The following is a 288,358-nucleotide window of genomic DNA, read 5'->3' as shown; positions in this document are numbered from 1 at the left end:
ACAGGATTCATTTGACTATTATTCTTTGGATAATTTGTTTCCACTTGTTGCGATTAAGGATTTTGTAACAAAGTTCTTCCTGTATTTATGTTTGAGTATATGTTCTAGGATAGATAGTCCCTTGGTTATGGACACATCATTTTTTAATTTTAGATCTGTGAACTACCCTTAGAAGATGCTGTCTCAGTTGATGAGAGAATGCATTTCTCTACATTCTTACAAAATCTTTGATTTCTTTCTTTCTTTCTTTCTTTCTTTCTTTCTTTCTTTCTTTCTTTCTTTCTTTCTTTCTTTCTTTCTTTCTTTCTCTTTCTCTCTCTCCCTCCCTCCCTCCCTCCCTCCCTCTCTCTCTCTCTCTCTCTCTCTCTCTCTCTCTCTCTCTTTCTTTCTTTCTTTCTAGATTGGGTCTCATGTAGCCTTGGCTATTCTCAAACTCATCACATGGCTGAGGGTGACTTTTTAAAAACTTTTTTAAAATTTGTTACAATTTATTCACTTTGTATCCCAGCTGTAGCCCCTCATCCCTTCCTAATCCCACCCTTCCTCCTTCTTCGCCTCTCATGCCCCTCCCCTAGTCCACTGATAGGGGATGTCCTCCTCCCCTTCCCTCAGCCCCTAGTCTATAGGTCTCATCAGGACTGGTTGCATTGGTGGCCCAGTAAGGCTGCCCACACCTCAGGGAGAGGTGATCAAAGAGCCAGCCACTGATTTCATGTCAGAGACAGCCCTTGTCCCCATTACTAGGGAATCCACTTGAATACTATGCTGCCATGGGCTTCATCTGTGCAGGAGTTCTAGGTTATCTCCATGAATGGTACTTGGTTGGAGTATCAGTATTAGAAAAGATCCCTGTGCCCAGATTTTTTTTGGTTCTGTTGCTATCTTGTGGAGCTCCTGTTCTCTCTGGGTCTTTCTATCTGCCCCTTCTTTCATAAGATTTCCTGCACTCTGCCCAAAATTTGGTTATGAGTCTCAGCATCTGCTTTAATATCCTGCTGGGTAGCGTCTCTCAAGGCCATCTGTGGTAGGCTCCTGACCTGTTGCCTGTTTTCTCTCTCTTCTGATGTGTATCCCATTTGCCTTTCTGTATGAGGATTGAGCATCTTACCCAGGGTCTTCCTTCTTGCTTAGCTTCTATAGGTGTACATATTTTTAGTATGACTATCTTATATTATATGTCTAATATCCACTTATAAGTGAGTATATACCAGGTGTGCCTTTCTGCTTCTCGGATATCTCACTCAGTATGATCTTTTCTAGTTCCCACCATTTGCCTGCAAATTTCATGATTTCCTTGTTTTTAATTGCTGAGTAGTATTCCATTGTGTAGATGTACCACAGTTTCTGTTGAGGGACATCTGGGTTGTTTCCAGGTTCTGGCTATTACGAATAAAGCTGCTACAAACATGGTTGAGGAAATGTCCTTGTTGTATACTTGAGCATATTTTGGAGTGATATAGCTGGATCTTGAGGTAGCACTGTTCCCAATTTCCCAAGAAAGCACCAGATTGATTTCTAAAGTGGTTGTACAAGTTTACATTCCCACCAGCAATGGAGGAGGGTTCCCTTTTTCCACTTCTTCTCCAGCATGTGTTGTCACTTGAGGTTTTTTTTTTTTTTTATCTTAGCCATTCTGATAGGTGTAAGGTGAAATCTCAGGGTTGTTTTGATTTGCATTGCCTTGATGACTAAGGACGTTCAACATTTAAGTGTTTTCCTGCCATTCGATATTTCTCTATTGAGAATTCTTTGTTTAGCTTTGTATCCCATTTTTAAATTGGATTACTTGGTTTGTTGCTGTTTAACTTCTTAAGTTCTTTATATATTCTGGATATTAGCCCTCTGTCAGATATAGGGTTGGTGAAGATCCTTTCCCAATCTGTAGGTTGTCTCTTTATTCTAACTACAGTGTCCTTTGCTTTACAGAGGCTTTTCAGCTTCATGAGGTTCCATTTATTGGTTGTTCATGAGGTTCCATTTATTGGTTGTTGATCTTAGAGTCTGTGCTGTTGGTGTTCTGTTCAGGAAGTTGTCTCCTGTGCCAATGAGTTCAAGGCTCTTCCTCACTTTTTCTTCTAATAGGTTTAGTGTGTCTGGTTTTATTTTATATATGGATATTTGGGTAGAATTATGAATCCTGAATAAAATTAATACAGCAGGAAAATGCCATTCAAGAAAGACCAAGAAGCTAGGCGTGGTGGCTCATGCCTGTAATCCCACAGCTCTGCAAGCCAGAGGTGAATCTCTGTGAGTTCAAAGCCTGGGCTGCAAAATTAGTCCAGGACAGACAAGGCTATACAGAGAAACTCTATCTTGAAAAAAAAAAAAAGACTGAGAAATGGCTGAAGTTAAATCAATCTGTCATTGTTAAGACCAAAACAAGCTGGGTAGTTGGTGGCACATGTCCTTAATCCCAGCCCTTGGCAGGCAGAGGGAGGCAGATCTCTACAAATTCGATGAGGTCTGATCTACAAAGCAAGTTCCAGGACTGCCAAAACTACACAGAGAAACCTTGTTCCCCCAAACAAAACAACAACAAAAAGCCAAAACCAAAACAATATATACGCTGCATTTTGACAAGCATTCTCAGTTGATACAACTGTTTCCCAAGCACGGTCCTGTTGAGGACAAGCATGCTGCTCTTCCTGGATTTTATGTGGATTCTGGAGACTGAACCTCAGGTTCTAATGCTCCTATTGCAAGCATGTTACTAATTAAACTGTTGCCACAGCTATTAACTTTTTTAGTTATTTATTTTTTATATTATAGTTTATTAACTTTGTATCCCAGCTGTAGCCCTCTCCCTCATTCCTTCTCAATCCCACCCTAGCCATTAACTTTTTTTTAAATAAAAATGTCATATATAAGTATAGGACAACAAATGCCAGCTGTTACACTATTATTCTGGTCTTTGCTCAAAGCTTCATCTTCCAAGTTCATATGACTATGGCCATCCCACCCCACTTCAGTTATCACTTTTGAGTCAACCATCTTGCTTTATTTTCATTCTAGCATTGTTAAATATCTCTTATTAAGTTATACATTCACTAGTTTATATTTATTGGTCTTTCCCATTAGTGTATAAGGTTATATTCCTATTTCTGGAAACAATATGAAACTCTAGGAAGCATGTAAAATATTAGCTTAATGAGAAGATAGAGAAATGTATTCTTCAAGACATCAACAATAAGCATAAGAATCAAGATATTTGTACTACAAATAACCAATGGTCCCGGGAGCTTTACTTTTTAAATTATTTTTATTTTTATTAATTACAGTTTATTTACTTTGTATCCCCCCTGTACTCCCTCCCTTCTCCCCTCTCAATCTCACCCTCCTTCTTCCCCACCGTGTCCCTCTTCCAGTCCACTGAAAAGGGAGGCCCTCTTCCCCTTTCCTCTGACCCTAGTCTATTAGGTCTCCTCAGGAGTGGCTGCATTGTCTTCTTCTGCAGACTGGTAAGGCTGTTCCCACCTTAGGGGGAGGTGATCAAAGAAAAGGCCAATCAGTTCATGTCAGCAGGTCAATCAGTCCCAGTCCTCATTTACTATGGAGCCTACTTGAATACTGAACTGCCATAGGCTACCTCTGTGCAGGGGTTCCAGGCCATCTCTATGAGTGGTCCTTGGATGGAGTATCAGTTTCAGAAAAAAACGCCTGTGCCCAGAATTTTAGGATCTGTCGTTGTCTTTGTGGAGCTCCTGTCCTCTCCAGGTCTTACTATCTCCACTTCTGTCATAAGATTCCCTGTACTCTCCCCAAGTTTGGCTATGAGTCTCAATATCTACCTCAATACCCTGTCAGGTAGAGCCTTTCAGAGGCCCTCTGTGGTATGCTCCTGTCCTGTTCCCTGTTTTCTCCCTCCTCTGATGTCCATCTTCTTTGCCTTTCTGAATGGGGATTGAGCATCTTAGCCAGAGTCCTCCTTCCTGATTAGCTTCCTTAGGTGTACAGATTTTAGTTTGTTTATCTTATATTATATGTCTAGTATCCACTTATGAGTGAGTATATACCCTGTGTGTCTTTCTGCTTCTGGGATACCTTACTCAGGATGATCTTTTCCAGTCCTTACCATTTACCTGCAAATTTCATGATTTCCTTGTTTTTATCACTGAGTAATATTCCATTGTGTAGATGTACCACAATTTCTGTATCCATTCCTCAACTGAAGGGCATTTGGGCAGTTTCCAGCTTCTGGCTATTGCAAATGGGACCTCATGAAACTGAAAAGCTTCTGTAAAGCAAATGACACTGTCATCAAAACAAAACGACTGCCTACAGATTGGGAAAGAATCGTCATCAACCCTCTATTTGACAGAGGCCTAATATCCAGGAAATATAAAGAACTCAAAAAGTTAAACAGCAACAAATCAAGTAATCCAATTAAAAGATGGGGTACAGAGCTAAACAGAGAATTCTCTGTAGAGGAATATCGAATGGCAGAGAAACACTTAAAGAAATGTTCAACATCCTTAGTCATCAGGGAAATGTGAATCAAAATGACCCTGAGATTTCACCTGACACCCATCAGAATGGCTAAGATGAATAACTCAAGTGACAACACATGCTGGAGAGGTTGTGGAGAGAGGGGAACCCTCCTCCATTGCTGGTGGGAATGTAAACTTGTACAATCACTTTGAAATCAATCCGGCGCTTTCTCAGACAATTAAGAATAGCGCATTCTCAAGATCCAACTATACCACTCCTAGGCATATATCCAAAAGATGCTCAAGAACACAAGGACATTTGCTCAACCATGTTTGTAGCAGCTTTATTTGTAATAGAGCTTTACTTTTATAAGAACTTTTTGTGTCACTGAAAAAACCTAATATGCGTTCATTTGCTAAAACATCTCTCAGCTGCCTAATTAGTTCATTCCATTTTCTATACAAGGAATCACAAGAGTGAAATGTTTAGCTACTCTAAAACTAACCTTTCACCTGCCATTTCATCTCCACAAAAGAACTCACTTATTTCTATGAGACTCTTTAAATTAAGTGCATTTCAAATTACTTATACTCCTTAGGATCATTTTATCCTAAAGAAACAAAAAAAGATGATTTATAGCTAAACGATTTGTTAGAATGTTTCAGTGAGCTTGTGAGTTACTCTGGGGAGAGTCTGTGCTGAAAAAATGGTTAGTTCCTGAGTCAGAACACTGACTCACCAACGCGTGGTGGGAGTTTTTGGGTGGGTCTTTCTGATGGCCAGGTTATACCCGTTGATTTTATTCTAAGTATTCAATCCAAACACAATCTTTGTTATTTCCTTTAAGCTGAAGATCCCCAGTTGTTACCACACCCGTTAAACAAGTTTCTTTCAAATGACTTTCTGCTATTGCACCCAGCCCTTAAAGTCTCAAGTGTCCTCGTAGCTAGCACATTTACCTGAGAACCACTATCAACACGCAAGGAGTGCAGAGGTTCCCTCTATATTAACGCCAGCAACCACTGTGTCAGCACATTATGAATAGGTAAGTAGTAATTTGCCTGCCTGCAACTCTGACAAAGTAGAATTTTACTGTCTGCTCCATTTGAGACTCACCATAAGGACTGTGGCAGCATAATTATATTTAGGTGGAGAATATAAAGTGATTCGACAGCTTTTTGAAATTGCAGCATGGAGACACATTGTAGCAAACACGCAATCTAAGGTGCTAAGCGCTGGTTTGACGGCTGCTTCAAAAAGGGGCACCCCGTGAATGAAAAATGGGGTGACTGTGTGACTACTGTCTAGTAAAGAGGCAATAGCGGTGACATTTTATTTTCTTGTGATTTAAATATGAAATAGAAGCTAGTAATGATGATGACCATGGACTCTGTATTTGTGGACTAGTTCATGCCTTCTACCATACATTCATAAATATCTTGGGTTTCACAGTACTATTACTACGTGGATATTCTCTGTAAAGATGTAAATGTATATCTTGCATTAATATTTTTTCTGAAGTATGTTATTGAATTTATATATTTAGGTAAAATCAGCCCAACATCATATCTATACTGATAACATCCAATGTAATTCTAAATGTATTGTTAGAATGGATATAATAATTGTGATAGAGTATACTAAGATCATATTTCCTGATTTAAAAAAATATTGTGTGCTTTTGTTTTGTATTAAAGATGTTATTTTATTCATGACATTAATTTTTATCATTTTTCATTATCTCTGACATATCAATAAAAGGGGCATCATCAACCAAATTTAAGTTTAAAAAATCCAGAATGATTGGATTTTTTGTTTGTTTTTGTAAATAGTTATCACCTTTATTCTGGGTGGATGATAGAGTTGATTTATGGGGCATTTCATTCTTTCTCCATTACTAGTTTACACCTGTGTGAAGTCCTAAGTTAAGAAAAAAGTAACAGGATTAAACCACTGTTTCAAGAATTTTGATTTACCTAGGCTGGCTCACACCCTAATAAGGTACTCAGCTTCTCAGTGTAAGACACTGTGTCAAGGACATTATTGACCTTGGAAGGATTAGGAAATGTGGTTGATTGTGCTGGTGGCTTTAAGGAGGTCTGATGAACTTTGGGTTGCATGTAGGTGCTCGAATGATGAATGGTTGCATGCACTGAAAACAGCATCAGATGTAGAAGTACATTTTAAAACCAAATGTCATCATTTTCAATGTTTTCTTAGCTTTAGGCACAGGCTATAGAATAGAAAAAAATCCAGAACAATCTGTTTTAGAGCTTTGTGAACATGACAGTGAGAAGTTCATGCTCAATAGTTCATGGCAAATATGTATTGTATTCCATATCATCTGAAATTATCTCTTATGAGATTTTCCTAAAGAATATATGGCCAAATATCAGAAGCTGGTTAACACTGGGATGATTTTTCTTTTGTGCCTGTGAAGTTTTCTTGTGTTTGGTAGCACTTATTTAATCACCTAGGCTAGATTATAGTCTGTAATGCCTTTAGATGATTGCAAAAGACAGCTAAAACTCAGAAAAAAATATCTGAACAGTGACTTGAAACAATCACAGTGGGACATGGGTAGGAATGAAATACAAAATCCTGTATCTTGTGGTAATTTCAATGAATGATATCAATAAGAAGAAACCTGTTTTAATATTTTCCTTCAAACCAAAGGCTAAATTAACACTAAGAAATTTTGTTTGTCAAAGGTTTAATAGAAGTAAATATTTTGTGCTTTTATTAGAGTGTAAGTTATATATACAAAACGAGATAGAAAATTTAAATATCTCTTTAGTGTACAAAAAACATGTTCTGAACTAAGTTTCTAAACAAGGCTAATCAGAAGCAGAAACATAAACAATCTGCAATTAAGATATAATTAGAACAATAATAATTTGTAAATGTTCAAGGAAGACAGACAAGCAAAGGTTGAGGGGTGAGGCTAGGGACCCTTCAGTGGGAAACACAGAGCTGGAGCTGAGAGCTCTGAGCTGAGTAAGCGGTCAGTAAGCAGGCTGAAGACTTAACTGCTTTAAGAGCCACCAAGCTCTTAGAACGGAAAGCTCAGGAGACACACGAAAAGCTTATGACAACGTGATCACTGTTAGACTGGAAACAAATATTTTACCTTGGAAAGAGAAATTCTAATTTTGTGAAGCTTTAAAACCCTCTCACAGACCAATCCAATTTGAGAGTCTCTATTCTTTCTGCATGTGATTGCTTGCCCAGTTCCTATCATGCGGTTCTTTAGTCAGTCATCAGCAACGCATGTCTGCTGTGGGCTGGAATTCTCTAAGTCCTTCAACTCCCAGGTTTGAAGACTGATTTTTTTTTTTTTTAAATCCTCAAATGATCTCCCGTAGGCTTAATTTTGCACTCCCATTTAAAACATAGTCCTTCCCCTAAGATCAGAAAGGAGAGGAGAACCTCCCCTATCAGTGGACTTGGGGAGTGGCATGCATGCAGAAAGGGGAGGAAGGGTGGGATCGGGATCGGGAGGGGAGGAGGGAGAGGCCTATGGGGGGATACAAAATGAATAAAGTGTAATTAATAAAAAATTAAAAAAAAACATAGTCCTTCCCCTTTCTTAATGTAATTCCCAAGTTCTGGCAACTATTTTCAGTCTGTAAACCTTCTCAAATTCTTTATTTTTCTTTCCCTTCTTCACATCATCCCAGAGGCTCCCATTGTTCCATCCCAACCATTTATAATAGTTTCAATTCTGGTTGTCCTTACCTGTCATGTTTATCTTTTTTCAGTTGTGGTCATATGTGCTGCTTGCCAGCGTTTTTCTTCCTAAGCACTGTAAGCTTCCATGTTCGTAGCTTTGAGAGGATAAAGATACAAGTCGTAAACGGTCTGAATCCCTTTGCTCACTGTATCCTCCAAGAGGCAGTTGCTGATCTGCCTGTTTTCATTCATCTACTTGCTCTACAAGTATCTGTGATGCTAGGTTCCAGACCATGGTCAGAGTATAAAAAGCAATACACAACGATGCAGCCCTAGGCCACAGAATGCTAATGATGAGAAGGAAAATGATGACATGTAAAAATTAAATGTATTCTCAATGTAGGACCATAATAGGGTTGGCCATGATAGAAGATGCCAGGGAAGAGAAGATGTTAAAATAAAAAGATGATGTTTGAGTGACAGATCACTGGGAGAAGACGAGGGGAATATATCAGGCAAAATAACTGAGGGCATAACAAGGGCATGGAGTTAGACTGTGGTTTGTCCACAGAACCTCGAGTTGTTTGACATGCTCTGAACCCACATTATCTCTTTGAGAGCCAGATTCAACACTCAGTGTGGTACAAAAACATACCACCAACCACCAGTTATTCTTTGAGCATCTCATGTTGTTTTCCTTCTCCCTAGACTGTCTGCCCAGACTTTTTTTTGATAAATTCCTGCAGATTCTAATCTCAATTTAGTCCAAATCTTTCAGCTACATAGTTTGCTATAAAACATAATACATAGCTTTTAGATCTCTTGCCACATGCTCTTATAGAAAAGATCTATTTACACCACAACAATAAGTGAATAATAGGGACAGACACAGCTCTCACCAGTATAGGACTTGATATCTTCGTGTGTATTGTGAATGTGGTAATAATGTTGGAGAGTGATCATATTTCAAAGTGTTTAGATAGTCTTAGCCATTAAAAACTCCTCCCCTCCTGTCTGAGATCTTTCCTGACTGATACTAACTCTATTTCTTTCCATTGATAATGGGAAAGAACTAGATCCCCCAAACAGTAGGCATGACAGCAGCAAGCATATTCTGGAAAAATGCTTTTACAGTATAGATATGGGAAAAGAAAGACGATTTCATAGTGTAGACTTCTAAGGGAAGAAGAACTGTTCATTTTTAAATTTAATTTTATTTATATATTTATTACAATTTATTCACTTTTGTATCCCCACTGCAACCCCTTCCCTCATCTCCTCCCAGTCCTCCCCTCCCTCCAGCTTTTCCTCCTATGCCCATTCCCTAGTCAAGGGAAGCACTTTTTATCTTTTCTCTTTCCTCTATTTTTTATTTAAGATTTTTATTACATTTCACTTATTAGTGTGTGTGTGTGTGTATGCACACACATGTGAGCACATGCACACTGGCTTATGTGTTCACACCATGGTACATAAGTGAACATTAGAGAACAAATGACAGGACTCAGTTATCTCCTTTCACCATGTGGGTTCATGGTGCTCATCAGCAAGTACTTTTTACCCACTGGGCCATCTTGTTAAACTTTTCCCTTCTTTTCTTTGTCATTTTCTAATATTTCTGCACCTAAATGTGGGCATTTTACAGGCAACAGAGTAAAGTAGTACATACCTGAGAAATCAGTATGGTTTTTTTTTTCTTCTTTTTTTTGGGAGAGGGGGGCTTTGTTGTTTTATTTTCTTCCTATTTTTCACTCAGGCATATTTTCTTTTTTTTTTAAATTTTTCATCAATTACACTTTATTCATTCTGCATCCCCCTATAAGCCCCTCTCTCCTCCCCTCCCAATCACACCCTCCCTCCTCCCTCTGCTTGCATGCCACTCCCTAAGTCCACTGATGGGGGAGGTTCTTCTCTCCTTTCTGATCTTAGTCTATCAGTTCACATCAAAAGTGGCTGCATTGTCCTCTACTATGGCCTGGTAAGGCTGCTCCCCCCCCAGAGGGAGGTGATCAAAGAGCAGGCCAATCAGAGTATGTCAGAGGCAGTCCCTCTTCCCATTACTATGTAACCCAATTGGACTCTGAACTGCCCTGGGCTACATCTGTGCAGGGGTTCTGGGTTTCAGTATGGTTTTTATATTAATTTTTATTTTTTTAATATTAATCACAGGTTATTTACTTTGTATCCCAGCTGTAGCCCCTCCCTCCCTCCCTCCCTCCCAAACCCACCCTTCTTCTCTCATTTCCTCCCTGTCCCTTTCCAAGTCCACTGCTAAGGGAGGTCCTCCTCCCCTTCCATCTGAACCTAGCTTCTCAGGTATCTTCAGGACTGGCTGCAGTGTCCTCACCTGTTTTATGATATATTTTTCATGTCCTTCATTTGCAGAACAGCCATAGTGTCCCGCAAATCCTTCCCACGGTGGATAATCATCCTCGGAGTGCTTGGAATGTTGGCAGCCCTTGGGCTAATGATTGGACTCTTAGTTCACTTTCTGGCAGTAGGTTGGTACACAGTTGCACTGATTTCTCCTTGCTGTGCTGTTTATTTCTATTACTGCTATATATAAAGAAGCAATTGCAATCTATGAATTATCCCCCTCTATAGCAGCGTTAGGGACCTCAGGTCCTGCAAGAAAGTATCACTAGCATTTACAAATGTTGTACTGTGGAAACACTCCTCATCCATTCAGGTACAAGAATGAATATCAAGTTAAACACAAGTGAGCAGATAACTGATAGAAAAGCAAAATAATTTATTCTGCCATGTGGAGTGTTTGTTAACTTTGTAATTAAAGTTTTATGATTATTGTATGTGAAGAAGAGAATTCAAGGTATTTTAATATTTCAGCTTGTTTATTATTAAGAAAGGCAATATAGAAATCCCTTTAAATAGATTTAAAATGTTAGACATTATTAAAATAGTATCTTATTACTTTACTTCCTTCCCCTTGCTCCTCCAGCCTCTTCCAGCTAGCTTTCTTTCAGCCCTTCCCATGTCTCCCACCTTTATATAGCCTCATTTTCTTTTATTATTATTGTTACACACACACACACATACACACAAATATATAAATACCACATGCTGAGTATATATATTTTTGGATATATATATATATATATCACATTTATGGTGTCAGGGTTGACTACTGTGTATTGGATGAGCAATAAAGGGGCTAATTATCCCTCTTTCAACTATTAGTTTGCTGCCTGTACTTCTTGTCTAGGGGTGGGGACTCATGAAATCTTCGTGTTAACATGTTCATTGACATTCTTGTAAAAGATTTTTCATATAATATATACTAAATACATTAGAAACAATGGACATTTAAGGAATCATAATAAAATAAAAATCAAACAAACTAAAGTAGGACAAATCAATCAAACAAACAAACAAGACACAGAGTTAAAGACAAAAAGCACAAGAAGTGTAAATGTAGAGAAACACATGTTCACACACACAGGGACCCCATAAAAGCACAAAGCCAGGAGTCACAATATACATGAAAAGTGTCAATATGTTTACAAAAATGTCCTGACTTAATAAAGAACTTCCAAAATGCTGTTGAGTTCACTTTGTGTTGGACATCTACTGCTGGGCATGTGAACTATCTTTAAGAGTGTTTTGTTTCCCCAGAGAGATTCCCTTGGAGAGAACTGAATTTTCATTTGGAAATGGTTATCCATTGGAGATAGCTTCTGGCTTAGGAATGGACGCATGTGGCCAATTCTCCATTCAGCTCTAAGATCCCATCTGATGTAGATTTGTGCAGGCCCTGCATGCAGCCATGTCTAAGACTGTTTCACAGCAGACTTCCTGATATTCTGGCTCTAACAACCTTTCTATACCCTATTCCACGATGTTTTCTGAGCCACAGATGCAGGAACTGTGAAATGGATGTATGCGTTCAGGCTGGCCTTTCCGTGATCTGTTGGATTCTTAATTTTATCCAATCATGGCTTTTCGTGATAACTTCCATTTCTTGTAAAAAGAAGCTTCTTTGATGGGGTCATAGCTGTGCTTGTCTGGTATCTGCGGTTACTCTATATTGTATACTCACATCTGAAGATATGGAGCCAGGAACTTCAGATGAGATAGAACATGTGGCATTTGTTATCTTCGTCTGTCTGGGATACCTCACCAATATAATATTTCTTAGGTCCATCCCTTTCCCTGAAAATTTCACTTTTCTCTAGAGCTGAATAATATTTCATTGTGCACATGTAAAACATTTATATTATCTAATCATCTGTTGAAGGACATTTAGGTTGTTTCCAGTTCCCAGCTATCATGAGTACAGTAATGAACATTGCAGAGCAAATGTCTGTGGAGCCCTTTGGGCATATGCCAAGGAGTGGTCAAGCTGGGTCATATGGTAGATTTTCAAAAAGGATTTTTCATTCTGATTTCCAGAGCTACTGCACTAATTTTCATTCCCACCAATAGTGAATGAGGGTTCCTTTTCCCTTAAATCTGCACCAGCATTTATTGTCAGTTATTTTGTTGATCTTTAGTACTCTTACTGGAAATTATCTTTTGAAAATAGCAAATGTCTCTTGACGTTATCTATACTATATATAAGATATGATATATATCAATTAGATTAGTATCTGTGAAAATTGAGGAATATAACATATTAATTGTAGGCCTTGGAGTTAGATGATTGAGTTTTTATCATTGGCTCTTAACAGATGTGTAACATTAGGCAAATGATCTAATAACTGTGACACTATATTTCTCTTGAAAAATTAGTGTGCTTAAGATTTTTTCTGTAGTATCATCTGGTAGTAACATTTAATGAATGGCAACTTTTAAAATCTATGTCTGTTAACTGGTTACTCTAAACAGAGGCCATTACACTATATAGTTCATTCTGTATCAATAATGACCCTATTAGAGATGGTGAGGTTTCCCAGTGGAACAAACCTCTACTTATTAGGAATGGGTTTCAGACTCCAGAACCCAGGTAAAGACAGATCTAGTAGTGCTCATCTGTGATCCTAGTACTCAGGCGGAAAGATGGGAAACATACAAGAGAATCCTTGGAAGCCTGGCCATTTAGCCAGGAATACACTGTAGCGAAACGAGAGGGGCAGAGAGAGACCCTGTTTCAAGCACTGTAGAAGGTATGGACTGACACTGGAAATTGCCCTCTGACTTTCATACATCTGCAGTGGCGCTTGCATACCCCAACTCTCACATACAAGCATGCATTCACATTTGTACATCACATACACAAATTATTCATGTGCATACACACAAACACAAAGACAAAAGGTGTTATTTTTCTTCATAATTCTCCCTCTGTTTTCTATTACTGGTTTTAAAGCCACTTTCTATAACATTTATTTACTGAGTCAATCCAGAAATACTCACCAGGGGCTTTCAATATCTAATGAGCATAATACATACTACCTTGTCTTACTGCGCAATCTGTGTCTTGATATGAAGTACATTTAATTTAAATGGTTCTTGGAACATTTTTTTTATCTCACAGAAAACAGGATCTACTACTATCAAGGTAGCTTTAAAGTGCTGAATATTCCATATGACAGAAATTATGAAAGGGAGACATCACTAGAAAGTAACCTCCTCAGTAAAATCCTCGAGACTAAAGTAAGCTAGATTTATTTTTTGTATCTGTTAACTGCTTGAAGTATAAATATATTATTGAAATTTGATGGTTAACTTTATGTTTTTTCTTAACAGATGGTCGATGCCTTTCAAAGTTCTAACATTTACAGACAATATATCAACTCTCAGATCATCACATTGTTGTAAGTAGCTATCACTAATTAACAGAAAAAAAAGACAAAGATATCATACATATTATTATACTTCAAGTACTCCAGAGAAGATGAATCTAGAATCTTCTGGTATGTCACAGCCACTGCCAACCATGATTAAGCACTGACATTATCATACATGTCAGCATAATTGTTCAATACCAAAGCAAAAATTGTGCCTTTATGGCGGAGTTCATTAGGTTTAAGGGAATACATGGATGGTTTAATTACATTTGTCTTATCCTTCTCATTTCCTAAGTATTCATAGTCACAACCATTAGATGGTCCCTCTAAGCCAATTGTTTGATCCTCTCTTGGTTTTATTAATGAGTACCAAAAATACAGATTCTGTTTTCTCCTGTCTTTCTAATTGTCAGCTAACTGTCTTTTAAAACTGATCTTGGGGCACTTCTTAAATAGGGTGGAAAAAAAATCACATCTGTATCAGGCTTTGATGCCACAAAAGGCTTCCACACATCATAAAAAGAAAGTATCTGTTCCCTGCACATAGGTCTAGTGTAGCAAAGAGTAGCAGAGGGAGCCTTAGCATTGGCACTGTTCAGCTTGAACCCAGATTTTATAATTTAATAGCCCCAGAGCTTTAAGGGAGCCACATGACCACATTAGTCTATCTCTGTCTTATGCAATATCAATGACAATAGTTTTCTCATCTTCGTCATAAACCTCTATGCAATATAAAAACTAGTGTCTGTTGCCCATGGGTTATGTCTTAGCAGTGGGCTAGGTACTCTCCATGCATGGTCCTTGTTTGATTCATCAATCTCTGCAAGACCCGCTGTGCCCAGAATTTTTGGCTCTGTTCGTCTCCTCGTGGAGCTCCTGTCCCTTCTAGGTCTTTCTATCTCACCCTTCTTCCATAAGATTCCCTGCACTCTGACCAAAGTTTGGTTATGAGTCTCAGCATCTGCTTCCATACCCTGATGGGCAGAGTCTTTCAGAGGCCCCCATGGAAGGCTCCTATTCTGTTCCTTGTCTTCTCCTACCTCTGATGTCTGTCCTGTTTTCCCTTCTGAATGAGGACTAAGCCTCTTCCCTAGGGTCCTCCTTGTTTAGCTTCTTTAGGACTATGCGCAGCTCAGTCTCCATGTGGGTTCCCTAGTAAGGAGAGCAGGGGCAGTCGTTGGCATGAACTTGGTTGCCTGCTTTTTGATCACCTCCCCCTGGTGAGGTGGCCTTACTAGAACACAGAGAAAGAGGATCAACAGTCCTGATGAGACCTGATAGGCTAGGGTCAGATAGTAGGAAAGGAGGACCTCTCCTATCAGTGGACTAGGGGAGGGACATGGGGGAGGGAGAAGGAGAGAGAGTGAAACTGGGAGGAGATGAGGTAGGGACCACAGCCAGGATACAAAATGAATAAACTGTAATAAATAATAATAATAAAAGACAAAAAATAACGTGTGTAGGAATATTTGCAAATAAACACATTTCAAGTGAAAGTGAACATTGTTTTTACTTTGACCGGTGTCCCTAATGTTCACCTTTCTTCCCAGGTTCCTGGACTCATGGGACTCCTAGAACTATAGAATAAATTAAGGCTCCTGTTAGCATTAACCTGGGGTTAATTTTAATATTGGGTCAAAATATAAAACTTAGACTGATTTGAAGGGCCCACATACCTCCCTTAGGTGACTGAAAAAGTACACACATGCATTAATGTACGTGTGTGTGTTTGTGTTTTGTTTTATTACACATGCTTGGAATTCAGGTGTCTGTAGGTAGCAAGAGTCCAGAAAAAGTAAAGAAGAGGCCACAGGACACTGCCTCATTTGGCATGTACTGCTACACAAAGCAAATTCACATGAATTTGGAATTATTGGTTTATACACACAACATTAAGGTTCCTCCAGACACTCTCCCCAGGGATAACACATAATATCTATACATCCATTATTCAGTCTTTCAGCTTGTCACTTATTTCCTAAGCCACATAAGTCTTCCTAGAACACCATAGTCAAATTACTTCAAGGTCAGTTTTACTTATTTTTTTTATCGTCGCTGTGTTCTGGCTAGCATTAAGACCCTTCTCAGTCTAAGGCAAATCTTCCAGAGACTGGACAAGAAGGCATAGGGTAACAATGTGTAGTATAAAGAATTCAGAGTATAGGATCTATCATCTGCACTAGGTAAAATTCCTACTTTTGTAGTGGCATACCCCTGACTACATTACATAATCTCTCAGATACTGAGTTTGTCCTTGTTCATAAAATCAGATAACAATCCTTTTACTGTAGAGCCGTAGGGGTGATGAAACATACACCAATGTTACAACAAAGTATCTGTAACAAAGCACTAACTAATAAACGCTAATTAATGTCATTACCAACAGTTATTCTGTGATTTGGCTCTCCTATCTCAGCTTGATGAAAAGTTCAGTTTGATGATCAAAGAGTAATAAAAGTACCTTAATATCCAGTTGTATATCAATGCTTCCGTGAACTTTTCTTTAACTCTTTAAGTAAGAATTATATGTGATTCCTCCAAGTAGCTCTAGTTAAGATAAATATATTGCCACTTCTGCCTCATAGGTTGCAATTTTCTTCACACATACCTTATCTCTTATAAAAGTCTGAAAATTCCTAAAGTGTAGGAACTATGCCTCAGCAATAACTCAGTGAAGCTCAGCAAAGTTGCACATCTATAACAATTGTTCAATAAATGGCTGACGAATGCATAGATATGTCTCAGCTCAGTGATCATTCTTCCTGGTATCTTAGGCTAGTTCTATTTCTTAAGGATATATAGAATTGCATGTCCTCCAAGATGCATAGCATAGCTGTATACATTCAGTTGGCACATACATGTAGGCACATGGCAAACTGAAAGCTTCATCTAAAGTGATGTTACTGTACAAATCCATAAAGAGGGGACAAGAACAAGTAATGAGAGATCAGAGGAGGAAATGGTAGATTAAACACTGTATTAAAACTTTACATTTTTTTCCCCAGTCCTGATAACAACAGCGTTACAGCCCATATATGGCTGGTGTTTAAGGATCCTTTGTCAGAGAAGGAAAACCTAAGAAGGAGAATTGAAAGCATCTTATATCGGATGCTGGAGAACCACTCAGGATCCCTGACTATGGATCCTGGGTCTCTGAAGCTCATGGGTAAGCTTACCTATGGATGAGAGCAGTGTCTGTATCATTTTGTGCCTAGGACATGACAGAAACACCAAGCACAGAACTATCTTTACTATAATTTGAAATGAACATCATCTTAGATCAGAGATTCATTCATTTCCTAGTAGTGCTACACTTTGTAGCTTCTTAGAACAAAAAGGGATGGTTTGTCATTTTACAGTAGATATTAATACATTTAGTAAACATGGTAAGTGATGTTGTGTACTGTTCTTATTTTCTTTGATGTATGAAAATGAACACTAGATTTGCACTTTTAATTCTTGCCACTTTTTAGAAGTTGTTTTTATATATGACATGGATGGATCAGATTCACTTATGGAACTTACTCTTATTTCAAAAGAAGATAGTCCCTATTTTTGATAATATGTGATGTGGATTACAGCTCCAGTTAATGGAAATGTAATTTCATTATATCTTATGAATATGGTACTTTAATACAATGTATTCAATTGTAACAGAAAAAAAATTCTAATAAGCCAGTCCTTTCTTTTCTATGATACTTTCTTCTTAATGCTAAATTACTGCTGGACCCTCTGGTATGAGGGAAATGCTATCCTTATTGCCCAGATTAAATTTACTGTGGACTTTTTGCTCTATTTCAGAAATCAATAAGGTTGATGCTGAGAAGATTATCAATAGCCGTAAGTTTTCAAATCCCTTTTCCGTCAAGCATGAGGTAATCTAAACAGCAACACTCAATATTAACCATGCTACAATCACGGTTGAGCAAATGTCCTTGTGGTGTACTTGAGCCTCTTTTGGATACTACTTAACAATTTAAAACAAGGAAATCATGAAATTTTCAGGAAAATGGTGGGAACTAGAAAAGATCATCCTGAGTGAGGTATTCCAGAAGCAGAAAGACATACATGGTATATACTTACTTATGAGTGGATACTAGACATATAATATAGAATAAACATACTAAAATCTGTATACCTAAAGAAGCTAAGCAAGAAGGAGGACTCTTGGTAAGATGATCAATTCTCACTCAGAAAGGCAAACAGGTTGGATATTGCAAGAAGGAGAAAAAAGGGAACACGACAGGGCCTCTAAAAGACTATCCAGGAGAGTATCAAAACAGATGCTGAGACTCATAACCAAACTTTGGGCAGAGTGCAGGGAATCTTAGGAAAGAAGGCGGAGTTAGTAAGACCTGGAGAGGACAGGAGCTCAACAAGGAGAGCAACAGAACCAAAATATCTTGGTACAGGGATCTCTTCTGAGACCTGATAGTCCAATCAAGGATCCTGCATAGATATAACCTAGAACCCTTGCACAGATGCAGCCCATGGCAGCTCAGTATCCAAGTGGGTTCCCTAGTAAGAGTAACAGGTACTGTCTCTGACTTGAACTCAGTGGCTGGCTCTTTGATCACCTCCCCCTGAGTGGGGAACAGCCTTGCCAGAACACAGAGGAAGACAATGCAGCCACTCCTGATGAGACCTGATAAACTAGGCTCAGACAGAAGGGAAGGAGGGCCTCCTTATCAGTAGACTTGGAGAGAGGCATGGGAGGAGATGAAGGAAGGAAGGTGGGCTTGGGAGGGAATAAAGGAGGAGACTACAGCCAGGATATAAAGTGAATAAACTGTAATTAATATAAAAAATAAAAATTTAATTAAAAAACATATTGCCACAATTAGTTTGAGGCCAGTCAGAAGTCAAGAATCCAATTTGAATCAGTCATCTTGGAGAGGAGTTTAGGCCAGAAGAGTTGAGCTGAACCACTGAATGAGAGTTCAGAAAGAGCTAGAAAGGCTTGAAAATGACTCTCATCTCATCCTCCATCTGAGGAAATAAAGACAATATTTACAGAGAGATTCCTGTGCCTGCTGGTATTTCCTGTATGAATGATTTTATTCCTATTCAGTGTTGGATGTAATAGCATCGGCTATAACCAACCAGAACTGCTGAAAACTCAATGCAGTTTTTGCATTGTCAACAAATACTTCTTTATTCTTTTGTTTATTTTTATTTTTTATATTAATTACAGTTTATTCACTTTGTATCCCTGCTGTAGCCCCCTTCCTTATTCCCTCCCAATCCCACCCTCCCTCCCTCTAAGTCCACTGATAGGGGAGGTCCTCCTCCCCTTCCGTCTGACCCTAGCTTATCAGGTCTCATCAGGACTGGCTGCATTGTCTTCCTCTGTGTTCTGGCAAGGCTGTTCCCCACTCAGGGGGAGGTGATCAAAGAGCCAGCCACTGAGTTCAAGTCAGAGACAGTCCCTGTTACTCTCACTAGGGAACCCACTTTGATACTGAGCTGCCATTCTTAATGAAACCAAACTGACTGTTTCTGAAGGCTGCGGGAGACGACCAAGAATGTCAGCAACCTATGACAGAATCAAGGGAGGTTCCACTGCCCACGAAGGAGAATGGCCATGGCAAGCGAGTCTCAGAGTGAATGGCAGACACCACTGTGGGGCATCACTCATTGGTGAGCGATTTCTGCTCACAGCGGCTCACTGCTTTCAAAAGTAAGGTTCCCTAAGGTTAGGAAACCCCAAGGAGCTGGGCAGTCTTTGTCTTAGGCAAATTGTCTTCCTTCCTCTTGAGTGTCTGGGTTTGAAAGGCCAGTTCCTGACAAGCCTATCTCAGAGTTTCCTACTTTACCAGGAAAAATAGGAAGAGCCATTCATTTTTTTTATTGATTTTATGCTGTTCATTATTTATATACTTTTTTTTTTTCCAAACATGAGTCTTATTTCTCAACACTTTACGCTTTAGGTCCTAACACCTGCAGTTGCTAAAACACCACATTGTATGTCTTCTCTCCTTCTATCCTATCACATGGCTACCCAAGTCTTACGTTCATCTAGGCAACTATGATTCAGCCTAAAATTCTGTGTTCTTTAGAAGTAAAAAGATCCTTTACCATAAGCATGCAGATTTATTTCCTTTTATTTATCAGTCTCATTAATTATGTGCATAAACCTTAAGCACTTATAATTACCTGTGCTCATGCCTAACATGCATTAAATTTAAGCCCGGTAGAGGGCAGAGACTGTATCTCCATATCTAGTGTACTGTGAAGTGATTCAAACAAGATGCTTCGAAAATGAATTTGAAAAGCAGACTACATGGACCTGAAGAGATGGATCAGCAGTTAAGAGAACTTGCTGATGCACCGGATTTAGTTCCTAGTACCCACACAGCCATTCCCAGTTGTCCATAACTACAGTTTCAGGGGATCTACTACCATCTTCTCATCTCCAAGCGCTCAAAACATGCGTGTGGTGCACAGAAATATATACGAGCGGAATACTTACACAGATAAAATAGATAAATCAGAAACAAAATAAAAAATCTACTCTGTCGTTGCAAGGAAATCTTGATGCCATGAAACATGGCAGATGAAGACTTTCTATGTGCTATAAACTGTGGTATTTTCTGTCATTTCAAACTAAATACAAACGTATGTGTTTTTTGTTCCCTTAGGACAAAAAATCCAAAAAACTTAACTATTAGCTTTGGCACTAAAGTAACCCCACCCTACATGCAGCATTACGTTCAGAAAATTATTATTCATGAGGACTATGTTACGTGGGACCATCGCAACGACATCGCAGTTGTCATGCTCACCGAAAGAGTTTCATTCAAGAACGATGTCCATCGGGTGTGTCTGCCGGAAGCCACACAGATTTTTCTACCAGGGGAAGGAGTCGTTGTTACAGGATGGGGAGCACTTTCACACAATGGTGAGTTGGGTGAAGCGCACAGCATAAGACACAGGGCAGTGTGAAGGGTGTGTAGGGATTTGGGTGCCGATCCCTTCAGGCACCTCTCAGGAAAGACTGCACAGGTCCTTGCAAACTGCGTGGGTTTGAAACATTCAAAGGAGAGCAGTTTAGGTGTAGGAATTATCTGTCCGGTAGAAACTAATAGAAAAAAATATCTGGACCAGTGGTGTAAGAACGAGGGGGAAAACATCCGAGAACACTTGAAAGGTGTTTTTTTTTTTTTTAATGAATATTTTGAACATTTCTTTTTCATTGGTTTGAAGGAGAGAGAAGTGGGTGTGTTTATCCTTAAAAGGGGCAAGAGTCAAATAATAGCCGTATACATAGAAGACTATTGTTAATATCAGAAATGACTAAAAATAGGTTTATTCTTCTTTAGTAGAAATAGCCTGCCCAAGCCAAATGCTGTTTTGATGAGGTCACAAATGGGAGACAGCAGTAAAGATTCAAATGAATCTGAGTATGGTGATACACACTGTAATCTGACCATGCTTCTCAGGTTCCCGGAGGCTGTTTTGCTGACATGTTGATTTCCTTTAGGCAAATCCCCACTGTTACTTCAGAAAGCACCTGTTAAAATTATTGACACGGACACGTGCAATGCTGAGGAAGCTTACGGGGGCAGGATAGCAGACACGATGCTCTGTGCTGGCTACATGGAAGGCAAAATTGACGCTTGCCAGGTAGGTCTGGAAATCATTCTTAAGGACCACATAGTATATCAACAACATGAGCTTAACATTTTGTTAAGCTCATGATTATGGAGTTCATTCTGTTCTTCATTTAGGTGTGCTTTGACAGTCCTGTCAGCCACCCTCTAAAGTGATTATTTCTTACAGGTAGCCCATGTTTACAAGTATTCAATAAACGCTGATGATGGATTTTCTCTGAATTGAGTTTTGTCCTAGAATTTCACAGATACTAATTCATTTAATTCTCATTATAACTATGATGTAAGAACTGTTATTCTCATTTCACAGACAAGAAAATGGAGGCATTTAGAGTTACTAGGTGGTAGAATCATGCATAATTTTGGGTTGTCTCAAATCACAGTGTGTCCATTTAGCCATAGGTCAGAAAAAGATTATCAGGCCAATCTCAAACTACTCTTATTTTCTTATCTCTCATGGATAAAGTCCTTGCTATTTTCTCAGATACAAAATCCTGAATTTCCTAAAAACTTTCTCAAGAACTAGTTTGTAACTTTTCAGATCATACTTTCAAATTCTCAAAAGAGAAGCAGGGAATACATGTTGATCAGTATTAACAAAGGTTAGGAAAGCATAGGGATTTAAATCATACATCTCTCATGGATCTCAATGAAGCACCAATAAATCACAATGTCATCTGGAACATCATTGCCTGTAGCTATCTGTCTGAGAGGAACTTTCAGAATGATGAATGTTCTTTGCTTTATTTAGGGTGACTCTGGAGGACCACTAGTGCATCCCAATTCTAGAGATATCTGGTACCTTGTTGGTATAGTGAGCTGGGGAGATGAATGCGGCAAAATCAACAAGCCAGGGGTCTACACAAAAGTGACTGCCTACCGTGACTGGATTGCTGCCAAGACCGGTATCTAGTGAAAAGTCATCTTCTAGTAATGCATGCAGATCATTGCTGCCTGGTACTCCTATTATTTAAAATCCATTTCTTTATTCTTTTTTTCCATTTTGTGTGTGTGTTTGCATATGTGTGGGTACGTGTGTGTCTGAGCCCATGCATGTAAGTGTGTGTGCATATAGAAGCTCAGGTTGATGTTAAGAATGACCCTCAGTAATTTCGTTGAATGCACTGCGTCAGGGTCTTCGTCAAACCAAGAACTCCTAGATGTACCCTGTCTTACTAGTCAGGTTGCTGTTGGGACCTCCTGCTTTGTCATCTAAGGATGGAAGTACAGACAGGCATCTATGCCCATCAAGCATTTATGTGCCCCCTGGGGATTCCAATTCCATTCCTTAAGCTTTCATGCTAAGATGAGGGGAAGACTGAGATGCTTCTGGAAGTAGCATTGGGGGCAGAGAGGCAGTTGTCAGTATCAGAGACCGGAAGAAAGACAGTTAGGCATGCTGTGTCAATAGGAAGGTGCTTTATAAGGGAAAATATTAATAGCTGGCCGTGTGCTCCCACGGTTCCTAGATATGAGCACAGTGCATTGTTTATGAGGCACAAGACTCTACCATTAAGTGACTTCAACCAAATAATCTTGAAAAATAAAATTCTTTTTTTTTATGCTTTGTTTTTTATTTGTGTGTTTTTCTTGGGGAGGGTTCAAGAACAAAAGGCAGATATGAGGGATGGGAAGATGAGTGAGACTGGGGTACATGATGTGAAACTCACAGAGAATCAATGAAAAGTTAAAAAAAAACCTGAAAGCTTCAACAACAGTTTAATTTAAACAGAAAACATAATATCTTAACTTGAAGCCATGTATTCTGAAATATTCTAGGTAGCAAAAGCAAAAGGGTAGAGTTAAAGAAAGAGCACACAAGAGAGAAAAGTGAGAATTTGGGGATGCCACTGAACAGAAGAAACACTCTTGTTTCAATAATACATCAAGGAAAGGAAACATAAATTTATAAGCCTGTAGAGGCCATTCAAATCATGAAAAATAAAATTCTTAACCAGCATTTTATGAAATCTTTATTTATTGACTTCATAGGTTCTTATAAGACTTTAAATTTTTATTTAAGGTTCAGCGACTTAGACTGGATTTAGAAGAGAAATTTTTTTTTGTTTTCTTTTTGTAAAAACAATACTAGTTAAGCACATGCTTTTCCACTGTGCATTTTTTTTTTTTTACAGATTTTTTCTTTACTAAATAATGGTTTTATGTTACCTGGTCTTAACAATTTTCTACATTTTTAAAAATCTTGAATGTGTATATATCATGTCTAGCCACACAATGCAATTGTCACAAAGTTTAATAAATTAAGCATTTATTTCCAATTCTCTCTCTCCTGGGCATATGTTAGCACATCCAGGTTATAAATTTACTTTTTAGCGCTAGTTTTAGACCTCTTATGTCACACACAATTCCACTTTCTTAAACTATTAAAAATCCAATTCTCTTAAAGTAGCTTTGACATATTAAACAATAATGTTTAACAACAGTTGAGTTTTTTTCTGTGTGTCAAGAAATGATTCTAAAGACCCTATCCCAATTAATGCTCTGTCTATTTTATAAAGGAAACTGTTAGCCTAACTTTACAGATAAAAAATCTGAAACACAAAGGGGTTAACAACCTTCTCCCAAAGTACAAAGCAATGCTCACCCTGTCCTATGCCCAGTGGGTTCCAGATGTAAAAGTATTTTTTATTTACCTTATCTGGTTGTCTCCATCTACCAATCTAGAAGCTTCTAGCCTTTGTACAATCTTATCTAGGCCTAGAATATTTTCAGCCTTTGAGACTCAATGCTGAATAAGCTCACCCTTTCTAGTTCTTTCTGATCTCTGGCTGGCTTGTTCAACTCAGCTGTTTTGGCTCAAACTCCTCTCCAAGCTCACTGATTCAAATGAGCTTCTCTTACTTCTGCCTGAATTGTTCTGCTTGCCCTAAAACTAACTTTAGCAGTCTGTTGTAATCTTCTGGCTCCTTCTCATTCTCTTGCTTATTCTGTCTTCACCTGTGTTCAGCTTTCTCTCTCTCTGCAACATGTCACTGTACAACTGTTTCTGTGAAACTGCCTCCTCTCTCTTCCTCCCTCTGTCCCTGTCTCTCTTCTTCTGCACTGCTGTCCTTAAGTTGCCTTTGTTTCCTCTCTGTTCTCATGAGAATTAAGCATATCCTGTTCTGTCAAATCTTTCTCTGACTCATCATTTTGTCTGCATCTTAATTAGTCATCACTTTTAAAACAGGTTTGCTTCCTTCTACAAACCTTCCTACTACAATCCAACCTTACCTTCGTTGTTATGAATTCGAGGTGTGTGTTAAGGGCGTGTCTGCTTTTCAGCCAGATCACACAGACCTAGAGAGTTTCTGGAAGTGATAAGAGCAGCCATGTTACTGGGTTAAAATTCCTCTACATAGCCTTACCAGTCACAGAAGTCCTGATAAGAATGCATTGAAAAAAAAAAAAAAAAAAAAGAAAAAAAAATTTCATTCAATAAGGCCATGGCCAACACTCAAAGGACAGCAAGTACATTGCAGTATCTGCTTATTATCCTACTTTTATGGCTTTCTCATTAAGTTTTTATTTATTTTAAACAATTAAAGGAAGACTACATAATAAGATACAAGAAAAAAAAAAAGAAAGCAGCTCTGGCAAGATGTTTGAGCATTTCATTTTTTGTGTGTATGTTGTGGTATGATTTTATTTTTGTTTATTTGTTGCCTACTTGATTTTTAAAAGAGTGATATTCCTTATAGCTTTGGGTAATACCTAATAATATCAAGAAATTCATACTAGAAAATGACACCAATACCCTACTGATAGTAAACTGAATATTAAAACTGAAAAACATTTAAAAGTTAAGTTAAATAGGACTGAGAAATGCCACTGGGATTACGGATACTGGAAAAGCCAGTTTTTGTTTTTTTCTAGAAAAATCACTGGTTCTAATTCCAGCCTTGGGAAGAACAAAATGTATCCATCCACACAGTAAATAGTAGAGAGATCTGAGAACCAACCAGGATGATAAGCCGGAAATGTCACACTGCATTTCCAGAACAAAGAACGGAAGTCTGAAATAGATTTCACTGTGATACAAAGATCAGTATCTGTTACTGGTAAGCTCAGTCTTTTCTAAAGTGAGTAGAAATGGGAAAGAATCACTGTGCTGAAAAGAGAAGCATTTACATCTACAAAGACAGGTGTGCCGTTATCTCAGGAGAAAAAGGTTCCACAACATGGCTTGGTAGTGAGCCTCTCCTGTGCAGAAATGTGAATTAGACTAGAAAGGAAAGGTAGAAAAGCAGAGTTTATTTTTGATGTTTTTTTATGACATTATTAATGATTTTTATTTTCTCCAGCCTGTTGTATTTTCCTTAATGAGATGAGGTACTATACAACAGGAATTTTTTGTTATGCAATGATATAAGAGTAAAGGACACACTTCCCAAGCCACAGGTCGTTAGGTAGTAAGGGCTGTTCTTGAAGATGGTGGATATATTTCATCCACAGTCACTGTGTCTTGTGGATGGAATCAAAGCTCAAACAGGTTTGATTTTTTTTTTTATTAGACGATCTTGAAAAGCTCTTTGATTCCATAGCAACAAAGAACTGAAAGGCTGTGATAGTGCCTCTTTTAAAAACTCTTTTACTGTCAACTACGTGAGTACTTTGTTGTATTTTGCTTGTGTGTTTCTCTTTTGCCTCTTTAAATTTTAATGCTCGATAGGTTTGTTACTCATTCTTGCATTCCACAAATATGCTTGCACAATTGGTATTGAGTTCTTATAAATTAGATTATATTTTATAGACCAGATTATACTAGGATGAATGTATTAGTTTGAATTATTTTTCTGCGTGTACATTCTCACATTTGTTTAAAGGTTAAGCCTTTAACCTGGCTTCAGGTTCTATATTTTTTCTTGTACAAGCAGAACATATCCATGTCTTATCATTTCCTACTGCAGAGGGCGCTAAAACCCAAGTATCAAGATTAGTTTTCCTATGATGTCAGGCTTCTGTACTTGACCAAGATGTAAATTGAATTAATTAATTAAAATTAAAAAAAAAAGAAGAGAAGTCACACCAAGGAGCTGAACATCCAAAGTGAAACTTGCTTTCTGATCTTCATTTCCACTAATAATGAACAGGGAAAAAATGTTTTATGCACATTTCTTATCAGTTTGAATCAAAGTCAATCTTTTATTAAAGACATTTCTATCCTTTCCCCCCAGTGTGAAATGTTCTGAAAGTAGCACAACAGGGATCAGAGTAAAAATCAGTAACTTTGAGCTTGTAATCGTTTAAAATTTATTTATTATATTATGTATGTATGCATCTTATGTGCACGGTGTTTTGCCTGCATCCATGTCTGTGTGCCACATGTGTGCCAGTGACCACGGAGGTCAGAAGACAGCATCAGATACCCTGGGGCCTGGAGTGACAGGTGGTTATGAACTCCCAGGGATTGAACCCAGTTCCAGAAAAGCAGGCAGTGCCCAAACCACTGAACTATCTCTCTAGCCCTTATAATTGTATTCCAATATCTGATTCTTTGTGATAAGTTCCCTGAAAGAGCACAAGTTTAGCTTTTAAACATTATCAAAGATTTATACACATGTGAGGAGTTTGTCCAGTGGAGATCTATAGAGATGCTCTTCACATTCAATACTTTTCCAGGTTAAACCAATTAACGAACAATAAAACCCTAGAGGAGTGCAGTCCTTCCGAAACTCTGTAACATGAAAGCCCTGAGTATTCCACTGTTTGTCAGCCATCACAAAGACATTTATCTGATTTTTAAAATTAAGGGTTGCAGATTTTGTCATGTATAAGAGTAAAATTATAAAAGGACCCAAGCTGCAAAAGGAGCTATTCCCATTTAAAATTTATTTATTTATTTACCTTACATCTCGATCGAAGCTTCCCCTCTCTCCTCTCTTTCCAGTCACTCCCTCTCACCTCCTCTCCATCCCATCTACCCCTCCCACCCTTCTCCTCAAAATAGGGGAGGCCTCTCATGGGTATCAACCAGCCTTGGCATATCAAGTTTCAGTAAGACTATGTGTATCTTTTTCTACTGAGGCTAGACATGGCGGCCCAGTTAGGGGAAAGAGACCCAAGGGAGGTAATATACTCATAGACAGCTCTTGCTCCTGCCTCAGGGGTCCCAAAACAATACCCAGCTGTACAACTCTTATATATGTGATGTGGGCATAGGTCCATCTCACGCATGCTCCTTTGTTGGCAGTTCTGTCTCTATGAGCCCCTATGGGCCCAGATTAGTTGATTCTGTAGGTTTTCTTACGGTGCTCTTGACTGCTCTGCCTCCTTCTATCCTTCCTCCACCTCTCCCATAGGACTCCCTAAGCTCCACCTAATGTTTTCCCGAGTGTCTCTGCATCTTTTCCATCAGTTCCTGGATGAAGCTTCTCTGATGAGTTATGCTAGGCTCCTGTCTGCAAATACAGCAGAGTATCATTAATGGTGTCAGGGTGGGCTCTCTCTCATGGCATGGTCTCAAGCTAGGCCAGTCACTGATTGGCTCTTCCCTCAAATTCTCTTCCATCTTTTATCCTGTACATGTTGTAGGCAGGACAAACTGTGGGTCTAAGGTTTTGTGGCTAGGTTGGTGTCCCAGCTCCTCCATTGGAAATCTTTTCTGGTCATAAGAGATGACTGTTTCAGGTTCCATATCCCCCAATGCTAGGAGACTTGCCTGGGACCACCCTCATAGATTCCTGGGAGTTTCCATTGTTCCAGGTGTCTAGCTTGTCCCAGAGAGAACCCCTACTCTCCAGGGACTCCAGTTCCCTCTCCAGTACTCTCTTCCTTCATCCTCCCCAAACTTTATCCCTCCTGACCTCCCCCGACTCCCTCTCCCACCCTGTTCCCTCCTCCCATTCACCCCCAATGCCTATTTGGTTTCCTCTTCTCAGTGAGATTTAAGAGTTTCTCCCCTCACGCTCCACTCAGCCTTCCTTGTTATTTAGTATCTTTGGGTCTGTGGATTGTAGTAGCATACATTATGGCTAATATCCACTTACTAGTGACATTCTAAGTCTTTCTGGGTCTGAGCTACCTAACTCAGGATGATATTTTTGATGTATCTTTATTAATTTATTTAATAAAATAAATACAGTTTATTCACTTTGTATCCCCCCTGTAGCTCCCTCACTCCTCCTCTCACAATCCCACCCTCCTTCCCCTTTCTCCACCCATGTCTCTCCCCCAATCCACTGATAGGGGTGGTCCTCCTCTCCTTCCTTCTGATCCTAGTTTATCAGGTTTCATCAGGAGTGGCTGCATTTGTCTTCCTCTGTGGCCTGGTAAGGCTGCTCCACCCTCAGGTGGAGGTGATCAAAGAGCAGGCCACTGAGTTCATGTCAGAGACAGTCCCTGTTCCCAATACTATGGAACCCACTTGGGCACTGAACTGCCATAGGCTACATCTGTGCAGGGGTTTTAGGTTATCTCCTTGAGTAGTCCTTGGTTGGAGTATCAGTCTCAGAAAAGACCCCTGTGCCCAGATTTCCTGGTTCTGTTGCTCTCCTTGTGGAGCTCCTCTCCTCTCCAGGTCTTACTATCTCCCCCTTCTTTCATAAGATTCCCTGCACTCCATCCAAAGTTTGGCTGTAAGTCTAAGCATCTCCTCTGATACAGTTCAAGGTAGAGTTTTTCAGAGGCCCTCTGTGGTTCAGGATGATATTTTATAGTTCCATCAATTTGCCTGCAAATTTCATGATGTCATTGTTTTTAAAAGCTGAGTAATATTCTATTGTGTAAATGTACGATATTTTCTTTATCCATTCTTTGGTTAAGGGACATCTAGGTTGTCTGAAGTTTCTTGCCATTATAAATAAAGCTGCTATGAACATAGTTGAGCAAGTGTCCTTGTGGTATGGTGGAGCATCTTTTGGGTATAGGTTCAGGAGTGTAATATCTGGGTATTGTGTTAGAACTATTCCCAATTTTGAGAAAGGGTCAGATTGGTTTCCAAGGTGGTTGTACAAATTTTCACTCATATCCTCTGGGCCTGGATTGAGAGATGGTTATTAACTCTCAGGGACTGAACCTACTTTCAGAAAAGCAGGTGGTACTCTAACCACTGAACCATCTCTCTAGTCCTTATAATTGTATTCTAATATCTAATTCTTTGTGATAACTTCCCCCAAAGAGCATAGGCTTAGATTTTTTAAATTATTTATTATTTATTACAACTTATTCACTTGGTATCCCAGCTGTAGCCCCTTCCCTCATCTCCTCTCAGTCCCACCCTCCCTCCCTCTTCTCCCTCTATGCCCCTTCCCTAGTCCACTGATAGGGGTGGACCTCCTCCCCTTCTAGCTGAACCTAGCCTATCAGGTCTCATCAAGACTGGCTGCATCGTTTTCCTCTGTGGCCTGGCAAGGCTGCACCCCCTCCCCCAAGGGGTGGAGGAGGTGATCAAAGAGCCAGCCACTGGCTTTTAAACATATCATCTGCAAACACTGATATTTTGACTTCTTTCCAACTTGTATCCCCTTGGTCTCCTTTAGTTGTCTTATTGTTCTAGTTAAAACTTCAAGTACTGTATTGAGATATGAAGAAAATGAACAACTTTGTCTTTTCCCTGATTTTAGTGGAATTGTTTTGTTTCTCTCCATTTAATTTGATGTTGGCTATTGGCTTGCTGTAAATTGACTTTATTGTGTTTAGGATTGCATCTTGGATCTTTGATCTCTCCAATACTTTTTTTAATTTTTGTATTTTTTATATTAATTACAGTTTATTTACATTGTATCCCAGCTGTAGTCTCCTCCCTCATTCCCTCCCAGGCCCACCCTCACTTCCTCTTCTCCTCCCAAGCCCCTCTCCAAGTCCACTGATAGGGGAGGTCTTTCTTCCCTTCCATCTGACCCTAGCTTATCAGGTCACATCAGGACTGGCTGCATTGTCCTCCTCTGTGGCGTGGCAAGGTTGTTCCCCTCTCAGGAGGAGATGGTCAAAGAGCCAGCCACAGAGTTCATGCCAGAGACAGTCCCTGTTCCCATTACTAGGGAACTCACTTGGACACTGAACTGCCATGTGTTACATCTTAGTAGGGTACTAGTAATATCCACGACTGATCCTTGGTTGGAGTATCAGGTCTCAGAAAAGACCCCTGTGCCCAGATATAATCATACTGTTGCTCTCCTTGTGGAGCTCCTGTCCTCTCCAGGTCTTACTAACTCCCCCTTCTTTCCTCAGATTCCTTGCACTCTGCGCAAGGTTTGGTTATGAGTTTCAGCATCTGCTTTGATACACTGCTGGGTGGAGCCTTTCAGAGGCCCTCTGTGGTAGGCTCCTATCCTGTTTCCTTTTATCTCCTTCTTCCAATTTTCCAATACTTTTAACATGAAGGAGTGTTGGATTTTGTCAAAGGCTTTTTCAGCATCTAATGTGTTTTGTTTTTGTTTTTGTTTTTTTTTAATTTTCATTTAGTTTATATGTGGTTCCATTGATGGATTTTCATATATTGAACCCCTGCATCCCTGGGGGGAAGCTTACTTGATCATGGTGGATGATGTTTTTGATGCATTCTTGGATTTGGTTTTTGAGTATTTTTGCATCAATGTTCATAAGCAAAATTGGTCTAAAATTCTGTTTCTTTGTTGAGTCTTTATGTAGTATAGATATCTGGATGACTATGTCTCCATAAAATAAATTTGTCAATGTTCCTTCTCTTTCTAATTTGAGGAGTATAGGTATTGGTTCTTTTTTCATATGTCTTTTTAATTTTTTTTATTAATTACAGTTTATTTATTTTGTATCCCAGCTGTAGCCCCCTCCCTCATTTCTTCCCAATCCCACCCTCTCTGCCTCATCTCCTCCCTGCCCTTCTCTAAGTCCACTGATGGAGGAGGTCCTCTTCCCTTTCCATCTGATCCTAGCTTATCAGGTCTCTTCAGGACTGGCTGTAATGTCCACCTCTGGGGCCTGGCAAGGCTGGTCCTTCCTCGGGTAGGGTGGGGGGAGGTCAAAGAGCCAGTTGTTGAGTTCATGTCAGAGACGGTCCCTGTTCCCCTAACTAGAGAAACCCATGAGCTGTGATGGGCTACTTCTAGGCAGGGGTTCTAGGTTATATCCAAACATGGTCCTTGGTTGGAGAATCAGTCTCAGAAAAGATCCCTGGACCCAGATATATTTGGTCCTTGTGGAGTGTCTGTCCTCTCCAGGCCTTACTAACTCCCCCTTCTTTTATATGATTCCCTGCATTCTACCCAAGGTTTGGTTATAAGTCTCAGTCTTTGCTTTGATACACTACTAGGTAGAGTCTCTCAGGGGCCATCTGTAGTAGGCTCCTGTCCTGTTACTTGTTTTCTCCTATTTCCAATGTCCATCCCATTTATCTTTCTAAGTGAAGATTGATCTAAGATTGATCTTCACTTAGAAAGACAAATGGGTCCTCTTTCTTTTTTATCTTCTTTAATGCTAGACCTATAAGATAGGATAAACATACTAAAATCTATGTGTACAGAACTGGTGTGGTATTGGCTCTTTTTTGAAAGTCTGGTAGAATTTTGTGCTAAAACCATCTTACCCAGGACTTTTTATTGGTTTGGAGACTTTTTTTTTTTGGTTTGGAGACTTTTAATGATGGTTTCTATTTCTTTAGGGGTTATAGGTCTATTTAGATAGTTTACCTGATTTAACCTTGGCATGTGGTATCTATCAAGATAATTGTCTATTTCATTTAGATTTTCCACCTTTGTTCAGGATATGTTTTTGAAATAAGACCTTATGATTCATTGGATTTGCTCACTGTCTATTGTAAGGTCTCTTTTTTAATTTCTGGTTTTTGTTAATTTAGACACCGTTTCTTCGCTTTTCGGTCAGTTTGGCTAAGGGGTTGTCTATCTTGCTGATTTTCTCAAAGAGCCAACTTTTGGTTTTGTTGATTCTTTATATTGCTCTCTTTGTTTCTATGTTATTGATTTCAGCCTTAAGTTTGATTGTTTCTTTCTGTCTGTTCCTCTTGGGTCTGCTTCTTTTTGTTGTAGAAATTTCAGATGTGCTCTTCAGTCACTAGTATAAGATCTCATTAATACCTTTATAAAGGCAGTGCTGTGAACCTTTCTCTTAACACTGCCTTTCATTGTATCCCATAAGTTTGGGTATGTTGTGCCATTATTTTCAAATTCTAGGAAGTCTTTAAATTATTTTTGTAGTTCTTTTTTGACTCCATGATCATTGTGTAGAAAGTTGTTCAGCTTCCATCGATTTGAAGGATTTCTGTTGTTGAAATCCAGCTTTAATGCATGGTGGTCTGATAAGAGACAGGGGTTTGTTTCAGTTTTCTTGTATCTGTTGAGACTTGCTGTGTGACTGAGTATGTGGTCAGTTTTGAAGAAAGTTCCATAAGGTGCTGAGAAAAAGTATATTCTTTTGAGTGAAATGCTTTGTAGATATCTGTTGGTCCATTTGATTAGTTTAATTATTTCTTTGTTTAGTTTCTGTCTGGATGATCTGTCCATTGGTGAATGTGGGGTGTTCAAGTTTCCCACTTTAATGTGTGGGGTTTGATGAGTGATATAAGTTTAATTTCACTACATGCAAAATAAGACATTTTTGGTAATTAATATATATAGTTATCTCTGGTGAACTGGTGTGGTATATTAGAATAATGGCTTAAAATATGGATATTGCAGTCCCCAGAACCATGCTGGGATTCTGTTCCTAGAAGTGCCATAGGTTATAAAGTTAAACAAATGTCTTCAACTCCCTACAGTACTGTGTGCTCATTTAAAAATAGAATCATTAGCAGTGGAGGAGGGTTCCCTTTTCTCCATAACCTCTCCAGCATATGTTGTTACTTGAGTTTTTGATCTTAGCCATTCTGAAGGTTGTAAGGTGAAATCTCAGGGTCATTTGGTTTGCATTTCCCTGATGACTAAAGACGTTGAGCATTTCTTTAAGTGTTTCTCTGCCATTCGATACTCCTCTATCGAGAATTCTGTTTAGCTCTGTTCCCCATTTTTTAATTGGATTACTTGGTTTGTTGCTCCTTAACTTCTTTAGTTCTTTTTATATACTGGATATTAGCCCTCTGTCAGATATAAGGATGGTGAAGATCCTTTCCCAATCTGTAGGCAGTAGTTTTGTTCTGACGACAGTGTCCTTTGCTTGACAGAAGCTTTTCAGCTTCATGAGACCCCATTTATTGATTGTTGCTCTTAGAGCCTGTGCTGTTGGTGTTCTATTCAGGAAGTTGTCTCCTGTATCAATGAGTTCCAGGCTCTTCCCCACTTTTTCTTCTAACAGGTTTAGTGTGTCTGGTTTTATATTGAGGTCTTTGATCAACTTGGACTTTATTTTTGTGCAGGGTGATAAGTGTGGATCTATTTGCATTTTTCTACATGTAGACATCCAGTTAGACCAGCACCATTTGTTGAAGATGCTGTCTTTTTTCCATTGTATGATTTTGTCATCTTTGTCAAAAATGTGTCCATAAGTGTGTGGGTTTATTTCTGGGTCTTCTATTTGGTTCCATTGATCCACCATTCTGTTTCTATGCCAGTACCATGCCATTTTTATTACTGTTGCTCAGTAACTAACACACATAATAAATTTAAAAGAAAATGTGTAGAATTAGACAAAGCTGTTATTTCAGAAAAGACAAATAACAATTGTGAACAAAAAAGTGAGGTAACAAAGAGAGAAGGATATAGTGGGCAGGGGAGACTGATCTGAAGGCCTAGCTTCCACTTTGAAGCTGTTTGGTGGAGAGAGAGAGAGGTGTGGGCTTATCATCAGAAACCTTCAGATCCACTAGTGTGCTACAGAATGCTCAAAACTGAGTATGTATTCCCTACCATGTCTCAACATAAACAGAGTTTAAAATCCTCTTAAAAATGTTTTCATTTAAAGGACCAAATCAATTAATGGATATTTTAACTATCACTAACTGCTTTTCCTCAGGTCTCATTATTGTAGCCTCAGGGAATTTCTAGGTTTCTTCCCACTATAACCTTCCTGCACTTGCTCCATAGCACACAAAGCAATCTGATGCTATTCTATATTTATTTTATTACTCCATGTCAGTCTCTCTGAGCATAAGTTATCGTTAGGTCCAGGATTTTTCCAACTCAACCACCATCATTCCAGCACCCCAAAGAACACCCCGATATGGAGGAGTTTAATATTTAGTTGTATAAAATACAACAAATTAACTCTTCAACTTACATGAAGCCATATTCATCTTCTTTGAATAATACAAATCAAAATAGCATTTCGTGACGTCAGAGTGATCACTTGATAAGCCTAAAGGGAGAGATTCTTAGTAAATGAGAGGCTGTGGAATAATTGGCCCAACTTCAGCAAAAACCCATGAGAGGGAATAGAAGGCTTTACTCTGAAGGGCTGCAGCTAAACAAGTGAAAGATTGTTGCTTTTAATATACAACTACAGGACATGGTTGTTCATTTCAGGTCTCAAATTATAAAGACATCAATCAGAGCTTCCTCTAACCTTAAGCAAGTTAAGCTAATGACATATTCATTACCATTATTAAGCAATGTGTGTTGTTATGTGGATGCCGATTCATCTACTACCAGTATAACTTAACTGACAAGACAAAAAAAATTGTGATGTGAGAATATTTAAATGAATAATAGAAACAAGATCTATTCTTGCGTGTCAATCAATTAGTCATATCAGAGGTGCTTAACATTTGATGATATATTTGACAGTGCCCTAAACATTAAATTGTAGTGTTATAAAGTCAGATATCTGTATTTTTGCTATGTCACACTATTTGAACCCCTAGTGTTTTAGTTTCCCTGATTTTTATTATTAAAAACTATAGGCCCAAATCAATTAGATTATATTAACTGTAAAACAAAAATTGGAACTTCCTTCAGGGTCTGAATTTCCATTTCCCAAAAACTTGACAAGAATGGTTCAACTGCATTTTTTTCCCCCTGTAAAACAAATGGAAGCAGTGGTCATCTTTCTTTCTTTCAAATTTGCTATTCTTCAAGCAGAGCATATCAGCAAATTTATTATAGATACTTGGCAGTGAATGCACAATACAAGAATATGCATGAGACAACATGTTTGCCAATATACTGTCCTGTTGCTACACCTGCCTCTTACAAATCAAATGAGATATTTTCAGCACTTGAATGTTGTATGTGTATTCTAGTCCACCCACTATACCACCTCTTGTGAACAAGTCATAAAAAGTCAGAGTCAAGAAGATATATGTCACTGGTGAGACAAGCCCTCCTCTCTTGTAGCTTAGAATAGTGCTTCTTTTTTACGTTCTTCTCTTGTCTCTCGAGAATCGACCATCTGTCTATCAGTCTAAAAAGATTTACATACCATTACTTAGAGATGCTGCTAATTGGGCTCTAGAAATGGACACTGGGGCTAGTGAATCATCAGATCACAGCTGTCTTCTTCTAAGTATGATAGAACAAAAAAGAAATAAAATACAATAAAAACCTTTCATTTTATGAGATATACAATTCTTGGGAAAGTGTGATACAGGAGGAGCAGGGAAAAAAAAACGGAACATGTATGCAAGGGACATATCATCAACTTCACATCAAGATATTGGGGTTTCTTTGGAGAGTCTGTAGGGAATTCTGTGTTTCTGAAAAACCCGAGGAGAGGGAGAGGCAGATGTACTTACCTTCTTTAGGCTACAATTAGAAAAAGTTCATCTCATGACACATCAACTGTGATATAGTTTAGGTTTCACCACGAGCTTTCTGTGGCAGCTGTGTCGAAGCCAGACCTGAAAAACAGCAACCATGGTATCAGGCACACCACATGGAGTAAGCTCTTGGGTGGAAAAAGGTCAGCGCGACCTGTCCGTGCGGCATCTGCAGCTTCCCAGGCCCAGCTGGGCAAGCCAGGGCTCTGTCTCAAAGGCAGCAGGAAGACTTCTGATGGGATGTGAGAGATGCAGCAGAACAAGTGAGACAACATGCTTAGGTCTTGCTTGAGAACGTCATGATGGCCCCGGAGCAGCAACCCAATAGAGCTGTCTGACGAAGCTGGCAGAGGACGAAGAAGACACCGATGAAGACATCTGCAAGCACTCTTCCAGCATCGAAACTCAGGCTTGATGGTTTTCCCTAATGTGGTGGGTACCAGGCAATCCTCTGCAGCTTCTTCAGGTGCATCCTACAGAAAGGAAAGCCACACTCAAAAATCTAAAGAATATACAAAAACTGCCTTCTTCCAGATACTCAGCAGAACTTTGTAATCCAATATATAGAAAAGAAAAGAAAAAAAAACCCCAGAGGATCCTGAAAGATAGTCTACAAAGTACTTGACCAGTTCGGTTTTTGTTTGTTTGTTTGTTTGTTTTGTGTTGTATAGATTTTTTCAATTTTTTCAATTTTTATTTTTTATATTAATTACAGTTTATTTACTTTGTATCTCAGCTGTAGCCCCACCTCTCATTCCCTCTCAGTCCCACCCTCCCTCCCTGCCCCTCTCTAAGTCCACTGATAGGAGAGGTCCTCTTCCCCTTCCATCTGACCCTAGCTTATCAGGTCTTTTCAGGACTGGCTGCAATGTCCTCCTCTGTAGCCTAGCAAGGCTGCTCCTCCTTGGGGGGGGGGAGGGGGTTGTCAAAGAGCCAGCCATTTAGTTCATGTCAGAGGCAGTCCCTGCTCCCCTTACTAGGAAAACCCACTTGGATACTGAGCTACCATGGGCTACATCTAGGCAGGGGTTCTAGGTTATATCCATACATGGTCCTTGGTTGGAGACTCAGTCTCAGAAAAGATCCCTGTGCCCAGATACATTTGGTCCTTGTGGAGTACCTGTCCTCTCCAGGTCTTACTAACTCCCCCTTCTTTTATATGATTCCCTGCACTCTGCCCAAGGTTTGGTTATAAGTCTCAGCATCTGCTCTGATACACTGCTAGGCAGAGTCTTTCAGAGGCCCTCTATGGTAGGCTCCTGTCCTGTTACTTGTTTTCTCCTACTTCCAATGTCCATCCCATTTGTCTTTCTAAGTGAGGGTTGATCATCTTACCCCTGACTTGACCAGTTCTTATTTCTCAAAAATGTAAAAGTTATTAAAAAAAGCACGAAAAACTGTTTCCAGCCAATAGGATGGTAAGCATTTATGCTGACCAGGGGTTGTAATGTGCTCTAAGCAGCATCTTTGCACAGAAAAGGGCCACTGGGTCTATTGGTTGCAACAAGTAAACTGACACTGATACATGATACTTAAGTTTACATTTTATTTCCTCATTTTTGAAAACAAAATTCTGTCTAATCGAACAAAATAAGAATTAACAAACAAAAAAAAAACTGAATAAGACAAAAACAAAAAGCAAAAAAAAAAAAAAAAAAAAAAAACTAAAACTTAAAGTATGCTCCACATGGCACTTTCTCAGACAATTAGGAATAGTGCTCCCTCAAGATCCAGGCATACCACTCCTAGGCATATATCCAAAAGAAGCTCAAGTACACAACAAGGACATTTTGCTACAAACCGTGTTTATAGCAGCTTTATTTGTAACAACCAGAATCTGGAAACAACCCAGATGTCCATCAACAGAGGTATGGATACAGAAATTGTGGTACTTTTACACAATGGAATAATATACTCAGCAATTAAAAACAAGGAAATCATGAAATTTACAGGCAAATGGCGGGATCTAGAAAAGATCACCCTGAGTGAGGAATCCCAGAAGCAGAAAGACACACATGGTATATACTCACTTATATAGACCTATAAGATAGGATAAGCATACTAAAATATGTGCACCTAAAGAAGATAAACAAGAAAGAGGACTCAGGGTAAGATGATCAATCCTCACTTAAAAGACAAATGCAATGGATATGGGAAATAGGAAAAAACAAGAAACAGGACAGGAACCTACTGCAGAGGGCTGCTGACTCTACCTAGCAGTGTATCAAAGCAGATGCTGAGACTCATAACCAAAGCTTTGGTAGAGTGCAGGGAATCATATGGTAAAAGGGGGAGTTAATATGAGCTGGAGAGGACAGGAGCTCCACAGGGACAAAATATATCAGGGCACGGGTGTCCTCTATGAGACTGTTCCTCCAACCAAGGACCATGTACAGATATAACCTAGAGCCCCTGCTGGGATATAGCCCATGGTAGCTCAGTATCCAAGTGGGTTTCCCTAGTTAGGGGAACAGAAACTATTTCTGACATGAACTCAATCACTGGCTCCTTTACCTCCCTCCACCTCCTGAGGGAGGAGCAACCCTGCTAGGCCACAGAAGAGAACATTGCATCCAGTCCTGAAGATACCTGATAAGCTAGGGTCAGATGGAAGGGGAGGAGGTCCTCCCCTATCAGTGGACTTGGAAAGGGGCAGAGAGGAGGTGAGGGAGGGAGGGTGGTATTGGGAGGGAATGAAGGAGGGGGCTATGGCTGGGATACAAATTAAATAGCCTGTGATTAATAATAAAAAACTAAAAAAAAACCCACATGGAGTCTGTATTGCATTGTCCAACTACTCCTAGTCATGAGAGCAAGAGGGAGAGAGAGCAAGAGACAAAAGAGGCGAGGAAGAGAAAGGGAGAGAGGGAGATACTTTGTGTACATTGTGGTGGTCTGGGTAGAAAGGTCTGAGTAGGAGGACCTGGGTGGAGTTAGAGGAAGCGAAATGTCAAAATGCAGTGCATGAAAACTTAAACTATTATTATTATTATTATTATTATTATTATTATTATAGTTTTTCGAGACAAGGTTTGGCTGTCCTGGACTTGCTTTGTATACCAGGCTAGCTTTGAACTCACAGAAATCTGCCTGCCTTTGCCTCTTTGTGTGCTGAGATTATAGGCTTGTGCCACCATGCCTGGATAACAAAAATTTTTATTTTTAAAATAATGAAAAAAATCTTTAGAACCATCAGATAAATTAAATACTAATTTATTTATTGCAAATTTCATACATGAGTACAAATTATTTTGATCATATCATCCCCAATTATCTCCCTCCAGCTCATCTCAGGACCCACCCAGCTGTCTCCTTCCCAAATTCTTCATGTTCTTTAAAAATCATTTTTAATAGCCCCCTGAGTCCAGTTAGTGCTGAGCATGCATTATGCCAAGAAAACAGTAAGTGTCCTTCCCATACTGCAGCTCTTACATTCTTTTTTTTTTTTTTTGAAAAGTGGTCTATATTGTAGATGAACTAAAAGTGATTTTTGATCAGGTACAGGGAGCATGGAGGCTGGGAGCTCCAGAAACATGTAGCTTGATTTTTTTTTTAATTTTTATCATTTTCATTTATTTACTTACAGCTTGATCCCAACCCCTCCCTCCTCTCCTCTAGTCACGCTCCCTCTCTCATTACCCCTTCTCTTTCTTCTCAGAGGAGGAGAGGTCCACCCCGTGGGTACCAACTCATCCTGCCACCTCAAGTAGCAGTAGGAGTAAGTGGCCTCCCACCAAGGCCAGGTAGGGGAGAGGGAGCCAAAGGCAAGCAACAGAGTCAGAGGCAGACCCTTCTCCCATTGTATGGGGGCACACTTGATGACCAAGGTGCACATCTGCTGCATTTATGTAGGGGTCTACGTCCAGCCGATGCATGCTCTTTGGTTGGTGGTTCAGTCTCTGTGAGCCCCCATGGGCCCAGGTAAGTTTATTCTGTAGATCTACTTGCATTGTCCTTGACCCCTCCACTTCTTCAATTCTTCCTCCCATTCTTCCACAAAACTCCTTGAGCTCAGCCTCTGGTTTGACCTGGGTGTCTGCATCAGTCTCCACCAGCTGCTTGATGGAGGCTCAAGAAGACAGTTATGCTAGGCTCCTGTCTGCAAGCGTAACAGAGTATCATTAATAGTGTCAAGGGTTGGCTCTCTCTGCTATGGGGCTGGTCTCAAGTTGGGCCAGTCACTGGTTTTCCATTCCTTCAATCTCTGCACAACCTTAAACTCTACACTTCTTATATTCACTTATAAGTGGATGCTAGTCACATAGTACAGGATAAATATGCTACAATCCACAGACCCAAGGAAGCCAAGGGAGGCCCAAGGGAGGATGCTTGAATATCACTCAGAAAAGGCAATAAAATAGATGTTTGAAGTAGGAGGGAGGAAACTGGGTAGAAGAATGGGTGAGGAGGAGAAATTAGGGAGGAGAGAGAGAGAACAGAAATTGTTGGGGGCAGCGCTGGCAAAGGGGAAACTCCCTGGCATCTATAGCAGTGACCTTAGCTGAGATTCTTGGCAGTGGTGAACAGGGAGCCTTAAATCACCACCCCACCCCACGTAGCCAGGTGAGACTTCCAGTGAAGGGAGGGGGGCTAACAATCTACCCATAAAACCTTTAAATCCCCAAAGCTCTTACGTTCTTTATGTCCTCTCTTCCACGATGTTCCCCATGTCTTGGGTAAGGGGAGGTTGGTACAGACGAATCATCTATAAGAACATCACAGCCACTCGCCATATCAGAACCCCAGCTGGAGCACTGACTGCTGGATGACCTTGGTGAGGTTTCATGAGAACCTTCTGTGTTCCTACCTCAGGAGGGTCTCACTGTTGAACTGCCTGGCTCTATTAAGAAATGCCAGCTTAAATGTAAAAGGGTCCCAGACCCCAGTATGCCTCCAGACCCTCTCACAACTGATGACATGATGGAATTATAGTTCACACCTTGGAACCCTGTCCACTGGCAGCATGAAAGTAAATACCTAATCACTCAAAATCCATAGTTCTGCAAAAGTTTCAGAAAGTACTAACCCTGCTTTTTTTTTGGTTTTTGGCTTTTGGCTGACTGTTCTTGATATCTGAAGTGAGTCAACTGAGGATATGGTTTTATGCTTAAATGGGCATCATGAGAAATGCTCAGGACTCACTTGGATTCTGAACACCCGGTGTAGTCGCTGGCCAGCTAATAAAGATTTTCTTTTAGGTTGAACCCATGCCCACCTGGTCGTCTCTGGTGGTTACTGCACCACATTAATATCGTTTTAAGTTTTTCTGTTTATTTTATATTTGAGGGATATGAGTAATGAAAAGAAGTCAGATAAATTTGTAAATTTTAACAATGATTATCTCTAGTATGTTATTGTGGATTTCCATTTTTTCCCTTTTTATGTATTTTTTTTCTTTTTGTTGAGACAGCTTCTTGCTATGTGGCCCAAGCTGAACTTGTCTCAAGATCTTCCTGCCCTCAACCTCCTAATCACTGGAATTACAGGCCTGAGTTACAATATGAAGCCTTTAAATACATAATTTATATATTATCATCATTTTATTGAAAGAAAATGTTTATTTTTGGAAATATAAGGAACACAAGTCTTCTTATCATTACTGCTCAGCCTTTAAGTCATCCAAGTTCATCTCTTCTCCCTTCTGTACACACAGGCAGACAACAAATATGCAAAGACAAACATAAACTAGCAATAACACAAACATAGAAGACATATGCACAGAGACAAGCCACACACTCTGAAATAAAATCTCAAGATTTTTCAGGTAAAATTAAGGAACACTCAAGTAAACTTAAATTTCACTAAAAATATTTCACTAAAAAAATATTTACCTAACCCTGCCCTAAATATCTTGGAAAATAAGTGGCTGCCCTCACATTTAGACAGTAGAGTTAAGTTAGTGAGATGGAGTATGATAAACATTGCATGGCGCTAGTACTAATATTTATTTATCTGAAATTCAAATCCAATTGGGAATCCTGTATTTTGTATGATAAATCTTCTTTATCCCTATTAATAGATTATTTATCCAAAATTCTTTCCCCTATTTCTAACTTGTTCTGTGTATAATGAATGTTGATTCATGAAGGTTGTGAGTTTGAGACCAGACTGGGTTATATAGTATATTTCAGGTCATCTTAGGCTAGACATAAATTCTGTTTCAATTCTCTTTCTTTTTCTCTGTCTGTCTGTCTCTCCTGCTTTACACACACATACACACACACAAACAAACAAACACACACACAAACACAGAGCTATAGATATGCCATGTGTGTCTCTTGATCAGTTTGAGGAGAGGCTTCATCTATGAATCTGTCACCATAAACACATACATGTAGATATTAGCAGCTCAGCAACCTTCTACAGAATAAAACTAACTGTTCAAAGACTCAAGCATAATATTGGTGTGCCTTCTCCAAACTTCTGTCCTGTCAAATGCACACAAAGCTATACAGCCACAAACAGTTCTTTCTCATTTTTCATACCTTTTCCCAGAATCATGAGAAACCACCTCCATTCTTGTGGTCTGTAATTTTTTTTAAGAGAGTAAGAAAACATAACTGAATTAGTACTCTATGGAGGTAAAGTAAATATGTCTGAATCAGAGTAACAAATCCTGTTTTTCTTGTCCCCGGGGCTGGGCTGCCTTCCCAGGTATTGTGTGAGTCAGGAATCACAAGCTTTCCTGAAACACAGATGACAGCTTTGGGGCAAATTCCCTGGTATGATCTGTTATCCTGAAAAATGACATTAATGAAGACCTTTTCTTTCCCTAGAGTGCAATTTACCTTGGAAGAGTTCCTCTATTTTTTTTTTTTTTTTTTTTTTTTTTTTGCTTCTCCATTTAACAATTTGATTTGTTTCTTTATGGCTAGGGGCTCAGCCTATTTGGGTATTAGGGATTGTGACCTGTATTTAGGTTTCCAGTTCATACTAAGGTGGTGAGATAGTTGCCATTTGGAGTCTTACTCTATTTCTCAATTGCTTATCTTTAGGAAAACATAAACTCTCTCTCTCCCTCTTTTTAAAATCGAAAATGTCAGCTATAAGTTGCTAATAAAGTATTTTCTTACTTAAATGTATCTGAATATCAGCTCTCTCAATAATTTGAATATACTCAACCTATTTCTCAATGAGAACATTGGGAAGCAGTGACATGTCTTTCAGCTATTCTGATAAGACTATACGTCATACAGAATTTCATAACAAGAGAACTGTTGTGAAGTTCTCAAAAAGTCTTTCCATGTTACTTAAGGTCATAATTTTGGAAAAAAAAGTGTCAGCCTTGTATTTTGTTTTTCTTGACTTATTCTTCCTTGTAGACTAACTGGACACACTTAAGACTATAGTGTTTATCCCATATTATGATTTAAAAACACATTTCCTATGTAGATGGCTTTATAAACTTGATAATAGGCACAATTGCTCTTAATAGTTAATGATAAAGGCTAGGTAATTGAAAAAGGAAAAAAGCTTATTGATTGGTAGAATTGTTATTTATTATTTAAAGAAAGATGAGGCTGGGGTCAACCTATCTTCTATGCCAGAGGTGTATAAAGTGGGTATGGAGGGAGTGGGAGAACAGGACATGGTGGGGAGAGAGAAAGAAAGGGGAATGGGGGGCTCCCCAAGAAAGAGAAAGAGTGAGAGAGAGAGAGAGAGAAAGTGAGAGAGTAAGAGAGAGAGAGAGACCACGTGTCGGGGTCGTCCCTTTAAGGGGCAAGGTAACCATGCCTTCCAGGTGTGGCCACCTGGCCGGTGACACATGATGACATCATAGGTTGCTGGGTAACCCAGGAACAGGTTGTGTTCCAAAATACTAACAAGAATAATATCTTTATTTTTTTATTTTTTAAATATTTTTTATTTTGTTATTTACTTTATCTCTCAATCTTAGGCAGCTCCCTTCTCTTCTCCTGGTCCCTTCCCTCCATCCCCCCCTATTCCCCTATGCTCACTCTTCTGCCCCTCAGAAAAAGGGAGCTTCCCCCTCAAACAAACCCACCTCTGTCCATCCAGTCACGTAAGGATTGTGTGCTTCCTCTTTCACAGTGTCCTGTTAAGGCAGTCCCACTGGGGGAAGTGATAGAAAAGCATGCAACAGAGACCATCTTAGAAACAGCTCTCAATTCCCTTTCTAGAGGGCCCATATGGAGGCTAAGCTGCCCATTGGCTAAGCTACACATATATATCCTAGTTCTAGTCCACGCCTGGTCCTTGGTTGGTGCTCCAGTCTGCAAATCCCTCTGGGCTTTGAGTTTGGAGGCTGTTGGTCTTCTTGTGTTGCTCCTGTCTGCTCCAGGTCCTTCAGTCTTTCTTCCACTCTCCTGTAAGACTCTCTTCACTCTGCCCATTGTTTGACTGTGACTCTCAGTTGCTATTTCATCCATCGCTGGTGGAGCCCCTCAGAGGACAGCCATACTGGACTCTTGTCTAGGGAGTGCGGGGTGGGGGGAAGGACAGAGAACTTGCTGAGAGAGAGAAGTAACCATGGGCCATGGCTTCTCTTAGATAAGCTGGAGACCTGCAACTGGGTGTTCCCCTAGAAGACATGGGGGTGACTCTAACTGAGACCCCCCGGTGGATGGAGGGGAACACCAACCTGCCCTCAAAAACTTCCACCTAGAATTTATGCTACCTACATGACGTGCAGGGATAAAGAGAGAATAGAGACTGAGGGAATGTGCAACCTAACCTGGGACCCACCGCATGGGAGAGAGCCAACCCCTGATGCTATTGATGAGGCTCTACTGTGTTTGCAGATGGGAAAAAGATCCTTAAATCGCTATTCTCCACTTCCTATAAATATCTTTATTTGGAATCCACAACTTAAAATGATGGAAAATAATGAACTATAATTGAATATATGTTCCTAGATTCATGTAGTTCAGATGGGGCAGCTTATGTTAGGTTAAAAACAGGCTAATGACAAGATAGTAAAAAATGAAAAAGAAAGCACAAGTCACTAGAAGATCTAGTACTTCTAAATTCTTTGGGAGATTCAATTCAGATGGTTCTTTGCCAAAATGTACAGTGTTGTGAGAAATAAAAGATCAGGAGATATACATAATAAAATGAAATTTGTAAATAACATTAATACACCTTTTTTGTTCTCTTTTTTAATTAGTTAATTTTTTATTAATTACAATTTATTCATTTTGTATCCCAGCTGTAACCTCCTCCCTCATCCCCACCCAATCCCATCCTCCTTCCCTCTTCTTCTCCTATGCCCCTCCCGCAGTTCACTGATAGAGGAGGTCCTCCTCCCCTTCCATCTGACCCTAGTCTACCAGGTCTTTTTTGTATTCTTTTATGCATTGACAACCCCTTCATGTCAAGTATATTTATTTAGGTTAGTATTTTTACAGTGGAAATTTTGTAAGAAAAATAATAGAAATTTAAAAGATTTATTTATTATTTCTGTGAGTATATCTCTGTGTGTATATGTGAATGTTTGTGTATGTTGTCTGTATAAATATTTGCATGCATGTATGTATGTGTGTGTGTGAATGTGTGTACATTTTTGTGTGTATTCATGGACACATGTGCAGGCAGTGCCAAAGGAAGTCAGAAAAGAGTTCTGGATCTCCTGGATAAGCACTCAGCCTGTTGCTTATTCCAGACAAAGGTTGTCTGTCAAAACAGCCAGTAAGTACACTTAACAACCAAGTCATTTCTCTAGCTCTACATACAACTTTTAAAATCCCAAATACAATTAACTTGTAGTTGAAGAAACAAAAAGAATTTAAGACCTAAGCTTTGCCAAAACAAGCCAAGCCAAGCCAAGCAAAGCCAAGGCAAAAAACTTGGCTTGGTAAGATCACAGAATTATTTCCATAGTTGTAAAAGGACATTTCTCCTTCAAAACCAAATGGAGCGTACTTATGAAGTAAAGTAAATGTATGTTGGAAAGAGGAAGACAGACATTCCTTTGATTCCAGAGAAGTATGGGGAGGAAGAGAAAATCAGAAGTTAACAAGGGAATTAAGGTGCCTCTTCGTCCTCTCTCTTGAGGTAAAACTCCAGGAGAATGAGAGAAAGGTGAACATCAAAATGGATGAGCCCAAGAACACTGGAGATGTGCCAGGTGAGGGAGCTATGATATCTGTGATATCTAGGCGACATTTTGCAAACTGTGGTACGGGAACAACATAGTGGGTTAAGCATAGCACACACATAGCTATGGAGAAATATAGCAATATAGGTGAGCGTAGGTACATGTGGAAAAGCTGCTCCTCTGTAACTCAGGAAAAAAACTTGGGGTTCTTAGAGGGTTCAGGAACTGATGGAACCTATGCTTAAACTGGGTAAAGAAAGAAGGGACTCTGATGAGAAGTAAATGGCCAAAACTGGACCTTGGTGGTGAGTGCCAGAATGGTAACATTAACCCATATAGGACACATAACACATATTGACAAGTCCGAGGACCAGACCAGAGATGTGAAAAGATTAAGTGTATATTCTATGACTCTAAGACCCCTACTGATAAGCTTCTCTTGATTTCAAACCATATTTAACCATGTATCAATGTATTGTCTTGGAGAAGAGAGGTATTTAAAAATCAGTAAAATGTTATAATAAAATGGGCCTGTTCCCGAACAGAACCATGTAGAGTTTAGACAAACTCTGGGGAGAAAATGAACTCTGAATACAAGAAACTACCCAGATCAGTTGTCTAGAAGAAGAAAATGTTCCAGATTCAATTTGTAATTTCTGACTCAGCCTTAGAACAAGCCTTATCTTAAAAGAACTCTGGTGGAAAGTATTGCTCAAAACAAAACAAAACAGAAACAAAAACAACAAACAAACAAACAAACAAACACCCTGAGTGTTGCCTGCTATGGTTCTGTGGTTCTATGGCTTCTTAGTGAACAGTACTAAATTATAAACATATATACATATATGTAACGTTATGTATGCACGTACATGCATATTTCCATTTCTCTGCTGTGTATATGCCTTCCTTATCCTGGCTCTAGTTCACATAGGCTCTAGTTTGCTACTGTTCTCAGTACCAAGTATTTAGCGCCGTTTAGAGTTAATTGTGTGAGGAGGAAAGAAACAAACAATGACAGAAGGACAAAGGCCAGGCTTAACAAACATTCATGTCATTCTTTTTAAACGCAGACATTTGAAAGGAGAGTCTGTTCTTTTGGCAGCATGAGAAGCTGTCTTCTACCATCCCAAGGTCAACTGTTGAGGAGTGGCTAGATTCTCCACACTCTTGTCATGGCCAATGGGTAAGGAAATTACAAGCTCCTGAAACTGGGAAGGGTGAGGAGAAGTAGTTGTGAAATTGCCAGAGAGGTTAATTCATTATAAACTAATGACATGAAGTATAAGGTGCAATTTGAAACACCAGTGAAAATGTTATGTGAGATTTAGATATGCAAGCGCAGAGCTCAGAGAGTTGTCAGGATTGAAAAACAGTTGTCTGACAATCATCAACATATAGATAACATTTTAAACAAAGGAAGCAGATTAGAATAAATGTGACAAAGAAGATATGTGAAAGCCAAACACAAAGAATTTGAAAGATTTCAGAAGTGGGCAGAAGTGGAGGATCGGGAAAGGTATTTGAGTACTGCACCATGATGAAGAATTTGGGGTGTCTTATGACTCACTCTTTCATCTGTTAAGTACTAGGTAAATCACCACCACAAAAGCTACATTGATAACAGAGTAGATCATAGTTTAAGATTATTCTCGTTGATAATCGTCAACAATTTAAAGTCAAGGAAGGTCTGGTTATAATTTTTCCTCTTGGGATTAAACACTACAGGTACATTTAACAGTTATTGTGTAAGGCAAATATCTACTCATATTTTCAGATTATTGCTGCCCATAATTAACCAGAGAGGTTAATTCATTATGGTCTATTTTGTGCCACAGACTGAATTATTTATAAAGAAAAGAAATTTATTGTACTTTGTTATAGATTGATGTCCAAAATGAAAGACTAGGGCTGTTAGGAGATTTTTCTGTGTTCCAATGATGGCTCCATTACCATGCAGGTATAGACAGAACTAACTGAATTTATTGAGTTGCTAAAAAAAGAAAGAAAGAAATGAAGTTAAGGAAGGACCATAGGGGAAATGAGGGGAGTTAGAGAAGGTGGGATGAGATTAGAACATGTTTCATTGTATAAATGTGTTAAATTCTCAAAAGTAAAGAAAATTACAGAAAATAAAATGTAGCCAGGATCAAAGTGCTACATCTGAGGAAGCCTTTTTGCTAGTTCTTTTTAGGAGCATAAAGGCATATAAATGACAACAAAAATATTTCCAGAAATAAAGATATTTTCTTCATCATTGATCAATTTTGCTTTATTTATAGAAATTTATATAAATATAATTTTATATTTATAACATAAATTTATACATAAATTTATATTTATATTATATATTATATTTATATAAATATGAATTTATATATATTTTATTTACACATAAACTATAAGTTATATATAAAAATATATATAACCCATCTATAAAAAGAGTACAATGTTTCCTTTCTGTGTTTTGAAAGTTGTGAAACCTGATGGGTTATTTGCTATTCTGGAGCCATCTGGCAAAGAGCCACAAATAATGACAGTGGTTGCTAGATGAGTGTCTCAACTGAGCGGCTGCTGTTTGCAGCATGGCCTCATGGTTGGCTAAGGAGAGGAGACACGTGATTAGTTTCCTGGCAAGAGCCCTTTTGATCGACTCTGTGGTGCATGGCTGAGTCAGAGGTAAAGGGTTAAGTTTAAGAACAGGTGTATGTCTTCACCTGGATCTCAGACAGAGGATCCCAGAGTTTTCGCTCCAGCATAATTTTCAAGAACTGCAAATCAAAGAAGCACATGCTATGTAAGAAAGGAAATAATTTCAAGGAAATAAAGCCAAAAGGTATGGAAAACAGTACAAGGATTAATACATACTCAAAACTGTGCTTGTATTTTCTCTTATGCTTTGTGTTAGCTTCTTGTGGCTATGATTTTAGGAATTCTTAGTATTACTTTAAAATGTTCTTCCGTTCAAACTCTTCTGTACTCAAACATTAATGAATAAGTTTATGCCTTGATTTATTGTCAATAAATTTATTTTCAGTAAATTAAATATCTTGGGAAGTGTATAGTGATACCTTATTTGAATTTTTTTTTTTTAATTTGATACTTCTCAGACTTGTACCGAGTGCCTCTGAGAAGCCCCAAGATTCTCATGGGTTGCTGATGTCTAAACAGCAATAGAAACAATAGTTTCTATTTTTACTGTACTAACAAAAGTCACAATGAATAAAAACACTGGTACTGTCTGCTATTCAAAACGGAGTACAGATTGTTAATTTATTAATATTGACCGTAGGTTCAGATACTTACAAATGTCCTGGGTGACAAAAAAAATCATGTTTCAATACTTTTTTTATATGCAGAAGTATGAGTATGAATGAAATGTAAAGTGCTTCACATGAATGAGTATGCAAATAAAAAGTGATGTGGTATGGATATTAGACTTACATTTGTATAAGACAATTTGTTAAAAGTCAGTGAAGTAATCCTCTCACTTTGATTAGCAATAAAACTCAAAATCTGAAGCAAAAGTAAGAAAATTTAAAGCTTGTGAATTTGACTATTCCTTAAGACTTAAGAGTTTTATATAATGAATTTGGTGCTGATGTTAAGTAATAATTTTTATATGATGAAATATGTCACGATTTAGATCTGCTTGCATCCCTAAGTGAATATTATAGAATCATTCACAATAAAAATCCAACCAGGTATGTGGAACCAGTGAGTTTTAGTGTAATAGAGTAAGGCATCATATTCTATGTTACTAAAAACTGCTAAGAAATTAATACCTTTCAAATTTGAGGGAAAACCAAAGCATGCCCTTTACATTGAAAATGGGATCCATTAGTTTTGGGAAAACTTAATTTAAAAAAAGAGATATTTATAAACTGTTTGTTGGTGGAATCTTATATAAATTAATTGGTACTGTAACTTTTTTGTTTAAGTTCCTAATATTGTAAATGTTGTGTGAGAAAGTCAGGCTTAATTCCTTACAAAAGAAAAACCAGTCATAAAAAGACTGCATAATGATAGTGTTGATATATTACTCTTACAGATAGATTAAAATACACACACACACACACACACACACGCACACACACACACACACACACATTTTCCACCACAAAAAAGTGCTACTGTTCTTTTTCACCCAGTGACTAACCCGTCTGGCATTCAGCATCCCGATGATGCACCTGTTGACTATGGGGACCAGAGGCTTCACAGGCTATAATACTGAGTGCCAAAGGTGTGTTTAACTGTAATGAATGCTGATGTGCCAACCCGAGGCACTTTGCATTTCCATCATTTCCACAGTTGTGCCGAGAACCTGTAACAGTGTATACTTGCTAAGGAACAGGAGTAGTGACGTGCTTCTCGAAGACTGCTTTGTCATTTTAGAGTAGCGAGGAATACTGGAAACTTTGTAGCCTGAATCTCCTCATGACAATGTCGAAATAAGAGAGCCAGAGAAAGAAGAAAAACATGGCATGTTTTCATGCTGCTAATTCAGAAACCGAGCTGAGTTTCCTCATCAAAAGTTCTCCCAACTCTATTGTCCCCTATTCTCTATTGCTGCACATACGTGGCTGTGTACAGCCTTTAACCTTGAGGGCAAATATAAGATAAATATTTATAGTAATTACACAAACCTAAACAGCAATCTTTGAAACTTTTGCCTACTTTTCCAGCACACAAGGAGGGCTTCATTTCACTAGATCAATGTTCTTAGGCCTTAAATTAGAGATTGGCAAATACAGTGCTGAAAGTCAAGTTTAGAAGCTTAGAGTAGGTTTCCATTATTTTGCTGCCCTCGTGTGTGTGTGTGTATACACATATATCTATCTTTATATATGTGAGTAAATACATATACTATATTATCTTTTCTATGTGCCTCACAGCATATACATTACATACACTTATATTTGTGATTTTTAAAGTAATATTGCTATTTCATCTGGTGACTCTCATGGATTACAAACAACAACAACAACAAAATAGTCAAATACTTTGACCTGAGGACATTCTGAAATTTATACCAAAAGAAACTCCAGAATTTTTAGGTTTCCTTTTCTTTTCTTATATTATTTTCTATCTATTTCTTTTTTCTTACTATTTTTACACTACTCACCTTCTTTCCAATCTTAAAACTACTATGAACTTTTACATTAAACTATTATACTGTTCAAATAATTATCTATCACCCTTTTTCACATATAAAATAATATTTTAGCTTGCATTAATATGACCCCTTTGTAATGAAAAAACAAAACAAAACAGAACAAAACCAAACCAAACCAAAACAACTACTTGTAAAATGATTAAACCTGATACGTTTCTTGGTTGTATCAAGTCACTTTGAAATGTTTAACCAGCTTGTCAGTTTTCTCATACTCAAATGTCTATGTGGAAAATCACATCTCCTGCAAATAGCATTTCTCCTCATTAGTTCTTCAGTCCCTGAATGTCTTTTTGTGCTGTCTTGCCATAGCATTATAGTATCATTAATAGAAACAGACTGTTAAAAACAAAAGTCTAGGTTAACACTACCTAGGAGTACATATATTTATCTATGATTATTTCATACAGTCCTCTGGAAATATGTTTAACTTCATTTCACCTGGAATGAAATATTTGTATGACTATGGGGAACCAAGACCAACTCATTATCTTCAAACCATTACCTAAGGTTAGATGACAAACTTTTAGTTGCTTATAATAACATTCTGGAAATGATAATGACTTGCCTATGTCTGTAACTGGTATATAACCTAAGAAAAAGTGAAGATAAGAGAATAATTTGTAATATAGCAGATGTGTCATGAAGTTTAAACCTCACATCTTGCTGCTAATTGGGCATGTAACTATAGCTTTCAAGAGGAAATCCTGACCAGCAGAAATTGCATCATTGCTGGTTTCATTCATGAGCTATGGGTACAGAGTGACACCTCCAGTGACAGGCACCCTGAATTATGCATAGACAGTGAGAGAGATAACCAAGGAATTAGTATACTCGCTGGAGACAGGAGAAACAAAACACAAGGTTAAAAAAAGGATAGAGATGAAATAGCTTTAGTGTTCTGTGTGTTTGGAATTGACAACAAAAGTGGCCATAATTCAATGAGAAAAGTGAATGTGCTGTAGATGGAGTCAAGGAGAAACTGAGAGACAGTATTCGGGGCAGTGCCAGACTTGGAGAAAGAGACTCAGAATGACAAAGATGAGGTATCACTGGATGATGTCTGCTCCTCAACCTCCCTATTAGTGTCTGCATTCTATTAGCCCTGTCTCCTATTCCTCCTGCATCAAAGGACATAAATCAAAGACCTCAGTTTCTACCCTCATCCAAGAGTCTAGCCCATGTCTGATTTGAATTAAAACTAGTTGACAACATCCCACAACAGTACTTAGGTCACCCTACAAATCATTCTTTATGATTCCCATTTGGGTGATTAAACACCAAATCAGAGCAATATACTTTTCAAAATCAGTCTCACAAACTATTAGTATAAAATGTGACTGTCAAGTACGTATTTGTATCTTCAATGGTGTTCTTTGATGTGAAGTGTATTTTTATGGTCGAACATAGCACAAAACGCTGGTCTTGCAAGATGGTGCCACAGGTCAAGCTACTTGCCACCAAGCCTGATGACTTGGTGATAAGATTTTTTTTTTATTGTTTCTTTGTTTTGTTTTCAAAGTTGTTTTAAGGTATTTTAGAATCTTCATAGGGACCAGAAAAGGTAAGGTTTCTATAAGGATGATTTTCAGAGGGCGATATGGGAGGTAGCATGCTTATGGGTGTCAGTGGGAGTAGTCCACCTTCAGCAGGAAGGACTATTTTATCAGTGATGTTGCTAAGCATTGCTGGTGCATAGTGATAATTACCACACCAACTTTAATTTGTTTCCTTGTGTTTTCAATTCTTTAAAGGTTGTGTGTACCCTCTATGTAGAACAAACTGCTTTTATCACACCTGGTGTTAATCTTGGCATGCCAGTACTTTATAGGAGCAATGGATATGTCTTTGATCAATTCTGAATATTTAGATAAGCCACTGTAAACACCCCAACAGGTTAGTGATAAAAACAAGCAAAGTCTTCTTTAGAAGAAAAGACCATCCTGATTTAAGTCCAATTTATCACCTGATTCTTGGATTCCACAGTAAAGAAAGAATAATGAAGCCTGAAAGAGTTCTGGACAGGTAGCAATTTAATTTAATTTGTGGAAAGTTGTAGGAGAAGATCCTTCTCTCATATCCAGACCTCACACATAGTGTAAATATATACTATAGCGTGACACAGAAGAAGAATAAGTCAGCCACTTACTGTTAATGGACTTCCTACCTGGGCCTAAAGGTCACACTAGATGAAAAATAGAAAGTAAAAGATCTAGTTTTTGTTCTTTGTTTTTTTTTTTTTAAATGGTATTGAAGAGACAGATCTAGAACACCATAAGGTGCTATCAGAGTTAGAAATCTGAATCTCAATAAAGTCCAAAATTTTGTGTCACCTTTTATAAATAATAGAAAGTCTACCAGAAGAGAGGATTATAATTGTGGAAGAACTTACCATTTCTTAAATTACTGCTGCTGCTGCTGTGACAATTATTGAGTAGTTGCTTTTGATATTCCAAATACTCTGCATTCATTATTTTATTTGCTACTCAAACTATTCTAAAGAAAGATGATATTTTCATGTTTCTTTTTTATTTATTTATTATTTTTTTTAATTTTATTTTTTTTCTTATCAGTTACATTTTATTAACTCTGTATCCCAGCTGTATCCCGCTCCCTCATTCCCTCCCAATCTCACCCTCCCTCCCTCATCTCCACCCTGCCCCTTTCCAAGTCCACTGATGGGGGGGGCTCCTCCCCATTCATCTGATCCTGTTTTATCAGGTATCTTCAGGACTGGCTGCAAAGTCCTCCTCTGTGGCCTAACAGGACTGCTCCTCCCTTGGGGGTTGCGGAGGTCAAAGAGGCAGCCATTGAGTTCCTGTTAGAAATAGTTCTTGTTCCCCTTACTTTGGGAAACAAATTGGTTACTGAGCTACCACTCATGTTTCTTATATGGGTGAAGAAACTAAAGCGCAGGGAGATCAAATGTTTTAACAGGGGTAACAAAATTATTGGCAGAGCAAGGATTTGAATCAGTGTGTGTGTGTGTGTGTGTGTGTGTGTGTGTGTGTGTGTTTGGATGTATATAAACAACTTCACTTAAACTGCTCCCTAAGCTGCTGAAGGTTTAAATAAACAGTGGTAATTAAGCTGGGCTTTTACAGAGATATATTCAAATGAGACAAAATTATAGAGAGGATACATCAATAAGATGGAGACAGATAACAGAAGAGAAATTACAACGTTAAAATGTGTATTACATGGTTTAAGCATGACAAAGTGCAGTAAGACTTGAAAGTTCATGGTCAACATATCACAGAAAATGAATTGGGAAGAATTTGTTTCTTAGAGGACTTTGAATTTCATTTAGGCATGCATTGGTTCATTTGCTGCTGTGAGAAAATACTTGACAGAAAAAGAAAAACCATAAGATAAAAAGATTTGCTTCAGGTCATGGTTTTAGAGGTGATGATTTAGAGCCCATGGTGCCATATGGTACGGCAGAATATGATGGTGGGAGAAGCAGGTGGTGGAGGAGCCTTCTCACTTTATGGAAGACAGGAAGCAGAGAAAACAAGCAAGAGCCCCATCAAGATACCTTTACATCCAAGCCTGCAGTGACCTACTTCCACCACAGTTTTTGGGAAATCCCATAATACTGCCATAAGTTGGAGAGCAACTTCTAGTATATGAGCCAATGGTAAACATTTTATATTCAAACCAAAAACAAGCAAATTGTTGATAAAGTAAAAAAAGAAATAAGGATTCATGAAAATATTTTAAAGAATGTTTTTATTACCTTTTTTGAGAATTTCATATGATGTATTTTGGTTGCATTCATTGTCCCCCAACTCCATTCATATCTACTTCACATCCCACTCACCCAAGTTTTACTTTTTTTCACCTCTCTCAGTTGGTGTTGCCCAACTATTTTTGAGAATGGGGCCTTACTGGTGTGTAGTTGACCTACTAGGGTCATGTCATTAAAGAAAGCTGTTTCCAATACCCTAACAAAAGGCTCATATGTGAGCTCATGACGAATTAATTTTGGATTAGCATGGAGAAAAGAACAATGGTCATGAAGTTGTGCTATATATAATATTGCTCTAAAATTATAAACTAGTTTGGATAGAAAGAGACTACATGACCAAAAAAAAAAAAAAAAAAAAAGAAGGAATGATTATTAAAATTTTGGCTGGATGTAAAGAAATGAAAGTGAACTGTGAATCAAGAATGCTCAAGATCCAGCTCTACCACTCCTAGGCATATACCCAAAAGAGGCTCAAGTACACAATAAGGACATTTGTTCAACCATGTTTGTAGCAGCTTTATTTGTAATAGCCAGAACCTGGAAACAGCCCAGATGCCCCTCAGTTGAGGAATGGATACAGAAATTGTGGTACAACTACACAATGGAATATTGCTCAGCAATAAAAAAACAAGGAAATCATGAAAATTTGCAGGTAAATGGTGGGATCTGGAAAAGATCATCCTGAGTGAGCTATCCCAGAAGCAGAAAGATGCACACGGTATATAATCACTCACATACACATATAATATAGGATAAACCTACTAAAATCTGTACACCTAAAGAAACTAATCAAGAGGGAGGACTCTTGCTAAAATGCTCAATCCGTATCCAGAAAGGCAAAGAGGATGGACATCAGAAGAAAGAGAAAAGAGGGAACAAGTCAGGAGCCTGACACAGAGGACCCTGAAAGGCTCTGCCCTGCACACTATCAATGTAGATACTGAGACTTATGGGCAACCTTTGGGCAGAGTGCAGGGAAACTTATGAAAGAAGTGGGAAACAGTAAAATCTGGAGAGGACAGGAACTCCACAAGGAGAGCAACAAAACCAAAAAATCTGAGCACAGGGGTCTTTCCTGAGACTGATACTCCAACCAAGGACTATGCATGGAGATAACCTAAGACCTCTGCACAAATGTAGTCCATGGCAGTTCAATATCCAAGTGGGTTCCATTGTAATAGGAACAGGGACTGTCTCTGACATGAACTGATTGGCCTGCTCTTTAATTACCTCCCCTTGAGGGGGAAGCAGCATTACCAGGCCACAGAAGAAGACAAGGCAAACATTCCTGATGAGACCTAATTGACTAGGATCAGAAGGAAGGAAAATTGGGGAGGGTGGAGGAAGGGAGGGATTGGGACAGGAGGAGGGAGGGAACCACAGGAAGGATACAAAGTGAATAAAGTATAATTAATAAAGAATTAAAAAAAGAATGCTCTATAAATTTTGAAATCAGGTAATTGAAACAAAGTGTAGTGTCACTGACTAAGAAAAGCACCAAGGGCCAAAGACTACATTCTCTAAAAGCAGCATGGCAGCATATTTAACATGTTGGCCTTCTTTCAACTTAACACTCCCTCCTTATTATGAAATTTTGTTCAGTTGTAAAGAAAAAGTTATAAATAAATGGATAGTGCTGGAAAACACTATATAGGTGAGGGCAGCATCCCAAAACTTAGTGTCAAGTCTTTTTTTCTCATCATTTCCAGCTCCTACCCTCCCACCCTCTTGACCCATCCCCCCTTCTCCTCAGAAAAGAGGAGCACCCCTTCATACCAACCTGGCCCAACATATCAAGTTGTATTAGAGCTAAGCACAACTTCTTCCACTGAGGAACAAGAACTTTACTAATATAACTATCCAATAATTTAAGAAGAAAAACATGTAGCCATATAAGAATTATGTAATGCAACTATATATATGTATATAAAAGTGTAGGTTTTATGTTTCCATTAAGAATCATGTAAACCTTAGTCACATGGTCAAGAGAATATTTCTGTTGTCATCTGAATTGGAATCTCTCTCCTTTATCCATTTCCTTCACATATTTTCTGTCTCATCATTTTCGTCTATTTTTTTTTCTTTTCCCTGGGTTTGCTTTCTTCTTACTCTTCGTTTACTATTTCTTCTCTTGTAACTCCTTGCATTGCTCTTATTTCTCTTCATCCTTATTTGCTCCTTCTTTCATTTTTTTTCTCTAAGGTATGACACATTTTACTCTTTACCTACATAGACATAGAGCTGTAGGTACAGAATTAAAACAAAATGGAAAAAAATGGTAATGTAAAATATAATGCAAGAGAGCATGCAGCATCAAGACTTCTGAAAAATTTAGGAATGATTTTTTCCACCTGCCTTGGAGTAGGCTTGTCTCCGAGCTTTTTCTCTGAGCTTTAAGGGAAGAACAGGCTTACAGGTGAATAAGGAACAAGGAGCTTCAAATTATTGATGGGATGTGCCCATGTGTGCGGTGATAGGATCTAATCATCTTACATTTCTGGATCAATAGATTTTTGTTGGCTTGACTTCATAGAGTCCATGATGAGTCTGATGAAATGAGTTCTTCTTAAAAAGTTTTGGCCTCCCCACCCCCGAAGGGAGGAGCAGTCCTGTTAGGCCACAGAGGAGGGCTTTGCAGCCAGTCCTGAAGATACCTGATAAAACAGGATCAGATGAATGGGGAGGAGGTCCCCCCTATCAGTGGACTTGGAAAGGGGCACGGTGGAGATGAGGGAGGGAGGGAGGGACTGGGAGGGAATGAGGAATCAGGACACGGCTGGGATACAGAGTTAATAAAATGTAACTGATAAAAAAAATTTAAAAAAAAGTTTAGATGTGTATATATAAAAATTGTAACGTCAGCACTCAATCATGAAGGAAAGTCAGGCTAGAAACTCAGGGCAAGAACGTGAAGCTGGGAACTGAAGATAGATACCCTGACTCTGTAGATACCCTGACTCTGCCTACTAGCCTACATGGCTCACGAAGTCTGCTTCCTTATTCCATTTAGGACCAGCTGTCCACGCTTAGAGCCACCTTCAGTGATATGGACCCTCCTACATTATTCATTAAACAATATAAAATGCCATGAAGATTTGATTACATGTCAATTCTTAATTGAGATGCCCTCTTTCCAAATGACTTTAGCTTGTATAAAGTTACAAAACAAAACAAAGTAAAACGAATGGGGATATTTGTCTCTATCTATCTATCTATTGATCCGTCATCCATCTATATACTTACTTATTAATTACCCAGCCATTCATTCAAATCTCTCTTCCTAGAAAATTAGATTTAGAAAGTTAGCCTTATGTTGTAGGCCTGTGATTTCAGTTATTCAAGTGCCTGAGATGGGAGATTCACAAGTTCAAGTCTATCTAAGCTGGAGAGTGGATTACATGCCAGCACTTTCTCTCAACATAAGACAGAAGTGGGCAGAGGACTTAGCTCAGTGGTAGAGGACTTTTTTAACAATCCTGAATCCCACTGTCCAATCCTCACTACAGGAAAACTAAGACTTACAAATGCTGCCTATATTGCTGAGGAATGCAACTCTAAGGGACCCTAATTTTCTGGCTGTGTTTCTTTCTATACATTTTTTTTCCAGAAAAGAGTTTAGAAAGAATTGTTATTTTGCACATTTCTGTACGTATTTTCCTTTCAAATAGGTAAATTTTTGTACTTTGTACCACTGTTTGAAATTTTTTCTTTTTTTTATAATTTTTATTTTTTTATATTAATCACAGGTTATTTACTTTGTATCCTAGCTGTAGCCCCACCCCTCATTCCCTCCCAATTCTACCCTCCCTCCCTCATCTTTTCCCTGCCCCTTTCCAAGTCCACTGATAAGAGAGGTCCTCCTCCATCATTCCATCTGGCCCTAGCTTATCAGGTTTCTTCAGGACTGGCTGCAATGTCCTCCTCTGTGGCCTAGCAAGGCTGTTCCTTCCTCAGGGGAGGGGGGGAGGAATCAAAGAGCCAGCCATTGAGTTCATGTCAGAAACAGTTCCTGTTCCCCTTACTTGGGTACCCACTTGGATACTGAGCTACCATGGGCTACATCCAAGCAGGGGTTCTAGGTTATATCCATACATGGTTCTTGGTTGGAGAAACAGTCACATAAAAGACCCCTGTGCCCTAATATATTTGGTCCTTGTGGAGCTCCTGTCCTCTCCAGGTCTTACTAACTCCCCCTTCTTTCATATGATTACCTGCACTCTGCCGAAGGTTTGGTTATGAGTCTCAGCATCTGCTTTGATATACTGTTAGGTAGAGTCTTTCAGAGGCCCTCTCTGTTAGGCTCCTGTCCTGTTATTTGTTTTCTCCTACTTCCAATGTCCATCCCATTTGTCTTTCTAAGTGAGGATTGATCATCTTACCCTGAGTCTTCTTTCTTGTTTATCTTCTTTGGGTGTACAGATTAGTATGTTTATCCTGTCTTACAAGTCTAGTAGCCACTTATAAGTGAGTATATACCATGTGTGTCTTTCTGCTGCTGGGATACCTCACTCAGGATGATCTTTTCTAGATTCTACCATTTGCCTGCAAATTTCATGATTTCCTTGTTTTTAATTGCTGAGTAGTATTCCACTGTGTAAAAATACCACAATTTCTGTATCCATTCCTCTGTTGATGGACATCTGGGTTGTTTCCAGGTTCTGGCTATTATGAATAAAGCTGCTATAAACATTGTTGAGCAAATGTCCTTATTGTACACTTGAGCATATTTTGGATATATGCGTAGGAGTAGAGTAGTACAGCTGGGTCTCGAGGAAGCGCTATTCCTAATTGTCTGCTAAAGAACCAGATTGATTTCCAAAGTGGTTGTACAAGTTTACATTCCCACCAGCAGTGGAGGAGGGTTTCCCTTTCTCCACAACCTCTCCAGCATGTGTTGTCACTTGAGTTTTTAATCTTAGCCATTCTGATGGGTGTAATCTCATGGTCGTTTGATTTGCATATCTCTGATGGCTAAGGATGTTGAGCCTCTCTGTAAGTGTATCTCTGCCATTCAATATTCCTCTACAGAGAATTCTCTATTTCTGTACCCCCTTTTTAATTGGATTGTTTGATTTGTTGCTTTTTAACCTCTTTAGTTTTTTATATATTCTGGATATCAGCCCTCTGTCAGATATAGGGTTGGTGAAGATCCTTTCCCAGGCTGTAGGCTGTAGTTTTGTTCTGACGACAGTGCTTTTTTGCTTTACAGAAGCTTTTCAGTTTCATGAGACCCCATTTATTGATTCTTGTTCTTAGAGCCTGTGCTGTTGGTGTTCTGTTCAGGATGTTGTCTCCTGTGCCAATGAGTTCTAGGCTCTTCCCCACTTTTTCTTCTAACCAATTCAGTGCATCTGGTTTTATGTTGTGAGGTCTTTGATCAACTTGGACTAGTTTTGTGCAGGGTGATATATATGGATCTATTTTCATTTTTCTGCGTGTAGACATCTAGTTGGACCAGCACCATTTGTTGAGGATGCTGTCTTTTTTTCCATTGAATAGTTTTAGCTTCTTTGTAAAAAATCAAGTATTCATAAGTGTGTGGGTTTATTTCTGGGTCTTCTACTCCATTGATCCACCTTTCTGCTTCTATGCCAATACCATGCAGTTTTTATGACTATTGCTCTGTAGTACAGCTTGAGAATAAGGATGGAAATAACTCTAGATGATCTGTTGTTGTACAGGATAGTTTTGAAAATTCTGGGATTTTTGTTTGTTTGAAACCTTTAAGTATGTATATATTTTGATCAAAACCATCTCTCTTCCAGCTGCTCCCCTGCCTTCCCAGTGACTTTCTCCTCCCAGCTTTATGTGCTTTTTTTTTTTAAGCCCACTGAAAACCCTTAATTTTGCCTGTATATGCATGTGCCTGAGACTACCTGGACTATGGGTAGCATCTTAAAGATACATCCTTGAAATAAAACTGACTTCTTCCCCAAGCAACTATCACTTGCCAATGACTCCTCAGCTCGAGGTGGAATCTTATAATCCCCTCTGCATTCTATACTTGGATTTTGTTTAGATTGTTCTTGAGTTGAGTTTATATATTCATTCACATATCCTGTGAAATCATATGGGCAATGGCTCTATCCTGTCTAGTTAATACTGTTTCCCTGCATATGTCCACCAATTCTGGTGTATAGAAACTTTCATCGCTGTCAGAGCTAGCAAGTAGGGATAAAGCTTCTGTTAGAGTTTGAATTTGATATGCAGTACCATAGGCATCAATGCCATACTATCAGGTTCTAAAGGGCAACTATGAATAGCAATTGCTTTTAAAGTTTGTGGAGTCTGTAGAATCCCAGCATCCAACAAAAAACCACATAACTCATACTTGGCCCTGGGCTTTTTGTTTGATAGTTCATGGTATCTGGGAGAGGCACAGTGATCCTCATTATAGGATCACTACATTTAAACTCCTTTTACACCTGTGTGTGTGTGTGTGTGTGTGTGTGTGTGTGTGTGTGTATAGGAAGCTTCTACAACAGTAGGTTTCCATATGGCATTTCGGTATCTTCAGCATTAGTTATTCTTCTACATACTCTCTCTTCTACTCTGCCCTCTTCCCTCACCCATTTAACCCTTCCTGTTCTTCTCTCCTCCTTCACGTCACTAATGTTCCATTCCCTGAAACGTTACCTCATTACCCTTTCCTCATTTTCTGGTTTCTATGTGTACTCTAATGCAAACACATATTTATAGAGTCTAAGTTAGGAACCACAAATGAGACAGAACACATGGCATCTATTTCCAGAACCCATGGAGAAGGAGAGAGCTGGTTTCCTACCTCGGTTTGAGTGCACCCTCCCTCCTCCTTCATATCTTCCACTTTACCCACAGCACATACAACTAGTAAGTGTTTTTAAAGGTAAGAAAAAAAGCAGTGTTTCCTATAGACCAGGAAACTGATTAGATTTTGAGGAAGAACTTCTTTATTTACTTGGGAAGTAAAGAAAGTCCATGTATGAAGCTCCCAGTTCAGGGACAAAGTCAGTGTGGGAGGGCGTCGTCACCTCTCAGCATCACACTGGCTTCTTCATCATTTTACAGCATTTTATAAATTGACTATAGAGAAAGTAATGATGTTTAGCTATTTCTCTTTTTGATTTTAATTATTTCTTTAATATTTTGAGGCTATAATACAATTGCATCATTTTTCCTTTTCTTTCCTTCCTCTAAACACTAATATATAACACTCTGTTTTTTTTATAGTGTATGAATTTTATTTTTCAGTAAGTCTTGTTACATACTTATGTGCATTTGTTTAATTTCTTGTTCATTGACAATTCTAATGAACCAGAGCATATGCTTTTTTTGGTGATGGAAAACCATCTACATTCTCTTCTGGGGACCAGGAAACCTCACCATACCTCACTATGTGGCACAAGATTATTTGCCATCTTAAATTACAGCATTTGATTTCGAGGCTATCACAGTTCTGAGAGAATATATGAATATTATATTTTGAAAACAATTCATGCCATTAAGAATTTTTCTTAGTTTTGTTTTTCTGTCCTACCTAGCAGCATTCTAATTGTCTAACAAGTTGCATACTAGATTCAAGACCTTTTCCTTTTTGAAGATAAAAATTGTAAATCAAATCTATAGACACAGACTGTCCCTCCATAACCCACAAAACACACATTCTTTCATTTCAACCGCCATATAAATCAAGGAAAACAGATGTTACTAAGCTTTTTTTCTACTAGGTCATTTCTTCTTTTGAGAACTATGGTGAGAGCTTTATGAGAAGATAATCAATATGTAATCTGTCAAGATACTGAGAATATAATGAAAGGAGTTTTACAAACTGAACTTTCAGTTCACAAGCTATTATATTATAATAGAAGCTACTATTTTTCAGAGTTTATCTATCTGTACATAATTTTTCTCTTTTGCAGCCAGTCCTGAAGATACCTGATAAAACAGGATCGAATGAATGGGGAGGAGGTTCCCCCCATCAGTGGACTTGGAAAGGGGCACGGTGGAGATGAGGGAGGGAGGGTGGGATTGGGAGGGAATGAGGGAGCGGAATATGGAATATGGCTGGGATACAGAGTTAATAAAATGTAACTGATGAGAAAAAATAAAATTAAAAAAAGAACAGTAATTTTTTTTAATTTATTTGTTCTATTAGTAATTACAGTTTATTCACTTTGTATCCCAGCTGTACCCTCCTCCCTCATTCCCTCCCAATCCCACTCTTCCTCCTTCATCTCCTCCCATGCCTCTCTTCAAGTCCACTGATAGAGGGGGTCCTTCTCCCCTTCCATCTGACCCTACCCTATCAGGTCTCATCAGGACTAGCTGCATTGTCTTCCTCTGTGGCCTGGTAAGGCTGCTCTCCCTCTCAGGGGAAGGTGATCAAAGAGCTAGCCACTGAGTTCATGTCAGAGACAGCTCCTGTTCCCATTATTAGCGAACCCACTTGAATATTGAGCTGCCATGGGCTACATCTGTGCAGGGGTTCTAGGTTTTATATTGAGATACTTGATCCACTTGGACTTTATGTTTGTGTAGGGTGATAAGTATGGATCTATTTGCATTTTTCTACATGTAGACATCCAGTTAGACCAGCACCATTTGTTGAAGATGCTGTCTTTTTTCCATTGTATGGTTTTGGCATCTTTGTCAAAGATCAGGTGTCCATAAGTGTGTGGGTTTATTTCAGTGTCTTCTATTCAATTCCATTGATCCACCAGTAAGTCTCTATGGCAGTACCATGCCGTTTTTAGTATTGCTGCTCTATAGTACAGCTTGGATCGGGGATGGAGAGAGTTTGCAAATACTTAATGAGCATTTTCACATATATATTTTCAGGGAGATCAGTCTGTAATTTTCTTTGGATGTGTGTGTGTGTGTATGTGTGTGTATATCTTTGTCTGCTTTGGGTATCAGAGTAAAAGAGAAAGTAGAAGTATTCTTTGCTTTCCTATTTTACATAATGGTCTCATGTCTGGTAGGATTTAGCTACCTAATTTCATATAGAATTTCTTATCTAGCTATTCTAATTTCATATAGAATTAGACATTTTTTATTTGTGAGTTTATGGAGGTGTTATTTCTTTGTTTTGTTCCACTCTAATTTCACTGCTTGTTACAAAGCTGTTTATACTTTCTATAACCTCTTTATTTACCTTTATCAGGTCATACACATATAAATATTCATCTATTTCTTTTGGATTTCCTAACAGAGAAGGATATGAGTTTTTAAGAAATGTTCATATGCTTTCTAGAATTTCATTGGCATTACTCCAGTGTCTCCCTTTCCCTAGAGTTTTACTAGTTTCTGCCTTCTCTCTTTCTTTTAACTAAGTTGGCTAAGGGTTTGTCATTATTGCTAATCTTTTCAATAAACCACTCTTCATTTTAGGTTTTCGTGAATACTTATTTATGTTTCATTAATTTTGATCCTGATTATAATTCACTATTCTCAATTAATTAATATTAATTTATGATATCCATTGTGATCCAGCTAAATGTAGCCACATGCCAGGTGTGGAGAAATAGTAATTATTCCCAAGGGAATAGAACACATTCAGCAGCACTGAAAATCTGATTCCATTATTTGAAACTCATTTATTTTCATTCTTCTAATTACAATACCAGAAAAAATATCCCAGAAGCAGAAAGGCACTCATGGTACATACTCTCTTATATGTGGATATTAGACCTATAATATAAGATAAACATACTAAAATCTGTACACCTAAAGAAGTTAGGCAAGGAGGACCCTGGGTAAGATGATCAATCCTCAATCAGAAAGGCAAACAGGATAGACATAGGAAGAGAGAGAAAACAGGAAACAGGACAGGAGCCTACCACAGAGGGCCTCTGAAAAAACCTTCTTAGCAGGGTATCAAGCAGATGCTGAGACTCATAGCCAAATTTTGGCAGAGTGCAGGGAATCTTATGAAAAAAGAGGGAAGATAGAAAGACCTGGAAGGAACAGGAGTTCTGCAAAGAGCAACAGAACCAATATATCTGGGCACAGGGGTCTTTTTCTGAAACTGATACTCCAACCAAGGTTCATGCATGGAGATAACCTAGAACCCCTGCACAGATGTAGCCCATGGCAGTTCAGTGTCCAAGTGGGTTCCCTAGTAATGGGAACAGGGACTGTCTCTGACATGAACTCAGCGGCTGGCTCTTTGATCCCCTCCCCTGAGGGGGGAGGCAGCCTTACCAGGCCACAGAGGAAGACAATGCAGCCAGTCCTGATGAGACTTGATAGATTAGGATCAGAAGGAAGGTGAGGAGGTCCTGCCCTATCAGTGGACTGAGGGAGGGGCATGGGTAGAGAAAAGAGAGGGAGGGTGTGTTTGGGAAGGGAGGAGCGAGGGAGCTACAGGGGGGATACAAAGTGAATAAATTGTAATTAATAAACATTAAAATTAAAAAACAAAAATATTTGCCAACTCAATTCAAGAAAACATTCAAAATACCATTTATCATGATCAAGTTGTTTTTATTCCAGAGATAAAGGTTTTGTTCAACAAAACAAACTCATAAATGTAATATACAACAGAAATATTCTCATGGAAAGAAATCACATAACTGCCTGAACAAATGCAGGACAAAAGCTTTTGACAAAATTCAAAAGCCATTCAGTAGAGATGAGAAGTGGCGGGAACAAAGCGGATGTAATAAGGGCTATCTACAACAAACATACAGGGAACATTGTGATAAACGGAGAGCAACTTAAAGAATTTCTATTGTTTTCAATGAGACAACAGTCTTCTTTCTTCACTCCTATTTAATGTAGTGCTTGAAATTTTGGCTAAAGCAATACAATAAGAGAAAGAAATAAGCATCATATCTCCTTGTACAAAAGGAGAATACCCAGGATTCCCGTGCAAGATTCTGGCATACTGTTGCTCCACCATGGTAAAAACTTTACTTCAGAAAATGAAAGTGAAATATTTAAATACTTTTACTGAAAGCAGTATGTGTATGTACATGTGCGAGTGAATAGAACATTTAAAAGGAATTAATGCTCAACTAAAAGGAAGCTTGATGGGGTTCAATCAGAGGATTGACCTCTTGCAGGAGCAAATTGATACCCTATGGCAAATCGCTCAACCTGGCTGTCAATGAAAGTATGCTGGACTTTGTGTCACTAGCATACAACATGAGAATTTTTCCTGCGCTGCAAATCTGTCTAAACAATTGTCGAGCTATATTTTAGGTAATTGGACTGGAGAATTCGATACTACGATGGAGCAGCTGAGAGTGGCCATTGTCACAGTAAATTCTACCGGAGTGGACGCAGGACTAGCCACAGGATTATCAACATGGATTGCTGCAGCCATGAATCATCTGAAGGAATGGGCGGGCATGGGAGTGTTAGCAGGCCTTCTGGTGTTGGTCTCCTTGGTTTGCCTGTGGTATATATGCAAGATTAGAGTCTCACAACAGTGTGATGCAGCCATGATCATTCAGGCCTTTACAGCCATTGAAGCAGGACATTCTCCCCAAGCATGGTTGGATACCATAAAAAGCTAAAATGATACGCTCAGGATGCGAGGCTAAGCACTGCACTCAGGGTCAGCCGCTTTGGACCCAGAGAAGAGCATGTCTGATTGCATGCGGGTTGATGCCCCAGGTCCCGCCTCTGAGAAAAAGGTATCGGACGGTCTGATGCTCTTTGGGTGGATGACACCTAAATGAACATCTGTACAAAGTCCCAATTTATTTCTAATATCAGAGATCAGACCTCTACTCTTGACTGATGCGTCTAAAACAAAAAGGGGGAACTGTAGAGAGCTGCGGAATGCTATGCCTTAAAGATGGAGCTGGTTTCCGCCTTCCACCTTCCCGATGGTGAGTGCTCTCTGTCACGAACAACTCCACATTTGGCTAAGGCCGAGGATCTGGCTTGCTTCCATATATGTGGACCTATCTGCATTGCCCCCGTGGCACGCCTGGGTTGGCTACCCAGAGGCTATTTAAGCTGTGGGCTGGCTTTCCCCGGGGTCCGAGGATTGTTCAATGTTCCTGAATAAACTGCATTGAAAAAAAAAAAAAAAACCTACAATAGGTAGGCATTTTATGCCAAAGAATAATTAGTGCTATGTACAAAGACGTCCACTGTAGCCTTATTTATAAGGTAAATCTGGGCGTGATGTGATCCAAGAGAATAATCAGTAAATTAGAGGCTGTGATCCTGAGAGCTGTGATCTTATGGAAGACATATGATGGCATGGATAAAAGAGGAACTACAGATGCGCAGTTCTGTATGGTTTGTCTTCATTAAAATGATAATGAACTGTATAGAAACATGCTAATATGTTAACAATATCTCTAGGTAATGAAATTTGAGGTCACTTTGGCAAGCTGTAATATTTCAATTTTGTGTAGAAAATATCAACCTTTCCCAAAAAGGAAAGATTCAGATGCCCCTGATGGTGGCTACACCAGGCTCCTTGGAAAAATCATATAATGCCAAGTTCCTACTGTCTATAGAAGCAGTAGAGAAAATGCAAAGATAAAGTTAAACTAAATGCTAAAACTGAGGGAATAGCTCATGCTCAATGCTCAGATGGCAGGAGAAGGAAAGCTAAAGCCATAATCTCATGCTTACTCAGCAACAAAAAGAAAAAAAAACAAAAATAAACATTAATAAAAAAAAAAAATAAAACCAAAGTTTAGGTCATTTGAAAGAATGGGCCAACAGGAAAGTTTGTTGAAAGTGAGACTCAAATTTCAGTTTATGAGCTTTCAAAAACTAGGTTCCTGGGCACTGAAGAGATGAATCCGTGGACAAGAGCACTTGCTGATTATGCAGAGGAAACAAATTTAACTCTCATCACCCACACGGTGGTTTCCACCCACCCCTCACTCCAGATCCAGGGAATTCCACACTCATTTCTGGCTTCCACTGTTACCAGGCACACATGTGATACAGAAACACATGTCCACGCAAAACACTCATACACATAACTAAAATCAATTAAACATTACATTTCTCACTTCAGGATATGGCTCAGTCTGTAAAGTGCTTGACTGACAGAGTCAAAGACCTGAGTTTGATCCCTCAAACTCACATGAAGCAAACCTGGGATAGTGACACACATGCCTTATCCTGGGAGGCAAAGGCAGGCTGATTCTTGAGGCTTGCTGACCACCCATGCTAACCTGCTTGTTGAAGTGCAGGCAAATGAGAGACCTCATCCTAAGCAAGGTATATGATGTATAAGGAATGATGGCCAGATGTCGTCCTCTGGCCTCCAGCATCTCTCTCTGTCTCTCTGTGTCTCTCTCACACACACAGAGATGCACACACACTTGCATGTATACCTACATCAGAACACACATACAAATGCACACACACACACAATTTAGATTCCTTCTACTGCAACCTTTAACACCCTTAGAGGTGTTAAGCATGTTAACATGTTTAAACTACATATTGGGTAAGTTATTTTTTTTCCTTCCTCAAAAAATGCAAATGGTTTTCGGAATGCAGTCAAACACTTTGGAAATGGAACCCTAAACCTCTCAAGGTCCACTGCCTCCCACCTCTGATTCAGTGTGAAGATTCTTTTTTGTTAATTAAGAGAAACAGGCTGTATATATTGCAGTATTGGACACAAATTCTCAAAGCAAGGTTTTGAATCTTCTACAGCATTCCTCTTCTACAACATGGAGCCTGATTTCCTCTCTCTAAGCCAACAGTTTATTTTCTTGTTGCATTATTATTTGGTAAAATAACAGTCTGAGAAAGTTTGTTTGAATTTTAGAAGATTATGGTTATGAAAATATTATTTAAAAATGAGAGAGACTTTAATATATTAAAACCACTTCATTTCTGTATTTATTTTTCTCTTTCTGTGTGTATGTGTGTGTATTTGTATAAGGGGTGTGTATGCCATGGCACACAAGTGAAGAGCAGAGGGAAAATTACAAGAGTCACTTCTCTCCTTCAATGTGGAATCCAGGAATCAAACTCAAGTGGTCAGGCTTGGTATTCGGTGTTTTTACCCAATGAGCCATCTGGCTATTGCTAAAACTGCTTTAGAATAATGTGTACAGAATTTAGATTTCAAGTATCCCATTGGCAAATGAAAAGGTTGTGTTAAGTTAGCCCAATTTTTTCAGCACCTTCGTTTTTGACTTTGCAGTGTTTGCACTATTTAAAGTAATCATGAAGTTTTATAAACTCAGAAATTATTCTTTTGAAAATTATATTATTATATCTTTCTTTATATTATTAGTAATTTTACAAAAATATGTTTCAGTTTTTCCATTTGTTAAATACCTTAGCAGAATATTATGGTGAAAATATCTCAATATGTGTGTTTGCAGTATGTTAGATGAAGGCATTGTTCTGTATGAACAATGAAGAAAAACAGTCACAACTTTTTTTTTAAATCTGTCTCTATTTTTATGTTAGTGTGCATGAGTGTGGTCATATATGGGTTTTTCTCTTTAATATTTTCTGGCTGTTATCCCCATTTACTTATCTATCTATCTATCTATCTATCTATCTATCTATCTATCTATCTATCTTCATCATCATCTACCTATCTACCAATCTATATCTATCTATGTATTTGTCTATGTATCTATGTGTCTATCTGTCTATCTTTGTGGTACTAAGTATTGAACCCTAGGTCCTTGTGCCTGATGGGCAAGCACTGTAATAATACTGAGTTATACCTTCAGTGCTTTTTTCTTTTTCTATCCTGAACTGGATTTTTTCTAAATCACCTAGCCTGGCCTATGAATTCACTCTGTGAGGCCTTGAACTTATGATCCTTTGTATCTGCCTGAATAATTGTGGTTACAAACCAATACTGGTAGGCTTGGTTTTGAATCTTTAAAGGTAGACATTATAGTTGTAATATCTACCCTGTAACTTTATATAATTTAATGAAAAGTCATATATTCAGACTAGATTCTCCAGGTATGTAATTATATGTATACTATTTCCAATTACTGTTATTTATGACACCAAACTCTAACAAAATATTTTTTGGTGATGAGAAATAGAATGACATTTTCATTTGTTTTACTTTTCTGTTTCTGCATTGAAAGTCTAAACATTTTTTTCAGTGAAATTTATTTCTATTTTTAGAGCTAAAATCGACACTGTTAGATGAAACTAGTTTTACTATATTGCTTGTGGGGAAAGTCAGTATCAATAAGCTAATCTGACTGTCCATAGTCTCACTACCAAGTAGACAAGCAGAGGTGCTTTCATCCATAACTCAGGACCACTCTGTCCTCCCACACTTCATGATTCCCTCAAGGGGAAGCAATGGAAGATTTCTGACGACGATGAAGGAAGAAGTCCCATCAGTGTACTCTAGTGTTTTGTTTTGCTTAAAAAAGCCCCGAGGCCACGCCCCAATTCTGATCATACCTCCCCGACTGGAAAAGTGTGACTTCTGAATCATCACCAGTCATGCACACTGATCCCTCTACGGCTTGTAGCCTCTCTGAGCAGGTATTGACAATTACTCCATTGTGTGGCGACGGCACCAAGTCGACCTCGCTCCTATCAGGCTGTAGGAAGACAGCAAACCTCAGTCAGTAAACCTGTCCGACTTGTTTCCTTTCTTGTCCCCAGTGACTGTCATTATTTACCAGCCTCCCAGCCCTGACCTGGCTGATAGAGATCAGATGGTGACTGGATAGAAGCCTCCCCAGTCCTGGGTCCATGATGTACGCGTAAGTACTCAGCTTCTCTCTTGAGTTGACAATGGGGATGGATATTTACATCACCTGGATTAGGCTATGCACTTTTTGACTGGTAGAAGAAATCTTAACTAGATAAGATTTGTGTGTGTGTCTATGTGTCTATGTAAATTTTGCATTGAAATCTTGTGTCATTGGTTTTTGAATGGAACAAAAAGACAGCAATGTGATATTGTCTTACTAAGTAAAAATTATATGTAATAATGTATTAAAAGCATTATAGTTTAACATTTAAAAAAGTTTTATGCTTTGAAGAGTAAAATATTTAGCATAGATCATTTGATTTCTTACTATGCTCAATATGTTTTTATAATATATTCTTTATTGAAGTATATTATAGGAAAGCAAAATACTAATTGAATAGGAAAGAACATTAAATTTTTTATTTGTTTCATTCCAAGTTAAAAGATGACTACCACTGGATTGTTTGTATTTAAATTATTCCAGAGTAGAGCTGTCTAGTGTTGTTTCATTTCACCAGTCACTTTATCTGGTACCCTCTACAAGTGAGGCAATGAATGACAGGGAACCACAGTTACCAGAAAGCAGGAGTTGGTGTCAAGAGACAGGTTAATAAACCACACCTTGATGGCTAAATGTCACATATCACATGAATGAAATGGTTAAATGAAAATACTCATATGCAAACAGTTATTGAGTTAACAAAAACTTCAAAATAAATGATCACTTTTAACTTGATAAGAGAAAATTTATATAGTAGTATTCATGCTACTTATTTATAATGAAATGATGATAAGGGATCAATGATTTCTTTTAAACTTCTATGTAGCCCAAATGCTATTTTATCTCTCAAAGATGTGTTTAGTTTCTCTATAAATTTCCCATGTTTCCATTGATCAGTGTGTTAGACAATTCTGATTCTGTGATTCTTATTTAGTTTTGAGTTTGTCTTTAATGAAATATAATACTGTAAGCATGTGGGTCATCATATTTTTTTTTATTTTTTTTATAAGTTACATTTTATTAACTCTGTATCCCAGCCTTGTCCCGATTCCTCATTTCTTAAATGATATGTTCTTTTTACATTTCCCAACTTTCCAATACTGCCATGAGCCCAAGGAAGACTGCCTATTTCATGTATTAGGCTGGCCTAGAAAGTTCTTATTCGAGTAGTATAACCCATAATACTCACATTTTATTATTTAGCAAAATAAAATATACAGCAATGAATATGATATGTTAATAATTTCAACTTAAAAAGACATATCAAAGAAATGTTCATCCACTTTCATCTCAGAATTCAATGGCATGCCTTTCTAACAGCATGGGAAACTTATGACATTATCTATACTCAATTTTCTACTCTGAGTTTTTTTATTGTAGTCTCTTCTTTTAATGTTTTTTTATTATATTTTTTATACTCTCCTGTTTACTGTGAACATTTTACGTCACATCATTAGACTGAAGCCTCCTTGGATTTAATTCAAGAGTGAATAGTTTTGAATGTTGACCTATGGACAGGAGTAGTTTTAAACCCGTATCCTACCCAAAAGTATGGCCTGTTTATGAAGACCGTATAAGGGTAGCTAGTGCATTCACTAAATTCATTACCAAGAGCGCTTTGCCTGGGAGGCCTCTTTTCAGACAGTAAATGACCGAGAAAGCCACAGCTTCTCAGAAAAGGTGCCAGCTAACATCATGCGGAGGAGGAAAAAGGAAATATTCATTTACGAGTATTTTACAGCCATGTTTCTACGTACATGTCTGGGAAAGTTACTCGCCTCTCGAGAAATTTATTTTTACACATAAAAGTTAGATATGACAGCAAAATAAATGGGATGAGAGGTAGTAGCCATTAGTGGAACTTGACATAGTCTTTGTGGATAAGTACAAAGCTATTTTTGCTTTATTGGTTTATTATTGGTTTGATTTTGACATTAATTTTCTTTAAATAATAACGAGGTAGTATTTCATATAGTTTGAATTTTGGGTAGTAAGTTTCTTACTGTGGAAGAGTTTCAGATGTTTGAGGCTTAGGTACAGAGCTTTCTTTTTTTATTTTTTCCCTGTGGGTCTTGGTCAAAAGTATTTCTAAACCAACAAATCAAATAATCCTAAATTCGCTTGTGTAATTAAATCCAATGATGTCAAAGAGTTAACTGCTAGTTAACACAGAGAACAAGAACTTTCTTAAGGTAAAATAGACCTATTTAAATTATCCCAGAGTTTTCTAGTTTTATTTCATTTCACCAGTCATTTTATCTGGTACCCTCTGCCCATGAGGCAAACACAGGAACTACAGTTACCAGAAAGCAGAAGTTGCTGTCAAGAGGCAGATTAATAAACCACACCTTGTTGGCTAAATGTGACATATGTAAAAATTAGAAGCACATGGAGATTATAATGAATGTGTTTACCCAATCTCATGAAAGGATTTCTAAATATGTAAGAAACAATTGTAGTCTTTAAAAAACGTAGAAATTAGTGGAAAATAGTGTCTATTCTGAGCTAAGAGAACACAGTAATTCAAAGTCACAAGACAGTTCCAGGTAGACCCCAATAACTATCTAATTAAACAGAAATAGTTGATCTGTGAAAGGTCTTTGCATCAGATTTAAAAATCTCTAAACTTCATCAGTGAGAGTTTGATTTTAAAAAGTGTAAGGAGCCAGACATGGTGGCGCACGCCTGTAATCCCAGCACTTGGGGAGGCAGAGGCAGGCAGATCTCTGTGAGTTCGAGGTCAGCCTGGTCTACAGAGTAAGTCCAGTACGGTCACAGCTACACAGAGAAACCCTGTCTCGGAAAAAAAAAATTGTAAATATAAAAGAAGGAAAGAATGATAAAATTTGTTATTTAGACCTTTAGGGAACTCACTTGGAGACTATTGTCATTAGGCACCAGCAGCAAAGGTTGATAAGGGAGAGGTGGAGTTCCAAGGTTGTTTGCTCACCTATAACGAACATACCATCTCACAGTCAGTGACACCCCACAGTCTTCCTTCATGACACTAATGAAATTTTCTGAAATATTGTTTTCCTTTAGGCTGATATAATAGTCATTTCTGAAGCACAGCAATCCACTCCCAACATACACAGAACACTGAACATCTGCCAGTTGACATTTACCTCTATTTAATTGCCTACAAGCATGTTTTTTCAGGTAAACAGAATGCTTTCTGTATTTCTAGTGCTAAACCTATTTTCTATTTCATTGCATACCCTCAACATTGTAAGTTATTTATAAGTACATATGACCGAAGGTAAAGAACAATCACTGACAAAATAGGAAAGGTTATGAGTAAATGAAACTCTCAGGTTTATGACTCATAACTTATTGATTAACAATGCTTATGAAATATTCATAACATAGCAATTCAGAAGATAAAAAGCTTAACAATAGAGATGATTTATTCTAAGTAAACCTGTGATACTCTGCTGATGGTAACTTATTATTGAAGAAAAGAAAGCATCAGATAAGTATTGATTAACTAGATTTTAAGTTCATTTATTCATTAATCCAAAAATTATTGAGTACAGAATACTAGTAACATAGTATATACACATTACACAGTGATTTAAATTGTCTACACACATATGCTGTATGTATTTATCATGTGTGTATACATATAAGCACAATATTATATTATATAAAAGAACAAGAAGATATATACATACATTTAAATTTTTTTTCTGGTATTCTAAATTTAAAGAGAAAAGATGATAAGAACCAGACAAACAGAAGTGAGTTATAAACATAATAAATGTGAGATGAGGGTTGCATACTTTTTCCCTTTAAAATTTTTCTGTTTGGTTTTCTTTTGTGTGTGTGTGTTTAATTAATTAATTCAGTTTATATCTTGGTCATAGGAGCAGCACTTTATTTTTTTAATTTAATTAATTACAGTTTATTCACTTTGTATCCCAGCTGTAGCTCCCTCCTCTATCCCCTCCCAATTCCACCCTACCTCCCTCTTCTTCTCTTTTGCCCCTCCCCAGTCCAATGGTAAGGGAGGTCCTCCTCCCCTTCCATCTGACCATAATCTATCAGATCTCATCAGGACTGGTTTCTTTGTCTTCCTCTGTGGCCTGGTAAGGCTGCTCCCCTCTCAGGTTGAGGTGATCCAAGAGCCAGCCCATGAGTTCATGTCAGAGATGCTCCCTGGTCCTATTATTGGGGAACCCTGTTGGATACTGCTCTGCCTTTGGCTACTTCTGTGCCAGGGTTCTAAGTTATCTCCATGCATGGTCCTTGTTTGGAGTATCACTTTATTAACTCAGTCATTTCCTAGTTTATTTCTTTATCTCTTTGAATGTTCTTATCTTTGACTCTGAAGTACACCCAGTGCAATCATTATATGAGGTTTTTGTTCCATGTACTTCAATGGCAATGAGCAGTGACTTAGAAAACATCACTTTGAATTTAAACATTATCTTTGTCACTTACTCCCAGACCTGTGACTCATGGCCAGTCTGCAATTCTCATAATTTTTCAATTCACTTTATTTACTTACCTGCTAAGGTAAACTTTTGGGTTATATACTAATATTCTATGACAGCGGTTTTCAACCTTCTTAATACTGCACCCCTTTAATATAGTTCCTCATGTTGTGGTAACCCCCAACCATAAAATGTTTTTTGTTGCTACTTCATAACTGTAATTTTGCTATTATTATGAATTGTAATATAAATATTTGATATGCAGGGTATCTGATATGCAACTTTGTGAAAAGATCCTTCAACCTCCAAAAGGATTGTGACCCACAGGTTGAGAACCACTGTTCTATGATGTGTTTTTTCATTTTGCAAATTAATCAAGACCAAAGCTTTGAAATGTATTTTTGAAACTTCAAATATTGCTTTTGTTTGTTACTTAGCTCAAATGAGACTTAGAAGGCCTAAAAATCATCTTTTAGTGACATTCAACAAATGCAGAAAAAGAATGTAGAAACAATCTGGTCCAAGATCTGTTGCTTAAGGCAGCCACTTGCAGTAATCCTTAAAAACTGTTTTGTCATGAAAATAATTTGATTCAAGTCCTCCTAAGCTCATGGCACCATAGAGATATTTAGAAACAAATAGAAGATTTTCATAATTTGGAAACATAGTCGTTTTAAGACTTACTTATTGTGACACACCCTGAACTCTTCACATTTGAAAAGTTTCAAAATCTAAGTTCAACACAAATTCAAGGTCACACCAGAGGCATTTGAACTTGCTTTGAATTGCGTATTTTGTTTCAGTTGTGTACATGATAAAATCTTGATTACAAATTCCCTGTCATTGACAATGTTTAAAATGTAGTACCTTTTAACTTTTGACAGAGTTTTAATGTTATAATTAAATGCTGATTATTACCCCAAACTTGAAAACAAATGAGTCAGTCAATGATTTATATTAACAATAGAATTAAGCAAGAAATCAGTCCTTATTTTGGGTATCTTTTATATTATAAAATAAAAATGAAGTAAAATACAACTTTAGAAAATGTATAAGATACAAGATAATGTACAATTAAAGATTGTAAGAAAATTAAAATCCCCTTTTAATCCCATTTACCCCTTTTTAAGGTTAAAATCATTATACACTAGCAATTTCATATGGTTCATATTTTTAAAAATATTTTACTGGTCTTGTTTTATTATTCTTGGAGTGTAGTATTTAGTGTCTAATGCAACATTAAAAGTTAACCATGAAAGGGGAGGAAGTCCTCCCCTATCAGTGGATGTGGAAAGGGGCAGGGAAGAGACCAGGGAGGGAATGTGGGGTTGGGGAGGGAATGAGGGAGCGGAATACAGCTGGGTCACAGAGTTAACAAAGTGTAACTAAAAAGGAAAATAAAATTAAAAAAAAAAAGTTAACATCAAGGCATGTTTCACTGCTATCTGCCATTTTAAAAATGTTGGCTTAGATACTGATATGCAAAACAATCTTGAAGATACATTCCCAAACGAGATATGATAAAGCATTTTGGCAAGAATTAATGTCTAAGAATAGAAAAAAAAAAAAAAACTCTAGAAGAGAGGGCAAGATATGTGTAGGAATTGTAAGGAAAAGGAAAACCAGTAAATCCTTTGATCTATATCAAGGCAAACAACTGCCTTGACTCTTATCTCCTCATCTCAAACTATCATTGGTGGATTCTTCTACTTGATCTTAATTGGTGCTTTCTCTCTCTCTCTCTCTCTCTCTCTCTCTCTCTCTCTCTCTCTCTCTTTCCCATCTGTCTTTTCCTTCTCTTAATAATCAAGTGAATAAGCAGGTAGAAGAGCAGAGCATACACCAATATCAAACCATCAAAAAAGCAATACAACCTAAAAAAAAAAAAAAAAGGCAAAGAGAAAAGAAAAAAAGGAGGGGGAGAATTGACGGGGAGAGAAAGGAGAAAGAGGAGGAGAAGAATGAGGAGAAGGAAAAAGAGACAAGGAGGAAAGGAAGGGGGAGGATCAGGAGAGGGAGGAGAGGAAAGGGGAGGAGGAGGAAGAAGAAGGAGCACTTTTATGCTGAGGAATGCTTTTAAAAATAGATTAAGAATCAGGTCAATTATCTGGCTCCCATCTTTCGCACTGAACATATACACAAACCTTAGGACTGATGCATCAGCACGGATACCGCCTCGAAACTCCATGAAATGTATCACCTTAACTCTCCTCTCTACTACATCAGTGTGTCATTTCCTGCCCTGCTGTCCATGACCTTCTTGCTTGTCTTCCCTCTCCTGTCACTCACCTTTCCATGTCATTCTGCTCCCATGTAGCTATGTGTTGTGGGTTGTACATTTATTTTTGACCCTAATCATCCATTGCTTTCATGTTCTTTACATTCTGATATGTAAAGGAATGATCAATTTTATTTCTATAGTATATATGCCTCCTAGGTAAAGGAATAACCAGGTGTCATCTTCATAGCTTATATCACATCCTAGGAACAATAACCAACGGGCCATTACAGTTGAGTGTGAGGGGTGGTAGATGAAATAATTGAGGCAAGTATCTTCAACAGAATATACATACAGAAACGTTTTCTGCAGTGTTAACTCAAGAAATGTGTCCTCTTGGGGAGAACACAGACCTAATTCCATACCTTCCATCAGTCATTGTTTGGAGAGTAACATACTTTTGCTGGAAAAGTCTAGTATTTTTCACTCCCTGTCCCAATCCTAACACCAAGCATTCAATTAGTATTTCTTACTATTTTAAACTCAATAAACCATTAATTTTACTTCATTTTACCCCATTTGGCCCCTTCCTTTCCTGTTGACAGAAATTTTTAAAAAAACATTAAACAATATTTGTGTTGTAGAGATGAGATGGCATATAAGACATGGTTTATTCACCGCTCTGTCCTGTGTTTAGAAAAATCCTGAGACGGAGCCAAGGTTGTAGTGGTGGGGAATTCGTTTCCTCTCACTTTCACACTGCTCTCCATTAGTTGGAAATTTGGATGATGAACACAGAGTTGCAACTTATTATTCAGGGACATGGAGAAGTCAGCTTTACTAACATGAACAAACTCAGGTAGGCATTTGTAAGCCTGTATTTGTTCACCTCAGTTCAAGCTTAACCATCATCCTACATCCCAGACACACACAAAAAGTTTTTTAAGCCTAATCAAGATTTCAGGAATCACTAAATGTCCATTTCAGTCAATGTACTGTTTTCATGGGTGCCTTCTTTTACTTAATATATTAAATAAGGCATGTATTACATTGTTTCTTGGTGTCCAGAACTGGATCATCTGCTTGAGTTAAGTGTTGTTTGTGCATTAGAATAATTGACATAAGCATTAGTTAGAATGGAAATCAAGTCATTAGAACTGCATTGGTTCACATGATAATGTTGAGAAAATTAATGTTGCATTTGTAATGTTTAACTGTTTACTGCATCGGGAAAAGTACAGGAAAGTTAGTTTTAAAATCTCATAATACTCTTCATTAAATGCCTGTATTAATTAATATTCCTGTAACTATGAAATAATGTACTTTATTGAACTTTTCTGTAGCTTCATTTACAGCCAAACATAGCAAGCTGATTAATAGATTTTCAAAAAAATATGGAAGAAAATGCCAGTAGATTTATCTGTTCAAATACAAGTAGGATCTATCTGGATATGAAACCAATAATAAGAATTTCAGACATTCTCACAGGAGTAAAATCTAATTTTAACCATTAAGCAAATACACAGCTTATATTACAATTCCAGAAGTTAAAGTTCAACTACCTTATTGTTATTCCAGAATTACATGGCATAATTTTCTATAACTTGTATGGATTAGGTAATTTTATCATGGCAATTAAGTATCAATGTATCCTTTAGCATATACTCAGAAATATAAAACTCATTAAAAGATAATTCAGAACCCCTGCACAGTTGTAGCCCGCCCATGACAGTTCAGTCCCCTAGTGGGTTCCATAGTAATGGGAACAAGGACTGTCTCTGACATGAACTGATTGTTCTGCTCTTTGATCACCTCCCCCTGAGGGGGGAGCAGTCTTACCAGGCCACAGAGGAAAGTCCTGATGAGACCTAACAGACTAGGATCAGAAGGAAGGAAAAGAAGACCTCCCCTACCAGTGGACTTGGGGGGGGGCATTGGTGGAGAAGGAGGAAGAAAGGAAGGATTGGGAGGGGAGGAGGGAGGGAACTACAGGGGGGATACAAAGTAAATAAAGTGTAATTAATAAAAAAAATCAAATAAAACACAATAAAATTTAGTTAGAGTTGCATGGCTTTTAAATTCCTTAAGGATAAGGCATATTTTTGAAGGGAAAATGACAAGAATGGCAAGCTCTTAGATGTCTCTGCATGTAGCTGTCTAAGCTATTCATTATCTGTCACACGTGACCTGTCAGCAATGTGGTGCAGAAATTCTGGGACATGTTAATTTTGTTTATTTAATATGCAGATGATGTGAGTTTAAATGAGAACTCTGCTGATCTCCTCTATCTAGGGCACTTAATCACAGCTCCTCCCTCTGTACTAGATTGCAAAATACTAATAAAATACGAATCTCTTTACCAGACAACCATATAGAAAGCCAACTGCAGAACATCGCTACTCCTGGGAAATAATTGCATTTTAAATGTGTGGATATGTGCATGGGCTTATGTGTATTCATATGTGTATTTGCACCCATGTTTACTTATTTTGCCAGAAACTGGATAGCAATAGAGCATTGTTTTGGAGTCTATTTTAGATGAACATAGGAAAATAGACTGTATTTGTTTCAACTTGCTGTTCACTGTCATTGATAACACTTCACGGAACTAATCTTTGAATAGGAAACAAAATATTCACAGTTTTGGCAACAGCATACAAAAACTAGTCAATGTTAAAATACGTTTCAAGAGACAGTATGATTGACAGCCTTTATAAGTCAATCATATAAGTTATTATTTTGTCTCTGAAGATAATTTCCCAATCCAGGTCATAGGCAATCATTTTTGATTTCTATTTCTTGGATTTTAGGTCAGAAAGATTATTTTTGTTTATAAAGATATGGACTTTAAAAGATAATTTACTAAGAGATCATTAAACTATTTCAAAAAATTAAAAAAAAGCCATACACATGGAAAAAATAGTTGACCTGAGAGATACAGATCCACTTAGCTATGTATGTCATATGAAAGGAGACAAGGGATTTGATATGTACTTTGCTGTAATTTAGCATTTTTAGTTATGGTTTTTGTCAAGTCAGGTTCATAGTTGCTAGTATTTCCTAGAAACAAGGTGAGCCTAACTCCATGTTTATCACACAGCAAATAAGAACTACAGTAATAGTAATAATAATAATAATAATAATAAAAACTACAATAGCTTTCCAGAATCAAGTCACAATCACTGTTCTTACATTTTGTAGCACTAGTTGGGACATAATCACTCATACCCCCAGTCACAGTATAGAAAACAATAGGACTTTCCACTTAGAAGTTCTGCTCCAGGTAGGAATCAGATGAAATGTTTACTTTCCCCTCCAATCTGACCCTCCAAATACTATGGACTTGAGTTCACTGTGATTCATATTCAGAGCTGAAGTGTTTCAAGCCTGTAAGATTTTCTAAGTGATTGCCACAATCAGGAGACTAGACTCTATGAATCACAAGAAATGGCAAACATACATTAAAAAATAAAGCAGCATGAAATCCTGGGATACAGCATAACAGACTATAAAAGGCGCATGGAAAGGACAGAATAAATGTAAACTAATCTGTAAGGTACATTTGTATAACCACCATAGGAACTGTTTCCATCATTTGTATGAGCTCTGTGTATTGTCTTTACTATTACTGACTTTTTCTAACATTTTTACATTTATTAGATTTTTAAAAATATTTGGGGAAATTGGACATAATTCAGTATGTGTACATTATTACTATTTGATTAACTGTATGCGCTATGATATTTCATAAATTAAGAATACTGGGCTTAATGCTCACACCCAAATCTCTTTTGGAATTATTTTGCTTCATGCACGTTGGTGGCTCAGTTTACGAAATCCCAAGTTGTTCCTTTGGCACATGCTGGCCCCTCTGCTTCTGCTTTGCCTGGCTCTTGTCAGTGAGATGACCTTCAGGATGTCTTGTTTTGTCTTTAGAGAAGCCATACCTTATCCTAAACATGATAGCGTTTCCCTGTTATAGGAACATTCGAGAGACCTCCATTTCTCATACCAACTTTCATCATGAGTAAATATGTAAGTATATAGGTACCCTTTTGGGTTTTGTTAGTTAAACTTGTTCTTTGACAACTTTTTTTTTTTTTTGTTATCCACCACCTCTGGCTTTTATTTTATTTTATTTATGTTTACAATTTATTCATTATGTATCCTGATTGAAGCGCCCTCCCTCAACTCCTCTCAGTCCCAACTTCCTTCCTCTTCCCCCTATCCCCCTCCTCTAGTCCACTGAAATGGGGAGTTCTCTTCTGCAGTCTGCGTGTTGCTTATCAAGTCTCATCAGGACTGCCTGGATCCTCTTTCTCTGTGGCCTGGTAAGGCCATATCACCAGGGGCAAGTGATCAAAGAGCAGGCAACCTAGTTGTTCTTTCACAATTTCATAAATGTATTCACAAGTCCCAAGTCAGCCTGAGATACACAGTGAAAACTTTTCTCAATAGCAAAAAGAGTCAGAAAAATAGAAAAAAGGAAGAGATTTGCAATGCAAAGCCCCAGATATAAGCATTTAAATAGGTGGTAAGTAATTGGCAGATAAGGTAACTTGAATTCTAAAATACTTTATACTGTGATTGTACACACAAGTAAGCAATTGTGCACACACACTTAATGAATCATATCATTAAGCCAATACCTCTGAGTGTTATTTTGTTACTTAGAATGTTATTTGGTTTACTGGTATTTGAGACTAAATTCTATACCAGAAAGAAGGTAGACAGAGAGGGAAGGAACACAGGACAATTAACCTCCTAACTTCTTTTTAAAAAGACCTTTAATTTATCCAAAGGAAAGCCTCAGCAAGATTAATGGAAGCTGTTTTTTTTTGTTTGTTTGTTTTTTTAAAGCTGGACTTTCATTAAACCAGGATGGTTTAATAAACTGCAACGTTATATTGCCCTAGGAAGAGAGTGCCTGTGGATTTTGCTGACATTTACTTTTTTCTTTGAGTATTCAAAATTGCCTTTGAAGTGAATATTGCATATTTTATCAGCTGCTATGTCTTGCCAGTCTCCATGTATGGGTATGTACATATGTGTTAAGGAGGATCACAAACCTCAGTTAACTCATACAAAAGAGATACTAATAAAGAGATAGACGTATTTATGGGCACACCCAGAAATGAAGGCTTTTTTTGGCAGGAAGTGGAGAGATTGTGCCCAAGCAGAATCTCTAATGTTTATCTGTGCTCCGGCTTGAATACAAATGTGTTAGGACATGTGTAAGACACTGGAAGAATTTCCCCTCAGGGTTGCTGTTATGAGAACATCTGATTAATGCATAAATATGTATGCTGCACATAGAAGGCTGTATTGTGCCTAATTTACATTTTGTTATTTATATCTCCTTAGTGCTAAGGATAACTAAATATTTAAATCTTCATTTTGATGGGATTTTTATCTGAATCGTTCGGTTTACAAAGTTCAAATTAGCCATGCTATATTTTCTTATAAAATTTTAATAGCACTAGGAATAAACAGAAATAAGCCCCATGAGAAAGTCATGTAAGAATGGTCATAAAGATTTAAGTAATATTGACACAGATACCTAAATGAACATCAGTACAAAGTCACAATTTATTTCTAATATCAGAGATCAGACCTCTACTCTTGCCTGATGCGTCTAAAACAAAAAGGGGGAACTGTAGAGAGCTGCGTAATGCCGCGCCTGAAAGATGGAGCTGGTTTCCGCCTTCCACCTTCCCGATGGTGAGAGCTCTCTGTCAAGAACAACTCCACATTTGGCTAAGGCCGAGGATCTGGCTTGCTTCCATGTATGTGGACCTATCTGCATTGGCCACGTGGCATGCTGAGGTTGGCTACCCAGAGGCTATTTAAAGTGGGCTGGTTTTATCCAGGGTCAGATGATTGTTCAAGGTTCCTGAATAAACTGCATTGAAAAAAAAAATATTTAAACAAACCTCTCAAAGTATCTTCTCATCCGTGTGTAAAGTCTTGGCAATTTTTTCCTTTCATTTGTAATGCTGAGTCAAAGCAACATAAACATCCATTCAATATACATCTTTAGCTCTGTTTCTAATTTTGAGAGATACTGCTTCGTTAATAAAAATTAGTTTATAAAGTAATAGTTTTCCACAAGCTTTTCATAAATACCTCATTTTGCTTGATTTCCTCACCAACCGCTTTCCTCCTCTCCCCTTCTCACTGTACCTTTTGGTACCCAGTAGTCCCTTTCTTTAGATTACCTCACTCTCTCCCTACATTCCACCTTAGAGCTTTTTCCTTTTTCTTTTCTTTTCTTTTTTTTTTTTTTAATCACAAGGCTGGCTTTCTAATTTCCTAGCTGCTATCTATGGTATTCTCATCTGAATATGTGTATTTTACGATTAGAGGCTGATTTCATGGGAGAGAACCCTGGTTAGTTTACTCAGTGGTTTTCTTTTTTTTTTTTTTTTTAATTTTAAAATTAGAAGCAGTGCTAAGAGGAAAGTTCATAGCACTAAATGCCTTCAAGAAGAAATTCGAGACAGCTCATTCAAGCACCCTAATGGCTCACTTAAAAACCCTAGAAAAAGAAGAAGCAGACACACCAAGAAGGAGTAGACGGCTGGAAATAATCAAACTCAGGGCTGAAATCAATCAATTGGAAACAAATAAAACAATTCAAAGAATCAATGAAACCAAGAGCTGGTTCTTTGAGAAAATCAACAAGATCAACAAACCCTTAGCCAGGCTAACTAAAAGGCAGAGAGACACCATCCAAATCAACAAAATCATAAGTGAAAAGGGAGATATAACTACAGACACTGAGGAAATCCAAACAATCATTAGGACTTACTTCAATACTCAGTGGTTTTCAATACAATCAATTTACCTGCATATTTTATAGTTATGGTTTTCCTGATAGTGGAATGAAACTCCATTGTATATATGCACCATTTTTTTTCGTTATCAATTTATCTGTTGATGGACGTTTAAACTGGTTCTAGGTCCTTGCTATAGTGAAAAGAACAGCTACAGTAAGACGTAGACTCTTTGGGCGTATGCCCAAAAGTGGTATGGATGGGTCATATGGTGGTGCTAGTTTTAGCCTTTTGAGAAGCTTCCACACAAATTTCCATGGTGGCTACACTGGTTTGTACTCCCGCCTATAGTTAAAGATAATTCTTTCACCACATTATTCCCAGAGTATGTTGGATTTATTTTCTTGATGGTGGGCATTCTGGACTAGGGTGAGATGACAATTCAAAGTAGTTGTAATTTTTTTTGTGTGTCTGAGATGTTGAACATTTTTTTTAATTTTATTATTTTTTATTGGCCACTTTTTCTTTTCCTCTTTCGGTTCTTTGATAACCAGCATGTTCAGATCATTGACCCATTTATTGATCATAATTTTATTTTTTATTTATTTTAAGTGTTTTCTTTATTATTGTTATTACTTACTACAGTTTATTCACTTTGTATCTTGGCCATAGCCCCTTTCTTCCTCTCCTCCTTATCCCATCCTCCCTTCCTTCCCCTCCCCATCTTCCTTCCCTAGTCCACTGATAGGGGAGGTCCTCCTCCCGTATCTGACCCCAGCTTATCAGGTCTCATCAGGACTGTCTGGATCCTCTTTCTCTGTGGCCTGGTAGAAGTCACCTTGCCAGGGGGAGGTCATCAAAGAGCAGTGACTGGCCCTACTCCCCTTACCAGGGAACCCATGTGGAAACTGACCTGCCTATGGGCTACATCTGGGCAGAGGGTCTAGGTTCTCTCCATGCATGGTCCTTGGTTGATTCATCAGTCTCTGCAGGATCCCCTGAGCCCAGAATTTTTGGGCTCAGATTTGTTGGTCTTGTAGAGCTCCAGTCCCCTCCATGTCTTCTAACTCCCTTTTCTTCCATAAGGTCTCCTGCACTCTGCCCAAAGTTTGGCAGTGAGTCTCAGCATCTGCTTCAATACCCTGATGGGTAGTCTTTCAGAGGCCCCCTGTGGAAGGCTCTTGTCCTGTTTCCTGTCTTCTCCTACTTCTGATGTCTATCCTGTTTACCCTTCCGAATGAGGACTAAGCATCTTCTCTAAGGTCCTTCTTAGTGTTTAGCTTCTTTAGGATTACAGATTTTAGTATCTTTATTCTATATTATATGGATAATATCCACTTATAAGTGAGTATATATCATTTGTGTCTTTCTGCTTCTGGGTTACCTCACTCAGAATGATCTTTTTAGTTCTATCCATTTGCCTGCAAATTTTATAATTTCCTTATTTTTACTTGCTGAGTAGTATTTCATTGTGCAAATTTACCACAATTTTTTTTTATCCATTCTTTGGTTCAGGGACACCTAGCTTGTTTCCAGATTCTGGCTATTATGAATATAGCTGCTATGAACATAGCTGAGCAAACGTCCCTATTGTATGGTTGAGCATCTTTTGTATGTATACCTAGGAATGGTATGGCTGGATATTGAGGCAGCACTACTCCTAATTTTCTGAGAAAGAGACCGATTGATTTGCAAAATGGTTGTACAAGGTTACATTCCCACCAGCAATGGAGGCCTGTTCCCCTTTCTCCACATCCTCTCCAGCATGCATCAAAAACTAATTTTTGATCTTAGCTATTTTGATGGGTATAAAGTGAAATCTCAGGGTCATTTTGATTTGCTCCCTGATGTCTAAGGACATTGAGCATTTCTTTAAGTGTTTCTCTGCCTTTTGATGTTCCTCTATTGAGAGTTCTGTTTAGCTCTGTATCCCATTTTTAATTGGATTACTTGGTTTGTTGGTGTTTAACTTCTTGAGTTCATTATATATTCTGGATATTAGCCCTCTGTCAAATGTAGGGTTGGCGAAGATCTTTTCCCAGTCTGTAGGTTGTCTATTTGTTCTGTTTATGGTTTTCTTTGCTTTACAGAAGGTTTTTCAGTTTCATGAGGTCCCATTTATTGATTGTTGGTATTAGAGCCTGTGCTGTTGGTGGATGGATGTCATGCTATATTTCTTGTAACTAAAATATTATCTGGAATACAGTAGATGTTTAATGAATATATGCTTACTGAATGATATAATTTATCTCAGTTTAGCTGGTGTGTTTTCATACACACACACACACACACACACACACACACACATATATATATATAAAATATAGTTACATTTCTTTTCCTGCTAAATCCTACATATGTTGGTCCTAAAAACCTCACTGGATCCACATAGGAATAACAAAAAGACAGGGCACGTAAACATAAGTATAGAAAAGCTGGGATTTGTCTGTTCCATGATGGATACACACCATAAATAATAGCACATTTGTTTTACACACCCGAATTGGGAAAGAAGGTTTATTGTATACAGTTGAACAAGGAGGCAGAGGCACAGTCCCAGGCCTCAGTGATCCCCAAGAAGGAAACTGCAATTTGATCATTTTTACACACTCTGTCAACACTTGTATGGAAACAGACTTGGACCAGAGGAAGATTTTGCCGTGCCTCTTGTCCTCACCCAGAGAAGGTTTTGTCATTTCCTTGGGTCTGAGACATTGTGGTGCGTGACGTAGCTGCACTTAGATCGACAACCCAGATACCCTCAGGTCCTCATCTAATCTTCACACATTCACTCATTCCTCACACATTCTTCTGCTTCCCACAATTCCGGCTTCCCACAATTCCGGCTTCCCACATTCACCCTTCTTCTCCTGAAGTCAGTTTTTTTTTATGTTTCCCACCCATCTCCTCAAATTTATTGTCTTTTATTCTTTAATTATTTCTCTTTCTTGCTCTCTCTCTGTCTCTCTCTCACACACATTCACACCCCTTCACACACACCAAGCTGAGTCCATCCTTTTATCACTTTAATGTATGTTTTTAGGACTGACCTGTTCTTATTGAATAATCATTTAGGTGGTTCATCCCAGGAAAGTTCCTCTCTCACTAGTCATTAATTCCCTGTGCCTCTTCCTCTGGGGTCTGAGCTTTGTGAGATTTCCCCTATCCCCACTGGCATGTCAGTTGATGTTGTTATTGTTTAGATTTTGTTTAAGTAGTCACACTAATAGAGATTTCATAGGTGTGGCTTCCCTGTCATGTTGGAGATGCAACATTGCAGCAGACTTCCTGGTTCCCGGGTTCTTAGTCTTTACACCCCCTCTTCTGTGGTGTTTCCTGAACCGTAGATGTAGGAGTTGTGTTGCAGATATTTCAGCTGGGGTTTGGCAATGTACAGTCATTCAGTCTCTGCATTTTGACCAGCCGTGGCTTTCTATAGCAGGTTCTGTCTTAGGCTTCTTTGATGAAGGGTGAGAGCTGCACTTATCTTTAGGTATAAGAATAAGTATTTAAAATGAAATTGGGCTTTCTATTAGTCTAGCAATATGTGAGAGGTAGATGCTCCCCTAAGATCCACAACCTCACTAACTATGGGTAATTGGATAGCTAGATAATACCAGGCATGCTTTCTCTCCTGTTGAGCAAGTCTTAAGTCCAATTAGGCAGCTATTAGTTACCACCAATATATAAGTATCACCATTTCATCTGTAGAGACATCACGCCATGCTGCTCCTTGTTGTAGTTCATAGGCACCATAGCTGCATAAGATTATTGACTGCTTCCCTCCCTCGTAGCTTGCACAGTACCTACTGGTATTCTGGAAGTTAGTCCCCAGGGAAAAGGTCTTGGGGGCAGTTTCAGCTGGATTCCTGTGAGTCCTGTGTTCAAGGTACATGAGATCTTCAGCTATAAGGACTCACTTTCAACTTTTGGGGGGCAAACAAGAGCAACAATGATCATGTGTGTTGTTTTGGGAGTCTCTTATACTCCCCTATCAACATCTCAAAGGAGAGTTTCTTGTGTCTGACGCAGAGATTCTTGTTGTTGTTGTTAGATCCTTTATGGATCTTTTCTTAGCCTCTTTTGAGGGGCCATACTAGTCTTCTTAAGGTAAAAAAACAACAATTCCACATTTGGCTAAGGCTGAGGATCTGGCTTTCTTCCATGTATGTGGACCTATCTGCATTGCCCACGTGGCAGGCCTGGGTTGGCTACCCAGCGGCTATTTAAGCTGTGGGCTGGCTTTCCCCAGGGTCTGAGGATTGTTCAAGGTTTCTGAATAAACTGCATTGAAAAAAAGAAAAAAGAAAAAAAGAAAAAACAAACAAACAAACAAACAAACAAAAAAAAAACACAATAGTTCCAACTCAGCTCAAATGCTAATCCAGAAAATAAAATATTTGGAAGATCATGACAGATTTTGAAGGACATAGAAAAACTACCCAAATGTTCTTTGTATTTATATAAAGAAAATTAATTTAATAAATGTATGTGCAAATGGAGCTTCTCCAAGAGGTGAAAACCATCCTTTCTGGCATTTCAGCACGGGAGGGACTGTTATGAGTGCTCACGGTGATTGTAAAGTCAACTGTAAGGGATCCGGTACTGGACCTATGTAGCTATAAAGTTTTAAAAACAATTTTCAGAAAATTTATAAAGTTGATAGGACCAAATTATTGAAATAGCTTATGTTTTATTTATGGTATAACTAAAATGCAATAGGATAGCATTCCCCCTTCCATGCAAAGCTATCCCATATATACACAAATATATGTATGTATGTAAATATGTATTTATATAAAAGCAAGGTGTTATATAGCCTATTTCCATAACCTTCAGATTTGCTACAGTGTTGTCTGCTAAATAAGGTATTTCCAGCTTATATGGAGCTTATTTTGAGGACAAAAGTGTTCTTGACATTTCCCTAGCCCTCTCCATCATTTCAACAATTCTTCATGCCCCTGAAGTCACTCACACCAAGAATATCGCCTCACTTGCTCTCTGACAAAACTGAGGACATGTTTTGCACTGTTTAGGTTTTTGTTCCTTGTCTTTCAAATATATAAGCTTGACACATTTTTTTATCCCATTGTGAAAAAAAGCAACTTCATTGCAACATAAATGGTGCATCATTTCATATGCTGCAGAGAAAAACCAGCTCCTGTCCTGCTTCCTCATCTGATAATTTGTTTCAAAAGACCTATCTTCAATTTCAGAAGCTCTTCTGCTTGATATAGCCTGTCTACTATTTTGTTGGTACTGTCAATTGCATTTTTTTTTCATCTATTGAATTCTCTGCTTCCATAATATGTTTTCAGTTTCATTCTTTTACATCTAATGGATGATAATATACACATATTATATGATATACACATATGATAATATATATGCTGAACTAATTCATACCATCATTTTACTGTTACTATTAAATTGTTCATCCGTAGTCTTTTGTTTCTTGCTATGCTTCCCTCAAACCATTGCTTTGAATTCTATTTTTAACACTTCATCGATTTACTTGACAATGGAGTCTATGACTAGAATATTGCTGTATTTCCTTGAAGGCGTTGCTCAAGTGTGTATATTGATCTCTATGAAATCAAACAGCCACCACTTTAGATTTCATTGAGAATCTTTAAAAGGGAAGATATTTTCTTCCAGTGTGATATGGGGATTGACTGGCAAGGTGCTTTGGCTTTGGTTCTGGTGAATACTGGACTGTAGTGCTATGTGATACTTAAAAAAAAAAGATAGAATCAAATTAATGTGACTGAAAATGCCTTGATGCAATATAGTGCAGGATTTTGTGGTGGCGATGGTGCGATTTTGCTGGAGGTGTGCACTGCCTGGGGGACCAGTTCTCAAGTTCTTAGGGTCATGCACTGGATATAGTGGGGCCGCTAGTGGCGGGGTGGTAGGATTAGGGGTAGGGATTGGTGGCTGGCTGGTCCTCAGATCTTCCCTGTAGAGTGGACAAGATCAGTTTCCTTGATCTTGAGGACATCTTGAGGATATTGTGATGAGCTGCCCATTCTTTAGACTCAAGATGACTGTGCATGGTTGGGGATCAGTATCAAAGCATTAATGCTGAGTTTGAATTTTCTACCTTTTGTACATGAAGGAAGGAGCGTGGAAACTTGTAGATCAAGAGATACAGTTTCTACTAGCCTCTAGAAAAGTTTACACTACATTCAACATAGTGCCATTCTTTGTAGCACTTTGGGTCCAATGAAACTGGGGAAAACAACATGGTGGCTTCCCTGGAGAAGTATATTATATGGCCCACAGGCAACTTCCTAAACTGGGTTAAAGGCCTCTGAGGATCATGAGAGTCTCATTAAGGGATGTAGGAGATGACAGCTACTTAGGAAGTTCTGCTTTCTTTTGCCCTGCAGCAGTGAACTCATCTTGACTCTGAGCTGATGGTGTGGCTAGATGGTAAGCCACAAGGTTGCTTCAGAATACTCTGTGTCTCTGTATTGCTGTCTCATTGACTTTCTGTGTCCCACAAGGCTCCCATCACTTCAATTCAAGAGCTCTCCCTTACATATTTTCCTGAAAAAAAAAAAGAGTTATTTATTTGTTGCTTTAATTCTTTTATGTGGAAGAGCATAACTTTGGGTGCCCCTTTTCATTCATGATGATGGTGACTCTTAGCTCCTCCTCCCCTTTCTACTTACTAGTTTCTTTAAGTACTGCTGACGACTTCACCACAGAAAGAGACCTGCCAAAGAGAATCCCACTGCCATCAGCTGAACCAAATCCGACTTCTGCCACCATTAAAGTAACCTCTCAGTTTTTCCTAAATCTTGAATCTATTTCTTATTCACTATATATTCATATATGTGTGTGTGTGTGTGTGTGTGCATATATGTATGTTTTCTTTGTCAATTTATCAGTAACTATTTTTATTGATCAGGTTGAAAAATCGTTTGAGTCTTAAGAAATACTCTCAACAATACTTAGGTTTTGCATATAAACAATTTCTCCCAGAGCTAGTATATAGACTTCATTTCTTGCTTATTATTATTAACTTATATAAAAGGCAGTAATATTATATCAGGGCTTACATCAGGGCAAGATAATGTTTTGACATACTGTTCTTCAAATGAAGGTACCCTATGACAGTAGGTCAATGTTTCTTTTAGACACAATAAGCTATCAAATAAAAAACCCAGTGCTGGCTGGGCATGGTAGTGCACATTTTTTTTTTTTTAATCCCAGTATTTGGGAGGCAGAGGCAAGCGGATTTCTGTGAGTTCCAAGTCTACAAAGAGAGTTTCAGGACAGCCAAGGCTGTTATACAGAGAAAGTCTGTCTTGAAAAACTATAAAACAAACAAACAGTACAAAAACAAAAACAAAACAAAACAATGTAAATCCAGTGCCAGAAATTTTGGTACCTTTTTTGCAGTTGTTGATCAGTAGGGTGCCATTTGCCTTAAATGCTACACGCTATTGTCACTGTTCTTGGTTACTGTCTAGAATTTGGTGGTTAAGATCTTATTGATGAAGATAGCACATACTTGAGTCATAAAACATGGAGAAATAAATTTGGTTCTGATCTGGAGGCTTCATTAGAACCAGTCAGTTTTCATAGTGCTGGAAGGTACTTTGCATGCTAACAAAGGAGAAAAGTAATAATTGATCTCACCCGGCTGTGAACCCTGTGAGTTATGATTGTGGCTAACTTGGAAAGAGATGTCTACTGGTGCAACCATAGCACAAATGTTATGAGAATGACCAATCACTTTCTGGCCGTATTTAAGGCCTGTTTCACAAGATTGAACACCTACCTGGTACAGTTATAAAGGACCAAAATCTATGGCTAAACAATTCACAGGCCTTAGGGGAGAATATACTACTGATATTTTGCTAAATGGGAATAAATTAAACTGCTTTCGAGTGACTTATCAGTATAGCCATAATCGCTCATCCCTCATCAGAGAAATTTCTTTTTGATGATTTGCACAGAGAACTCCAACTGCTAAAAGAACAAATAATAAGAGACTGCCCAGTGACCAACAGTAATTGGGACATCTGTATCTCAACCTCTGCTCTCTAGACACATGGGTCACTGTGGAAGAGAGGCTGGAAGTATTGTAAGACCCAAAAATGGTAGATTACTACGATAAAACGGTACTTCCTGGTTGTAACAGTGCAATTGCACATATGAACTCAGCAGCTGCTGACAGTATACACAAGAACCATGTGATGTCAAGCCAAACAAAATCCTAGCATGGTAGGGGTGGCTCTGATGTCCATATCTGAGGAGCTATTGACAACTGTCTCCTGGGAGTGGAGAGTACATTTTCTTTAGGAACGCAGTCCCTGAAAGGCTACCCATTCTCCAATAAAGGTGCTAAACCTGTACACATACAGACACACCAAGCAGACTCAGTGAAATTAAAATACAGAGTACGCGAAGTTGGGAAGGAGAGAAAAGTGGTGGGAAGATGAGGGAGAAAATGGAAGAAAAAATGGAGGACAGATAATGTTCAAACAATAAAAAAGGAAAATTAATTATGATTAAGTAATATAATCCTAACAATAACCTTGAGAGTTGGGAGATATTAAAGCATCCCAATTATGTAGATGAAGGATTCTCAGAGAATCATAGTTGTATGTATGAAATGCATATAACAAATTGGTATACAGACTGAAAAATAACACTTTCTTACTACACATCTGACAGAGGATTAATATATAGAACACACAAAGATCTGAAAAAATTAAAAACTAAGAGACAAAACAGCCTAGTTAATGTCCACCCACAGTGACTATAAACCAATGAAAATATCTTATCCAGATATATTACCCAGAAGAGAGTAGGGTAGCTCTTGACTGTAATAGTAGCACTCAGGAGCCCAGAACAGGAGAACCTAGTCTGGGCTACATAGTGAGTTCTAGGACACTAAAAACTATGCAATGGGGCCTTGTATTAAAATAGCAAACAATGAATTAAAATAAAATAAAATAGACAAATTATCAAATTATATTGCATACTTATGACTATTTTGAACATAGTTTTTTCTATTATGATTACCTCAAATATTTAAAAGTAGGTTACCCAATACTTTGCTGGATTTTTAAGAATCTTTTTCTTACTTGGAGTGTTCTAGGTTTTTGTTGTTGTTGTTGATATGATAAAATGCCTGGAATAAACAACTCACAGAAGAAACATTTGCATTGAGCCATGGTTTCAGAGGTGTCTGTCCTAGTAGACTTGCTCCTTTGTTCTTGGAATGTGGTGATGGCAAAGACTGTGGCTAAACTGCACGGCAAAGCGTATGTTTTAAGCTCATGGGTTCCAGGAAACAGAACAGACCTTTCAAGTAAATACTCCCCAGTGATTTATGTCCTCTGACCAGGCCCCATCCCTTAATGAGTTATGCAGTGGGAAGACATTAAGAGTTGAGCCCATGGATCACTTAGCATCCTCCTGGTTCATTCATCTCTCAACAATATCACCGTCTGGAAACCAAGTCTCCAACAAATGGACCACTTGAGGAAGAAATGCATATCAAAACCATAGGGTGACGAACACTTCTTAAGTGATGGGGTGGCATCTGCCCGCTCTTCCTGCAGGCTGTACATCACAGCACAGACATATGAGGTAAAACTTACTTCAGCATTCATGGGATAGAAATTATTTGAGTCCTATCAGACTGAAAACAAGTAGTCACAGATAGAAGAAACTTATTTCAAAATTAAATATGGCTATGATAAAAGAAGAAAAGTGCCCCTTTCATGGTACATCTTGTGAGGCTCAGCTATCATCACATTGAACTTGGTAAAAATTGATTCTCACTCATGATATTTGAAAGGGTCAGAATACAGGTATGAAATAATGAAAGCATAAAGAAGAGGGGACAAACGAGTGACCAGGTACATACACTAAATAAGCAAGAATACTCACTGTCATGTATTTTGGAAATAGGTTTATTTTGGGTCAGAAGGAAAGCAATGCTCATGGGAACATGGGTATTTTTCTTCTGCATTGTGCAGCTTCAACCTTAAGAGTTGCTTTCATTGGGCTCAGGTAAACTGGCAATCCAACAAAAATAAGGGAAGGCATTGTTTCCAGCTGGCTCGGCCTAAGCATTATATTAGCGTTATTGATACCTAATGGGAAGCACTTTCTTTTCCTTTAATTGTCCTCATCTTTCCTAGAGGCACAGTGATTTGCCTGAACATTCACACAAGTGAGATGCTCATCATTTCTTTGTTCCCACATCCAATCAATCACTCAGGAAGGCTCAGGATTAGAGCTGGCTTTGTTTTTCTTTCCACCCCAGGCTGCACCCTCTGTCCAGGCACTTGCCATCTCTCTTCTGGATCTTCAACATGATCTCTACCCTGACATACCTGTCCATGTTTTGCCTAATCCCCATTCCTATTCATAGTTGTGTGAGTTATCTTATATTCACTACCCAATTAAAATTTTGGCTGCCCAGTTCCTGCAGGAAAATTTCCAGCTCTCCTTGGGATTATAAACATCCCATACACATGCATTTACAGAAACTTATTCTACTGTGTCCTCTTTTAGTACTGTAGTATTGGGAAAGCCTTCCTGTCTGCATACACTTTGTAGAGCATACATTTTTTTAGTGCAATAGTCCAATTTTATTTGTATTTTTCTTTCTGATACTAATTATTAGTAGTGAGCACTTTCTCACATCTCACCATTTTGGTTTCTCCTTTTCACGTTACATTTTCTCTTTTCTTTCTCTTACTTTAAAGAAAAAAATATCTAGTAAGCTTTCATTCCTCAAAGTTTTAATAGTGTAGCCTAACCTGGTCCCGGTGGTACATCCCTTTTACCCCAGAACTCTCAAGTAGAGTCAGGGATCAACCAGTAGGTTTGAAGATATCCGTGGGTTGGAAGCCAGCGAGTTCCCTGTCAGTCAGGCAATGTGGTCAGTGCCTGTTCCAATAAGAAAATGAAGAAACACAAAAAACAATGTAGCCTTCTTGATCAAAACCTCCTGTCACATCCCTGCAAAAGGTTAACTGCGTTTTGGCTTCGGGTTTTTAGAGACAGGGTTTTCCTGTGTAGCCTTGGCTATCCTGGACTCACTTTGTAGACCAAGCAGGCCTCGAACTCACAGAGATCCACCTGCCTGTGCCTCCCTGAGTTCTGGGTTTACAGGTATGTGTCACTGCTCCTGGCGGTTCATTGTTTCTTATATGAACCTTTTATAACTTAGCTGCAACAACTTGTTTCCATGTCTTTCTCCTGTACCATAAACTGGTATCCAAAGACAGAGTACACGTCTAAACCTTTAGGGAAATACAATGGTTTGTGAAGTCATAGGTAATAGCATAAGGATCCCTTTTGTATTAGTGAACATGTTCATATTTGTCAAATAAAATGAAATGTTTTCATAAAAATACAAAAGCCATGGCACTGAGTGCTGTTTGAGGTTTCAGATGTTAAGCAAGTAACAACGTCTGTGTTGGAAGAAGTGCTCTGAATGATGTGCTGTCCCTAGAATAAGTAGTGCATCAGGGAAGCTGAGACAAGTCAGTGGGAAAAGTCATAGGGGCCCTGAATACTAGAGTGCCATCAAGTACTGCTCACACGCAGTGAGCTCTGGCTAGGATTACCAATAAAATTCAAAGAACCATGGTCATTACCTGTAGGTGCTGCTGTTTCTTTTTAAAAACTATTTTGTATATATTTATCTATTTACTTTCCTTTTTAAAAATTAATTACAGTTTATTCACTTTGTACCCCAGTTGTAGCCTCTCCCCCATCCCCTCCGAATCCCAACCTCCCTCCCTGTTTTTCTCCTATGCCCCTCCCCCAGTCCAATGATAGGGAGGTCCTCCTTCCTTTCCATCTAGTCTATCATGTTTCATCAGGACTGGCTGCATTGTCTTCCTCTGTGGCCTGGTAAGGCTGCTCCCGTCCCAGGTGGAGGTGATCAAAGAGCCAGCCACTGAGTTCTTGGCAGAGACAGTCCCTATTACTATTACTGGAAAACCCTCTTGGACACTGAGCTGCCATGGGCTACTTCTGTGCAGGGGTTCTAGGTTATCTCTATGCATGGTCCTTGTTTGGAGTATCAGTCTCATAAAAGACTCCTGTGCCCAGATTTTTTTGGTTCTGTTGCTCTCCTTGTGGAGCTCCTGTCCCCTCCAGGTCTTCAATCTCCCCCTTTTTTTCCATAAGATTCCCTGCACTCTGCCCAAAGTTTGGTTATGAGTCTCAGCATCTGCTTTGATACACTGCTGGGTAGAGTCTTTCAGAGGCCCTCTATTGTAGGCTCCTGTCCTGTTTCCTGTTTTCTCCTTCTTCCAACATCCATCCCATTTGTCTTTCTGAGTGAGGATTGAGCATCTGAGCCGGGGTCCTCCTTCTTGATTAGCTTCTTTAGGTGTACAGATTTTAGTATGATTATCCTATATTATATGTCTAATATCCACTTATAAGTGAGTATATGCCATGTGTGTCTTTCTGCTTCTGGGATGCCTCATCATCACAGGATGATTTTTTCTAGATCCTACCACTTGCCTGCAAATTTCATGATTTCCTTATTTTTACTTGCTGAGTAATATTCCATTGTGTAAATGCACCACAATTTCTGTATCCATTTCTCAACTGAGAGACATCTGGGTTGTTTCCATCTCTGGCTATTACAAATAAAGCTGCTACAAACATGGTTGAGCAAATGTCCTTGTTGTATACTGGAGCATCTTTTAGATATATGCCTAGGAGTGGTATGGCTGGATTTTGAGGAAGTGTTATTCCCAGTTATCTGAGAAAGTGCCAGATTGATTTCCAAAGTGGTTGTACAAGTTTACATTCCCACCAGCAAATGTATGCATATGGGTCTTTTGCTTACGTGTATGTCTGTGTATCACATGCACACAGTATCTATACAGGCCAGAAGAGGGAGTTGGATACCCTTGAACAGGAGTTACAGATGGTTATTGAGTTCCTATGTTGGGTCTGGAAACCAGAGCTCCACCCTCTGGAAGAGCAACAAATGCTGTTATCCAGTGAGCTTTCTCTCCAGCCTGTACAGTTACTTCAAAAACAAAGCTTTAAGAACTTCTTAAGATTTATTTCAATCTTTAAGTCTTTTGTTTTTAACCAATTACAGCTGATGAAACTATGCAAACTTGTGCTTAAAATATTCCTTGTTTAAATATTATTCATACAGTATAAAAATTTTTAATTTAGCCTGTATGTTGCACTAACCGAACTTTTCAATTGCCCGTATGCCACACAGACATCATCTCAAAGAACTCATCATGTTGACAGAACTTAACTAAAAGGTGTACTATGCTTGTGGTTTAGGTGTGGGAAGATGCATGTTATTCACTGCTCTTACTGAGATTTGGGTAATACAGTGTTACTTAGCAATACAAATTACTTGCCAAATGAACCAATATAAGAAATGCACATGAGAGAGCCATCATGAAGTCTACTGACTGGCTGTTACTTTTCATTCTGTTATCACAGACCAGTTGAATTCTCAGAGACTGATTACCCACGAATCGAATATCAAAGAAAGCAACAACAGTTTTGGGACTCTGTACGACTATCTCTCTTCACATTGGCAATTGTAGCAATCATAGGGATAACAATCGGCATTGTCACTCACTTCGTTGTTGAAGGTAAGTATCCATGTCATGTTCCTATTGTATGAATACAATCTGTTGCATGAACTTTGACATTTTGATGACACTAAGTAGTAAATACAATATTTTATCGATGTAAAAGTATAGTGAGCTCAGAACAGAAAGCCTGCATTACACATTTCTAAATATTAAAAATTTAAGTAGATACCATATGTGTGGTAGGCAAAGAAGAGGGAAAATAAAAAGGGGAGGAAGTTTCTTCAGAATGAAGACAAATAACATCAAGCTATGCCTTTACTTGCCCTTCTGATAATCAAGGTGTTAATGAGCCACCCCCTGGGAGCTTGTAACAACATGACAAAGATGACTAGGGAGAGCTAGCTTGTATCCTATCCCAGATATTCAGGAGACCCTGAGATGAGGTCAGCTGGGTCAAATATATACTCTGCCTCAAAATTTAAGAATTAAAAACACTGAGGATATTATTCCATTCAGCAATTGCCTAGCAGGTGTTAGGACGTGGATCCAAATCCTTAATGCCACAAAGAAATAAAGGAGAGAGAGAGTGTGTGCATGAGAGAGAGAGAGAGAGAGAGAGAAAGAGGAAGGGAAGGGAAGGGAAGGGAAGGGAAGGGAAGGGAAGGGAAGGGAAGGGAAGGGAAGGGAAGGGAAGGGAAGGGAAGAGAAAAATGGGAAAGGGAGGCAGAAAAGGGTAAAACCTTTTCTAAAACACCTTTAAAAAGCTAAAGCCAACATGCCAACATTTCTGAAGGAAAGTCAAATTGTTTCATGACTGGGGAGAATGGAAAACTCAGAACTGATTTCTATCTGTTTGCAAAAATGGTGTCACAGATGAGCAGAAAGACACACAGCTAAGATTCATTTACTTTCGTACTTGCATAGTTGTAAACATAAATGACTGAAATTTTAAAGTTTTAAAGACTCTCACCGGTCATAACAATAACAGCACAACTAAACAATCTATAAAGAAAAATGTTTAAATTTTGAGTTTACTTTTCTATTTTATTTAGCTCATTAGCAATATTTGTTTTTTTGCCAAACACGTATCAAGTTGCCTCCCATAATTTTATCTTTCTTGTTGACATCGTGGACTAAAAGTTACTAAGTAGGCATTTGATTATAATACCTTACTTATGCCTGTAGTTTCAGAACTTGGGAGGCCGAATCAGAGCGTTTCCAGGGCCAACCTGGAACACACTGTAAGTTTTTGTCAGTGTGTGCTGCAGAATGATACTATGTTTTAAAAACAGCAAGTAAAAAACAATAGAACCAACTCACCACAAGGCTGCAAGTGTTCAGGAAAGAAACACTGAAGGGATAATTTAAAAAAAATGTCTAGAAGTATTTTAAACACACTGTCATAATGGTTGTGCTAGACATGCGTACGAAGAGGCCCACATCTGAATCTTCCGAATTTGTGAATGTTCTGCACAGAAGAGATGTGCCAGCCATCATTAGTAACGTTGAGATGGGGATACTATTACAGATTCTCTGTATGGGTCCCAAATACAATTTCATGGACGCCTCTAAGAAAGCAGGTTGAGTGAGGGAATGCATTGAAATAGAAGGAGAGAAAGTGTCATATGATGTGGAACCAGGAGCCAAAGGATGAGGTCACTCTAGGAAATGACCAAACACAGATCTTCCCAGAAGAACCAGACTCTACTTCACAGAAAATTTAAACCCACCACCTGACATGAGACCTCCCGAACTATCTAAGAATAAATTTGCACTGTCTTATATTTACCCCAAGCCTTTTCATATATTCATGAACATGAGGCTTACTGAAAGTTGTTCATGTTATAATACCCCCAACCACTATATGTTTATGCATATGTCTTGGTACACATGTGAACATGTACAAGAGGTTGCATAGGAAACATGAAGATGTAAAAAACGTTAAAAATTCCCTACCTGTATTAACCCTGGGGTGGCTGCTTCCTCCTCTTCCTCTTCTTCCTCCTCCTCCTTTTAAATTAACTGCTTATCTTTTTATTATGACATGCAAATTATCACTGTCATGAATCATCATCATCATTAGTATTTCCATGCCTTTTATATAATTGCTAGTTTGGTTAAAGGTAGCATTAGCATCACAATTTGAATTTCTATCGCGTTTCCCTGATCAGCAATGATGTTGGGAAGTGTTGAGGACCTATCCATGCATCAGCAGGGCGTTTGTATTTCCTATTATTGTGGTTGAAATTTTTATCTCATTTTCTTATCGAATAATTTGTCTTCTTCCTTTCTTCTCCCCCGTTCCATTTTTGAATGCTTCATAAATAAATGTCCATTATCAGCTGCATACTAGAAAAGCTTTCTGCCAGTGAAAAAGTTCATAGAATATTTAGTCACAACCATATCATATGGTTTCCAAAGTGAACAGAAATTTCAAACATCAAGTTTGAAAATTGTGTGCTCTTTTTTGGGGAGTGGGGGTAGACTTTTTAATTATTGATTTTACTTATTGGGATTATGTACTAGATGTTTAACTATTTATATAGTTAAAATTTTAGGAAAATTTTGTATTGTTTTATCTCTTATGTGGTAAAAAGGGTTGTAGTTTGTAAAAATGCATTTTCACAAAATTCATAAACTTAATTTTTGAAACTATTTTAAAACTTGTTTCATAAAGCTATGGAGAGTTCATCTGTTTTGGGATAGCCCGCTTGCTTTCTCACTATGCAGGACCAACTCTATTTCCAGGGATATAGGAGTTGTTTTCTGAGGCGATATAGAGACAGATATGCCCTGGTTTTAATCTCAGGTCCACCAGGCTTGAGTAATTTGGGACATTAGTTTCTCTTTAACAGAACTCTAAAAAGTCCTTTTAATGTACAACTTCCTCATTGCAGAAATTAGCAGAATAGATTAAAAAAAAAAAAAGGCTCAGCACCACTGTATTATAATGCAGTGACTGTTATAATTATTGTTTTTTTGAGGATTTAAGTGTATATTACAATCATCTTTACTTCTACAACATTCCAAAGGATGATTGTGCCCAAATGGCAACACTAAACAAAGAATTACAGAAAATTTAAGAATGATGAGTGTAGAAGAAATAGTCTCCCAAGAGAGGAACACACCAATTGGTTATTAAATAACAAATGTCAGGCTTTAAAACATGCATACAAGTCACATATGGACTGTGTAGATTGTATTTATGCATTTATAAATGTGTGCATGCACGTGTATGTGTGTTTGTGTGTGTGTGTGTGTGTGTGTGTATGCACACAAAGCCATGGTTTAGAAAGAGAGCAAGCAGTATACATGTGAGGTTTGAAGGAAGGAAAAGGAAGGAGAAAATAATATAAAATATAATTTTGCTTTGTACATGGTTTAATTACAGTACATAGCTTAAAAAATATAAAGAGTCAGAGAAAGCTGTTTTTGGATCATCATTTTGCAGATTCCAGATACTATGTATGGTATGAATTATACCCATTAGCAACATTACAAAATAATAATATGAATCTTCACCCTCATAGTTCATAACCATGGACTTTAGATATGTTATTTTTTTAAAGCTTTTAAAAATAATTTTAATAGAAATTCAATTTGTTCCATTCTATTCGTTATATTTTATTTTTGATATTACTCATTTCTGAGCAAGCAACAGCTTGTCAACATCTCTAGAGAAAATCAGTATGAATGAGGGAGAAGCATAGATCCACTGCTGTTGCTACAGTCAGTGAAAACTGGAAACTTTGCATTAATTATTCAGTTATACATATTCCATACAGCTAATATGTAAGTATGATGTAATCAAGTTTCGTGTTATATATAGTTCACCAGTTGCAAATCTTAATATCACATTGTGAAACATAATTTCAGTGCTCATTTACACAAAAACGTTTTGAAAAATAAATCATTCATTGTTAACAGTTCCCAATTGCAGCAAATATTTAATAATACTGCCAACAAAAGTTTACTCTGTGACTAACTTAAAATCTTTGATTTAAAGAAATAATTTTGAGAATTATCAATATACTTATAAGGCAGTATTTTATATGAATTAAATAACATTTTGATTAACTGTTTTTAAAAAGATAATATGTGGTATTTTATCATTATATTTTATTCTTTTTAATTCTTTATTAATTGCACTTTATTTACTTTGTATCCCACCTGTGGTTCCCTCCCTCCTCCCTGCCCAATCCCTCCCTTCCTCCACCCTCTGCATGCATGCCCCTCCCCAAGTTCACTGATAGGGGAGGTCTTCTTTTCCTTCCTTCTGATCCTAGTCAATTAGGTCTCATCAGGAGTGTTTGCCTTGTCTTCTTCTGTGGCCTTCTGGTAATGCTGCTTCCCCCTCAGAGGGAGGTAATTAAAGAACAGGCCAATCAGTTCATGTCAGAGATAGTCCCTGTTCCTATTACAATGGAACCCACTTAGAGACTGAACTGTCATGGGCTACATCTGTGCAGGGGTCTTAGGCTATCTCTTTACACCCGTCAGAATGGCTAAGATAAAAAACTCAAGTGACAACACATGCTGGAGAAGTTGTAGAGAAAGGGGAACTCTCCTTCACTGCTGGTGGGAATGTAAACTTGTACAACCACTCTGGAAAACAATCTGGTGCTTCCTCAGACAACTAGGAATAGTGCTTCCTCAAGATCCAGCTATATCACTCCTAGGCATATACCCAAAAGGGGCTCAAGTACACAATAAGGACATTTGTTCAACCATGTTTGTAGCAGCCTTATTTGTAATAGCCAGAAGCTGGAAACAGCCCAGATGCCCCTCAACTGAAGAATGGATGCAGAAATTGTGGTACATCTATACAATGAATATTACTCAGCAATATAAAAAAAGGAAATCATGAAATTTGCAGGTAAATGGTGGGATCTGGAAATGATTATCCTGAGTGATCTATCTCAGAAGCAGAAAGACGCACACAGTATATACTCACTCATGTAGACATATAATACAGGATAAACCTACTAAAATCTGTACACCTAAAGAAACTGATCAAGAAGGAGGACTCTTGCCAAAATGCTCAATCACTATCCAGAAAGGCAAAGAGGATGGACATCAGAAGAAGAAGAAAAGAGGGAACAAGTCAGGAGCCTGACACAGAGGACCTCTGAAAGGCTCTGCCCTGCAGACTATCAATGCAGATGCTGAGACTTATGGGCAACCTTTGGGCAGAGTGCAGGGAATCTTAGGAAAGAAGTGGGAAACAGTAAGATCTGGAGAGGACAGGAACTCCACAAGGAGAGCAACAGAACCAAAATATCTGAGCACATGGGTCTTTCCTGCGACTGATACTCCAACCAAGGACCATAGATATGTTATTTTTAAAATCACTTCTTTTATTTTTTTTGAGATTCTAATATAAAGCAGATACTGAGACTCATAGCCAAACTGTGGGCAGAGTTCAGGGAATCTTATGAAAGAAAGGGGAGATAGAAAGACTTGGAGAGGACAGGAGAGTAACAGAACCAAAAAATTTGGGCACAGGGGTCTTTTGTGAGACTGATACTTCAAACAAGGACCATCCATGGAGATAACCTAGATAATCTGCACAGAAGTAGCCCATGGCAGCTCATTGTCCAAGAGGGTTCCCCAATAATAGGAACAGGGATCATCTCTGACATGAACTCATGGGCTGCTTCGTGAATGAGAATTAAGTCATGGTCTCATGATCTTAAAAGTAAAACCAGAAATGCAATCAAAGTGGAACATAGATTATTTAGGTAAAAAGTCTTTGTTGATGCATTTTTTCAACTTTTAATTTTGATTAACTAAACTGTAATTTTGAAAAACAAAGTGCTACCCAGGCATAGTGCCTCCTCCCTCCTCCCTTTTTTGCCAATTTGACAGTTTCTTTTATTTTTTATATTTTTTAATTTAAATTTTTATTTTTTATATTAATTACAGTTTATTCACTTTGTATCCCAGCTGTAGCCTCCTCTCCCATCCCCTCCCAATCCTACCCTCCCTCCCTCATCTCCTCCTATGCCCCTCTCCTAGTCCACTGATAGGGGAGGTCCTCTTCACCTTCCATCTGACCCTAACTTATCAGGTCTCATCAGGACTGGCTTCATTGTCCTCTTCTGTGGCCTGGCAAGGCTGATCCCCCATCAGGAGGGTGGTCAAAGAGTCATCCACTGAGTTCATGTCAGAGACAGTTCCTTCTTCTCCTTACTAGGGAACCCACTTGGATACTGAGCTGCTATGAGCTACATATGTGCAGGGGTTCTAGGTTATCTTCATGCATGGTTCTTGGTTGGAGTGTCAAGTCTCAGAAAAGACCCCTGGGCTCAAATTCCTGGTGGTGCACACCTTTAATCCCAGAACTTGGGAGGCAGAGGCAGGTGGATCTCTATGTATTTGAGACCCTTGTCTACATAGTAACTTCCAGGACAGCCAGCGCTAAGTGGAGGGACTGCCTCAAAAAATGTAAAAATCTTTATGATAGCATAACAGAAGCTCTTCAAAGTGGAGTATAGTTGTGCAGTGGTGGATGGCTCAGTGTGAATGCTCCAAATATCATCTTGAAAATAGGCAATTATAGCCATAGGCAACTATAGAAGAATTTTAATTCAGAACATGGCTGTTCTGGCAAGAGATCACATCCAAATATTTTCTAGGTCTGTGTGATCCAACTGGAATACAAACACACCTTTAATTCCAGGAGCTAGAGGTATGCAGATCTCTGAGCTCAAGGCCAGCCTGCTATACAGCAAGTATCAGGTAAAGAAAAGTTTAGGTCCAGGTGTGGTGGTATGTGTCTTTAATCCCAAACAATGAAGGTAAAGTTAGTTTGTAGAAGTAAACACCAATCTTTGAAAGTGATGTCTAGTTGAGTGGCAGAAAGAGTGACAAATCAAGAAAGACTTGACAGAACAATATGTGCCCAATTCTCACGAGAAGTAAGAGGAAAGGGAAGCTACTTAAAAAGGTCATGAGAAAGAGGAGGCAGTTTTAATGGGAGAGTAATAGAGAGACCGGTTGCAGAGAGAGAACTCAGGTGAAGACAGAACAAGCCAGAGAATGATAAGGAGCCAGAAGATTAGATCATATTGATAAATTAGTTTGAGGCCAAGCAGAGCAATTCAGAGTCTGAGAAAATAGACAGATTTAATAAGTCAGCTGGGGAGAGGAGTTTGAGCCAGAACAGCTGAGTTAAACCAGCTAGCCAGAGCTCAGTAAGAACAGGTAAGGGTGAGCTTTTTCAGCAGTAGGTCTCAGAGGCTGAAAACATTGTAGGCCTAGGTTAGATTGTACAGAGGCTAGGAGCTTCCAGGACTAGGCCTAGGTTAGCAGAAAGCGGCAATAAGCCTCTGAGACAACTGAGGCAAATAAAATTTACCTTTCCAGGCAATGTCAAAGATGGGATGATAACACCCTACTAAAAGGCTGCCAGAGGAAGTAATAATAGAGGCAAAATCTTGAGGGGGATATTCAATGTAGAAAAGACCAAACCGTTTTGCTATTGCTTCAACACAAATTCTAAGTATGTAGAAAAGAAGATAAAGGTTGTCACTGAGTCTTTTACCTGCTTTTGGGACCCTTTTCCTTCTACTGGGTTGTCTTTTCCAGCCCGCCATCCTTACTTAATATGGGGAGAGGTACCCATTACAGCTTCATATGCCTTGTTTGGTTGGGGTGGGGGGGACTGGGACAGGAAGAGGTAGAGAAAAACTGAGATCAGGAAGTAGTATATGAGAGAAGAATTTAAAAAAAGAAAAGAAGGCAAGTTACAACAAGTAAAGATGTGGTGTGTAAAAGTAAAAGAGTTGGGACTCCTTCCCGTGGTAATGAGGAAAATGGAAAAGCTTCAGGTGGGCAAGTGATATTGCCAAATTTCTGTTCTCAAAGACAGCACCCAACCAAGGACCATGCATAGACTAGATCTAGGTCCTCTACACAGATGGAGCTCAAGCTTCTTATGGGTTCCCTAGTAAGAGGACCGGGATCTGTCTCTGACATAGACTCTGTTGCCTGCTTTCTGATCACTCCCCCTGGTAAGGCTGCCACCTGGTGAGGGGAAGAGGGTGTGCTCTGTCCTGATGTGACTTAATGAGCTGAGAAGCGGGGTTGGGTGGGTGGATAGGTGAGCAGGGGAATCCCCTTATCTGAGGAGTAGGGGAGGAAGGGGGAGGAAAGAGAGGAGGGTAATACAGGGAGGAGAGGAGAGAGGGGGCTGTGATAGGGATGTAAAGTGAAAGCCAGCTCTAGGAAGAACTGACTGATGTATAGAGAATGTATTTGAGGAAAATGGGAGGAGAGATAGGGGTATTGATAAAAAGGCTGTAGATTTTCCTCTCAGTGACATATGCATAAACTAGATTGCTTGTGGTAGTGGGATTTATGAAGAGGATAGATTTTTTAAAAACTTGGGCAATTATGTCATCAAAACCCCGTGTACTCTATGTTAGCAGTTCTCTGAGGGAATAAAACACATGACTTCTATGCTTTCATTTGACCTTTCATTATATATTACATGTCTAACTGTAGGAAAGGTTTGATACAAATATGTATCGAGTAGTATAGCCGGCATTCCCTGGGAACCGGATTTTCTGTTTTGGCTGAGTGTGATGATAGGATTATAAAATGCATCTTTTAGTTTTATGGTAACTTTTGTTCTAGGTAAAACTACACTTAGCAAGTGTTGAAACAAAGGACCTAGCACATATCACTCACGGTCTTTCATTCTTGCCTTTCAGATGATAAGTCATTCTATTACCTTGCCTCTTTTCAAGTCACAAACATCAAATACAAAGAAAATTATGGAATTAGATCGTCGAGAGAGTTTATAGAAAGAAGTCATCAGATTGAGAGAATGGTAAGTTCAATAGGAAATGCTGATTTACAACCTTCACAATATTCAGCATTTTGACTATTCAAATTTGCCATGCTGGCAGTGTGTATTTCATTGAGGATTTAATTCTTGTTTCCTTCTTTATTAACTTTTATAACAGTTATCTGCTGATTGTATCTTGCCATTAATATTTGTTGATGATTTTGCCCATTTAAATATAAACCTACATTGGTAATATGTATTGGAAATGATCTTTTCCATTTGTTCCTTGCTTTTTTTTCATGTTCTTTTTTAAATTTTGTTTTATTAATTACACCTTATTCACTTTGTAGCCCCCCCCCCCCCATAAGTCCCTTCCTCCTTCCCTCCCGATCCCACCCTCCCTCCTCCTTCTTCACACATGCTCCTCCTCAAGTCCACTGATAAGGGAGGTCCTCCTCTCCTTCCTCCCCATCAGGGGGAGGTGATCAAAGAGCAGGCCAATCAGATTATGTCAGAGGCAGTCCCTCTTCCCATGACTATGTAACCCACTTGGACACTTTTTAAATTATTGTTATCCTATATTTAGATGGACAGATGAGCTAAACTTTAAAATGTTCTTGATATTATTATTTTCTCATCAGTACCTTTTGTGTTTGCATGAGAAATCATTTCTGATTCTATGTAATTGGCTTTTTAAAACCCTGCCTTTGCATTTTTCATTTAAAATTTATGCTTTATGGAACTTACTCACGTGTGCGTCTTGAATTAAGGAATTAAATTCGTTTTCTCCCTAATATAAAGTGCAGTGTTTTTAGCTCCACGATGGTACAAGCCTTATTCCCATGCTTATCTGTCAGGCCAGCTCCACCACAGTTTCAACATAGTAACTGAGATGTGTGACCTCTTTCATTGCTCAACTACTTTTTACTCTGCCAATAGCATCTGCTGTAGCATTATATAATTCAACAGTGAGTGTTGGTCCTTGTTACATTAGTTTGTTAAGACTGCCATGGAAAATCACCACAAAATTAGGTGTTTAAAGCAATGTAATTTTTTTTCTTTAACAGTTTTAAAAGCCAACAATCTAAGAGAACCAGGTTCCTCCCTGCCGAAACCCTCTCTTCCTCCACCCTCTGCATGCATGCTCCTTCCCATGTCCACTGAAAGGGGAGGTCTTCTTTTCCTTCCTTCTGATCCTAGTCAATTAGGTCTCATCAGGAATGGCTGCATTGTCTTCTTCTGTGGCCTGGTAGTGCTGTTTCCCCCTCAGTGGGGGGGGGGAATTAAAGAGCAGGACAATCAGTTCATGTCAGAGACAGTCCCTGTTCCTATTACAATGGAACCCACTTGGATACTGAACTGCCATGGGCTACTTCTGTGCAGGGGTCTTAGGTTATCTCCATGCATAGTCCTTGGTTGGAGTATTAGTCTCAGGAAAGACCCCTGTGCTCAGACTTTTTGGTTCTGTTGCTCTCCTTGTGGAGTTCCTATCTTCTCCAGATCTTACTGCTTCCCACTTCATTCCTAAGATTCCCTGCACTCTGCCCAAAGGTTGCCCATAAGTCTCAGCATCTGCATTGATAGTCTGAAGGGCAGAGCCTTTCAGAGATCCTCTGTGTCAGGCTCCTGACTTGTTCCCTTTCTCCTTCTTCTGATGTCCATCCTCTTTGCCTTTCTGGAGCCAGGGAAGACAATTATGATCGATTTAAGGTGATCAAATAATTATATCATCTCTTTAGACACTAAATTTTTAGGTGAAATACTCACCAGCAATGTTATTATTAGGGTTGGTTCATAGAAGCTTAAGGATAGAATTAGTAGTTTGGACTAGATATCATATTATTGAGTTCCCAATGCAAATAGGTCAATAAGAATTCAATTTCTTCAGAAAATGTCAATGTCTAAGACCATAGTTCATTTTTTTAAATAAAATAAATAGATAATTTTGTTTTCCTTTGAATTTTCTGTTCACAAGCTCGTTGGCATCATTGAGTTTATACTGACTGAACTGTATCTTGGGTAATTTCATGCAAACTTTTAAAACATTTTTTTGGTATTTTGGCTGTGAATCTAGTCTTTAATGGCTGAACCACTTCTTCAGTCCCATTTTATGTTAAAAAAACATTTTCTTGATATATATTTGTATACACAATAAGTGGTTCTAGAAATACATTTGCATTCACATTTGTCATGTACCTTGACCATATTCACTTTCAATAACTTCTCCTTTATTTGCTCCCACCCTCTCACCTTTCTTGTCCCTTCCATTCCCCAGATAGTTACAATATTACTTTATGTCATATATGTATATATGTTTATATGTTTAAGGTATTTAATCCATTAAATCTAGGATTCACATATTAGAAAGAATGTGATATTTGTCTCTCTGAGTCTAGTTTATTTGTCTTACTCTATTCTTTCTAGTTTTACCTATTATCCTGAAAATAACATAACTTCATTCTTCCACACGACTGGCCAAAATCCAATGAGCATTTAAAACACAGTATATTTTATTTGTACATTAATTTACTAATGGATGCCTCATGGTAATCAGCTTATAAAATTGGTCTTCATGTTCATATTTTCTTTTATAAAATCAAAGGCAGGGAGAGAGGCCTTTCAAGTGAGGGCATTGTGAAGATGGGACCAACAAAGGAGGATGATAATAATGGTGCTTACTCTGAGGGAGATATACTGTCTGTAAGCAAGAGTGTAGTACACTCAGGTTTCTATTTTTAGATGTCAGTTTTGCTGTCATTGTGAGGAAACACTGCAGAAACAAGAAGAACCGTATAACACGGGTTCTAAGGATATGCCATTAGTCTGTGACTAATGTACTAATTAGGAGATGACTAGACTGCCATAACGAAAATGGGTTTAATATTTAGAAGGGAGAATTTTCTGAGTGTTGTGCCAATTCTGAGACATCAAGAAGAGGGAGAAACCATATGGCACAGTCACACGGAGCTCCTTATTCTCAGAGGGTGTAGTAATTGGGACATGGGATGGGACCACGTAAGACTTAGATTGTAAGTGGGCTTTAGTTCAATTATCACAGAACTGTGTCTTCTGACATTCATTGGTCAGCCAGTGCTCTTTGATGGTCAGTTTCAGCATGCCTCCTTTTCAGGCAATCAGGACTCTTTAGGAAATAAGTTCTTTAAGCATCTAGGCTCCTGCACAGGTCCAGGCTGGAAAGACTAAGGAACGTCATGCTCATGAAGTGAAGTTTGGTGAAACCCATTACCAGTACTAGTATTAGATGTTTGGCCCTGAATGTCTCAGAGACATGACTCACAGTGAGGTGTCAGAGTTCCAAGACATGCTGTTACAGTCATTCAAGTATACTGATACAGGAATAAATGACAAAATCAACGAACGTGGTTGCAGTAGGGGACTAGATGCTATGAGAGTGCTGCAAACTGGTTGCAGGGCTTTTTGTTTTTAGAACTGTGTTATCTTAAAAAACAACACACACTTTAAAATAATACATACTTTAACTCACTTGATTAAGATTAAAATTATTTTGTAAGCAGTTTGCTTAACATCAAATATATGATATGATTTTATTTAATTTTTAAAAAATCTGGATTTTTTTTTTTTTGGTCTATGTACGTGTATTTATGGATCTATGTGAGTGCACACACATTCCTGTCTGTGAACATACAGGGCCAGAAGAAGGCATCACATAAAGTGACATATCATTTTTTACCTATTCCTTTGAACCACAATTTCTCCTTGAAGGCAGGGTGCTTGTTTTCGGGGCTAGGCTTAAAGCAGCAAACCCAAATAATCTTCCTGTCTCTGCACCCCTCCCCCAGAGCTGGGATTACAGGAGTCTGGGTTGTCTCACTAACACTGCGATCCATATGCTTATCCTTATGATTTCAGTGAAAGCACTCTTAGCCACTGATCCATCTTTCCAGCTCCCATTTTTATTTCATCGATAGAGCTATGACACAGACAGTGCAAATCATCCCATTTTACAATGGATCAGTGTATTTGGCCATTTTGGAAAGGTAGTTCATTCCTGCAAGGATCCGAACACACATTTAGTCTTCTCACCGTGGAAAGCCAATATGCATCATGTGAAAATCAACTAAAAGCCTGGCCTTCACAAGAAACCTGATACGCATGGAATAATATGTCTCTTAGGACTAACACTCTAATTCTTTTGTATCAGATGTCTAGGGTGTTTCGACGTTCTTCTGGAATGGGTCGATTTATCAAGTCCCATGTAATCAAGATAAGGTATGAACCCCTGATCTGCAATTTAAAGTCAGTCCTGTTAAGATGGCACATTCCATTGACATGGATGCTCAGCCGCCCTGAGAATCACTGTAGCAGAGATTTAACAAAACTTGAGCAACAGTAACTGAGCTATTTAACCATTTTAATGATCTCCTAGTCACAACAGGAAGGTAGAAGGTGCTTTACAAGAGCTTCACAGCTATTAAGTATGTAAAACTATGCAGGGAAGAGTGGAAATTAGATGGTTTTACTATCAACAACCTCTTCCTAAAAGAAGGAGCAAAGCAGAGCAGAATATATAGGCCTTTTCATTTTCTTCTTCTTACATCGATGTCATTTCCTGGGCAATGTTTTTCTTTAATGCCAACACAGCTCTGTTGTTCTTTAAAACGCTTTTTGTTTTAGTACTGTGGTGAAGTGTTATATACCTAAATTAAACATGGAGCTATCAGATACTAAACCTTATCTTTTTTTACATTCATTTATCTTGTGCATGTTTGTGCATATTCATCAGACAGCATGCACATGTCATCATGCTTTGTGGAGGTCAGCGGGCAACTTGTAGGAGTCAGTTTTCTACTTCCACCACGTGAACCCCAAGGATCAACCTCAGGTCATTAGACTTAGCGGCAAGCATCTTTACCTGCTAATCTATCTCACCAGCTTTTATGTATGATTTGATATGATGTTTAAAAGGCCTAGAATATTTAATGAGATAGAGAGATAGAGAGAGATAGAGATCCAGATAAAGGTAGATAGACAGATAGATGATAGATAAATAGATGATAGATATAGATAGATAGATAGATAGATAGATAGATAGATAGATAGATAGATGGTAGAGATGATAGGTGGATATAAGAAGGATATATATGGTTGTTTGTGATAATTATTCTTTTTCTGTCTTTTCCCTTTTGTCTTTCTTCTTTGTCTTTCTAATTAAATTCACTTTCCAAAGCTTACAATATAAATTTAATATTTTAATCATTGATCAAATTGTTTATCTTTATAAACTACTTCCTATAAATATTTATTACATGAATACCAAATACTAATATATCATTTTTAAAACAATATTTATTGCATTTCCATAGTTCAATTCAGAGTCAAAAGTGGGGGCAATAGAGTGGGTGCCAGTGGGCATTATAGTATTGCATTGACACATCACCTCTTCTGTCCAAGAGAAGAAATGCACAAGACCTTGACAGTCAACCATTCCTGAGGGAGTTTCAGTAACCCTCAGGAAAGGCTAGAAATACAGTATTGTTCTATGCTCAGACCAAGGACAATGGATGTGGTGTACAACATTCTCTCTGCTGCCACACTTCACGGGGAATAATTACCTCAACTGCCACTTTTGTTCAAAACATATTAAAAAGCAAATTCTATTGCTGGATACAAACTATGATCTCATGAGCACCTCATAAACCTCTCGAAATTGAGGAAAGGTATACAATAATCTTTGTATTGCTATCATTTAGCTTTCATTCCTAAAGTGCTTGCAGCACTCATTATCGCCCTGTATCCCATCTTTTTCCCTTTAGATGCATATAATGCTGAGTCTTAGGTGCACAGACATCATATACAATGTTTCTTTAAATGCATGGAAGTCACAGAGATGAACTTCTTTGTCTGTTTTTGCTCCAGTCCAGATGAACAAGGCGTGAACATTCTTATTGTGCTCATGTTTCGATACCCATCTACTGACAGTGCTGAAAGAATCAAGAAAAAAATAGAAAGGACTTTATATCAAAGTCTGAAGATCAAACAATTGCCTTTCACTATATATAAACCATCATTTACCCTCACACGTAAGTGTTTTGTTGATGTTTGTCATTTTTTTCCCAATTCTCGTTTACTGCAATCTCCTGCATTTGTCATAGAATCTGGCTCACATATTTTCCAATTTTACAAATTCACCTCTAATAAACCTGTAAGTGGGCTTGGAGAGATGGTTCAGCAGTTAACACTTACTGTTCTTGTGAAGAACACACACACACACAGAGAGAGAGAGAGAGAGAGAGAGAGAGAGAGAGAGAGAGAGAGAGAGAGAACCTATCAGTGTGGAAGAAGAAAACTAAAATAAAAATTCACAATCAGATAAAATTTAGAATTACACTTTCTTCCATACTCTTGAGAATTTATGATGAAGTTTCGAAGATTTTTCTTTTTTACCATTTGATATTAGATATTTTAAAATGTATCAAATAGTGAGCATTATCTTTTAAACAAGGCCCTGAGACATGAATCAACAAAGAAAGGAGCCAGAAACGAAACAGAAATATTATACACCTCAGAATCTTTTATGGGTTCACTTTGGAGATTGTTGTTGTTGTTTGTTTTATAAGATTTTCTCCATTTATGTGAGTGTGTGTGTCTGTGTGCATTTATGTGCACATGTGTGCAGAGGCCACTGGAGGCTTGAAGAGGATATCTGATTCCTTGAAGATGCGATGACAGATGGTAGTGGATGCTGAGCACCAGCCCCAGCTCATTAGCATAAACAATAAGTGCCTTGACCCTGAACCATCTCTATAGCCCCCAAAGTTACCTTTTATACCAAAAAAAAACCAAATATGTGTATGAAAAGTGAATCTGAAATAGGAGAAATGTAAACTGTAAAGAGCTCTATTTATTTATTTGTCTATCTATCTGTCTATATATGGTTTTTCAAGACAGGATTTCTTTATATATAGTTTTGGAGGTCCTCTACAGGTCAGGCTGGCCTCAAACTCACAGAGGTCCCTCTGCTTCTGCCTCACAAGTGCTGGGATTAAAGGTGCATGCCACCACCACCTGACTAGGTCCTCAATTAAAACTTCAAAATATTTTTCCTTATTCCCACTTTACTTCCAAGAAAAAAAAACAAAAACAGGAAAGTCCATGTTTTCACCAAAGTTGAAAATGAAGTTCAAATAGTTTATGAAATTAAAACGAAAAGCACTGTAGAGCCGATTAGAATTCAAGCCAAGAGGAATTTTACTGTTCTTTGAAAAAGTGCAATTAGGGAGTGAACTACTGCTTCAAATAAAATACTGTCTTAAATAATATTTTGAGATGCACGGACAGGACTTGTCTCTCCTTCCTTTATCTCGATCCCTTGGTCTGTTGTCTACATCTCAAGACAGCAGACCTTTCATCCCCCTTTCTTTATCTCACAAATTTCTATGCTTAGTTACTTTTGACTTCATGTAAAAGAAGGGAGGGGCTTGCTGATCCTTCATGAACATTTTTAAGTTGAAATTTTCATACATTACCACAAATAGAAATAACGATAGGGTCATTTACTGTGCATTATTTTGATTGCTTATATATTATGGATCAAAAGAAAATAGGATGTATTCATCATTCTGTAAACATAACTCTCAGAGCAAATTTTGATTATTGATAATGTAGCTATTCCTAAGTCTTGGTCACATGCTTAAAGTAAACTACCAACCATTGTTAAAACTACAGAATTTCTTCAAGTTTTGAAAAGTAATATTTAGCCTTGGTTATGCACAATGACATGTCTTATCATACAGGCTATTTTGATAACAAAATGAATATATTCTAAGATAATTCTTGGTAATGAATATTCAACTACATACATTCTCTATTGTTACACATATGCCATTCATTTAAAAAAAAAAGTCTCTGGTGAATCTCTAGTAGGGCCTGGGGCTCATATTCTTTTTTTGTTATTTTCTTTTTTTATGATCATCTCATTTATTCTCTTTTTTATTTTTACATTGTAAAAATATCATCATCATCATTTATTACAATTTGTTTAATTTGTATTCCAGATGTTGCCCCCTCTCTCATCTTCTCACAATACCACCCTCCCTCCTTCTTCTCTCCCTATGCCCCTCCTGTAGTCCACTGATAGGGAGGTGCTCCTCCCCTTCTAGTTGACTCTAGCCAGTGTGGTGTTGCATGCAAGTAGGATTTGTGCAAAGAGGCAGAAGTTCACGAGTTCAAGGCCAGCTTGGGCTTATATTCTTATTTGGACATTCACAACAGAAAGGAATGCTCCAGGGTATAATGTTTGGCGTGGAGAGTATTTTGAACTAAAGTAAACCGAAAGGGCAACAGTACTTTCTGAACCTCTCTCACCCTGATTTCCTTTCATTTGCTTCGAGGCAAGCCATAGAAACTAGAAGTCCTCTTTCCCAAAACAAGTAGTGGTAGTCTGACCCTCATCTACCTTTCTGTGAAGAGGAATTCTCTAACCCCTCTCAGCAGTGGATCGCACAGCCTTCCTTCCAGAGGGCCCTGCCTGGGGAAGAAGAAATGCTGCTCACAGAGATAGAGAAGACGGATCAGACAGTCTGCTTACACAGACCACCACCTTGTCTCCAGCTACCTTTCTACAGTACAGAGCTGTGGGACAAGAGCTGAGAATGGACGAGGTCATTGCATAGGTTTTAAGTGAAGGAGCTTCTTGTTCTTCCCTTAGTGCCAAGTCACAAACTTTGTGACACTTCAATATAAGAGATAGTCTCAAGGGAATGTCAGCAAGGTGTATGGCCAGATTTCCTAGTTCTTGTTAAACTTGGACCTTAAAATTGTGTCCTGAGAATCTACCCTCATCAACGACCACTGGGAATATGGCCAAACTACACTGACTGGCAGCACCAGTTGTGATGAAAATCGGAAGCCACTTCTACATTTTGGCTACAGCCCCCTAAAGAAAGCCACTGGGGAATGTACCCTTGCTCCTTCATTCTTAATTGTTTTACTTGTTTATAATAGAAAATCCTGCAATAAAATACTCTGAGTTCATTTTCAAATGAAATTCTATTATTTGAACCAATGATCAAGTAAGAGGATTATTGTATATTACTTGGTTTTGAAAACTTCAGTGTCTTTCTGAATTATGGAGTACTTCAAATAATTAGCAGTGGTGTTCATGAACATGTTAGCTCATGTTAGCTAAATAGCTCAGAAATGGGGCTGTGTTGTCATGTCAACTAACTTCTATTCCTTTATTACAGCCATTGACAGCAAAAAGATGAGACATCTTCTCAATAGTCGTAAGTTGCAAAATCCTCAATTAATTGTTTATTTCGTAGTAAAGAGAATGGATCATCATATATAAGCTATTACTTTTTATACTTTTTTAATACTTTCTTTTTATACTTTCATAAATCAAATGTTTAATCTTTTAATTTTTAATACTTAACATATTAGGTGTATATCAGTATGGTTCTATTATTTTTGGTACATATATATTGCATAGTATTCTAGATGTCATATTAATATTCTTAAAGTATTTTAATATTCTTACATAATTCAGGACACTAAGTTGAAGATTTTTTTGTTACCTTTTAGGTTTTTAGTTATTTTTTTGTCTGTTTTTTTTTGTTTTAAGATTTTCTCCCTGATTCACACCTAAATATATTTTGAGTTTTGAAGGCAAATATGTGGCTATTATCAATGTTGTAGGAATGCTTGCAAAGCCTTTTTAAAGGTTGGTTTGACATTTGATCAATCGAAGACTTGATATCAGGGAATACGACTTTCTCTAAACTATTCACATATTTTAGAAAATGAAACATTATTGTTTAAATTAACAAAATATGTCAAAGATAATAAATTGATTCTTCTGGTCACATAAAGGACAAATCATTACATATATTCAGAGTTACAGTACTTTCTCTCAAGAGTAAAGTACTATTGACTTAGCTGTGGACTCTCCTAATGTTATATCCCACTCTGTCACTCACCAGCTTGGTGATATACACAATTTGTGTGCTTCTCCAATGTTGTTGGTTTTTTTAAAATCTAAAAATCCATTTGCTCTATATCTAATACAAAGCATTTAAAAGAATATTTAGACTTGTTGGTATTCAATAATAATTTATATATTGATAAAAATACATGGGAAAATGACTCTACAATGGTCAACAGGAGAACAAAGATCCTTTTCTTTACTTTAATTATGTGCTAATTTGGGCCAGTTACCACAAAGCTATTTTATATCAGGAACTCAACTGTTTTTCTCACCCTAACTATACCTCAATAAGTAGGAGGCATGCCAGATTAGTCAAATTGTTTCTTAGCTTAAACATTCCAAGAGACTTGCAGAATTTAAGACTACCAGAATTTGCAGCAGTTTTTGATCTGTGAACCTGCCCCCATCCCATCTCTTTCCTTCAAAGATGCTAAGTTACCACACCCACATTTGACACAAAAGCCCAAGGCTGCCTTCCCTTGGCAGAACACCTGGTCATTCTAGCTGACTGCACTTCCCAGCTTCCAAATCTAATACACCCAACTAAATTTGCTTCCATTTTTGCTTGTATTTTAAGTTCATTTATTATTTTTTGGCTGATATTATCCATTTATATTGTTTGTGAGAGACTTATTGTGTAAATCAGGCTGCTAGACTCAGACTAATAAAATTAATATACAGGTATCTCAAATACTTGGATTACATATATATGTAATATATAATATATACATATATATAATATATGATACATGTATATATGTATGTATAAAATATATATTACATATGCATATATATAAAAAAGACTGATAAAACTGGGTTAAAGACCTCCCCTATCAGTGGACTTAGGGAGGGGCATAAGTGCAGAAGGGAGAGGAAGAGAGGGATTGGGAGGGGAGGGGGGAAGAAGCTACAGGGGGGATACAAAGTAAATAAAGTGTAATCAATAAAGAATTTTAAAAAATGAAAAAATAAAATAAAAATAAAAAAGAAAAGGACCTTGAGTATTTACAAACATTAAAGGCATGAAAAAAAAAAAGAGTTGCTGAGGCAAAGAATTTTGTAAGTAACTTCTCTAAACACAAATCATGATACTTTCCCTCTATTGTCATAAGAACGAACTACTATGTGTTTCTTTGTCAGGATGTGGGATAAGAATGTCATCTTCAAACATGCCGTTACCAGCATCCTCCACTACTGAACGAATTGTCCAAGGAAGAGAAACAGCTATGGAAGGAGAGTGGCCATGGCAGGCTAGCCTACAGCTGATAGGGGCTGGCCATCAGTGCGGAGCCACACTTATCAGCAACACGTGGCTGCTCACAGCAGCGCACTGCTTCTGGAAGTAAGCTCACTGGGCTGGGGGAGCATTTGAGAAGAGCTCAGTCTTGTCCTTTGCCCTTCCCCTCCTGTGCCCTCGACACAGCAGCTTGATTTCCGCCACTGTGATTCTAGTGTGATCTTTCTTACAATACTATGTTATTCTCCATGCAGACTGCTATATTTGTCTTATACATACTCAAGGAGAAAAGTTGGCCGGCCACCTCTGGTCTGTTCCCCCACCAATTAATCTCTCTGACTTCCCACAGTCAATACCCAGTATCCTTTGCTTACAAAGAAAGAGAGCTCAGAAATCTGTTTTGAAGCATGCTTTTCTCATTGCGTTGTCTAGTACAACCCTGGGCATGCATGACTCAGAATGTGTAGAGAGGGTAGCAGAGAGCTACCTGGTCACTCTGCCCTCGAAGCATGAATGAATGTTCCTTGCTTACACAGTGACTGTCTCATGATCTCCTAAAACAGATTTATCCTTCAAGGTCCTTCTAGGAGGATTTAAAAAATTATTTTCTCAAGGGCAGCGACAGAATGATTCTAAGACATTTAGTCAGTGTCTATACAGGCAAGGTATAATGAGAATGACCTAATGAATTTAAAGTTATCTGTTACCCTTTCAGTGGAGATTCATTATTGCCTATCTGTGAACCCCAAAGTAACTAGTATCTACCATGTCGTCGTGACAAACACAAATTCTGCTTGCTTGTTAAGATTTTCTGACACACTCTTATGCTTATAGTTTCCCGATATTTATATTACTGTTTTTTTGTGAGAGTGTTAATTCACTTAAATTTACATTTGACTACTGTTTACACAGAAAGTAAAAATTACAACCAGAATTCCATCTTCATATTAGTAATTACTATAAATACTTGCATTAATGAGTTTAGTGCAATTTCTGGGGATGATCTACATAGAAACTGAACATTTAAGCTGATAAGTAGAGATTACTATTGATAATAACATTTTTCAAAATGCGATGAGGGTGGGACTATATTCAAAAGGTAATAGAATGGACAAATGCAATAATTTGAAAAACTACTTTTAAGGAGTGTGTAAATGAGAAATGGCAAAGAAATCTGGTAGTTAATGAGACTTATGATTCCAAAAGATTTTTTTAAAATATGGCAAATATAGTATGTTTGATTCTAATAAAAGTAATCCAAAGTGCTGGGTAAGGTGATGATACTGAAGAAAAGGGATATTTTTGAGTGTCATAATTTAATATAATTGTATCCATGAAATGCTGCTTAGAAAGGGAATAAAAGGATATTTTGAAGATAATGTAAAAGTTATCCAAATAGCCTTCATACTTTAATAAATTATTTTCCTATAGAAATAGTATATTTTAAAAATGGTGTTTAAGTCCAGTCCTAGCACTTCATGTCCATCAAAGTTTTCTGCAGTATTTAAGAAACAATGTGAGTTAGGAAGTTTTTTATAACATGTAGGCAGACAAGAGGTTGCCTGAGTATCTCTCAGTGTTTTTATTCACAAAGCAGCGTGTTTGGGTCTGTTGTGTGTCTTTGACAGTGAACAGAGGGATGGACCTTGTACCTTGTTGTCTCAAATTGTTTGTGTTCTCCTTAACTCATAGAGTCATGTTACTCATTACTTATCCTAAAATTGTAGTAGTCAGTGCCTAGGTATCAAATGAAGGTGTGTCCATATTGAATAAAACTTCCATAAATAAATAAAGTAATGAATGAATTGATTAATTAACTAAACAGATGAGAAGGAACTCCCTGCTCTGGGGTGTGTCTGGTCATCTTTCGGTAGTCTAGCACACTTTGGAAACTGATAGACTTTCATTACTCTTAAAAGTTGATGATTTAGGGAAGGAAGGGATGATATAACTATATTATAACCTCAAAATGTAAAAAAAAAAAATACTTAAAAAAAAATAAAAGAAAGAAGGAGCCCTGACTTCAGAGCAAGTAAAATAGAATGTAATGTTCATGGCGCGAGAGTTGGCTCTGTTGTTCTGCTCTTGAAGAAGACCCAAGTTCCATTCCCAGCACACCTGTTAAGTGTTGAAGAGCTGCCTGAAATCCAAGCTCCTGTGGATCAGATGCCTCTTACCTCCACTGAGACCTGTTTTCACGAACACATAGCCACACAGAGCAAATTTAAAAAAAAAGTTATTAAAAAGAAAAAAAAAGTTTTGTGATTCCCTTATAAATGAGGAAATTCCTCTTTGAGCTCTCCCCTGTGATTTTCTGCTAACTAATTTCCTGTCACCCAGACAATTTCTGGTTTCTGTATATGTCTAATCATTCATGATGTGAATAATTCTAAAGGGATTGAAAGGGGCTTTAGAGAAGAGCTACGGCAGTCAAGAGACAGTTGGGCTGGGTGGAACTCAGTGACCTGACCCTGAGAAAGGAAAGCAGCTGCATGGAGGAAGAGTTAGTAAGAGGAAGACTGAGCACACTGCAGCAAAGAGCTGTGGCTTCCAGTAAGGGCAGCTTAGCCCTTGAATGTCAGGAAGGGGTGTGGGCATGGGTGGAGAAACAGCTCGGTGCTTATGAGGAATTGCACGGTAGACACATTCCACTTAGCCTCCACGACCACAGCAAACAAGAGCTAACAAGCAAGTCATCAAATCAGGATGGGTGTTCTGAAGCAGAGGGAACTTCCCCACTAATACACTGATCATCTAACAGAGAGCGAATTTTTGAACAGTTCACTGAAATAAATTAACAATAGTCCAAAGAATTCCTAACAAGGCACGGATTTTAATTTCGAAAATAGATAATGCTAATTGATGAATAAGTTATGTGCAATTATTTGGGTTAGCCACAGAAAACCTCTTTCTCACAGAGCAATTGATCTACTAATCAATTCTATCTATCACCGTAGGACTTTTTCAAAAGCCTAATTCAGAAAATTGGACAAAAAATATGATTTTAACCTCTCTCCTCCTCCTCCTTCCCTCCTCCTCCTCCTCTTTTTTTCCTTCTTTTCTTTCTTTTTTAGAAGGCAACATGAACCATCACAAATCTTATCCTTTAATTTTCCACAGAAATAGAGACCCAAGTAAATGGATTGCTACCTTTGGTACAACTATAAAACCACCTGCCGTGAAACGAAGTGTGGGGAGGATTATCATCCACGAAGATTACCACAGAGAGAGCAATGAAAACGACATTGCCCTGGCACAGCTCACTACCCGAGTAGAGTTTTCAAATGTGGTGCAGAGAGTCTGCCTCCCGGATTCGTCCATGAAACTGCCACCGAAAACAAGCGTTTTTGTCACAGGATTTGGGTCTATTGTAGACGATGGTGCGTAGAATTCTCTTATGTGAAATTTTCTCACGTATTCCACATGTAAATTTGGCTCTGTAAGAGATTTTTATAAATTTCATTTTTTCCCCATTTTCACTACTACCTCAAGCTTACTCACCGGTAACTTCACCCAAACCCTGAACGTTCCATCTGTACTCACCCCATGCAGCATGCTCCATTGCTAACCCTTATCACTGTTCTGCCTCAGACGGCTGGTACAAGTTGGTCGTCCATCGTATTTCCCATGTTAGGAAACTCCTTACATAACACACTACAAAGGACAATGGGGAAAATGCTTCTCTGTGTTGTGCTCTGCTTCCTACTTTATAGTATATGGAAAAAGACACTGAGTTTATTTGTAGAAAACTGCAGAATGTGTCCTCATGAAAAATCTTGTATTCATATTGAAGGATGCTTTGGAGGAATCACTGATACGATATAATTCTGATGCCTGCATGTTTGATTTCTTTCATGCAGACACTTAGGATAGAGCAAATACAATTCAGAAAAAAACAATATTCATAAAATGCTTTTAGTACAGTTCACCCCTCATCTGTGTCTGAGGCACTAATCATATTTGAAAGGCACATCATTTCTTTGTTTGTTTATCCATGTGTATGTAATAGGTCCTACACAAAATAAGCTGCGGCAAGCCAGGGTGGAAACTATAGGCACTGATGTCTGTAACAGAAAGGAGGTGTATGATGGCCTGATAATGCCGGGGATGTTGTGCGCTGGATTCATGGAAGGAAAAGTAGATGCATGTAAGGTGAGTCGGAAGCCAAGCCTTCACAAGGAAGTTTCCACTAGCTGTTCTGAGTTTACCATATGTGGATAGGACATATGTACTGAATGTTTAATGTGCACAAACCCAAAGTAAAGCACCTTTCCTACAGCATTTCATTCAATTTGGTAAGATAGTTGCAGCACTATAATTGCATCCATTTTATGTACTAGGAGACCCTCTTTGGTCCACACAGTTACTTTGTGCTTCTTTATTCTTTTTTCTTTCTTTTTAAGTGGGGGATGGGTGAGGAAGATTGAGACAGTTTCATAGAGTAGTCCTGGTCAGGCTTATGTCTCTGAGGATGGCCTGATCCTCTTTTCTCCACTACCTAAGTGCTGGGTATACTATAAGGGTGTACTACCATGCTTGACTTCCGTTGTTACTTTCTTAATGTCAAGCCCCAAAGATGGATAACTGCTCGGGATGATTCATTTTCTTGGAACCCCTTGACTCACAACTAGAAGGCATGTTTCTCTTGCTAGGCATTAAGGTTTTTGTTAATATATATCTCTTGAAAGAACATTGCCATCCTTTGTAGTAAACACCATTATGTGTGTGGGCATGCATGTGTGTGTGTGAGTGTGTGTGTGTGTGTGTGAGTGTGTGTGGGCATGCATGTGTGTGTGAGTGTGTGAGCTTATAAAATAATATATTATAAAATAATGTATTTTCCTGTGGATTTTCAAACATCTTCAGTATTATTTCTCCCTCTGTGTTACTCTCCTTTCCCCTTCTCCAATTAAGTCCCACCTCCCCATTTCTGCATTTCCTCCTTCATAACACCTGTGCTCTACCAGACTCTTCTGGGTAAATCTTCCTTATCCCACTCCCACCCCATCCCCATCCCCACCCCCATCCCCACCCCCACTCTCCATGATCCCTGTGTATTCTCCTGGCTTCTGTTGTTACTTTAGGTTATAAACACAGATCTAAAGATTCATAGCTATGATCCACGAACAAGAGAAAGTATGTGTCTTTTATTCTTCTGGGTTAATTCACTCAGTATATTTTTCCAGTTCCAGCCATTTATTGACAAATTTCATGTCTTTGTGTTAATTTATTGCTTAGTAGAATTTTGTTGTACCACATTTCTATTATCTGTAGATGAGCACCTAGTTTACTTCCATGTTCTAGCTATTGCAAACAGGGTGATGAAAATTTTTCTTGGTTTTTTTTTTTAGTACATATTTTATGTATTTCTACTCTGTACTTTATTTTCTTCTGTTTGCCATCCTTTACCTTAGTTTTTTTATTTTCTACCTTTTCAAGGAATAATGTAATATTTAATTGAGATCCTTATTCTTTTCTGATCTATCCATTTAATGTTGTAAGTTTTTCTATGCATCCATTCTCCCTGCACCTCATAAGTTTGGAGGATACTGTTTCAATTTTTGTTTGTTTCAGATTATTTTCTTAATTTCTTTTTGTACTTCTCTTGTTTCTCACTGGTTGTCTAGAGGCTCAATCTTTCACGTTTGTGAATTTATACAGCTTTTTCCACTTACTGACTTGTAGTTTCAAGCCACTCTGGTGCAGGGGAGGACTCTGTAATTCACCTCTTCTCTATGGCCCATCCTCCTTCTTCACTCAAGTCCTTGTTTTCATTGGCCTTTGGGAGAAAGTTCACATTAGCTCTGACTGAGTCTCTCACCTACAGTTCACCTTTACCTGGCAACTTGTTTTTGTTTTATTATTGCTGTTCAACATTGTTGTTTTATTTTCGTTGGGGAAATCTTTTGACCTAGCTGCTCCAGCTAGAACCCTACTTTGTGGCTTGGCTATATAATATTTGGAAAGTATGTCTATGCCTACTGACTCTGTTCCTCACTTCCTTCTAATGCTTTCAACCATCAGTATTGGGTTTTCTGTATTATTTTCTCCAGGGAGTTCTTCCTAATGACTCACCAATGACCTCAGTGTTTAATTCTAGCACTCATCTTTGACTGTTCTTTTTTTTTTTCTTAATCTGTTAACAGCACTTACTACTTGCTTTTCTTGAAACGTTTTCTCTTGATTATTAATTATCTCCAGCCTATTTCCTCTTAATACCCCATTTCAAGCAGCTGGTTGAATGTGACGAATATTTTACCTTTGTGATAACTTCTCTCTCTTCACTTCTATATTGTCCTCCCAACCCTCTCTTCCTCTTTTCTTTCCCTGCATAGTGCTAGCAATTTTGTTTTTACTTTTGTACTCTTTTAGTGCATTTGTCAGATAAAGTCAGCATTATTAATAGAACCCTATTGTCATTATGTCAAATGCATCATTAAAATGTTTCAGTGATTTTTTTTTTCTTAAAAATACAGAGCAAAGCTTTCTAAATGAGGTCCATAATGTTTCATAACTCCTGGACATATTCACCAGCCTCATTGCATGTCACTGACCTCCTGCTTCTGCTGTTGTTTTCACATCTCCAGTTTCATCTTTTTACCCCTTTTAAAAAATTAACTAATTCAATTTACATCTCGGTCATAGGTCCCTCCCTCCTCTCCTCTCAGTATTCCTTCCTGCATCCCCTCTCCCTATTCCTTAGAACAGGGGAGCCACTCTGCCCAGACACCCCAGTTCATGTAGTCACATGAGGACTGAGTTCATCTTCCTCCCCTGTGGCCTTGTAGAGAAGTTCCATCTGGGGGGGGGAGGTGATAAAAAAAGCAGGCAACATAGTTTGTGTCAGAGATATCTCCCACTCACCTAACTAGGAGGCAAACATAAAGCCTAATTTGCCCATCAGGCTTATCTTCTTGGGGTCTGTGCATTGTGGTTTGTCTATCCTCTACTGTATGACTGCAATCCACGTATAAGTGAGTATATATCATGTATGTCTTTCTGGGTCTGTGTTACCTCACTCCAGTTTCATCTTTTTGAACCTTGTCTATGGCAGAGTCCATACTACAGAGCATTTGCAAAAATCTTCCCTCTGTCTAGGGTACATTATGTTCCTGCTTTCTGTTGCACAATCAGCCCCTCTACTTTCTCATATCAACATAAATTCTGTTTCCCAGAGATGTCCTAGGGAGCTGCGTCCTGAGCAATCAGATATTCATATTGCATGCTTCTCTGTCAGTTACCATAGTTATTATTTGTCTTTGCTATTAGTCTATTCAATATATACATCGAGCTCTGTTAAGGTAAGAAAATTTTATTTTGGGGGTCACCATTATATCTCCAATAATTATCAAAATGTGTGGAGCATTTAATAGGAACTAAACAAATAGTTGGTAAGAGTATATGGGGGAGGGTAGAAATATGAATTGGTGGTTAGGCGTACCTGAGCTTTTCTTAGAAGACCTGAGTTCAGATCCTAGTGCCCATCTCAGGTGGCCTACCATCAGTGGCTTCAGCTCCAGGGAATCCAGTGTCCTCACCTGGACTCTACAGACACTTTCATGCATGTGTCATTCACACACACACACACACACACACACACACACACTCATCTTTTTGTAAGATGAGCAAATGGAAGAATAGAGATATAGAAGCAAAAAGAGTTCAAATGTTTTACTCAACCTAACCTGTAACTGGGAGAACTGGGCCTGAACCTCGGGCATCTGAGAACATGTTTTCACCTTCTACAAGCGCATGTGCCTGTTTAATCTCCCTCATTACATGAAAGATAGAAAGGAGAAACACAGCCAAGCCAATAGTATTCAGAAGTGATCTTTGAAATTTTCCCTTTACTGCTATAATAGTCTCACATTTAACATTTTATGTGCATAAGCTGTTCTCAGATCAGAACATATGGGCAGAACATGTCTAACCAAACAAATAAAAAACACCAGAATGATAGGCCAGAAAGTATGTAAGCATTGCATAATGAACGACTATTGGCCTTTCTACTAAAAATGAAAATGTGCTTTGGGGTTTAGAACATAGTTTACCTCAATTGAAAGACACAAATGATCTACTCACAGTCTATTTCCAGGGTCCATGTAATGAATTCTTTTTTATTTTTCTTTTTTGGGGGACAAGGTCTGTGGAAAAGAAATGATTACCATGATCTTGTTTCTATTCCAGGGTGATTCTGGTGGACCTCTGGTTTATGACAATCGGGACATCTGGTACATTGTAGGCATAGTAAGCTGGGGACAGTCATGTGCTCTCCCCAACAAGCCTGGAGTCTACACACGAGTGACTAAGTATCGAGACTGGATAACCTCCAAGACTGGCATCTAAAGAGGACTGTGGTGAGCTATAGCCACAGCCCAGGGGCGGGATGCCTGCAGACTGTACACTGTTAGTTAGAGTCGTGGGGGTTAAATGCGTGCTTCTGTCAGATGTCAAGGAACGCTTCAGACCCAGACAAACGAAATATCACGAGGTGGCTTTTGTGTGTACATAAACTTTCTACCAAGAAGGAAGAAAACATGACAATGACAGGTAGCACTGGTACCTCACTCATAAGGGCAACTCCTTAATGTAACAAACACAAATGGCTTCCCTCAGGATATAAAGAGCTGCCAGGCTGCTACAACCTTACCTCATATGATGTATAGAGCTTCAGGACTCATCTTGCAAATCAGTTATCATCTTCCCGAGAGATTCCAGACGCCAGCGTTCTAGAACTCATGACCGGAAGTTCAACAGCTAGAATGAAGGAGCATGAAACCTGCAGTAAAACTTGAACTCTAACCCAGGTTTGCCTCTGACAGAGCAGAGCGCTGTTCCCAACCACAGGAATTGTCCTTATTTAAATGCACATGAACTTGCCATAACACCATGTAATGCTCTCAAGCACTAGCTCCAGGAAGCTTATTGCATTAAGAAGCATTTCTGGCTTACTATTTAGCAGTATCTTGCCATCCACATATCCATCATGTTTAGCTCAGAAAAGACAAAGATAAACGTCAATGTAAGTGTTTTTCACTAGTATACTAAGGATAACAGGAAGCCGCTGAAAGTGGAATTGACTTAAAAATGATTAGTAGCAGGACACTCTAACCTTTTGATGGAGGGTGTCATACAAATATTTATTTAGAAATACTAACATGAGCATATGGTAACCAATGTTTTTGTAAATCATCAGCTCATTGCCAAGTCGTGTGTCATCAAAGTGTTTCGTGGGGAGTGCTTTATGCAGAATGCTTAGGACAGTGTTTGTTATATACTGAGCACTAAATAATAGTGAGTGAATTCTCCAGGAAAGGAGCTTAATTACAGTCCAGAGCCTAGTGATGGGCATAGTGTTAGCGAGCACAAATTGTCTGAGCTGGGCCAGTGGACCATAAACTTTGTCTCTGTCATATGCAAAGTGTATGCTGTATGCAAATTGCCCAATATCTCTGTTAGCTTTTTCATCTGTATAGTGCTAATAAAATGCTACCTCACTGCTGTATTTGAGGATTACATGTATTCGTACAAGTAAAATATTTGCAATAGCATCTGCACACAGTAAGTTCTCAGGATGAACAAGCGAATATCAACTTTTATGTTCTTTGGACTTTTAAAAACACGCTGTAATCTTAAATGCCCCTACTTCTCTGAAGAAACGCAAATAATTTCAAAGTACCTTAAGTTACATTGTTGAAAAACAAACGAAGTGACAGGTTTTCAAAAGCACTTTGATGTTTCTACACATCTGTACTCACCTCCAGCCCTCCAGCGGGAGACCTGCTTGTGCTACTCTAGCAGACAGAAACGGTGGCATTGCCATCCTTTAATAGCTAAAACTTCTGTTTTGAGGTTATTTTAGTTTACACATAACTGCTTTTATAAGTAACACAGATAAGCAAGATAAATATAACTTTCAATGCCTCAGAGTTGCTCTAACTTGCATCTCAATGAACTCCAAGCACATAGAGGTCCTGCCTGGTCACTTTTGAGCTGATGACTAGTGACAGCATCAAAAAAAAATGCAGACTAAAATCTTAAAAGATGGACTTGATTGATGTTGGATTTTTCTTTTAATTTAGATAGACTCCTATTTTTGGTAGATATGTGAAAGCAAATGTGTCTACCAAAAAGCCTCTCATTATTCCTTTGTAAATTCTTTAACAGTGTACACATGCTTGTGTGTAATTTTATTTATATTTTATCACACTGTGATAACTTTTTTGTATAAGTATCCATAAAACTATGTATATTGATTTAAATATTTCCATGTTTAGTTAGATTGAATTAAATGATAATTTAACACAAACAAGAGTAATAAGCATAAAAAGCCATATTAATTCTAAAAAAAAAGAAAAGTGTATTTTTTATAACAGTCTTTTTATGTCTTTTTTCATGTTTGGTATTTGACTTATTGACTGAATATCACAAAAGTCAAGTAATCTTACACTTCATGTTTTCCATCTGACATGTGGGTTGCTACTGTCTACCTCATGGCATTACTGTGAGGGATTGGTAAGTTATAATTTGAAAACTTGGAGAACTTTTAAATCTCAAAAATACAGAGTATATTATTTTTAACGGATACCAATGTAGATGATACAGGAAAAGGCATTAAAAATGTGAAGGTTGATGTATTTGCTCTTCACAGTGTTGGGGTTTTGTTGCTTTGTATATTTGGAAAATATAAAAATGGTTAACAACACACAAAGAAATTGTCTTGCCTCCTTTGTATTGACACTATAGTAATTTTAGTATTCTTTTTTTTTTTAATCAAAAGCCAGATGGGTTTAAAAGACAGAACAAATCAATTAGACATATAGAAGATACAATAATCCCTAGAAAACAGCATCTTAGTGAAACCTGATGTTTATGGATTCCATCCCTATGGTAGAACTATTTGTTATGTACATCCATTGATGCCATCACTTTGGAAGATCAGTTTTCTGGACAGAGATCTTTGAGGAACATAAATGTTCAGACCATGACTGTTACTAATTGGCTGACTTTGAGATAATCCAAAGAACTATTGTACTTTGGGCACAGTGCAATATGTTATAAGTAAGCATATTTAGAATTATACTCCTCATACAGCAAAGTTGAGTTCATCTGGACCTCTGGCTTACATAATAAAAAGAAGTGATTGTTTTAACACTTAAGCTTATATAACTTGTTACACAGCAGTAGAAAACTGGTAACTACACTGCAATATTTATGTTTCAGACAGTATGAGCATTTGCCTCTATGTTCATTTACTAATTGTAACTAATTTGTATTCCACTTTATGATTGTGACTTAGTTATTCTTCTGCTGTTGTGAAGAGACACCATGACCAAGGACACTTATAAAAGAAAGAATTTATTGGGGGTTTGCTTACATTTTTCAGATGGTTAGTGCATGACCATCATAACAGGGAGCCTGGCAGCAAGCATGCAGGCAGGCATGGTGCTGGAGCAAGATCTGAGAGCTTACATGTTGAGACAGCAAGGAAGAGAGAGGGAGAGACAGAGACAAAGAGAGACAGAGAGAGCTTTTGAAACCTCATCCTGCCCCCTGCACTGTGTGCCACACCTCCTTCAAAGGGCCACACCTCCTAATCCTTCACAAATAGTTCCACCAGCTGGAGACCAAGCATTCAAATATACGAGCCCATAGAGGTAATTCTTATTCAAATAACAAAAGATTGATTTCTCCAAAATGAAAGAAGGAATGGAAAATAAATAGGGGTGTTGAACAGCATTTGCTGAAAAGAAAAGTTTAATGAATATGGAATGCTTTGGTGCTCACATAGGGACTGCTTACCACATTCAAGTGTATTACAATTTTAACTTTCTGAGCTTCTTGAGTAGACAGAAGTGAGCCTAGAAATCCGAAAACATACAAGACTAACTATAGACGCTTACTTGAGGATGGGAAGGTTGTTGAGATTAGGTAGGAGTTGGAGATGCCAGAGGAAAAGGTGTCCTGAGGGAAGTTCAGGATTTCAGAGTTTGTAAATGCCATGTAGACTGGCTCTAATTAGATGATGCGGACAGAGAGTAGACTTCACGTGAACTGTAGCAAAGAAAAAGGAAGAGACAATTTCCAAATAAAGGAAGAAGAGTAACTGGAAGAAAAGGACTGGGGTCAGAGAGATGAAAACCCAGCAGTATCAAAGAAAGTAGAAGGTGACACAGCGAAAAATTAGTGGATCCAGACAAAAAAACATGGTCAGTTGCTGAGGCCCTTACAATGGCTGTCAGTTCAAAGAAAACCTCAGGATTTTTTTTTCCCTTCTTAAGACTAGCTCTCTTTAGAAGAGATATGGAAATATTGGGCAAGATAAAATGAACACATATGCCACTGCCCTAAGAAAATCCCAAAAGCATCAAATGTTTCCTGAAAACTTTGTTTTGGGTGCCTCTGGAAGAGCTGAATGGCTGAGACGGAGACCAGCCTTGTACTGACTCAGACTGAGAAGGGCTGCTTCTTGAAAGACAAACAGAAAGCTGCTCCCAGAGTCAAGGAAGTGGCTTATGTTTGGGACCTGACATAGTTTCTCAATTCGGAAGAACCAGGAAATTCATTCTTATTTCCTGTAACAAAGACTTCATCAAGTGGTTCTTTTCTATACCTCAAACCACACTCTTGGCTAAATTTACCCGTCCCAACTGGTTAGACAAGTTTCTCTTAAATCTTTAAGTATTCTTAATGTTATCCAGCCTACACATCTGCAAGAATACCCAGGATGCTATTCGTTTGACAGTGATCACACACAGAGCAGCGTGGAGGTGGAGAAGCTGGCCTTCCCCACAGTGGCGATGCATCAGTAAGTTGGGTTTTATTTCACATATGAAGAATTTGTTTCTCATTTATGTTCTAAATAGGAGTTGGAATTATGCTAAGCTGGCAATCTAATAATTTCCCTTTATTTTTGTTGGTGGGAAGACACAGTGATATCAATATCCTCTGTTTTAGCAAACCATGTTCATGACTTTATACTTAGGAGTTGAGATTTTTAATGCTAGGTTGGATTACAGTTTAGTGTTGGAAATGGAAAGTTTAATATGAGAATTGAAACAATAATGTGCATTTTGGGGGAAAGACAGAGAGCCCAAGAAGCACTGGTAGGTTTAGGGAGTGGGATGGAATGGGGAAGGAAATGTTTCTCATCTCCACCTAAGAGTTTAAAAGATAATTATTGTGTCCTTTCTAAATGATGCACTAAGTTGATTCATTGAAAGGGAAATGTTTAAATTGTACAGAAACCATATATCTTAGGACCCATTTTAAAGTTGATAAATAGAACTGAAACTAAAAAATATGAATAATAATTTTAATGTCCTCTTCATTCAGCTTTCCCTTTTTGTATCACCTGTGTCCTACTATTCTCTCTCACTTGAGACTTCTCCCATAGGTCCTTTTTAGTTTCCCAAAGAATATTCAGTTATTAATCACACACTTATTGTTGTATTCTATGTAACAATAGCTTTTGATATTTTTTAAAAATGCAAAAAGCTTCTCATTAAAAATAAATGCTTTGCTTTAGAAGTTAAAAAATGAAAAAAACATAGAAAAACAATTTATGGAAATATATGAGAAGTGAGACTCAATGCACAATTACAGTATTTTTGTATTATTATAAAAATAAAAATCCAGAATAAGTAAATGGTGAACATATTATTTCCTACCCTTTGATTTATTCTGTATTTTGACATATTTGCCATCACCAAACATTAATTCTTCATCTACAATATGAGATAAATTAGCACAAGTTACTCAGGATTAAGGGATTACAAATGTCTTTTCTAATGCCTGATTAGGATGCTGTCTTTTATATAAATTTTATACTGGTGTATGAAATTCAATTCAGTACAAGAAGCTTTCAAGACAGAAAAACTTTCAAAAAATTTTCATTATTTACCATTATTCAAAAGTGTTCTTTCTCCACCTGGTCACCTTACAAACAAATTAAGGTTTAGTTTGTGGAAAAGAAAATAAAACAGAACAAACAAACAAGATAGAATTAGTTGTATTTGTGGAAGTAGTACACATTATGATCAATTTATGGTTTTATTTTTATTTAAATGATTTCCAGCACACAAAAAAGTTGTCGGTGGCACACCAATAAATATAATTCAGTTCAGGGCCAGAGATATATCTCATGTACTTGTTGTGCCTGTGTGAGGGCCAGAGCACAGGTCTTAGAGCCCACATATGGTGCAGGCACAGTCTGTGTGTATCTGTAACTCCAGCACCGAGAGCAACAGGCGCACAAGGCTTTCTGGGTCTTGCTCTCTGCCAAAAACCATGAGGTCTGGGTTCAGAAGGAGACCATGTCTCAAAGGAACAAGGTTGAGGGTAAAAGAAGGTGATGCCCACCCTCTCGCCTTTACATGTGTGCACATACACTACAGCCACCAACACACACACACACACACGCACACGCACACACACACACGCACACACACACACACACACACACACACACACGTGTGCTCGAGTGTGTGTGTGTGAGTATAATAAAACTAATCAATTTTATTCTTCAGTATCTGGCACTGATATTTGCCAGGAACTATTAGTAGCATTGGGGACATACAATTTAGATTTCTGTTAAGGCTTGTGTGAAATGTGAACTCTGTATTACGCTTGGCTAAAGACAGAGGAAATCCGTCAGAGAAGGAAAAGGACAGATGTCAGTGACATAAAAGGAAAGAAACTAGGAAAACGGAATCAAGAAAAGTCCTGGTAGGTTTTCAAGGTTTTCCACTCTAGACCTGATAGTCCACAGTCCCATTCTCTGTTCAGACAACCAAGATGCCAACTTGATAGAGTTTTGCCTTTAGTGGGTCTGGATTTTAGCATTTTTAGCATTTCCTTAGCAGTGAGCGGTGTGCATCATAGGGAAGGTAAAAGATGTATTAACAAGCCTTCTCTATTTCTCCTACTACTGGTGATGACTTTGGAAAACACACCATATCTTTTAGTTGTTAGTTTTCACCACTTTTGAGTAAAGTGAAAAAAAAAAAGACATCTTGTTTTTGTCCATACCATTATGAACCCCAACACCTAGCAGTTAATCTGTTAATAAAGCCGTTTAATTGTTCTTCTAATTCATTTAAGGCTAAAAAATTTCTAGCCAACAACTCAACAACTTTGATCTCCTCGATGTCATTCAAATGGATTTCATATTTCCGACTGTTTTTCACCCAGAAATACTTTTTTCTCTAGTAAGACACTCTATTATTTGTAGTGACCTAAAAATGTATAAAACATTTTTAATTTATAAAATTAAATTAATGTAATTCATTATTTCAATCAAAACAACCAATTATAAAATATACCTCAAGCTGAGTTTGGCCCCCATAACCCAGAACAGAAGAAACTGACTTCTGAAAGTTGCACTCTGACCTCCACATATATGCACTGGCATGATTTGATGCCCTCACACTATAATAAACAAACAAACAAATGAACAAATAACTCTCCAAACTGTCCTACTTTTAAAATGATCTTGTGAGGAGTTTTCTGATTCTCTGTCTCCCACAAACATACTAGAATTTTCTTTATTGTAGAAACACCTATAAGTAAATTGTTTCCCACACATGTACTGTTATAACTGTTATAATAACAGGTATTTTTAAAAAAATGTTGTCACTTGTTCTAGTGGTCCAGGCCTATAGTCCTACCAACTTAGACGCTGAAGTAGGGATTAAAGAAAAGAAGACCTCCCCTATCAGTGGACTTGGGGAGGGTGAAGGAAGGAAGGGATTGGGACGGGAAGAGGGAGGGAACCACGGGGGGGATACAAAGTGAATAAAGTGTAATGAATAAATAATTTAAAAAAAGAAAATAAATCAGTTATAAAATTAAAAAAAAAAGAGTGCAGACTTGCCAAAACAATGCAGTGAGAACTTTTCAAATTCAACCTCCCCTTACTTTTTTGTTTTTTGTTCTTTTTCTGTTTGTTTGTTTTTGTTTTATTTTCCAAGACAGGATTTCCCTGTATACTATTGCCTATCCTGGATTCACTGAATAGACTAGACTACCCTCAAACTGCCTGCCTCTTAGAGTGTTGAGATTATAGGCATGTGCCACCACACCCAGCTCAAAACCCTCCTTAAATGTGGGGCTCAGTGCTTGCCCAAATTCAATCTCTAGTACTGAAAAGGAAGAAATAAAAATGGAAAAAGGCAGAGCTGGAGGGAGAAGGAAAGAAGGAAGGAAGGAAACAAAAAAGAAGGAAAGAATAAAGAAAGAAACTTTGTCAAATGAAAACATATGCATGCAGACTAAGAAGTCTAATGACTCTAACATCACAGTGGAGATCAAATCTGGTAAAGTAAAGAGTGTTCCATGTTTTTTGGGATAGCATCTTGGGCAGTAGGAGTTCAAGGTTGCCAGCACAGCACTAGGATAGAAACAAAAGAGCAGTAGTACCCAAACTGAATAAGAGTGGTTAGTACATCTCAAATAGCATAAATCTGAGCTTTTTCAAAATACGTACATACCCAATGTGCACAGCATATATATATATATGAATATGTGTTACATATATATATGTGTGTGTGTGTAACACACACATATATATATATATGTATATATACTTGTATTTTTATTTTAAGGATAGATTTTAAGTAAGATTTAAGATAGAAAAATATTTGTTAATGATCAGGTTAAATAATAGTTTTATTTATTACTTGAGAAGTCCACACACACATATATATATGATGTATTTTGGCCATACACATCCCTCAGTCTTCTCTCCTCCCCATCCCAAACTCTCCCACCACATGCCCCTCCCACCTTAGTGTCCTCTTTTTGTTTTTCTACAACTCTCTGAGACCAGTTAGTGCTGTTCATACGTATATGGGCACACTGCCATCCTATGTATGGTGCCTAACCTAATGGGGGCCACACCCCTAAAGAAAATGAATTCTTCCCTCCCCAGTAGACATCAATTGACAACAATTCATCAGATTGGGGTAAGGCCTCAAGAGCCCCTCCTTTATCCACGATGGGGTATTTATTGGCATGAGCTTGTGTGTGTTGTGTGTGCTGGTAAAAGAGCTACTTTGAATTCATGAGTGTAACGACCCCATCACGTCAAGAAGACAGTGTCTTGTAGCAGTTCTGCCTGAACTATAGACCTTCTTCTTTAAGCTCCCTGAGCACTGGGGTGAAGGAATGATACAGATACCTTATGTAGGACCAAGCACTTCACATCACGTTTTCTTTGCTTTTGACACTTGTGAGACACTGTATTGACTGTCTTCCCCTGTAAAGGTCAGCTTGCCTGGTGAGAGCCGAGAGCTGCACTAGGATTAAGTATTTCTCTAGAACAACATCATGGTAATCTGTATCATAAAACCAGTCTACTTAAAAAACAAACAAACAAAAAAACAAAACAACAACAACAAAAAAACCCAATGATACGCTTTGAAGCCAGCACTGTACTTCCTAAGTGGTATAAACATTAGCATCTCTAATAATAAGTATAGCTCCAAATGGGGCATCTGTATCACAACCCCCTCACTGAAGCTCAGGAATTATCATGGAAGATAGGGTAGAGGGATTGTCAGAGCCACTGCTGGGGTGTCTGCTACGAGGCAGGGCTATTGCACATGAGAACTCCCAGCAGCTATGACTGGATACATAAGATCCATGCAAGGGAGGGCCATGCAAAATCCTAGCATGAAGGAGGAACGTGCTCACTGAGCCACACTCTTATCAGAAACTGCTGATAAGGGGCTGTGGGAGGAGCCAGGTTTCTTCAGGCACGTGGTTGTGAAGAGGCTACCCATGCCCCAGTAGATGGCCCTATACCCATGAACATTCGTGCAAAGCTAATGGAGGCTGAGTTTACAAACCCAGCACATGAAGTTGGGAGCCTAAAGCGGTTTGCAGTATAGAGGAGGAACTGGAGCGGAGAAAACGGGATGATGAGGCCCATTATGTGCATGTTTGCAACTCTAAAACAGTAAAAATATAATTAGAACTCCATCTAAAAGCATCTCTCTGCTTAAGTTTTACACACATTCAATATTATTTCCATTAAGATAAATTAATTCCCTCATAATTTTATAGTTCATCTCCTAATTACTAAACTGCAATGCACCTTTTATTTTTGACTTTTCTGTACAAAGTTCTGTATAGTTTCCCGAATAGCTGAAAGAGTTCTAACTCAGTACATAGAATTCACCACTGCCTTCCAAACTAGGGGTTCTCATACTCCAGACACCCCACAACTAAGAATTTAGTACTCTGTTCTTTTGCTTTCGTCAACCATTACTCTTTTTAAAACCTTTTTTGTATTAGTTACAGTTTATTCACTTTGTATCCGAGCTGTACCTCTCTCTCATCCCCTCCCAATCCCACCTTCTCTCCTTTATCTCCTCCCATGCCCCTCTCCAAGTCCACTGATAGGTGAGGTCCTCCTTCCCTTTTATCTGACCTTAGACCATCAGGTCTCATCAGGACTGGCTGCATTGTTCTCCTCTGTGGCCTGGTAAGGCTGCTCCCCCATCACGGGGAGGCAATCAAGGAGCCAGGCACTGAGTTCATGTCAGAGACAGACCCTGTTCCCCTTACTAGGGAACTCACTTGGACACTGAAATACCATGGGCTTCATTGCTCTAATGGCATTATAAAATTGGCCTGATTCTTCTGAGGCTCACACCTTTGTACAATCTGTCTTCTTCATTCACTAAGCGAAGTAATTATGGACTCCAGGCTAAAGTTACGATTCATGCTATTTATAAACTTGTGCATACTTCTTTTTCTTCCCCAAGTCCTGCATTTACTTGAGCTAGCAGGAGTGCCTCAGACATGTTCTAACCACACCCTGGGTTTGTCATAATGGGGAGTTACTCTCTGTGAATCACAACTATGACCTTCTAACCCTGCCATTTCATTCTCATAGTCTTGTTCTCATGCATCAGAATTGCTTTTGGCTGTTGTTGTAAATCCATTTATTCTTATAATATTTTACCTTTTTCTGAGGTGGGGGGGTGTCTCAGGTCCCAGACTGGCCATGAACTCATTATTTAGCCCAGGCAGGACACAGACTGCAATTTTGCTCACGCCGTCTTCTTAATTCTGTAATTATAAGAGTGCACCAAAACTGGCTCTAATTTTTAAATCCTTTTTGGGTATCATCTGCCACACCAAATTACATACAAATTTGAATTCTCATACAGAAATTCACTGATCTTCCTCCTGTTATCCTTAGGATCCTTTTTTGAGATAAATTTTGGTCTGTGACTCAAGCTGAACTTGAACTCAGAATTCATCTGCTTTTGTTTCTGCAGTGCTGGGCTTAAAGGTATTTGCCACCGTGATCACTTGCAAGTTTTTGTTTATTCACTTCCTCTTCTTTCCTTCTCCACAACTTCTTTCTTAAGGACAAGGTCTCACTCTTCAGCACAGGCAGACCTTGAACTTGTGGCAAGTTCTTCCCTCAGCTTCCCTTATAGGATTACAAATATATGTCACTGAGAATTCTTAGATATTTTTATTATAAGTGTATGAGTATTTTACACAAAGACATGTTTATTCACTTCATGCATTCAGTGACATAGGTCAGCAAAGGCTGTCAGAATCCATGAGACTGGAGTTAGAGATAGTTGTGAGCTATCATATGAGTACTGGGAATTGGACCCTGGTCCTTTGCAAGGCTAACAAGTTCTCTTAACCTCTGAGCCGTCTCTCTTGTCCTCACAGAAAATTCCTCAATGACAGTTTCAGCCCTATATTAAATTCTCTTGTCTTTCATCTTCTCTACCATTCAAAACGTCTACATCTAAAGCAAATATCAGCACCTTCCCTCTGCACAGACTGCCTTACACCTGTGTTGGGTATGCCAAGTCCTCCAAGTTCACAGTGCTTCCTCGAATTTGTACTTCCCTTTTGTCTGTTTCCATGAAAAGCCTGCCAGATTCTTCAGTTTCCTTGAAATTCCAATTCTTTTCGTCTGTGCTCTCATGTTCTACTAAGTCAGCAGTTCTCAACCTGTGGGCTGTGACCTCCTTTCTGGACTCACAGCAGATATCCTGGATATTTACAATACAGTTTGTAACAGTAGCAAAACTACAATGATGAAGTAACAACAAAACTAATTTTATGGTTGGGGGTCACCACAACATGAGGAACCCTATTAAAGGGCTGCAGCATTAGGAAGGCTGAGAATCACTGTACTAACTGAAAGAGAAAAAGTAATTGGCCTATCACATCAGGTCGGTCGACTTCAACATATCAAACCTAGAAATAATATTCATTCTCAAAAATACATCTAGAGTTTTCTTAGTTTCCCAATCTACTAGTTTAAACCATATGAAAATGTCAATATGTTGCCATTTTTAACTTGTATGATAGCTTTGTATGAGTGAACCTAATTAACTATAAGCCATGATTATTCACATATGCTCAAATCCCCCTTACAACATCAGGATATTATTGAATAGTTTTGACAATTAATGCTCAAAGCTGAGGATAAGTTATCTCTTCCACAGGAAGAAAAAAACTACTTCATCAAATCTACAAACTTAAATGACTTTTTCCCCCTCCGTACTGACAGTCACACTCAGTCAAATGGAACTGTTGAGTCCCATTATTCCATTTTCTTACTTATAATCCCCCCCTACCTCATTTTTACTGTCTGCTTTTATAGCTTAGATTCTTAGTGATGGGAGAACAGATCCAACAGAATAGGTTTTTGTGTTCTGTTTGTATGTGAATAATATCCTTCCTTAGCTGGCTTAGTTAACCGTTCCCTGGCTTCTACTCTTGAGCCTCCTAAAGGGGCATGTTCCAGGGAGCCATTGTTCTTGCTGTCATGTGGCCCAAGTGGGCATCTTCCACAGTGTCTCCTGAGCTCCACACTGTAGCCTTGGTTGTCATGTCATAGTCACCTAACTCAGAAACTCTTAATCATACCCATGCACTATGCTTGTAAGTTTTGTGTTTCTTCAAGACCTAATGGATCTTGAGAAAAAAAATAATCAAATCATTTCTTGTAAAAACTTATCTCAAGTTTCATTTTTCTAATTTGCTCCCATGCTCTCATGGTGACTCCACATTATAACCATATAGGAAAAATGTAAATAAATAAAGGACATGAAATTTAAGTCTTCTGAACTATTATTACTATTACATCTTAAAACCAAGTTTTTTGAACCACAGTAGTTTCAGTTGAAAAATGAGCACAGCAACCTTTGTCTTATGAACTTTCATAGATGTTGGGTGAATCAAGTTCCAGAGAATGTTAAATCTCTTTCTAAATGTTAATTCTATATAATAAAAACATCTTATTGCTGTTATTGTCATAGTGAACTATGATTCACCCTTACACCTCCTTCTTTATTTTCCCAAACCTGTTTGGGAAAGATGGAGCAATCTTGAGTTAAGGGACCTCTCCTTTTCCACGATCCTAGGACTAAAACCACTAGCAAGAAACTCTGAACACATTCTGTAAATACATCAGAAAGAAAAATTTGCTAACAACTACGATAGCTTACAGAAATGCACAAATGCAACTTACGTTTAGCTGATGGAGCATGTTCACCCTCAGGCAGGTATTTGCCACTAAAAATCAGGAGTGAGCAAAGGAAGAATAGAGAAATTATCCGCCCAGGGATTCTTTGATTGACAGGAACCTCTCTAAAAGAAGTCAACTTTGTATTGGCTTCACTGCCTTGAGGCAGAGCTGTCATCAACTGTTTATATGCTTCAAGCCATCTAATTTCATTCAGCAGAATATCTCAGATACAGCCTCTTCTATAACCAACTTGCTAACACTGAGTGAGCATTTCCTATCTATCCTGTGTCACAATGACTATGTGGGAATCACTTCCATTCTATGGATAAGTAAAGTTGGGCACCAGACCAGAGGAAAGGTCCAAATCACATTCAAATGCCAGTGAACACCATCTGAAACAATTCAGGCTCTTTCAACTACTTGTAGAGCATCCTCCAACTAGTCCAGTGAGCTCTGAAGGAAAAAATAATAATACAGAAAAAATAGTGTTTGCTTTCTGTTCACTGTTAGGTAAAATATGCCGAATTGGGCAAAAGAGATAAAGTATCATAAAAATTCATTCTTTCCCTTAGACTGTACTGGTGTGTGAAATAGCACATAACTATAATGCTATTAAACACCTTCCGCTTTTTAATTAAGTTTTTTTAATTTTTCATACCTATGTACAGTATATTTACATAACTTCTACGCCTTCCTGAACTCCCCCAGCACTTTCCATGCACTCCACCTCCCTCTAGAAATCGTGACCCCTTCTTCTGTAATCACTGTTACGTGTTCACACACACATTCAGAGTTCATTAACTTGTTAATGTAGATATTTTTAGTGTTGGCCACTCAGGATTAGATCTCATCCCTGAAAAAAAACTTAATATTCTCTCTCACTATCTCTCTCTCTCTCTCTCTCTCTCTCTCTTTCTCTCTCTCTCTCTCTCTCTCTCTCTGTGTGTGTCTGTCTGTCTGTCTATTTCAACAGCCACTGGTTGTCTGTAGATCTTTGTCTACAGATGCGACTTTGTGAATTTTCCCAAATCTGTTTTTGGCATATAGACTGGGATGCCATCACGTAGGTCTTTTTAGGCAGGAGGTTTTTACGGGTGCATTTTCCATATTTTGTCTAGAGAACATTATTTCACAGCTGGAGCCCTGGCCTTCTGGTTCCTACAATGTTTCTACCTCCTCTTTCTTGATGTTCCCTGAGACTTAGATGTAGGTGTTGCTTTGGAGATGAGCAATTGGAGGTAGGCACTCCATCATCACTTATTCTCTGCGTTTTGATCAGCTATGGATCTCTCTTTTAGCCTCCATTTACTCAAAATGGTGTTTCTTTGACAGGGGGTAAGAGTTAAATTCACTTGTGGATATACAAATAAGTATTTATAATATGGTTAGAAATTAAATTATTTTAGGAAAATGGAAATAATAGCTTCTCCCCTAGAGTCTATGACTTCTCCAGTCATGGGTAATTGATTACATTTTAAGTTCTGAGCATGAATTTCTTACTACTGAGCAGGCATTCAATTATTGATTACTCTGGAGAGAAAATTACCACTGTTGCATAATTAGGTACAGCTTTGCAAGACTGGTCATTTTTGTGACTGATAGACCCCACAGCTGAGTGGGACTATTGGTTTATTTTCTCACTGGTAGCTTGAATAGCATCTTCAGGAATGATGACACCCAATCCCCAAAGAGGAGACTTCTAGGCTCCATTCCTCCAAGTCTTGTGTTTGAAGTCTGTGGTAGATTCAGCAAGAGAGCCCTCCTTTTGTTTTACTCACACCTTCATTCTATTTATTTTTCATCGATACCCTATGGATGTAAGATTTCTAGAAAACTATGAAATGTCTAACATTTTATCAAGGTGACAACAAAATGCATCACTTTGAAAATAAATGAAAAATTCTTCAGGAACTGATGTAAAAATATGGTATCTTTAGAGGAACAAAATAATCAATAGGGTCTTATCTTCAAGTTCTGGGAGACAACTAGGAGCAATGGCAATGGCTGTTGCTGGTGCCTGTGCAGAAAAGGAAGGTTTCCTACACATGACACTATGGTTTCCATTAGATGGTCTCTGGCATTTGGGAGGAGCATTAGCATCCTGCTTTACTATTTTCATTCAAACATCCTTAGTATTTCTTCTTCATCTTCCTTAATGTTCCATGTGTATATTAAATGAACCTCAGTAATATTAACATAGTTTGGTAACTGAAACTGGGTTATATACTTGAAATTTGATGGGAGAACAGACATTTCTTGTTCTCACAATACTGGTCTAAAACATGACCACTCTGTATGGCAATGAATGAGTTAAGTAGAGTGGATGTGCTTTGCAGTGTATGCAGATGTCAGTATCACATTATACAATTGAAATGTACACAAAATTTGTCACTGTCATAGGAAAGCTGAGGAGGAGGAATGCAATGGAGTAAATAGGAGTAAATGTCAGCTTCACTCTTGCCTATGAGGCAATAGTGAACCTAAAGGAAAAGGATTTATTGAGACACAACCTCTCTGTATTCCAAGCTCACCTCAAAACAAGCAATCCTCAGAAACTTGACTGTTTGAATTGTGGGGATTTTTTTTAATTAATACATTTAGATGTTACAATTTACTCACTTTGTATCCCCACTGCAGCCCTCATCCTCATCTCTTCCCAGTCCTACCCACCCTTCATCTTCTTCCCCTATACCTTTCCCTAGTTCCCTGATAGGAGAGGATCTCCTCCCCTTCTATCTGATCATAGTTTATCAGGTCTCATCAAGGCTGGCTGCATCATCTCCCTCTGTGACCTGGCAAGGCTGCACACATACACACACACACACACACCAAGAGGAGGCTGGCCACTGAGTTCATGTCAGACACAGCCTCTGTACTGCTTACTAGGAAACTTGGAAACTGAGAAGCCAATGGGTTTCCTTTGAACAGGGGTTCTAGGGAAAAGATCTTCACCAACCCTACATCTGACAGAGGGCTAATATCTAGAATATATAAAGAACTCAAGAAGTTAAACACCAACAAACCAAGTAATCCAATTAAAAATTAGGGTACACAGCTAAACAGAGAATTCTCAACAAAGGGATATCGAATGGCAGAGAAACACTTAAAGAAATGTTCAGTTATTCAGGAAATGCAAATCAAAAGGACACTGGGATTTTACCTCAACCCCATCAGAATGACTAAGATCAAAAATTCAAGGGATGATGCATGCTGGAGAGGATGTGGAGAAAGGGGAACCCTTCTCCTTTGCTGGTGGGAATGTAAACTTATACAACTACATTGGAAATCAATCTGATACTTTCTCGGACAGTTAGGAATAGTGCTACCTCAAGATCCAGCTATACTGCTCCTAGGCATGTATCCAAAATATGCTCAAGTATACAACAAGAACATTTGCTCAAACATGTTTGTAGCAGCTGTATGCATAATAGTCAGAATCTGGAAACAACCTAGATGTCCCTCAACAGAGGAATGGATACAGAAATGGTGGTACATTTACACAATGGAATACTACTCAGCAATTAAAAACAAGAAAATCATGAAATTTGCAGGCATATGGTGGGAACTAGAAAAGATCATCTTGAGTGAGGTAACCCAGAAACAGAAAGACACAAATTATATCTACTCACTTATAAGTGGATATTAGCCATATAATTATAGGATAAACATACTAAAATCTATAGCCCTAAAGAGGCTAAACAATCAGAACTGTGGGGATCTTAAGGAGAGATTAATCAAACTGCATGGATCAGCAGGATGTTAAAAAAAATGAACTATGCAGACATAAGAGAATTTGAGAATGTTTTAATTAATAACTCAACAAATTGTCTTAATTCTTAGTTTCCCTTTTTTCAAAGTGGTTTGGAGCAATTATGAAGGGCAAGGCAATAAATAAACATTTCCCTTCTCTTTCCAAAATGTTTTTCACTTACAATGTATCTCCTCTGCAGAAAAATGGAGCAGTGATGGTTCAGTGAAACAATCAGATTAGCTGCCAGGCACTATGCTAGACACTATTATCATATCAAGAAGAAACCAGAGGACTAAGTCTTAGATACAAGTTACAAAAATCTTAATGTGATAATAGCAAACATCTTAGGTCCCCAGAATTGCTGCCACCTGACTGCTGTTTCCTCCAGGCTTTGTTCTGTGATGATTATTTCTGTTTTCTCACTGCAAAGAAATCCAAGTCATCAGTTGAAGATGAGAGTGAAGAAGGTTTTGAGAGATTTTAAAAGAAGAGATTTGAAGCAATTGGCTATTTTTCACATCAGGAAAGAGAGAGAAACTCAATTAGTTTAATGTCCAGAAAGCACTGAAGGTCTGTTTGTGGTTAGTGGTTCTGAATTTAACAAGAGCTTGCTGCTGCCTACTACCTCTTCTTCCATACAGCATTTCAGATTCTTTAAAGTTGCCATCTAAAATCTTAGATATCATTATGACATTTTGAACAAAGTATATTTTAGCAAACGTTTTTCAAGTCCCCTGAATCTTTTGAGCACCCTATCCTTGCTTATCACCTTTTAGAACCCTCTGTTGATATCCTTTCTAGTGTTTTTGCATTTGTTCATGTTTATAACTTTTTATATGTATACATTATAGTCCTATATGAGAAAAAACACGTGTTTTTTTGTAATCCTAAGTTTTAGTCACCTCATTTGACATTATACTTTGCATATACACTCATTTTCTATTTTTCTCTTGTCTTAGTGCATAGTTAAGACTTGGGGTACTAAATTGAATTTTAAAATGTAAAAATGGGCATCCTTGTCTTGGTCCTGATTTTACAGGAAGAGTTCTCAGTTTATCTCTGTGTGTTATAATGTTGTATATCGGGTTGCTGTACATAGACTTCATTATTCTGTGGTATGCTCTATCTATTGCTAATGTCTCTGTGACTTTTGTTAAGGAATGTTGAGCTTTGCCAAATGTGAATTTTTTACCTGTTGGACTGAATGTATAATTTCTGTTCTTGAATTTGTTGATAACATGTATTTCATTTATTGACTAATGTATGTTGAGGCAATTTTTTAAAAAACTGTTTTTTTTATTACAATTTATTCACTTTGTGTCCCAGTTGTAGCTCTCTCCCTCATCCCTTCCCACTCCCACCTGCTCTCCCTCATCTCCTCCAATGCCCCTCTCCAAATCCACTGATAGGGGAGGTCCTTCTCCCGTTCCATCTGACCCTAGCCTATCAGGTCTCATCAGGACTATCTGCATTCTCTTCCTCTGTGGCCTGGTAATGCTGCACATCCCTCATGGGGGAGGTGATCAAAGAGCCAGCCACTGAGCACAGGGTCTTTTCTGAGACTGGTACTCCAACCAAGGACCATGCATGGTGATAACCTAGAACCCCTGCACAGATGTAGTCCATAGCATCTCAGTCTCCAAGTGGATTCCCTAGTAATGGGAACACAGGCTGTCTCTGACATGTTGAGGCAACTTTGTATCTCTAGGATGACACCTACTTGGTCATGGTGTATGTATGATCTTTTAATGTGTCTCTAAATTCGGTTTTCAAGTTTTTATGTATGTTTTAATTTCATCTATTTACTTTACATCCCAAGGTCGTCCCTTCCCTCCTGTTTTCCCAATCCCCCTTCACCTTCTTTTCCTTTCCCCTATCCTCTTCCCCCCCCAAAAAAAATGGATCCCCCTCACCCCATATCAACCATTCCCAGTACATCAATTCATATCCTCATTCCCTGATGCCAGGTAAGTTAGAACTGCCAGAGGAAGTAATCCAAAAGCAGGCAATAGAGTCCATGTTAGAAATAGAACCCTTCTCCATTAGCCAGGCACCCCGTATGAAGACCAAGCAGCCCATTGGCCTCATATGTGCAGGGGGCCTAGGTTCAGACCATGGATGCTCCTTAGGTGATGACTCTGTAAGCCCCCAGGGGGATGAATTAGTTGTCTCTTTTGGTGTTCTTGTGAGGTTCCTGTCCATTCCAGGTCCTTCCCTCTTTCTGCCAACACTTCCCAGGATACCCCCTGCCCCAGGAGTTCTGCCCCATTCTTGGCTGCAAATCCAAGCATCTGTCTAGATACCCTGCTGGCTGGAACCTCTCAGAAGAGAGACAAGTTAGAATTCTTTCTGGAAGCATAGCAGAGCATCATTAATAGTGTCAGGGGCTGGCTCTCTACTGTGGGTGGGTCTCAATTATTGGTTGGACTTTCCCTCAATCTTTGTTCCCTCTTTATCCCTGCACTTCTTGTAGCCAGGGTAATTTTGGATCAAAGGTTTTGTTGGTGGGTTGTTGTTCCCCTCCTTCCTCTAGTTTGGTCTAGCTAAGAGGTGGTCACTTCAGTCTTCATGTCCCCAACTGTTAAGACTCTTAGCTAGAGTCACACCCAAATCCTCCCAGGAGCCTACTATGTCTCAGACCTCCAGCTTGACAAAGAGTTGTCCTCTCTCAGTTTTCCTTCTTGTTCCCAGCCCTCTCACCTCCCATCCCTGTTCTCTCCATATCTGATCCCCACCCTTGTTTCACGCCCCATTCCGTCTCCTGCCCAATTCCCTCTCTTCAGCCCCTTCTGCTGTGTATTCTATTTCCCCTTCTGAGTGACATTCTGGCACTCTCCCTTGGGCCCTCATTGTTATTTAGAGCTTCTTTGGGTCTTTGGATTGTAGTATGGTTACCCTGTACTATATGCCTAATATCCACTTATAAGTGACTACATGCCATGTGTGTTTTTCTGGGTCTGGGTTACCTCATGCAGGATGATCTTTTCTAGTTCCATCCATTTTCCTGAAAAATTCATGATTTCCTTGTTTTTAATAGCTGAGTAGTATTCTGTTGTGTAAATGTACTACAATTTCTGTATCTGTTCTTCAGTTGAGGGACATCCAGATTGTTTCCAGTTTCTGGCTATTAGTAATAAAGCCACTATGAACATAGTTGAGCAAATGTCTTTGTTGTACAATAAAGCATCTTTTTTTTTTATTAATTACACTTTACACAATTTGTATCCCCCCGTAAGCCCCTCCCTCCTCCCCTCCCGATCCCACCCTCCCTTCGCCTTCTTCAAGCATTCCCCTCCCCAAGTCCACTGATAGGGGAGGTCCTCCTCTCCTTCCTTCTGACCTTAGTCTATTTTATCCCATCAGGAGTGGCTGAATTGTCTTCTCTGTGGACTGGTAAGGCTGCTCCCCTGAGGTGATCAAAGAGCAGGCCAATCAGATTATATCAAAGGCAGTCCCTCTTCCTATTACTATGTAACCCACTTGGACACTAAACTGCCATGGGCTACATCTGTGCAGGGGTTAGGTTATCTCCATGCATAGTCCTTGGTTGGAGTATGAGTCTCTGGGAAGTTCCCTGTGTTCAAATTTTCTGGTTCTGTTGCTCTCCTTGTGCAGTTCTCGTCCTCTCCATCTCTTACTATTTCCCACTTCTTACATAAGATTCCATGTACTATGCCCAGCAGTTGGCCATAAGTCTCAGTGTTTGCTTTGATAGCCTGCAGGGCAGAGGCTTTCAAAGGCCCTCTGTGGCAGGCTCCTAGGTTGTTTCCTGTTTTCTTCTTCTTTTGATGTCCATCCTCTTTGCCTTTCGGGATGGGGATTGAACGTTTTAGTTAGGGTACTCTCTCTTGATTTAGATAGGTTATACAATTTTGCATTCCCACCAGCAATGAAGGAGTGTTCGCCTTTCTTCACATCCTTTCCAGCATGTGTTGTTTGAGTTTTTGATCTTAGCCATTCTGACTGGTATAAAATGGAATCTTAGAGTCGTTTTGATGTGCATTTCTCTGATGGCTAAGGACATTGAGCATGTCTTTAATTGCTCTCAGCCATTTGAGATTCCTCTGTTGTGAATTCTCTGGTTAGCTCTGTGCCTCATTTTTAATTAGATTATTTGATTTGTTGTTGTTTAATTTCTTAAGTTCTTTGTATATTTTATATATTAGCTTTCTGTCTGATGTAGGGTTGGTGAAGATCTTTTCCCAATCTGCAGGCTGCAGTTTAGCTCTATTGGCAGTGTCCTTTGACTTACAGAAGCTTCTCAGTTTCATGAGGTTCTATTTATTAATTGTTGATCTCAGAGCTGTTATGTTGATGTTCTGTTCAGAAAGTTGTCATCAATACCAATGAGTTCCAGACTTTTCCCCCACTTTCATTTCTAATAAATTTAGAGTCTCTGGTTTAATACAAAGGTCTTTTTCCCATTTGGACTTGTGCAGGGTGCTAAAAACGGGTCTATTTGCATTTTTTTACGTACATACATCCATATAGACCAGTACCATTTGTTGAAGACGCTATCTTTTTTCCGTATGATTTTGGCTTCTTTGTAGAAAATTGAGTGCCCATAGATGTGTGGGTTTATTTCTGTGTCTTCAATTCAGTTCTATTGATCAACCTGTCTGTTTCTATGCTAATACCATGCTATTGTTGTTACTATTGCTCTGTAGTATAGGTTTTTTTTTTTTTTTTTTTTTTTTTTTTTTCAATGCAGTTTATTCAGGAACATTGAACAATCCTCGGACCCCGGGGAAAGCCAGCCCACAGCTTAAATAGCCTCTGGGTAGCCAACCCAGGCGTGCCACGGGGGCAATGCAGATAGGTCCACCTACATGGAAGCAAGCCAGATCCTCGGCCTTAGCCAAATGTGGAGTTGTTCGTGACAGAGAGCACTCACCATCGGGAAGGTGGAAGGCAGAAACCAGCTCCATCTTTAAGGCATAGCATTCCGCAGCTCTCTACAGTTCCCCCTTTTTGTTTTAGACGCATCAGGCAAGAGTAGAGGTCTGATCTCTGATATTAGAAATAAATTGGGACTTTGTACAGATGTTCATTTAGGTGTCATCCACCCAAAGAGCATCAGACCCGTCCGATACCTTTTTCTCAGAGGCGGGACCTGGGGCATCAACCTGCATGCAATCAGACATGCTCTTCTCTGGGTCCAAAGCGGCTGACCCTGAGTGCAGTGCTTAGCCTCGCATCCTGAGCGTATCATTTTAGCTTTTTATGGTATCCAACCATGCTTGGGGAGAATGTCCTGCTTCAATGGCTGTAAAGGCCTGAATGATCATGGCTGCATCACACTGTTGTGAGACTCTAATCTTGCATATATACCACAGGCAAACCAAGGAGACCAACACCAGAAGGCCTGCTAACACTCCCATGCCCGCCCATTCTTTCAGATGATTCATGGCTGCAGCAATCCATGTTGATAATCCTGTGGCTAGTCCTGCGTCCACTCTGGTAGAATTTACTGTGTCAATGGCCACTCTCAGCTGCTCCATCGTAGTATTGAATTCTCCAGTCCAATTACCTAAAATATAGCTCGACAATTGTTTAGACAGATTTGCAGCGCAGGAAAAATTCTCATGTTGTATGCTAGTGACACAAAGTCCAGCATACTTTCATTGACAGCCAGGTTGAGCGATTTGCCATAGGGTATCAATTTGCTCCTGCAAGAGGTCAATCCTCTGATTGAACACCATCAAGCTTCCTTTTAGTTGAGCATTAATTCCTTTATGTACAACTAAGGCATGAGCTACATTGGCTAAATGATTATTCAGGGTCTGAGCAGTCTGCACAGTATGACTCATGGCTAATGCCCTGGTGGTAGCTCCAACAGCCATCAATGAGATGGTAGTAACAATGGTGGCTGTAGTTCCAAGATCCCTTTTCTGTCTGAAGAGAGTCATAGCGTGAGGGGCATCAATGGGCACAGGCACCCAGTGAGGCATGCGAGTAACCAGGGCATACCTAAATTTACTAGCATTCCAGCATTGGGCAAAAAAGCAAGTATCATTACCACAATTACTTGGCTCTATCTGGCTAATAATGAATAAAAATGGGGGATATAGACAAACAGGTGTGGGCTTATAGGAAATATTATGAGAAGCCTTAACCCCTCGTTGGAACATCCTGCGTCAGTTCTAGAACTAGCAGTGGTGGTGTCCGAGGTCTGAGTAGGTTCAGGAGACCATTGCCCCCAGGGGCGAGACGTGCTCCATGCCAATTGACTAACTCCATGTTTTCCTCCAATTTTGAAAGTCATTTAAGGTTCTTAAATTATTTTTTCCCCTTTTTCTTAAATTTTTCATCAATTACACTTTATTCATTCTGCATCCCCCCATAAGCCCCTCCCTCCTCTCCTCCCAATCCCACCCTCCCTCCTCCCTCTGCTTGCATGCCACTCCCCAAGTCCACTAATAGGGGAGGTTCTCCTCTCCTTTCTGATCTTAGTCTGTCAGTTCACATCAAAAGTGGCTGTATTGTCCTCTACTGTGGCCTGGTAAGGCTGCTTCCCCCCAGGGGGAGGTGATCAAAGAGCAGGCCAATCAGATTATGTCAGAGGCAGTCCCTCTTCACATTACTGTGTAACCCAATTGGACTCTGAACTGCCCTGGGCTACATCTGTGCAGGGGTTCTGGGTTATCTCCATGAATAGTCCTTGGTTGGAGTATGAGTCTCTGGGAAGTTCCCTATGTTCAAATTTTCTTGTTCTGTTGCTCTCCTTGTGGAGACCCTGTCCTCTCCAGGGACCAGCCTTAGGTCACCCCGACATCCCCTGTAGTATAGTTTTTACATGATGACTTTCTTTTTCACAGTCAATGAAGTAAAACTTTCGAATAGATAATTTACTCTCCTTTATTTCACATGTTCCTGTGTGTATTTCCTTTTGCCTAGTAATTCTTTCTTCATGATGTTCATTACATAACGACTATTTCAAATCTTGTGAAATTACTGGTGATTTCCATATCTCAATCATTTTATCTGATGGAAGGATCTATGGGGATCAGCAGGGTTTTCTTAGCTTTTTAACTGCTCTTCCAACTTGCAGCAATCTGGATTACACTGCCACTCAGTCTCCAGTGTCCTAGACACCAGTGCCTCCCTCTATTTCCTTCTGTAGTAGCACATCCCTCACAGAGCAGCCTGCCACAACAGCTCACTTCACTTCTTTTGTGTACACATTTTCTGTGTTTGCTCAACCATCTGCTTTTGAAAAGAATAAATTCCCTGGATAAGAGTAATCATCAAATAACGTAAACTCCAGAGCCCTTGCCAGATTTCAGCTGCTATTCTATTTGTTTTGTTTTGTCTTTTTTATAATATATAATTTATTTATTTATTTTAATTAAAATTTTATTACTTTTTATATTAATTAGTTTATTTACTTTGTATCCCAGATGTAGCTCTCTCTCTCATTCCCTCCCAATCCCACCCTCCCTCCCTCATCTTCTCCCTGCCCCTCTCCAAGTACACTGAGGGAGAGGTACAATTCCCCTTTCATCTGATCCTAGCTTATCAGGTCTCTTCAGAACTGGCTACAATGTCCACCTCTGTGGCCTAGCAAAGCTGCTCCTCCCTCGGGGGTAGGGGGGGGTCAAAGAGCCAGCCTTTGAGTCCATGTCGGAGACAGCCCTTAACTAGGGAACCCACTTAGATACTGAGCTGCGATGGGCTGCATCTGGGCAGGGGTTCTAGGTTATATACATTCGTGGTCCTTAGTTGGAGAATCAATCTCAGAAAAGACCCCTGGACCCAAATATATTTGGTCCTTGTGGAGCTTCTGTCCCCTCCAGGTCATACTAACTCCCCCTTTTTTCATATGATTCCCTTCACTCTGCCCAAAGTTTGGTTATGAGTCTTAGCTTTTGTTTTGATACACGGCTAGGTAGAGTCTTTCAGGGGACCTCTGTGGTAGGCTCCTGTCCTGTTACTTGTTTTCCCCTTCTTCCAATGCCTATCCCAATTGTCTTTCTCAGTGAGGATTCATCGTTTTACCCCAGGTCCTCTTTCTTGTTTGTTGACTTTAGGTGTACAGATTTTACTATATTTATTTTATCTTATAGGTCTAGTACACACTTTAAGTGAGTATATACCATGTGTGTCTTTCTGCTTCTGGGATACTTCACTCACGATGATCTTTTCTAGATCCCACCATTTGTCTGAAAATTTCATGATTTTCTTGTTTTTAATTGCTGAGTAGTATTCCATTGTGTAAATGTACCACACTTTCTGTATCCATTCCTCTGTTGAGGGACATATGGGTTGTTTCAGGATCTGGTTGTTACGAATAACGTTGTTACAAACATGGTTGAGCAAATGTCCTTATTGTGTACTTGAGCATGTTTTGGATATATGCCTAGGAAAGATATAGCTGGATCTTGGGGAAGTTCTATTACTAATTGTCTTAGAAAGGGCCAGATTGATTTCCATAGTGGTTGTACAAGTTTACATTCCCACCAGCAATGGAGTAGGGTTCCCCTTTCTCCACAACCTCTCCAGCATGTGTTGTCACTTGAGTTTTTGATCTAAGCCATTCTGATGGGTGTAAGGTGAAATCTCATGGTCGTTTTGATATGCATCTCCCTGATGACTAAGGACGCTGAGCATGTCTTTAAGTGTTTCTCTTTAAGTGTTTCTGCCATTCTATATTCCTCTACAGAGAATTCTCTATTTAGATCCGTACTCCATTTTTTAATTGGATTACTTGATTTATTGCTTTTTAACCTCTTTAGTTCTTTATATATGCTGGATATCAGCTCTCTGTCAGATACAGGGTTGGTGAAGAAAATTTTCTAGTCTGTAGGCTGTCGTTTTGTTCTGACAAAAGTGTGTTTTGCTTTACAGAAGCTTTTCAGTTTCATGAGGTCCCATTTATTGATTGTTGCTCTTAGAGCCTGTGCTGTTGGTGTTCTGTTCAGGAAGTTGTCCCCTGTGCCAATGAGTTCTAGGCTGTTCCCCACTTTTTCTTCTAACCAATTTAGAGTATCTGGTTTTATGTTGAGGTCTTTGATCCAGTTGAACTTTGGTTTTGTGCAGGATGATAAATATGGATCTATTTTCAGTTTTCTGCCTGTACACATCCAGTTGGACCAGCACCATTTGTTGAAAATGCTGTCTTTCTACCATTGAATGGTTTTGGCTTCTTTCTCAAAAATCAAGTATTCATAGGTGTGTGGTTTTATTTCTGGGTATTCTATCCAATTCCATTGATCCATCTTTCTGTTTCTATGCCAATACCATGCAGTTTTTATTACTGTTGCCCTGTAGTACAGCTTGAGATCAGGGATGAAGATGCCTCCAGACCATCTGTTGTTGTACAGGATCATTTTGGACATTCTGGGTTTTTTGTTTCTCCATATGAAATTGAGAATTTTTCTCTCAAGGTCTGGAAAGAATTGTGTTGGTATTTTGATGGGAATTGCATTGAATCTGTAGGTTGCTTTTGGCAAAATAGCCATTTTCACTATGTTAATCCTACCGATCCATGAGCACAGGAAATCTTTCCATCTTCTGATATCTTCTTCAGTTTCTTTCTTCAGAGACTTGAAGTTTTTTCAAACAGGTCTTTCACCTGCCTGGTTAGCATCACACCAAGATATTTTAATGTTATTAGTGGCTATTGTGAAGGGTGTTCTTTCTCGACCCTTTTGTCTTTGGTATACAGGAGGGCTTCTGACTTTTTTGAGTTAATTTTGTATCCAGCCACTTTGCTAAAGGTGTTTATCAGCTGAAGGAGTTCTCCAGTTGAATTTTTGGGGTCATTCATATATACTATCATATCATCTGTGAATAGTGAAACTTTGACCTCTTCCTTTCCAATTTGTATCCCCTTAATCTGCTTTAGTTTTCTTACTGCTCTAGCTAGGACTTCAAGTACTAAATTGAAGAGATACAGAGAGAGTGGGCAGGCTTGCCTTGTCCCTGATTTCATTGGGATTGATTTGAGTTTCTCTTCATTGAGTTTGATGATGGCTATAGGCTTGCTGTATATTGCCTTTCCTATGTTTAGATATGTGTCTTGTATCCTTGGTTTCTCCAAGACTTTAAACATGAATGGATGTTGGATTTTTGTCAAATGTTTTTTCCAGCATCTAAGGAGATGATCATGTGGTTTTTCTCCTTCAGTTTGTTTATGTGGTGGATTACATTGATGGATTTCCATATATTGAACCACCCTTGCATGCCTGGGATGAAGCCTACTTAGTCACGGTGGATGATATCTTTGATGTGTTCTTGGATTCTGTTTGCAAGTATTTTATTGAGTATTTTTACATCAATGTTCATAAAAGAGATAGGTCTGAAGTTCTCTTTTTTTTTGTCTTTGTGAGGTTTAGGTATCAAGGTGACTGTGACTTCATAGAATGAATTTGGTAATGTTCCTTCTGTTTCTATTTTGTGGAATAGTTTGAGGAGAATTGAAGTTAGCACTTCTTTGAAGGTCTGGTCGAATTCTGTGTTGAAACCATCTGGCTGAGAGTTTATTTTGAAGGAAGACTGTTGATGACTATTTCAGTTTCCTTGTGGGATATGGGACTATTCAATCTTTCTACCTGATCTTGACTTAATTTTGGTAGATAGAATCTATCAAGAAAATTGTCTGTTTCATTCAGATTTTCAAATTTTGTAGCATATAGGCTTTTGTAGTATGACCTAATGATTGTTTGGATTTCCTCAGTGTCTGTAGCTATGTCCCCCTTTTCATTTCTGATTTTACTGATTTGGATTGTTTCTCTCTGCCTTTTAGTTTGTTTGGCTAAGGGTTTGTCTATCTTGTTGATTTTCTCAAAGAACCAGCTCTTGGTTTCATTGATTCTTTGAATTGTTTTATTTGATTCTAATTTATTGATTTTAGCCCTGAGTTTGATTATTTCCAGCCCTCTGCTCCTCTTTTGTGTCTCTGTTTCTTTTTTTTCTAGGGCTTTCAGTTGGGCCATCAAGTTGCTTGTATGTGATGTTACAAATTTCTTCTTGAAGGCACATAATGCTATGAATTTTCCTCTGAGCACTGCTTTATATGTGCTTTATATTTGGGTATGTTGTACCTTCATTTACATTGAATTCTAGGAAGTCTTTAATTTCTTTCTTTATTTCTCCCTTAACCGAACTGTTATTGAGTAGCAAATTATTCAGTTTCCATGTGCCTGTAGGCTTTTTTGTTATTTCCATTGTTTTTGAGGTCCAGCTTTATTCCGTCGTGGTCAGATAGAATACAGAGGATTATTTCAATTTTCTTCTATCTGTTAAGGCTTGCTTTCTGACCAACTCTATGGTCTATTTTGGAGAAGGTTCCATGAGGTGCTGAAAAGAAGGTATATTCTTTTGAGTTTGAATGAAAAGTTCTGTAGACATCTATTAGGTCCATTTGATTTATGGCCTCTGTAAGTCCCTATATTTCCCTATTTGGCTTCTGTCTAGTTGAGCTGTCCCTTGGTGAGAGTGGGGTATTGAAGTCTCCCAATATTAAGGTATTGGGATCAATGTTTCATTTATGAATGTAGGCACTCTTGTGTTTAGGGTATAGATGTTCAGAATTGTAATGTCCTCTTGGTGTATTTTACCTTTGATGGGAATGTACTGCTCCTCCTGATCTTTTTTGATTAATTTTTGTTGAAAGTCTATTTTATTAGATATTAGAAAAGCTACCCCAGCTTGTTTTCTGGGTCCATTTGCTTGAAAAACACTTTTCCAGCTCTTTATTCTGAGGTAGTGCTTATCTTTGTTGCATAGGTGTGTTTCTTAGATGCAACAGAATGTTGGATCTTGTTTCCACAACCATTCTGTTAGTCTGTGTCTTTTTATTGGAGAGTTGAGTCCATTGATGTTGATAGATACTAGTGACCATCGAATGTTACTTTCTTTTGATGTGGGGTTAGTGTTGTTGCTGTGTTTCATTGCTTGTATTCTTTTGATTTTTTTTTTTTGTTGTATAGTTATCTATGTCCTATGTTACCTTGGATGTAGTTGTTTTCATGGGGTTGGAATTTTCCTTCTAGTAACTTTTGTAGAGCTGGGTTACTGTTTAGATATTGTTTAAATTTGGTTTTGTCATGAAATATTTTTATTTATCCATCTTTGTTGATTGAAAGTTTTGATGGGTATAGTAGTCTGGGTTGGCATCTGTGGTCCCTTAAGGTCTGCATGACACCTGTCCAGGCCCTTCTGGCTTTCATAGTTTCTGTTGATTCTGGTGTGATTCTGATAGGTCTACCTTTATATGTTACTTGGCCTTTTTCCCTTGCTGCTTTTAATATTTTTTTTTCTTTGTTCTGTAGGTTCAGTGTTTTGACGATATTGTGACATAGAGTTTCTTTTCTGGTCTAGTCTATTTGGTGTTCTGGAGGTCTCTTGTATGTTTATGGACATCGTTTCCTTTAAGTAGGGAAAATTTTCTTCTATGATTTTCCTGAAAATAGTTTCCAGTCCTTGGAGCCTGGTTTTTTTTTTATATATATATCTACTCCTATATTCTTAGATTTTGTCTTTTCTCATGGTGTCCTTCATTTATTGGATGTTTTGTGTTTGGAACTTTTCTGATTTTATTTTTTCTTTCAGAGATGTATCAATTTCTGCAAGTGTATTTTCAGCACCTGAGATTCTCTTTTCCATCTCTTGTATTTTGTTGGTGATGCTTACCTTTGTGGTTCCTGATCTTTTCTCTATGTTCTCCAGCTCCAGGTTTTTCTCTCTTTGTGTGTTCTTTATTGATTCTAATTCTGTTTTCATGTCTTGCAACATTTCCTTCATTTGTTTGAATGTGGAGTCCTGCTTTTCAATGATGGCTTCTATTTGTTTGTTCGTTTCCTCTCCATATGCCGCTAATTGTACCTCTACTTGTTTGGCTGTATTTGCCTGTATTTCTTTGAGAGCTTTGTTTACTTCTTTATTTGCCTCCATTTGTGTGCTTATTTCATTGAGAGCTGTGTTCATTTCCTCTTTGTTTGCCTCAATTTGTGTAGCCATTTCTCTGAGGGATTTGTTCGTTTCCTCTTTATGAGCCTCTAATAACTGGGAAAAGCATAGTTATAAAGCCATTTTCCTGTGTTTCCAATTAATTGAAGTGTCCATTGATTTGGGATGTTGCTGTTGAAGCCATAATGTCCTGGGTTTTGTTGGGTGTGTTCTTACCCTGGCCTCTGGCCATCTGCTTATCTGAAAACCTCACTGTTTCCTGGAGTCTGTATTTCAGACTAGGTCCATCTTTTTCTGGTTTCCGGAATTTAAGACTACCTCTCATCATGGACCAGAAATTATTTACAATAGTAACTTCTGTCTGATGCTGACTCTTTAAAGTTAAAAAGTCAGTTTGATCTTTATAGTACTTTTCTAATATTTAAAAAATAGTCAAATGTTACCAAATGATATGAGCTAATTAAGAGCTCCAGGGAGAAATAATTTGAATATCAAAAATATTTGTCTTAGAGCCCTACTTGTTTTTAATATGAATTTTTTTTCCTCTCAAAAGGCCAGGAATCCTGGGTAGAAGAAAGCGTTCCTGGAAACCGTGGATGGTTGCCCTCACTACCACTGCTGTTCTGTTGGCTTTGGCAATACTCATCGGTGTTCTCATCTATTTTTTGGCGTATGGTGAGGCACTACTTTATTGTACTACTTTGAAAGCTTGAAGACTGAATGCACACATTTCTAAACCTTAGCGTTTTTCTCCAATCACAAAATAAAAATTTTCTTTGAATGGATTTGGGAAATGGTAATCATTAATGGAAAAAAATTATTTCTACTGGTCAAAACCTGATGCTGTTCATGAAATAGCATCTTTTGACTAGTACAAGAAGTTCACAAGATATGCTCTTTAGGGTGTGATGATATATATATATATATATATATATATATATATATATATAGTAAAAATTTATTATAGTAGAAATTTTAACATTGCTATTAACTTATTGTATTATGGTATTAATTATAAGTAATTAATTAAATTTATGAATTGTCACCGACTATGAATTACCACCTATAATAGGTAGTAATTGTGTCAAGATACAACATACACCATGGTGGTTATGAAGATATGTGATAGTAAAATGGTTTGGGGGTGCGGAAGTGGTTACAGCTATTAAATATTTGATTTTTTGTAGTGTACCAATTATATGACTGTTAGTCTATTTAATGTTGCTATAATAAAATTCTTTTAAAAACCAGGATACTACCTCACTCAGAAAGGCAAATGGGATAGACATTAGAAGAGGGAGAAAACGGGGAACAGGACAGGAGCCTACCACAGAGGGCCTCTGAAAGACTGTACCAAGCAGGGTATCAAAGCAAATGCTGAGACTCATAGCCAAACTTTGGGCAGAGTGCAGGGAATCTTATGAAAGAAGGGGGAGATATCAGTCTCAGGGAAGACACCTGTGCTCAGATTTTTTGGTTCTGTTGCTCTCCTTGTGGAGTTCCTGTCCTCTCCAGATCTTACTGTTTCCCACTCCCTTCATAAGATTCCCTGCACTCTGCCCACAGGTTGCCCATAAGTCTTAGCATCTGCTTTGATAGTCTGCAAGGCAGAGCCTTTCAGTGGTCCTCTGTGGCAGGTTCCTAACTTGTTCCCTCTTTTCTCCTTCTTCTGATGTCCATCCTCTTAGCCTTTCTGTATGGGGATTGAGCATTTTAGCCAGAGTCCTCCCTCTTGATTAGTTTCTTTAGGTGTACAGATTTTAGGTTTGTCCTATATTATATGTATATATGAATGAGTATATACCATGTGTGTCTTTTTGGTTCTGGGATAGCTCACTCAGGATGATCTTTTCCAGTTCCCACCATTTATCCAACCAAGTAGTATTCATGGAGATAACCTAGAACCCCTGCACAGATGTAGCCCATGGTAGTTCAGTCTCCAAGTGGATTCCATAGTAATGGGAACAGGAACTGTCTCTAACATGACCTGACTGGCCTGCTCTTTAATTACCTCCCCATGAAAGGGGGGGGGGCAGTCTTACCAGGCCACAAAGGAAGGCAATGCAGCCACTCCTGATGAGACCTAACAGACTAGGATCAGAAGGAAGGAGAGGAAGACCTCCCCTACCAGTGGACATAGGAAGGGACATGAGTGGAGAAGATGAAGGAAAGGAGGGATTGGGAGGAGAGGAGGGAGGGAACTACAGGGGGATACAAAGTAAATAAAGTGTAATTAATAAAAAAAACATTAAAAAAAAAAGAAAGGAGAGATAGAAAGAGCTGGAGGAGGCAGGAGCTCCACAAGGAGAGCAACAGAACCGAGAAATCTGGGCCCGGGGTATTTTCTGAGACTGATACTCCAGTCAAGGACCATTCATGGAGATAACCTAGAACCCCTGCACAATTGTAGACCATGGCAGCTCAGTATCCAAGTGGGTTCTCTGGTAAGAGGAACAGGGACTGTCTCTGACATGAACTCTTTGATCACCTCCCCCTGAAGGGGGAAGAGACTTACCAGGCCACAGAAAAGGACAATGAAGGACAATGCAGTCACTCCTGATGAAGTCTAGGGTCAGATGGAAGGGGAAGAGGACCTCCCGTATCAGTGGACTTGGAGAAGGGCAATGGAGGAAGTGAGGGAGGGAGGTTGGGATTGGGAGGGAATGAGGAAGGGGCTACAGCTGGGATACAAAGTAAATAAACTGTAATTAATATAAAAAATGAATAAATAAAATTTAAAAACCAGGATACTCTATTAATAAAAGAGGCATCAGGTGTCTGATAATGATACAGGCTAGTTTGGGTGACTGCAATAAGAACCATTACAACATTGAAGATGATATCCTGAGAAGTGTGTACATTGGGGGCGAGTAATGCTTGAAAAAGAGATCACATGGCAAGACAGGACATGAAACACCAGGAAGAGCCTGACTTTATGAGATTAGTCTAATTCTGTGAGAACTGATGTGCTCTGTACAAACCTCTGAGCAATCATAATACAGTTAGCTCCTGCTTGCCCCACCTGTGAGAGGAGTCATGCCGTTGAGTGCTACGGTACAGATGACCAAGCTTCCAACAAAAAAACTGTCAGTATCCTCTACTTCTTTTGCTCAAAGGGATTAGTAGAAAGTATCCCATCTCTGCTCTGCCTTTCAGATCAGAAGACTCACTACTACAAGGCCTCCTTCTGGATTCCCAGCATCAGATACAGCTCAGATTTGTCCAAAGAGGAGTCAAAACTTCAGACTGACCTGAAACAAAAAGTCAACAATGAGGTAAATCTATGCTTTGCTGCTAGCACCATTGCTACCCTGGAAGTAGGTAAGGTGGAGAGCAATAGGGAAAGACACCTGATATCAGCTCTGGCCTCCACAGGAATCCATGTGCACATAAGATGAATTTTTCTTTCTGACAAGCGAGTTTAACGAGCCAGTCATAATGAATGATCTTGCAACAATCATTGTTCCGTTTTCACTGCTCCGGGTTTTGTTAAGAAATAAGTTGATCTAAAATCTTTCGCTAATGGTGAAATATTCCAAATAATAAAGACAAATGGCACGTAATAGCATTCATAGACATATTTTATTCCAGGAAAATATTTTATACATTTCTTTGGCTAAGTAACTAAGTTTGTAAAAATGCCTGTGAATGCACCCAATTCCCAATCCTTTCTCTGAGGCATCAAAATTTATCTGAAATTGTCTTACCAAAACATAAAAAAACTGGTTTGTGCATTACACTCAGAAACTAATATAAGTGGGTTTCAAGACATTGGATTTTCAGTGGGTAATGGGACTGTGCGTGGCATCCTTATACAGAGTATCTCTGGGCCTCCTCCAACTCCAGCTTTTGAAATGCCTGCCTTAATTCAACTCTTTGTGCTGATGAACTTCAAACACATGGGAAGATTTTCAGATTATGGGACTGACTATATGACAACAAGATTAAGTTCAAATGAGCTTCTCTGAGATATATACAAATATCTTCTTTGAGATATAAACAAACATTAAGAGAAATGACATTTCCATGTCATGGCAGGTTTTAAATTGGCATTTTGAAATGTATAACATTAATACTTAACAAAGTTCTTGTCCCTTATTTTATTTTTCAGATCGATGTGATATTTCAAAGATCCAGTTTAAAGCATCACTATGTTAAATCCCAAGTTGTCAACTTTTGGTAACCACAGTTAATTTATTCACATTGTACTATTTAGTTATTCTTCACCTAATTCCTCTGCAGGCAACATCTAAAGACCAAAGCTTTACCAAAGAAAAGCTAGCACAGTCTCCTCAGATTGCAATGCTCCTACACAGGGAGGGTTCTTGAAAAATCATGAAATGTGTTCTACTCTATCATCTTTGCATTTCAGTTAAAGATTCCACAAATCCCTGTTACTTCTGTTGATTTTACTTGTTCCATAGTAGCTATCTTCTAGGAATATTTACAACACGAGAATATAAATATAGGATATAAAAACAAAGTTGTATTTATAATTTTCCATCTGTCACTAAGATAATGATCAAGTTTTATAAGCAGAAAATAATGTAAGACTTAACATCTGTGTGATATATAAAAGGGAAAATCATGACAATAAACTGGATGTTTTATTTTCATGAAGATACAAATAACATTTAAGTACTAATAATATGGTATTAATAATAATTACTAAGACATTGTAAGACATTGCCTCACGTTGGTGTCTTTCTTTTCCAGGCCAAGTAATGATGGTTTGAAAGCAGACATACTGATTAAATTTCAGTTTTTCGGTAACAATGTGGGCACTTTGAAAAGACAAGCTAAAAGCATTTTGGACAAGAAGTTGCAATCCACAGACAGCTTCTTGAAGAGAGACATTTCATCACCTTATCTTAGAGGCAAGAAAGACTTCCTTTTTCTTCTCTCATTAGTAAACACTTTTTGACAGTCTTGAGACTACAGAGAAAGCGTCTTTATTTCATTACAAAATAAAAACATTCTCTTCTAGGTCTCTGAGCAACCATATAATGAACAAGCTGTCACTCAGTGGCAACAAAAATTACCTTCCCTTGCTTGGTATAAAAATAATTATAAAAATTGTATGATTATCCAAATATAAAAATATTTCCCTTATTAAAACAACCCACAATGACATCTTTTCAATTTAGTAACAATGCATGTGATATTTAAAAACAGCCTGACCTATGCTATTGATACACTAATCGCTAACTCTCTTTTTTTGACAATATTTTTCTAATCTGACTCTAGAATGTAAATGTGGTATGATACACACATATATACCACATACACACATACACCACACACACAGAGATGTTAGATTAACCCAGTCTTCCCACAGCACACAGGATAGGTTTGGCCCAGACATAGAGTGAGCTGAAGAAAAACGCCAAGCCCTGCTAAGATGTATCTCAGTCACAAAAATAAAATAAAATGATAAAATAAAATGAAACTATCTCCCTGTCAACACAGATGTGAAGCGGTAGTTGATAAATGTTTGGTATATGAGATTTTACAAAGGTCTTTATAATTCGCAGACAGCTGTTTGCCTCTAAATTAATTTAGAAGCTTTCCTATGTCATCAGAATTTAATGGTGGAAAGCTAACAGCAAGTCACAAGTTACCAGGAAATATTCCCTCATTGCTTCTTCCCCAAAACTGAGAGAGCAAGAGTGATTATGATAAATCAAGAAGACAGTTATACTATAGGTTGTGACAAGGTCATGAAGAAGAATCAAACAGCTTAAAAGAAAATCTTGAGGTCTCACCAGATAGAGCAGAGTACACCCTGAATCCAGGAACTGAGCTTTACGTGGCAAAGGTAAGACTTGCTGAAAGAAAGCTGTAGTTGACGCACACAGTATGCATGAGATGAAATTTTATATTTACAAATTTGTGTGCATGTGTGCATAGATACTTACATGTGTTTGTTGGAGAAGGGTACACCTTATTATGTGTGTTCTATTTTATTTCTTTTTACAACAGACTTTGTTCCCTTGGGTACAGGAAATGTGCCCTCTCTACTCTGTGGTGTACACAAGCACTGAGCTCAGCACTTGGTGGGGGATTGGCTCTGTGCCAAATGTTTGACCTTTAGCTCTATAAGATAGCTCAGTCCCCTGAATGTAGGCAAACATAAAAAGGGTCTTTAGAAAGTCAATTTCAGAATTGTTCTGTTCTCTTTTCTATTTATTTTCTCTAAGATTTCATTACTTGTAACTTTATCCTATTTAGAATTTTCTCATTATTTGAATCTATACATCTCTGTCTTTAATTTGAGGAATTTTGAGGAATTTTCAGCCATACTTTTTTTTCATATGCTCTTTTAAGACCCTTATGTATTTTCCTTACTTCCAGAAAACCACAAATATCAGTGTCCTGTATAGTATCTCACAGACACCAGAGGGTTTGCTCATTTGGGTTGTTTTATTCTACTTTTCAAGCTGAATAATCCTGCTATTGCCCTCAGCTCCCTGATGCTGTTCCTGTCATCTATCTTCTCTAGGAACATCATCAAGCCAGGTGGTCTGTTCCCGCTGCTATCACTGTAGTTTGGCTATTTGCTCATTCCTATCATTTTCAATGCTTTTTTAAAAAAAGTTATTTCTACTGCTTTCCTGATATTTTCTATTTTTATTTACTACAAGAGAATATATCCTTGGTTGTGACAGCTCTTCAAAATCTGCATCAGTTATTTCTAGCATTGTAAAATGTCTCCAAATTATCATTTATTGGTTGTGTTCTCATTCAAATTGCAGACTTCCTATTTTGTTTTGTTTCAGTTTGAATAGAAGTTTGTATATTCTGAGCACTATTTGCTTAGAAAATCTTGATCCTATTTATTTTTCTATTTTAGCAAACAGTCAACCTGCTTAAGCTGGAAGCCTAGATTATTGGTTAGTTATGTTATTTCTATGGCAACTCAGGTTTTGATCATTGCAATGCATGAAAAGGCCACAGGAAAAGCATTATGATGAAGTGAGTAGCTGGTCAAAGATTGCCAGTAGAAGCAAGACCCAGACACATTCAAGACCTTGAAGGCCAAGACAGTGAAGAGGAAGAGAGGTTCAGTGTGACACTAGGACATATTAGGAACCCAGCCACCTAGGTCCGTCTGGAAAGTCTGCATTTATTGTAAAGATGGAAAATCATGAGAGGGCTTTATTTTTACAGTAAATCTTAAGGATTTTCTATAATTAACTTTCTAACAGCAGTTCCAATTCAACGTCCCTTGAGCCAGACCTACGTGGAAGAATTGACGCTGAAATGCTAGATCTGTTTTCATCCAAATATGCTTAACTGGTTATCACTACACGTGTCAGCATGAAGAACAACAGACATGTTTTGGGGAGACAGCCACAGCTTATGACATTTTCGGTTCTGTTTTATGAGTAAAAAGTGGTAAAATGACATGTTGAATGCCAGTGGAATCTCAGACAATAGAAAATAAAATCTGTGGGCCAATCGTAAATGCCAGGCTTTGAAGATGCCTTGAATGCCTGTACTACATAGCACCATTCAAGTGAGGCCACAAGGAAAGATTTCTTTGTATGTTGTAGGGCATGTGTAAATGTCCTGACACAACGTTTATTTGACTCTGCTTCAATAAATTGGTATGAGGTTAATTTTCCAGATCAATATCTGTGTATGTCAATGACTTTGCAGTCATGCCAGGATCTTCCTTGAATCTATGTACAGTCAGAAAATTAATTGATCCTAAAAGCTATAGGATTATTGCTTTTACATTGAGTTTGCTCATTAGTACAGTTTTTTCAAATCTTAGAACTTCGTGTCATGCAGGCATTGTACTTTAAATTATAGCAGTTATGTCTCTGAACAGTGACCTGGACTTTTTTTTCCAGAAATGAATGCAGCACAAGCAGAACATATTCTCAACAGCAGTAAGTCCCAGACTGTCACTGATGAGTTATTAAAACAAAGAATTCAATCTCAAAACACTGTGGCCTTTATCTCTATGTATCCAGTTCCTCAAATATCTTTGGTATTTCTAAATGGATATGTGAATTACTTTTAATCAATGAAAAAAAATGCTAGTAGTTAGAAATGCTTTTATGGATGCTATGGCAATATTTTCTCTTTCAGTTGTAAGATTCACTGATGACTTCTTTAAAAATTTCCTTAAATTTTTCCAAGTTGTTTTTATTTGGTTTAATTTGTTAAAATATAAACTTTTATATAGACTTAAATAAACCCCTTAACTATAATATAGAAAATAGTATTTATTCAAGCATTTAAAATATTATGGATGAAATGAATCTGAAAAACTATCAAATATCACTAGAGTAACCTTTTACGCCTAACAGGACTCAGAAAATGTGAAAAACTAATTTCAAAGGAAAATTGCTTCAAATACACTAAAGAAGCTGATAACTAGCTTTTAATTATTAATAGTTTAATTATAATAATATGCATATTCAATCAATTTGAATATCTAGCATCCTCATTACAGTCACTCTTAATGTCAATGAATATTTTAAAGGCACGGCACATCCATAAATGTCTTCAGGCTTAGCTGTTTGACAAAGACATCCAATCAGGTTTATAACTCGATGGAAGTAAGCATGTTATTTTCTTCTGGCTGCAGATTGTGGCTTGGGGATGGAGTACCCACCCACGGCAAGAATTGCTGATGGCAAACCTGCAGACAAAGCTTCCTGGCCATGGCAAAGCAGCCTGCAGGTGGACGGGATTCACCTCTGTGGCGCTTCTCTCATTGGCTCCCAGTGGCTCCTGACCTCTGCCCACTGCTTTGACAAGTGAGTTCTCGTGGTATCCCGAGAGTCCCAGCGTCACTGCTTCTCACATTCATATCCAATCATTCTTACCTTCTCTTCCATCTTTCTGTCTATATATACTACAGGATAACCATCCTATAATCCACAAACCCAGAGCAGCTAAGTAACAAGAAGGGCCCAAGTGGGGATGTTTGAGTCTGACTTAGAAGGGGAAATAAAACAGATAGTGGAAGTGGATGAAGAGAGAGAACTGGGTGGGAAAGATGGGGGGAAGGGAATGAGGACGGGGATCAGGTATGGGGAGAGCAGTGGGGGTGAGTGGAAAAGAATATCAGTTCCTGGAGAGAAGTGCAAAGAATAGATTGCTTTCAACTCCAACTGAAATGTCTTTAGTAGTGATCTCAGTTTTAACTAGAAAGAAGTCAACACAGAAAAAAGACCAAGTATGCTCACCAGTTCCCTAAAATACATTGACGTTTTCTTTTAGCACCATTAATTGTATCCCAGCCTATAACTCACAACTGATATTCTACTTGAATATCATTGATCTGTGTTTTTATTCTCTGTGTGACTGTTAAAGATTTAACACGTGGCACTGTTGAAAAAGAGACATATGATAACCCTAGTGAAGTTAAAATGAGATGGGGAAATATCCTGGTTGGAAAGCTCAATGGAAAAGAATCATTAGAAAAATGTGTAAAATGGATTGGGCTACAATTGGGATATAAAGCGAATAAATTACAAAAAAATTAAAAAATAAAAAAGAAAGAAAAAGACATGAAATAGGCCTACAAATTTCTTTCTGTGTTTCTATGTCTTTTTTCTTTCTTTTTTGTCTATGTCTCCTTCTCTATGTACCTGTGAATAAAAATATATAACTGTGCTTGGTGATGGGTATATATGAGTCTCTGCAAAAATATATGTAATTATGTCAATATTTCAATTTTTTAAAGTTTTTATTATCTGATTTTTTATTTATTACAATTTATTGACTTTGTATCCCCGCTGTAGCCCCTCCCCCATCCTCTCCCAATCCCATCCTCCTCCCTCATCTCCTCCCATGCCCCTCTCCAAGTCCACTGATAAGGGAGGTCCTCCTCCCCTTCCCTCTGACCATAGACCATCAGGTCTCATCAGGGCTGGCTGCATTATCTTTCTCTGTGGTCTGATCAGGCTGCTCCCCTTCTCAGGGGAGGTGATCAAAGAGACAGCCACTGAGTTAATGTCAAAGACAGCCCCTGTTCCCTTACTATGTTTGTATAATAAAATACCAGTAATATGCTGTTTCCTTAAAAAAATGCATTCTTATCCTCAAAGAGAATAGCTAAGCCTACTTTGTAACAGAATCTTTTTTATCGCCGAGAAAGCAGAAGGTCAGGATGGGAAAGCCTAAAAATGAGATGGCGGGAAAGGCCAAATCCTTTAAAGGATGTGCCATTCTCCCGCACTTATGTCCCACTGCTCATCCAGAATCCTGGGCAACTCTAGACCAGAAATGAACTTGTTCTTCTTTTCATTTGTGATCAGTTACAAAAACCCCAAACTGTGGACAGTCAGCTTTGGGACAACCTTAAGCCGTCCACTGACGACTCGGAGGGTGGAATCCATCATCATTCACGAGAACTACGCAGCTCACAAACACGATGACGATATCGCTGTGGTCAAGCTCTCCAGCCCCATCCAGTATTCTGAAAATGTACGCAGAGTCTGTCTCCCTGATGCTACTTTTCAGGTCTTGCCGAAGAGCAAAGTGTTTGTCACTGGATGGGGAGCACTGAAAGCGAATGGTGAGTATCTCAAGAGAAACAAGGACACCAAAAGTGCAAACCTATGCTGCTTCTGCATGGAAACCCCCAAACAAATACGAAATTACAAAGTATAAATCAAGATAGTCCCATAAAAATCAAAACAGAAATTTTTAAAATTATGAAGACTTCAGCTATAAATAGTATCCATACACTTTTTTTGGCTTTAGTTTATGCCTTACTTTGCAGGGTTTTTTTTTCTCATTAATTAATTAATTTATTCATCCATTCACTTTACAACCCAATTGCACATCACAGCCCCTGGCTTTCTCTCCTCTCACCTGCTTCTCTCTTTCCCCCTTCGCCTCAGAAAAGGGAAGCCCCTCTGCCACCCTCCCTACCCCAGCACATCAAGTCTTATCAGGATGAAGCAGATCCCCTTCCAACGAGGCAGATAAGGCAGCCTAGCTAGGGGAAAGTGATCCAAAAGCAGGCAACAGAGTCCATATCAGAGACAGCCCTGTTCCAATTGATGGGGAACCCTCATGAAGAACAAGCTTCCCATCAGATACATATGTGCAGGCCACCGAGGCCCAGTCAATGCATGCTCTTTGGTTGGTAGTTCAGTCTCTGTGAGTCCACAGGAGCCTAGGTTAGTTGGCACTGTTGGTCTTGCGGAATTGTTGTCCACTCTAGATCTCTCTATCCTCCCATGTTTTCCACAAGACTACCCCACCACTGTCTCTACATCTGTTTCTATCTGCTACTGGGTGGAGCCTTTCAGAAGGCAGTTATTTTAGACTTCTGTCTGCAAGTGTAACAGAACATCATTAATAGTGTCAGGGGCTGACGCTCTCCCATGGGGTGGGTCTCAAGTTGGACCAGTCATTGGCCATTCCCTCAATCTCTGCTCCATCTTTATCCCTGCACACCTTGTAGGAAGGATAAATTTTGGGTAAAAGGTTTTGTGGGTGGGTTGGTGTTGCCAGCCCCTCACTGGAAGTCTTTCTTGGCTCTGGGAGGTGACCCCTCAGTCTTTATTTCCCTCGCTACTAGGAGCCTCAGCTAGAGTCACCCACATATTCTCCCTGGAGCCTACCTTGCTGCGGGTCTCTAGCTTGTCCCGGAAATGCCCCTCATAGGTTTCCCTTCTCCCTCCCAGCCCACTCACCCCCACTGCTCTCCCCATACCTGATCCCCGTCCTCATTCCCTTCCCCCCACCTTTCCCACCCAGTTCTCTCTCTTCATCCACTTCCACTATCTGTTTTATTTCCCATTCTAAGTCAGACTCAAACATCCCCACTTGGGCCCTTCTTGTTACTTAGCTGCTCTGGGTTTGTGGATTATAGGATAGTTATCCTGTAGTATATGGCTAATATCCTCTTATAAGTGAGTACATACCAGGTGTGTCTTTCTGGGTCTGGGTTTCCTCACTCAGGGTGAGCTTTTCCAGATCCATCCATTTGCCTGTAAATTTCATGTTGTTATTATTTTTAATAGCTGTGTAGAGCATCTTTTCAGTGCATGCTCAGGAGTGGTATAGCTGGATCTTGAGGTAGAACTATTCCCAGTTATCTGAGAAAGCACCAGATTTCTAACACAGTTGTACAAGTTTGCACTTTCAGCACCAATGGAGGTGTGTACCCCTTGCTTCACATCCTTGCCAGCATTAGGTCTGACTTGAGTTTTTGATCTTAGCCATTCTGATGGGTATAAAATGGAATCTCAGGGTTATTTTGATTTGCATTTTCCTGATGACTAAGGACAGTGAACATTTCTTTAAGTGCTTCTCGGCCATTAGAGGTTCCTAATTAGAGTGAATTCTCCATTTAGCTCTGTACTTCATTTTTAACTGGATTATTTGGTTTGTTGGAGTTTAATTCCTTGAATTCTTTATATATTTTGCATATTAGCCGTCTGTCAGATGTAGGGTTGATGAAGATTTCTTCCTATTCTGTAGGCTGCTGTTTTGTTCTATTGACAGTGTCCCTTGCCTTATAGAAGATTTCCATTTCATGAGGTCTCATTTATTATCTTTGATCTTAAGAGCCTGAACTGTTGGTGTTCCATGTCCTTTGTAAAATGATGCTTGTAAAAGAATTCTGGGTAGTTGCCAGATGATGATAAATACCTTGTGTTTAAACTGGCATTGTTTATGTGATTATTTATCTGGGTGATCAGGGCAAGACTCTTAACCAGGTGATATTCAATTTTCTTAGCTAAAAATCCAGAATACTCATATCTATATCTTTGACAGTTTTGCAGGGATCAAATAGATGATATCAATAAATGTACCAAATATAGTATCTCTACACAGAAGTCACCCCAAAGTGTAACTGATTCTGGAACACTGTCATTAGTTCCAAATTCCTCAACTTTAGGATGAGTGTTTAAGCTTTAGAATGAGTTGTCAGAATAAAAAGTCAACTTTAGGATGAGTGTTTCAACTTTAGGATGAGTTGTCAGAATAAAAAGTCTTCCAACAGTTCCTCATCTGTTCATTGCTTCCTTTTATAGGCCCCTTTCCCAATTCTCTACAAGAGGTTGAAATTGAAATCATAAGTAATGATGTATGTAACCAAGTTAATGTATATGGTGGTGCTGTATCATCAGGAATGATATGTGCTGGATTCTTGACAGGAAAACTAGATGCCTGTGAGGTAAGTACACTGTAATCCACAAAAATGTCTCCAGTCGATAAGGATGAAATCACTTACCATAGGGTAACGCCATTTAACACAAATCCATGAAATTAACTTAGGCAGGAAAGAGGAGATATGAAAAATGACTGAATAACACCAAAACACATAACCTCCATGAAACATCTTACTGAATGGAGCTATCTCAACAAGGTTTCCAGTTGCAAATCAGAACTCTTAGTAGAGACCAGTAATTCAGATGGATAGTAGAAAACAATCATTAAGCCACAGAACCAAGGCTCAGTCATAACTGAACTTTGAATATCTCCTTCTACTAACTTTAAGCCACAGGGAGACAAGAGCTACTGACATTTGACCCTGAATAGCTTATGCCCAAATAGAATTACACTATTAGGAAAAACAATCTGCACTCATTCCTATGACTGTAGTATGTCACAGATTATTTTTCAAATTACACAAACAACATTTTCTCCATAGTTACAACACATTAATTTTAAGCATTTAAGCACAGTATCAATTCTAAAATATGGTTATTTGAAGGGTTAAAAATAACTACGAAATTCAAGATGTGACCTATATAGCATTGTGACTTGGCACAAAAACATAATGACTCCTTGAGAAATCAATACTGACTCTGATAATTTGGCATATGTGTGACATTTGTTGTATGCAAAGGTTGACCCGTCATTGGCTGTCATGTGATAGTAAGAAATATTCATTAACTTATTTATTCAACATTTTGGGCACCAAAGTTTACTACAGACATTACTGAGGGAAACTAATGTTTTTTTTAATTTTTTGTTTCTATTTTTATTTTATTTTTTAATATTAGTTACAGTTTATTAACTTTGTATCCCAGCTGTAGTCCTCTCCTTCATTCCCTCCCAATCTCACCCCCCCCCGCCCCTTTCCAAGTCCACAGATAGGGAAGGTCCTCCTCCCCTTCCATCTGACCCTAGGTTATCAGGTTTCTTCAGGCCTGGCTGCAATGTTCTCCTCTGTGGCCTAGCAAGGCTACCCCTCCCTCTGGGGGAGGAGAGGTCAAAGAATCAGCCATTCCCAGATCTCCATCAATGGAGGAATGGATACAGAATTGTGGTACTTTTACACAATGGAATGCTACTCAGCAATTAAAAACAAGGAAATTACAAAATTTGCAGGCAAATGGTGGGATCTAGGAAATATCATCCTGAGTGAGCTATCCCAGAAGCAGAAAGACACACACAGTATATACTCAACATGCTAAAACATGTACACCTAAAGAAGATAAACAAGAAAGAGAACCCAGGGTAAGATGATCACTTAGAAAGACAAATGGGATGGACATTGGAAGAAGGAGAAAACAAGTAACAAGACATGAGCCTACCACAGAGGGTCCCTGAAAGACTCTACTTAACAGTGTAGCAAAGCAGGGGCTGAGACCCATAACCAAACCTTGGGCAGAGGGCAGGGAATCATATGAAAGAAGGGGGAGTTAGTAAGACCTGGAGAGGACAGGAGCTCCACAAGGACCTAATACATCTGGGCACAGAGGTCTTTTATGAGACTGTATCTCCAACCAAGGACCATGTATGGATATAATCTAGAATCCCTGTTCAGATGTAACATTAAAAAATAAAAAGGTAATGAACTGACAATCTCATTAGGGAACAGGTTACAGAAACAAAAGGAGAAAGTCAGGATTCAGCTACACATTCTAGAATGCAAGGGAATCCTTTCATTCACTCTCTGAGAAGGAGAATCACATTTATTTCCAACATACAACAGAATCACATGGCTTAGAGAATAAACATGATCTACACAGGAGTTGACATTCTCTTCTCAATGGCTCGTGCTTCCTTACTGCCTTTTACCATTAGTACAGTTAGAGCATTCGGATCTCGCTTAAAATGGAGATCTCAGGGAAGGGACCTGGGGAGGATCCCCTTCAGTGGCTGCCATGTTCACACTGTGCACCAGACTCTGGAAGAGACAAAGAAGAACAGGAAGAATGTGGAAAGGAAGGGGCTTCAAAGCTGCACCAGAAGCCCCTGCCTCCTTCACGCTGCATTGTTTCCCTCAGTCTAAGAACCTGTAATAGGCTATCACAGGGTATGTTTTCTGGAAAGGATACAGTCCTTACTTAAGATAAACTTTAAACCTTTTGTGGAAAGCTTAGGCTAAAGAAAACTGAGGAGTCCTCACGATTTAGAAACTTTAAGTGTGTTTATTGGGAATTCTGCCTTAGCCTTTCAGTAGTAAGTGCTGCACAATTGACAGAACATTCCAGAACACCCTTCTACTGATGAGTGAGAGTGCAACAGGGTGAGAATCTAATTTGAAACAAGGCATCACTTCTAGCTAATGGAGTCAAATAAGGCATCATGGTGGGGGCGGAGCTCTCAAGTTAGTTCCAAGTATGAATTTGCTAGACAGTCGGGTGTCAGTTAGCTCTCATTTCTGTCACTTTTTGTTTATTGAATTGACAACATGTTTTTTTTCTCTTTTCTAGGGTGATTCTGGGGGGCCTCTGGTTATCTTACATGATAGCAGTATCTGGTATCTTCTCGGAATTGTTAGTTGGGGAATAGACTGTGGAAAAGAAAACAAGCCCGGAATTTACACCAGAGTGACTCATTATAGGAACTGGATTAAATCTAAAACTAATATCTAATGCAACAGCCACCCCTTTATCCAACCTGGCATGTCACACAGGGCCTCTGGCAAATTGTACTCAGTATTCAGTCTTTGTTGCCATGTTGCTTTGTCATCTAGTTCAAGATGCAAATGAGTATGCCTCTTCCTCTTAAGTCAGAAGAGGACAGACTTTTTGTTTTTTCACATCAATGGAAGGGTCCCACTGACTATGAATGCAAAAGATGCTGTCTGCTTCAGAAAGACTGAACAGTCTGCAAAGTGTTTGATTACCTCCCTGCTCACCTCTGTTCTCCTACTTCATACTTTTTTCAACTTACAGTAATGTGGAAATTGAATAAATGCTAATTGTCCATCCACCATTTTTTTTCTCAAGAGATGCCTTCCTTCTCTGATGCCGCCATAGATTTTGTCTTCTTCATCAAAAGTCCTCATTGGCAGTTTGTTGCTCTACTGACGAGATAGACAGAATTAACGAGTCTAAGCCAATGGTGACAAAATGATGGAGGAAGCACTGGACATGAAGCTAGCACCCCGGAGGTTGTGAAGAGCAATACTATTCCCTTTCATCTTCAGATAAGCATTAAACTTTTCTCTGAAATTTTTTATTTATATTTGTGCATATTGTTTTTTTCCTTTAGACAACTTAGCTGATGTATATTTTGAAGCAGTGTACCCACCATGTTTTTTTTAGCATAACATAAAAGAAGAGATATAGATATTTACTTGAATAAATACATTTCTATACTTGGAAATAAAAAGTTATGTTTATTATCCTTTTTATTAATGAAATCTAAATGTTCAGGAATCTAAGAAGGTTACTTTCAGCTCCATCTCTAAAATGAGAGGTGTTAATACTTGTATAAATTTATTTTTCAATTGTATTTTATTTTATCTTAATTTGTTTTATTAAGCATGTTTATTTTTAACCATTTTAGAATATTAAATATGAATAGGATGGGAAGTTAGTATAAGTTAATTCCAAAAATATAAACACCTGACATGTGAAACTAAAGTACCAGTTGATATTCACAAAATGTTTGATACAAGATGTTTGTCAAGATGCTGTTGTGTGAAATTTGAATTTACTGTTAAGTGACAGGTATACTCTGCAATAGAATATTTATTTAAAACATTCAAATAATTAGGAGAGCATCTCTAGAATACCTTAATTTTATTGATGAAACTGTCATTTCCATATGTACTTATTTTCACATTTTGCAATATCTCATGTGAGTATAGAGTAGTATCAAACCAAACTCAGACTTATTCTGTGTACATCTAAATCTTTACCCTCTTTTTAAAATTGATGAGCTATCTCCTGTGATAAGGTTTTCACGGAGGTTTTGTATCAAGTATGAGTCTCACCTAACATGTTACACTGTACATATTGAATGATACTATGGTAATAAATGCAACATTCTCTCTGAGTTGTTTCTGCGAGTGATTGCTCAACTTCCATGTTGCTGACACTTTGTCACTGGTGCTTTTCTTCTGTTTTTGTTTGTTTGGGAGAGGAGGGAGACCATCACGGCACTCTAGGCCACTTGATAACATTCCTTACTTCTATAAAGAAAATGCCCGCAGAACCCAGTTCCCCACCACTCTTCTGCCAAGTTGTGGCAATCAAAACTGCTTACAGTTGATGTAATATGCTTCCAGTAGAGCAAGACCACCTTCAGTTAAGAACAGCTACGATGAGACCATTACTGAAAAAAACATGCATTTAAGTTCTAGGAGTGTGTATGGCCCCAGCACATCTACATAATCATGCATCTCTTGGAAACTGAACTTGTCTGAAGGAAATTGAAAGGCGATCCATTTGCAAATAAACCATAGAAAGAAAACAGAGAGGTACAAATAGTGGAATTTCCTGTAATACTCTAAGAGTAGCTTCTGTAAGTTTGTTTTCGGATCAAATACATAATTTTCACTTGAAATGGCATTTATGAATTCAGCTGAGGCAGTCACCCACGGTACTGCAGAGTAGAGAAACTTACAAAGTATCACAAAGCCCTAAAAGATATTCTGTCTAGCATGGTAGTTACAACATAGATTTAAGTTAATTTTTAAAATTAAACTTTAATTTCCTCATTTGGACTAATCATGTGTAAGCAAAAACAGCAGTCAAGTGTGACTAATGGCTACTATTCTTGCCTCATAGATTATATGACATGTTTGTCATCACAGCCATGATAAAACAAACCTCTACTATCCAAGGAAGCACCTATATGATCACTTATTCTAACAAATTTCTTGAGTCTACCATAAACAAAAATGTCACAGATATGTTAAATTCTACAGTTATGAGGAATTTATTATAAAGTCTATGAGTCTCAAGAATTGGAATTCTGCAGGTCCAAGGACTGATTTTCTAAGTTTGTCTTTAGCCTTTTTAAGAGCCATTCATTGCCCAACTGTGTGTGTGAACCAACATCACTATTAGGTAAATTCTTTTAGAGCATACTAACAAATCATTAGCTTCCATGAACCGAAATGTTAAGAATGTCATCATAGGCTTACAACGTCTGAGGCCCATATCCCTGCTTTGTTATAACTAGTTAAAATATTAAAATGTATTTTAATTTTTATTATTCTATTTATTTTTTAATAAATAAAATTTATTTAATTAAATTTATTAAATTTTATTTTATTTATAAAAAATAAAAAGAAATTTTATTTTAATTGATAAAAAGAATCAATGAACCCAAGATCTGGTTCTTTGAGAAAATAAAAAAGATATACAAACCTTTAGCTAAGCTAACTAAAAGGCAGAGGGAGAACACAAGAACACATCATTACATCATCCACCAAATTAACAAAATCAGAAACAAAAAGGAGGACATAAGAACAGACAATGAGGAAATCCATAAAAAACAATAAGTCATACTTGAAAAGCTTATATTCCAAAAAATTGGAAAATCTAAAGGAAATGGACAATTCTCTGGATAGATTTCACTTACCAAATTTAAATCCAAATCAGGTAACCATTTTAAACAGTCATCAAAATAGAAACAGTCATCAAGAGCCTCCCAACCTAAAAAAAGCACAGGTACAGATGGTCATAGAGCAGAATTCTTCCAGACATTTAAAGAAGAGCTGATCCCAATATTCGTCAAACTATTCCACAAAATAGAAACTGAAGGAACATTGCCAAACTCATTCTACGAAGCCACACTCACCCTGATACCTAAACCACACAAACACTCAACAAAGAACTAGAATTTCAGACCAATTTCACTCATGAACACCGATGCAAAAATACTAAATAAAATACTTGCAAACCGAATCCAAGAACACATCAAATACATTATCCACCATGATCAAATAAACTTCATCCCAGGAATATAGGGATGGTTAAACATACAAAAATCCAACACCATAATCCACCATAAACAAACTCAAAGGAAAAAAAAATCACACATGATCATCTCATTAGCTGCTGAAAAAAGCCTTTGACAAAATCCAGCACCTCTTCATCATGAAATTCTTGGAAAGATGAAGGATACAAGGCTATACCTAAACATAATAATACAGCAAGCCAATTGACAACATCAAATTAAATGGAGAGAAACTCAAAGCAATTCTGCTAAAATAAGGGACAAGACAAGGCTGCCCACTTTCTCCATACCTTTTCAATATAGTGCTTGAAGTTCTAGCTACAGCAATAAGACAACTAAAGGAGATCAAGGGAATACAAATTGAGAAGGAAGATATCATTTCTTGCAGACTATATGATATTGTTTATAAATGAACCCAAAAATTTCACAGGAGAACTCCTACAGCTAATAAGCATCTTCAGAATAGTGGCTCGACACAATATTAATTTAAAAAATTATTAACCCTCCTGTATACAAATGGCAAATGGGCTGAGAATCAAATTAGGGAAACAACACCCTTTACAATAGCCACAAATAATATAAAAACTCTTGGGGTAACCCTAACCAAGCAAGGGAAGGGCCTGAATGACAAGTACTTCAAGTCTCTGAAGAAAAGAAATTGAAGAAGATATCAGAAGATATAAAGATGTTCCATGCTTGTGGGTTGGTATGGCTAACATAGTAAAAATGTTCATCTTACCAAAAGCAAGATACACGCTTAATGCAATCCCCATCTGGAAAAACCTAGATATCCCTCATGAGTAGAATGGATAAAGAAACTGTGGCTCATTTATACAATGCTATTGTACTGTAAAATGTATTGTACAATGTATTGTATTGTATAATGCTATTATACTTAGCTATTGAAAAAACAAGGGAATACAAAGTGAATAAAGTATAATTAATAAAAATTAAAAGAAAAAAGAAAAAATTGAAATTTGCAGGCAAATGGATAGAACTAGACAAGATCATTCTGAGTGAGGTAACTTAGACCCTGAAAGACATACCTGGTATATATTCACTTATAAGTGGATTTTAGCCATACAGTACATGATAAGCATACTACAAGTAACAGACCCCAAGAAGATAAGTAACACAGAAGATCCAAGTGAGGATCATAAATCTCACTCAGAAGAGGAGATAGAATAGACAGAGGTAATGGCTGAGGAGAAGAAACGAGGTAGGAGAGGGGGTGCAGAGAGTTAAGAGGGTGGACGGAGATCAGACCTGAGGAGAACAAGGGCACTAGGACAGAAGGCCTGTAGACAAAAGAGAAACTGAGGATGGGGGTATCTCTGTGACAAGCTGGAGACCTAAGTCAGGGTAGGCTCTTGGGAGAATATGAGGGGAACTCAAGCAGAGTAGCAGAGGCCATAGAGACTGAAAAGAGCACCCTCGAAATAGACTAGTCTCCTAGCAGAGGGAGGAAACACCAAACCACCTACAAAAACTTAGACCCAAAATTTAACCTGCTTACCAGATGTGCAGGGCTAAAGATGGACAAGATAGAGCAGAGATTGAGGGGATGCCCAACCAATGCCTGGCCCAACCAAAGACCCTCCCTACTGGAGAGTGCCAAATTCTGACATTATCAAAGGTGCTCTGCTAAACTTGTAGACAGGAGTCTGACAGAGTTGTCCTCTGAAAGGTGCTACCCAACAGCACCTCAAAGCAGATGCAAAGACTCACAGCTAAACATTGGGTAATGCATAGGATGTCTAATTGAAAATGGGAGGAAAGAGAAAAGCACCTGGAGGTGACAGGAGCTCCACAAGAAGACCAAGAGAGCCAACTAACCAGGGCCCAGTGGAGCTTGCTGAGACTGAAGCATCAACCAAGGGACATGCGTGAACTGGACCTAGCCCCCCTACAAAGATGTAACAGATGGGCAGCTTAGGCCTCATGTGTGTCCTCTGTAATGGAAATGGGAACTGAATTGGACATGGACTCACTTGCCAGCTTTTTGATCACTTTCTCTTGGCAGGACTGTTTTGCCAGGCCACAGGGAAAGAGAACATGCTCAGTCCTGGTACAACTTGATGACCTAGGCTGGAGGGGAAAGGGAGCTCCCCTTTTCCAAAAGGGGAGGGAAGGGGAGTCAGGGTAGGACTGGGAGGGGAAGGAGAGATAGCACTATAACAAGAATGGAAAGTGAATAAGAAATAATAACAAATAGAGGAAGTAAAAAAAGAACATTATCAATTAATAATATATTTAAAATAAAGATTTTTTCTTTTATAAATTGACAGTATATATTATATTATATTATATTATATTATATTATATTATATTATATTATATTATATTATATTATATTATATTATATTATATTTGGCCCAGGAAGAGGTATTTGTGGCAATCAAATGAAAGAATTAATGGAAGGACATTTTGTTGATAGAAATGTTTCTTAAGCAAGCAGACAACCTAAATGAAACAAGAACTGGATGAAACAATCCGTCAATATAATTTTATCCTAGCTAAGTCTAGGAAATGGGAAACTCACTCACCACCATCTCAGGTAGACCAAACATGCAGCTCGAGTGCCATCTTCTGGCTCATCTTATTTTACAAAATGCATCCTACTTTAACTTCAAGATAGGATGCTGTATAAGCTTTTTCCTGTAGCAAATGATATTAAAGAAAAATCCAACATTCTCTCCCAATATGTCTTCTTAAGCAAATCGAAATTTGAAGTTTTTATGTAATGTTACATTATCCTATTATGTAACAAACATAAAATATCTATTCATATATTTAATTTTTACTTTAAAAATGATACACTTTTATCATCACATGAGACCTTTTGTATACTGTCAAGACCTGAACTTGGATATTCTTGTTTTTTGTGGCAAGCACATTAACTTTGAAGCCATCTCCCCAACCCTGGGACTGCTTCAGTCTTGAGAGTTTACCTGTGTGATTCCCACTAGGAAAGGCAGTTGGTGCTAGACAGTCAGCAAAATAGAGTGAGCTGTAATAGTCACTATGGCCTGTAAGATCTCAAGCCTGGAATTCACACCAAACCTGTTCCTTAAAACTCACCTTGGCACAGGCAATGGGCAGGCTTGGCTCTTCCTCAGTTCACAATGCCAGAAACAATAGTTGATTTCTCTTGGGAAACATGAAGACATATTCCAAAATAAACACTTTGAACTTTCTCAGGAGAATAACAGATGAGATAGCACAGCGTCTCAGAAGTTCAAGAATATAAAATAAACAGCATATCAATATTTAAATAGTTGAGGAAAGATGCTACCTTGCTCACCTTGACCAAGAACGAAAATGATATTGACAGTGAGACAAAGAAAATACACAAAAAGTAGGAAATAGTAGACCTAGAACAGAATAAAAATGAGAAAGGACAGTTGATGAGGGAAGCAGGGGTTCAGGGAGGAAGAGAGAGGGAGGAAGGGAAGGAGGAAGTGGGGATATAACCTCTTAAAGCCTAATCCCAGTGTTCTACCTCCTTCTGAGAAGCTGAACCTTCTCCAGACTCTATAACCTGACAGAATAGTGCCACCTGCTGGCGGCCACGTGCTCAGAAACGTCAGTCTGTAGTGACATTTCTCATTCAAACCACCACCTTAAATTCAGGATCTTGAAAAATGCTCCTAGTTAGCGAATACTTTTTTATCTAGTTCTCCACTTCCTCAATCAGTCAGGCCCTAGGCTATTGTCAAGAGCAGAAATATTAATTCAGTATTGGAATCCTTTCAATACCCACTCATTCCCTTTCATTCTCAGTCAAAGTACATGATAGCCTGTTTAGTAGAAGTGTATAATACCGGGGAGGGGGGAGGGGCTTGCAGAAGGATTAAAAGGCTGGCTCTTTCAAAAGGAAGACTATGCTATTATAAATGGTGAGGGCTCAGAGGGTTAGCAGAACAAACCTCTCAGACATCACGCAGCTGTGTTGTCTTAGGTTTGAGTTCTTTAGTTTTCCCAAGCACAGCAGATATGTGTTTTATTGTGTCTAAACAATAAAACTCTAACAATCTATTAGCTCATCTGCCCGCTGCTTAGCTGTACTTTGAGTTTTAATAACCAACTCTTAAAATGACTGTTAGGTTATTTTCCTTAAAAAAATAAATTTTAACTGAAATGTAATAATTGCCCGTATTTATGAGGTATAATGAGATGTTTAGATTCAACGTACATATTGCATAGCAGTTGATCACAGCAACAACTGTGCCATCACCTTACATTTTCATCATTGATCTATGATGAACACATTAAAATCTTGTATTCTATTGTCTATTTTATTATTAACTGTATTCATTGTGGTATTGACAACCAGAAATTATGTCTGCCTAAATGTACTATTGTACCCACAGGCAAGCATCTTCCCATCCCCCCTTTCTTTCATTAGCCTGTGGTAACCATGTCTATCCTCAACTCCTGTTAGGTGGGCTTTAGATTCTTTTTTGTTGTTGTTTGTTTGGTTGGTTTTTTTTGTTTTTGTTTTTGGTTTTGGTTTTTTGAGGCAGGGTTTCTCTGTGTAATAGTTCTGGCTGTCCTGGACTTGTTTTGTAGTCCACACTGGCCTCTATATATGCTTCCATCCCTAAGAAGTGCAGGAAAGCAACTTGAAATGTACTGGTAACTCTTCCATCTTTGCGGCAGGCATTCTTTCCTCTCAGCTTTCAACTGCCTGGACCATTGTAACTTGCAAGGGTGTCTTGGTTTATCATTTGTTGCTGTGATGAAATTCTCTGACAAAGTCACTTAATGGGGGTAAGGTTTATTTTAGTTCACAGTTCAAGGCAGTCCACCACATTGGACTTGGAATTGGAAACATTTGGCCACAGGCATCAATAACTGTTAATACTGTTCCCGTTTCTCTATTAACAGAGTTTGGGATCCCACCCAGGAATGACTTCCAAAATGGGCATGGCTTCCACCCTAGTTAATGCAATCTAGATCATGGCTCACAGACATGCCTTGGGGCCCACATCTCACGTATTTCTAGATCCTGTCAAGTCGATGATCAATATTATACATAATGACTCCATAACTGTCAACTTGAAACTAAAACACACCACTTTTAATCCATAACCTCTTGTCTGTATAGACCCATGACCACCTGATAACAAAAAGGCATTCAACTCAACATTGAAAGTTCCAACAATTCAACCAAGGACCATGTATGGATATAACCTAGAACCTCTGCTCGGATGTAGCCCGTGGTAGCTCAGTAATCAACTGGTTTCCCATAGTAAGGGGAACAAGGACTATTTCTAACAGGAATTCAATGGCTGGCTCTTTGACCTCCCCACCCCCCAAGGGAGGAGCAGTCCTGTTAGGCCACAGAGGAGGACTTTGCAGCCAGTCCTGAAGATACCTGATAAAACAGGATCAGATGAATGGGAAGGAGCCCCCCCCATCAGTGGACTTGGAAAGGGGAACGGTGGAGATGAGGGAGGGAGGGTGGGATTGGGAGGGAATGAGGGAGCAAGATACAGCTGGGATACAGAGTTAATAAAATGTAACTGATAAGGAAAAAATAAAATTAATAAAAAAAGAAACTAAACAAAAAAACAAAAAAAATTCAACACTACAAAATCCAAAGATTTTGTAACTGTAACCTTTTATGAAAAAAAAAAAAATAAAACAATTTACATACTTCCAACCTATAATGATATGAAGTAATCATTCCTACTTTAAAGTAGAAGAACCAGGGCAGAGGAAGAAATGATCACACAAAAGCAAAACTAAAATCCATAAGGCAAACACTACTGAAATTCTGTATCCATCTAGAGAAGGTAATGTAATCAACTGGGCTCTAAAAGACTTGTCAACCCTCTTCCCCACTCTGCTGATGTGCTGGTTGGTTTTGTGGCAACTTGACACAAGCCAGAGTCACTAGAAAGGAGAGAAACTTACTGAGAAAATGCCTCTGTAAGATCTGGCTGTAAGACATCTTAATTAGTGATTAATGGGGAAAGTCCCAGCCCATAGTGGGTAGGGCCATCCCTGAACTTGTGGTCTTAGATTTTATAAGAAAGCAGGGTGGAGCAAGTCATGGGAAGCAAGCCAGTAGGCAGCATCCCTCCATGTCCTCCACATAGTGACTGCTTCCAGGTTCCAGCCCTGCTCGAGTTCCTGTCCTGACTGCCTTCAATAGTGAACAGTGATGTGGAAGTGTAAGCCAAGTAATCACTTTCCTCCCTAACTTGCTTTTGGTCATGGTGTTTCAACATAGTAACAGTAACCCTAACTTAGACAGCTGCCTTAAGTATACATTGACTGTCTCCTAGGTTGCCTCCATTCTGTTGGCACAGCTCTTCCTGGTCTATGTTACATGGTGCTGACATCTCCATTCTCCTGGAGTCTCCGTGTAGCCCAGGCTTCAGCACAACAGCTGCACACCATGGCTTCTAAAGGACATCTTTCTGGGACTTCAACCTTAGCACACATGGCCTGACCTCATGAGGATTTCCTTACCTTCACAGTCTTTCATCTTTCATGTGACAAAACCAGAGCCACCGAAATGGCATTGCTACACTCTAGAGAAATTGCCTGGCTTTGAATCACAGTCATATCAACATTTGTGCACTGATCCTGTGGAAACACTGTCCTACGCACTGGCTTTTGAAAAACAGATAATCTCTTATTTTTAGGCTTTATTCCATTTGACTTTTTTTTTTTTTTTTTACAAATTCAATACATGAGTATACTTTATTTACATCATTTCCACTTCTCCCTCTCCCTTCCCGCTCCCCCTCCAACTCAAACTCAAATTCATGATCTCTTTTATAATTATTATTGTTATACACACTCACACACACAATTTAGTGAGTTCATTTACTCTTTCTCATAGATACATGTGTTCAGGGATGATGAGTTGGAACTGGGATTGTATAACCGAACAGTGGTCCTTTCCCTGTTTCTTCCTTCTCTGGCATCCATTAATTGCTTATAATTCTTCATCTATGGGTGGGACCTTGTGAAATGTGCCAGTTTTAGATTGGCATGTCAACTTGCATGGTCATTATTGTGTAAGCAACCATATGATTGCAAATTCACTATAGCAGCTTTCCTATTATATTAGAAGTCAGCAAACTCTAACAGGCATTCTTGTCCTCTATCTCTTTGAATATTTCTATCTTTTTTCATTTCTAGGATTTTATTGGTGCACATACAACACAATATTGTATGTGAGCATCCTGTAGTCAATTATTCTCTGCATTTTAACCAGCTGTGCATCTTCGTAGTCATTCTGTCTGCTACAAAAACAAGCTTCTCTGGTAAGGCATGCCCTGGCTAGTTTCATGTCAACTTGACACAAGCCAGACATTTTGAAATAGAGAACATCAATTAAGAAAATTCCCCTACTAGATTAGTCTGTGCTGCATTTTCTTGATTTCATATAGGAAGACCCAAGATACTGGGTAGTACTCCTGGGCTGATGGCCCTAGGTACTGTAAGAGAGCAGGCTGAACAAGCCATAAGAAGCACGTCAGTCAACAGTGATCTGGCATGGCCTTTGCTCCTCTTCCTGTGAGGAGTTCCTGCCCTGGCTTTCCTCACTGACGGACTCATAAGCTCTAAGGTGGAATAAATGCTTTCTTCTCCAAGTTACTTTTGGTCATGTTTTGTCACAGTAATGACAACTCTAAGTAATAGAAGTGGGGAGACCTATACTTATTTGTGGCTATAAGGATAAAGGTTTATAATACAATGAGAAACTATATTGATTTACGAAAATGACAGTAGTACTTTCCCCTACTGAGACCTTTCCACCCAAGGGTAATTGGCTAACTTTACAATACTTGACTTGAATCTCCTTTCTACCAAATGGGTCTTAAGTCCAATGAGACAATTACTGGCCAACCCTAAGACAAAAACTCTGTCCCTATTCAATCACTGGGTCAGTCTTGCTGGCTTGTCTTTGTTTTGTATCATAGGCTTTACATACATCCAAATGAAACTTTATTTTATAAACTTACATTAAAATACATATATAACACATATAATCTTTCTTCCTTTAAATGAATTTGGCTCTTCAGAAGATGGAGCCTTCAGTGGGTAGGGTTTTACAACCAGGACAGTCTTTCTATTGCCCCAATGCAGAATAGGATACTTCTCTTCAATAAGTATGATATTTTTGACAAGTACAGTGGCTGTCACACTAGGCCCAACACAATCTTTCTGTCAGAAAGAATATTAATTATTCTCTATTTTCAAATTCAAACTTGTTTAACTTTTCAGGACATCAGCAGACTGAAACCAGATTCTTTTTTTTATTAATAATTTTGTATTTATTAATAAGCACAAATGAAATTATATGTATTTCTTTTTTATGTGAACTCTGATGCTTTTTTTTCATCAATTACACTTTATTCATTCTGCATCCCCCCATAAGCCCCTCACTCCTCCCCTCCCAATCCCACCCTCCCTCCTCCCTCTGCTTGCATGCCACTCCCCAAGTCCACTGATAGGGGAAGTTCTCCTCTCCTTTCTGATCTTAGTCTATCAGTTCACATCAAAAGTGGCTGCATTGTCCTCTACTATGGCCTGGTAAGGCTGCTCCCCCCCCAGGGGGAGGTGATCAAAGAGCAGGCCAATCAGATCATGTCAGAGGCAGTCCCTCTTCACATTACTATGTAACCCAATTGGACTCTGAACTGCCCTGGGCTACATCTGTGCAGGGGTTCTGGGTTATCTCCATGAATAGTCCTTGGTTGGAGTATGAGTCTCTGGGAAGTTCCCTGTGTTCAAATTTTCTTGTTCTGTTGCTCTCCTTGTGGAGACCCTGTCCTCTCCAGCTCTTACTATTTCCCAGTTCTTACCTAAAATTCCATTCACTCTGCCCAACAGTTGCCCATCAGGCTCAGCATCTGCTTTGATAGTCTGAAGGGCAGAGGCTTTCAGAGGCCCTATGTGGTAGGTTCCTAGGTTGTTTCCTGTTTTCTTCTTCTTCTGATGTCCATCCTCTTTGCCTTTCCAGATGGGGATTAGACATTTTTGTTAGGGTCCTCTCTCTTGCTTAGTTTCTTTAGATGCACAGGTTTTAGTGGATTTGTCCTATGTTGTATGTCTATATGAGTGAGTATATACCATGTGTGTCTTTTTGCTTCTGGGACAACTCACTCAGGATGATCCTTTCCAGATCCCACCATTTACCTGCAAATTTCATGATTTCCTTATTTTTCATTGCTGAGTAATATTCCATTGTGTAGATGTGCCACAATTTCTGCATCCATTCTTCAGTTGAGGGGCATCTGGGTTGTTTCCAGCTTCTGGCTATTACAAATAAAGCTTCTACAAACATGGTTGAGCAAATGTCCTTTTTGTGTACTTGAGTCTCTTTTGGATATATGCCCAGTAGTGGTATAGCTGGATCTTGAGGAAGCGCCAGATTGATTTCCAGAGTGGTTGTACAAGTTTACATTCCCACCAGCAGTGCAGAAGGGTTCCCCTTTCTCCACAACCTCTCCAGCATGTGTTGTCACTTGAGTTTTTGATCTTGGCCATTCTCATGGGTGTAAGGTGAAATCTCAGGGTTGTTTTGATTTGCATTTCCCTAATGGCTAGTGAGGTTGAGCATTTCTTTAAGTGCTTCTCTGCCATTCGGTATTCCTCTACAGAGAATTCTCTGTTTAGCTCTGTTCCCCATTTTTTAAGTGGATTACTTGGTTTGCTGCTTTTCAGCTTCTTTAGTTCTTTATATATACTGGATATGCATCCTCTGTCAGATAAAGGGTTGGTGAAGATTCTTTCCCAAAACCAGATTCTTGACAAAAATACCATATGAGTGGATGAGCTGCAGACAGAGCTCTAGTTCCCATCTGAAATCTCATGGGCCAGGCCTCCACTGTCCAAGTTTCTCTCAGCACCCTCACCCTCCAAGATCCTACCAGAATGGCCCCTTACGGGGGGCTTTTTTCACTCAGCATTCCAAACTTTTCCCCATTTCAGCCATAGAACAATTCTAATGGTCTAAGAACCACGTAGTAATCAGGTTTATCAAAACAGAGTTGGAGTGAGAATTTTAGCTCCTTTAAAAACCCAGTTATGCTTTTGTTCTACTCCCGGGTATGGGATATGGAGCTGCTTCAGATTGTCCACAGCAGTTAACTATGATGAAGCTAATGGTCTATCAGGGGTGTGATTTGTGTCAGCTACAGATAGTTTAATTCTGGGAACTCTTGAGAGGATATCAATGGGAGAGCCCTGAGGGGGCCTAAGGTGACTGCTGCTCTCCCTGCTGCTGCTCCTACCCTACCACATCCCCACCACATCCCCACTGCTGCTGGTTCATCCTGCTGCTGCTGTTTGATGTTACATTTGTTATAGATAGCTTGCTAGTTTGCTGGACTGCTGGATATCCTGATAAGATTGCACTTGCCCCAAGGAACTATCTATGTACCTAATCAACAGGAAGCAGCCAATAGAGGTCTATACCCTTTTTCTCTCCAACCTTCTTCCCCTATTATCTAGTGTTGGGGATTTGGAAGGGATCGAAATGGATTGGAAGGAAGGTAGAAATATAATAACCCCAATAAATTAGACAAAATATTATGCCAACACAGACTGATTTTTTTGTTTTGTTTTTTTGTAGCTTTTTATCTGAGTTTCTCAAAAGCCATTGAGGGGATAAAGAGCTCATTTTCAAGGTATAATTGATATAACAGGAAAGTGAAGACAGCAGGAACGTGAAGTGGATGGTCACATAGCATCCTTAACAAGGAACAGGAGGCAGTAACTGCATGCTGATTCTGGGTTCCAATTCTCTACTAACATAGTCTGGGGTAACAGGCAGGGACTGACCACACCCAGAGTGGGCGGGTCTTCCCACCTCAATTAGTGCAATCAAGGTAACATCCCCCAGACATACCTAGAGGCTTATATGACAGGGGACTACAGATCCTGTCAAGTTGACACTAATCATTCACAAAAGTTGACCCTGTACCGAGGATCACCAGGCAGTTTTCTAAGGTCCTAGCTGATGAAATCTTCAGTGACTTATTTCTAAGAGAAATCTGATTAAAACCAGAGTGAGGCATCACATTACACTCAGGAGACAAGTCAAATAAGTGTAAGGAAGGATGTAGAACTTTCCTGGGTGCTGGCATACCAGAGGACTCTTGTCAGCTATATGCATGTACTATGACCAGAAATTTTGTAGTATTCCATATGATGTGCTGAGTTAGTTCCAAACTGTCTCTCAGTACATTTTCTTCACCAGAACAATGATTTGCCTCTGTGCTTACTTGTTCCAGGAAATAGAGAGGTTTTCTCAACCTGGGCAAACTTTCCAAGGTTGTTAGAATAAGCTCAAAGGGATTACCTTGCAAAAGGATTACCTTTGAACTCTACAAAATAAACAGCCAGATTTCATCTCTCGGTGTTGCAGCAATTGAAACAGAAGTTTTGCACAGTAATCTTTCAATTCAAAAAGTCGGTTATATTTACAACAAATATTTGCTACTAGTTGCATTGACTGGCAACTTTAACTCATTTACACATTCCCACCTTGTCCTACTTCACTAAAAGTGTCAACAACGCAGTAGATAGACACATAGTATTTTTACATCATTAGCAGGCCATAGCCTGGATCAGGAAAAACAGGCCCCTCTGGAAGTTTCAAGGACAGAAGCTTTCACAGCCACCATCTCTCAAGAGAGTTCAGAATGCTTAGTGGTATTCTTATATGCCCTGCCCCTTCCGCTAAAACTGCTTCAGTTTTAGCTTCGGAATGAAACTGTTAGAACAGCAGCTCAAACATTCAATCTTTCCTATTAGAGAAATGCTAACAATTGCAACTTACTGTTTCAAGCAGATATTTTTAAAAGTGTCCGCATTAATATTAATAGGAAAAAAGGGTATAGATTCTTATGCAAATAGAAGAAACATTTTGAAGCCACTGAACATGGGGTAAGTTAGTAAGACAGGTGAGACCAAAGGGAGTCTAAGAAAGAGTTATGTGGTTAGCTGTGTTGAAGGCATGCCTCTTCCCGGAGCCAATTTTAAAATATCTGGGAAAATACTTTGTTTTTCTTTTTTCTTGTTTTTAGATTCTGTGCACTTAAGTAAATTATTGTTAAGCAAAACAAAAACAAAGCAAAACAAAACAAACAAGCAAAAAAAAAAAACAAAATGAAAAAAAAGCTAGCAAGCCAACAAAAACCCAAGACTTTAGAGACCATCAAAAGTATGAATATAATCTTTACAAAAAATACTTTGAAGAAATCAGTAAACATACAAATAACAGGAAACAATAACAAATGTGGAAAGAGGGTAATCTGATTTCCAGGGTTACCACATCATAATATTTTATGTATAGTCATCAATGAAAAAAAAATAAGAAAGTGTGATCCATTCACAGGAAAAACAAAAACTAATGGACATATGGGGTTACTAGTCAAGGACATTACTCATCTCAATGACTTTTTGGCAGAAATACAATTCATACCAAAATTCATACAGAATTTCAAGGAATCCTGTTCACACAGCTTTAAAAACCAAGGGTAAGGGTTTATACTTCTGGATTTTGAAACTTGATGCAAAGGTAATCAAGGGTGTAGTGCTGGAGCCACAGAGATGAGTCAGCAATTGTAAACCTGAGCAGCTCCTGCAGAGAGGAGTTCCAACCCAAGCAACACGAGACAGTCTACAGCCTCCTGTAACTTCAGTTCTGTGGGATCTCATGTTCTCTTCTCAGCAGACCCTGCATTCACAAACACGTACACACACAGACTTAAAAAAATGAAAGAAAGAAACACATATATTTTAAAAGAGTGCAAGCCAGGCACAGAAGCACAAGCATTTAATCTCAGTTCTTCAGAGACAGAAACAGGTGAACCTCTGTGACTCTTGAGTCCAGCCTGTTCTACATAGTAAGTTCTGAGACAGCCAGAGCTACATAAAAGACTCTGCCTAAAGAATTCTTTCCTAGAAGAAAGACAACAGACAAATAAATGAATGAATGAGAATACAAATCATCCAATGAGTAAAGGATATGTTTACAACAAATAGAATTAATTGTAAAATCTAATCACATGCCAAATAATAAAGTTGTACCCTTTAGCTTACATCACATTCAAAAATTAACTCTAATGGGACCAAAGGCCTTGAGGAGCTAAAGGATACAAATCTTGGGGAAAACATAGTAGTCAAACTTCATGACATTGAGTTTGGCAGTGGATATTGTTGGACTTCTTACCAAAGTGACTGACAACAAAAGAACAAAGATGTAAACTGGACTACACCAAAATTTAAAACCATCTATGCATCAGAGCACACTAGTTGATTCCTCAAAAATTCAACATAAATTACTATACACTTCAGAATCTCCATTGCTGGGTATATGGCCAAAATAATTAAAGACAGGTACTCAAAAGAAATTTCTACATTCATGTTCACAGAAAAATCATTTATATCAGAAAAAAGTAAGCATAATCTAACAGACTAAGAGATGAGCAAATAAACAAATCATGAGCAACCATTACATACCCCATGTATTTAATTCAGCCTTAAAAATAAATTCTGACTCATGGTATAACATAGATGTACCCTAAGGATTTTATGTTAAATGAAATAAGTCAGTCATGGTGAGGCACGTATGACTCCACCTCCATGAGGTAATATGAAGAGTTAGATTATGCTAATTATACTTAATTGATTAATTGATTAATTAGTATTTGCTTATTTAAATTAAATATTATACAGTGCTATAGTAGAATAGTAGTTTCTGGGTGCTTGGAGGTAGGGGAAAATGGGGATTTGGTGAGAGTAGATCCAGAATCTCAGTTTTGGAAGAGAAAAAAGCTCAGGAGGCAGATATTTCCAATGATTGCAACATAATGTGGGTGTAAATCTACTTATTCAGAGAATTATATGCTTAAGAATTATATAATAAGTTTTATGTCTTATATGTACATATTTCAGTAACATTTGAAAATAAAAGTGAGAAAGAAAAGGAGAGACAGATCGGAGGCAGTCATGAAGAGATGCAGAAGACAGAGGTTGGAGTTACCAAACAGGAACTAAGGGGTGCCTGGGTCCTTCAGTGCTGGAAAATGCAAGCAAAGGCTAGGCCTAATGGTACAAGCCTGTTATTCCAGCCACCTGGGTAGCTGAAGCAGAAGGACATGAGTCTAAGCCCTGTTTGGGCTACAATGCAAGTTCTAATGCAGTCTGGGTACTCTAACAAGACCTTGTTTTAAAGTTTTTAAGAGTAAAGCTGGCTTGGTATATAACTCAGTAGTAGAGCAATAGCCATGCATGTATGAAGTCATTAATTCACCACTCAGTATTCCAATAATAATGATTTTAAAAAGCAAGTAATGAGTCTTCTCTGTACAGCCTTTTTGATATCTTGATTTTAGATGTACGGTCTCCATAATGGTGAAAGAATAACTTACAGGTTTTTTTTCTATATTTAAAACATTTATATTATTAATTTTTTAGTTAGCGTTTTAAGTATTGACTTTATTGTGGCATTTATACACACATATCATCACTCTTAGTTCTATTACATTTGCAGTAATTTGCTAAAATAGTAAATGGCGGGGATGTAGGAACAAATAAAGAGGGAACTTAGTAAGAACGAAGAAATGACTGAAGAAGCAAAAGGACAGAGGAGTGTTCAACTGCCACCCAGGAAGAAGAAAGTGACTATTCATTCCCCCATGGTACAGAATGACTGTACGAACAAACCAGGGGCCACTGTAAGTTTTGTCTATCTGCTCCAGAAGGCAGGCGATGGGTCAGAAGCTCGAATTTCTCAAAAGTTACCTTCCCTAAAAAGAGCACAAAGGTAAAAGTATGAAGGCTTTAGTTCTGTTCCGTTCCTAAGGTATTAGTGAATAATGAAGCACTCATGCATGTGTTGTTTGCCTAAATAAAAGAATTTGTTCTTCTCGTTAGGTTTTTCCAGTCTGTTAAATTCTAGTGCATATGTTACTGTTGATTACATTAGGTCAATTAAAAAAATCTCATTTGATATTTCTTTGTTTGTCCAGATTCTGATAGTAGGCATTTAAAATAAATTATTAGTGTATCGATTATTATAATAATGTTTCTTTTATGATAACTAGCATTGTGCACTGAAAAGTTCACTGTATCCTGAAACTTGAAGAGAAGTGTTTTTCACCAAGAATTGCATGATTGTTTCTTGCTGAGTGCTTTTATGTTGTTGTCTCTAAGATAGTCACATGCCTACCAACAATCTGCTTTAGTCACTTTATCCTAGTGCATTCCTAATATATTTCTCTCTAAAACCATGGAACCACTTTCTTCTTTAACAAAGAAAATCAATAAGAAAGAAAGAAAGAAAGAAAGGAAGAAAGAAAGAAAGAAAGAAAGAAAGAAAGAAAGAAAGAAAGAAAGAAAGAAAGAAAGAACAAGCAAACCATTTCTTCCCTGTTGGGAGTATGTTTTCTCTGACTGTTTTTTCCAAGCTGTCCTATGGGCTGAGTCTTCTGTGTTCAGACTTGTCAAACTTGTTCCATTTCAACTACTTGTCATTTGTTTCCTTATTTCTTCCAGGAGTAGATCTCCAATACATGTAGGGATGCTATAGAGTTGATTGGAAAGTCAAGTGTGTGATCCCTTCTTCCTCTTCATCATGTACCTGCGTCGGTAAGTTCCCTTTTGTTTCATTTGGGCCCTGCTCCTTTGTTGGTGGCAGTGGATTGACTCCCCCATGTCAGAGGAGAGCTGGTAAGAGATCCTTAAGGGATTCAAACTGCATTTAAGCTTGAGAGATTTCTGGAATTTTCACGGTAGGCTGGATTAAGTAATCTCTGTGTTAAAAAAAATCAATGTTTTGTATAAAAATTGGTATGAGCATTATTTCATGCTGCCAAGTTCAAGAGCTGGTAATTGAGGCAGCAGTGGAAAGTCAATCACACTTAGTCCTGGTGGATTCTGCTCTGAGAAGGAGATGGTCATTTGTTTTAAGGCAAACCTCAGTGCTGCAACCCCACTGTATTTAGGCTCTCCCCTCAGCTTTTCCTCCTTGTACTGTGTGAAGAGGGGGGAGGGTTAGGAAGTCATGGGATTCACAGGCATCTGAACCTCTGTAGGGAACCCTATATTTCCTGAGGAGAAACCAAGCTAACAGAAGATCAAGACTGGTGATAGCATGCTAACTTTCTAAACCTCCTTTTAAATAGTAAGGAATAACAAATATATACATTTTAAAACATGACTTGCCACATTTGAAGAAGGAAAGAGTTGCCTTGATATAACTACATATATTTAAAGGGTGATTTTGAGCTATATAATTAGGATGATATACTTTATTTTTGTGAATATTTATGGTGTTTTGAAATATTTCTACATATGTGATTTCAGTAGAGTAGGTATCATTAATGCCTGCCTTAATAAATAAAATCTGAAGACACAGAAATTAGGAGTCTTCTCCAGGCTCACAGTGACTTCATATACCAGAATTTCTTATAGCCCTGAACCTTAAAGTATATAGTGTTATTCATGAATTAGCATATTCACTTAATAACTTCTACCTCTCTAGGCATAAGGCACCATTATAAGAAGTTCAGATGTGAGAATTTGATATTAGACAGCCTATTAAGTCAGTGAGCTTCCCAGGATATCTTGCCCCCCCCCTCAGAATACTTATATTTAATATCAAAATTTAGATCAGTGCTTTAGAGAGAAATCATATAGCAACCATGGTCTCTGACACTCCTAAGAGGATCTGCAGTGTTTCCCTCATAGCCAGATATTTATTGAACAAATTAAAAAGCAAACAAATATGAACATTTTCTGCTAATGTTTTACTTATTTGTTAAAATTCATTGAACTAAAGAATCCATACCCAATGTTTTATAGACATTAAGACATTGTAAAGCAGAATCTTATATTTTCCTTTTTTCTATTAAAATTATCAAAAATTTAAGTATAGGCACAGTTATGTACCTACATTTTTTTTTTCAGTTTAAAGAAAGCAAACTACAGGAGTAACATCAATGCTCAATTGTCCCTGTTTTAGACATATAAGCACCAGGCAGCAGTAGTTGCTTTAAGTTGGATTCAGAAACACTAACCCCAAACGAAAAATTTGCAAGAAGTTGCAAATCCTGCTGATAGACATAAGGACTGAGGACAAGATGCCTAATAATTGCTGTGATAGCCTATGCAGACTTTAAACTCACTCTGATGTGCACTCTGCTCTTCTGCTCACTACTGTAATTCTTACTACTCCATTAACAAGAGACTCGACGGGGAGACTTGGAAACATAACATTTGATTCACATGCCTGTTGTTTGTGCTGTCATGAACCTGGGTGTCTCCTCCGCGGGGTCTGTAGTCTCAGCTCTGTTCTTGGGCCGTCTTTAGTGGAACAAATTACAAATTGCAGAGTTCTCTGCTTAGATTTCCTTATAACTAGCCATACCCCTAACTTTTCAAAATCTTTATTGATTGAGGGATTTCACTCATCTTAAAAATCTCAGTTCTTTATAACGAGTAAGACACAAGACCAAATGAATTCTTCATCTGAAATTGTGATCACATCAGGTTCTCAGAGCTCTGTACAGCCTTCTCGTCCTCCAGCTCCTTATTATAAGTAATGCTTAATAAGAAGCAAAAACTAAACTCATTCATTGGCTATTACCTTTGTGTTTTAAGCTTGAATTTCATTTTGCAAAATTGTTTCAGTTACCTGCTAATTTGTTAATTTGTTATATTTCCTGATACATTCTAACACCATTTACATAGTAAAAATTACTAACTTGTAGATTATCAAATGAATATTATTTTCTTTTTTCCCAGTAAAGTCATGGTGTTCATTGTGTGCATTTTATACCCATTAGCTCATTTAATTCTCACAAATCTGATTAGCTCCTGTTAGAAACTCCATTTCATAGGTGGGAAAAGTAACTAGCCCGGCATTACCAGCTAATAGGAAGGAAAGCCAGGACCTGGATGTGGAGGCAAAGCCCAAGATTAACTAAAAGGGTCTCCTGCTTTTCCTCTATTTGATATTTTTTAAGGCCATAATATTTTGTGTCTTTTAGTTTTAAATTTGTATGAAGTATTCATAGTATCACCCCTCTCCACATATTTATCTATAGCCAGTGGATTGAAATGGACGTGTGTGTCCTCAAGATTTAAAAGATGACCTGTAAGTCATTGTTTTACTTGTGCCTTACAATACATGGAATTATATGTCTAATAAAAGAGGGAAACTGAAGGTACATGTACATGTACTTATGAATCAAGATTGTAGGAATTTATTATCAAGTCAGTACATTATTCCACATCAGGCGGTAATTTACTTTTGCTTATTATAATAAGAGCTATAACCTTATTGCCTATTTATTAAATATGCATCAGTTTGAATTACAGTATTTGTCAGATTATTTATTCATTACAATCTTGATAAAAGCAAACCTCTGTGATCATCCTGTTTGCATGAGAGGAAAACCTTGCCCCAGATCACAATTATTCAATTTTATGTTTTAAATTTACACATCCATTAATATCTCTGAAAATCTTGGCCAGTGGCCAGAAATAGACTTACTACTGGTACATCCAATAAGCAAAGCTTGATTACTATCTTGGCTTCCATATCTGGTATCAAGATGGTCTGGCTGCAAACAGGTAGCTTTGAACACGGCTGCTCCTTCCCCTTTTTCATTTTGTTTTGTTTTGTTGAGACAGGGTTTCTCTGTGTAGCCTTGGCTGTCCTGATCTCACTTTGTAGACCAGGCTGACCTCAAACTCACAGAGATCCACCCGAGTCTGCCTCCTCGAGTGCTGGGATTAAAGGCGTGCACCACCACCAGCAGCTGGCCCTTCCTTCTGACTTTACTAATGAAATGGTAGTGCTAAGGCTGGTCTTGCCAAGCTGTGGCAGCAAATGCATAAGATCATCTACATCAGTGCTTCTCTACCTTCTTGATGTTGAGAACCTTTAATACAGTCTCTCATGTTTTCCAACCATAAAATTATTTTTGTTGCTATTTCATAACTGTAATTTTGCTGCTGTCATGAAGCAGCTGATATGCTACACCTGTTAAAGGGTTATTTGACCCTCAAAGGGGTCACGCAGTACAGTGACACTCAACAGTGATCTATAGGAAAACCCTCAATCTAGAGTAGGGTGCAGTATATGCTGGAGACCTTCATTTGTTCACCCCATGCCTTCACACCCAGGAGTGAGGCTTATTATCGCCTCTTAAAGGAGAGCAGGGAACTGAAGTTGACAAGGTTGTGGAAACTGCAGGACATAAGTCACACCACATACTGAAGCCAAGCATTTCTTACCCTAAAAGGCAAGTCAATGTCTCATATAAAAATGCTTATAGAGGGCTGTACCATGCAGGTAGAGAATTAGAAAACATTTTAAGTGTTTAAGTTTCATATCCATTAACAAGATGAAATTTTGTTATATTTCGCTATTTTAAGTAATTGCCAGAAAAAAAAAAAAGGTTTGCAGTACTGTATTATTTTGAATCTCAAAAGTCTTTTAAAAGAAATGAAGCTGGGTATAGCGGCATATTCCTATAATATCAGCACCTAGAAGACTGAAGCAGGAAGAATGTGCATGTTCAAGGCCAGCCTGGACAACATAGTGAGACTCTGTCTCAACAGTCACAAAAAGGATTACAACATGGTCTCCATTACTTTAGAGCCATGTCTTGTTCATCCTTATTTTCTTGAGCTCAGCATGATGTTTAAAACACAATAAAGTCACAAGAAAAAAGTTGTAGAAAACATATACAGGTAGAGAAGTAGAACTCCATGGAAAAGCTAACAGATAAATTTTAAAAAGAAAAAAAAGGGAAGAATAGACTATATTGTTATGGCTGGTCAACTTCTTAGAAGTAATTTAGGATATGTCTGTGTTGTAGGATGCTCTGACACAGGCATTTGCATAGAAAGTGTTCATTCTTAGTACATTGTTAACTATTCCAGCCCAAGTCTTAATCTTCAATCCAACATACTCTTTACACACCTTAATGGGTGAATGTAAAAAATGTGTCAACAGCTAAGTGTGCTCTTGCCCACATCAACACAGATACTACATAGGAGCATTAAGTACTATCTGTCTTTTGGGGAACTTAGAATGTTGTGTAATAAGCTTTGTATATCCTGTATGTTTAGTTCTTTATTGTCCTATTAATATTATACATACTAAATAATACCTCGATTTTATTGTGTCACTTGTACCACAGTAGAGTCTATTTTTAATTAATTTTTTAAATTTTTACAATTTATTCACTTTGTATCCCAGCTGTAGCCCCCTTTCTCATCCCCTCCCAAACCCTTCCCTCCCCCTCCCTCTTTTCCACCAATTGCCTTCCCCCAGTCCACTAATAAGGGAGGTCCCCCTCCCCTTCTATCTGACCCTAGCCCATCAGATCTCATCAGGACTGTCTACATTGTCAGAGAAACATATTTTTCTTATTGATTAACTTGCACTAAAAATATGCTGACATCTATTTGTGTGAACTCCTTCTTTGGGGCAACTCCAAGATGGCTAAAAATTCAAAGAGTTCCTGGTACTTACAATAGCCTTATAATAAAATGCTTTTTTTTTTCTCAGAATGGCTAATTTCTATTGTGAGTAATTACAGTAACAACAAACTGACTGACAACAGTCGCATCTGTATGTTACTGTGGTAGTTTGATAAGAATGGCCCTTATAGACTCCTTGGCCCATAGGGAGTGGCATTATTTGGAGTCGTGTCCTTGTTGGGGTAGGTGTGGCCTTGCTAGAAGAAGTGTGTCACTGTGGAAGTGGGCTTTGGGATGTTGTATGCTCAAGCTAGGTCTAGTGTAGCAGTCCCCTTCTGCTGCCTCATGATCAAGATGTAGAACCCTCAGCTCCTCCAGCTGCCTGCATGGCACCATGCCTCCCATGATGATGATGATGGACTAAACCTCTGAAACTATAAGCTAGCCCCAATTAAATGTTTTCATTTATAAGAGCAGCCAGTCATGGTGCCTCTTTACAACAATAAAGTCCTAACTAAGACACTTACTATGTGCTAGTGATTTTACATGGATTAATGCATTTGGTTCATAAATAGGTAAATGATTTATTTCCTCTTCAAATGTGGGGCTAAGATACAGACAGTCCTAATGCTTTGCCTCTCACTGCAGAGTACTGAGTCTGGATCTACACTCAGACTGATTGTATAAACTGATATGTCTAACTGTTGCCAGTCAGATGTCTGTTCAATTTTGCACTAATTTAAGATCCTAGTTCTGTTTTCTCACTGATTCATATACTGAGCTCAACAATATTTAATAAGGCCTTTGAAGCTAAAGCTAGGATTTCACATTTTGCTGCTTTCTTAAGGTCAAACTTAAGTTGTATTCCAGGGTAGAGCTAGAAAATACCAGTTTCCTGAAAAGGACAGAGATCTAAAAGGCAGAACTGGAAACTGGTTTGACTAATGAAGGTCATGGGGAAACACTGTTGTTCGGAGAACCTGGAGTAAGTTCTGCCTCCAAGGCCGGATGTGCTGAGAAGTGAGTGGCTGTATGATATCAGGGACTTCCTCCTCCGAGGGTGTGGAGAACATTAGCGACAGCCAAGAGAAAGTGCTCTTGGTCGCATTCCTCTCACACTCTCTTCTGACAGTGCCAAGTTCTCACAGGGAAGCCCCCTTTAAAACTGGTTCTGGTTTCCAGTGTGCATCCCTAGGATCAGAGCGAATAGGTGGGGAACTGCTTTTTTCGATGCTCTTGATTTCCTTCTTACTTCCCTGAACTTAGTCCAGCCCGAATTTCAATGTCCTTTCCCACAGAAAAAAAAATCTTTTCTTTGTTCTCAAATCATAATGACATTTTACAGTTTTGTCCTTCTTGCTGCCTTCACTGCCATCATCTATCTAGCTCTGGGAGATAGATATTAAAGAAATACAAAAAGGTAGAACTCTTGGTTCTTTCTGTTCTTAGCTCTCTTGAGAACTCTTTGACACGAAACCTCGAACTGGTGAGAACACACCCAGAGCTGTGCTTTATTCCCCTCTGAGTAAGAGGAAGATCCAAGAAACAGTGAAAGAGATGCTGATGAAAAGTAGATAGGGAGTCCAGTGGTGCAGGCCTGTGATCCCAACACTCAGGGAGGCAGAGACAAGCAGATCTCTGTGAGTTTGAGACCATCCTGATCTACAAAGTGAGTCCAGGACAACTGAGCCTACACCGAGAAACCCTGTCTTGAAAAAACAAACAAACAAAAAGTAGATATGGAAATTTTTCATCTCATTAATTCATCAGTTTCCAGTATCTAAGACCCAAGTGGTGTATGACACACTGTCAGTGTGTTGGCCAGAACATAAAAAAACAGTATGGACATCTTCCAATTTTACTCTCTTCATTTGATTCTTTTCAATATTACCTAAGTTTCTTTCATTTTCATTAGCACATATATTTGAATATGAGAAACTTTCCCTCTTCTAACTTCTTGGGAACATGCTTAAGAAATTTCTCAGTACTGTACATTCACTTATTCACTGCCTTCACATTCTTGCTCTTTCAGAGAATATGTGTAGCCACATAAACTATCAATAATTAAATTATGGGCCTTGGAAATATAAGATCGCTTGTTTCACAGTCGTGAGGATCTAAGTAAAATTTCCCGGAACTCATGGAAAAAGCTGGGTGTAGTCATGCCCACCTGTTAGCCAGCATGGGAGGGTATGGTGGAGACAGGAGGATGCCTGTGGCCTGCCATTTGCCTAGCTTAAAGTTCATTGGGAAATTTAGACTAAAACACATAAGACAGATAGTAGTATAGCTTTTGTGCATGTGAATGAGCGTGCATGCACACACACACCAGAATTAAAATCAGGTGGCATTTGGGAGCACAGAAAAGCATGGTCATTGCATTTCCTTCAAATGCCTCCTCTTACACTCCTCCCATCTCTCCAAAGCACCACTGCTATGTTCACAAAAGGCTCTCTGAAGAAGAGGTAGAAGGAAATTTTCTGAAAAGTATACACGCATTTAAGGTCAATAGAAAGGGTGAGGGTACAAATTCAAGACATAAACACATCAGAGACTGATAAGGCTTTTGACTAGTAAAACAGTCTCTACTTCATTTCTGTGCTGCTTAAATCTCACAAATCATCCATTTGTGACAGTGGAAAGCCCTTCTTGAAAAGTTAAAACCAGTCTCTTAAAGAACAATTTGCTCTCCCAAAAGAAACGTTCTGAGTCATAGAAGTCAAAGGCAGACTTTTTGGAGGAGAATGCCTAATGGGAACCATTATACAATTGAGTAGAAAGAACTGTTTCTGATATTCCCCAGCTAGCAAAACAAGGGTAATAATTAATTGCACAAAAAAATAAAAATTTTCCGATTTGTTCACTCTCTGTTGTATACATACACTGAAATATCACAGCATAGACCACACTCACAGCTATGCATAGTCAATTAGAAACAAGAATGTATGTTTCTAAAAGCTCAGGTCCTAATTGTATACCCAGGATACATGAACTAGGCAAATTGTTTCTGGGGTAAATTACTCACAAAACTACTATAAGTAATTCTAGTGACAAGGGTGACTGTAGGTAACACATAGTAATAAGTTAACTTTCCAGATAATAACTCATATTTCTATAATTTTTTATATTAAGTGGTGATTCTAAAAGAGATTTAAAGATTCACTAGCAGATAGCTATATGTAAAAGTTGCCACAAAATGTTCATTTTCATGTAATGAGTGACTGGGGACTTCTTGTAGCAAATGTTCCAAGGGAAAAATTTAGGTTCTGTAGGAAATTTCCATGAAGGTTTCCAGGCAAAGAAAGGGAGAGTGAGGCCCGTGGAAGTCATATGAAGGAATTGGACTCCATGAAACTGGATTGACAGGCTGCTGTGAGCCACCTTGTGTGTGCTCAGTACTGACCCTGCCTCCTCTGCATGAGCAGTAAGCACTCTAAACCACAGAACCATCCCTCCAACTCCTTAGAATACATTTGTCATTGCTGTTTACTTAAATTAGTAAGTAGTTTTATGGAATGGAAGCTTGGCAACATTCCCTTTTATATAAGATAGTGTATATTGAAGATAAAAAAAAATGGTTTCATGAAAATTTAAGGAACATAACCAGTGCGTAAATGGACAGTTGTATGGCAATCATATGTATGTACATTTTGTCCTGGCTAGTTATATGTCAACTTAACACAAGCTGGAATCATGAGATAAGAAGGAGCCTTGATTGAGAAAATGTCTTCAAAAGATCAAGGTATAGGCAAGTCTATAGGACATTTGTTAATTAGTGACTGATGAGCAAAGCAGTAAGCAACATTCCATTATGCTCTCTGCATCAGATCCTGCCTCCAGGTTCCTACCCCATTTGAGTTGCTGTCTAGATGTCCTTTGATGATGGACTGTGATGCAGAGTATGTATACTGCAAATAAACCCTTTCCTTCACAAGTTGCTGTTGGTCATTGTGACTCATCACAGGAATAGTAACCCCAGCCAGAACAGAAATTAGTGCCAAGATAGTGGGGTATTAATGTGGCAGATCTTACCACGTTATTTTCTGGAAGATTGTGGAAGGCATTTGGAACTTTGGATGAGAAAAACATGAGTTATGAGAGGTCAGTAGGCTATTCCTTAGGAGCTTGGAAGATAAGAATGTTGAAGGTAGTGCCAATCATGGAGTCTTGGCTTGTGAAGTTTCAGAAGGAAGCAAACACTCTACTGGGCCATTTGTGTAAATAATTTGTCCTTCTGGTCATGGAGAGCTGAAGAGTTGGCTGTGATTAACAATAGACCAGAACCACAAAAGTAAACTCTTTTGATTTGCTGGTAAATTCTTTGGATGCTGGGACTGAAGGTGGGGCTGAAGAAACAGCAGATTAGGAGGAGACCAGCATCATTGAGGTGGCCATGGTTGTGCCTCAAGCCAGCAGCCAAACTTGGTAACATAAGAGTCACCAGATATTTGGTTTTGAAGGCATCAAGGAGTCATGGAAAGCAGCTGAAGCTTGGCACTGTGAGAAGCTGCAAGAGATTATTGGTAAACATGCATCCTCAGTAGCAGGTGAAGACCCAGGATTGAAGGGTCATGCAGGGAAGTTGAGGCTTGGCAGCATGAAGAGGGCCTTTGAGAGGCTATTGGTGAAAGTGTAGCCCAGTTGGAGCAGGAGACCCTGGCATTTTGTAGATGCCAGTAACAGGGTGGCCACCAAGAACAGCAGCAGTGATGGGGTGGACCTTCTCCTAGCTTAGACGATAAGCTGTGTGTGCTGAAGAAGGTGGACCCAAATAAATGACCCAAGCCCCCTGGAAAGCCCAGAAGATTATAGGTGAATCACAAATATTGGACAATAAGGTTTTTGTTTTTGTTTTTGTTTTTACACGATTGGAGTTTGGTTTTGCTTTGTTCAGATTGTGACCATGATCTGGTACTTTTCTCTTGAAGTAATCATACAACTGAGATATTTAAACTTTTTTAAAAGAGAGTTGGAGTTTTACAGTCTTTGGATTTTTTTTAATACTGAAAACTTAATGAAGTATCATAGTTTCAGTAAATAATTGGTTTGTGCGTGGTGTTCTAGAAGAATGCCTAAATTATCAGTAGTAGCCAACCTGTAAAACATGCAAAACCTTTACCCTATGGCACCCCAAACAAGCACCTGTGTATAAAGTAACAGTGTGTTTCTTCCTGTAAATTTTCTCTTATTTAATACACACCTCTTCCCAATTGGCCCACCTCTCCCATTATAGAACGATGGTGCTTTTGAGGTATATCATCATTGCACATTAACCCATACTCTCACCCTACCCACAATTACAACTTTTTCTCTGCTATTGCATTGCAAAGAGCTTCCAAATATTCAAAGGATTCGGAGGGGGGGTGGCAGTGGGGACTGGATTTCTTTTAAAGACACAACTTTTAAAGGGTTTTAATTTGTAGGGCTGTGGGACTTCTTTTTTAATTAATTAGTTAATTTATTATCATTTATTCACTTTGTATCCCCACTGCAGCCTCCTTCCTCCTCTCTTCCCAGTCCACCTTCCCTTCCTCTTCTCCCCCTATACCCTTTCCCTAGTCCACTGATAGGGAGGACCCCCTTGCCTTCTATCTGACCCTAGCCTATCAGGTCTCATCAGAACTGGTTGCATCATCTTCCTCTGTGGCCTGGCAAGGCTGCAACCCCCCCTCCAGGGGGAGGTGATCAAAGAGCAGCCACTGAAGCTATGGGACTTTTTAAGTTTATAAAACATTTTATGCTGTGAGGCCTTTCTTAATTGTTACCTTGAGAACAAGAAAGAAAAGGCTGTGGCCTAACAGTGATGCCTTTGTGAGTCAACTTGACAAGGAGTCAGTTGTGCTGGATAGTTTTATGTCAACTTGACATAACCTAGAGTAGTCTGAGAGGAGGGAGCTTCAATTGAGAAAATGACTCTATAAGATCAGGCTGTAGGTAAGCCTTAAGGGCATTCTCTTAGTGATTGATAGGAAAGGTCCAGCCCATTGTGGTTGGTGGCTTCCCATGGGCTGGTTGTCTCGAGTTCTATAAGGAAACAGGCTGAGTAAGTCATGGAGAGCAAACCAGGAAACACCATCCTTTCAAGGCCTCTGCATCAGCTCCTGCCTCCAGTTTATGCCCTGTTTCAGTTCTGGTCTGGGCTTCCTTCAGTGATGGACTGTGGTGTGGAAGTATAGGCCAAATAAGCCTTTTCTTCCACAGCTTGCTTTGGTCATGGTGTTTCATCATAGCAATAATAACCCTAAGACACGTTTGTATACTAATAACATGCACCTTTTTTTTTTAGGGAGAACAGAAAAATAGTTCTAAAGATCGAAAACTCTGGGGTCTATAGACAAAATGATAAAGGACATAAAGTTGAGCCAGTTACCTGTGAGGAAAGGTCCTCCTGGGGAAAAGAAGATCGCCTGGGACAGGAGGTTAAGCATCTCTTTCTGTTCAAGTCATCTTTGAACTCACACATATGAAGATAGTAAGGAACTGCATACTCTAACTCTCTGTGTGTTTTTCAACCTGTAAGATTTAGAGGCAAAACCACACTGAGTTAACACCATATTTCTTTGACAGCGTCTTAATAAAGAAAACAAACCATGAACACACCCTTCTCAAAACTGACTAATGAAGGTAGTGGATGTGATAAACTGGGTTTCAAGGAGATTATAGGTTGCATGTTTCGGAATAAGGATCATTTGTACTTGCCTGTTCTCCAAAAGAATGCAAAGTGCCAATTATGGCCTGACTGGGGATTAGCGGCTTCCTTGTCTTCATTCTGAGAGTCCACTTTGTGTGTTTAAAAACATTAATAAAACATTTCCCACTTTTCTTTTTATGTTATGCCCTTCTCAGAATCCCCTGTTCATGGAATGGGGTTGGTTCTCCACCACCAGCCTTCCATCTCGGTTCTCACATGCTTTCTCTGGATGGGGCATGTACTTTTCCTCATTAAAGTTGTAATACTCTGAGTTGTAGTGAGGCCAAATCACAAGATGACCCCTGACATCAGCATCCCTTCTTGTACATACTACTTCTCCAGTTGGTGAAGCTAATAACCTATCTAGATACTGTGAGGGGACTTTACAGATATAATGAAGTCACCAGAAAATGTATTGTTTAAAATGGATATTATACTTGGAGGCCTAATCAGATAATACATTTTTTTTTAAAAAAAGACTAGACTTTATTTTGATCTCAGCTCAGCTTCAAGAAATTGAGCTCTGTCTAACACTCTAGTGAACTTGGAAATGAGACACAAATCACAATCTATGAAAGCAGCTCCAACCAGAACCTCGATGTCAGTCATAAGAGACTACAGGCGCTTGTCAGCCCCGAAAACATACATACATATAACATTATACAGACTGAACTTCTTAGAAAACATACATACATATAACATTATACAGACTGAACATAGATACATGCAATAATAATTAATGAAAAAAGAGGCCAAGAGTTTAAAGGAGAGTAGGGAATGCTCTATGGGAAGGTTTGGAGGGCAGATGGGGAAGGAAAAAAATGTAATTAAAATATAATCTCAAAAATGAGAATAAACAACCCAAAACACATCATAGTGCTCAAGTTTTGAAAGAAACACACACACGTACATGAGAGGGAGAAAAGCGTGAACAGAGAGGCCAGCTATTCTGTATAAAGCCCTGGCTATTGCCTTGAGCAGCTAATTTTGTGGTAATTAGTTACTCAGAGATTGAAGTTGGATACACCTGTGTTTTCTGTGCCAGCACACGCAGAGCTGGTGGGGAAAACAATGTCTAACAAGTTGGGGCTTCCATTTACAAACAGGCTGGATTCCAAACAGCTTTACTAAGTGTTTTAATCTGAGTGATCTTAAGCAAATGACTAACCAAGCCTGTGCAGAATGGGAAGGTAATGGGGTATTTTTTTTTGTCCTCCTGCATTGAATGCTTATATCCATAAAAGTTGGCCTCATCTAGCCTTTTAAAAATTATTATTATTATTATTATTACTACAATTACTACAATTTATTCACTTTGTATCCTGGCTGTAGATTCCTCCCTCATCTCCTCCTGGTCTCACTCTCCCTCCCTCTTCTCCACCTATCCCCCTCCCCTAGTCCATCTCCTCCCCTACTATCTGACCCTAGCCTATCAGGTCTCATCAGGACTGTCTGGATCCTCTTTCTCTGTGGCCTAATAAGGCCACCTCACCAGGAGGAGGTGATCAAAAGCAGGCAACTCAGTTCATGCCAGAGACTGTCCATGCTCCCTTTAGTAGGGAACCTCCATGGAGACTGAGCTTCCCATGGGTTACATCTTAGCAGGAGGTCTAGGTCCTCTCCATGCATGATTCTTGGTTAATTCATCAGTCTCTGCCGGACCCATGGGCCCAGCAGAAAGATACAAGGCCTGCCCTTTTCTGAAGAGAAACAGAGAAGAGGATAGGGAGTGAGGAAGTTGGTGTGTGGGGGGGAGAGTGACCTGAGGAGAGAGAGGAAACTAATATATGAAAAACTAAATTAAATTTAAAAGGAAATGAATACAAAATGTTGGTCTTAAATGAAATATTTGTTCATGCAGGATTAAGTAGCAGTAGCTTTAGCTTGGGGTTTTGTGGCTTGCATTACCCAAAGCTGTACGGGACTGTATCTCCCAAGGGTTTTCTAAAGCATATACATTTTGTTTTATTACATGAGTGTCTGTGTGGGTGTGTGAATGTGAGTGTGAGTACAATTTCTCAAGGAGACCAGAGGTATCAGATCTCTATGGAGCTGGCGTTGCAGGTAGTTGTGAGCTGCCCCACATGGCTGCTGGGCACTGAAGTTTAGTCCTCTGCAAGAGCAGCAAGCACTCTTAACCACACAATGTCCCCATCCTCTCCAAAACACAGCACTTTAAGTGAAAGTTTTCACTCTAGTTTGTTGGTGCCCATTTCCCCCCTGGATGCTCACAGCTTCTCCGTGGGGTTTGAAGATGATCCAAATCTGGGAATGATGTAATTGCAAGACGAAGTTATAGTATATGAATGCAGGTTTATCAGAAACAGCTCTTGTTCATCATGCAGAGGGGGGAAGCTAAAGAGAGAGGCATGTGCAGACAAAGAAGAGGAGGAGAGATACAAAAAGATAGAGTAGAGGGAGAGGAGGGGAGGGGGGAACCAAAATGTCTACATTATGTAGTGAAGGGAAGCCCTGCCCCTGGGCTGGAAAGTCCAGGGTAGAGGGTGTGGTGTGGGGTGTCCCACACCGTGCAGCAGGTGGGGACCGAGTGGGAACCTGGGAGGCCAGGTCCACTTTAGTATGGTCTGAAACCCAACAGAAGAGGCAACTCATATGGCACTTTAGCAGCACAGAGGAAAGCTGAAGCACCCTCTTCATGTTTGTGCGCCTGTGCTAACGTCTGTAAATACCCGAGTAGCGGAGGTGATGTCTCCACGGTTGTCTTCTTCTATTCGTTCTTTTCAGGGGAAGCAATATATGACGAGGAGGTGGATAGATTTGGAACCTTGTACATGTTCTTAAGTTAAACTTTTTTTTTCTTTGGGATGTCTCTTGTTTGGGCACACTGATGGGATTCTATGAAGAGGAGAGTGAGTGTCCACCTGGGGTAGAACAGTTTCTGGAAGCTGACCTGAAGCCTCCCCGCCCCCTTCTCTTGGTCAGTGAACTCATCCAAACGAGCCATAGAGAAATTCCCTCACAAATGAGTAAATATTCTGCACCTATGGGTGAATAGACAAACACCTAAACTTCAAGCACATTTAAGAATCCAAAATGTAACTAACTGAAAGATAGTCTGCCACTTGGAATTTATGTTCTAGAAGTCAGAAGACCTTAGTTTAAGAAACCTCCCATTTCTGTCATGTGATGGAAATCACTTGATATCTCTGAATACAGGTGTCTTCTTCCAGCGTGTAGCTAAATTATACTGTCTTCTTTCATTCAGAATTTAGGCATCAAGCCATTTTATTCTGTACGAGACTCCGCATCAGGTTTTAGCGGCAAAAGATGAGCATTGTGTAACAGTTGACTGTGCAGGGACCACTCATGCAGCCATTAGTTACAATACAACAAACACTTCGGTTTATCAAAACTTAATAGCAGAAAGGCAGTTTTTCAACCAAAACAGTGACAGTTTTGCAACTCATAGTTTAATGAAATAGGAAACACACATTATTGCATGAAAAGTATCTGTGTCAATGAATTAAACCAAAACCTAATGAAAGCTTTAGATAAAAGAAAATTAGAAAAGCAAGTCAGCTGATATCACAAAGAAGCATCAGACAAGAGCAGAAGGCAAACCTGTCAAAAGACTGAGAGTTTGATTTCTCAACAAGTCAATGACATTCAGACTTTAGAGGAAGTATTATTATTTTTTTACTAAAAGACACATAGAGGCCGTACTCTGTATCAACCTGTATAAAACAGGATTGTATACTGGTCTGTAAAATACAACTGTATACTCTATAGGAACAAAAAGGCTGGACTGGCCATTAGAAGATATTAGAGCATTATTAAGGAGGGCTAATGATGAGCTGGTGATGTTGGAAATGGTCCCTTCAGAGCAATGATTTGATGAAAGGCCATAATGTATTCATCAACATCATTTGTGCAGGGGTAAAAATGAGTGAACACCAACAAAATGTCATTGATAACATTATAAGATAAAGTATTTGTTTAGACTTTTCCATGTCTAAAATTTCACATTAGTTAAAAAGATGCATAAAAGAGTATATCTGAAGTTAGTTCACGAGCCTTGGATAGACTGGGAAGACATGAAAGAGCTCTGGAAGGGAGGAATGGGCATTTGAAAGCCTGTGTAGAACATCGGAACCACTGCTGGCAGCAGCTGGTTTGGCATCGCAGGGCCGCATTAGAAGCAGAAACCAGGGGCAAGAACATAACTTCCAGGTCCACTCTTTCCAACAGCTCCTCACACGACCACGATGACCTTAACCAAAATAAAAAATAATGCCCTCTTGCTGTTAAAGGAAGCATGCAGCAATGTGAATTGATGCCAGCACCACTGGAAAACTTGTAACTACTCCCACGTGAGAATAACCTCAGCCTTCCTTTATGCAGAGTGGCAGGATACGGCACCCACAAGAGAGATCTGAAGTCATGGATGGTCACCCTTCTTGCCGTTCTCTCCCTGGTGATGGTGGCAGTGACCATTGGACTTCTGGCTCACTTCTTAGTCTCTGGTAAGGACAGTTGGGAATCTTACCTTCTCACATAGGACAGTGTGATTTGCTTATCTGTAAATGATACTCATCCTTTAACCTGGGACTGTCTCGACTCAGAATATTTTAAAGATTATTCTGTCATTTTACTACATAGTAAATAGTTATTGTACCACCCGTAAATCCAAGTACTTTTCTGGGTGCTTATGATACAGCGTACAGTGAGGTATGGAAGTTTCTCACTTGCTGAGGTACAGTATTTCTTAGAATCTGCATGTAAAAGCAAAAACAGTCATTGTCATTTGGCTGCAAGCTATCAAACTAAGCAAGTCTTACCATCTGCTGCACATCAAGATGAAAAACTATAATACATGTGTTATCAGAACTGGTTCTTTTACTTATGGTCATTTTTTCTCTGCTCAGTAGAATTTCCAGGGCAAAAAAATTCCACAAAACTCATATCTAATGAAATAATGAATTTTAAAATCACAGATAAACCATGACTCAATAGTATTGCTAACTCTTAGAAAATAATGTTCTTCTAAAACAGTATTTAAAGATTTTGTTTTTGTTGCTTAATATATTTATATTAACACAAATAATGCATTTTAAACCCTTTGTATTACATCTTTCTTTGCTAAGTATAAATCATTTACATTTTTGACAAATCTTTACAATTCACATGATGAGGGGTTTGGGAGGAGATGAGGGAGGGTGAGATTAGGAAGGAATGAGAGGAGGGACTACAGCTGGGATACAAAGTGAATAAACTGTAATTAATATAAAAATAAATTTAAAAATGAGTAGCTCAAGCTGCCTATTTGAATGGTTTTATCTGATATCATCTCTAAGGACTTAATAACAGGTGACACCTGTTTTATGAGATAAAAATGAAATGACTTTCTACCATATTCTGAGTCTCATATTGAAACCCCAATAGTGCTTTATACCGATGACAAAAAGATCCATCTTGATTGCACAAAAGCATCTTTAACTGTTGCTAACAGGCTCTGATCTTTTTTTTTTTTCTTCATCCCTGATGGCCAGACAATGAGCTAATTGGCACCTCTGTTACAAACAGTTTTCACTTACAATTTCTAATGACCTTTCTCTTTGTGATTTCCTTCATTGTACTTGGATTTTTTTTACAAATAAAAGTGTGCAAGAATGCTCACTTACCTCTGCTTCTGGATGTTTCACACTTTAGCAAAGCACAAGAAAACATGGCAAGGAACATCCAAGCTCTAAAGGCTCACAATAAGATTGAAATTTCCAAACTAACCACCTACTAGTTGACTAAGAAACATCAGGATATTTAATGTTATTGTGTCTTACTTCCCTCCTTTATAAAATGGTGGTGATGCTAATATCAAGAGTCTGGAATTATGATCAAATGTGATGCCATGGCAGAACAGTATTCTGAACATAGTAAAGATTCAACAAATATCAGCTACTCTTATTAAAGTAAAACTATGTTAACTCACCATGTTTTTATTAAATTCAATTGGGAAAAAAAAAAAACTTGGTGATATATTTACAACTTCATTTCAGGCCCAATAGAGTTAAGTCTTAGATCCTGAAGTCTTTCCACAAATCATGTATTTTCTACTTTTCATTATCATCACAGGCCAGAAAATGGAATATTATCAAGGGACCTTTACAATTTCAGATACTCAAGCCAATCGCAATTCAGGACAAAAGAGCTCAAATCAATTGAAGGATTTCCAGGAGATGAATGAAAAATTGGTAAGTCAGATAAAATGTATCTTATCATAGAATCCTGCAAGTGTTTTGTGGGTCATTTATTTAATTTCCAAAAACATAATTTCAGCAGCATCATCTTGTAGCTTTCTACCTCCCCACCTCAGAATGGTTTATCCTATATTCCATGGGATCTATAGATTGAGTTGGGGTGAAGGAATGTGCCTGTCTCATAAATGGGGCCTCTGACTCAGATATCTTCTTTAAAGATGAAGGGATGTATGCTAAGATATCTAGCCTGATGTTTCTCCAATTTATTTGAAAGTTTTCCCTAACCGAAAAGTTTAACTACACTGGAACTAACTGTTGATTACAACATACTTCTTGAAAAACTACATTTCACAGTTTTAAAAATAGCTACCAAAAGATAACAAAGATATCAATTTTACCTTGTAAATGTGTTACTAAAGGCAAGAAGCCAGGATTTACTATACAATATTTATAGTCAATGCTAACCATTTTGTTAAAGCTAAAGCCCAGGATACCTTCCGAAAAGAAAATGTCTACTTGGTTTTATAGAGTTTTGTTATGAATGTCTATGAATCCTCACTCAAGAACTGCTCGGATTAACTTGTCTAAAGGAAGCACAGAAGACTGAGACACTTAAAGGGGAATAAATACTGATTATATTTCATGTCTTAGATGAGACTTTTTTTTCCTTAAAACATTTTCTTTCTCCAACCCATTGACAATTTTTCCATGTCACCAATATTCCCAATATGCTCAACTACAGCATGCTTGGCAGTGATGGTATAGATCATGCTTCTAACGTTAACATTAAGTGCTGCATTTTTTCTATCTTTAATTTGTATATCCTAACATATAATTTGTGTTTACAGACTGGCGTATATTTTGGTATTTTTTTAAGATTTATTTATTTATTATTTATACAGTATTCTGCTTACATGTACTCCAGAGCTCATTACAGATGGCTATGAGCCACCACATGGTTTCTGGGAATTGAACTCAGGACATTTGGAAGAACATCCAGTGCTGTCAACCTCTGAGTCATCTTTCCAGCCCTATTTTTGTATTCTTTTATATCCAGAGTATCTTGGGCAATGGCATTTGCAATAAATTCTTGAGGGATCCCAGAATATGTGTGTGTGTGTGTGTGTGTGTCCCCCAATATCTCCCAATTCTTCTTATCTCAAGTGACTCCATAAACTGCTTTGATACAGACCTGGGTAGTGGTGGCACATACCTTTAATCCCAGCACTCAGGAGGCAGAGGCAGATGCGAGTTTGAGGCCAGCCTGGTCTACAGAGCAAGTTCCAGAATAGCCAAGGCTACAAAGAAAAATAAATAAATAAATAAAAAACTTTCTGACATATATGATATGTGTGTTACTTTAAAAAATAATTTGAATGATAAAAAATCACATATTCAGAATCTTGAGCTTATTTTACTTTACCTACTTTCAATATTGTTGTTATTGTTTAAATACAAAACAACTAATCAACTCTACCTTTACTGAATTAAAGAGATAGGACTGCAATAGGTCTTAAAATAAATGAGCAATATAGGCACTCACGGAGACTGAGCATCATGCACAGGGCCTGCATGGGTCTATACCAGGTTCTTAGCATCTATAGTGTGACTTCCAGTTTAGTATGTTGATGGGATTCCTGAACATGTGAATGAGTGGGTCTCTGATTCTTGTGCCTTCTGTTGGGTTCTTTTTCTACTGTTTGTGTGTTTTGTCCAATTCTGATGTGTTAGTTTTTTTGCTACATCTCATTTTTTATCTTTTTATCATTAAACACATTAAAAGAAATGAGCAAACTTTGGACATACATGCATAACAGAAACTGAGTTTGAGGTAGATTTTTCAAGGGTCAGTTATGTGTGTATTTCTAGGTATGTAAGTACATCAGGGACAGATGTCGAGTTAACATGATGACTTTATTATGTGCATCTTCAGGGCCTATCATGGGTTGTCACTATTTATTTGTGGGGCAGGTAATTTAGCCATTTAAGTTATGGAACTACATATTAAATGCTCTTTATCCTCGTAAATTACACACATGCATTTCCTATCAGGTCACCATCTGTTTCATGGGATTTTGTTTGTTTGTTTTGTTTGTTTGAAATTATTCTCACAAAACTGTATTTTGTTTTGTGTGAGCATATTAACCTCTTGTGCTATAAAGCATATTTGCTGCATTCTGTTTTCATGCAGATCATTTTGAAAGAACTACCCATGCCGCTGATTGGGTATTGAATTTATTGCTGTTAGCTTCCCCACAATAGTTTGGATCCACAATATCTTACCTTTGTTTTTCAGTCATTGTAAGAAATGCCCTAACATTCCCCTCTTTGCTCTGTTGTTGATACCTGCTCCTCTTTTTTCTGTTGTTGGTTTATTAGGCATAATTTTACTCACAGGTAAAGGATTGTTCTTCAGAGAGCCTGAATCTATGCACAGCTGACCAGCAGTACATATTAACTCATATGCCTGCACATCCTCCCCAAAATGGGGTGTCATACTCATCCTTGCTTTTATAACAAAAATACCATAGACCAGGTAACTCAAACAACAGATTTTCATTTCAAATAGCTCTGGAAGCTCAGAAGTGTAATATCAAGGTCTTATCAGACTTGGTATCTAACGAGGACCTTCTTCTTGGTTATACGAAACTATCCTCAGAATGTAAAGGGATAATTATTTGTTACCTTTTCCATAAATGAGACCAAATGCATGACAAGCATAACTTGAGGAAATAAGTGCTTATTGTATCTCAATCTGTTATCTCAGTTAATTGGTCCCATGCACTGTAGCTGGAGCAAGGTGTGACAGACAGCGCTGTTTCACAGGACAGCGGGAAAACAGCATCAAACACCCATACAGCAATATAGCAGGGACTGGGTACAAGCTTCAGACTGCCTGTTTCCCCCAGCCAGGCCCCATTTCCTAAAAGGTCCACGGCCTCCTCAAAAAGCACCACAGCTGGACGCAGACATTGAATGGATGGATAGATGCCATGGCACAGCCGCTCAGAAAGGAAAATAAAAGAGCTTCTGCAGGAACCGCGCCTTATAGCCTTCAGTTGCCTGTCACTAGTGGCTTACTTTGGGTAGCTAGGACTCAGTTGCTAAAGAACCCCTCATCTTCCCAAATAGTTTATCATCTAGGTAGAAAGCTTTCAAACCATGAGCCAGTTGAAGACATTTAATATTCAACCCATATCAGGAATACACATCTAGTTCATGTCATCTAATTTAAGATTATTTTTCCTTTCTTGGTGTTATCAGCTAAGCTAGTAGGTATAAACTGACAGTGTTACCTAATGTATGACTTAATTTGCACTTTTAAATTTTCTGTTGAGTACTTCATTCCTTTGGAGGCTTTTTTTTTCCTTGTACTTCTCTGTACATATTCTCTGCCTATGTTCTTGCTTTTGTTGTTTGCTTACATTTTTTTAGGAGTTAAATATAATTTCTAGATACTAAGTAGGCACTTGTATGCATCACACCTTTTTTTCTGTTTTTATTGAATATGAACTGGAAATCTATGCAATCATACCAATTTTCTCAGCCTTGTAACTGTTTTGAAAGTTCTTAGATCATCTCTTTTTTTTTTTTTTGACTTGTCAATCACAAAAACATTTTGCTGTATTTTCTTCTACTAACATTAGAATTCTATGTTTCATATTAGGTCTTTAATTCATCTAGTGAATACTTTCAAGTGACAGGGACGTCAGGTAGGGAACTAGTTTTCAAAAGCAACCTAGTAGGCAATATAAGCTTTTCTTTGTATGAGCACTGTGTTTATTGCTTTTCTTGGCACGCAGGTCTTTCAGAAAAGAAAATATGATCTGTCTTCTCAGATTGTTGCAATCTCTTGGGGGAGATGTGAGTAACACACATGGAGTTGAAAAGCAGGGCATGAAATAATTAAGGATTAAATTGTATGTAAAGGACAATAAATGAAGGGGACTGGCAAAGGCAGAGGAGATCATGGAGCAGCCCTGTGGTCAGGAAAAGCTTTGTATTATCTCAGGCTTGTGTAAAGGATGCAGGTGCTCTCCCCCTCCCCTGTGGAGTTTGCTTTAGAGGACTTCCTGGAAGGGTTCACGCTTCATCCTGAGCCACTCCTCCTAACAGTTGCTAAATCCTAATGAGTAAAACCAGATTCTTTTCTCTCTTATATGGACACTAATTGGATCACCAGGAGAGACAGGGTTGCAGCTCCTGTTCTGCCTCATAGTTTTGGCCCCACTGATTTGAACAGAGCTGTAAAGGTAAATTGAGTTCATGGCCCGATATTGCTAAGACTTCCACAGTTCCAAGATATGCTGTGACAGATATAGCCACCCCTTCATATCCTTTAGAGAAGACTGGTGTCCCGGTGCCAGTAAAGATGTTCTGTACGTTTTTATCAAGTTATCCCCCAGTGAACCCCCGATAAGCTGAAAATACTATCAACCAAAAACGGCATGAGATACACTTAACTTACCAAATGTCGAAGCTACACTAAAGACACGCAGGAAACATACATTAGCCTAGAGTTGGACAAAAGAATCGCATACAAAGCCTGTTTTATAATAAACTGATGGATGGCTCAGGTCATTTCCTGGATATTCATACACAAAAATCACAAAACACATCACATTGTAGAGTATCACTGGCCAGCACTGTGAGGGCTTGCTAATCCAAGAAAAGATTAAAGTCAAAGTACGGTTTTTACCAACTGTCCAGTTTTCACATCACTGTAAAGTAAAAAAGAGAACACAATCAACAGGATAGTTCATTTCTCTCCAAATCTTCTGAGGATAAATAGAATCACTGGCAGTATGTTTTACTTGGAGAATATGTTCAGGAATATAAAAAAAATACTTGAAACCATTAGGATCATTATAGAAATGAAAGTTATAAACTTGTCATACTATAATGATAATAAATACATATAATATGAAACAACACCTTGAACACCTTATGCATATTATTCTACTTAGTCTTCAGTGACAACCCTTGAGGGAGATAAAGTACAATCTCAGTTTTACAGATGAGAACACAAAGGTATAGAAAACGTACTTTGCTCAAGGACTCACATTTTGCCTTTCTGGGTAAATGAGACAGTGAAGGCTTTGGAAGCAAACATTATGATCTGATATTCACGGCCTTAGTGAACATCTAAGTGATGTTCACTTAGTGAACCCCAGGACAGTGGTTGTCTATAAGAATCATCCATGTGAGTTTACCCTTCAGGTTCCCAGAAACTTCATTTATGACACATTAGTCTCTGTCAGTTTTCCTGTTCACATGAGATTGCAAACAATGACAACAGTGTCCCAGGTAATGAGGACCTATCCCCATGCCAAAGAAGTCCTAAATTTTGCCTTATTTATGCTCAGGAATACCAGAAACAGGGCCCAAAATTACCCTCAAAATATTCTTGCTATTTTATATCTACGGATGTAGAGACAAAGGACTTGGAAACAGGTAGTATTTTTTCTTAAGTTATTTTAGGAACTGCCCCAATTAGAAGTCAGAGTGAAGGAATAGCCTTTGTTGAACACCACAGCAGAAGTGCGAGCGACCTAGGAAAAGCAGCTGGGTCAAGGTGATAATGAAATGTGGCAACAGTGTTACAGAAAATCTGATGTTTGAAGTCAGGAGAGAGACGGGAGAGATAGCCACTGCTTGGATATGAACTATGACTGCATGCCTTGAAAAGAGACATTGACTTTGGAAGCTTGAAAAAAAATTAAATAAAAGAAAAGAGCAAAGACAGGCATGGTGGTGCAATCCAATAATGACAAGTCTGAGGCCAGCCTGGGCTACATAATGAGACCCTGTCTCAACAACGACAATTAATAATTAGCAGAAACCATAAGACATTTCATGCTGGGAGGCTGAGAATATAGAAATGGAAGGTGGCCTAGTACTTGCTGAAGGCTCAGACTTGCATTGCTTTTGGAACTGAGGTAGGCGTGTACAGCTACAGACCTGTTCTGTGTGAATCCTAGCAGAGAATAGGCTGTGTTGTAAATATCTCTAATATTTATCCGCATAATAGGGACGTTATTACCCTCCCCAGGTGGGAGAACTAAGCCTCTGAATTTAAAGTCTGCAGCTACTACCTGAGGATAAGTCCGAAGCCACACAGGTAACTCTGAATGTGGCCCCTTTCTAGTAAATTGTTCTCCTGGTTTGAAGAGACTCAGCTAAAGTGAGAGATAAAATTACTAAAACCTATTTCACTTCTTTCATTCATTTTTTTCTATATCAAAAAATAAATAATTTTCTTAACCAATATACTGAAATTACTTATTTCATAAAAGTGTTCTCATCCTCATTTCTTGGCATCAGTATTTGGTGAGGAAAACAGTAATATCAAAGACAGGATTTTGACGGACATAATTTTACATGTGTGTCTATCATAAATGATCTATTGTTGGAGAAGAGCTATGCACAAGTGTGCTTTTTGAGGAAAGATTTCTGAGAAGGGCAGCAATAAGAGGCATCTCTAAATATGATAATTGTAGACGTGTGGCCTGGTCTTCTTTCCTCCACATAACTTATAATATATTCAGATTATCAGTTCTCCATTGGAAACACAATAACACAATGGACATGAGAAAAGAGACTGAATAAAATCTCTCTCTCTCTTTCTCTCTTCTTATTTAACAGATAAGCCTGGAAAGGACATGATGACTTCTTCTCCCTTGTTTTGGAATTCCTGTTTTGTATATTTTTATTACTATATTGAATAGATGCAATTTGACACTTTTTTTCAAAAGATAATTTGTAGAGCCTGATTTCTTAAGGCACACCAAAAGTTAGCGCTTTAGTTTTTATAATATTTAATTGTTAACCTTTTAATTTAGACATATTTACTTTGGCTCTCCGTCTCAGGAATATTAACCAAGTTGGGATACAGTGACCTAGAACTCAAAAGCCAGCAATGTGTGATTAGTCACAGATGTGTGTTTCCCTCAGGCATCCTACAAAGAGTCGTTGAAAAGGAGTAGTGCAATCAAAGAAACTGACAGCATCACGAAATGTCACGCCCTATTTAGTGATCTCACCACCTATTGATTTAAGGTAATCAGAAAGCCTCACTTCCATGTCACTCCACCCACAAACCCAGACCTCAGATGACACTCGGTTCTACTCCTTTCTCCAGCAGAGGCAGCACTGTGCTCACAGACAAGAGAGGCAGATCTTCTCTCAGTTCAGCGAGCCAGGAAATGGTATAGACACTACTTGGTGCTCAGGCTGGCCCTGCCCCTTCCAGGCCTGAAGAAAGGGGTTAGACCTCACTTTTCAACACCTCTTCCTGCCCTCCCCCCAGACCCAACCCGTGCCACCAACAGGACTGTTCCAAAAAGGACACATTTGGGAAATGGCTCAGTCAGCAAAGCACTTGCTGTGTAAGCAAGAGGATCTGTGTTCAAATCCATATCATCCACTTAAAAAGCCAGGCATGGAAGCTTGTATATGTAATCCCAGCACCACTAGGGAGGCAACTACAGAAAAGTCCCTGGTTCTCACAGTCCAGGCAGTTGATATGAATCAGTGAGCTCCACGTTCAGTGAGGATTCGTGTCTCAAAGAAATAACGTGAAGGATGATTGGGGAAGACATCTCATATTGACCTCTGGCCTCTAGATGCACGTGTATGGGCAGATTTTCAGTCAATGACACAAAATTATAAGTGGGTTGCAGTAAAACATACCAGGATCTGTTATTTATTTTTGGCTCAGCTTATCAGCCATTTTGATGAGAAGCTCTCTTGGTGGAAACCTACTTGTGTGCCAGTCCTTTGGTTAGTACTGTGAGGACATTAGCAAGCTGAGAAGCTTGCCAGCATTCGCATAATCCTGAATCTGTGGCTCACTGCTGTGTCAATTAGAACAAGTCACTTCCTCATCTAAATAATGGGGATAATAATAGCATTCACCTTTGACTGCTGCTGAGAGAAGCAAATGTGCTCAGACGTAAAGGAGTTTGAACTCAGTGCACGGCTAGCAGACAATACCTATAATGACTCCTGTGTTTACCACATGTAGAGAGAAACGTGCCTCAATGAAACAAATTACTGGGAAAAGCTGGGAGGAGGAGGAGGATGAAGAGGAGGACTAGGAGGAAGAGAAAGAAAGAAGAAAGAGAGAGAGAAAGAAAGAAAGAAAGAAAGAAAGAAAGAAAGGAAGGAAGGAAGGAAGGAAGGAAGGAGGGAAGGAGGGAAGGAAGGAGAAGAAAGAAAGAGAGAAAGAAAGAAAGAAAGAAAGAAAGAAAGAAAGAAAGAAAGAAAGAAAGAAAGAAAAAGAAAGAAAGAAAGAGAAAGAAAGAGAGAGAGAAAGAAAGAAAGAAAGAAAGTTTATTTTATTTTTTGTATAGAAGCATTTATCTCAGGCTGATGTAAAGGATACATTTTAACCTACCAGAGAACTTCCCTGATAAAAGTCTTTCTGATACAAAATTTCTTCTTTTTGTTTACTTATTCTACAAAAACATTCAATGTAACTATCATTGCAAAGTACTGGGCTGGGTATTACAGACTATGAAAACAAAAATCACTGCATCTGCAGGTAATTCTTTACAGTTTGATAAAATAAATAACGTACATATTTAAATAAACATACAAATATTTAGAAAATGTAAATTGGATAAGAAAAACCAAGACAGTAGAAAGTGAGATTAGACTGAGGATGAAGGCTCATACTAACCGCAAAGATGATTTCCTCAGATCCCCAAGGATGACTGGGATTTAGAGAAGCAAGACTACCAGAAAGTAGAGTGACCCAATAGATCAAAGGCTGAGTATGCAGGATAATGGAGGCCAGGGTGGCAAGCTATTGGTGTGCACAGGGCTGAACAGGCAGACTGGCAATGGACTGGAGGCTTGTTAAATGTCTGCTGATGTAGAAAAAAATTAAATGTAATTACACCCCAATTCCCTGTTTTTGCTGACTTAATCCCTGTAGCAACAGTAACTTCAAGTAAGCTTTATTAAATCTAAAGGTATCTTTTTTAAAAAATCTTACATCAAAGTGGAGAGATGGCTGAGAGGTTAAGAGCATTGAACTGCTCTTTCAGAGGATGTGGGTTCAGTTCCCAGCACCCACATCCGATGGCTCCCAATTGTCTGAAATTCTGTCTCTAGGATATCTGATACCCTCTTCTGGCCTATGCAGGCCCTGCACACATGTGGTGCATTATGTGTATGCTCAGGCACATAGACATACCGGTACAACTAAAATGAATGACTGTTTTTTAAATGTGTGTCCCATCATGCTTTCTAGGGTGCCATTATTATAATTAGGATAAAACAACTGGATCTATCTTTTTTCATGGCACCCTTGTAGTCCCTTTAGTTCTCAGGAGGTCAGCTGAGGTTTATGGTGGAAATATGAGCTTGTATTAAATCTTCAATGGAAGATCTGTCTGAATTTTGCAATCTCAACCTAGAAATACCCGCGTGTGAAAACATAGATTACTGTCAAAGAAGAAACCAATTAGGAAGGATCTAACAGGAAAAGGCCTTGACATGTGCAAACAGCTACTTCAGGAATGGTTGGGAATGAGCTGAATAGCTGGGCGTATCTGTTTGAGTTGTCAACCTCTCCCTAACTTTTTCATTAGACACCCAACTAACCTTCAATTGCCCTCTTAGCATTTAATCTCAGTGCAATTTGCGGCATTCCAGAGTCACCAAGCAGAAACTAACTACTACCATAAAAGGGTCTTTTGTTCCACATCAGGACACTCAACTCTTGATTACAAAGCTACAAATGGCATGAAGTGACAGGTAGGATATTTAAGTCACTGACCCTATTATATTGTGTTAATGATAGTAATTGTTTTTATTAAACTTATACATGTCTACGTTGGGAGAGGAAGAAAGTGTCCTAGAACTTGGAGTGTCATAGTACTGATAGAGTGTGTATGATGAAAAAAGCCTTGGTCTGCCAGGCAAATATAACTTTGAGATATCTACAAGGCTTGGGTCTGCTATACTTCTTTTAGCAATACAATTTATGTTTATGTTTTGTTTTTGTTTATTTATGTTTATGTTTTTGTTTTGTTTATTTATGTTTATTTTTATGTTTATTTTATTTATGTTCATGTTTTGTTTATGTTTTTGACAGCATGTAATTCACGGCATGAGCTCTGGTTTTAGCAGTTCCTATATATCCTTCCTCAATGTGCTGTTTATAGATATGTCACATAAAAGACTGTGGGTCTTGCCCCACAGGACCCATCTAATTAGTGGGGCTGTCTGGAGACAAGGTTCTGGAATCATAAGGAAGAATCTCACTTCTTGATAGAAGCACATAAATAACTTAGCTTTTTCTTCTACTGTTCCCTTTTGCTCCCGTATTCAGAGGGCTACCGTCCACAGGTCAGAAGTCAAAATCTTAATCCAGTCTCTTTATCAAGTTACACAAAAATCAATTATGGGAGGATCTAACTCAGAGTACCATCACAAAGTTCTTTAGTGCCTAACTGCAATGTACTTTGCTTATTCTTAATTTTCTCCTCCTTCATTTGGGTTTGCGTTTTTGTGGGGATGGAGGATGCCCCGTCCCCCCACATGCTGAGTAAAAGTATAGACTGAATGACAGAGATTATTACAACAATGTAAGTTTGGGGGGGGGGGGAATCTTGTGAAATAGTATCCTTTCTAGCAATATAGGATTTAACTATGGATGAGTGTTTGCTTTGGGTGCTGTTCCAGCTAGTTCTTAATGTTACCTGGACACAAGCTAGAGTCACCCATGAGGAGGAAACCTTAGTTGAGAAAATGCCTCCAAAAGACTGTGCTGTAGACAAGCCTGTAGAGCATCTTCTTATTTGGTGATTGATAGGGGAAGGCCCAGCACGTTGTGGGTGGTAGGTACTTTAAGAAAGCAGGCTGAGCGAGAGACAGAAAGGAAGCCAGTAAGGAGCATTCCTCCATGGCTTCTGCATCTGCTCTAACTCCAGGTTTCTGCCCTAACTTCATTCGGTGATGAAAGTGCTGTGGAAAAGTACCCTGAATGAACCCTTTTCTCCCCAAGTTGCTTTTGGTCATTGTGTTCCATCGCAGAGGCACATACCTAACTATGATGGATGTTAACAATTCATTCTTTAAATACTATCTCTGAGCTTGTGTTTAAATCTGTTACAGGTGTTATAACACACTGAATTCAAATTCATCAACTGCCTATTTCAGACTGATCACTATGTCCTTTAGGAAAGAAATTGAAGTACAAGACACAGCAAATTTAAGAAGGAAGCTCTTATAATTGAGTGGAGCCCGACATGGATGCTATTCATGAAGCCTTAGGTCTCAGGTTTAAGTCTCAGCTTCCCATCACCGGCATGGAGCCACAGAACTTTACAATGCCTCAGAGTCAGTTTTCTCATCTACTAAGACAGGAATCAAAATACCCTTAGTCCACAGAGTAATTGTAAGGGCTAAAATAATAAAAATCCTGGCTCCAAATGAACAGTCTATGAATACATAATAGCCACAAGGAAGCCATAACTTGATCCACTATTCCTGAAAAATCTTTCCTTCATTTGTATGTCTTTTTCTTTTAAAAACAAGAGTTGCAAAAAACAATTAAAACAAAAAAACAAGAGTTGTATTTCCTGATCTTGCCTTTAGTATTTAGGACCTTGGTTTGTTTGGTTGTGTATTTGTTTTGTTGTGTGTTTATTTGTTTGTGTGTTTGTTTGGTTGGATTTTTTGTTTTTTCCACATTTGGTTGGTTTTTTTGTTTTTTCCGCATCTGGTTTCTCCACACAGGCGCTACAGTGCCTCCATTCAGGTGACACTGCCGCCACCAAGTGGTGCTAGAGGGTGCTGAAGTCAAACACATCTGATGGAATACAGCCTCATGATACAGCAGGCTTGAAAGTGCATATTGCTGACAAAAGTGCTTTTCTTCTTCCTTAGTGGTATACAACAAGGAATATCACTTTTACTTGACTTATTTACATTAACTTTACTTACATTAACTTACTTCTACTTGACTTACTTATATTTATTTGACTCACTTACATTGACTTACTTTCTGATTAGCTTTAGAGTCTTAGAATGAATTTAAAAATCTGTTTCTCTATAATCCCAAATACCTCCTATACTTGACAAAGACCTACAAATCAAATGAATACTTACTAAATATACTATTAATGAGTGGAAATACGGTTTTGCATTTTTATTATCTACTTTTGTGTGGAAAAAAGTCTGTATACTATTTTCCTTAAACATGACTATTTTGCTTCTGTGATTTTTACATTTTTACAGAATTAATCTGAAATGTATAAATCCTAGATTTATTAAAAAATGAGAACTTATTTTGTTTTTAAGTTTTGAAATTCTGCAGAAATGGGAACTCTTACCATAGTTTGAAGGGGAGGAGGGAATTATCCAGAAGATGTGTATGTATATTGTAGATCTGTGCTTGTTACTTTTTTTTTTTTTTACAGCGTAAAAGTTTTACATTTATGGGAAGTTCCAAATTTCTTTTCCCCACTTTTCTTCAAGCATTTTGCAACAAAAATGCAATTGGATATAAAACAAAAATATGTGACATTCATTTAAAAAACTACAGTACAGTACTGTTACAGTATACTAACACACTCCGATAAAAAGTCCACACTTTAAGTGCCACTCGCACATACATTGTGGGTAAGAGTTATATTCTTTAACACACATTTGCAGAGGAATAAATTACTGAATTACTGAGAAGAAATCTGTAACTTAAATAACCATATTGCTATTGTGAAAATTCTGTTTCTTCAATGTTTAATCTGGAGTATAGTCTTATGAAATATCCCACTAACACACTGATTTTCTCTTATAATGACAGGTAGATGAAATATTTATGGATTCAGCCTTGAACAAGCCCTACATCAAGAGCTATACAGTGTATGTATATTTGGGCAAGGGTGTAGTTGCAAACCTAAAGGGACAAAGGGAAAGGATACAGGGACCCTCATGTAACTTGTGTCTCTGCACCCTTTACTAGAGCTCTTCACAAATACTGTCTCTAGAATAGTCTTAAGGTACAGGGATGAACCCATCCTGAAAATTGGAAAGCTAAGCTGGGAGGGGAAAATAGTGATATACTGATGTTCCCCCGGAGACAGTTACTCAAGCCTTACCCACTGACTGTGAGGCCTGGAATCCACCTTAATACACAGCATGGGTAAACCCAGGCCATGTCTTTGCATGCACCAAGTCCATGCTTCTGACAGATATGGCATTGCAAAAACATCAAGAAGGCAAAGTTTACTACGAAATGGGATTATCAGTTTTACCTGTAGCAAAGCCCTAGTGACAGGCAACATGCCCAAACCAAAATACGATCGTGTTGTAATAAGTGTTCCCTTTTGTTTGGGTAGGGAGGGAAGACTCATATCAGTTGCTGAAATTACTCACAGGTTTCAACTTTGTTATTTTAAAAAGTCACACAGCAAGATGGGCACAAAACCAGGGTTTGTATGATTCATTTCAAAGAGAAAAAAGATACTCAAACAAATGTAATTATGAAATCCACTACTTTGTATACTTAGTGTACTTTGTATACAAAAAAAAAATAACCTTGATGAAAGCAGCTAAAATATTTAGTGGAGTTTCTCTAAAGAGATTAGTGGCAATCTTTTTATTTTTATTTTTTCACCAGTAGACAGATGCATTATTGAAATTACTAAAGGGTTTTTTTTTTTGCATATGATAGCCCAAAATCCTTGAAGAATTCTGAAAGATCTGTTTTTATTGTATGCTAAGTAGTGATTTTGTCTGCATGTAAATGTGTTCATCACATGTGCCCTTGGAGACCAGGAGAGAACAATGGCTGGCTGTGAGCCATCATGCGGACGCTGGAAACCGTACTCAGGTCCTCTGCAAGAGCAGCAAGTGCTCTTAATCACCGGGTCATCTCTCCAGCCCCTACATGAGGTTATTATAATAAGCTTAGATAACTTAGAAGATAAGTAGCACATAAATGCTGGAGCTTTGTGCATTTTATACAGCTATCTTCATATTCTAATTTTTTGTGGCATTTTGGTAACATCACCATGGTCTGAGGATGTCCTCTGTGTCGGTAGCCAGTGTTTATTGTATTATTTTTGTGTAAATTCTACTCAGCAAACTGTTTTAATTCCTTTTATTTAAGATGAAAAAGATACTTGGGTCCCCATTTGCCAATTTAACATAAATCTCTAATTATGTTAGTATCTCTTATACTTCCTTATTCTAGAGCCGAAATAGAACGTGAGACTTATCGTGCCTCAGAATTTATGTAATTTCCTTATTTTTAGCCAAAAATCTCGAGTAGACTAGATTCATAACTTTTTTTTTAGAACTTGTGGTGTTGTGGTATGAAAATAGGGGACATGAAAGATCATTAGGTATCATTTCCAAAACACCTTTAACGAACCACATAGTCATATTGTCATACATACAAAAACGAGTTGGTACTTACAGAAAATTTCTAGTATTTTTGCTTGAACATTTAAGCAGATTAACTGTACATAAACAAAACCTCAATTCTTACTCTCCTCCCCAACTCCAAAAGGGAACACCTTCAATGGATTGATGTCACCATAGTGAGTGACTGTGGAGATTCACTCGTACAGGCGGTGGGAGGTAGCTCTGTTCGTGTGAAACAGGTCAAAGAAGTGGGTGTGATCATCCAAAGGAGAAAGAGAGACCACACGGACTCTCATCAGATATTTTATGTGGAAGAAGAAATAGATGCTTAAGATATATTGAAGCTGGTAGCTCTAAGCTTTGCGTAATGGAAAATTAAAGGAGACGTTGAAGTTCTGCGTAAATGAATTTTAAAGTAGAGCTGAATGAGGAACATTCTCTTTACAAAGCAAACTTTCCACAACTTAATGACTGCCCTGGGGTTGGTGACCCACTTCTCATTGGTGCTGTACAGGTGATTCAGATAGCAGATATGTGATTCATTCCCCAAGAGGACATGAGCTTTCTTTCAGTCCTGAGAGGACTTCGTGTTTTTATTTTATTTTTAAGAAGCTGTTCTGTGTATAGTGCATTTTGATCACATCAGTTTGGTCCTTCCCACTTACAATTTCTCCTGTGTGCCCCCACATTCCCTTTTAAGTTTGTGTCCTCCTTTTCTACTGTTATTACATATATGTATATATGGATCTAACACACACATATATTTATAGATATCCTACTGAGTTCAGTTAGCATTACCCATATGCATGGAGATATAGGACTGAGCTCTGGTACATAGGCAACCTACAAAGAAACTTATCCCTGAAGAAAACTGACTCCCTCAGCAGCTGATAAATGCCTGTCACTCCATAACTCAGGTCTTATGAGCTCTTCTCCCACCAATACTGGAATATTGGCTGGTAAGGTCTCATATAGGACTTATGCAATAGCTGATGAGAGTTCTTGAGTATAACACCTGTCGTGACCAGAAGTCAGTGTTTTGCAGCTGCCCTCCTGATTCTCTGGCTCTTGGAATCTTCCACATCCCCTTCTGTGATGTTCCCTGAGGTTTGGGTATAAGGGTTGTTTTCCATTTTGTAACAGGCACCTCACAGCTGGCCACTTACTTTCTACATTTTTTGACCAGCTGAGAAATGAGAACTCTACTGACCACAAAAGACTAAGAGTGCCAAAACTTTTTTTTAATGACTTTTTGTGTCCGAGTCTTACCCAAATATGTCTTCAAATTATTGGGGCGGGGGTGCACTGAAACTATTTTTAAAAGGCTAGAAGACGAAGCGTCAAAGAGTAGCCTGTGGAGGAGTGTGAAATGTGAGAAGATTGCCTGGCCCTTGACATTTCAGCAACCGAGGCATAAATTAGGAAGTTGCAAGAAAGACAGTGAGACAAAACCAGATGCATCCTTTGAATGTGAACCTTGCTCTTTTGTTTCCTAGTCCAGAAGAAGATGATGTGAAAGCGGACATTGTTACGGTGTTCCAGACCCCCTCTGCTGAGCAAAGGACCATGGGAGAAAAGAAGATCCACAGCATCTTAAATCAGAAGACAAGGAACACAAGAGCCTTGCCAGCTGATGTCTCCGTAGTTCAAGTTAGTGGTAAGTAGGGTGATTCCCACATGATACAAATGCTTGGCAGAGTCACAAACTCACTTGTCGTTCCTACTCCGAATAATAGTAAGAAATCAGGTGGGGGAAAAATTCAACCTGAAGATGAGACATTTCAAGTTTTTAATATTCTCTGACGAAAACGTGTCTGACAGTAGTCACCAAGTGGTTTTCCTGGAAGGAACTGATTGCGCTCATCTCTCAATAAAAACAACTTTGCCACAAACAGGATTAATCCAACATAGCCACTGCCTCCATGATTCAGCAAGCAAAAAGGTTAAGCAAGAACTGATTCTTGGGTGGGACCTTCTAAAAACACAAACTCATCTGCCGCCTTCAAAAAATATAGGCCGTTCCTGTACTTGATAATGTTAGGAAGCTTTTATTCTTTTTCTTCCTATGAGTATTTGGAAAAAATAAATAAATAAACTGCCTTTAGAACCACTGGAGTATCTGGTAAATAATACCTTGTATATCAGTGGGAAAAAGAAGTCACTGTAACTTATATTTTTATATTACTCCATTTTTCCCTTCTCTGTTCACCTTTATTCATTACACCATCATCACCTCTCTGAACTGAAGAGAGTCTGTCTTCATCCAGGTCCTTCTCTACACTTTGTATGCAGTAGCTAATTTAGCTTAAGTATATATATGTGTAATGTGTGTGTGTGTGTGTGTGTGTGTGTGTGTGTATATATATATATATATATATATATGAAGTAGGGAAATTCTATTGTATTGGTGTAATTTTTTTTAAAAAACATAATAATTAAAAGGAGCCAAGATTCAAATGTTTTATTTATTGATGGGCATAATGAAAAAGGTTTTCTGTGCTTAAACAAAAGTGGAAACCCTGGAAATTCATGCTTCTGTTAGCATGCGTGAGACGCTGAGGAGTCCAGGCGGCCAAAAATCTACGTATCCTCACACAGTATGTGCTATCACAACATCTGCTTCCAGCAGACAGGTACAGATTATCCCACGGACACCAGATTTATGAGAGTAAGGACAAGTGATTTGTAGTAGAAATAAAACAGGGTGCCCTGCCCTTGGAAGGGTCAAGCTGACTCCTTAAGAGGAAACCACATTAGGAAATTAGAAACCAAGGTAATGGATGAGCAGATGCTTGCTCATATGACACGAAATCAGTTACTAAGAGCACAAAGCTATGGACCCCTCCCAACTGGAAGGAAATGTGTGATCCATTTTCTTTAAGTGTTGCAGTTGTGAAATACTGGCCATTGTGATAAGTTATGTGATGGGCTGTCTATAATTTCAAAGAGTAAGTTAAATTTTCAGGAACTCAGATATCTGCAGTATTTGGAGATGAGGGTTGAAGTGGTCCCTGGCAGCCAAGCCTTCCTGTTTGGTATGGGCTCAGCTTTTGAGTTTCATGTACTTTAATGACTCTACCATATTTAAGAAGAGGATGTTCCTGTGGAGAACCTGATTTGAGTTACCTAATTCTGAAGTCTCTTTGTTACTGAAGTGTACAATTGCGCATACTTGTGTGTACATTTTTTAATCTGTAAAAGTGAAATGACAATGTTTGGTCTTCTTTTTTATTTTATTTATTTATGCTTTTAATTTAATTTTATTTATATATTTATTTATTACAATTTATTCACTTTGTATCCCTGCTGCAGCCCCCTCCCTTGTCTCTTCTCAGTCCCACCCATTCTCCCTCATCTCCCCCTATGCCCTTTCCCTAGTCCCCTGTTAGGAGAGGTCCTCCTCCCCTTCTACCTGACCCTAGCTTATCAGGTCTCATCAAGGCTGGCTGCGTCATCTTCCTCTGTGGCCTGGCAAGGTTGCACTACCCAAGGGGAGGTGATCAAAGAGCTGCCACTGAGTTTGCCCCTATACCCCTTACTAGGGAACCCACTTGGGAACTGAGCAGCCAATGGGCTCCCATTAACAGGGGGTCCATGTCCTCTCCATGCATGATCCTTAGTTGGAGTATAGGTCTCTTCAGCACCCACCCTAGGCCCCGGTATTTGGGTTCTGTTGTTCTCCCTGGGGAGTTCCTGTCCCCTTCAGATCTTTCTATCTCCCTCTTCTTCCATAAGGATTCCAGCACTCTGCCCAAAGTTTGGCTATGAGTCTCAATGGGGTACAGAGCTAAACAGAGAATTCTCAACAGAGGAATATGTTTGTTCTTGACAACACAAAAATATGAGGAAAATACATAGGAAATAAGAAAACGTAATATGGCACCTGAAAACTATTGCTTCAGATTATGTTAAATCGGATGCCCTTTGGAAATTGATTGACTGGTGGGAGAAAAAGCTAGAACTATGAAGCCTCAGAATATTTAAATGCACAGTGTTTATGAGCAGTTAGGACCATAGGCTGCATAACTCCTGCACAGTCTTTAGGGTAGGGGTATGTGTGTGTACCCACTCACATTTGTGTGGGTGTCTTTCTATTTCTTTCCACTTTGTTTTTTTGAGACAAGGCCTCCTACTAAATTTAGAGTATAATGATTTGCCTAAACTAGTTTGTCAGTGAATTATAGGGATCTTACTATTTTCCATCTCCCTAGTGCTAAGGTCACAGGATCCCACTACCGCCATATCGAGATTTTAACATGCTTGCTAGAGCTCTGAACTAGGGTTTCCATGTGTGGATACCAAGCACTGTTCTGACCCTCTCCTATACCCTGTTAAGGACATTTTTTTTAAATATGTAAAAACATTAAGAGCTTGTCTGTCAATTCCTAGATGAATAATTCCAACTTTTATAAAATATGTTTTCCAAGTCTAGGCATGAAAAAAATGTTTTCACTTAATTGAGAGTGGCCATCCCTGACCCTTTTTGGAGGTGAGAAGATTTAGCATCACTCATGACTACAGTCACTGTGATAGGAGTGGGGCACACTTCCCATGCAACAGGCAATAAGCTGTTTTGCAACAGTGTTGGCCTTAGGAATACAAAGAAGTTGATTTTAGCTTTGCTTTCACAACGTTAAATCTACTAAGGGGTCCACACTGCACAGTTACTTGTCAAAATAAAACAGGTTCTTGATAAAGCATGCAAGAACTTTGAGCTGAAAAGATATGACAAAATTTACACTTATGCTCTGCCATTTTTAAATTTTTGATAGCTTTAAAATAAAATGTTTTCTGGGAAAAAAGTAACATTCTCCCCCCCAAAAAAAATTATTATTAGAAATTCAATTACAGAGTCAGGCATGGAGGTACATGACTGTAATCCCAACATTCAAGTGGCAGAGGCAGGAGAATTACCATAACTTTAAGGCCAGGCCAGTCTAAACAGTGAGTTTCAGGTCAGCCAGAGCCATGGAGCAAGATTCTGTCAAAAACATGACAGAATCAACCTGAAGATGAGACATTTCAAGACCCACAGATATACTGGGTTCCATAAACTTATATAAAAGTTGCTGATAAGAAAGTTTGGGAATTAACTTCTTCTTTGTACCCTTTCCAAAGACTGATTAATGCTGCCATTGAAATCAAGACAAAAAAAAAAAAAGAATCTTTTTTTTTTTTTCAGGAGAAAAGAGGTAGACAGCAAATGGCCACCTTTCCCCAGAATCTAAGGGAGATAAAGACAAACAACTTTCTTCCATAGGAAAAGGAAGTAAGCATTTAGGGGAGACCAGTCTTTAACCCATTAGTGGCATCAATCTGAGAAGTCTTGTGTGGTAGCAACACTAGTGAGGATCAGCTGAAAGCAAGAGGAGCCAAGAGGTTCACTTAGGCCATTCAACCCCTGACACCATTTCATTGATTTTTAAGGACAAATCAAATGTCTTCCTTATTTCTTTTCTTTTCTCATGTAGTTTGTTTAACAACTACATGAGATAGAAAATTTTAGTTTTTTCCATAGGCTAAGCATTAAAAATTTGAACAATTGCATATTCACTGTGGCTAGCAGATGTCTTCAAGGATGATATTTGAAGTCATTATTTTCTTAAGTTTCTGTTTCATAAAGGTCATTGTCACCGCTACTCAGATAGGATTTATAAAGAGTTGGCAAAATGACCCATTCTTGATTTCACCAAAGGAAAATAGGTTGCATTCTATTTCGGAGAAACAAAACCCTGCAGTTTATTACTATCTTGTTCAGTGAGTCACTTTAATTAAAAAGCCATCAATTTTAATGCAACTTTTCACCGTATTTCCCAAGTCTTACTTATAAGCAAAATTTGTAAATATTCATTATACACAACATGCTATTTCATATGTTTGTTACATAGAGTTTATTTCTTTTGTCAGATTTCTAATTTTGTTGGAAAATGGCAGAATTTAACCCTAAAGATGATTTTTTACAATTTTCAGCTTATATTATATAATGATATTCATTAATTTTATTTTTAATTTTGTGCTTATCTTTTGAGAACAAGTTCATTTTGTGATTTCCCTTCCTCTGCTTCCTGAATGTTGAGATTACAGGCATGAACCACTGTGTTCATCTAATATTTTTGTTTGTTTGCTTGTTTTTGTTTTATTTATTATGTATACAATATTTTGCCTGCATGTGTGCCTACAGGCCAAAAGAGGGCACCAGATCTCTTTGTAGATGTTTATAAGCCACCATGTGATTGCTGGGAATTGAACTCAGGACCTCTAGAAGAGCAGACAGTGTTCATAACCTCTGAGCCATCTCTCCAGCCCATAAACTTTTTTAAAGATTTATTTATTTATTTATTTATTTACTATGTATATAATGTTCTGTCTGCATGTACACCTGCACACCAAAAGAAGACACAAGATCTCATTATAGATGGTTGTGAGTCACCACGTGGTTGCTGGGAATTGAACTCATGACCTCTGGAAGAGCATCCAGTACTCTTAACCATCTCTCCAGCTCTCATCTAATATTTTTTAAGCTGCAGGATTTAAGTAGTTAGGAACATGTATGAGATGTACTTTAAACACAATTTATGTTAGAGATTTTCAAAGTCTTTTCATCCTAAACTCTTTTGAGAGAAACAAGCTTATATTAAATCTTAAGTAAACAAAAGAGACAAAAGCAAGCATGCTTTGGTTGAGATAAAATGTGAGGCCTAGGGGCCCATATACTTATCTTTTCTTCTCACCCTACAGTAGAATTCAAGAGGATTTACTCTGTACTCTTAGAAAACCACTATTCTGCACTAATGGAAATTATTTGTGAGTTTCATTCATCCACTATTTTTGTCTAACACAATGAGTAATTAGATGTTGCCTCTTCTATCCAATGTATATTAGAGACCCAGTGTACTTATGAATCTGTGTGTTCAACTGTCGAATCCATGGTCAGTGGCATCTGGGAATTCCTGGTCATTGTGATTAACCAGGAAGACATCAAGTCATACTTTTATTCGGTTTCAGTCTTGAGCAATGTCCTCATGAGCAGGGAAGGTTAACTTTCCAAGTATGTAAGTCTAGTTAGCTTTTACAAACAAGTTCAATTTCCACTTCAGCAATTGTACCTTTAAATATTAGCTCATAATTTCTCACCTACATTTGCATTTTCATCTGAAAGAATAACAGACAACAGAAGGATATGTGTTTTTCTGAATCTAAGACCAAGAAAGTTAAAAAAAATTATGTGTTCCTGGTTTTGAGTGAGTGGGCTTACTTTCCTAATTATTTTTTTTAAAAGCTATGAAACCTGCTTTGTGATGAAGTTAAAATGATATAAGGAAATACCAGAAAGAAATGAACCTATTATTTGAGACTGACTACTGAAACATACTAGCATTATCTTCACACCCAACAGTGATGTTTCTCAATTCATTAACACTCTCTGTGGCCTGAATTTTGAATGATTTTACAAATGTGGTGAAGAATTTGAGGAGTGATTTATTCTTTTGATTCTGTGTCTCACAAACACCTATACTAGTTTTTACTCATTCATTCATTCATTTCCTATTATCTTTTAGCATCTATTAATACAGTATCAAAAACATTTCCAGGTGCTGGTCCTACCATTGTGATTAAGACATGATCTTATTCAAACCAAAATTGCAAAGGAAAGGGAGGCAGAAATAAATTAGAAAATGTTAATGTAGTGCAATAGAGGAAAATATACAATGCTTTAAGAGTCCAACAGAGTTAGCTAACCAAGCCTTGTTCTGTCATTAAATAATCCCAGAAATGCCGAGAACAAACTCCATGAGTCAGGTGACTGGAAGTAAGTGACCTGGACAAGGAGACCAGGCAAGTGAAGACATCATTTCCTACAAATGAAAATTGTCTGCTTGGCTGTGACGAAGACTTGGGACCTGGGTGGGGGGGAAGAGATGTGATTAATAGTCAGCAATTACTAGAATTCCCTGGAAAGATTTTTACTTTGTTTGGAGTCAACAAAACTTTCATACATGTCATAAAGGTCATTCAATGCCCTTTATAGAAGGGCAGAGTGTAGAAGGGTAAGACTGGAGCAAGGAAATGATGTGGGGACTCTTCTGTTCTTTAGGATGTGAAAAATGTTCGTTCATGTGAGAGCAATGATAACATGACGTCAATTTCTGAAATGGCCGTGTTGGGAATATAATCAATACAAGAAAAATGAATTTTCTTTTCTGATATTTATTTGTTGGAATAAGAGCCAATCTACTAAATTTTCTTTCTTCTTTCTTTAAACAATATAATTTTAGTAAGTTTTTGTCTTCACAGCATCCCTGAATACGAAAGCAGCCTCTGATGTGATGGAGTACATGTTTATTCTTGTCAGCGGTGGATGTAATGTTTATATGGAGACATGGAAACCTCCATCCTAAAAAATGAACGACTAGTCATGATGCACTCATCCTTACACATCTTAAAATGTAGTCACTCTAGAAACTTAGACATCAAAGGTGTTTCCACCAAACAGGCCACTGCTTATCTGGCGAGAGGGAGTTGTCGCTCTGATGAGGTCTCCATGGTAACAGCACAACACTGCTGCATTACCTACAACTGCAAAGCAACGATCTTGGCAGGGGGCTCCTAGAATAACTGGATAACTGGCAATTATCTGGGGATGATACTGTCAATCCTTTATAGCATAGTAAATCTTCATAAACAACATCTATTTACATACACAAAGGTTGGCCTAAGCAACGTGTCGGCGGCGCAGAAAGAAAAACAAAGAATGAATGGCGGAGTAGTCATGTATAAAAAGTGACAGTTGAGATGTCTGCCTTGTTCTGTTCTCTGGGATACTCTGCCCCAAAAGCTGGACAGACATTTCTTATAAATGGTTTTGTGTTTTTCAGATTGTGGCAAACGAGCTATCCCATTAATTGCCAACAGAATAGTGTCTGGAAACCTTGCAGCCAAGGGTGCCTGGCCTTGGCAAGTTTCCCTTCAGCGCAGCAACTTCCATCAGTGCGGGGGCACCTTGATTGGTAACATGTGGGTCGTCACTGCAGCACACTGTTTTAGAACGTAAGTTACTCGGTCCCCATTTTTGCTTAAAACCACGACTGTTTCCATATTCCGAGTCCCAATCAAGTAAAATCTTTCTGATGCTTTTCTAAAGTGATGTTCTCCTTTGCATACTTCCTCGAAAAGTTTGGTGGGAGTTAGTGGGTGCTGAACATTATCCCAGTGTCTGTTAGTTAGGTCTTCAGAGTTTTCACCAGGGAAGTTGCAACCAAGCAGAAAGCATTCCAACACAATGCCATCCACTAATAAATCCAGCCTTTATTAGGTAATTCTCCAGCCTTAACATTAGTGCCTGTTTCCATCAGACACTTGGTCAGTCTTATGAGGGTGCTAGGTAATAAACTGAAGATGAAATCTTCAAGGAGGTCAGGGATTGGGTAACTGTGGCTGAATAGCTGCTCAGGTTAAACTTAAAGCACTGACTTTACTCACCAAAGTCTGCTTGTGATTTATGCTACTTCTTTAAAAAATCAGAGCCAGAATACATACTTTCTGTGAGACTTAAGCTTGTCAGATCTTACCCAGGAGAATAAATTATGAACTGGGTGACACCGTTAAAGAGAACTGGACAAAATGAAATATTCTTAGAGAGTCTCAGATGACAAGGGGGCAAGCAGTACGCCATGTGCCTTGCAACTCAAAGTTCAGTTCAGTTGGAAGCAGCCTCCCTCCCCCACCCCCATCATTAGAAAATTTGTGAGAAACAAGAAAGGTTGAATTCCTATTCCAGAGCTACTGACTCAGGAGCTATGCTTTAATAAGACCCTTTAATCGTTTGTGTGCACATTAATATTTGGAAAACATTGTCCTACGTGATGAAATCTTATTCTGAGAAATCTCTAATGCGGATAATAGAGTTGTACTAACTGATCTGAAGAGACTTAGGAGTCAAGAAAGAACTTGCCAGCAGGCAGAGCCACTCAAGGACGAAAGGGATGCCAAGGTGAACAAAGGGATTCCAAAGCGGAGCATGCCTCCATCTGCAGGAAGGATCAAGCAGAGGCAATGAAGAGTTGACAGTGGCTTTATTGCAACAGCAGCGCAATTACTAAGCTCCATGGGCTACAGGCTCTTTATTAGGTACTTCAGATTTTATATATAATTCTTAGAGCCCTCTCTTCATGTAAGCCCTGATTGGCACTTTCATTGGCAGATATATCTAGAAGTACTCAAAAGTACGGGTTTATAAAACAAACAAACAAAACAACAAATCCCCCCAAATTTAATATTATTTCAATCTAATATTAAGGTAGCACAAGAATTCATTGCATGGAAAATTGATGTATAAAAGGGATGTTCCAGCATCAAAAATATACATACGTAAATGATACTATGTTACTTCCAGTTTTAAACATCAAAAGAATTCCAGCATCTCTTAAATGAAGCCTAAGCATTTTTTCCCTGTAAGACCCTTTGGTCCCTGCCTACTGCTATGGCTCCAGCATTATCTTCCAATATTCTTCCTTTCGAGTCCTAAATTGAATCTCACCTGGCCTGAGACTTTCAGATGCTTACATAGAAACATGTCTCCCTAATCATTTCATAGCTGATGACTCTCCATCAGGCATGTCATACCCTGAACGTACTATACAAAAGAAGAAAAAACAACCCCAGACCTCTAGTACGTTTATATTGTCCTATTTTATTTTTATTAATAATCTTTAGAACTCATGTTATTTGTCAACATTTTAACTGATTTTTATAGTTTTTCTTCTCTCAAACATAACATGTGTGTGGACTGAAAATTTATGTTTTGTTCATTTTTTTTATCCCTAGCACCTCAACAACATTAAGCGTGTAAACGATTAATAAGTATTTGCCGAGGGAACAAATGAATAAAACTTTACATGCTTCACAGTTCTAACACTCAATGAGTACATATGAAATTTATGTCCAATCTGCTATTTGTATATATTTTTGTACTTAAATCATGAACAACAGACATATTTAAATAGTCAGGTGAGACTATAATTGCAGCCAACCATTGTCAGGGTGTTTTTTTTTTTTTCCTCTTGTATTTTCTCCTGTATTAACCTCAATGTATGTTGTTGATTAATCTAAATGGAGTCGTTAATGGATACTGTGCAGCTCACGTATGCTGCTAATCTTTTCCAGTAATTCTAACCCACGTCAATGGACTCTTAGTTTTGGAACAACGATAAACCCTCCTTTAATGAAAAGAGATGTCAGAAGGATTATTATGCATGAAAGGTATCGCCCCCCAGCAAGAGACCACGACATTGCTCTTGTGCAGTTTTCTCCCAGAGTCACCTTTTCAGACGAAGTACGCCGAATTTGTTTGCCAGAAGCCTCTGCATCGTTCCCTCCAAATTCAACTGTCTACATCACAGGATTTGGAGCACTTTACTATAGTGGTGAGTAGTTGGTAAGGGCCGGCAGACCTCTCAGCCCTTTCACAGAGTAATTTTATCACCTGTTGTATGTTGCCAGCCCATTCCCCCACAGTCTGTTGTGGTTAGTTAGAGCTCTTGTTTTACAAGTGACTGAAATCCAACGCCAAGCAGAAGCAAAGCACATTTGGTCCTTGAATTCAACAGTGCTGTGTGAGAAATCTGCCTTAAGTGTAGGCAGATCGCAGAGTTTAACATTTAACTCTTTGTACCGAAGGGTCCTGGCTTCCCCAGGTTAGCTTCACCAGCTGGGACTCCGGCTCCACCCAGTGGCAGAAGTGTCCCACAGGCGGCCCAGGGGTGCTGGATTCACTGACCAACTTAAATATTTTTATGCCAATGCAGCTGATTTTGCTTTATTATTAAAGAAGCTAATTTAGTGGTAGCTAAGAATAAAACCAGTGTAGATATAAATCATCAAAACATGACTACCCTCTCTTTAATAATAGTAAAATAACTTTATCATTCATTTATGACTGTTGCTGAATGTTTTCAGCCATTCTCAAACACACTCTGGATTCTAGAGTTGCTTTGGTTACATATATAATAATTGCTAAAGAATTTAACTATGGGCTTACGGATATGCAAAATGGGCTTCTGAAAATAGACAAATTCATTCAAAGCAGCTATACCAACAAACCTCAAGGAATAATCCTCTAATCTCGGGTTCCACCAAGGAACTAGGAAAACACTGAGACAAACATCGCCAAGAACAGGCTTTGTAGACTCTAGATTTTCTTCAGACATTTTCTGCAGCTCAGTTCCATCTTAGACATACTGAACATACATTGCATTCTTTATGCCTATAACTGACTGCAGAAAATACTGCCCATTGTTTCTTAGTTCTAGCAGAGTAGCAAAGGTGGTATCACACTCTGCCTGCACATTTCTCTAATGGCTTCCCTCTGCAACATAATTATAAAAGGCATATCATGAATTCTCCTTGGTATAAGAAAATCCTTTTCTGGTAGTAGTTTGAGGTTGGAAGAGATACATTCCTGACAGAATATATGTTGTCAATAGAATGAAGATTAGACATTTACAGAACACTCTACCTTGAAATAGTGGGCTTCGCATTAACTACAAGAACCTGTGGCTTACTCTCCAAAGTCCATATCCATGTATGCAAAGCAAGCATTGGTAAATATGAAATAACTGAGATCATACACTGCATGTTCTTATATGAACTCAAACTGGAAAACAACAGCAAAAAGATAACAGGAAAAATGTCTAAATGATTAGAAATTAAGGAACACATAATTAAATGAAAGTCTTTGGAAAAATCTCTTAGAAGTACCTGGAACCAAATTAAAACTTAGTAGTCTACAAAGAGTATATCTGTACATAATAAAGAAAGAGCTCCCATCTATGAACTAAGTGCCAACTTCAAGAAAGTAATAGAGATGAGAAAAAATGAATCTAAAACATGAAGAAGAAGAGAAATAAGAAAGATGAAAAAGTAGAGGAAATGGACAAATAGGTTTGAACTCTTTGCTACAAATCAATGCTCTCTAATGAAGTGTCAGTAAGCTATTCCAAAGTACTCAGGAGATAGTTAGGGATTTGGAGGAATAAATTTTGGAGATACTCCCTTGATAGTTTTATTATGTTTTACCAAGTAGTTTTCTAGAAAAGTAATTAATTTGTCAATCACCTAGAAAATATTAGTCGTCATGTCCACTAACCCTTCCCAGAAGTGGAAGTAGAAAAATTTAAATTGATAATACAGGCAGACGCTCTAATTCACATGTATGTATACATATATTACTGGCTATTATATTTATATATAGATATATACGTATGTATTATTAGCTCTTATTTTTGCTGGGTCAGACGTTCAGTTTATTGGGTCTTTTTTTCCAAGTCTCTCAGAAGCAAATTTTGGACATAGACTTATATGTGGCTCAGGGCTCCCTTCCCAGCTGTCTGCTTGAAATTCTGTTTCTCACAGCTGTAGCTCCTGCCTTCTCAACATCATCAGTGAAGTGTGTCCAAGCATGGAGAAATTCTAAACCTTGCCTGATTTGATCAGGTCTGCCTTTGATAATCTCCCTTTTGATCATTCCAAAGTCAATCTGATTGAAGACATCAATTTATATAAAAATGTCCCAGCACTTTGTCACATAAAACTTAAGCTTAATTATAAAAATGACTTCTATCGCATTCACAAAGTCCAACACATACTGGGGGACAGAAAAATAACACAAGGGTCATGCTGGAGTTCTGCCAGCCAGGGCAACACGATTTCCCAACTTGTCCATAATTAAGAAAAAGACTGTTTCTGATATTCTTAGTTTTCCTCTGCTTCTGTTTGTCATAAGGACCTAGCTTAGACTAGATTCCTACATTTCTCTAAGACAAAGACATTGCCATGTGATACAATTATATAAATGAAAGATCTCTGTAAATGCACAAGACTGGATAAACATATATAATTTAGGAAGTATTTTATCAAGCAAGAAACAATACCAACTAGGTATGTAAAGTTTGTGGAAACAATCTGGAATCAGTAAACCACAAAGTTCATTTCTTTTAAATAAAATGTATTACCCTGTCTGTCCTAGAAATGTTTATAAAGACCAAACTGGCCTTAAACTTGCAGAGAAAGACCTGCCTCTGCCTCTCAAATATGGGACTGAATAGCATGTGCCAGATTTTAGTTAGGACTGCTCAGACTATATAATGAAGTTGATTAGAAAAGAACCCACTTGCTTCAGTCCACCGAAGAATACTTATTGAGGATTCTGAGACTGCTTTTTTTTTCTTTAAGGGGAATCCCAAAATGAGCTCCGAGAAGCCAGAGTTCAGCTCATAAGCAATGAGGTCTGCAAACAACAACAGGTGTATGGAAATGACATAAAGCGGGGCATGTTCTGTGCTGGGTTTCTGGAAGGAATTTACGACGCCTGCAGGGTAGGTTGGAGAAAGAAAATAATTCAAAGTCACTAACTCAAAACCTTTTTGCCTAGCCTAAGAAATACTCTATGTTCTTGATGGTAGCACAGGGCACAGACACACAGATATAACGTGTAAACGTCATAGCACATAAGTACTTTTAAGTGTTTTAGTAATAAACAACCTGAAACAAGCAAAGGATTTCTTTGATTCTATCAAACACAAAATTCAAATGTCTTAATAACCAGAAACACTCAGGATAAGGGGATGGTAATGTCTTCTTACACGACAGCCTCACAAATTACAGAGGCAGCAACTGTGATGCTCTAAAAACATCATGGAAAAAGAAGTAGTTTTCCCTTCAAGGAAACATTTTTTGGAATGAGCATCAGAGAAATGATGCTTCAACATGACTAAACAATAAGTAGCCCTTCTGCAATTGCAGAAAAAAAAAGACAAGAAAGAATAGTTAAAAGTACAGAGATGTATGCATTTATGTTTATTACCAATTACTATAATTTGAAGTTGGTAATCCTAAGCAAAGCACAAACAGCATGACAGGTGGGAGAGCAATTTAATGGGGTAAAGTTTGATTGGGTCTTACCTGTCAATATCCTACAGTTCTTCAAGGTGTCTCCCTCAGTCTTCCAGAACCTGTGTGCCATGTGTGTTTTCTGATGAAGAGTATGTTTCTTTCCATATGCAATCATTTTCTTTTGACATGGGAGGGAATCTACACAGTGAAATGATGAGATTCTTAGATTGTTTTTGGCATGCAGTGGCTAAAAGCCCTGCAAACAAGCCCACAAACTGCACAGAATGAGCAACTTCTTTTTGGGGAAAAAAAAAAGCACAACATTTTATAACACATAGGTCAGGCCAGAGAAGGATCTAACCTCAGTTGACAAGAGTGTGGAAGCTGTAATTTATGTATCCAGAGAATAGATGGGTAGAAGCTCACATCAGAAACACATGAAGAACATCAGTAGAATAATTTGTATCACAGAGGATTCACTGCGATGGGAAGCAAAGAAATCCAAGAAAGCCTCTACTCATAGAGAAAATTATTGGGAGGAGCAGAGGGAGAGGAAATTCTGAAAAGAAAACAGAGTTACAAGCACCAACATCAACCTGGCTTCCTTATATCACCAAATGTTTATCTAGAATTCAATAAATTTCCCTAATGTACAAGAGAGGAGGGAGGAAGGGGAAAGGGAGAGAAGGAGCCAGCAAGAGTGGAAATGAGAATTTCTCCAGCCAACATCTAGGTAAACAAGATCCAAGCACAAATTAAAAAGTATCAGAATCGCTGATGAGAAATCCAGAAGGGGAAAAAAAGAGGTTTCAAAATTTAGTTCAGATTTGAAGTTTTGATTCTGGTTGTAGCTCAGTCAAGAGTTTGATCAAATAAAGATTCAGGTTCTAAAGCTCCTTCCTGTCCCCTCCACATCCACAAGGAGACCAACAAAGCCAACAAATTGGGTCCCAAGAGGGCCTGCAGAGTCTTGTGCATCACCAAGGACCATGCATGGAGAGGACCTAGAACCCCTGCTCAGATGTAGCTCATAGGCTACATGTGGGTCACCTAGTAAGGGGAACAGGGGCTGTCTCTGACAGGGACCCTGTTGCCCCGCTCTTTGATCACTTTCCCCAGGAGAGGGGACCTTTCAGGCCACCCAGGAAGAGGATCCAGGCAGTCCTGGTGAGACTTGACAGGCTGGGGTCAGATGGTAGGGGAGGAGGGCTCCACCTTTCTGTGTACAAGGGCAGGTGGATGAGTGGAAAAAGGAGGGTGGGACTGGGAGGAGACGAGGGAGGGAGCTACAAATAAATTATAATAAAATAAAATAATAAAAATAAAAACGATTCAGGTTGTAACCATCATCAGGCACTGTGAGGTGGAGCGGGGTGGGGGGGCGGGGTTCTCTCTTAAAGTGACGCTCAGATCACACGGCAAACCACAGTGCGTGGGAGAAGCTATCTCCATTTCACAACTGCTCCCAAGGGAAAAATTAGTTTTGTTTTTTTTTCAACAGAGTCTCACTGGGTGTACAAACCTCACTCAAGGGCAGGCCCCACACCCATTAGTAGATGTCAACACAAAACAAACTCAATTGTTATTTTGGGGATTTTATTTTGTCTCACGTTACTTTGGGCTATTTTTAAAGTGTACCGGTCTTTTGCTTGCATATATTATGGGTTTTATTTATTCAGTGTTGGTAATCTACACCTACACTAAGAATAAAATAAGTGGTTCATCAAACTTCTGCAAATGATAAACTGTTTTTGTTTTTCCTGTTTATTTTCAGGGTGATTCTGGGGGACCATTAGTTGTAAAAGACAACAAAGACACATGGTACCTCCTTGGAATTGTGAGTTGGGGAGACAATTGTGGTCAAAGGAACAAACCTGGAGTTTACACACAAGTGACTTATTACCGACGCTGGATTGCTTCAAAAACGGGCCTCTAACGAGCTACACATATTAAACAAAACAGTAGCATGCACGTTATATGTACATAAGAATTCAGACTTTCATTTGGTGGCATTGGTACAATGAAGTGAGATTAAATAGCAACAGGAAGCACACATGATTTATTTCAGAATCACTTGAGGAGTGATGGATCATTTTATCATTGAAAAATGTGGTAAAGATAGTCACCTCTTTAAACCAAGTAAATTGGCGTGTACACAAGATGCATTGTGTGGTTTTGAAGACAGCCTGGGAGACTTTTAGAATGTTTTTCCTGGTTTCTCCCTCGATTGAAAAACCTGTTTGGATTCTCAGAAATCTCAAGGTTCTCATACAATTTCCCATGACTCCTCCAGAGTTCACAAACATCTTTTTGCTCTCTTTATTTTTCTTCTAGATTTTCCTTTTTCCATCACAGGAACTAAGTCTGATACTTCTAAATGCATATCACGGAATTTTATGAAGGAAGATTATGTGAAGCCATCAACATAAAACAATGGTGGAACAGTCTTTGCAGAAGAATCTTTCTGGTTTTTCTGTGACTTTCAAAAACCACACGCAGCCATGTAAACAACACTCACACCACATCCCTATTTCATAGATATACATAAGAGAAATATTGATTAATTTTTATATGAAGTAGTTATTTAATCAATGTCAAATTCTTGCCATAAGAATTGTGAGCTGTCCTAGGATAGGTACACAAGGATTTGCAGTTTGAATGTGCACTTACATATCTTGGACAACAGGAGGCGATTTTGTCCAGTGTTATCTTAAGTCAAATGCCTGAAAACAATTGAGAATTTATTAACATAAATTTTGGGTTTTTTCCACAGAAAATAAATTATTATTACCTTCATTTCTACCATCAAGTGCTTCCTAAAGCACGGAACCATATATACATATTTATATATACATTTGTATATAAAAATATATAAACATACATGTATATATGTGTGTATACATATATAAATATGTATATATGGTTTATAATATTTTGTATATGTATAATGTCTTATATATAATGATATATATTATGATTCCCCACATAAATTAAAAACCAAACAAGCAAACAACCAAACTCATGAAAGTATCAGGAGAGTGAGGCTATGGTGCCCATAATACGATTAAATAAGGCTTTGTTGGACTATTTCTTGGTCTATGTGATATCTGGGTTTAAAAGCCAAGGTATATAAACAGCTTGACAAAGTTATTTGCAATTTGCATCCTTAACTGTCAAATTCGCGTGTTCCTTTTTCTTGTAAAGGTTGTTTATGGCTGCTGTATTTATTGAATCAAGAGAATATGACATTTTTCACTAAGTGCTTTCAGATCAGTTTTTAAAATAGAAAACACCTATTGCCACAACTCACTTCAAAGTTTTTTTCTTCATATATATATTCATATATAAATATGAGTATATATGAATATATATATACCCATTGTCACATAAATTTTCTATATTATGGTGGTGAAATATGATTTTGCTTCTAATGCTAAGATTCAGAAAGTGGTCTTAGAGTTGTAAATAATGTGCTCTAAACTGTCTGCTACAGCATTTCATTTGGGTTGAACGGGAACAAATATTGTTTTATTGTTTTAAGTCTAATAAAGTTGGTGATGTGAGCATTCCATAGACCATATCTCCGAGTCTGTGTTCAGAAGTGGCGTGCATCCTTCAAATAATGTTAAGAGTTACACTCTTTTTAGTAAGGAATTGGAGGACATTCTCAGCTACTCAGGAAACTTGAAGCAGACTGGGAGACTTTGTCTCATAAAAATAACAAAATCCAACAAAAGAATTATACTCCTTAGGTAACTAGTTGGGGTAATAGTGAAGGGAACAAGGTTTCTTAACCTGGGTGTTATTGCAGCTTTGTCCTGAATTAGTCTTTATAGTGAGGAGCTACCCACCTCAGAGGGTTCAGCACACCCTCTTGCATGCCTGTAGAACCTCTCTTCCACAAATCTTGATAGCCAAATGCACCTTAACACATTAGGAAATTTCCTCGAAGGGTTGAAATTATGCCCTGGGAGAATTTCTGTTTTAGAAATACAAGAAACTCAAAGATATGACATTGAGTATTCAAAAGGCACAGTATAGTGACCAAGCTGAACAGCCTTACATACACAATAAAACTAATAGCTTAGATTAAAGTTTCTTAAAGCAATACTTACCCTTACCAAGTGCAATGGAATAGTTTTGTTATTTTTATAAAACATGTCTACAACCAAACTGAGTGTATAATTGAAGTCACCATCTGCAGATGATCAGAATAATCACTGAGATTATTCATGTCCACTTATTGTCACACTGCAGTTTTCCTCACCTTCAGTTCTTGTTAGGGTATTCCCTTAATGAGTTGGTACTAAGTTCAAATATGATTCAGTGATTTGGATCCCCTCTGTCAAAATACCATTGATATCTCCTTTGCCTGAAAAAAACTCAGCCTAAATCAATGGTCTGCGGCAATCAATAGAATTTTTCTTTTGCTGGTGCTTTGCGACTCTATGACTCCTCCGTTAACACAATTTCCTCTTTGAACAGTTTTTCCTTCACGAACACAACTTCCTCTTCTGTCACACAGTTCTTCCTTTGTGAATATAACTTCCTTCTTTATTATACTGTTTTTTTTTCTTACTGTATAAACAAAGATTAAGTTTTACCTTTGGCTGGAATATTTCTCTTACTGTTTCAGGCAAAACTGTTCACTATACAAATCTCTTTTAATAATTTTTCTCCTTCTCCAAATCATTTCTAATCCTTCACTCTGCATTGTAGTGTATTAGCTCTTAAAGTTTTTCATATTCCGTAAGGCTTAGGAACTGCTTTATGTTTTGTCTCACGTAGTACTCAAATGATAATCAATGTGTTTTAGATAAATGCTTAGTGAAAGAACAATTTAAGAAAGGCTATGCAAGTCAAGAAATCTGTCTCTGGTGTTACTTATGCCCTCTTCCTATTATTTCCTCCACTAAACTTTCTAACCAATATGGCCCAATCTTACGTATTCTTGAATGTTCCTAAAGACACCCTGCTCTTAGCCTGTGCCAAGAACCACAAATGCAGCATCCTCTTGTACATGACAACACCCTTTCTGAGAGCCTCTTATTTAAAAGTCATTCTCCAAGTCCCCATACAGGAGCATATGTGAACTTCATACATAGATCTAGATGTTAGGCCAACAAGCAAATCTTCATTCTACAGAACTTTCCAACCCCTTTGTACTGTTTATTGACTCTATCAGCATCATCTGTTCCTTCTCTTTCTCTTAACTGTCTCACAATTCTGGCACCTCCAGATGGGCATGTTTAATAGACATGATATTCTCTGAAGCCTTTCCTAGTTGATGTTTCCTGAGAGCAACAATAGAAATAAACCCGAAAGTCATTTACAATATCTATATATTTAGAGCTCATAGAAGCAAGGGGATATAAATTTCACAAAACAGTGATATTTTATACATTTTAGTTATCCATATAAAACTCTTCATTTATATCAGTTATTGGCTTAATGGTAATCTTGCTTTATATTGTGTGTGGTATTCATGAGTCTGTATATATGTGTTCATATGTGTATGGGCACCCATGGGTGCCCATATATGTAGAGGCCCAAGGTTGGCATAGGGAGTCTTCCTTCATAGCTCTTCACCTCATTCATTGAGGTAGTATCTGAACTGACTCACAGCTCACCAATACAGACTAGTCTAATGACTCAGAAACCTACAGGAAACTCCTGTCTCTGCTTTCTGAATGCCAAGATTATAGATGAGACACCACACCTGCCTGCCATTTAGAGCATCTCTGGAGAGCATACTATCCACACAGCATGAAGCCTGTAAACTAATTTTTTATAAGCAGTTCTGTATTGTTTCCAAAGCTCAGGAAGTCTATCTCATAAGAGAAATCACTAAATTAAGTAGAGGGGAAATAGTCAAATGTTATGTGAATCCAAAAATATAGTACTAGAACTGACCTGGTTAATAAAGGACTGGTAAGTGCTAACATTGTCATTATAAACAGGTGCATGGAATATCCATTTTGGGTCTTCAGCACGTTATCATTTAGATTTAGTAATTAAAATAAAATTTGAATATAAATTGTAGTAGTCTGAAACTTAGAAAGTTACAGATCTGAATATTTTAACTGATCAGGAAGAAAATCTAAACACAAGCCCACTCAGAAATGATGAAAATCTGAAAGCCAACAGGTTCAAGAAAGAGTGTGGAAACTCAAAACTGAGTTATCAAAGTTATAGCCAATCAGACAGATTTTAATGGAGTAACACAACAGGCCAAAGTTAGCATAACTAAAGAAACTATTTCGGGCTTATTTACTAAAAGACTCAGATGTGACTGGTACATTTCTGTAAGGGGGAATCATCTTCCTTAACATCGTCCCCCAGCCTGTACACTGCTGAGTAGACAAAAAATAAAAAATAAAAAAAATAAAAATAGTATCTGGGAAATTCTTCATATTAGAGATTTCTGTCTCTACAAAACACTGATTTGTATATAGAAGTAAGAGTCTTGGTGAGTTATACATAAACACTGGCTTAGAAAGAAAAGATCAATGTTGATGGGTTGATGGTCAACAATGAGGCACCCTGCCATCTGACATTGGCCAGAGATTGTCAGACATTGTATTCCACACAGTCGACTCTCTGTAGGTTGGCATATCATTGTGCCTGAACTTACTGTATATAGCCTACATATCCCTCAAATGCTACATTTATGGTGGCATATACATGTAATCCTGGCATGTGAGAATCTAAGGGGAGAAGATGGTGAGTTGAGAACAGCCTGGGATACACAATTACGATGCTACCTCATAAAATACAAAACAAAAATAATTCTCAACAGCTACAAAGCTACCGCGAGAATACAAAATGGTCCTGCTGTTTTAGAAATAGATAATTTTTTAAACGTATTACTCATCAATCACTGTCTTTAATATTTACCCACATAACCTGAAAAAGTATGTTCATACAAACATTTGCACATGGTCATTGACAGCAGATATTAATTTTCAAAATACAGGGGCAATCAGGACATCGTTCAGAAAGTGGATAAACTGGCACATCCAGACAAGCTATCAGTCTGTGAGAACAGAGGACTTTTGCTAAATGGGAAGGTGCCTATGAAAAAGATATGTACTACATGAGCCTAACTACCATTGCTTCAGGAAGCAGTAGATTAGGAAGGTATAAAGAGAATTGACGGTTTCAAGAGGTTACTGGTAGAGGGTGAACAAATAAAGAGTCAGGGCAAAAATTTTAGGGAAGTGAGCTATGCCCTATGGAATTATAATGGTGGCTATACTCAATTGTATATGTGTTTAAGCACATTAAAAACCCACACAGTGAATGAACCCTGGTGGACTTCCAGTGATAGACTTTGTGTTAATGCTGATTCTTAGACCTCAACAAATGAACCACAAAGTTTAAGATGGTGGGGGAGTTTCTCTTGGGGAATGGAGATATATGAGTATTCAATACTTTCCATTCAGTTATGCTATGAACCTTAAAGTTCTCCTTAAAGTAGTGTCTATTTTTAATATCTATTACTTTTTAAGAAGGATTTAGAGTTATGGTGGAAAATAAAGTGGAAAACAAATGGGGGTGGAGCATAGAGTTTTAAATCAAAAAGTATTGGAAGTAAGTATAACAAAATTAATTCATCTATAATCTAAAGAGCTTTTTGACTGTAATTGTTTTTAGTAGAAAATGTAAAGGTCAGATTGTTATTTTTATTAAAATGCAGACATTTTTAACAAATAAATTTTAGCAGAGAGCAGAAACCAAAAGCATTTTCTCAAATAACTGAATACTAGTATCAAACAGATTAAATTCTGTAGTGGGTATGGATAGTAGATCAATACAGAGACTCAGAATTTCATCAAAGCACACTAATGTTGTATTAATTAATACAGTCAGAGAAACAACTAGACTTCAAGAATTGGGGGGAAGAAGTAATTTTCAGATCATCCTAATGTGCCTTTTATCTTAAAGTGTTAAAATAGATGGCTTAATATGCCTTGCAAAGTCATTAGGTATGTCTTTATAATATGCCAAATACTTTGCATTGGCTTAGGAACTAATAAAAATAACTTCTAACCGGTCTCCACTACCTTGGCTTCTGGAATTAGAAAAGTTCTCTGGCCTTTTTGACCATCATCTCTGAGTAAAAACAATGAAAGAACAGAAAGGTGTCCCCGGGGAAGTCCAGACTGTGACTCACGATATGTTTCCATTCAGTCATACTCACAAACTTGAAAGGTATGTTTCACTATGGGTAAGCAAGGCACATTATCTTTTACTCATCTTTGCATAGGGACAGAGTGGCCCTACATTGCCTTCCATTGGTTAGTTTAGAGCTTTAATCGCGTACTTTTTGGACCAACTTCAAATTATACTACCCATTTGATATTCTTTATTCACTTCTCGTTTAAATGCCTCTGAAAAAACAGGTTTTAAAAGTTCTATTTCAAAACAATCCAAAAATGCTGACTGGGTTTTAGAGTAAGATGAATCTTTATTTCTGTTCCAAGACTATAAACCATTCCTTAATCCCAAACAGCTATCAGTTAACAACTCTTGGAAAAAATAAAGATGTGTCCATCACCAAAGAACAACTCAAGTACACAATCTCTAGCAGTAAGTAGGGGGTGCTAATTTTATGTGAGAGGGGCCTTGTAACTTTATGGTTTTACTTGGCTCCAATTGCTGCTTAAGTGCCTTAATGTGTAACTTCAGTCATCCTTTGCAGTTCTATTCTATCAAGTAGTGCTCTCTGACCTGAGCCAGAACAGTGGCAGTGAGTTTTATGTTTGTGAGACTATGGCTGCTTTCTATAGATAGAGCTATGAGTACCTGTTCACAACTTGGATGAGGATTGTGAGAGAGGGGTTGTTCTTCTTCTTGTTCATGTCTCTGCCCTTGTCTACTTTGGAACAGCCTGATCCACTGTACTCAGTGCGATACTAAGGTGTCATTAATCTTTTCAGAATCCCTGGTGAATTATTTTCCATCAAAAACCCAAGTCAACTGGTTTCTGCTGTCTCCCTTCCTCATGTTTTCTCCCCACCCCTATGTACAGTACACTCTAGCATTTCTGACTGCTTGCTGTTCTTTGAATGCATTGGTGCTTGTGTAACTTTGAGCTTTCTGCTCCTTCCAATTAGAACAATCTTCTTAGCTATCTACTGCCTTTCCTTCATACCATTAAATATTTAGTCAACACCCACTTTCTCAAAATCTTCCTTGACCACCGAATCTGAAATTTTTTCTTTTTAAAATTTTTAGTCGATGTTGTAGCCCCATCCCTCTTCCCCTCCCAGTCCTGCCCTCCTTGTCCCCCTTCTCTTGCTCCTCAGAAAAGGGGAGCTCCTTTTCCCATTCACCCCAGCTCATCAAGTTGCATCAGGACTAAGCATGTCCCCTTTCCCTTGTGACCTAGCAAGGCAGTCCCATAAGGTGGGTGTGATCTAAAACTGTTCAAGTGAGTCCTTGTCTGATGCAGTCCCCACTTCCCTTACTAGAGGGTCCACATGAAGGCTAAGATGCCCATCTACTACATTTTGTAAGGGGCATAGATCCAGTTTATGCATGGTCCTTGGTTGATGCTTCAGTCTCAGAAATCCCCCTGGTCCCTGGTTAGTTGACTCCGTTGGTCTTCTTGTGGAGCTCCTACCACCTCCTATCAGCTCTAGGTCCTTTTCCCTCTTTTTGTACTTTTCCACAAGACTCCCTACCCATCAACCAATGTTTGCCTGTGAGTCTCAGCATTTTGTTTTGAGGCACTGTTGGGTAGAGCCTCTCAGAGGACAACTCTGACAGGCTCTTGTCTGCAAGCTTAGCAGAGAATCTTTCTTAGTGTCAAGGGTTGGTGCTTTCCCACAGGATGGGTATTTGGTTGTGCCAGGCATAGCTTGGGCATTCCCTCAGTCTCTTCTCTATCTTTATCCTTGCATATCTAGTAGGTAGGGTAAATTTTTGGCTAGTTTCTGTGGGTCCATTGGTGCTCCCCTCCCTCTATTATTAGACTAGTCTAGTTAGAGGGTGTCCTCTTCAGTCTCTATGATCTCTGCTACTAGGAGTCTGCTTGAATTCCCCTTATATCCTCCCAGGAGCCTACCCTGACTTAAGTCTCCAGCTTGTCACATAGATAACCCCAACCTCAGTTTCTCTTTTCTCTACAAGCCTTCTGCCCTCTTGACCTTGCTCTCCTCAGGTCTGATCTCCACCCTCTTAACACTCTCAGCCCCCTCTCCTACCTTGTTCCCTCTCTTCAGCCACTACCTGTCTATTCTATCTCCCCTTCCTAGTGAGATTTATGTATCCTCCCTTGGATCCTCTTTGTTACTTATCTTCTTTGGGTCTGTGCATTGTAGTATGGTTATTCTGTGCTATAGGTCTAATACCTACTTATAAGTGAGTACCTACCATGTGTGTCTTTCTGAGTCTGGGTTACCTCACTCGAAATGAACTTTTCTAGTTCCATCCATTTGCTTGCAAATTTCAGTATTTTTTGTTTTAAATAACTGAGTAGTATTCTATTGTGTAAATGTGCCACAGTTTCTTTATCTATTCTTCTCCTGAGGGACATCTGTCTGCCCATTTTGGCCCATGGGGTGCTTTGTTTTCCTTTTAAAAAATTAGTCTGTGTAGTAGACAAAAGTCCTTCCCCAAGCCTCACCACCATTCCTTCACTGGTATCATACTTATAAATCTGTTATATATTTGGAGAGGTATTTTACATATATATATATATATACTTAATGTCATTAAGTATTATATTAATTAAGATAATTCTGAATTACCTGAATGGGTCCAAGGCAATAACATTAATACTTAAAAATAAAGAGCTAAGTAGTTTTTCACCAGATTTGAGAAATGTTGTTGAAAGAATTTGTTTTAGTATATACTGTACCCGGAATATATTCCTCAGGGTCTAATCAGGGAAGCCCCAACTCAATAGGAGATTTATGCAGTTAAACAACAAGTAGGCTATATCATGTACACAAAAAGGACCTTTGCGGCCCAGGCGACATTCCTTTTGTGTCCCTGCCCTCCTCCGTTGCCCCGCCCCACAACGAGAAGTAGGCCCGTTGTTGCCCACCGCCCGAGATCTGAAAGCTGCGTGCCCACAAGTACTCATTTGGACTGTCAGTCAGAAATCAGCCTCAATGGCGTCAAAAAGGAAAGCCACTACATCTTGGTACTCTCACCCAGTGTATGCAAGATACTGGCAGCATTATCATCATGCCGTGATTTGGATGCGAAGCTATCAGAAGGCCTACAAAAAGGCCATAGATTTTTATTTTAATTCTCCATGGTTTTCTCCTTATGGATTTTTTCCCTGGAGCTCTCTTACTTATGAGGCTGGGTACCCTTGGTTCTATCCAGGCCGGTACACAGCCTGGCAGTGGTCTCCCTGTAATGTTTCATATCGCAAAAGCCGTGGGCATCGTCGGCATAACAGGAACAGGACCAAGTCCCGAAGAGGGAATAAAGCGCTGTGTAAAGTGCGAGAGCTGGAGTCGGATTCAGATAATGAAGTAGAATACGACCTGAGCAATATGGTAATCACTGAGGAGCTCCGCCAATACTTTGCAGTGACCGAGAGACACAGAGAAGAGCGGCGGAAACAGCAGCAGCGGGAAGCTGAGCGCCTGGATGACTATGTATATGCCGACCATGGCCTCTACTACAACCACCACCGATCTGTGGAGCCCCCATCTGAAAGGCCTGGGGAGCGGCGCCTTGCTGAGATGAAGCAGTTGTATGGGAAAAGTACTTCCAAGATCATGGCCATGGAGGCTGCTGTACAGCTGAGCTTTAACAAGTTCTGTGACAGGAAGCAGCCTAGGTACTGGCCTGTCATCCCTCTGAAGTTCTGAGTCCTAGCCACAAAGACCCTAGGGAATGTCTCCTGAACACAGTTCCTAGCCTCTTCCTCTTCATGTCTTGTGGACATTTTTTTTTTTTTTTGGCAGAGGAAGAGGCCTATATGTCAACATGGTTGTTACAATCTTTCAGCCACTCAAAATTCTGTCAGCACAAGGTATACTCTTACCAACACAAGAAATGTTGGAATGTTCAGTTGACATAAAGTAATAAAAATGTTTATTGCACTGAAAAAAAAAAAAAAGGACATTTGCTCAACCATGTTTGTAGCAGCTTTATTTGTAATAGCCAAAAGCTGGAAACAGCCCAGATGCCCCTCAACTGAAGAATGGATGCAGAAATTGTGGTACATCTATACAATGGAGTATTACTCAGCAATGAAAAATAAGGAAATCATGAAATTTGCAGGTAAATGGTGGAACCTGGAAAAGATCATCCTGAGTGAGTTGTCCCAGAAGCAAAAAGACACACATGGTATATACTCACTCATATAAACATACAACATAGGATAAACCCACTAAAATCGGTACATCTAAACAAACTAAGCAAAAGAGAGGAAGGCAAAGACAGGAGAATCCCTGGAAACTCACAGGCCACCACCCTGACATATGCAGTGGTTTGAAAAGAGCCCTTGTGTCAAACAAGGTGGACAGCCCAGACTGACACCCACAGGTTTCTCTTTCTGACTTTCACATGTGTGCCTGCAAACATATGCACTCGCACATTAAAGGCGTATGGTGTATTAAAATGATAATTGTTATCCCAAATAAATTAAATTAAAAACATTACAATAAAGGCAAGTCAATCTATGATAAGCTTTTGTCTTTAACTTCAAGACTATAATTCTGTTTCTTCAACGTTTATAATCTTTACTCTAAAACAGGTCATTGATAATATCAGAATCTTTTATCTAATTATTGTAGTAGAATATTTACTGATTCTAGAGGGGCTTTTGCTTAACCTGCTAGTTACCCAATAATTGAGACCGAGACCTATTGATTTGTTTAAACAAGATTTTAGCACATAAGAGGGAAAATACGATTTATACTAATTTTCTAAGGTAGTCTGGCTACGTCCCAGCTACACTTCCTGAGTCACTTGCCAATATTCATCCTGTCTTGGCTGGATCTGCTCCATCAGGCGATGTACCTTCTCTCCATGCTCTTCCTTTCTTCCTCCCTTCTCCTCCTTATGGTCCCTATCTGAGACTCCAGAAACCAAAGCAATGCCTACTTCTCTTCTGCCCAGTTACAGATTGTCCAGCTTTTTTTTTTTTTTAACCAGTCAGAGATAATTGCAAAGCAAAGTTTACTCAACAAAGACCAGTGTACATGAGATTGCACTCTGGACTGCAACCAGATCTTGGGGCCCAGAACTTAGCATTGGTATACATAGCATCACACCAACACCTCCACCCCAAAATTATCTCTCTTTTTATTCTTGTGGGTTTTTTATTGTTTGCTTGTTTGTTTATTTGTTTAGCGTATGTGTGTGTGCGTGTGTTGCCTCTTGTTTGTTAGAGACAAGGTCTCTTCACATAGCCCAGACTGGCTATAAACTCACAACCCCCTCCTGAGTAACGGGATTGTATATATGATCAACCATGCTGACCCTAGCACTTTCTTGAATCTAACCAATAATCACGTTCAAAAGTTTATGAGGTTCATATACTGCCTTTTATATAATTTACATCATTTAAGAAGACACTATATATTTTAATCATTGATTTAAAAGGAGCTAGGCTTATCACAGGAATCATGGTCCTTGCGGCTTAAAATGCAAAGCAGGACAATGGCAAGCTCAAGGCCAGCCTTTCTCAAAAGAAAAAAATTCAAATGACAATATATGCCGGAGAGGATGTGGAAAAGGGGGAACCCTCCTCCATTGCTGGTGGGAATGTAAACTTGTACAACCACTTTGGAAACCAATCTGGCACATTCTCAGAAAATTAGGAATAGTGCTACCTCAAGATCCAGCTATACTACTCCTAGATATATATCCAAAATACGTTCAAGTATACAAGGACATTTTCTCAACCATGTTCATAGTAGCTTTATTCATAATATCCAGAATCTGGAAACAACCCAGATGTCCCTCAGTTGAGGAATGGATACAGAAATTGTGGTACATTTACACAATGGAATACTACTCAGCAATTAAAAACAAGGAAATCATGGAATTTGCAAGCAAATGGTGGGAACTAGAAAAGATTATCCTGAGTGAAATATCCCAGAAGCAGAAAGACACACATGGTATATACTCACTTATAGGTGGATATTAGACATATAACATAGGAGAAATATAAATCTGTACACCTAAAGAAGCTAAGCAAGAGGGAGGACCCTGAGTAAGACGATCAGTCCTCTTTCAGAAAGGCAATGGGGATAGACATCAGAACAGGGAGAAAACAGGGAATAGGACAGGAGCCTACAGAGGGCCTCTGAAAGATTCTACTCAGCAGGGTATCAAAGCAGATGCTCAGACTCATAGCCAAACTTTGGGCAGAGTTCAGGGAATCTTATGAAAGAAGGAAGAAATGAAACTCTTGGAGGGGACAGGAGCTCCACAAGAAGAGCAACGGAACCAAAAAATCTGGGCACAGTGTTCTTGTCTGAGACTGATACTCCAAGCAAGGACCATTAATGTAATCCCTGCTCAGATGTAGCCCATGGCAGCTCAGTGTCCAAGTGGATTTCATAGTAATGGGAACAGGGACTGTCTCTGACATGAACTCAGTGTCTGGCTCTTTGATCACCTCTCCCTGAGGGAGGAGCAGCCTTACCAGGCCACAGAGGAAGACAATACAGCCAGTCCTGATGAGACCTTATAGGCTAGGGTCAGATAGAAAGGGAGGAGGACCTCCCCTATCATGGCCTCGGGGAGAGACATGAAAAAAGAAGAAAGAGAGAGAGAGAGGGTAGAATTGGAAGGGGATGAGAGAGAAGACTACAGCTGGGATACAAAGGGAATAAATTGTAATTAATAAAAAAAATAAAGAAGCCTGGGATGTAGCTCAGTAGTAGAGAATGTGTCTAATTAATCTGAGGCCTCATGTTTAATCCCCAATTCTGAGTTGTGTGTATATGTGTGTCGGGGGGGTCCTTTTAAGTTAAAAAATATGGATGTAAAACTATAATACTGGGAAAAGTAATCTCATATCACATAGATGGATATTACTTAGAAATACATTTCATAGAAAGAGAAAACTATAGTTTACCTGGATCTTATTGCTATATGTCAAAAGAGTGATAAGAAATGGCTAATATAACTGAACACTTTTATTTTTTCCTTTTTAAAAATTTTATTTTTACTTTTTATTCACTGTACATCCATGTTGTAACCCCATCCTTACTCCCCTCCCAATCCTATTTTCCCACCTTCCCTCCCTCTTATCTCCCTAATCCCGTTTTCCTCAGCAAAAGGGGTGCTCCCTTTCCCATCCAGCCCAGCTCATCAATTGCATCAGGACTGAGTGTCTGTGGCCCTGTGGCCTGTCATGGCAGTCCCAACAGGGGAAAGTGATCTAAAAGCCAACAAGGGAGACCTTGTCTAATGCAGTCCCCACTTTTCTTACTAGAGGACCCACATGAGGCCTAAGCTACCCATCTGCTACATCTTTGTAGAGGGCCTAGTTCCTGTTCATGCATGGCCCTTGGTTGATGCTTCAGTCTCAGCAAACTCCTCTGGGCCCTGGTTAGTTGGTTCTGTTGGTCTTCTTGTGGAGCAATTGTCACCTCCAGGTCCTTTTCTCTTTCCTCCCACTTTTCCACAATGTTCCCTGTGAATCATCCAATGGTTGGCTGTGAGTCTTAGCATCCAGTTTTGAGGTACTACTTAGTAGTGCCTTTCAGAGGACAAATCTGTCAGGCTCCTGTCTGCAAGTTTAGCAGATCATCATTTATAGTGTCAGGGGTTGGCACTCACCGGTAGGGTAGGTCTTTGGTTGGGTCAGGCATTGGTTGGGCATTCTCTCAATCTTTGCTTTATCTGCTCCATCTTTATCCCTGAACATCTTGTAGGCAGGGTAAATTTTGGTTTGAAATTTTTGTGGGTGGATTGGTGCTCCCCTCACTCTGCTAGTCTAGTTAATGGATATCCTCTTTGGTCTCTACGGACTCTGCTACAAGGAGTTTCTGCTTGAGACCCCCTCGTTTTCTCCCAAGAGCCTGCCTTGGCTTAGGTCTCTAGCTTGTTACAGAGATACCCCTACCCTCAGTTTCTCTTTTCTCTACAGGCTTTCTGTCCTCTCACTCTTGCCCACCACCAGGTCTGTTGCCCATCCTTTTAACTCTGTACCCCCTCTCCTATATGTTCCCTCTCTTCAGCCACTACCTCTGTCTATTCTATCACTCCTTCTGAGTGAGATTTGTGTGTTCTCCCTTGGATCTTCTATGTCACTAATCATCTTTGAGTCTGCCTCAAATGGCTAAAACCCACTTAAAAGTAAGTACATACCATCTGTGTCTTTCCTGGTGTAACTCTAACCAAGCAAGTGAAAGACCTGTATGAGAAGAACTTCAAGTCTCTGAAGAAAGAAATTGAAGATGATATAAGAAGATGGAAAGATGTCTCATGCTTTTGGATTGGTAGGATTAACATAGTAAAAATGGCCATCTTACCAAAAGCAATCCAATGTAATCCCCATGAAAATACCAACACAGTTTTTTTAACAGATTTGAAAGAACAATTTTAAACTTCATATGGAAAACAAAACAAACAAACAAACAAAAAACACAGAATAGCTAAAACAATCCTTTATAATGAAAGAACTTCTGGGGGCTATCTCCATCACTGACTTCAAGCAATAGTAAAAAACAAAACAAAGCAAAAACCACAGCAAAAATGTGCATGGTACTGGCATAGAAATTCAGACAACGGAATCGAATAGAAGACCTAGAGAAAACCCAAATACCTATTGTCACTTGATTTTTGACAAAGGAGCCAAAACCATACAATGGAAAAAAGACAGCATCTTCAATAAAAGGTGCTGGTCTAACTGGTTGTCTACATGTAGAAAAATGCAAATAGATCCCTATTTATCTCCCTCCACAAAATCAAATCCTAGTGGATCAAAGTCCTCAATATAATGCCAGATACACTAAATTATTATTAGAAGAGAAAGTGAGATAAGCCTTGAACTCCTTGGACACAGGAGACAACCTCCTGAACAGAACACCAACAGCATAGTCTCTGAGATCAACAATTAATAAATGGGACTTCTTGAAACAGAGAAGTTTCTGTAAGGCAAAGGATACTGTCAATAGAATGAAATGGCAGTTTACAGATTGGGACAAGATCTTGACCAGTTCTACATCTGACAAAGGTATAATACCCAAAATATATAATGAACTCAAGAAATTGAGCATCAATAAACAAAATAACCCAATTAAAAATGGGGCACTGAACTAAACAGAGTTCTCAACAGAGGAATCTTGAATGGAAGAAAACACTTAAAGAAATGTTCAGCTTCCTTGGTAATCAAGGAAGTGCAAATCAAGATTCCATCTCTGAGATTCCATCTCACACCAGTCAGAATGGCTAAGATCAAAATTTCAAGTGAAAGCACATGCTGGCAAGCTTGTGGAGAAAGGAAAACACTCCTCCATTGCTAGTGGGAGTGTAACCTTGTACAACCACCTTGGAAATCAATCTGGTGCTTTCTCAGCAAACTGGGAATAGCTCTACTTCAAGATTCAGCTATACCTTTCCTGGGTATATACCCCAAAAGACACTTCACAATACAACAAGAACACTTGCTCAACTATGATCATAACACCTGTATTCACAACAGCCAGAAGCTAGAAACAACCTAGATGTCCCTCAACTAAAGAATGGATAAAGAAACTGTGGCACATTTACACAGTGGAATACTACTCAGCTATTAAAAGCCAAACACTTTTCAAATGAGCATTATAATACAAAGTACTTGATAACCATCTCAATGAAATGAATATTTAAAATGCATCTGGCAAAAGGAGAATACATTTGATAAGAAGTGATTTATCCAAAGTGTTCACAATACTCCCAAACAGTGGTGTTATTGAGGGCCTTCTGGGAAATGTGAGGCAAACCTGTACCAGAAATTCATGTTTGTATGTGAGAGCAAAACCTGATCCCTCCTTTTAGTGTAAAAGGTGCCCATTGCAGCAAACGTTCAGCTGTCTCCTTTCAATTGGTCTCCTTGAGTAATAGAGCTGCTTAGTGTGTGCTGTGCTTTCCTCTGTTGGGGTGCACTGGCCATTTGGAGGAAGCCTTATTCAATTAGTGTTTGTAAGTGAACATCTGCCCCTCCCACTATGGTCTTGTCATTTATAGGCCTATCCATCCTGGCAACACTTAATGAGTATGGTCTAAAGAAACAGACTATGACAGTTTCCCCAGGATTGAAGGAGTTCCTGGATGCTAACCTTTCTGATTTATGATGGAGACAGTCCTAAGCAAAGCAGAGTAAGTTGGCTCCACACAAATGCTCCTCCCTACAGCATATTCCTAATAGCCCCAATGAGCTACTTATCTGTAACTTCTCATGAAACATAATTTTCTGATGAGTCCTTTTGGCTTCACATAAAATATCCATTCCACCATGTTCATTATTCTGAGCCCTTTAATCCCTTGCTTCTACTAGGTCCAATAATAATGCTGACACTCCGATGCTGTTCAGTATGGACCATCATTATTTCTAGGCTCCTAGGAGGCACTCCCACAGCACAAGTTTGCTGTGCTGTGACTTAACTTTGATGGTAGACCTGACAGCCAGAAGAGATGCACACAGCTCATAGAAAAGTTACCTATCGTTGTTTATAGAAAAAAAGACATGCCTCTGCAATGTCTTTTCAGAGTACTCCCTCTCAGTGTAAAGAATGTGGCTATATGTCCAAGCTCAGAAGACTCAAAATAAGTCTATAGGCTGTAGAACTCCAAAGATCGAATCAAATGTCCGTTTTCCAGATGTTGGTTTCTCTGTCTTTCAATCTGGGCCCTAACTTTGGGAGACAGAACTATTTCAGTTAGACATTAAAATCAGTGCATTTGTGCATTTATCTTCCTTGTCCAGCCTTGTGCTTGGCACTCAGCTTGTCCTGATCACCCAACACAAGCAATGAAGGTTTCCCAAGAGTCTATCCAAAAAAGTCTGTTTCCCACACTCAATTTTTAAATTGTGTTAATTGTCTTCAACTTACTATTTTCACAGCTCCTGTCAACTTGACATCCAAACACTTCATTTTTAAATAATAATGTTCCCCTGAAGGTCCAAATTAGAAGTATATATATATATATATATATATATATATATATATATATATATATGTTTAAACTGTGCTTTATTTAGGGCTAAGCCGGAGAAAGCATCATCCAATAGTTACAGAAGGTTACAAGGAGTTTTAAGGAGTTAGTGTGAAAAGAGCAGTTGTACTGAATTGCAGCTGAAATTTTTTTTTCACAACATCTGGACATCCTAAAAGGAGGAGTCAAGAGAAACAAAAAGAAAACTAGATGAAGTAAAACAACAAGAAAATAGAAAGAAAAGGGAGGAGGCCTGAGAGCAACGAGAATTTTGTTGTTCTAAAGAAAAAATAAGATACTTCTGAGATCCCTCTGGCCTCCAGATGGACATCAATGAGCAGCTCTTGAGGCAGAATGCAAAGCAAGTCTTCCCAAGGGTGTAAATAAATTATAATAACTATGTTATACTTTAAAATATGTGTGTTCTTAAATAATTCAATGTTTTTTTCTGATTCTGAGTTTTTTAAGCAATGTCCTTAACTGCTCTAAAGTCATTTGCCAAAGATAAATATCGTGCTTTCATTAAATAGTTTTCCTTGTTTTTTCTCTATCAGTACAATTAAAAGTCCTACAAAATATGCAAATTTATTTACAGAAAAACAGAGCCGGCATCATTTAAACATCCCTGTTTTTCAAAATTCCTTGTAAACAGTTTCAGAAATTCTTCAGATTGTTTGTTTCTCTCTCTTGTTAAAGTTTTTTGTGTGTGTGTGTGTGTGTGTGTGTGTTGTCTACTTGTTTGAAGATGAAAAGTTCTCACTTCTCCCTGGCCTGGAAGGCGGAGAAAGCGCGCGTGCGCAGCTCCTGGGTGGGCGGGTGAAGCAAGAGGCGGCTGGAAGCTTCCGCTTCCGGAGAGGCGCTTCCAGGAGGAGTGGCGCTTCCGGCTGGAGCCCGCAGGTCTGGACAGCGCGGTCAGGCCTTTGGGGGCCGAGTCCGACAGCACTCGCGGGGAGACGGGATCGATGCTCAGTCTAAACTCTACAGAAGTACAGTCCTACAACATCTGGGATTTTAGCATAACGCTAACTTCTATAAGGTTTTTTTTTTTCCTTTTTTGTTTTTGTTTTTTGCTTTCCTCTAATTTTTTTCTTCTACGATATAGGTATTTTAAACTATTTCCTTTTAAAATTCTGTACAACTGTTGTGATTTTAAGAGGGGGAAGAGTTAGAAGCTTTTGCAGACTTTTCACAACAATTACCTTGCCTTCGAAGTCCCCTGGTTCCCCTCGTGTTCTCACTCTTCATGGTTAATGACTTAATATCTTTGTCGTTCCCCAACGATCCACCAATCTTTTTATCTTAACAGCTCCATCCGGACATATAATACAGAAAACCATAGGAAAGTTTCAGAGACTTCAATCGGGGTAATCAAAGCGCCTCTCAAAGGATCAAAGAACTAGTATCTTGCTGTTTTAAAAGCGTCAAAGCATTATTTTTTTCCTGTTTTGTTGTTGTTGTTGGTTTTTTATTTATTTTTTATTTTTATTTTTTTTTCGTAGAATCGCTCTAAGCTGTTTCAAGAACAGCTAGGAGGCAGGAAGGAGGTTGGTCTCCATTCTACCTCTAATTGACAGAGCTACACATCTGCAATAAAAAGTTTGGTCCTTTGGTCCCTAAATAGCTAAAGGAATGACAAATAGAGATGCTCAGTGGCGGCCTCCCAGCTGCCTGCTGGGGACCAGGCCCCTTTGTATGTTTGCCCCTGCCTGACTCAGGCGCCCACGGGCTGCAAAAGCCCCAGGATCGGTTGGCAGCAGCAGTGTCTCCTAGTGCCCAGCCCTTCAGCTTCCCCATCTGGGCTCACATTATTTCGGTTTAAAGTTGCAGGTTTTTTGTTTGTTTTATCTCATTTTTCTTCATCATCGTCATGTTTATGTCATGTGTATTTTTCCCCAAACACGTACCCTCTGTACTCCATAGACGCTATACTTTCCTTGAAGAAATGTTCTAGTCACACAGGTGCCTGGAGTCTTCAGTTTGATTGGTATTGGCTGATATGTCAAAGGTGCCAAAAGGGAGGAACATCTGCATCAGCTCAGCATCCCCAAACTCCTAGGGCAGATGGTAGATGAGCAGGTTGCAGCCCTCTGGCCCTTCTCTCTGTTGCTGGGGAATCATTGGCGGTGGCTGAGGAAAGGCCTGGCTTATCTGACCATAGGCAGCAGGGTGGGCAGCTGGTCCTGCATACTGCTGCACTCCAGCACAGGCCTGTTGCAGTGGGTCCACCACAGTGGGACTCTGTGCTGGGTAGGGGTGGATGCCACTGGCAAACACAACTTCTGCAGCAGGCTGCCTATTGGCCTGTGGGGGGAGGCCGGTGAAGCCATTCACCCCAAGGGGGGATGGAATGCTAGGCACAGCTGGTGCAGTGATGCCTGGAGGGGTGCTGCACCTGAGGTTGGGGTCATAGGTGCGGCTGCCAGGCCATTCATGTTGAAGGCTGCCATCGGCTGCATCAGTGCCTGAGCATAAGCGCCATAGGCTCCGAAGGGGATGGCCATGGGGTGGAACATGCCCATCTGGCCAGCCATCTGCTGCATCCGTCGCATCGTGCACTCCTTGTCAGGGTCTGCAAACTTGACCACCAGGCTGGAGGAGGCTCCCTGATCTGAGAAACAGTGGTAAGGATGATGGGACCCTGCGCGCACTCTGAGGGCCACACTCACAGGCATGGTCTGGCTGCCGTGTAGAGCGTTGATGGCGGCTTGCGCCTCAGCATGGGAGGAGTACCTTGCTGTTGCCGTCAGGCCCGCGCAGGATAGTGCACTCCTCCATGTTCCCGAAGGCCTCGAAGAGGCGGAGCACGTCGTCCTCGGATTGCTGCTTGTTGAGCATGCCCACAAAGAGTTTTCTATCTTCTAGAACAAAATTAGGAGATGCTTACCCGGGCCAGGGGCAGAACAGTGGGGGGAGGAGGCACCGGGGGGGGGGGGAGGCCGCCTGTAAGAGGGGGAGGGAGAAGTATATAATTTAATACAAAGACATGGCCCTGCAAATCTCTGTAGCAACATTCCTAGAAGTGACTTGAACAAGAACCCCCATCGAATACCTCCTTGTGAGGTATTGCTCCCATCCTGCCCAATCCTACTGAAACCTATTCATTCCTAGTAGTTTCTCTACATACATTTTCATAGTCTTTTTATATTATACTGTTCCCCCTACTCTGTGGCATTCTCCAAATGGGCTTCAACAGGTACTTGAGGTTGAACATACAAAATTAGGAAATAAAATCTGGGTCCCTATATGAAGGGAAATGTGTGGTACTTTTCTGGCTTACTTCACTCACTATATTTTTTCCAAGTTCCATCCTCTAATCTGCAAATTTCATAATTTACACGACAGCTGATTACATTGTACATATACATCACATTTTCATCATCCATTCACTAGTTGATGGACAGCTAAGCTGATTCCATTTTCTAGCTATTGTGATAGGGTAGCAATAAACATGAATGGGTTCTCTGTAGCAGAATACAGAGTATTTTGGATATGCCCAACTTGAGACTAGGTATGATAATACCTCTAGTATTTTTCTTTTTGTCCAGGATTGCATTGGCTATCCAAGGTCATTATAATTCCATGTAAGTTTTAAAGATTTTTTTTTCAATTTCTGTGAATAGTTTCATAGAAATGTTATTTAGTATTGCATCGAATCTGTACGTTGCTTTTGACAGGATAGTAATTTTTCTCAGTATTAACTCTACTAATTCAATAGCACAGTATTTCTAAAGAACTTTAGTATTTTTGAAGGTAGTGTGAATGGGATTATTTTCCGGATTTTTTTTTCCAATGTGGTTGTCATTGTGATGTGGAAAGGCTGTTGATTTCTGTGTCTTGATTTTGTACCCTGCCACAATCCTGAAATTATTAATTTTAAGACTTTTCTGGGAGGTTCTTCTTGGTCTCTTATGAATAACATCATATCATCCATAAACAGGGATGTTTTGACTTTTCTTTTCCTAATTGTAAATTTTTTATTTCCTTGTCTGTTTTTATTGCTCTAGCAAAGATTTCAAGCACTATATTGAATAGGTGTGGAGACAATGAACAGCCTTTACTTGTTGCTGATTTTTACAAAATTTCATCAAGTTTTTCTTCACTTAAGATGATGTAGGCTACATTTGTTATATACTTCTTCTATTGTGTTAAAATATGTTTCCTCCTACCCTACTTTATCATGAATGACTAGTAGATCTTGTAAAGGCATTTTCTGTATCTATTGCAATGATCATATTTTGTCTTTAAATTCATTCATATGATGCATTTATTTATGGATTTGAGTTTATTGAACCAACCATGTCATGGGATAAAGTCAATTTGATCATGGTGAATAATATTTTTCATATTTTCAGGTTTGCAAGTCTTTTTAATATTTTTTATTATTTGAAAATGTCATATATTTGTACAATATATTTTCATCATCTTTACCCCCACTGTCCTGCAACTGTTTTAAGCCCACAACAGTTGTGTTTCCAAACTCCATGTCACCTTTTTTATAACCCACTGAGTACATAAACTGTCTACACGTGCACGGGTGTAGGGCCATCCACTGAAGCTACCTACCAGTGCTCATGCTCATCCCCACCATCAAAGAAAATTAACTCTCTCTTTCCAAGCAGAATCAATCAATTGCTAATAGTTGCTAAGACAGATGTGGGGCCTCAGGACTCCCTCTCTCATCCATGCTGGAATTTTGACTGGTGTGATCTAGTGTGTAGAAGTAGGCAGCTACTTCTACGGTCAGTTCCTGATTCTGATGGCTACACTCTTTCCAGAAGATTGCATTTCACAGCACCACTCTCCATCTCCTGGCTCTTATATTCCTTCCACCTCTTCTTCTGTAATGTTATCTGAAGCTTTGGTGGAGGGAGTGATATAGAAACCATACTTATGGTTGATCTCTCATCAACACTTATTCTCAGCACTTTCACAAGCTATGAATTTCTACATAACCACTACAGAAAAATAAAATGTAATTTTCTGACCATGTCTGAGAGCAGCACAGAACTATAGCTATAAACATGAGTATATTTAGAAAATTGTTTAACAGCATGACCATTAAGCAAAACAATAGATTCCCCACTAGGCTCAATCAATGACTTCTCAGCTACAAGCTTTGGACCATTTTTTTTTTTTAACCGAGCAATAAATTTTCTTCAGTAAAAAAGGCCTCGAATCCAACCAGAAAACAATTACTTACCCCAATAACAGTCCTACCACTGTTGCGCCATTGGGCATATATTTCTTGGTTGGTTGTTATTTCAGAATACTGGCTTCAGGGCCTGAGGTTTTGTAAGCACTTTGTAGAGAATTATTATGTCTATATTCATCAAAGATAATGGTGTATAGTTTTGTGGTTGTTATTATGACTTTATTGGGTTTTAATATTAAATTAATGCTGACTTTACAGCAGATCTTATGCCTATGATCTGATATTCTTTCCATTTTTAATTCTCATGATTCTTAGATATGGTTTAATCATATTTTCCCAAAGATCTGGTATATGCCATTCATGTGGGCTTTATAAAAATTAATTATTTTGTTTATTGAATGATCCAATTTTCTGCTTTGTCTTCAGATATTAATATTCTGTCTCTACATGATCCATTCTGTTAAAGGGTCTAAGAGTCTTAACTTGCTTGTTGAAATGTTCATTTACAACTTCATTTTAGTTTTCTTTAGTATTTCTATCCCATTATTGGATTATATTTTCATATTATGAATTGACCTCCTTATTTCATTTAACTGTGTTTTCTTGGGCTTCCATCAGATTATTTTTTGTTTTCTTGAAGTATATTGAGGTTACTGTTTGTGTCTTCTTTCAATTCTTTAACTCATTGAGCAAGTTTATAACTATTTTTTTTTATTTCAATGCAGTTTATTCAGGAACCTTGAACAATCATCTGACCCTGGGGAAAGCCAGCCCACAGCTTAAATAGCCTCTGGGTAGCCAACCCCAGCGTGCCACGTGGGCAATGCAGATAGGTCCACATACATGGAAGTAAGCCAGATCCTCAGCCTTAGCCAAATGTGGAATTGTTCGTGACAGAGAGCACTCACCATCGGGAAGGTGGAAGGCGGAAACCAGCTCCATCTTTAAGGCACAGCATTCCGCAGCTCTCTACAGTTCCCCCTTTTTGTTTTAGACGCATCAGGCAAGAGTAGAGGTCTGATCTCTGATATTAGAAATAAATTGGGACTTTGTACTGCTGTTCATTTAGGTGTCATCCACCCAAAGAGCATCAGACCCGTCCGATACCTTTTTCTCAGAGGCGGGACCTGGGGCATCAACCCGCATGCAATCAGACATGCTCTTCTCTGGGTCGAAAGTGGCTGACCCTGAGTGCAGTGCTTAGCCTCGCATCCTGAGCGTAACATTTTAGCTTTTTATGGTAGCCAACCATGCTTGGGGAGACTGTCCTGCTTAAATGGCTGTAAAGGCCTGAATGGTCATGGCTGCATTACGCTGTTGTGAGACTCTAATCTTGCATATATACCACAGGCAAACCAAGGAGACCAATACCAGAAGGCCTGCTAATGCTCCCATGCCCGCCCATTCCTTCAGATGATTCATGGCTGCAGCAATCCATGATGATAATCCTGTGGCTAGTCCTGTGTCCACTCTGGTAGAATTTACTGTGACAATGGCCACTCTCAGGTGCTCCATCGTAGTATCTAATTCTCCAGTCCAATTACCTAAAATATAGCTTGACAATTGTTTAGACAGATTTGCAGCACAGGAAAAATTCTCATGTTATATGCTAGTGACTCAAAGTCCAGCATATTTTCATTGACAGCCAAGTTGAGCAATTTGCCATAGGGTATCAATTTGCTCCTGCACGAGGTCAATCCTCTGATTGAACACCATCAAGCTTCCTTTTAGTTGAGCATTAATTCCTTTATGTACAACTAAGGCATGAGCTACATTGGCTAAATGATTATTCAGGGTCTGAGCAGTCTGCCCAGTATGACTCATGGCTAATGCCCCGGTGGTAGCTCCAACAGCCGCCAATGAGATGGCAGTAACAATGGTGGCTGTAGTTCCAAGATCCCTTTTCTGTCTGAAGAGGGTCATAGCATGAGGGGCATCAACGGGCACAGACATCCAGCGAGGCATGTGAGTAACCAGGGCATACCTAAATTGACTAGTATTCCAGCATTGGGCAAAAAAGCAAGTATCATTACCACAATTACTTGGCTCTATCTGGCTAATAAGGAACACAAATGGGGGATATAAACAAACAGGTGTGGGCTTATAGGAAATATTATGAGAAGCCTTAACCCCCTCGTTGGAACATCCTGCATCAGTTCTAGAACTAGCAGTGGTGGTGTCCGAGGTCTGAGTAGGTTCAGGAGACCATTGCCCCCAGGGGCGAGATGTGCTCCATGCCAATTGACTAACTCCATGTTTTCCTCCACTTTTGAAAGTCATTTAAGGTTCTTAAATTATTTTTTCCCTTTTTTTTTTTAATTTTTCATCAATTACACTTTATTCATTCTGCATCCCCCCATAAGCCCCTCCCTCCTCCCTCTGCATGCATGCCACTCCCCAAGTCCACTGATAGGGGAGGTTCTCCTCTCCTTTCTGATCTTAGTCTATCAGTTCACATCAAAAGTGGCTGCATTGTCCTCTACTATGGCCTGGTAAGGCTGCTCCCCCCCAGGGGGAGGTGATCAAAGAGCAGGCCAATCAGATTATGTCAGAGGCAGTCCCTCTTCACATTACTATGTAACCCAATTGGACTCTGAACTGCCCTGGGCTACATCTGTGCAGGGGTTCTGGGTTATCTCCATGAATAGTCCTTGGTTGGAGTATGAGTCTCTGGGAAGTTCCCTGTGTTCAAATTTTCTTGTTCTGTTGCTCTCCTTGTGGAGACCCTGTCCTCTCCAGCTCTTACTATTTTCCAGTTCTTATCTAAAATTCCATTCACTCTGCCCAACAGTTGCCCATCAGGCTCAGCATCTGCTTTGATAGTCTGAAGGGCAGAGGCTTTCAGAGGCCCTCTGTGGTAGGTTCCTAGGTTGTTTCCTGTTTTCTTCTTCTTCTGATGTCCATCCTCTTTGCCTTTCCGGATGGGGATTGGACATTTTTGTTAGGGTCCTCTCTCTTGCTTAGTTTCTTTAGATGCACAGGTTTTAGTGGGTTTGTCCTATGTTGTATGTCTATATGAGTGAGTATATACCATGTGTGTCTTTTTGCTTCTGGGACAACTCACTCAGGATGATCCTTTCCAGATCCCACCATTTACCTGCAAATTTCATGATTTCCTTATTTTTCATTGCTGAGTAATATTCCATTGTGTAGATGTACCACAATTTCTGCATCCATTCTTCAGTTGAGGGACATCTGGGTTGTTTCCAGCTTCTGGCTATTACAAATAAAGCTGCTATTTGAATTTTATGTTTTGAGATTATTCTAAGTTGTCTATTTAATTTTTTTCTAAGTTGTTCTTAATAGGGATGTTACTATGAAATTGGTATGTGTGAGGGGAAACAGAATATTTTATATTGGCATTTTGTATTGCTGGAATTTTTGCAATGGGACCTAGCATTAGGTTGATAGTTGTATATTTGGTATGTAGCTTTGATATGTGGGGAGCTGTCAATGGAGAAGAGTTGGCTTGGAGGATTTCTAAGGCAGCTGGATAGGAGTTCTTGCTAGGGTCTCAAATGCCAATGGGACATTTTCTGACAGTCAGTGGGGTGGGCTTGGGGAATTCCTCAGAGTATTTGGGGGAACTCCTCAGGGTATTATGGGAAACCCTTACCACGCCTTCAAGGGTTTCCCTTGTGTTTTGCAGTGGGGTTGTCTTGGGAGATCCCTGAAGGAAGTGAAGAAATCTCTTAACAGTGTCTCAAAAATCTGGATAAAATCTTTTGGACAGGAAACAAGTGGGGTGAGCTTGGGAGAGCTCTTAGCTGGCCTTGTGGGCTGTCTAGAGCTTTATAGACAGTCAACAAAGTAGGCTGGGTTTCTACAAACTCTTTTAACAGTGACAAATAGTTGAACCATGTTAAGTGCAGAGTCTCACATAATCTCTTAATTGTAAGTCTCTATCAAATAAAAGGTATGCTATATACTTCTAATGTCCAATGGCACCACATAAACATCCCCATTTCAAAACGAAGCTCAAGAAACATAGCTGGGAAAGATCAGGCCAAATCAAATGCAGCAGGAAAAACTCCAAATGTTGTGGTTCTCAGCCCCTCATTTGGGGCTATTAATGGCATCATTGATCTCCAACATTCTTGGGTAGCTGAACCCTTCCAGTTCCTTTACAGTATTATTATGTAGCCACCCTCTTGGACCAGTTTGTGGCTGTGATTTTCCTAGGTTGATGTCCCATAGACTTGGTATCTCCAGCATCCTAAAGTCTTCAGTGCAACCCAGGCTTTACCCTCACAGATTCACACTGTGTATTCTCTGGGCCTCCCTTTGTACAACCTGGCCCTGCCATACATTGCCTGAAACCTTAGTGTAAACCTGCCTGACCTCAGGACTCTTACACTAAGCTAGAACTATGTATGTAATGCTACCAAGTTCCTCTGCCTATTTAAGATGTAGCATAGCCTTCATCTACCACAGCTATAGTGACTTCTGTGTACCTTACCAGCTGAAATTTAGAAAACACTCCCAGGGTTTTTTTTTTTTTTTTTTGTCTAGCAGGAGATCCCTCTATCCTCTGAAAGATTTTCAGGTCAGGCTCCCTTCTTTTAAATAAATTCACATTTTTATAAGTTGGAGCTTACAATATGTACAGCCTTGCATTTGGGGAACCTCTGATTGTCTCAGAACAGAGCATAAAGTGGCTCTTTATGGAAAGGGAGGAGGACCTCCCCTATCAGTGGACTTGGGGAGGGGCATAGGAGAAGAAGAGGAAGGAAGGATGGGATTGGGAGGGGATGAGGAAGGGAGATACAGGTGGGATACAAAGTGAATAAATTGTAATAAATAAAAAAATAAATGATTTTTTGTCCATCTAAAGGAGAGAGAGAGAGAGAGAGAGAGAGAGAGAGAGAGAGAGAGAGCTGATCTATTTAAAAAGTCCACTCTTTTCTCAAGTTTAATAGTACTTTCCTCACCAAACTTTACATTTTTCTTAACTTTCTGGCCCATTTGTTGCCCTCCTAGGTTCTTTGCCAGAATATAGCATGAATGCCCCCATGCCATTACTGATATAATCCTCATTCTCCTTTCATGTGTTGGCTCCCATTTTTATTTTTCTCTTGGCATTTTGTTCTTCCAAGCTCTCATTAGAATGGCCCAACTATTTTCTGCTCAGGACATTCTGGGGCTCCTGTAGCCCACAACTCCAAGCTCTCTCACCCTGACCCCCAACCTGTTTCAGAGGCCTAAGGTTTATCACAGCAATGGCCTCCCTCAGTGCCATTTTTTCACCACTGTCCTCAGACCCTAGACAAAAGGAAATCAAAGAGAGAAGGATTTATTTTAGCTCACAAAGGACACAGTGCATCACTTTTGGGGACACATTAAAATGAGAGCAGCTCTAGCTGTGATGGCAATGATCTGGCAGGAGGTAACATTTCATCAGGATGCAGGAAGCAGGGAAAGGTTTAGGGTTCCTTCCTCACTTGTACCCCTCTTTGCTCACTCTGGGAGCCCAGTGAATGGAATCGCACTGCCCGTCTTCCTGGTAAATCTTCCCACTGTAGTAATTAAACCTCTCTAAAAACAGCCTCAAAGACACGCCTGGATATTTGTCTCATAGGTTATTTTAAGTTTCATCAAGTTCACTCAAGAACCATCACATCTTCTATAGGAGAAAAGCAACATGCAGTTTAAGAGTGACTTGAAAAGGATAAACGATCGATTCTTTTCCCTAAACAAGGTAAAAAAAAAAAAATCACAGTGTTTATCAGTAAGATGCTTCTTTCAGAACTTAAAACCTTAGTTAAAATTAGTACAATGAGGACAGGCAAGAAAATAATTGACGGCCAGAATGAAAATCACACCAGTTTGTAGTAAATGGATGCTTCTTGTATAGATGCTTTAAGGAGAACAATTTTAAACAAAGAAATGTGCAAGCATGAGGAGAGCCATTTGCAAGCACTCCTGAGGGTTATGACTGACCCCTATACACTCTTCCTTGAGTATTCCTATTGAAAGAATGGCTATACTACAAATGGCTTGATGTGTCTGGTGCCTTCTGCTCATTAGTTTGTTTTATTTAGTTTGGCTGAATTTAATTTTCCCAACTCTATGAAGATGGTATGTAAACTCCATTTTTTTACATGAAAGAAAAGGAAAATAATAATCTTTAGAAGTAGCAATAATTTTTCTAAGCCTTGTTGAATAGTAAATAAAAGACCCAAGCTTTTATTTTAGAAAGACTCTCTGCAAGAAAAAAAAAGAAGCTAAACAAGAATGAGGACCCTGGGTAAGACTATCAATCCTCACTTAGAAAGACAAATGAGATGGACATTGGAAGAAGGAGAAAACAAGAAACAGGACAGTAGCCTACCACAGAGGGACTCTGAAAGACTCTACCTAGCAGTGTATCAAAGCAGATACTGAGACTCATAACCAAACTTTGGGTAGAGTGTAGGGAATCATATGAAAGAAGGGGGAGTTGGTAAGACCTGGAGAGGACAGGAGCTCCACAAGGAGAGCAGCATATTCAAAATATCTGAGACCAGGGGTATTTTCTGATACTGATACTCCAACCAAGATCTATTCATGGCTATAACCTAGAACCCCTGCTCAGATGTAGCCCATGATAGTCTCCAAGTGGGTGCCCTAGTAAGGGAAAGAGGGACTGTCTCTGACATGAACTCAGTGGCTGGCTCTTTGACACCCCCCCCCCCCGGGAGGAGCAGCCTTACTGGGTCACAGAGGAGGACAAGGAAGCTTGACCTGATGAGACCTGATAAGCTAGGGTCAGATGGAAAGGGAGAAGGACCTCCCTAGCAGTGGACTTAGAGAGGAGCATGGTAAGAGATGAGGGAAGGAGGGTGGGATTGGGAGGGAAGGAAGGAGGAGGCTACAGCTGGAATACAAAGCGAGTAAAATGTAGCTATAAAATAAAAATTAAAAAAAGACATTTTCCTTTCTCGATTGACAAAACTCCTAAATGCGGTAGTATTGTTACCGATTTTATTTCTAACTACTTACAAGTCACAATTACAATATATAAAATTAAGTTTGTTTACAGCTAAAAAATCTAATTATTACCCACATGTTAAACTAATATTTAAAGTTAATGCAAGGATTTGAAATTAAATGCCATTTATAGCTATATTTGGGTGAGTACATTCTTCATTCTAAAATTTTTTCACTTTTTGAGATTATAATTACATCATTTCCCCCTTTCCTTTCCTTCCTTCAAACATTCCCATATATGCTTCTTTGCTCTCTTCAAAGATGTGGCCTCATTTTTCATTCATCATTGTTATGAATGAGCATGTGCACATACACACACACATACACACACACACACACACTTAAACGTAATCATCTCAGTTTGCATAGTGTTACTTGTATGTTTATTTTCAGGCTGACAGCTTGGTATTGGATAAGCACTCTGTGTGTTCATCCCCAGGGAAGACTATTTGGCCTGCTCTCAGGATTCTTTAGTTGCCTGTTGTATTTTGTGTGCAGTCGAGGTCTCCTGAGCTTTCTCTACTTCCATGTGAGCATGTCTATTCGTGTCATCTTTGCTCAGCTCATATTTAGGTAGCTAGGTTGGTAAGACTTTATGGGTGTAGCTTCTAACATTTCTAGGAGAAACAATCGCACAGCAAACTCCCTGACCTTCTGGCTCTTACATCTTTCCTCCCCTCTTTTGCAATGATTGTTAAGCCTTAGTTGTCAGAAGTTGTATTACCTTTATTTTTATTTTTTGTTTTTTTTTTCCTTTTTTCCCCTCTGTTTTTTTTCCTTTTATAATTATTTTCTTATCATTTCAGCAACTCTGTAAAAGGGGTTATGAAAATTCATGTACATCCCTATGACTGCATTTCCTGAAATAGATGAACAAACAAACTCTCAAAACAAAGAAAGCACTGCTGGTCCACACCTTTTAGATCATCAGCTTCAGGTTCTTGCTGGGTTCTCTTTTGATTCTTAATGTTTTGATGAGCTCCACTGAATGAGTCATCCTTCTGTCTAAGCCAAGATACAATGGATAGATATTCCAAAACTTAAGAGTAACTGCCATAAAGATACTCTTATTGTCATAACCTCTCTCATCCTCATCAGGTAAAAAAGCCTGTGTAACTATCTCTTACATGGGTCCATCTTCTTCACGCTAAATGATCTCTGCTATCTCCTTGAAGGCTATATGGATGGACATGGCAGGTCACCTTGAGAGTTATACAACTGCAGGACCAAACACCAGCCTAATGGTGAGCTAATTCTTATGTTTTGTGTATAACACAATTCCACATTCTCTGTTCTTTTTTCAATTAAGAATAAGAGCATCCCTTAAGAATAGAATGTGTCAAGGTCTGTCCTGCCACTCCCTGTGGATCTGAAGATTAAGAGTCAACACCTTTGAAACTAGCTCCTATTATGAACAATTACTTGGTCTCACCAGCCATAATTTCAGCCCCACCTCCCTTTCTGTTTTGAGCTCACTGTAATCATGCAGGAAGTCACTTTCAGACTGAATACAGTTTCCCCCATGCCACTCCCTTGACTCATTTTCCAGTTTTGTTGTGATAGGTGTAACCAACAATAGCTGTAGATGTACTTAATGATGAATCCAAGCAGGGTAATGGGATTCACCTTTTATAAGATAGACATCACACTGTCAATAACTGATAAATGTAAGTACTATATTTTTTGAGTTTGAAATAATATTAAAATAAGTCAGAAAGATAAGCTGCTAGCTCTAAGAATTAGAAATAAAAATAATCTCTTGAAATAACATTGAGTTTAAAAAAACAGTATAAAAGTTATACTAATTCAAATGCTTTGAGATCTGTAAGTGAATATCTTGAAGTTAGCACGTAAACAAAAATTTTTCAGCTAATATGTTTAATTTTTAAAATGTATTTCATTCACTTCATTGAAAATACTATGTATAGAATGAGGCACAAGACAGAGCATCTAAAGATGACTTTATAATGAGTAAATAAGGACACTAAGACCTGGCAGAGTTGTCTAGATTACATTCTATTTAAAAATGTGTGAGGGACTGGTCACTTCTTAAACTGAAGCCCTATGGTAAAGTCATCAGCCATTGCCTATCTGTGGTAGAGTCAAAAGCCTTCTATAAGAACCCCTTCACTTTCCATTTCTCATGGGCACATTGAAAAGCATAAAAGAATATGTTTTTTTTTCTTTTTATTCTTTTTTGTATGCTATGACCGAACCCACGACCTCACACGTGTGAAGTGGGTGCTCTACCACTGACTTGCATACCCAGACTAATTCTCCACCCCAACTCAAGTTACACAGTTGGTGAAAAAAAATAAAACTAAAATTCACATTTTCTTCAGCATTCATTATTTCCTAGGAAGTAATCCTAGCATAGTCATCTTACCTTATTACCCTAGCCTTCTTCAGCACATTAGACAGGGCACTCTATCTCATTTCCATACTATTCTTGCCTGTGTATCTTCTCTGATTCTGCTCCTGCCTACAAACACTGCTCCTAACCCTGTGTTCTTGCCCTGATCCTCCACACATCCATACTCTCCTTTTCTGCCTGTTTATCTTCTAGTATTACTGGGCTCAGAGGCCCAGTAGGAGAGAATTTTTGAAAGAAAGCATAGGTGTGTTTTGATTTCAACTCTTATGCTCGCTTATCTTATAACCATGTGTCCTCTCTACTCAAGTTCTCCTCTGTACCTCTGTTTTTACACACTAAGAGGGTAAATGTATTTCATGATAGAGAAAAGCATATTCAGAGGGAGTGTCTGTCAATGTAGAGGAAGAATTTCCTGACAGTTCTTAGTTTTCTGTAGTGAGCAATGACTTGTATGATAATAAACAGAACCGTCACATCCTCCTTAATAAAACCAACACTGAGAATTGTGAAGTGGTCAACAAGGTTGTGAAACATACCTGCCACCTGTAATCATGTTTATTCACTTCTGACCAGAATAAATGGTATTGTTGCTGATTTGTGAGGTTTCCCCATCTCTGATTCTGGTCCACGAGTCACACTATTGGTTCAAGTTGATTCTTTCAGACTTGTTTTGCAAGTTGGGCTTTAATTACATGGGATTTCCTCCTTTGGCTTTAGGTACACATAACATGAAAGAGTCATTCATCTGAGTGGGGATCTCAAAGCAGTTGGACACACAGAAGAAAGGACCTCGTCACTATCCAGGAGTAAAATGTATAGGTAAGATCTGCTTTTGCCTCTGTAGCTTTACAAGTGTCTTAAAAGTTTTACTGTGAAATATATACATAGATGTTTGAGAAATTTGGGCTGTATAAAGTAATTATAGTCACTTCCCTGCAAACTTCAGTGAAACTGTTGGAGACTGTTTAAGTAACGTGCCTGATGTTTAGACAGCATGCTTGGCTGAGTCTCTGCTTTGGGGGGATATTTTTTAACCAGAAGAATAAACCTAAGGAGATTATTTAATATTACTACATTATATTTAAAGAAGAAAGTGTTTTTATTTGTCATGTTTCAGTTTTCAGAAACTGAAGTGTGGATTTTAAAGATATAATTAGAAAATAAAACTTCCTCTTTTGCTTTAGAAATTTTTGAAAATTAAATATTTAGATTTCTAGTGTTGTCATTTCTAAGAAAGTAAAGACAGTATTTGTCTCTATTTTATGCAACAATGATGTATCTATTTTTAGGAAGTATTGATTATATTTAAGAAAACTGTCACTGCTCCAATTTTCCCTTTGGTTGCTGAACAATTGTTTTTCATAAACTGTTAAATAAAAACAAGGTATCTCAGAACCTGCCATCAGGCAGTACAAACCTAGTTACCATAATCAAAATCATTATGTAAGTGTATATATTGTACGTACTGCTTTTCTGTCGGTGCAGGCTGTGCTTTAAAAAGGGGGGGCTCAATAAAAAAAGCAAGGGCACTGTGTAGTTATAAATGCAGTTGAATTTTTCTTTAATCTCCGAACAGTAGAAATAGAAGAATCAAAAATCAAAACATATTACAAAACAAAAACCTCATATCTATTTGAGTATACCTGTAGGTAAGTGAGGTAAGGTGGCAGTCCATGTTTCCAACAATAGCATAAAAATAAATTACATCGTGGTTCTCTCAGAAACTTGGTTTCCATAGACTGCATTTCTGACTACATTTTTTCTCTTAAACAAACTGTACTACTGTAATCACTTTCTTTTTTTCATTAACATGAAATATCTATAATCAGTCATTATGCAAAATTGGTGAGATTCTGAAAATTGATAAAGCATCACTGGGAAACAGTGCACTCCATCAACCTGAGTACAGTTTAGAACTTCCAGGGTGTGAAGTTGTAGAAAGAAATCAAATGCCCTTGGGAATTATTTTATTAAATTCCAGGTTCCCAGTTCTTCCATATGCTCTGAGAGATCAGGGCATCAAGTCAGGAAGAAAAAAGGGAACAACTTTTCATAATATAATTTTTAGGTAACTCTAGGCAATTTTTACCTAATTTTAGATGCATCTTCAGGTATTTTTGTTTGACAATTAATTGCCTTTCTTGGGATATTTGATTGCTCTTCTGTACAAACTACACTCTTAAATTTTGTACAAGCTGCCTTTTCCTGAAGTTTGCACACATGTGTTCCTTCTTTTTTTTTTTATATCCATGTTTTTGTCTTTGAGGACACAACACAGGGCTAAATTGGGCCCTCAAACCTACTCAATTGTGTTCTGAAATAATTGTTACTCATTTAAATTCCGTGATATTCCAGAATTACTTAGGTCTACCCAGAGTATTCGTATCTACTAGATTACTAAAAAAAATTCGCAAGTTGAGGGTGAGGTTTAGAAAATAGGATGAAGATTAATAAGTAGGCATCTAGAACACAGTTTATAGAAATATTTAATTGAATGAGCAGAAACAGTCTTGGAAGAACTCCTTTCATAACAAACTGCATTTGTATTTTCTATTCTTTTGTCGCTTTTTATAGTACAATCAGCTGAATAGGGAGACATGCCAAAGCTGATCAGAATAAGAGCCTATAACAAGAGCCTGGAAGACCATGAGATAAATTGAAAATAGAATCTATAAGTACCCAAAATGGTGTTTTATAACTTGTCTATTGCTTCCATTTGGTTTCTGAATTGTTGTTTTAACTTGCAAAATCCATGTTTAAATTTATGAATCATTAGGCAGAGGGTATATTTCTTTATGAAAATTAAGCAGGTAGGCAACAATATGTCCCTGCAATCATGGAGCACATCTAATTTGGTATGGGATGTGGAAGTAATGACATCATGATGAGACACAGAAAGGTCAGCTCCAATTCATCATCCAGGGTTACATCTTTTGTAGCAAATTTGTTTCTTATCTATTGCAAATTTGACTACCAGAAATCACTCTCAGGGTTTTTTTTTTTTCAATTTAAACATTTATTTTAAAATTCATGTTACATCCTTGTTGTAGCCCTCCTCTCCCAATCCCACCATACCTCCCTTCCCCCTTAACCTTTTCCTCAGAAAAGGGGAGCTCCCCTTTCTCATCCAGCCCAGCTCATTAATTACATTAGGACTGAGTGTCTGCTCTTCCCCTGTGGCCTGTCAAGGCAGTCCTGCCAGGGGAAAGCAATCTAAAAGCCAACAAGGGAGACCCTGTCTGATGCAGTCTTCACTTCCCTCAACTAGAGGACCCCATGAGGCATAAGTTGCCCATCTGCTACATCTTTGTAGAGGGCCAAGCTCCAGTTCATGCATGGCCCTTGGTTGATGCTTCAGTCTCAGCAAGCCCCTCTGGGCCCTGGTTTGTTGACTCTCTTGGTCTTCTTGTGGAGCTCCTGTCACCTCCAGGTCCTTTTCTATTTCCTCCCACTTTTCCACAATGTTCCCTATGAATCACCCAATGGTTGGCTGTGAGTCTTAGCATCAGTTTTAAGGAGCTGCTGCGTAGTGCCTTTCAGAGGACAACTCGAGTTTGTCAGGCTCCTGTCTGCAAGTTTAGCAGCGCATCATTCATAGTGTCAGGGATTGGCAAACTCCAGCAGGGTGTGTCCTTGTTTGGGCCAGGCATTGGTTGGGCATTCCCTCAATCTCTGCTTTATCTGCTCTATCTTTATCCCTGCACATCTTGTAAGCAGGGTAAATTTTGGTTCGAAATTTTTGTGGGTGGATTGGTGCTCCCCTCACTCTGCTAGGGGACTAGTCTAGTTAATGAATATCCTCTTCAGTTTCTATGGACTCTGCTACTGGGAGTTTCTGTTTGCATCCCTCTCATATCCTCCCAAGAGCTTACCCTGACTTAGGTCTTGTCACAGAGATACCCCCACCCTCAGTTTCTCTTTTCTCTACAGGCTCTCTCTCACTCTTGCCCCCCCCGTCTGTTGTCCACCCTTTTAATTCTGCACCCCCTCTCCTACCTTGTTCCCTCTCTTCAGCCACTGCCTCTGTCTATTCTGTCTCCCCTTCTGAGTGAGATTTATGCATCCTCTATTGGATCCTGTATGTTACTTATCTTCTTTGGGTCTGTGGGTTGTAGTATGGTTATTCTGTATTAAAGGTCTAATATCTGCTTATAAGTGAGTACATACCATGTGTGTGTTTCTGAGTCTCGGTTACTTCACTGGGATGAAATTTTCTAGTTCCATCCATTTGCTTGAAAATTTCATTTTTTCTTTGTTTTTAATAGCTGAGTAGTATTCCAGAATGTAACTGTGCCACAGTGTCTTTATCCATTCTTCCTAGCTGAGGAACATCTACGTTGTTTCCAGATTCTGGCTATTGCGAATAATGCTGATTTGAAGATAGTTGAGCAAATATCCTTGTTATATGGTGGAGCAGCTTTTGGGTTTATGCCCAGAACATGTATACCTGGGTCTTGAGGTAAAGCTATTCCCAATGTTCTGTGAAAGCGCCAGATTGATTTCCAAAGTGATTGTACATGTTGACACCCCAGCAATAGAGGAGGGTTCCCCTTTCTCAACACCTTTACCACCATGTGCTGTTGTTTGAGAATTTGATCTTAGCCGTTCTGACCAGTGTGAGATGCTATTTCTTTAAAATAACCTCTTTTTTTTTCCTGAAACTTAAGCTTCTCTGTAACCCATGAAGTCTATGGTTCCTCTAGAGTAAGTCTGCCTAACCTTAACATTTCAAAGTATTAAGACACAGGAGCTTTGGTCTTTGCTGAAACATTATCACCAGTGTAAGTACTGGCAAAGCTATCTTCATTTAAGAAGTTTCTTCCCTCCTTCAACATTTATTTTTTAACAAAGATTATTTTCAACTCCTCTCCTTAGTGGAAACTGCTCTACAATTTTATACCTACATCTACCTCCCATCCTTTTTACTTTTTAATTTTTGCTATGAAAGATATATCATAAACTATAACACACAAAAAGTCCAATTAAAGATGAGCACAGATGATGATAATGTACTAATATATATATCATAAAACCTATATGTAGGTTTTATCTGTGATATAAACACACACATATATACATATATATATTTCAAAGATCTAGAAAGGCATTTGAATGATTTTTACAAGAGAATGATATTTTAGGACATACATATATATATATTTAACTTGATTTAAACATTACATAATGCATACAAGTTTCAAAATAGCACATGTCACCCCATAAACAATTTTTCCATATATGTATATGTTTAAATGAAAATAAATAAATAATAATCAAAAACAAAAGTGAGCTGTTCTTTTAAAGTTTTTTTATAATTCTTATTTTTTTATATTAATCACAGATTATTGACTTTGTATCTCAGCTGTAGCCCCCTCCTTCATTCCCTCCCAATCCCACCCTCCCTCCTTCATCTTCACCCTGCCCCTTTCCAAGTCCACTGATAGAAGAGGTCCTCCTCCCCTTCCATCTGACCCTAGCTTATCAGGTATCTTCAAAACTGGCTGCAGTGTCCTCCTCTGTGGCCTAGCAAGGCTGCCCTCCCACGGGGGTGGGAGAAGTCAAAGAGCCAGCCACTGAGTTCATGTCAGAGACAGTCACTGTTCCCCTTACAAGGGTACCCACTTGGATACTGAGATACCATGGGCTACATCCGAGCAGGAGTTCTAGTTTATATCCATAGATGGTCCTTGGTTGGAAAAACAGTCTCATAGAAGAGCCCTGTGCCCAGATATATTTGGTCCTTTTGGAGTTTTTATTTAAAAATTCTAACATACATTTTGATTATATTCTTTCATCTCACTACCCTCTCAACTTGCTCTTTCTCTAAAAAAAAATCCTACAAAACAAGTAATGAAGGTCAAAAACAAACAAAATAGTAAGACAAAAATATGAACATAAAATAAAAAACACACACATACACAAATCATGGAGTCTATCCTGTGTTGGCCAGCTACTCCCTGGACATAGGCCTCACCTTGGGTGTGGTTGATATACCCAGTGACACTCCATTGGGAGAAACTGATGTTGCCTGACTCATCCGTTGCAAATAGCTTCTTGAGTAAGGGTAGGACTGTGTGCCCGCTCCTCTTCTCAGGGCTTATATTTGTCTGATTTCAATTGTAAAGGTCTAATGTATGCTGTCACAGCCTCTGTGAGTTCATGTGCATCAGCCCTATTGTATCTGACACTTTTTTTTTTGTAGTCATCTATCACCTCTGGCTCTGACAATCTTTCTGCTTCCTCTTCTGCATAAATCCCTGATCCTAGAAGAGAGGGGTTTGATAAAAAAAAAACATCCATTTAGGGCTGAGTGCTCCAAAGTCAAAATGAGCTACTTTTTTCTGTATATATTTTATTTTATTTTTAATTACACCTTTATTTACTTTGTATTGAAAGGCTTAGGCTAACTTTGTAACCTATATGTCTTCTAAAGCCTATAGTTTTGAGTTTTAGGTCCAGGTTAAGCTAAAGCCTCTTAGTACCTTTCCAGAGAGTGAAGAAATGTGACCCTATCTGTGAGGACAGATATAAAAAAAGGGGCAAGCAGGCAATGACCTTCACTCAGCAAAAGAACGACCAGACCCTTGTCCTTGAGATAGCTTTTCTTAGCAACAAACCTAGACTTCTTCAGAGTAGCTTTTGACCTCCAGCCAAGAGCCCACAGCCCTAATCTTCAAGGATGAGCTAACCACCCCCACCTTCAATTGCAGCTGCATCCACACTTGGCAGGACTGGCCAAGCTTGAGCACCTAAGACTAACCAATTATCTTACTTTATAGCTTCCTCATCCAATCCTAAATTGCCAAAACTAGAACTTCAAATCTCCCGCAATTTTTCTTTTAAAAACCTGAAGGCCTTTGTCTCCCGGTGCCACTCTTTGCTGATCAGCAGGGGTGACCCCGTTGTACAATGGTTAATAAACCTCTTGCTTTTGCAACGAGTCTTGGTCTGGGGGAGTTTCTGGGAAGGGCGTGATTGAACTCCTGAGCTGTGAGACGCCAGGTCTTACAGTATCCCCCTCTAGTTCCCTACCTCCTCCCCTCCCAACCCCTCACTTCCTCCTCCTTCTCTAAGCATGCCATTCCTCAAGTCCACTGGTAGGGGAAGGTTTCTTTTTCTTCCTTCTGATCCTAGTCTGTTAGTTCTCATCATGAGTGGCTACATTATCTTCCTCTGGGGCCCAGTAAGGCTGCTCCCCCTGGTGATCAAAGAGCAGACCAGTCAGTTCATGTCAGAAGCAGTCCCTGTTCTCATTACTATGGAACCCACTTGGACACTGAACTGCCATGGGCTACATCTGTGCAGGGATTCTAGGTTATCTCCATGCATGGTACTTGGTTGGAGTATGAGTCTCAGGAAAGACCCCTGTGTTCAAATTTTTTGGTTCTGTTGCTCGCCTTGTGGACCTCCTATCCTCTCCAGATCTTACTATTTCCCACTTTTTTCATAAGATTCCCTGCATTCTGCCCAAAGTTTGGCCATAAGTCTCAACATCTGCTTTGATAGTCTGAAGGGCAGAGCCTTTCAGAGGCCCTCTGTAGGAGGCTCCTAACTTGTTTCCTGTTTACTTCTTCTTGTGATGTCCATCCTCTTTGCCTTTCTGAATGGGGATTGAGCATTTTAGCCAGAGACCTCCCTCTAGATTAGTTTTTTAGGTGTACGTATTATAGTAGGTTTATTCTATATTATATGTCTATATTAGTGAGTATATGCCGTGCATGTCTTTCTGCATCTGGGATAGCTCACTCAGGATGATCCTTTCCAGTTCCCACCATTTACCTGCAAATTTCATGATTTCCTTGTTTTTCATTGCTGAGTAATAATGGCCATCTTACCAAAAGCAAACTACAGATTCAATGCAATTCCCATCAAATTACCAACACAATTCTTTACAGACCTTGAAAGAAAAATTCTCAACTTCATGTGGAATAACAAGAAACCCAGAATTGCTAAAACAATCCTCAACAATAAAAGATCTTCTGGAGGTATCTCCATCCCTGATCTCAGCTGTACTATAGAGCAACAGTAATAAAAACTGCATGGTACTAGCATAGAAACAGAATGGTGGATCAATGGAACTGAATAGAAGATTCAGAAATAAACCCACACACTTATGAACACCTGATCTTTGACAAAGATGCTAAAACCATACAATGGAAAAAAAGAGAGCATCTTCAACAAATGGTGCTGGTCTAACTGGATGTCTACATGTAGAAAAATGCAAATAGATCCATAATTATCACCCTGCACAAAACTAAAGTCCAAGTGGATCAAAAACCTCAACATAAAACCAGACACATTAAATCAGTTAGAAGAAAAAGTGGGGAAGACCCTGGAACTCATTGGTACAGGAGACAACTTCCTGAACAGAACACCAACAGCACAGTCTCTAAGAGCAACAATCAATAAATGGGACCTCATGAAACTGAAAAGCTTCCATAAAGCAAAGTACACCATCATCAAAACCAAACAAATGCCTACAGATTGGGAAATAATCTTCACCAACCCTCTATCTGACAGAGGGCTAATATCCAGTATATATAAAGAACTAAAGAAGCTGAAAAGCAGCAACACAAGTAATCCAATTAAAAAATTGGGGAACAGAGCTAAACAGAGAATTCTCGATCGAGGAACATCGAATGGCAGAGAAACACTTAAGGAAATGCTCAACCTCATTAGCCATCAGAGAAATGCAAATCAAAACAACCCTGAGATTTCACCTTACAACTATCAGAATGGCCAAGATGAAAAACTCAAGAGACAACACAGGCTGGAGAGGTTGTGGAGAAAGGGGAACCCTCCTCCACTGCTGGTGGGAATGTAAACTTGTATAACCACTCTGAAAATCCATCTGGTACTTTCTCAGACAACTAGGAATAGCGCTTCCTCAAGATCCAGCCATACCACTCCTAGGCATATATCCAAAAGAGGCTCAAGTACACAATAAGGACATTTGCTCAACCATGTTTGTGGCAGCTTTATTTGTAATAGCCAGAAGCTGGAAACAACCCAGATGCCCCTCAACTGAAGAATGGATACAGAAATTGTGGTACAACTACAAAATGAGCTATTTTTAACAGAAAGTCTTTAGCATTCATTAAAAATATGCATGGAATATTTATTCAAGAGGTAAACAGATAAATGCAACACAATATTCATAACACAGACTTACTAAGAGCAGATTAAGCAAATAATTCAGATGCAAATCAAATAATGCCCCAGAAAAGGCTACATAAAAGCAACTAGTCTTTCCCTATAAAAACTAACAAAACTTTATTCTCTATTTCTGATGCATTATTTACTATTCGGTGCTTTCAATGCTTTCCTTTGTAAAATGTATCTACTGCTTTGGAAATGTAACATGCAAAATTATTGATAGACAAATAAAGGCTGCCATAAAAAAACAAAGAATAAAACAAACAAAAAAACTAATAAAGCAACACTGTATGTAATTCATGAATATAATACCCAAGTATGTGAAGGTCTTACAAACAAAACAAAAACAGAAGCGTTAAGTTCTTTATGCATGGTTGACTATAAGATGGGAACAGGAAGCCAGACTGAGATGAAAGAATAAAGGGCTATTATCTGTAATATCTTATTTTGTTTTGAAAAATACAAATAAAAAAAGCTAATGTGGCAAGATGTTGCCAGTTTTCCATTCTAGATGCTGGTACAAGATGTTCATTGTGAAATTATGCTGATAAAGATGGGCTTATTCATAATAACAACCTGTGGAATCATTTTCACAGAATTTAACACAAAATAATGATGTATGCCTAAAGTTAGGTGTGACCGTCTAGTTAGAAAGGTCACTTTGATGTGAGCTAACAAAAACCTAATATTGAAAAGGTTCCTCTCCTGCAATGTCTGGTGTCAGATTTACAAATGAATTTTCTTTTACTGAATGATTTTAAAATTACAAAAGAGTCCTTTTCCATCCATCCCTGCTCACCTAAGTTTCATCAGGACTGAGGATGTCCCCTTCCCCTCTGGCTTGATAAGGCAGTCCTGCAGGGGGAAGTAGTCAAAAAGCTGGCAAGTGAATCTATGTCCAGTGCAGTCCTCACTTCCCTTACTAGAGGACCCACATGAAGCCTAAGCTTTCCATCTGCTACATTATGCCCAACTAGATAGTAAGTTCCCAGAGGATAGGACCTGGTTTTGTCTGTATCCCTCAAGGACCTTTTCATAATGATGCTAATAAATATGCTTTATATTTGATTGGCAATTAAAAAATAAATAAAATTACAAAAGATTCAAAAGTTATACTTATAATAAGCAAAACAATGGTTTCTCAAAAACATGGACATTTGAAAATGAGTTTATGGCTAATTAGTATCTATTTAAAAGAAATCACTTCACTGATATCCTTGATCTTGTGGGCATCTACACAAATATGTCATGTCTTCCATCCTTATTCTCTTCACCTTCTCCGGTATAACTGCTATCTATGAGTGCTTTCTTTCTTTCTTTCTTTCTTTCTTTCTTTCTTTCTTTCTTTCTTTCTTCTTTTTTTATTAATTACATTTTATTCACTTTTTATCCTCCCATAAGCTCCTCCCTCCTCCCCTCCCGATCCCACCCTCCCTCCCTCTTCTTCACCCATGCCCTTCCCCAAGTCCACTGATAGGGGAGGTCCTCCTCTCCTTCCTTCTGATCTTAGTCTATCAGATCTCATCAGGAGTGGATACATTGTCATCTTCTGTGGCCTGGTAAGGCTGCTCTCCCCTCAGGGGGAGGTGATCAAAGAGCAGGCCAATCAGATTGTGTCAGAGGCAGTCACTCTTCCCATTACTATGGAACCCACTTGGACACTAACTTGCTATGGGCTACATCTGTGCAGGGGTTCTAGGTTATCTCCATACCTGGTAGTTGGTTGGAATATGAGTCTCTGGGAAGACCCCTGTGTTCAATTTTTTTGGTTCTGTTGCTCTCCTTGTGGAGTTCCTGTCCTCTCCATATCTTACTGTTTCCCACTTCTTACATAAGATTCCATGCACACTGCCCAACAGTTGGTCATAAATCTCAGTGTCTGCTTTGATAGTCTGCAGGGCAGAGCCTTTCAGGGGCCCTCTGTGGCAGGTCCCCAGCCCTTTTCCTGTTTTCTTCTTCTTCTGATGTCCTTCCTCTTTGCCTTCTGGATGGGGATTGAGCATTTTAGTCAGGGTCCTCTTTCTTGATTAGTTTCTTTAGATGTACAGATTTCAGTAGGTTCATCTTACATGTCTATATGAGTGAGTATATACCATATGTGTCTTTCTGCTTCTGGGACAGCTCACCCAGGATGATCCTTTCCAGGTCCCACCATTTATCTGCAAATTTCATTTTCTTCATGTTTTTTCACCTTTATGGCATATCCATTAAATCATAAGCTCTATTTGCATGCAATGCATAAAATGTGATCAAAATTGTCTTGTAGAGTCTGTAATAGTGTATCCATGATCACAGTTCTCAGGATTACATTTCAAGGATGCCTTACAAGTGACACATTATCTCTGGGCATTCCCAAACAGATTCAGTGGTGCAAATGCGCAAGAGTTCTTTTAGGATATATTTCTACAAATTAGTTGTCTGTGACACACAGTGTGCATGCTTCTGTTTGCAAATAATTTTATCCCAGTTTTAATTTTATTATTTTATTAATTAATTTAAAAATTAATTAATTTTATTAATTTTATCTAATGGCTTCTTATTAGGACACCTCTGAAACAGCTCTTGTTAAGCTCTTAATGATCATCTGCATTGCAAAGTCTGATGTAGGTCTCCACGCCTATCTTTCTTATTATAATCACTCTATAGCAGTCCATTTTCTCATCCATATATGGTCTCCACCCAGCATCTCAATTCACTTATTGCTTTATTTCTCTCTATCCACACTGATCCACTTCATTTTTCAGCTTGTTCCAGGATGTTTCTCATTTTCCTGTCTCCCAAATTCAGAGCGCTTTGGAGAACTAGTTCTTGTCTTCTCCAGCTGTATTTTTTCTTCTGATAGTGTCCATCCTTGTGGTTTTAACACGGTGCAAGCTGGTGATCTTAAAGGAAGTTAGTAGTCCCTAGAAATCATCATTCATTGAAAAGCAAGATGTTTTCTTTATTGAAAATAAGCTTTAATAGATTAAGGCAAACTAAGCCATACTTATTAAAACTTCCTTTGTAGTACTTGTCTTGTTATTCTTTACCTTATATTTTATAGACTCATCAACGTAAATGTTTTTTTTTTTCAGTAGAAGCCATTAGATGCTAGGTATACAGAATTAAAATGAAAGTGGCTGCACCCTGCTCTTGTCTTATTTATTGGAAGAACATCCACTAAAAAAATAAGTAGGCAAATTACTGTCCAATTCTAATTATAATAATGTCACAAAGGTAACTTTAAGGATTTTGGTTAGTTAAGATGAATGTAAGCAACTGTAAAACATTTACTTTGTGGAAATTTCAGCAATATAGAAGATATTTCTGAAAATCTCAATCTTATGGGCTAAAAGACAACCATATCAGTTATTGAGAATTTTTTTTTCATCTTTCTTAGTAAGAATGCACTGAAATGTATATTGTCACAAAAAGTATATACATGTTCATGGAAAACTTCCATAAGGATGTATTATTTAAGCAGAAACTTAAATGCTCACAGGACAGATTACACTCTTTTAAGAGCAATTAAAGAGTTTGGGTTATATCCTAAGATAATCATAAGGCTAATAAAGACTTGTGAACAAGGACATTATTCTGCTAAAGTAACATGAGCAACATACTTCATATTGGTATCATTGAATAATAAAAAGATTGAGGAAATGTCTAAGGGGGGGATCAAGAGAAGGTTGTGAGAGTTAGAAAGGATACGATGAGCACTTCATCTTGGAAATTCTGAATGCTAAATGGAAACACGTGAGGGCTGAATGCTAGTGGAGACACGTGAGGGCTGCAGATGGACATTACAGTCAAGAAATTATGCATATATCAGTGTTTCTTAAAATATGAACTTGGCTTATCCTTGTCCATCATCTTCCTAAATGTAGATTTTTGAACAGCACAACCAGATCATTTGAAACTGTGTTGATGGTGGAGATGAAAATTTGCAGTTTCCAAGCTTCTTCTGATCTGATGCACATGATTGTCATAAATGGTAATTAAAACCCTCTGAATTAGGTCAGCTAGAGAAAATGAGGAGAAAATAAACAGAGCATGGAACAACAATAAGAAATTAAAAATGAAGCAACCAGCAAAAGGCATTTAAGAGACTGAGAGAGAGAAGTAAAGAGAAAGAGAAGAGTATTTTAGGAAGGACAGCTCTGTGATCATTTGGTTCTCAGTTTAGGCTGAACAGCAGAGAGTCAATGAACTTCATTACTGACTAATGGAGAAGTGGGCCCTAGAGTAGGCCCTTCAAAAGGTATACAGATATAATGTCTGATATAAGTGAGCCATATGATATAAGAAAATAGACATTCATCAGCCAAGATCACAGGTTTGGAATTTAACTTTTATTGCTTGTACTAAATACTACAAATATTGACCATTGTTGTATTTACCAGCAACAAAAGGCCTGTTAATCACATTGGCAGGGATGGGGGGAAGAAGAGAGGAGGGCTTTAATGAAAGTGCATATTTCTTTGACAATAAATGCTTAGAAGAGGCTATGTATGCCTAGACCTTATCTCAGTGAGACAAGAGCATCTGATAAAAGAGAATACTTCAGCCATCTCCCATCATGCCTCCAGTGCCTGGTAGAAGGTGACATGCAAGCACTCAGTAGCTATAGGCGCTTCAAACATTTGCTAATAAACACCATATTTATGGAGCACCCATCACACACTAGGTTACAAAAGAGATAAACTTCAGAGAGAACATCTGAGGCACAAGGTCAAGAGGCCTAAATGCTGATATTTTCCATCCCACTCGTCTCTCTGCTCATCAGTTTAATCAACTGCGTAAGAGGCAGGAGACACTTGGGAAGCTCCTTTCTGCTGCCAATATTCTGTAATCCTACGAATGCTAACAATCCTTCCACATGTTTAAAAACTACTAAAGTAAAAAAAAAGTGCTAAGTACTGTGCTATACAATTGAATCTTAATTTTCGTCAATTGAATACTTTAAATGATATATACATTTTATTGAATGTTAAACTGTATTTCCAACTAAAACTAGAATTTACATAGAAGAAAAATATAATTTACTGTTTATTGGACATCTACTGAGCTCTTAGTACTGTTTATAGACAGTACTTTATTTAATCTTAACAACTTCTAAGTAATTATCCTCAATTTCTCTTTTTTTACATGTGGAAACTAAAGTTCAGAGAGGTTTTGTCACTTTCTAGTCATCAAATAGGACTGTGTGTTGTCACAATTGAGCTTTCTATTTATCTATGCAGTAAGTAAAGGCTTTGTATAGTGTTTCATATGCATTTTTTACATAAAACTCGAAACAACTGAGTAAACAAATGCATTGTTAAAAAGAAAAAGAAGAAAGAATTCCTTTGACACCTGGCTTTCCACTCGGTGTGAGAAAGTGTGAAAGGAGCACAGAGTGGACAAGGCTTCTCCTCCATCACAGCCTGGACAGACCCACACAGGATGATGTGATAGGGACCAAATGAGTCAGTGCCTGTATTTGTTCTTGATTTTGTTTTGCTTTGGTCTTAATATACCAAATCCTAGTACAGAGCCTACCAAGAACCAAATATTATATATCCTAGTTGCTTTCACGAAATTTTAACCCATTTATCCTTATACAGCTTGAAGTTAAGTCTTGATGCCTGTAATTAGCAGATAAGAAAATTGAAGAATCGGGTGACTTCTGAGGTTCGCACAGCAGGGAAGTGACAAAAGTTGGATGTGAATTCAGTCAGGCTAGGCTCAGTCTAAGCTCTTAAGTATGCTGTGACATCTGCCTCCCTCCAACCCTCATTGGGCTTACAGTCTAGTGCAAGACAAATAAAGAGATGGACAGACAAGTAATTTACACGTCAGCAGACAGGCCAGCCTTTCTTCTTTAACCAGCACACAAAGTTATCTTTATGGCATTTTAAAATAAAGTTTGATTCGGTGGATTCTTCTGCCCCATTTCTATGATATACTCCTATTGGGAATACAGTGCTGATAGAAGTGGGGGGCCTTGATGTAGAGGTCGAGGAACTGAGGAGGTCCCCACAGTGTAAAGGAAGGATGAAAGAAAGAATTGTGCAGTCACCAGAAACCTCAACAATTGGTTCAAATGACAAGGAAGAAAAGTCAAGTCCAGAGAAGAAATTTTCTTGATACAAAGTAGATGTACTATTCACAGCAGTGCCCCAATGCCTCCATAAAAACTGGTTCCCAGGATAGAAGAACATCTCATGCAGCACATCTTATAAGCTCTGAGAAATGACACCTTTTACAGGGGCCTGAGAACATTTCAGGCCATATCACATTTCAGAACATATCCTTCTATTCATAGACCATGGAACTCGGCTCATTTCACTCTGCACTGAACCATCCTAGGAAAATGACATGGAGCAGCCTGATTCTCTCTTCTAATCTGAAAATAATACAAGAGGTGTTTAAAAACACATTCATGAAAATAAATATTACCTAAAAGCATTTTAAATAGCTAATCTCAGGTGTGGCCTGTGATGTACTAGAAGCTAACTTTCTGCTTTGTCTATGAGAAGAATTGTCATTTACTAGAACAATTTAGCTAGAACAATTAAATAAATCTAACCATAATAAATACAAACAGTGGGCTCCATCTCCCCACTAAGTTATAGGTAGTAACCATTGGTCAGCTGTTCTGAAAGGATGGTCCAAATACATTTCTACCATCTCCCTTGACTTATTTTCCTCAATATATTTTGAAATAGCTTTTGTACTTCAAGCTCTTATCCATGAATTTTTGCAGTTAGAACTTGTACACTTAATGATCTATTTCTTTTGTATTTCTCCTTCTCCATCATCCATAGCACTTCACTTCCTGCCTCCCTGTTCCTAACCCCAATACTTTAAATGAATTTTATGTGCCCGGCATATATCCTTCTATTCAATTTAAACAAGGTTATCCTCTTGACCATTACCAAGACCATTTTCATAGTTAGTTATATATGTAACACTGCACACACTTTGGGCAATACTACCTCTGTCGGGTATTCAAGGGAGTATGCAGAGAATGCCAGTTCCTCATCTGAGACACACTGTGTACAGTCAGTAAGAATGGAAAACAATACAAATCTCATCTCTGTGATCTGAACCCAGACACCCCCAGTCCTTCTTCCCTTTCCTTTCTATAAATATTAAATTAGCTGTAGCTCTATATTACAGTTAGCATATGTTAATGGAGCAATCACATAAGGTTTGAACATCTATAATGATCCAAAAGAAGCTTCCCTAATGGATGACTTTAGGATACAGAAAACCAGTATGTCTTTTATTTTGTCTTTGAACTTCTATAGTCTAATTGTTTTCAAAACCCCTGATGTAAAATAATGTAATATTTATACATAATTTAGAAACTCCTTGCTAATGAACACTCTTGCAGCCAAAGCCATTAATTTAAAAATATGCATTTTAGTAAACAATTCACATGTACATTAAAGTTTAAGAAGAGCCACATAAAATGACTGTTTTTAAAAGGCTTAAGATAGCTTCTGAAGTTGCCAATATGGAGAGAGAGCTAGCCAAAAGTTTCCTTGTCTATTTAAACATGAATAAACATGTCTTCTAAGTCACAAGTGCACTGTTTTTTTTGTTTTGTTTTGTTTTGTTTTTTCCTGCCTTGGGCAAGTCAATCAGTACTCAAAAAAGCACTCTCCTACTCAGGAACACTTTAAAGATGCTAGATACTTCAGATATAAATTCTTAAGTGCTCAGGTAAGACATGTAAGTCCTGTCTTGTCAGTTCAGGCACGGGAGAGAAGAAATGGAGCTGAGAAACAGTCACTGGACGGTAGCCTTTTGCTTTCAGCAGCCTGAATGTCTTTCAGTCTCCTCAGCCTTTTCTTCCACTCTTACATGTGACCGGTGATGCAAATACCTGCTGCACCTTTGGAGGGCTAACTGAGTTCATGAACAATCT

At 38.5% G+C, this 288,358-nt stretch overlaps 5 protein-coding genes, 1 long non-coding RNA gene and 1 pseudogene across 6 annotated transcripts; 5 read left to right on the top strand and 2 right to left on the bottom strand.

Annotated features, from left to right (window-relative positions):
* The first annotated feature begins 5,390 nt into the window (after positions 1-5,390).
* On the top strand, positions 5,391-22,981 carry LOC110542624 (transmembrane protease serine 11B-like protein). Its single transcript, XM_060378734.1, has 10 exons — positions 5,391-5,473; positions 10,486-10,601; positions 13,595-13,713; positions 13,807-13,874; positions 16,853-17,013; positions 17,649-17,687; positions 19,353-19,527; positions 20,489-20,748; positions 21,331-21,473; positions 22,212-22,981. The coding sequence occupies exons 1-10, from the start codon at positions 5,466-5,468 to the stop codon at positions 22,371-22,373; spliced, it is 1,251 nt and encodes a 416-aa protein (XP_060234717.1). The 5' UTR covers positions 5,391-5,465; the 3' UTR covers positions 22,374-22,981.
* A 47,433-nt stretch (positions 22,982-70,414) lies between these two features.
* LOC110565587 (transmembrane serine protease 11F) lies at positions 70,415-127,945 on the top strand. Its single transcript, XM_060380842.1, has 11 exons — positions 70,415-70,508; positions 70,632-70,732; positions 97,624-97,778; positions 106,439-106,557; positions 110,699-110,766; positions 112,414-112,577; positions 115,743-115,781; positions 117,623-117,824; positions 120,840-121,099; positions 121,729-121,871; positions 125,907-127,945. The coding sequence occupies exons 2-11, from the start codon at positions 70,722-70,724 to the stop codon at positions 126,063-126,065; spliced, it is 1,320 nt and encodes a 439-aa protein (XP_060236825.1). The 5' UTR covers positions 70,415-70,508; positions 70,632-70,721; the 3' UTR covers positions 126,066-127,945.
* Positions 127,946-130,446: 2,501 nt separating this feature from the next.
* LOC110565589 (transmembrane protease serine 11G) lies at positions 130,447-173,050 on the top strand. Its single transcript, XM_021663294.2, has 10 exons — positions 130,447-130,527; positions 156,450-156,571; positions 159,053-159,171; positions 160,008-160,075; positions 160,613-160,773; positions 163,756-163,794; positions 164,499-164,670; positions 166,177-166,436; positions 168,913-169,055; positions 171,547-173,050. Exons 1-10 carry the CDS (start codon positions 130,520-130,522, stop codon positions 171,706-171,708), a joined length of 1,254 nt encoding a protein of 417 aa, XP_021518969.1. The 5' UTR covers positions 130,447-130,519; the 3' UTR covers positions 171,709-173,050.
* LOC132652817 (uncharacterized) lies at positions 170,883-178,190 on the bottom strand. The gene is made up of 3 exons (XR_009590373.1): positions 178,112-178,190; positions 174,653-174,726; positions 170,883-171,017 (listed from the first exon to the last, which is right to left on the bottom strand). It is a non-coding gene; the product is annotated as an uncharacterized LOC132652817 (long non-coding RNA).
* Positions 178,191-189,630: 11,440 nt separating this feature from the next.
* On the top strand, positions 189,631-239,618 carry LOC110565590 (transmembrane serine protease 11A). The gene is made up of 9 exons (XM_021663295.2): positions 189,631-189,833; positions 206,559-206,680; positions 208,329-208,405; positions 221,229-221,287; positions 224,290-224,450; positions 231,670-231,841; positions 233,957-234,216; positions 237,023-237,165; positions 239,457-239,618. Exons 1-9 carry the CDS (start codon positions 189,631-189,633, stop codon positions 239,616-239,618), a joined length of 1,359 nt encoding a protein of 452 aa, XP_021518970.1.
* Positions 239,619-248,682: 9,064 nt separating this feature from the next.
* LOC132652816 (gem-associated protein 8-like) lies at positions 248,683-249,770 on the top strand. The gene has a single exon (XM_060378733.1). The coding sequence runs from the start codon at positions 248,806-248,808 to the stop codon at positions 249,517-249,519; it is 714 nt and encodes a 237-aa protein (XP_060234716.1). The 5' UTR covers positions 248,683-248,805; the 3' UTR covers positions 249,520-249,770.
* An 8,501-nt stretch (positions 249,771-258,271) lies between these two features.
* LOC110543416 (CUGBP Elav-like family member 4) lies at positions 258,272-259,660 on the bottom strand (annotated as a pseudogene).
* Positions 259,661-288,358: the final 28,698 nt, after the last annotated feature.

This window comes from Meriones unguiculatus, chromosome 3, assembly GCF_030254825.1.
Source record: "Meriones unguiculatus strain TT.TT164.6M chromosome 3, Bangor_MerUng_6.1, whole genome shotgun sequence".
Classification (NCBI taxonomy): Eukaryota; Metazoa; Chordata; class Mammalia; order Rodentia; family Muridae; genus Meriones; species Meriones unguiculatus.
Note: the sequence above shows the minus strand (reverse complement) of the source record. Positions and strands in the feature narration are given on the sequence as shown.

Excerpts from the sequence above, each read along its gene's own strand:
- LOC110542624 (XM_060378734.1), top strand. Across the intron at positions 13,714-13,806 it reads GTAAAATCCTCGAGACTAAA|ATGGTCGATGCCTTTCAAAG; the intron begins GTAAGCTAGATT and ends TTTTCTTAACAG. Across the intron at positions 19,528-20,488 it reads GCGGCTCACTGCTTTCAAAA|GACAAAAAATCCAAAAAACT; the intron begins GTAAGGTTCCCT and ends TTGTTCCCTTAG.
- LOC132652816 (XM_060378733.1), top strand. The coding sequence starts at position 248,806 with ATGGCGTCAAAAAGGAAAGCCACTACATCTTGGTACTCTCACCCAGTG.
- LOC110565587 (XM_060380842.1), top strand. Across the intron at positions 115,782-117,622 it reads GAGACATCTTCTCAATAGTC|GATGTGGGATAAGAATGTCA; the intron begins GTAAGTTGCAAA and ends TTTCTTTGTCAG. Across the intron at positions 121,100-121,728 it reads TGGGTCTATTGTAGACGATG|GTCCTACACAAAATAAGCTG; the intron begins GTGCGTAGAATT and ends TGTATGTAATAG.
- LOC110565590 (XM_021663295.2), top strand. The coding sequence starts at position 189,631 with ATGACTGAAGAAGCAAAAGGACAGAGGAGTGTTCAACTGCCACCCAGG. Across the intron at positions 221,288-224,289 it reads TACATCAAGAGCTATACAGT|TCCAGAAGAAGATGATGTGA; the intron begins GTATGTATATTT and ends TTTGTTTCCTAG. Across the intron at positions 224,451-231,669 it reads CTCCGTAGTTCAAGTTAGTG|ATTGTGGCAAACGAGCTATC; the intron begins GTAAGTAGGGTG and ends TGTGTTTTTCAG.
- LOC110565589 (XM_021663294.2), top strand. Across the intron at positions 156,572-159,052 it reads CATCTATTTTTTGGCGTATG|ATCAGAAGACTCACTACTAC; the intron begins GTGAGGCACTAC and ends TCTGCCTTTCAG. Across the intron at positions 159,172-160,007 it reads AACAAAAAGTCAACAATGAG|ATCGATGTGATATTTCAAAG; the intron begins GTAAATCTATGC and ends TTTATTTTTCAG.